At 38.7% G+C, this 268,545-nt stretch overlaps 4 protein-coding genes and 2 long non-coding RNA genes across 23 annotated transcripts; 3 read left to right on the forward strand and 3 right to left on the reverse strand.

The window, feature by feature from the left end:
• The first annotated feature begins 3,547 nt into the window (after nucleotides 1-3,547).
• LOC134473449 (uncharacterized) lies at nucleotides 3,548-8,798 on the forward strand. Its single transcript, XR_010043647.1, has 2 exons — nucleotides 3,548-3,628; nucleotides 8,417-8,798. It is a non-coding gene; the product is annotated as an uncharacterized LOC134473449 (long non-coding RNA).
• A 1,811-nt stretch (nucleotides 8,799-10,609) lies between these two features.
• Nucleotides 10,610-126,481, forward strand: Irag2 (inositol 1,4,5-triphosphate receptor associated 2). 8 transcript variants are annotated; one of them, XM_063238397.1, is made up of 40 exons: nucleotides 10,610-10,644; nucleotides 16,368-16,955; nucleotides 17,849-17,959; nucleotides 32,492-32,672; nucleotides 35,808-35,881; nucleotides 35,982-36,060; nucleotides 37,403-37,561; nucleotides 40,741-40,858; nucleotides 43,240-43,290; nucleotides 46,210-46,287; nucleotides 49,698-49,754; nucleotides 51,832-51,891; nucleotides 51,988-52,052; nucleotides 53,353-53,452; nucleotides 61,140-61,274; nucleotides 62,046-62,147; nucleotides 63,252-63,415; nucleotides 73,634-73,727; nucleotides 74,245-74,407; nucleotides 82,061-82,122; nucleotides 83,247-83,327; nucleotides 84,458-84,554; nucleotides 85,875-86,022; nucleotides 86,780-86,861; nucleotides 97,463-97,509; nucleotides 97,625-97,689; nucleotides 97,835-97,942; nucleotides 103,765-103,835; nucleotides 106,892-106,949; nucleotides 110,991-111,054; nucleotides 111,139-111,166; nucleotides 111,412-111,552; nucleotides 114,935-115,069; nucleotides 119,380-119,527; nucleotides 120,238-120,281; nucleotides 122,819-122,881; nucleotides 122,993-123,039; nucleotides 123,330-123,431; nucleotides 124,978-125,085; nucleotides 125,973-126,481. In XM_063238397.1, exons 1-40 carry the CDS (start codon nucleotides 10,635-10,637, stop codon nucleotides 126,214-126,216), a joined length of 4,332 nt encoding a protein of 1,443 aa, XP_063094467.1. In that variant the 5' UTR covers nucleotides 10,610-10,634; the 3' UTR covers nucleotides 126,217-126,481. The 8 variants fall into 8 exon arrangements, with proteins under 8 accessions (XP_063094467.1, XP_063094470.1, XP_063094471.1 ...); XM_063238400.1 differs by having other exon boundaries at nucleotides 124,978-125,067; XM_063238401.1 differs by having other exon boundaries at nucleotides 85,875-85,911.
• Nucleotides 126,482-126,552: 71 nt separating this feature from the next.
• Dnai7 (dynein axonemal intermediate chain 7) lies at nucleotides 126,553-190,063 on the reverse strand. 6 transcript variants are annotated; one of them, XM_013153136.3, is made up of 16 exons: nucleotides 189,940-190,062; nucleotides 186,905-186,922; nucleotides 174,037-174,121; nucleotides 172,499-172,590; nucleotides 170,979-171,080; nucleotides 162,334-162,471; nucleotides 159,326-159,472; nucleotides 153,506-153,609; nucleotides 151,280-151,658; nucleotides 138,863-138,938; nucleotides 136,339-136,499; nucleotides 133,845-134,001; nucleotides 130,607-130,821; nucleotides 128,442-128,609; nucleotides 127,608-127,721; nucleotides 126,553-126,920 (listed from the first exon to the last, which is right to left on the reverse strand). In XM_013153136.3, the coding sequence occupies exons 1-16, from the start codon at nucleotides 189,940-189,942 to the stop codon at nucleotides 126,645-126,647; spliced, it is 2,235 nt and encodes a 744-aa protein (XP_013008590.2). In that variant the 5' UTR covers nucleotides 189,943-190,062; the 3' UTR covers nucleotides 126,553-126,644. The 6 variants fall into 6 exon arrangements, with proteins under 6 accessions (XP_013008590.2, XP_063094475.1, XP_023421076.2 ...); XM_063238405.1 differs by lacking the exon at nucleotides 128,442-128,609 and having other exon boundaries at nucleotides 189,940-190,063; XM_023565308.2 differs by lacking the exon at nucleotides 186,905-186,922 and having other exon boundaries at nucleotides 189,940-190,047.
• A 36-nt stretch (nucleotides 190,064-190,099) lies between these two features.
• On the forward strand, nucleotides 190,100-198,722 carry Etfrf1 (electron transfer flavoprotein regulatory factor 1). 2 transcript variants are annotated; one of them, XM_063238409.1, is made up of 5 exons: nucleotides 190,116-190,225; nucleotides 192,570-192,850; nucleotides 192,934-193,092; nucleotides 197,666-197,754; nucleotides 197,833-198,722. In XM_063238409.1, the coding sequence occupies exons 4-5, from the start codon at nucleotides 197,704-197,706 to the stop codon at nucleotides 198,052-198,054; spliced, it is 273 nt and encodes a 90-aa protein (XP_063094479.1). In that variant the 5' UTR covers nucleotides 190,116-190,225; nucleotides 192,570-192,850; nucleotides 192,934-193,092; nucleotides 197,666-197,703; the 3' UTR covers nucleotides 198,055-198,722. The 2 variants fall into 2 exon arrangements, with proteins under 2 accessions (XP_003470498.1, XP_063094479.1); XM_003470450.5 differs by lacking the exons at nucleotides 192,570-192,850; nucleotides 192,934-193,092 and having other exon boundaries at nucleotides 190,100-190,225.
• A 229-nt stretch (nucleotides 198,723-198,951) lies between these two features.
• Nucleotides 198,952-235,940, reverse strand: Kras (KRAS proto-oncogene, GTPase). Of its 5 annotated transcripts, XM_003470451.5 has the most exons (7): nucleotides 235,775-235,940; nucleotides 231,848-231,969; nucleotides 215,995-216,173; nucleotides 214,871-215,030; nucleotides 207,403-207,518; nucleotide 206,895; nucleotides 198,952-203,159 (listed from the first exon to the last, which is right to left on the reverse strand). In XM_003470451.5, exons 2-7 carry the CDS (start codon nucleotides 231,956-231,958, stop codon nucleotides 203,043-203,045), a joined length of 684 nt encoding a protein of 227 aa, XP_003470499.2. In that variant the 5' UTR covers nucleotides 231,959-231,969; nucleotides 235,775-235,940; the 3' UTR covers nucleotides 198,952-203,042. The 5 variants fall into 5 exon arrangements, with proteins under 5 accessions (XP_003470499.2, XP_013008519.1, XP_013008520.1 ...); XM_013153065.3 differs by lacking the exon at nucleotide 206,895 and having other exon boundaries at nucleotides 207,395-207,518; XM_013153066.3 differs by lacking the exon at nucleotide 206,895 and having other exon boundaries at nucleotides 207,395-207,518; nucleotides 235,788-235,928.
• Nucleotides 235,941-240,929: 4,989 nt separating this feature from the next.
• Nucleotides 240,930-251,410, reverse strand: LOC134473587 (uncharacterized). Its single transcript, XR_010043891.1, has 2 exons — nucleotides 251,188-251,410; nucleotides 240,930-245,836 (listed from the first exon to the last, which is right to left on the reverse strand). It is a non-coding gene; the product is annotated as an uncharacterized LOC134473587 (long non-coding RNA).
• Nucleotides 251,411-268,545: the final 17,135 nt, after the last annotated feature.

A 268,545-nucleotide genomic window follows, 5' to 3' on the forward strand; every position in this document is an offset into this window, starting at 1 on the left:
TAGTAAGAACTGCAGGAGTAATAAAACCCAAAATGTGTAATTGTCATTGTATAGAAGAAAGGAAAAGAAAGTGCTCTAAAGAATATAACTGCATATATATTTAAGTGTATAAGATAGATAACCATATTACTGAGTTTTGTTGGATCATTGAACAAAACTGTTTCCAGTCTCACTGTTTGAAAGTCCACTTTATATGTTTTAATTTTGTAACTTGAGCAACTATTTCTAAGATAACAATATGTAATCTATTAACTAGTGATTTCCTACTGTTTATTTTTTCTGAAATTCTGTATAACTTGTACCCTTTTACTGTTTTTTTTTCTTTTTCTCCTTAAAAAAAAAATGTTATGTTCTGACCTGTGCTGTTTTGTTGTTATGTCCTCTTTTATTTGTCTCCTTTTCTATTATTTATTTTTTTATTTTTATCTTTTTAATTAAGGGAAAAATAAATAGAAAAAAGCAGGATATATTATTGTAACCTACTTTGATTTCCTATTAACTTGATTTGAAGCCCTGTATTGCTTTCACCATCTTGTTTGGACTGATTTTCCTCTATTCTGTTTTGCTTGATAGTACCAAGTTCAAAAATATAGGCAACAACTGTGAAGACAAATAAGATTCATTATGACGCCCATTCTGATTTGACTATTATCTTCTTTTGAAGTTCTGTAATGTCTCCAATGTTTTGGTTTTATTGGTTTTGTTCTTTACTGTTTTGTTCAATTTTATTATAACTGATGATATAGGCAATTTTTTGTCTTTTTCATTTGTATCAGTAAAGGCAATTCTTTTTAAGATAGCAAGAGGCATTATGGTAACCATTGTTGATCACCTTGTATTTTGTTTTTATAGTATGTATTGTGTCCATCCTTTTGATTTTACTGACTCTGTTTTGTTATGTCACATTTGGTTTTATTCTCTTCAAAAAAAAAAAGTAATAAGAACTGTGGGAGTAATAAAACCCAAAATGTGTAATTGTCATTGTACAAAAGAGAGGGAAAAAAAGTGCTCTAAAGGATATAACTGCATGTATATTTAAGAATATAAGATAGATAACCATATTGCTGAATTTTGTTGGATCATTGAACAGAACTGTTTGCAGTCTTACTGTTTGAATGTCCACTTTATATGCTTTAATTTTGTAACTTAAACAACTATTTCTAAGATGACAATATGTAACCTATTAACTAGTGATTTCCTACTGTTTCTTTTTTCTGAAATTCTGTATAACTTGTACCCTTTTTCTATTTTTTTCTTTTTCTCCTTAAATAAAATTTTAAAAAAACTTAAAAATTATTATAATAAAAGATACATTGTCATTAATCCTCCCAAGCTATCTCCCCTTGCTTTGAACACACTCATTTCATTATGCTTGCAACTTTCTTTTTATTTATTTATATGTATTTATTTTTGGAGACAGGGTCTTGCTCTGTAATTCAAGGCTGGCCTTGACCTCACTGTGCAGCCCAGGCTGGCCTTGAATGCTTGATGGTCCCTGCCTCAGCCTCCTGAGTGCTGGGATTACAGGAATGTGCCACCATGCCTGGCCATTCTTGCAGCTTTCCCAAGCTGTTCTGGAAATTGTCTTTCATGAGCATCTCTATCAGGGTGTGATAAAAATACAGTGAATGCTGCTTGCTGAGTGCCACCCGGTGGAAAGGCAGCCTTGTGAAAACATTTTGGCGTGTCCTCACTTCCCTTATTGAGCTGACCAGACACTGTGACTTCCGGCTCTTCCTGATATCGCAATGAACATGAAAGGTAAACATTTTGGAAGGTTTCAGGACATCAAGGCAGCCACAGAACAGCTAAAGACAAGAAAGAGGGCTCTAGAGCTGCTTGGAAAGCGGCGAGAATGATGGGATAAGTGAGCTCAAAGTGAGGGGGAGGATTTTGGAGGGGGTTTCATGCAATGTGTCTTTCACTGTAATAATTTCTTAACTTCACCAACGTTGTCAATTATACCTTATGATTTGCTTTCACTCATGTCAAACCTCCATTCTCTAATTTAAAGATTATTCCTCTACTAATCCCATTTTGTCAGTGTGGGATTCTCCCCGCTTTTTTCTAGTTGCAAAAGTTTGAGAGCTGACAGAAGATTCACCCCTTCAAACCCTGTGAAGCAGAAATGCTATCACAGCCTTTTGGCTGGCCAGAGAGCTTCATTAAATCAACTGAATACCTTCTGGGCTTTGAGCTGCTGAGCGCTGGGATTCAGCACAGAAATTCCACGTGTCTGGGTTTTCCATTTTGAAATTTACATTAAGTTACAAAACTGGATTCTGCCATTTTCTTTGTTATTACTGCCATCACTGATGCTTTCAGTTTAGCCATATGTTTTCAAAAGGAAGGGGGTTTCCATAGGGTTGGTAAGATTTACAGCAAGACTTGCAGGACAGCATTATAAAGTCTATAATTTCCTGTTTAGAGCTTCAGGACTGATGGCATAATAATGTATACATGCACTGCCCCGGGAGGCTGAAGCCGGAGGATTATGAGTTTGAGGTCTGCTGAGCTGTGATTGGTGATAAAAAATAAGATCCCAGAACCAATAGTTTGTTGCTGATAAAAATGCTTTGTTGATGGTCAGGAAATGAAGCCCAGTATGGCTGTCCATGCAGACAGTAGAGAAGCAATTAGAACTAAGAATTTTAATCAAGTCATAAGTTCTCATGTTTTAGGATCATTGTAAGGTAAAATCTCATTTGTGGTATCCAAATCCTGATGGCAGGATCGGAACTTAGAAAACTGCCCTCTCCCATAACAATGACAAAGCCAAGTCTGTTGGTCTTGGTATAAAGAAGAAACCTAGATTTTACATAGGGCGGTTGGTTTATTTATTAAACTCTGGATGCTAACCACTTTGTGAGTCGTCTGAGGGAGGAAATCATGATGAGTGAGTCCGTTTTGTATATCATAAAAACAAGAAAGTGAATGCAATCATTGTGCAACATGAATTCTTCCCCACCAGGCAAGAAAAAGAAAAAAACATGTTTTCTTTCAAACTAAGTACAGGGTCCAGTTCAAATATTTAGAATTGCTATTGAGAATACCTCTTCCATTTAAAAAGTACTGTTATGTGTATCCTGTTGGCTATTTTAACTGCTAGTATGGAAATAAGAACCACTCAAGGGATTATTTGCAAGAGGACATCGAAGAGATACATTATATAGCATACCTAAATCAAATAGCTAAGTTGCTCGATGCCATGAGGACACCTCATGGAGATAAATATCGTAAATGATGGGCTTGCATGGTTGCTAGAGCTCCTTTTGAAGCTACTCCACAGCCACATCCTTAACTCTGTCACTACTTATAGCTCTGTGCCTATGTATCTCAAAATCTATTATGCTTTTTTTTGAGACAGAGTCTTGCTACGCAGTTCAGGCTAGCCTTGAGCTCACTTTGCAGCCCAGGCTGGTCTCGAACTCGCAATGATCCTCCTGCCTCAGCCTCCCGAGTGCTGGGATTACAGGCATGAGCCACCACACCTGGCTTTATTATGCTTTTTGACTGCTACCTTCTAATTTTTCAATTTATTCCTTCTAGTAGCCCAGCCTCATCAACTGCCTCAGGCATTTTCCTCGTTGCTGAGACAAAATACCCAGTGCTCACAGCTTCAAGGAAGGTAGGTTGATTTTGGGTCACAGTTGCAGTCCAAGACTCCGGGGAAGAAATTTTATGGTGGAAAAGAGTGGGTGGAGGAAGGTGGCTCACATGGCAGTGGCAGGAGTCCGAGAGCATCTGGTCATGCTTTTTATGACTCACCTCTTCCGAACAGGCCCTTCCTCCCAGCAGCACATTTAGCTTTGAGCTCACCTCCCCTAATGAGAATAGCACCCCGCATCATCCAATTACTTTGCAAAAGCCCGCTTTCTGAGCACATGAGGCTTTGGGGGACAGTCTCACATAAAATCAAGAACAAGCAATCAAGAGAAAACAAAGGAAACCAAAGCAAAACCAAAACCAAGAAGAGAAAATAAAAAAGACCAGGTGTGGTGGTTGTGGTTCCTACCTGTAACCCTAGCACTCAAGAGGCTGAAACAGGAGGATCTCCGAGTGTTCTAGACCAACCTGGGCTATAAAGTAGTGAATTCAAGGCCAACCTAAACTGTCTAGTGAAACCTTGTCTTAAAAAGATGACAAAAAAAAGTCCACTTCAGGGTGTGTCTGTTATCATTAGTAGACAGAGTGGGCAGAGCCCAGATCTGTGTGGATTAATCCCAGCAAACCATCTGTAGATTTACTGAAGGGCAGTGGATAATCCCAGCCAGACCTCCCGCTTGCCAGGCAGGCACTTTGCTGCTGAGCTTCTTCTCTGGCCTCTTTGCTTGATTTTTAAAAGAGTTTTGTACAAATGTACTTTATATACTAATATGTAGGATTAGATGTTATTTTTCATTCCTTTATTCTCTCAAACTCTACCTTCAGTTTGTCAGCACATCCTGTCTCATTTAGCAATCTATCTGTCTATCTGTCTATCTATCTATCTATTTATTTATCTGTGACTCCTTGTCAGCCCTTTTCCTGGATCATGGTTGTAAAATTTATGTTTGTGATGACTATCACATCAAATGACTATCGCATCATGAAAAGCTGATGAGGCAAATATACATAATGCTGGTTATTTTACAAAAATGTTTGAGATAATCATTATTAAAAATAATTATTGTTTCATCCTCAGAATTCTCACATCATCAAATATAAAGTTATTTCCAGTAAAATCACTAGAATATGGACTACCTGATTTTGGGATGTGTTTTTCATAACTAGAAATTTTCCACAGTGATTTTTTAAAAATTGTGTTATAAAAATTATCACACTTGGGGTACACTATTTGAGCAGTGATTGTAATCAATCGCAAAACTGAGTAAGAAATTACAGAAGTTTATGGGTGATGGGGGCAATGAAATTCAACTATCTCCCAGCAGAGGGTGCTAATGACCCACATTTCCACAGTGTGTGATGTTGCTGAACTAAATTTTCAGCTACACGCTTGACATTTCACACATCTGCGTTACATAGGTTGTCGTTGTCTCCCATTTATTTTGGATTTAGATCAATCTATATATAAAGATATATGAATATAAACATGTACATATAAGTTTACTTCTCTCCATATGTGCATTTTTGTTTTGCGGGGTTTTTTTGTTGTTGTTTTCTGTCTTTTTTAGAGCAGGGTCTCTCTATGCAGTTCAGGCTGGCCTTGGGCTCACTTTGTAGCCCAGGCTGGTCTCAAACTCACAAGGATCCTCCTGCCTCAGTCTTCTGAGTGCTGGGATTATAGAAGTATGCCACCACCCCCCCCCCCGTGTGTGTTGTACTTTTAAAACTCAGAAAAGGCATAAGCAACTATTTTCCAGCTTAATGTTGACTATTAACCACATAATTTTAAATACCTTATCAGTTCTTACAGAGCCTTTTTTTTTTTTTTTTGAGACGGGGTCTCACTATGCAATGCAGGCTGGCCTTGAGCTCACTTTGGTCTCGAACTCACAAGGATCCTCCCACCTCAGCCTCCTGAGGGCTGGGATTACAAGCGTGAGCCACCACACCCAGCTTCTCTTTTTTTAAAACACTGTGGATTATCCCCAGGCCTTCACAGTGAGTGACACCCTCTTCTAAAGTTTTCAGACAGAATTCCCTAAATTTTCCAGACTGGATTTGAATTTATATCTTAGTGACTGGTCTCCCAAAGTGATAGTTACAGGCACTTTCATGCAGACAGCTGCACTGTATCCTAATGTGTACATGAACTGTAATTTACATAACCACTAACTTCCTAGAGAAAGCTGGGCAATCACCTGCAAGGTAATGAAGATGGGGTCCCATCTCTTCTCCCCAAATAAATCGGAAGTGCATGGAACCAAGAGGCACTAGAAAGAGCAGGAAAGAATATTTTTGGTCAGAAGAATCTTTCTGAGGCTAACACAAAGTCATCTATCACATGGGAATACACTGAAATTTAACTATTTTTTAATAAAGCAGTACTTCAAAGAACATAAAGTTATAAATGCTACATTGTAGAAGTGCATTTGTAACACATATTGCAAAGAACCATGTCTCATAAAGAACAGCTTTTGTAAACTGATCAAATCTAGCTTCACTGAAAAAGGACCTAAGAACACAAATAGAAATGGAAATGCAAATGTATTTAAACATATGAAATATATTCAGAATAAAAGAAATGCCAATTAAGTGATGGTGTGCTGTGTTTTGCCTATCAGGTTGGCAAAGATCGACATGTTGTCCTCAGGCGGGTATGCAGAGCCTGAGTTCACTCCCAGATGATGATGGGACTTTGTTGTTGTTGTTGTAATTTTATTTTATTTTTTTCATTTTTTAAAAATCCATTTCGTGAAAGAAAGAAAAAGGAGGAGGAGGAGAAAAAGGAGGAGGAGGAAGAGGAGGAGGAGGAGGAGGAGGGGGAGGAAGAAGAAGAAGAAGAAGAAGAAGAAGAAGAAGAAGAAGAAGAAGAAGAAGAAGAAGAAAAACTACAACAAAATTTCCAAACACATCAATCAGGGGCAACAATGGTACATATGCTGCACACCATCATCCCCAAATGTGAGATTAAATTGGCATGAACTCTGTGGAAACCAACTTGGCATTGATGTCAACATTTGTGGCCACATTTTTTGTTTTAGTCAGATCTCCTTATATGAATTACCTGCATGTGCTTAACCAAAGGAAACCACATAGAGTTTAAAAATAAAGAGAAGCGGTGGCGTTGTAGCTCAGTGGTAAGGCTCCGGCCTATCCTGTTCAAGTGCCTGGGTTCAATCCCTGATACCACAGTGGATAAATCAATGGAAGAAATGAAGAGAAGATATTAGCATCTTACTGGTTCTGAAGTCCTTTGTGTAGTGCGGATGACACCCACACGGGGCTATGATAACTGGCAGGACCTCTGAGAGTATTAATCGAAGGCCTTATTGAAAATGGCACATAACTGCGTAAACCTTTAATCCGAGAAGGTACATGCAGGATTAAGAGAAGGAACACAGGCAGCTGTGATGCTGGCATCGGGGCTTTAGGGAGCATTACCATCCCTCGGGAGGGGACAGGTTCTGAGCGGGTGAGGACATTTTAGTAGAGGACCACTCACCAGGGATTGTGGAAAGCCAGGGCTGCGGTCAGACCAGACAGGGAGGAGCAAGAGAATCCTCCACGTTCTTTTTCCTCCTGCCAATTTTCCTTTCACTGGTGCCTCAGCTGGCCAAATGCAGTGGGATCAGGGCAGAGGAGAGAGCTAGGTGGATGCCATCCGTAGAGGGCAGTCTCCGGGGACACTGAGCAGGGATGAGGAGATCTTCTTCTATATTCACAGAGTAGGGCATTGGATGGTTTTCATTCAATAAAAGAATAGATCTCAAGATCTGGGTATTTAGCTCAGCAGCATAAGTGCCTGCCTGTCAAACACAAGGTCATGAGTTCCATCTCTGCTACAAAAAAAAAAAAGATCTTAGAACCGGGCCATCCAACTCTCGGGAGGCTGAGGCAGGAAGATCACTGCGAGTTTGAGACCAGCCTGGGCTACAAAGTGACTTAAGGCCAGCCTGAACTGCATAGTGAGACCCTGTCTCAAAAAGACAAAGGAAAAAAAAATAGATCTCGAATAGCTACCCAGGGTCCTGCTTCATTTACATGTCTTTCATATATGTGCTACCTACAGCTGATTTTTCTTTGAAACCATTCCCTTTGTGTTTTTCCTTGTCAGAAGCGGATCCACAGTTCACTAAGATTCCCAGTCCCTTTGTTTTGGGGACAATAACTACGAAAATTGACTTTCTGAAAACATTGCTGTTGCTAGTGAAGACAAGAATACTTAGACTAAACACACTAAAGACACGTTACAAGAAATAGTGCATTTTTAATGGATGGATTTTGGAAAAAAATACACACGTTTGGCTCTATGGGTCCTGGAGGAGGATGAGGCTACAATGTCTTTTTCTGTCCTTCCTTTCTTGTAGCAGCTCCTCTCAACTGCACCCTCTTCCTCAATCTATATTTGGCTAGGCAGAATGATACCCTTGGATCTGCCCGAAATGTATCCTGCAAATCCACACGTATGTTGAAAGTGCTGTTTTGATAGTCTGACATTGAAGATTATGTTAGCGGGAAGGGTGTGTGTATTTTTAAACACATTTTTAAAAACCTGTTTTTAGGACAAGGTTTCATCCCTCTGAAATACCGTTATAAAGAGTGGGATTGCCATCCTTCAAAATTCTTTGATTACTCCAGGGATATGGCTTAGAGGCACAAGCACCTCCCTGGCAAGTACAAGGTCCTGAGTTCAATTCCTGATACACACACACATGTGCGCGTGCACACACACACACACACACACACACACACACATGAATGAGAGAGAGACAGTGAAATTCTCTAATTTTAACTGCTTGGTTGCTTTCAGGTCTCAAAATACTGGTATTCCTGCCTGGAAAATGTCTCCCAGAAGTAAATGTCAAGATAAGAAAGTAGTAACTGTATTGTTACCAACTCATCCACATTACATCGCATCATGAACACCATGTTGGTTTCTTTTTATTTGCTTGTTTGTTTTTTCAACATTTGCTTGCTGTGCACACTTCCCCTTGTTAACTAAACACATATGCTGCATTGGAGCGGCTGTTCCCGCAGGGGCTGCCTGTTTCTGGTTGGCTTTGGGTGAGAATCACCAGCCTATATTGCCTAAGATCTGCCCTTTCCCTGGTCTGCTCGCAGTGGGCAGAGACCCTGGCATTGGGGGAGTTCTAGTAGTCTCATCATGGAGTAAAAATGATGTAATGAAATAACCTGCGGCCGGTGTCAACTCATTGCAGACGCATGGGACTCGGGTGATTTGTCTCCCTGCTCTGAGAAGCAGCAGCTATGATACACGCACCCACAGCAGGAAGTCAGCGTGGAATTTGACAGACAGGAGATACGGTCTAGTGGATCTGGGATTTGAATATATTATTTCTGGCTCCACTACTGGCTTCTGTATGACTAGGAGGAAAATCTGTCTGGGTGTTGCTAGTTTCGGTATCCATGGGTTGATAAGCACGGATGTTATAATAGTTCCTTTCATGGGAAATTAATCAGAACAACCCAACACAAGGAAGGAGCCAGTTGGTCATTTTTTTTTTTGAGGCACTGTTTGATACTTCAAGAGGATGTCTAATATCTGAATCAGTAAAGGACTTTCAGAAAGATCATCATAACACCTAACACGACTGGGAATACACAGTGTGAGACACGGTTCTAGGGTTGCACGTGTATTTTCTCACTTAATCCCTGCAGCAAACACACACAAGGTGTTGCATGATATCAACACAATCCCACAGACGAAGAAACAGAGGCACAGAGAGCGCAGGAATTGCCTAAGGTCACAAAAACTAAGTAGAGGCAGAGTTGGGATTTGAACTCAGGTTTATTTAAACCTGGAGGTCCCAACTCTTAACCGCTATACTCCCCTTGTGTCTTACCTGGTTACACAGGTAAGACCATAAGAACATATATAAAAATCTAGATATTGCCCAAAGCTGATTGGGGCGCCGGAGGGCAGGGAGAAGTGAGACCTCGCTGTGCTGCAGTCTGTGAAGCATGTAAATAAGCATCTGGGGGCCGGCTAGGGAAGCCGGCGGGTTTTACCCAGAGCTGCCATTAGGGTCCAGATGTTCCAGTTAAAAGCTTCAGCTGTGTGTCTAGAGCCTTACTCCCGGCTTAGTTTGCTTTTTGTCTAGTGATTAGTTTCGTTTTGTCCTGCTCTCCAGACCTCTGTCGGAGTTGAACTTTATTCATGGGAAATAGCGTTGTAGGAGATTTCGCTTTTCTGGACTGTATATTGAAGCCAGGAAGTACCGAGCTATCATCGCTGGCACTTTTTATTTATGGTTTAAATTCTGAGACAGGCTCTTGCTAAGTCAACTGAGCTGATCTTGAACTTTTGACGCTCCTGACTCAGCCTCCTGAGGTGCTGGGATTATAGACATGGGCAACCATGCCTGGATTCGTGTATTTCTGAATCCAGCCCATCCTCTCTATGCAAACTGACATTTTTCATTCATGGCTCCAGGTCCCGAGCCAATCTTGAGACTGCTCATTCAAGATGCCCAGACAGCGCTGTCTCTCCACTGTCCCCATCTATCCAAAACACATTACATAAAACCTAACTCATGCACCAGCTCCTTTACAAACCCTTCTGGGCCCATGTAGAACTTACCCTATCCTGACCTTCTCAGAGCCTAATTTACATATTTAACTCTTGTGTTTTACAGCATTTTTATTTTGCCACTCCAAGAATAGATATAGTCCTATACTAGGGACAACATCATTGATGTTCCCAAAACTAACTACATAGCACTTGGCTCAAGAGAAATTTAGGTAATTTAACTTAAAAATGACTTCTCTGTCATCCTGAGTAGACAGAAGACAATCTGGGCGAGTTTCATGGAGGTACAATGGTCAGAGATCCAACTCTGCACCCATGCCCAAAATTCCACCGTCGTTCTCCCCCACCCCCGCCACGCGAAGCAGGTGCAGCTGATCAGTGGCTTCCGGAGTTTGTCCTTCCCCCCAGCCACCTGCCTATATAAATTAGCTCCTCCCACACCATCTGCTGGGTGCCTCGATCTTCCTGGTTCCGGTAGATGGTTCTTGGTGAGCTGGCAAGGCCAAGGGAAAGTAGGGTGGTGTGCTTCCCCCGCCCCCGCAGGAAATGGTTAAGCTTAGCCATGCTGGCCCTTAGTCACCTAGGATCTAGAAAGTCCTGGCGCACAGGGTGGGGGAGGAATGCGGGATGTAAACTGCCCTGTGTCCCCAGCATCAACCTCAGAATACTTGGGGCAGAGACCAACTTCCAGTATGAGTCTATGCTGGATGCCTCACAGAATAAATTGCAAATTTGAATCTAGACAAAGAAAACTACTAAACTGGCCATGACTGTGCATGTCTGTAACTCCAGGTTCTTGGGAGGCTGAGGCAGGAGGATGGGCCTTTAAGTTTAGCCTGCGGAATTTGGAGATTTAGCGAGTTCCAGGCTCAAATTATTGCATTTAATGATTATCTTTGTTCTTTTCAGACAGTGTCTCGTTATGTAGCTCCGGTTGGCTTCAAACTCAATTAGTCCCCCTTTGTTAATTGTATGGTGGGAAGGGAAGGTTTCAACTTAATTTTTTTTTTTTAAAGAGGGGTTTCAGATGCAGCTCAGTGTGAAGTTTAATCCTGAGTTTAATCCCAATTACCACAAGAGACAGACAGAAAAAAACCAAACAACTGAAAAAGTAGAAATTGATTAGCTGTGTGATAATACTAGGTTTCCCAGAAGGATTGGTGAACCCCAGCATTGTTTCCCAGTGGGCTCTGGGTAGATGCTTAAGGCCCTTCCTGGTGGCTCCCACACTGGGTCATTGGAATGTTGAGTACAAGCGAAAAGCAGTGATGGCATTTTGGAGGCTGCTAAGAACTTGGGAGCACCTCGAAACTGGGAGATTTATTGTAAGTCTTCTGGTTTCCGAGAAGAAAACCAGACTTCATAAAATAAGAAGTGAAACAGAAGTGCACAGGCAGTTTTGAGAAGCCCTTGTCTCTGCTAGGAATTGCTCAGGAGATGTTTCTAAGAAGGTTGGGGTGATCCAGCCAAGAAGGGCAGTGTAACAAAGTTTACACCCAGCTTGAGCATGAGCGCCTGGCGGGGAGGGAGGTATCCCAGCTGTTCCAGTTTACGAGCTTAATACGGGTTGCAGGTGATTGGTTTGCTGGGGCCTTTACTAAATCTGGGACTTGTGGTTTGCAAATTATTTTGATTAATTGCTATTATCACTTATCCCAGAAAAGGCAAGAAAAGGTGTTATTTCATCACATAAAATACTCATCACAGGAATACTGAACACAGTTTGATCTGGCAAATATAAAATTCCTGGGTTAAAAAGAAAACCACACTCTGCCCTCTCGCTGGGTCCAGTGAAGACGGGCATCTCTTCTTAGGTGTTGGTGAACGGTTTAGTAGTGTCTGCTGTTAGTGAGGGCAGTCTTGGCAAAAGGAATCCTTTGTCATCTACAGGTATTTACATCTTTTGCGTCCATCAACTAAAGATTGTTTTTGTTTGTTTGTTTCATTTTCTTTTGTCTTTTTGAGACAGGGTCTCACTATGCAGTTCAGGCTGGCCTTGACCTCACTTTGTAGCCCAGGTTGGTCTAGAACTTGCAACGATCCTCCTGCCTCAGGCTCCCCTACCACGCCTGGCTTAAAGATTGTGTTTTAATGAAACCACTCAGTGGATTTGACTTAGATGAGGCATGAAAGGTCTGTCTGCATTTCATAATCGAATATTGAAGCTTTTAAAAATATGCTCACCTGATCTAAAGCTTGGCAGTACAGTGTTCAAGAAGTCATATTAATGAAGGAAGGGGAAAGTTAGATTGCTCATAAAGGAAACAAATGTATTGTCAACATCTTTTTAGTTTCCGATTATCTAAAGGGCTTTGTCCATCATCCTGAGATTAACAACTTCAAGGATTCTACTTTTGTACATCTGTGTGACTCTTGGGACTTTCTGGCAGTGACATTTAAAAATTGTTAGGCATTGGGCCCGGGTTTTAGCTCAGTGGCATAAAGCACCTGCCTTGCAAGCATGCGGCCGTGAGTTCAATCTCCGTACCAAAAAAAAAAAAAAAAAAAAAAAAAAAAGGTTAGGAATTGAATCATTGATAAATGCAGGTTAGTCTTTGTAAATTTTTAAGGATTATTAAACACTGTCTATATTGTACACAGATGGTGGTGGATGTAATCTGGCTCATCAAAAATGACTTTTGGATGCCAGAACAAAGGAAATCTCAAAATTTCTAGAAAAAAAAGGCAGTATAGAGTACTTCCTTGATGTGCATGAGGTCCTGGGTTCAATCATCAGTAGCCCCCCAAAACTATGTATCTATATATATAACGTAGCTGAGGTTAAAGAGGTTAAAAGAAACAGTTTTTGGCATTAGTGGCAAGATTGGGATTTTCTTTTTTTCCCTTTTCAGACCAGGTCTTACCATGTAGTTCAGGCTGACCTTGAACTCACTCTGTAGCCCAGCCTGGTCTGGAACTTGCAAACCTGCCTCAGCCTCCCAAGTGATTCCAGACAGGCGCTGTCACACTGAGTTTAAGATTGGGATTTCTATAAGTGTACCATCTTCATATGACAAAATGGTCAGCTAAAACAGATAGAGGGGTGATTCCTTTTCAAAAGGAGACTCCAAAGAACTAATTCTCCTTGTAAAAATTACTTTTGCCTTTTAACTTTCAGTTAATGCTTTGGGAAAGGCAGTTATTGTGCAAAGCAAACTAGACATATATTTTTAAGCGTTATGGCATGTTGTAACTAATCTCTTCTACCCAGATGTAAAACTTAAAGCAAAAACACCTCAAAAATTTGAATAAAAAGGAAGATATTTCTAAGCCATATGTGGAGAAGGTAGCACAAATCTTGACATCTTTATCATCCCATCTTATTTGACTCCCACAAATGTTGTGTTCCATGCTAGAATGAACAAAACAAGGTACTCTTTGTTAAGTGTTGTCAGCTGGTCAAGAGCTGGGGCTCTAAGTGTAATCTGCAAGGTGTCAGCCCATCACCTGCCAAGCAGGACTCACTTAGGTTTAGAAAACAGGTGGTACAGGGAGAAAAATGGCTTGGGAGCAGTGTTATGGTCTTCATCTCGTTGTCCCCTAAAGCCTTGTGGTCATAGGTGGGGTTTCTGCAGAGGTGGCTGGATCCAGAGTGTGTGGCTGATTCATGGTGCAGTACAGGGAGCGAAGGTGCTCGGATGAAGGGTAACTGATTACCGAATTAGTCCACGGATTGATTTGGCGCCACCCTAATCCTGGTGGCACAGGTACAATACAAGGGGCAGAAAGAGGCCTGCTGGCCCCTTGTTGCTTTGCTCCATCTGCCCACTATGGATTGTTCTCCTCTGGGAGGTCTCTGTGCTGTGTGCCACCCTGCCTTGGAGCCAGCTGATTATGGACTGAAACCTCTACACACTGTGAGCTAAACAAACCTTTCCCCCTTTAATTTTGAGCATTGGTATTTTGTCTCAGCAAAGGGAAAATTAAGACAAGGTAAATAGAATCACATGTCTTGCAGCCTGGGAACTTTAACAGGAGGCAGTCAGCACTCCCACAGAGTGAGGTTGTCTTCCTGACTTGGAGGGGATGGGACTTCATTGGTTAGGCACTTGCAAGTCTGAGGCTCTCACTCTAGGGGCTCTGTTAGCTTCATGTTCAACTTGCACCTTAGTGCAAAGGAGAAGTTGCCAGCTTACATGGATGGCGCTGAAAACATGTAGCCAGTCTCTCATGTGGCTCTTTGCTTGGCTTGGCGAAGTCAGGTGGGTTCTGCCCAGGGCAGTCACACAGAATCAGCAATGGACTTGGAGTACAGTGTGTTCACAGGTGGTTTCTTTTCTGTCTTCAAACACTATTTCACATCCATCCGAGGGTGGCAGCTCCTGTTGGGATAAAGGAGGATTCCCTGGGATAGATGGCAGCTTAAAGTAATTGGGAGTCAATCATCCTGGTCTTCAAGCCAGGTAATTACACGTACTATTTATTATGGTGGATAATCAGTGGTGCCAACAATAGCATATTGAGTATCTTAAAAAATCATATGGTTTTGATTATAAGAATTAGAAGTATTCTTAGGAAATAACAGGCACATATATTTGAAGTTATCTAAGAATAGAGAGCAATATTTAATTCCATGAAAATACCATGCAGTTATACATCTCAGCAGAGATGGAAAGAAGTTGAATGAGCATACACCAGCTTGCAGATTTTAATCGAAGAATTTGCTTTTGGTTTGGTTTTGAAAAAGAAGCCTTGAATACATGGGAAGGAAGGCACTGTCAGGTGACAACATAAAGGTTTAGAGGTGGGCTTTACCATGCTGGTGGTTGAACCTTGTCAGCCTCATACTGAAGTAAGAGAGGGTTTGGATATCATCTTCCTGGAGGTTCCAGTTTCTTTAATTTTCTAACTTAAAAAAAATCAATACTGGGGATAAACGCAGGGCCTCTGCACTTTTTAAATTATTTAGAGACAGGGTCTGGCTCAGTCGCCAAGCAACCTAGGCTGGACTCAGCTTGCAGCCCTCCTGCCTCAGCCTCCCAGAGTGCTAGGATTATAGGCTTGCATCACCAGTCCTGGCTAACAATCAAACTCTTCATAAGTTTTGAACTATTCTTGAATTTATTCCCAAATTTACTAATTATATGAGACAGGAATCATGTTTTTAATTTTTTTAAAGGCTATATTGGTTGCCGTGCGGTAGAAGACTATGCTGGAGGGCTTGAGGTGTGGCATAATACTGTAGTAGAGAGCGAGCTTAGCATGAGTGAGGTCTACCGGGGTTCAGTCTCCAGCACCCAGAAAGTCAGAACTCTGCAGGGGTTGTGCACACTTTGGCTCACATCTTAGCTACTTGATCTCTTGGAGTCTCCATTTCATTATCCGTAAGAGGGATGCCGCACACATTTGGCTGGGCTTGCATGAAGTTTACATATAGAATACTGAATTTCAAGGCACATTTAGAAAGTTACCAATGGATGAGACCCAGAAAAATGCCAGTAGCAGGTACTTACTTGTGGGCAATTAGCATCATGACGTATCATGATGGGTTGTTGTAATTGAAAAGCAGTGTGGCTAAAAGTCCAGCTCTGGAAACCAGGCTGTCTGGTTCAGATCTGGGTTCTTGCACTTCTCTAGGGGTGACTTTTTTCGTTGTGGCTTTTTTTGAGACAGGGTCTCATGATGTAGCCTAGGTTGGCCTTGAACTCAGTGGTGATCCTCCTGCCTCAGCCTCCAGAGTTCTGGGGTTACAGGCATGGGCACCACACCCAGCTTTGATTTTGCATATGTCTTTTAGTCTTATCTGACAATAGAGATAAGAATGTTTATTTTACTTTTGTCCTTTTTGAGATAAGGTTTCACTATGCAGTTTAGGCTGGACTTGAACTCTCTTTTAGACCAGGCTGGCCTTGAACTCCCAGTGATCCTCCTGCCTCAGCCTCCCAAATATTTGGATTACAGACATGTACCACCACACCCAGCGGGAGATAGTGATGTTGACCTCAGAGTACTTTTAAGAAGATCGATCTATCTAATTTATCTATCTGTCTTTCCATCCATCCATCCATCCTTCTCAGTTTCATGCCTACACATGGAAGGAAATCTATATATCTGAGTGCCAGTGCTAAGTGGATGGAAGATTATTTAGAGCAGTTGAACATATTGTCTTGATTCCCTCCAAAGTTAGACTGGGAATAAATAGCTGATTGCTAAATTATTGTTAGCACAGTGCTGACTTTTAAAAACGTGTCTCCTTGTGCTCTTGCTCCAGCCGCCTCTGTCTGGCAGGAAGTCACCATGGCTTCTGCGAGGGTGGTGACCGGGAAGCGGCACAACCCGGTGAGCAGCATCTGTAGAAAACTCCAAGCCATTCAAAGGAGAGAGGGGGTGTCGGATCCAGGCCAGCACATGCTCGGGTACCAGTCCAGTGGCTCAGACAACCCGCAGACCCACGCCAGGACTGACTTGGAGGAGGTGCTGAGGAGGGCGACCCCGGGCCCCCTTCCTGTGCCCGATTCCTGTTTCTTGAGCTCTGGGGACACAGAAGCCTCCTCCGTGTCATGCTCTGCAATGGTGTCCCCAAGTCCTCCATCCATCGGCCAACTCTTGTCCCCCAAGAAGGTCATGTTCTCTGCGGGTCCCAGGAGCTCCGAGGGCATCTCGGGGCTGAGATCCAGGAGCAGCTGCAGGAGTCCTGCAGATGCCATGGAGATGCCCCAGCTCCTCCTCTGGGAAGGTGACCTCGGGCCCTGCATGCCCAGGCACTCAGCCTCTGGCCTCGTGTCCAGCGCTGGGCAGAGTTCCACGGCGCTGACGCCTCAGGATCCCGTGGTGAGGAAGTTATCTCTGAACAAAGATGGTAAATAATCATTTGACTTGATTTTTCCTCTGAGAAACTAATAAGTACATCTACTTTTAGACTCGCTGAGCCAAAAAGAAAACCCACATTGTGAGAGCTGCAATGGAAGCGTCCATCTGCCCCTTTCTGTTTTAAGTATGTTCGTTCCTCCCCACCCCACCTTGAAAATCTTAGCTGTGAAATGTGCTTCCTAGGCTTCTAATGGAAATCTGCATAGGACTTTTAGGGCGCCTGCACAGTCATTGTCATGTGGTGTTTCTCGCCTGATGTGAAAAATAAACTTTCTTCAAGCCAGAGTGGAATGTGGATCTAGGGGAGTTAAAATTCAGACAGTGCCTGGATGTCCTGCTGATACAATCCCTTTGACATTTCTTAAGAGCAAAAATGTGTAAAAAAAAAGTGGGGGTCCTATTGCAGGAAAGGAGGTGTCTGGGGAGGAAGATGAGCACTCTGCAGGCCGATTAAAACTCAAGGGACCTCTAGGAGACTGCTCATGGAGGCCCATATGTAACAGGCTCTGGAAAAAAGCAAAATATAAAGTGGCACATAATCTGTGTAGCTAGTTTCCGCTTTCTCTCTTCCTTTTTCTTCTTCCCTCCCCTCTTCCCCTCCCCTCCCCTCGTCTCCCCTCCCCTTCTCCTTCCCAGTCTCCCCCTCCCCCTTCCATCCTTCCTCCTCATTTTTGTGGTACTGGGGATTGAACTCAGGATCTTCACACTGAGCCACACTTCACATATCTTTTTATCTCACTAAGGAAGGCTTGAAGACAGTTTATTTTTCACATCAGGCAAGTTCATGAGGATAAGTTTTCTTTTACTGAAGTGTATCTCCTCATTAGAAACTCATCTCTGTAGCCCTGAAAAGCCCTGGGTTTACACAGTTTCTTTTGATAGGATGGAAGCTAGGAGCTGACGGTGACCAAGATGTACCAGAAGGCGCCTGTGCGGCTAGAGCAGAAGAGGTCCTCTCTGGTGTGTTTCAGGCATGCGATGCTGAAGGCAGAGGTCAGTGCACAGCTGTCTGCTCCAGGGCCGGCAGCGCTCACCACGTCCATCATCTGGGAGAGGGCACGGTTTGCATGTGGGGCTCTGCCTTGGCTGGGCACGTGGCAAATGCAGCATAATTTGGGAGTAAGATTGGCTCCTTCGGTCTTGGTTATTTGTTTATCATTTCTTTGTTCCTGTTTTGCTTATTCCATCAGTGACGTGGATGAGTTTTATTGTAGCCCTAATTGTGTGGAGCACTTACACGTCATGTTTTGTTGCCTCCCTCAACCAAAAATATATACGTACACACAGTCTATAAAACCACTGTACAAATATAGCTCAAAAGTTTTAGCTGAATTTAGATTTTTACTTCCTCCTTTTTAAAAAGTGTTTTATTTTTAAAATTTCCACAAGTAATTTTTAGTCTGTAAATGATCCGATTGGTGTATTAAAATATGTTAAAGGCCGGGGATGTAGTTTAGTTGTACAAGTGCCTGCTTGGCAAGCCCAAAGTCCTGAGTTCAATTCTCAGTACAAAAAAAAAAAAAAAAGGCGTACAACAATTCTTACCATGGAGTAGATAAAGAAAATAACTTGAAATTTTATAAAAAGGCAAAATATGTCAATAAGCAAAGAAGAAAGGGAAATATCAGAAATCCTGTTTCCCATAGTAACTATTTTTAATGATTTGTTACATACTTTTTCATGATTTCCTCTGTAGGAATGACTTTGGATTAACTTTTTTAGAATTGTAGAACAGTTGGGGATTTGGCTCAGTGGCATAAGCACCTGCCTGGGAAACTCTGGGTCCTGAGTTCGATTCCCAGTACCCAAAAAAAAAAATATGTATAGAAGTAGAGTATGTATCCCTTATGTAATATAAATTCTAATTATGTCTCATTTCTAACACTACCCACCTTGTTCTATTCTGGATGATTTTGAAGCAAATTTTTAGACATCACATTATTTCATTTGTAAATATTTCAGTACATATTTTTAAAATATACCAAATACTTTAAAACATGATTATAATATCATTAATATGACTAAAAAGTAGTGTATTTTCTTAATATTTGTATTTTGTAAGTATTCAGAGCTCATTTTTGTGACATGTGATTTTTGTACTTTTTCTCAAAGTTTTATTCACAAAATCAAATATCCAAAAAGTTTGGATGTTGCAGTTGGCTGTCTTACCTTTGTTCCCCGCCCCACCTCTCTTGGTTACATTTTAAATTGTTAAAGAAATTGGCTATTGTCTTCTAGAGTTTCCCACCAATACATATTTCGTGGCTGTGTTTTTGTAGAAACACTTGACCCATCTCTGTGTCCTCTCTATTTAGAGAATTGATGAGCTAAAAATTTAGAGTTTTAGTTTTTGGTTTTTTTGGGGGCACAAGGCTTTTCTGCACTAATGATATCTTACAAGACTTTTCTGTATATGTATATGTGTATATGAGTTACTTTCTCATTGGTGAGACATAATTTCTGATACTCACAAATTAAAGGAGAGTTTCAGTCCATTAGTAAGTTGACTCCCAGGCAGGACAGCATGGCAGAGGGGCACTGCAGAAGAGAACACTGACTCAGCTGTAAGTCACACTCAGCTATAAACCCTTCAGTGGACTTATCCCACATTACACCATGATCCTGTCCCCTCCCCAAAGCTCCAAGTGAATGGGGCTTGGCAGGCAGGCATCTAGTTCTAAACCATAATGGATGGTCTTAGGTATTCATCAGAAGGTAACTGCTGGGCCAGGCATGGTGTCACAGGCCTGTAATTCTAGTACTCAGGAAACTGAGACAGGAGGATTGTTGCAAGTTCAAGACCAGCCTGGGCTATAAAGTGACCTTGAGGTCAGCCTGAATTGCACAGTGAGACCCTGTCTCAAACACACACACACACATAGTAACTACTGAAGATGGAGGCTTAGATCTTTCTTTCTTTCTTTCTTTCTTTCTTTCTTTTTTTTGTCTTTTTTGAGACAGGGTCTCGCTATGCAGTTCAGGCTGACCTTGAGCTCACTTTGTAGCCCAGGCTGGTCTTGAACTCGCAACGATCCTCCCACCTCAGCCTTCCGAGTGCTGGGATTACAGGCATGAGCCAACACGTCCGGCAGATCTTTCTTTTATCAGATATTGCAAATGGTGGTAATCTATCATTCTTTCCTAATTTCCGGGGGGTTGGGGGGTGGGAGTAACATCTGTCATGAAAAATTCTACCCTGCTATTCTGAATCTTGTACAGTATTCTAAAGGTAAGTCAGGATAAAAGTTTGATTGTCTCCTTTTTATACCAGTTTTCAAAATACTGCATTGATTCTATAGTGTCTTCTAAAGGTGACCCATGAGTGGGCTTTGGTGTAAATTATTTTGAATTCATTACTTTAACGTATACTATACATATTTGGCAGGAGGATGAGGCAGGATCTCATTATGTAGTTCAGGCTGACTTTGAACTATGTAGCCCAGGCTGGATTTGAATTTGCAGCGATCCTCCTGCCTCAGCCTCCAAAGTGCTGTGATTAGAGGTGTGCTCCCCATGCCCAGCTATTTTAGTATATTGGATATGTTTTAGCCATTGAAACTTCTGTTATTGATGCTCGCCTTATAGGAATCTTGTCATGTGCCTGTAGAGTCGGGGCAGGGGATAACTTTTCATTTTGACATAATTTGAAACTAACAGAAAATGTATAAGAAAAGTACAAGTAATTTGCATATGTCCTTTACCTAGATTCACAAATTATTTAACCTTATTATTCATGCATTTCTTTTTCTCTTCCCTTTTCCTCATTTCTCTTACTCTTTGAGAGTAAGTTGTAGACGCTACCTTTTTATGTGAAGTACATCAGTGTGATCCCCCATCGCACCATTCTCTAGCCTTGAGCTACCTCCCTATGGGGTGCATTTCCTATAAACAAAGGCATTTGCTTAGATGAACATAATACAGTAATCAAACTAAAGATATTTAACATTGATGCAGTATTTTATATTTTGGGATCCAGGCCCTTGTACTGAGGTTATCTTCATTGTTTTCTTAAATTTTTGAGATGGGCTCTTGCTAAGTCACTCACTTTCCCAGGCTGGGTTTAAATATGCTACCCTCCTGCCTCAGGCTTCCAGAATGCTGGAATCCAGGCTCACGTCACCATATCCAACAAGATGTCAAGATCTTTAACTCTGATCACTTAGTTAGGGTGTCTTCCAACTTTCTCCATTGTATAAAGCTCCTATTTTTTTTCTTTGTAATCATTAATTCTTTTATTGGGATGATATATTGAGTTCACGAATGTATCCTGTTCCTCATCAAACTTTTATGGGTTCCATGGGACTTCTTTCCAGATTCTCGGTGTCCTGAACAAAGAACTGCACAGGACACACAGAAAGGCTGCAAAATTGTGTATTTAGGGAAGGCAGAAAAGAGATATGCTCTACAGGGCAGGGGCCGCCAGTGAATAGCTCACAACAGGCTCACAGTGTCCCTGAGGGTAAGGAAAAGGGGTGTTTGGGTCCTGGATACCTGGCCTGGCTTCCCCCTCATGCCAAAAAAGCACTGGGATGGTTGTCCTGGCAATACTCACTTGGCCTGGTGCCAGATTTAAACTACCCTCTCAGAAGCCTGGCTTGGCTTCCTGATTTGTTTTATAATTCGCTTTTTCTTACTTGATTATTTTTTTTATTATTATTATTTTTCTGTACCAGGAATTAAACACAGGGAGCATGGAGAGCATCCTAAGCCCTTCTGATTGACTATTTGTTTATTTAAAATTTTTTGAGCAGCCGAGTGTGGTGGTACACACCTGTAATCCCAGCATTCATGAGACTAAGGCAGGAGGATCTCCATGAGTTCGAGGTCAGCCTGGGGCTACAGTGAGTTCAAGGCCAGCCTGAACTACATAGTGAGACCTTACCTCAAAAAAATTTGTTTTTGAGCCAAGGTATCACTAATGATTTGCAATCCTTGAAATTGCAGTCCTGCTGCCTCAGCCTCCTGAGTACCTGGGATTATACGCATGTGTCACTAGATTTGACACTTAATAATTTTTAATGCTTATAAGCATCATTAACTGTCTTTGTTTCTCATGTAGCATATCAGGAAATGACTAAATTTTATTTTGTTAACATATTACTTGTACTTTCAGTGTGATATTTTTGAACATGTGTATAGCACACATTAATCAAACCCAAACTCAATCATGGCTTTTTTACCCTTCCTGCCCCACAGCATTCCTAGACTCTAGTAATCACAATTTTATTGTCAGGTCAACTTTTTTTAAGCTTCCCTATATGAGATAAAATGCAGTACTTACATTTTGGTGTCTGGTTTATTTCACTTTACATACTGTCCTCCAGTTCCTTCTATTTTGCTGCTAAAGGTAAGATTTCCTCCTCCTTTAAGACTAAGTAATACTCCATTGTATACATTTATTTATACCGTACTTTCTCTACCTATTCACCCGTTAATGAGCACATTGCCGATTCTACAAGTTGGCTGGTGCAACGGGAGCTGGAGTTAACTGGAACATGCACTGTCCTTGGAGTGTTGACTTCATTTCCTTGATGAGATAGCTGTATCATACGGTCAGACTATTTTAGGTTTGTTTCTTTTTCTTTCCTTCGTTCTTTTTGGGATAGAACTCATGATTTGCACTTGCCAGGCAGGTGCTTTTACCTCTGAGCTAAATCCCCAGCCCTATTTTTAGTTTTTTTGAAGAACTGCTATTCTGTTCACCAGAATGTCTGTTTTAACCTGTCTTCCAGCCAGACTATATACAGGGGTTCATTTTCTTTAGCTGGGCGTGCTGTGCGTGCCTGTAATCCCAGCTATGTGGTAGGCTGAGGCAGAAGGGTTACAAGTTTGAATTCAACTGAGCAACTTAGTGAGATCCTAAAACAAGATTTAATAGATAGATAGATGAAAAGGTCTGGGGGATGTATCTCAGTGGCAGACAGCCCCTAGGTTCAGTCTCTGGTACTGGGGAAAAAGCCCCTTCATATTGTTGGCAACATTTGTTTATGAACTTGAATAGTCATTCTTTCCTGGAATAGTTTGGGTTTGTATTTCCCTGATTTCTAGTCACTTGAGCATTTTTTCAAGTATTTATTGACCATTTGTATCTTTTAAGAAGTATCTATTCATTATGTCGAGATTATCTTGTGGTGAAACACAATTTTGCTTAAATGGCTATGTTTTGACCTGCGCTGTTTTGTTGTTATGCCCTCTTTTTTTTTTTTATCTCAATCTCCTTTTTATTATCTACTCTTTCATTTTTATCCTTTTAATTAAGGGAAAAATAAAAAATAGCAGGATATATTATAGTAACCCACTTTGATTTCCTTTTAACTTGATTTGAAACTCTGTATTGCTCTCACCATCTTGTTTTGACTGATTTTCCTCTATTCTGTTATGCTTGACAGTACCAAGTTTGAAAGTATAGGCAACAACTATGAAGACAATAAGATTCATTGTGACGCCCACTCTGGTTGACTATTATCTTCTTTTGAAGCCCTCTAATGTTGCCAATGTTTTGGTTTTATTGGTTTTGTTCTTTACTGTTTTGTTCAATTTTATTGTAACTGATGATATAGGCAATTCTTTTTAAGATAACAAGAGGCATTATGATAACCATTGTTGATCACCTTGTATTTTGTTTTTACATTATGTATTATGTCCATCCTTTTGATTTGACTGACTCTGTCCTGGTATGTCACATTTGGTTTTAGTTTCTTCAAAAAAAAAAAGTAATAAGAACTGTGGGAGCAATAAAACCCAAAATGTGTAATTGTCATTGTACAAAAGAAAGGAAAAGAAAGTGCTCTAAAGGATATAACTGCATATATATTTAAGTGTATAAGATAGATAACCATATTACTGAGTTTTGTTGGATCATTGGACAAAACTGTTTGCAGTCTCACTGTTTGAAAGTCCCCTCTATATGCTTTAATTTTGTAACTTGAACAACTATTTCTAAGATGACAATATGTAATCTATTAACTAGTGATTTCCTACTGTTTATTTTTTCTGAAATTCTGTATAACTTGTACCCTTTTATGTTTTTTTTCTTTTTTCTCCTTAAATAAAATTTTTAAAAAATTGCACATCCAAAAAAAAGAAGAAATATCTATTCAGAATATTTGTCCATTTTTAAAAAATGGCTCATTTGTTTTTCTCTTGTTAGATTTTTGAGTTTTTTGCACCTAGATATTAATTGTCTGTAAAATGAAAAACTGACGAACATTTTCTCCCAGTTCATAGTTTGTCTCATCACTCTGTTGATTGCTTCCTTGGTTGTACAGAAACTTTTTAGTGCTATGTAATCTCATTTGTCAATTTTTGCCTTTGTTTCCTCTGATTTGGGGTCTTATCCAAAAACTTACTGCCTGTAACAATGTCTTGAAGTGATTCCCTTAGATTTTCTTATAGTAGTTTTAGAATTTCAGTCAATTCTTATGGTTATAAATCTTTGTTCTTTTAGGTCTCTGATCTCATGTTTTTGTGTTGATATTTGTCATAGCAAGTTAGAGGTCAAGTTCCGGTCTTTGGCCAATAGATACCTAGTTTTCCCAACAGCAGTCATAAAAGATGCAGTTTTTTTCCCACCGGATGCTTTTGCCACTTTGTCAAGACAAAGTTGATTACAATGTGTATGCTTATTTCTGGGGTCTGCTTCATTGGTTCGTGAGTCTGTCCTTAGGTCACTACCAGGCTATTTTGGTTACTGTGGCCCTTGAAAGTGCATCTTGAAATCAGGTGTTGAGATGTTTTCTGCTTTGTTCTTTTTCCTAATATTGCTGTGGCTTTTTGGAGTCTTTAGTACTTCCATACGAACTGTAAAATTCTTTTTTCTAGTTCTGTGAAGAGCATCATTGAGTATATAAATCACTCTGGGTACTAGTAGACATTTTAGTAATATTATTCAAGTCCATGGATATGGAAGGTCTTTATATATTTTAGTATCTTCAATTCATTTCCTTAATGTTTTTAATTACCAGTGTAGAGATCTTAAACATCCTAAATTAAGTTTATTCTTAGGTATGTTATTTTTGTAGCTCTTGTGAATGGGATTGTTTTCATATTTCTTAGCAAACCAATTGTTGGCACTACTGATTCTTACATGTTGATTTTGCATCCTGCCACTTTACTGAATTCACAGAATCACTTCTAATGGTCTTTTGGCAGAGAATTTAGGTTTTTCATGGTATAGGATCATATCAGCTTGACCTTCTCTTTCCCTGTATTTTATGCCTTTTATTTCTTTTTCCAGCTTTGTAGCTCTGGTTGAAACTTCTATCTAGTATGACACTGTGTAAGAATGATGAGAGCCGACACCCCTATCTATTCTTCACTTTAGAGGAAATATTTTCAGTTTTTTTACCCCCTGGTATAATATTTTCTGTGGGATTGGCATGCCTACTTTTTATTATGTTGAGATAAAATCCTATCTCTAATTTGTTCAGGGATTTTATCATGAAGCACTGTTGAATGCTATTTAATATTTTTTGTGTCTACTGAGATGATCATATGATTTTTAACCTTTATTCTGTTGGTGTGATATGTTATATTTATTGATTTGTATAAGTTTAACCACCCTTACATTCCTGTTATGAAATAAACTTGGTGTATAAGTCTTGATATACTGTTGAATTCATTGCGCTGGGGTTTTTGTTTAGTTTTGTTGGTGATATTAGGGAAGGATTTCACATTGAGCTACTTCCCTACCTGCTTGCTCGCTTGCTTACATATGTATGCATGTATTCATGTATTTACATATGTACGCATGTATGTAGTTATTTATAAAATAGAGTTTCACTTAGTCACTAAATTGCTCAGCTGGGCTTGAACTTGTGATTCTCTCAACCCAGCTAGCATTTGGTTGGTGATTTTTGTGGCGTTCATCAGAAATATTGGTCTACTGTTTGTTGTTGTTGTATCTTTACTTCTCTTTAATAACAGGGTAATTCTGGTCTCATAAATCCATATGGAAGATTTCTTCCCTTTCAGTTTTATGAAATAGCATGAGAGGAATTGGTGTTATCTATTCTTTAAAAGTTCAGTAAGCTTTCATAGTAAGGTGATCAGGTCCTGAGATTTTTTTCAAGAGAATTTTAATTCCTGATTTTACGTTATTACTAGTTATTGGTGTATTCAGGTTTCTTACATTCTGGTGGTTCAATTTTGGTGAATCAGATGAATACAGAAATGTATCTATTTCCTCTAGATTCTCCAACTTATTAGAATGTAATGTTTCATATTGGTAATCATCTTTAGTATTTCTGTGATATTGGTTGCAATCTCTCCTTTATCACCTCTAGTTTTATTTATTTGTGCTGTCTTTTTTTTCTTGGTTAGTCTAGCTAAAGGTTTGTAAATTTTATTTTCCTAAAGAACAAATTCTTTGTGTCATAGATTTTTGTATTGTTTTTAGTCTCTATTTCATCTATCTTCTGGTATTTGTTATTTCTTTCTAGTTTTGGTTTTATTTGGTTCTTGCTTTTCTAAGTCATCAAGATGCATTGTTATATTTTATTTAAAATAATGTTTTTGATGTAGGAACGCATTTTTATCCACTTCCTTCTTGGCATTGCTTTTGCTTCATTCCACGAATTTGGTATAATGTGCTCCCATTTCTATATGTTTTGAGAAATTTTCAAAAATATCTCTGTAGGCTTTTCAATAGCTCACTGTTCAGAAATGTTTTGTTCAGTTTCCACGCTTTTTTTTTTTTTTTTTGGTCGTTGTTTTTGTTTTTTTGAGACAGGGTCTCACTATGCAGTTCAGTCTGGCCTTAAACTCACTATGCAACCTGACTGGTCTCAAACTCACTGTGATCCTCCTGCCTCAGTCTCCTGAGTGATGGGATTACAAGTGTGAGCCACCACTTCTATGCATTTGTGTAATTTCTAAAATTCCATTTGCCATTGTCTTGCATTTTTATTCCAATGTGGTAAAAGAAACTGGGTGTGATTTCACTTTTTGGAATTGGTTAAGACTTGTTTTGTGGCATACTATCTGGTCTATTTTACAGAACATTCTATATGCTAATGAGAACAATGCATTCTCTGCAGCCATTGGGTGGAATTTATCTTGTAAATATCTGTGAAATCCATTTGACCTTTAGTACAGTTGAATTCTGATATTTCTCTGTTAATTTTTTTCTAGATAATCTGTCCATTCATGGTAGTAGGGTCTTAAAATCCTCCCCTATCGTCATATTGGATCCAATGTCACATTGAGGTCTAATAGTGTTTTACAAAGTACATGTTATATTTCATTGAATCAAGCCCTGATCACTATATAGTCACCCCTGCTTCTCCTTAGGTTCTGTCACAGTGTCTGTTTTGTCAGACACAGTATTAATTACCCCTGCTTGCTTAGCTTCCCATTAGTTTGGAATGTCATTGTCCATCCGTTCACTTTCAGTCTTTTGCATCTTACAAAGTTGCCTATTGGCAGCCTGTTACAGGGTCTTCTTATTTTTGTTTTATTTTTCTCTTCCTTAGTCTATTTAGCCAATCTATATCTTAATTGAAAATTTCGTCTATTTACATTGGAAGTAATTATTGATAGGCAAGGTCTTATTCTTACCATTTTGTTTTCTTCTAGTTCTTTTGAATATTCTTTTCTTGTTTTAGCTTTCATATATCTGTTTGGTCATTTACGGATAATATTTGATTCTTTTCTATTTCTGTATTGTGTATCTACTCTTTGAGGGAGACTTATGTTTTCATGCTGGTAATGGTCTTTCACTTCTGGTTGTAGGGCTTCCTTAAACATCTTTTATAAGGCTGGCCTGTTGATCATGAATTCCTTCAGTTTCTGCTTATATTGGTAGATCTTTATAGCTCTTTCATTTCTGAAGGATTGTGTTTCTGGATATAGTAATTATGGTTGGTTTGCTCTGTCTGTCTCTCTGTGTCTTTCTGTCTCCTCTCCTCTCCTCTCTTCTCTTCTCCTCTCCTCTTTTGTTTTTTTCTAGACTTGGAATATCTCAGTCCATTCCCTCCTGGCTTGTAGGGTTGCTGTTGACAAATCTGCTGTTAGTTTAGTGGAACTGACACTAAATATGACTTGGTGCTCTTCTCTTACAGATTTAAAAATTTTTTCCTGTATTATACTTTGAAAATGTAACTATAATTTCTGTGAGGAAGATCTTTTCTGGTCACATCTACTAGGGCTCCTGTAAGCCTCCTGCACATGGATATCGATGTTGTTCACAAAATTAAGGGAATTTTCTGCTATCATTTCATTGAACAGATATTCTCTGCCTGTATCTTTTCCCTTACTTTAAAGTATTCTGAAAATGTGGATGTCTGTGCATTTAATGGTGTCCCAAAGTCTTTAATACTTGATTGTCATTTAATTTTACCTTTTTTCGTCTCTGCCTCCTGAATGTATTTCTAAATGCCTGTCTATTTTTTTTAAATGCCTGTCTTTAAGTTCATATATTCTTTCTTCTGTTTGTTCCAGTTGGCTGTTGAGGTTTTTAACTATATTTTTTATTGACATTTTGAGTTTCTCATTTCTAAGATTTCTATTTCTTTTTCCTAAAATCTCTTACTTCTTTGGATTCCTCATTTATATTCTGCATTGTTTTCCCAGTTTCATTTAACCGTTTGTCTTCATTCTCTTAGGTTTCATTGACCTTTTTAATAAATCATTCTTTAACATTATTTAGCAGCATATTATTTCTTTTATTTTTTTGGAGTCTATTACTATAGAGTTATTGCATTCTTTTGAAGGTGTAATATTACCTTGGGTTTTTTTTTGTTGTTGTTGTTGTTGTTGTTTGTTTTTTTGAGAGAAGATCTCACTATGCAATTCAAACTAGCCTTGAGCTCACTTCGTAACGCAGGCTGGTCTCAAACATGCTTCAGTCCTCCTGTCTCAGCCGTCTAAGTGCTAGAATTACTGCCTGGTTTTTGCATACTCTTGGATTCCTGTGTTGAGATTTGTAGAGCTGATAAATAAGGATTGAACTTTGTTTTTTGAGATAGTCTCATTATGTAGTTCAAGCTGGCCTTGAACTCACTATGTAGCCCAGGTTGGCTTTGAACTTACAGTGATCCTTCTGCCTTGGCCTCCCTGAGTGCTGAGATTACAGGTGTATGCCATCATGCCTGCCCAGGATGGCAATTTTTTTGTACTGGGAATTGAACTCAGAACCTTGCACTTGCCAGGCAGATACTTGTGCCATTGAACTACATCCTGGCCCTAAGATGGCCTTCTTAATGAACAGCTCTTTTCAAAATGTGTCTTGGGATGTTGATTTGGTATGCAGTGTTGGCTTTGATTCCAGTTGGGCACCATAGTGAGTTTTGCTATTACTTCTGTGACTGTGATTAATGACTTTGGGCACTATGAATGCTCCAGTAAGGTTCGAAAGACCTGCTGCTCCAGGGTCATGCAAGACTTGGGACACTTCAGCAGCTCAGATAGGTGTGGTGAGGACAGCAGAGCGTGTCAGGTACAGGCTGTGCAGCTACTCCTGTACTGGGTGGCCCCTGTTGGGTGACAAGGGTTTCCTGAGGCTCTGTTGAGGTTGGTCCTGTTGCCTGTAAGGTCTCTGGCATTGCTGTACCAGAAGTGGTGATGGACTGGAGGCTCTTGTCCCCAACCAGGCAGTGGTGTGGGCCCAGTGGCTGCCTGGAAAGGGATGGTGGGGTGAACCCAGAAGCCCCTCTGCAGTGCTCACACCAGTCCTGGAGCAGTGTATGGTCAGAAAAGGAGCAAGGGGGACCTGTTGGAGTTGTTTTGGATGGGTAGCAGCAGGAACTGCGGTGTTCCTCTCTACTGCTTTGGTGGTGGTGCCTACCAGTGAGTTGGACCTCAGCTGGAGCTGAGCACAGTTCTCCTCTGGCCTTGGACACCTAGGGTCGTGGAACGCAGTTGCTCAAGTCACCCTTAGCACACCCCTGTGGGCAGGGCAGCAGCAGAAACCAGTGTTCCTCCTTCACCCAGGTAGTAACAGGCAGCTGACCTAGCCCAAGAGGGAGGAGTGGCAGGAAGAATATGGCTGTCTGCTCTCTTTCTTGGCCTTGACCTGAGCTGAAACCTGCCCAGCCATGTCCTTGGTCCCAGAATACAACTCCCTGAACTCTGGATTCTTGAGGGCATCGACCTCCCTTCTCCTCCATGTCTCAGTATCCATCCTCTTCAGTGCAGGGCATGCAGTGAGCTTGGTTTAAAATCACTTTGCTTGGCCAAGTTGGGTTCACAGGGCAGCTACCTGCTAAGGCAGTATGGTAGTATATCTGTGTGGTCCCAGAGCTAGGCATGTGCAGGGGGTTCTGACCCTAAAGCAGTCCAAATTCAGACAGTGGCCCCTTTGCAAGACTGCTCCTGGCTGCTGTATCCTGGAGGTTTACTGGGAGATGATGTGAACTCTTTTGCATATCTGGGATACTGTGTGGATTTCAGGTTATTTCTCTAGGCAGGCTTCAAGCTCATGAAGAACACGAACCTGCCTAGTATCTAGGATAGACAGGGCAGCTGGAACCCTCTAGTTTTACCCTCCAAAGGCAGACTGCTGTGGAGCCCGTGGCAGACGCTATAATACTTTTTTTCTGTTGCCCTAGGTCTCTGGCTCTTACAAGGTTCTAGTGGCTCTCTTACTGTTTTCCTATCATCACTCACACTCAACATGAAACTATTGTTTGAGTTCTGGGTACCTCCATCCTGCTATCCAGTCTTCCCAATTACCGAACAAATTTTCTTGTGGTATGCTCTTTTTTTTTTTTTTTTTTTTGAGGTAGAATCCTGTATTTAACTAACCCATCTCCACTAGGTCTTATCTTTTCTCTGTTATAAATAATGCTATGTGAACATTATGGCAGCCAATATTTCTATGCACTCTTATTTTATATTTTTAGGGCGCATGGGGCTTATTTATTCCCAGAAAGCCTCTTTGCTCTGACAGAACTAATGGAATTATTTTACTGATGAAAATAACAAATTATATGCACATATGATTTAGTATCAGGCACTGTGTCACATAATTATGGTAACTGGTAAGACCCGAGATCTGCCTGGCGAGTCCACAGTGGAGTACTTGAGAGACAGGAGACTTAGTTCAAGTCCAACTCTACTGATGGTGTAGAATAAGAGAACTGATGGTGTATTTCCAGTCTGTGAGCTGGCTGCTTTGGGCATGTGGAAGACCCAGCATTTTAGTTTGAGTATAAAGGCAGAGGAAAAAAACCAATGTCCTAACTCGAAGGTAGCGGGAAGAGATGCCTTCTCTCTTCTGGGGAAAGTCAAGAGGTTCTCTGCTGTTAGGCCTTAAATAGCTGGATGAGGCTCACTCACAGTAAGAAGAAATAGCTGTTTTCCTCACCTACAGGACTGACTATTAAAAAAGCATACTACAAGAAAATTTGTTCGGTAATTGGGAAGACTGGATAGCAGGATGGAGGTACCCTCACGCCAACACCAGTAGTGTAGGCCAAGTTAAGTCATTATACAAAATTAACCATTGTAGTAGACTGTATTAGTCCAGTTTTGGGGAGTATGACAGAGAATGTAGAGCTTCAGGGGAGGAAAAGGACGTAAAGGTAGTCTTGGTGGCTTTCCAGGGGTTGTTTTTCCATTCTACTACAAATAAGGAATAAATCATCTAAGTGATTATGAGTTACATTTCCCTTCTCCACACTACTTATTGAATCTGAGTAGTATGTAGGTTTATGTTAATGGTCCCATTCAACTTATTCTCCTTCCTTTGTAGTCACCATGTCCTTGTAATTATAAGACTTGGTTTTCTTCCTTAAGTCCTGGTCTATATGTAATTCTCTGAGCAGAGTCTTCAGTCTTGCATCTAGCTTGTCAATCTAAAATTTCTCCGTCTTTAGCTTGTCAATCTAAAATTTCTCCGTCTTGCTAACAGCCAGCCTTTTTACCCCTTTTTTTGTCTAATGTTTAAAGAAGTTTGGTGTGTCAATTACTAACATAATGTGTATCATTTCAATTTCTGACAGTAATAGTAGAACTAACTATATTTAAGAGTTACTCCCCTTCCAAAAAAAAAAAAGTTTTTACTTGAGGCTGAAATTTCTTTTTCTTTTTTGTCTTTTTGAGATAGGGTCTCTCTGTGCAGTTCAGGTTGGCCTTGAGCTCACTTTGTAAGAGGCTGAAATTTCATCTAAGGAGGGAGAATTTTTTTTTAAATCACTGAATGCTTTATGAGAATAAAATGAGAGCAAAAATAAAGTGACATTTTACTCTGTTTCCATAACATTCTTGATTACATCAGTTATGATTACTGAAACCACAATAACTCTGTATGGTGTCATCCTCTAGATTTCACAGGTAAGAAACCTGAGTTCTTACATGAGCGATGGAGTTTCCCTAGTCACACAGGTGGGAATCTGGTGTCAAGATTTGACACGAGCTTGCTTAGACAGCCACCTGAGGCCAGGGGTTTTTCCATGACCCGCTGGCTGCTCAGCAGGCTGCAGAGTTAAATGGTATATTTCTAGGTCCAAGGGACCTGAAAGAGTTTGGACTTCATTCATGAAAAATACCACCTCTCAAAACTCATGTGCCTCTTTTCTTCCTAAGGCTCAGTAGGAGTGAGCAAAATAATAGATTACCTAAGACAAACGAGTAGTCAAGACCTGGAAGACAGTGGCCTCGAGGAGCTGTGGACCCTGCTGGACCCTGAAAAGATAGATCCCCAAGTGGATCTGGACACTTTCCATGCTGCTGTCAAGGACTGGCTGGCTTACTATAGACCCAAATGGTAACTGAGTTTTTGCAGAATGTCTTTTAAGCTTCTGTTTTAATAATTCTTGAGAGTTGGTGCTGATCATTGCTGCTTTGTGTGGGTGGTGCTATAACCTGGTGCTTCTTGCATTTGGGCAGCCTTAGAATCTCCTGAAAGATGTTAAGCTTATTACTTGCCCTCCTTAGGATTTAATCATCTGTGATAAAGCTAATAATAAAGCTAGCAAATTTCTAGGTGATATTGCTGCTGCAGATGAAGTGGGCACTCTTTGAGGACCAGTACCCTAATGCATTAATTTAGATAGTGTTCAGTTATTGTAACTGGAGGTAGTACATGTTATTTTCAGAAAGAATTGAATTGGCATGACAGCCAAGTGACTTACTGATATCATTAAATCTCCAATGCATTTAATTCAAAAGCTAAGTCCCCTTCCCCTTTCTAGGCTGAATCTAAGGCCTTTGCACTGAACTACATCCCCAGGCCTTGTTTAGTTTTTAATTTTAAGACAGTCTTTACTAAGTCACTAAATTGCCTCAGGCTGGGCTTGAACTTGTAATGCCCCTGGTTCAGCCTCGCAGAGTTCTGAGATTACAGGCATGTGCCAGCACTCCTGGTGAAGTTTCTTTTAAAGGCAGTGGTGGGAGGCAGACAGTGTAATTTGGACATTTAATACGTAGGCATCACTGAGACCCAGTACCTGCCACCCGCCACTTAAAGGAGAAATGGTGTGGCATGGGGGTACAGGGAAGGAAAACTACTCACATCGTGGTGGCCGGGAAGCTGAAAGAGAAGGGGGCGTCCGTCCCCGTGTCTTCCAGATCATCCCTCAGTGACCTGCTCTTGCCCAACAGCGCACTTGGCTCCTGAAGGGGTTTTGGAAGGTGCTTGGATCAAGGTGCTATCTTTTTAAAAAAAACTCTGCCAATTTGACTTCTACCAATGTAGAAGTGGACGACTCCACTGAGCATGGCTCTTGCATGGTCCATAAGCAGCATCCAGAAACCCCAACTGCAAGCACATAAAACTTGGAAGCGATATTCACTATCTAAACTATAGCACCTAGAAAGGCTACAGGGAGGAGGAAAAGACAGTGGGAGAGAAAGAAAAGGGGAAGAAGAGAATGGCATCTGTGATTTCGGATGCTCTGGGGGATTCTGCAGATGTGCATTTGTGTTCAGGGTCAACCAGGTTGATTGCTCCTCATTCTCCATCTCCAGCATCAGCCAGGGCATGCAAGGGATTTGCTTAATGAAAGCTTTCAGCCCAAGAATAGCAAAACCTGCTAGAGTTTGATTAAGGTTAAGGGTGCATAGGTGACTTAAGAAAATAGATTGTTTGCTATATCCAGGGTAATAATGAAAGCAAAGCACATACATAAAAAGATACAATCTTACAACTAATCAAAGAAATGCAAACAAAGAGAATATACTCATTTTGCTAATCAGTTTAATAAAGATTAACAAAGAATGATTTTATCCCATGTTGTGGGTATAGGGGAGTATTTAGCCTCTCCTACATTACTCTTAGAAGTGCAAGTTTTTTAAACACTAATTTAAGATAGGTTGGGTGGCACATAGCTTTAATACCAGCACTTGGGAGGTGAGGCAGGGGGATCACTGCAAGTTTGAGGCCATCCTGAGCTACATAGTGAGATCCTGTCTCAAAAAATAAAAAACAAAAAACAAAAAGACTAATTTAAGAATATATATCAGATCCTTAAAAATATGTGGTCTCTTTGAGTAGGTAATATAATTTAAAGAAAATAATCGTATGCTCTAATCCTGAATATATTAAGAGGTTGCTTATGGATGTGGTAAATACAAGCAACCTAAATATTTAAAAATAGAGGAGTGGACAAATGGATTATGATATGTACTTCCATATACTGGAATCCTAATTGTCATTGAAAATTACTATTGGATTAATGTTTGACAATAGAAACATGCATATGTATTTATTTCAAGTAAATCTGTATATACTGTATAATCCCATTTTTGTAAAAAAAAAAAAGAAATATGCATAGGAAAAATTTGGGAGAACATTACCCATAATTATCTCTGCATGGTGCTTTTGATTTTTGGGTTCATTCATGAATTTCCTACTATTTTGAAACTTTTTAAGTTTGCTTATATAATAAATCGTGCACTAAGAATATGAGTAACTTAGAAACAGTGATGACAAAAGAAAACTTTTTTTAACAAACAAATTTTAAGGAAAGGAAAAGGTGTGTGAGGTCTCAATGCGAAAGATAAGAGCAGAAATTCATGAATGGGCTGAGTGTGTGCAGGAGCCTAGAATGCTGGTTTTGCTTGAGCTTCTGTTTAGACACCTCACACTGACAAACAATGAGCTTCAAGTGCAAATTTAAAGAATTTTTTGGCTATTCCACGAGGAGGGGGCGGTGCTAAGGGTTTGGTGCTTAAGATTTAGTAACGAAAGATCTTTTGCAAATGGGAAGGGGACATAAAAAGAACGGAGGTGTGTTATATACACGCGCCAGCTCCCCATGGTAAATGTCAGCATTATGTACTACGGATGTGCGCCCATAAAAATCAAACTTCAAAAAAGATTAAGGGGCAAAAGTTAAATTGTGCTAATTGTTAATTGTAAAGTTTCTTTGAAATGAAGTGATTGAAAGTCTCTTTGGGAGTAGCGCCGGAATCTGTGCACTGGACTGGGGGCTGGATAGAGGGTTCCCAAGTTTACAGGAAAATGTTCCAAGCATACTTAGTGTAGGCTCCACTTCTTTGTTCTCTATGATAAGAGGCAATGACAGCACTGTCAGTATATCTGTCCAGGACTTTTCCTTCCCAGTGCCTTGCTACCTCCAAAGTCCCCAGTGTCCAAGCTGTGTCAATGCCTTCACCCACTGTGACCCTCATTCTCCAGCCATTTGCTGCCATGTGTCACCATCTGCCTGTCTTTGCATGCATGATTTTTCATATTTGATTCAAACTTGATAGGTGGTGCAGGTAATGCCTCTGTTTATTTTCTATCAACCTAAGTATATGAGGTTCTTGAATGAAAAGATGGTTTTAGAATTCGGAAAGAAATGCTATAGCTGAGTAAGAAAGTGTACAGCACATCTTTAAACAATCAACTAAACTTTAGCGTGGCCAGAAAGCTCACTGGTTTTGCTTTTGGCTACAGGGAAGGAGTAAAGAGAAGACTGCGTGGAGATGCTGAAGATTCTGATTTTGAAAAGCGAGACAGCATGAACTCAGGTGGGCCGAGTAGGCACACGCTTCTATAGGATTGTTGAGCCACTTTCTTGTGGATTTGAGAAAATAAACTTTTCGTGAAATTCTCTTGTGTGTGTTTCAGTTCAGGTGACCACAGATGTAACAGATTCCTCATTTGGAAGTTTGGAGGCTTGGAGTGAAGAGGTATCTCGGGGAGTCCTGTAAGTGTTCTTGTTGGTGAAGTGTTTTTAAGTGCTTCTGGTTTTCCTATTTATTTTCTTTCTTTCATAGATTCACATTTCTTAGTGATACTGGCAATGGAGGGCCTTCATACTGAGTTATATCTCCAAGTCCTTTTAAAATTTTTTTGTTCTGAGTCAGAGTCTCCCTAAGTCACTAAATAATCCAGGCTGGGCTTGAACTTGTGATCCTCTTGCCTCAGCCTGCCAAAGTGCAGGCATTGCTGATTTGTAACACTATACTTGGGTAGATTAACTTTTTGCTTAGTCATTCAACTTTTTTTTGGTAGAGCCAACACAATTTTCAAATTTTAGCTATTTTATTCCATCTACATTGAAGTCAGTTTCATCAGGAAAATGAATTCTTATAAAACCAGCAATCCCAAAATTACCATTTGTTCACTCATGAAACCCTTCTCCTTCATTGACTTCTTGCGTTTTTTTCTATAAAAATAAGATAATTCCTTCTGAAGTAAGGTTGTGATCTGGAGGGTTAATTTTAAAGTTCTTCATTGGGATATTTTAAACATGAATGGAAAATTCTATTTTCTGTTAAGTGTGTGAACTTTGGATATTACAAAGAGGTGGAGAGAGACCTGTATATCCAGACTGTGCTGCAAAATGAGAAAGATAGAAGAGAGAAAGTAGAGGTCTGAATGCCGTAAAACAACACAGTCCAGACTTTTAAGGGGTTTTGAGCTAATGCTAAGCACAAGGAAGATGAATACTAAATTGTAAGCTATAGGCTACATCTATAAAACTCTAGGAACTGTGTCCTAGTTGAAGTTGGGTTGAAGTCTGATGTCATCCTTACCTGAATGGTTAGTATATCTACTGATTTGGGGACCTTCTATCACCCAGGAAGAAACAGGAATACTTCAGTATGCAAGGAAGCAAATTTTGGGAGAGAAGAGGGGAGGAATTAAAAAAAAAAACTGTGAAAATTGATTTCACAAGTGGCAAATGCTGACTGTCTGACACTGTTGAACACTTTGCTATTACCATATAATAAAAGTTTGAATAAATGTATCAATAAGTACACTGGGACTGCATTTATTTATTATTTTATTTTATTTTATTTTGTCTTTTTCGTTTTTATCAGTACCGGGGATTGAACTCACGACTGCCTGCTTACAAGGCAGGCGCTTATGCCGCTGAGCTAAATCCCCAGCCCCCAGGGACTGCATTTATAATGAGGATGAGGGCAGAGTGGAAAAATTCATATAAGAACATTTAATCCTTCTTGAATTTCAACATATTTCTTATTTTGATAGGAAGTGATTAGCAATATTGAAGACTATCCTGATTTATTTTCCCCTTCCAGAGATGTGGATCACTTAATTACCCATGTGGCAGACCTACATTTTAACAAACAGAAACTGGAAGAGGAAAATCACAGGTTTAAACTGGCATTAGAATCCTCGGAAGAAGCCAACAGCCAGTTAACAGAGGACTGTGCTGAACTGCGCTTGCAAGTAAAAAGGTGAGCTGTGGTTTTGTTTTTTCATCTTTTATGAGTTGAGTATTTGAATATCATACAATTCACACTTGAAATGTATAATCCAGTGTTTCTTAATATATTCAGAAGTTGTGCAGTCATCACCACTATCCAGTCCCAGAACATTTTCATCCCTTCTAAGAATAAACCCTATACCATTTCCTGCTGGTTCTTACTTCCTCTCCCCTTCCCTTAGCCCCTGGAAACTACTGGTCCATCTTCTGTCTCTTACTTTTCCTGGACATTTGATATAAATGGAATCATATAATATGTGGCCTCCTGTTGTGTCTGGCTGCTTTTCTTTAGCATAGGGTTTGCAAGGTTCATTTGTGTTGTAGCAGGTACCCTTACATCATTCCTTTTTTATGGCTATTACTGTGCAACATTTTTAAATCGCCTCTTCATATGACAGACATTGAGGGTCTTTATATGTTTCTATTACAATGAAAAATGCTGCCATGAAAATTTACGTACAAGTTTTTTTTATGCACTTAAGTTTTTAATTCTCTTGAGTATATCCATAGGAGTGAAATTGCTGTGTCATAGGGTGATTTATACTTGACATTTTGAGGAACTACCAGCCTTTCACAGAGGAAGTTTACCATCTTACATTCACATGAGAAATATCTGTGAGTTGGTTTTTAGCTGTGGTGTTCTGTGATCTGTGTCATCTGGTGCTAAGTCCAATACAATTATGAACCAAATGTATAGCTCATAGCTCAGTTGAAATCATAATGTATGAAAGGTCCCTTGATAAATACCAAGAGGATTCATGGATGGGTCAAGTTTTAAATGTGTCCTTCAGATACCTATTGCCTAGAAGGATAAGAAATGTAAATGTGGGACCTAAGCTTAAGATAAAAAGAAAGTAAAGAATATAAAATGTATACCAGATGGTGTTCAACTCTGATAATATGGGTTAGGGAGAAATACTTGATTATCTGGGAAGAAAACAAGGCACTTTTTATTGTCCCCCCTCCCCATTAGTGTTTTGAGCCAAGCTCTTACTGTTCAGAGTGGCTGTGGACTCACTATGTAGCCTAGATTGACCTTGAACTATCAGTGATCCTCCTGCCTCAGCCTCCAGAGTGCTGGGATAACAGTTGTGTACCACCATGCCCAGTTAACAAGTTCCTTACAGAGTCTGCATTTACAGTCATAGGTGTTAAAGTTCTGAACAGCAAATTTCTAGTGGAGATTTTAGGTGGAATGACAGTAGGTTTCTGGAGCCATAGATTCTTATCTTGATTTTTGACATGGTCTAGTCTAACCTCTGAACCAATCTTAACGTATGATACACAAAATTGCTTACCTTCAGGTCTCTTCTTTCCACAGTTGGTTTATTATTTATTGATATACGATTCAAAGTTTCTTTCTAAAAATTGTCTTGAATGAATATGTCAAGGGTTGGTTGCAAACCCTAGAACCAGTCTGTAGGCTAGTTAGTCTCTACCTTATGTGGTCAAGAAATGCATTGGAAGGGGCTGGGGATTTACCTCAGCGGTGTAAGTGCCTGCCTTGCAAGCGCGGGGTTGCGAGTTTGATCCCTGGTACTGATTAAAAAAAAAAAAGTGCATTGGAAAGAGCTGAGTAACTCACAGAATGGACAGGACTCCAGGGAATCTGCTGAGCTACCTGAGTGCCATTGCATACCCCATTAAGTCATCTGTCTTCTCTTTTCTCCTTCCCAGTCTCACCCACTTTTTGACATTGTGCAGTTGTCATCCTGTAGTCTGATTTATCTTCAATGCTGAGTGTGATCTTGTTCATGGGCGGTTACCCTAATGCTTATAAAATATCTATTTTAACTCAATAAATAGCGCTACTTTACCTCCACTTGTCTACAAGCCAGAAATGATCAGCTCTTTTATTTCTACCTTAACTTTCCCTTTTATCATAACAAATCATGTTGAATTTAGCTCCTATATCTCTCCAGTAGTTCTATTTCTTCCCTCCATTCTTATAGTTTGTTCTTAATTCACATCAGCAGTACATTTCACGTAGACTTGTGATTCATCGTCCAAACATATGCTGTGCTGGCAGGGATGCTTTCGGCAGATGCGAGTCTGACCACCTTAAACAAATGGAGCTTTCTTGCATTCAGGATAAACTCTAAATTTCTTGGGGTCTATGGTATATGAAACTTTTCACCATGGGGCTGTGCTGCTTTATCTGTGCTTCCCATATTCTACTGGATGGTGCAACATAACTGCCTAGACCCTTGCTGGGCATCTGCTCAGATACCCACACCCTCTGCTGCCTAAGTCAGCTGCTTTTTATTTGGTGCCCACAGAATGTAGATCTACTCCAACCTTGGTTCCTATCACACTACATTGTAGTTATATGATTGTATTTACCCTATTAGACTGCAGATCCTGGGAGGGGAACTTCAATTTGATTGAGTATACATTTTCCTTAAGTGCCTAGCACAATGCTCGTAGATGTAGAAGTCAATAATTTGTTGCATGATTGGGGTATAATTCCTTGGGAAAAATTATACCTTCTTTGAGGCCTGTAGATATGTTTATAATCTAATGAGACACAAGTAGTTTATTCCATGACTTGGATCATCAAAAGTCACTTAATCAATTTCCAACTGGTAGGCACTTAGGTTGTTCCTTACTATTCATTACTATTATAAACAACTCCATAATAGAATTCTAATTCTATTGCTTAGAATTCTTTATGGACTATACCATATAGAGACTATTGGTAGTGTCTGTGTAGTGGTTATTTTTTTAATTGGTAATTATTTGGTTAGCTGTTATGTCCACTACTAATATGTAAAAGATCTTCTCTCTCTTCCATGCAGGGTTATAGAACCTGGAATTAGTATTAATAAATATTAATAAAATTACAGTAATATTATATCTATTTGGTCATATCAGTTAGCCAATGATGGGCTTCAAGGGACTTCTCCAAATCTTTAACTTCAAGAATACATTTGTTTTCCCTCTATTCTTCTTCCCCTCACTATTCTCCTTCCAAATTCCTTCCTTCTCCAAGGGTGAGAAGATCAGCGGCGAGTGTTTTATTACTATGGTCAGCTGGTTTAAGCCTTTAGAGGGTTTCAACTTCGGTCCAAAAATAGTCTTTGGCTCTCCTGAGTATCTTTGACGGTTACATTTGAGGTTTTGCACATTGTCCTGCCCCCGCCCCCACAGTGCCCACCAAGCTATTATGAGAACAAACCTGTTAAAAGAAGAACTGGAGGAACTGAAAATTACTGTGAATGCTTTAGAAGAGCGGAAGAGCATGACTGAATCTCAGAACAAACAATTGGTAAGTCGTGAAGTAATTTGAAATGGGCACACAGTGTATATACTGAAGCTCGAGAAGGTTTGTCTGGGGACAACAATCAGGAGACAAGAATTGGTAACACCTTTGAATAGTATAGACAAGTAATATTTTAAAAATTGGTTTTCTTTTCATTGAGATTAAATTTCTTTCTTAACTTTGCCTTGGTCACTTTCATAATGTTTTGTAAAGACCGAGAAAAATCTCTGCAGCGTTTCCCAAAGTTGGTAGGTGAATTCATAACATCTGATACTAAAAGTCACTTTCAAAAACCAAAAGCTGTCAAACTTTCACAAGTTCCCTCAGCCCTTAGGGGTTACTGAGAAGTTTCATAAATCCTTCCTTATACTGAAAGAGCACATGCTTTTAATTTCAGAGCAAGAAGTTATTTAGAATAAGCTTTAACCCCAATGCCAGAAAGTGATCACTTTTTTGGGAGGGGGGAAATGTTAGCATTAGTAATAATTCCTAAAAATCCTGCTATATTCAAGTAGTGTGTTAGCACTGCTAATGATGGTGAGGGACCACTGACTGTCATTCGATTTGTTTTTAGGCAACTGTTGAAAAGCTGCTTTTAGAGTCTGACTGTGGGTCATTGGGACACTTGGTTTCCAGGCCAGAGTCAGTCACCTGTGACCTCCCAGAACCAATGCAGCTTCATTAAGCCTGGTGCTTGCCTGAAGAATAGCATGACGGTACCTGACTCACTGTGTGTCAGGACCTGAGCTCGTGTGTCAGGACTGAGCTCCCACTGAGTGGGAACAGTGTTCTGAGTACACTGCAGGGAACACTCAAATGTGGGAGCCGCCCAAGGTGCTCTGTGTAGAAATGATCACCCAGATGCCCCATGTGGAAATGATTGAGTCTTCACTGGAGAGGCAGACTCCCTGTGTTCCACTCCTGGCACCAAAGGCCGCGTAGCTTTAGACAAGCCACAGGACCACTCTAAGCTTCACTATCCTTAGATAGGGGCCTCCTTCCCCAAAACAGGAGGCCACCCAGTGAGTGAAGCTTCCTTCATCTGTACTTACAGCCACTCCCCTCCACCGCTGACATTACTGCCTGAGCTCCACCTCACTACAGGTCAGCCTCAACGTTGATTCTCATGGGAACGCGAACCCCACTGTAACCTGAGCAGTGAGGGGGCTAGACTGTGTGCTCCTTATGAGAATATAACTTAATACTCATAGAAATAGAGTACACAGTGCAATAAGAGAAATAAAGAGCACAATAAATGTGATGTGCTTGAATCACCCCAAAACACCCCACCTCTGTCCGTGGAAAAATTGTCCTCCACAAAACCCAGTGCCAAAAAAAGGTTGGAGACAGCAGCCTTAGGTAAACTGAGCAGGACTGTACAACCTATGAAAGAGCTTTTAATTTTACTTCATTGGTATTCATAGGTATTCTGTGAGATAGAAACACAATTGGCTAGATCTTTATATTGAAAAAAATTTAGTAGAATGGTAAAATCTACAGGCTTTGATTGGTTAAAATCAATTACCTAATAAATGGAGCAAAAGTTGAACACAAGTCTTCTGATGACAAGTCCATGGTGTCTGTGTCCACGTGTCTGTCTTTATTCTTGTATCAATGAAATCCTAGCCTGATGACATTATCCATTTCATTTTTATATTATAAAGGTGGTGTTTGCTTATTCTACAAAGGAAAGCATATCAACAAAGAAAAAATAAAACCACACGAAATTTTTACTTGAATATATTAACAAGTTTTATGGATGACATTTTGGAAAATATCCTATTCTAGAGTATGTTTTCTACTGAATTCAAGACTCTGAATTATAAAATAGTTTTTGATGTTCACATGTGGTGACATTGAGTCTGGGACTGTCCATACTTTCAAAAAGTATGCTAGAACTTTCAAAAGAAAGCTAGAACTCTCTGTGGTTTAACTGAGTTTGCAACTACTTGTCGTACATACATGGTAGTTAAGGTTCGGGGAAAGAAGCCGGGTAGTGCTATAGACCTCCACCTCTCAGTGATCACCTGGCCTCAGCCTCCCAAATGGCAGGATTACAAGCATGCACCACCATGTCCAGCACCTCTTCTCCCTCCCTAACTACCATCCCACTGAGTCAGAGCGGAGACTGACTTCTCATAGTTCCCCAGAGCTCACCCTCATGTTGAAAATATTTTCAGAGTAGGCTCAACTTTGACATGTGAATATTATATTTAAAGTTAATAAAGATGTCAGGCATAATGGTACATGCCAACAATCCCAGCACTCTGGGAGCTGTCTCCAAACAAACAAGCAAACAAAACAAGTCGGTAAGAAGGAAGGAATGTCATAGCCCTGAAGGTAAATGTGTGGGACGTTCATAAAATTCTTAAATATTTTCTTTTCAGGAGGCAGAAAACCGGGCCCTGATTCTTAAGATTCGGGCTCTCCAGGATGAGGTGAGCCTGAGCCATTAAACACTGGTGTAGACCAATACGGGACTCACACAATCAGGGTTATAACCACGAGTTAATTATGATGTCATGACTACCCAGCTTCTCTGCAGCACCCAGCAGGTGGATTTGTCAAAGCAGAAGCGAGTAAGGGTTGATAGGCTGTTCTGTTTGGGCAGGGGTACCTTATCACTGTTGAAGTTACCCGTAGAAGAAATAAGATTTAAGAAATTTAGATTTAACATGAAATAAATCTGCCTAAAATATCCATATCAATAGAAAAGGATGGACATTGCGAATAATTTCTTACTGTTACTCCATTGAGTGTAAGGCCAAGATGCCCGAGGCCCAGATATGCAGGTCTTCAACTCACTGAAAGCATGGTCTTGGAAGATCCTCTTGTTTCTTCTGTGCTAATAATATACATTCCTTGTAGTTGTTTTGGAGAACAACCAAGATAATTTATGTGAAGCTGCTTATAATGTACTTTATATACATTAGGGAATGTTAGTGTAATCTCTCAAGTAACCCTTCGTAGTGGGAGAACAGACGGCAAAGCTGCTGTGTTACTGTTTTGCTGGGAACATTTCCTATAGGTATCTTATGAATATCAAGTACTGTATAAAGTTTTCAAAATGACTTTGTATAAGACTATTAAACATATTCATTAAGACTGCTGGGTTAGGGTTAGCTCAACACAAGAGCCATGTGGATATTTTAAAAATTCATAATGGGTCAGAAAGGAGTAATTAAAGGTTGTAAAGAAAGTGTATGTTACATTCAGACACGTTACAGCTGTGAGGCCAGCTGTTTGTGAAATTAGCGCTTTGTAGTTGAACTCTAAGGTATTTTCTTGTACTATTTAAATGAGTGACAAGCATTGAATAATTGTACCAAACCAGTTTAGGACTGAGATGGAATATTTAAATTTCATCAGGAAGTAACATTGCAATTAGTGATTAATGTTAGAAAATCCATCTAAATATCCCCACTAACTATGATTCCTTTAGGAGGTAAAAATCTAAGGCAGTGTGAAGAATAACAGCACAGAGGTTTGGGTAGCAATTCCCACCCAGCACATACTTATTGAAAGGTTCATGTATGTGATTCCATCCTAAATACGGACTTAAGCAACGTGGCCCAGAGAGGATCTTGCATTGTAGATGGAAATCTGGGCTATGGAAGAAAGAAGCAAGCAGAGGAGAGGGAGAAGAACAACTAAAGCAGTATGGTTAAGAAAAGCAGTGCTGGGCTGGGGATTTAGCTCAGCAGCATAAGCACTTGCCTTGCAAGTGCACGGCCATGAGTTCGATCCCCGGTACCGCGCCAAAAAAAAAAAAAAAAAAAAAAAAAAAAAGAAGAAGAAAAGCAGTTCTGGGAAGAGTTCATCATTTGCCTGGAAACTGGAAAAGAGCACTGCGGGCAGAGGAGACTGCAAGCTCCAAGTCCTGGGGCTGCAGTAAGGCCAGCAAGCGAGTAGCAAAGATGTGAGCAGATGTGAGCCGAGAGCTGCAGGGAGCCTGACCATCCGGGGCTCCTTATGGAGGAGCCCTTGGAGGGTTTTGAGCAGAGGACTAATGTAGTCATGGTATATCTGCTGTAAGAAGATAACTGGTTGCGTGACTTACAGTGGACCACAGTGAGGCCAGGAAAACGCAGCCAGACCAGTGAGGGGCTCCGGAGACAAGCCAGTCATAGGCTGATGGGGACTTGAAGCAGTAACAGTGAGAGGACACAGAGATGTGAGATCAGGGAATGCTTTATAATGTAGCCTGAGGTGTTAGCTATATGTTCAGGTAATATGGGAATTGTCTTCTCACTGGTTCTAGTATCACAATGAAATACAAAACAAAATCACACCTGAAAGTGAGAATGTTAGAGGTACAATAAGTTTGAAGAAAAATAAAGAGATGAAGTAGGCTAGTGGTTGGAAAATTTTTTAGAGGACTTGAGAGTAAATACTTTTAGGCTTTATTGTGCAAAGGCTTTTGCCCACAATGCACCCAAGGCCTTTGTAGTGTGGAAGCTGCCACTGGTGATACAGAAATAAATGAACACAGCTGAGTTCTAGTAAAACTTTATTTCCAAGCCAGGTATGTTGGTACTCACCTGTAATTCCAGTACTCAGAAGGCTGAGGCAGGAGGATCCCAAGTTAAAGGGCAGTCTGGACTACAGAGCAGTACCATGTCTCTAAAAATCTAAAACACAAAACAAAACAACTTGATAGAAATGGATGGTCAGCTAGATTTCATCTTTAGGGCTAGATGACTGGCATAGTTTGGCAACTCCTGATTTAGGTAAAAAGCAGTGTAGATGCACTTGGATTATGTGATATGATCACCAGTGAGCATCGAAGTTAAAGGTCTCAGTGACCTGCTGGTATGGAGTGGGCAGCAAGCTAATTTAACCAAACACTAAGAAACAAGAGATAAGCGAGGGAAGCGAAGCATGGGGAAGGGAGAGATTCTAGCATTTGACCAGGGAAAGATTTCAGCTGGGGGTAGAGGGAATGAGTTCAGGAAAGGTTGAAGGACGAGGCAGCAGGAGGGAGGGATGGCAGGATCTGGTGAATGCTGAAGGTTTGTTGGTGCTAAAGGAAATACTATGGAAAGGCAAGAGGTAGACAGTTAAAGAATAACATGCTTGTTGGCAAGTGCATGGAGGGGTCCAGGACCTGGCCGCAGGAAGCAGGCAGCCAAGACTGACTCTAGGAGCGTGCGGGGCTGGGGGAATGGTGGGTAGGAAGGCACCACTAAAGTGTTCTGGGATGTCCTGTTCTGAGCATCATGTCCCTTCTGAACCGTCTCAATTTCTGTTTCTTACTTTTAAGTGGGTCACGATGTTGACACTTCAAGACTCTTTGATCAAGATGCTTTTATTTTTGTTGGTGCTAAATCTAAGACTATTATTCTCCTTTGCATTAGGACCTGAAGAACACTATGGATATAGATAGACTGGAAAAGAAAATTGAGGAATTATCTGAAACTGAAACACAGCATCAAGTAAGCACTTCGCAAATACTAGTAAAATATTTTTTTTTCTATTAAGCCAGTTTTAGTCTGCAAAGGTATAGCTCACCCATTGACGCAGTAACCCATGGTTATAAATTCTGACATTTGTACTCCTTAAACTGTCTACCTCATATAAAAGGCAGTTTCTTTTGTTTTCTCACTTTTAAGTAGCAGCTATACTGATACATAATTCACATGTCTTGAAAGCTACCTACTTTAGTATACGAATCAGTGGCTAATGGTGTATTCAGAGTAGGGTAGCTGCCACTGAAATTAAACTTAAAACATTTTAATTTTCCAAAAAGGAACCCCTTTCAATGTACTTCAGCCCTAGGTAACCACTAATCTATATCTAGATGTTTCTATTGCAGACATTTCATATATAAATGGAATGACACCATATGTAGTCTTTTGTGACCAGCTTCTTTTGCTAAGCATAATGTTTTCAAGGTCATCCATCCTAGAGGGTATGGTAGTACTTTATCCCTTTTATTGTCCAATCAAACTCCACTGTATGAGCATACTACATTTGGTTTATCTGACCGGTTGATGGCGGTTGAACTGCTTCCCTTTTTGGCTGCTATAGATAAAGCTGCTGCTAGCATTTACCAATTTTTGTGTGGAGCTATGTTTTCACTTCTCTTTTTTATTCACTTAGGACTAGAATTACTGGGTCACGTGTTGATCCTGTTTAATCAAGTGAGGAACAACCAGGCTGTTTGCCAAAGTGGCCGTACAATTTTATAGTCTGCTAGCAGAGTGTGGGGTTCAGATTTCTCTGTATCATTGCGTATATTACTGGGTATCTTTTTATTATAGTAGCAATTTCTAATTTATCAGCTTTTGGTTTTTTAAATCTCTAAGTCAAAAAAGTTAAAGAAATTGCATTTTCTTAATGCTGAAAATTAAAAATAGGGACATCTGTCCCCTATTAAATTAAGGAATAATACCTTACAAATAAGGAATGGGAAAAGCTAATTCTGATTAAGAAATGATACCCTTCAAAAATGTTTTTGTCTATATTATGTGTAAAAATTCTATGTTTACTATACACTGTTATTTTTTATATGTTCTTATTGGGAAATAGAAGTCACTATTCAATAAATTTATTAATTGATGTCATTTCACTGTTACCACATTGGTTTACTTGGGCACTGTTTTTGTTGTATACATTTGAAGTTATGATATGCTTCAATTTCATATGCATGTAGAATTTGGAAGTTTCCTAACAGAAACCAAACATTTGTGTGCATATTCATAGATTACAGATTACAGTTAAAATTTAGACACAATTAATTCTACATGAGAAATGGCTGCTTAGAAACTACAACCGCAGTGAACCAGTGGAAGAAACCAGAAACCACAGGCTCAAATCCTGTCTTCTTAACCAAAAAGCATTTCAGTGTCAAGCAAGTTGTAAACTTCTTTTTGTCTCAATTTCTACTCCACAAGCTCAGATAACTGTGTGAAAATAACTTTAGAACTGTAAAGAGGTATCCAATGTATAGAATTGTGATATTTTTGCCTTTTACTATTTTGATTATATTTTTAGTTTCTTAATTCAATAATGATACATATTTATCACTGCTGCTATATTTAGAAATGCATGTTAACAGCTTTCTTTTGGTTTACTAAGCTCTTATATCTTCAAAATTCAATTTATGGTGAAATCTTGAGCACTTTAAAATTGTTTCAATTTTTTTATTTTATGGAAAAAAGTAAACCAACATTTCATTATAAAATAATAGTAGAATAACAATAGTTACTATATTGCATATTGTTTCTTTTAAATTACTTAATCAGAGCACAAGGTATGGGTATAAGAACTTCTCCAAACAATATTAGCATAAAGCTTTCTTTTCAATGAACCAAGGGAAACGAGTAGTCTAACTACCTTACATACTTTTTCCATTTCCATTCCTTCCATTCGGTCACCTTAGTTTCTTTTTCCTTTTTAATAATTTATTCCCATTTCACAATAGCTTCTGAACACTTTAGACCTGATTTATTCTTTTGGGACACAATGTGATATATATATATATATCACATTGTATATATATATATCACATTATATATATATATATATCACATTGTATGTATATATATATATATGTACACATACATACATACATACATATATATGATTCTGATTTCACTTACGAGTATGGTCTTGAGTTGCATCTATTTACCTATAAATGTCTTAAGCTTATCTTTCTTTATGACTGAGAAGTACTCTGTTGTATAAAAAGACCACATCTTTTTTATCCATTCCTCAGCTGATGGGCATTTGGATGGTTTCCAAGATTTAGTTATTACAAATTGTGCTGCTATGAACACGGGTGCATGTATGTCAATGTGGGGTGATATTTTAATTTTTGTGGGGAGATATCCTGAAGCAGAATAGCTGGGTCAAGTGGGACCATTAGTCCTAGTTTGAGGAATCTCCATGCTGGTTTTCACAATGTACTAGTCTACACTCCCACCCACAGTAGAGAAGTGTTCCTTTATCCCTGAAGCTGCTCCAGCATTTGTTATTGGTTGATTTCTCAATGATAGCCATTTTTTTTGGGGGGGGTGACATAGAATCTCTGTGTTGTTTTAATTTGCATCTCTCAAATGACTAATGATGCTGAACATATTTCATGTATTTATTTGCCATTTTTCTTCATCTGGGAAGTGTGTATTCATCTCAGATGCCCATTTTTGGGTTGAGTTTGCATTTAGGGGATGACTTTTTCAATTTTTTATATGTTCTAGATATAAATCCTTTATCTGAGTTATAACTGGCTGAAGTTTTTCCTACTCTTTGGGTTATCTTTTCATTCTCTTAATTTCTTTTGCTGTGAAAAATCTTTTTAATAAGATGAGATCAAATTGTTGATTCTTTGAAATATTTCCCATGCAATCTGAGTTTTGTTCATGAACTCTACCTACACCTGTGTCTTCAAGATTTTTGCCTATCTTCTCTTCAAGTGGAAAAAATTCTATTTTTAAAAGAGAAGGAGTCTTTGTTGTGGACTCATGGGGTTTATGTTCACGTCTTATCTAGATTTTCATTTCCACCAGAAAAAGCAAAGACAACATCCTCTTACCATGCAATGCCTAGAATAGTGGGGAGGACCCGTCACTGGAGCCAGACACTCACATTTTGGGCTCAGCTCTGCCCAAACTGTGTGTTCTTAGATGGGGCTCAGAAGTGCTCTGGCTTCCTTACTGGTGAAGGGCAGACAGGGAGCCCTGCTCGGAGGCTGTGTAAGGCTAGATGTGAAAGTTCTTTGTGAAAACCATGTGCATGTTACAGGGTTTTCAGAAACAAGTTTCCCTTAGGGAATGATTTTATAGCACTGTTGTTTAACAGATGCAATGTCCTAATGGCCTTCCCTAAATCTGTTTCCTTTTAGATGAAGTTACACGCATATGAGAATGTGTTGTTTAATAAAGAGGCAAGTATACAAGAGGTTGGTATTGTCCCTTCCTTTGGAAATCCTGTGGGATTGGCTGCCTCTTTTCAAGTCATCAAGCAGATGGCAGTTTGTGTGATTTCTCCTGTTAAAAGATACGGGTTTATTATTATGTTGTAGGACACTCAAAAATGTTCTTCTGAGTGAGAAACACTGGCTGATATATTTGAACAAATTCTCTCTAAATTCTGGTAGAGTTCATCTACAAATACAATAATATTAACATGCCAGCTGTTATGGATTAAAAACTGGTGGTCAACTTAACACCAGCTGGATTAAATCAGCATGGTGCTGAGTATAGATCTACCTGAGGAAGTTTCCAGAATAAATACAGACATAGAGAAGAGGAAGCATGGTGTTGAGGCACTGAGGCATTGAGGCTCTGTGGGTTCTCCTGTGTGTTGCTGTTTGAGCCATTGGTTCTCCTGAAGAAGCTCTGTTCCTTACATCGAGCATTGCTTCTTGGCTCTGGAAAGGAAGATGTGTGCTGCTTGATCTCCAGGATGAACTCATCACGATGGCTTCCTGGCATGTACCTAACTGTGCTTATCGTCAGAGGAGCTTGGGGCCTCTGTGTCACTGAGGATGGCTGTGGTGCCTTTCAGGACAGCCCTGGTCTTTGTTGTGAGCGTGATTTCTCGGCTCTAGTGTAGAACCCTCAACCTATCACCACAGCTTCTTCACCCCGCTCACATAGACTTTCTAGCTTCCACTGCTGATCTTTGGGCCTTCCCAGCACAGATCCATAAAACAGACTAGTATGAGTCCTTCTTGTGGGCTCTAGACCTCTAGTTGGACTTGTAGGAGGATTGTCATAAGCTCTGGGTCTTCTTCTAGACTCATGCAGGACATTGCTGTGGGATTCAGGCCCTTGGCTAAATATTCTATGTCTTTGGTGCTGTGGATAGACTTCCTGCAGTTTCTTGTGTTAACTCCGGGTGACCATCATAAACAATATTATAAATTCCATGTCCTGGTTTTAACTGTTCTCTGTACAACCCCTGACTACAACACCAGCGTACACCTCATTGACTAGATATTGCTAAAACAGTTTTATTTTATGTAATGCAGATTAGTGTCCTAGTGTTCATTGTAGGGAAGAGATTCCCTATAATGGTATTTGCTACCTAGTTTGATTGATTGATAGGTACATAGATACCATTCTGTTTCTCCTTGTTTCCTGTGATTATAGCTTACCTGGTAACAAATGATGCTGGCTATGGAGATGCTAGTTACAGTGACTTTAAGAGACATAGGAAGAATAGAGCTTAAGTGAACAAATGTCCACAATCCGATAAGACAGGGAAGAGAAGAAAGAGCAATATTTGCCACTCTTCTACTTCACCTACTTGTCATTGGACTGCGACGGAGATGCTGAATGTTGTACTAACAGTATACTGTGAGCTGAGCGTGGTGGCTCACGCCTGTAATCCCAGCCCTCGAGAGGCTGAGGCAGGAGGATCGTTGTGAGTTCCGAACCAGCCTGGGTTACAAAGTGAGCTCAAGGCCAGCCTGAACTACATAGAGAGACCCTGTCTCAAAAAGACAAAGAACAAAAAACCCACAAAAACAGTAATACTGTGATAAGATCATCATTAGCTTCCCTGCATGACTTTGACCTGTCCATATTCTCCATTCCTGCTCGGCATCTACCCTGCCTACCTCCCATCTGCCAATTGTGGGATAAAATTCTAGATCTAGGTACCCATTGCCTATATGTTCTGGTCTTGCAGTACCAAATACTGATTTTAGTGGATGTATCAAGTTGGATGCTGTAATGTTTCATAGATCAGTAGTAAACACTGTCCCCCCCCTTAACTGCATTGTAAGTATAATTTTGATTTGAGCTCAGGGATCACCTTTTACAGATTGATTCTGTTGGACCAGACAAACATACAGCATGATGACACCTGTGTTTTGATTACAAATGCTGGCTTGTTATCTTTTGATATTGATTGATACAAGATCCCATGATGACTGGGTATTTTAAATTTCTCTGTGGCTCACGCCAATGGCCTGATACACATGATTTGATGGATCTATTGATTGTTTTACTCTTCACTCTACTTTTCAGAAGGATTTAAGAATAGAAGAACTGAAGTCAACCATCACAGAATACAGGAGCATTACAGAGGTAGGCCTGTAATTTTACAGCCTGTAAGGTGGGGTGGTTGAATGTAGATTCCTCACTTCAGTAACATATGCAGCCTAATATCGTGTGTGATTCCAGAATTTACGAGAGGAGAAAAATGAGCTGGCTCACGAGGTACAGCAGTTGCAGCAGGAGCTCATTGTGTGAGTACAGAGAAACCCTTGCCAGCTCTCTCTCTCTGGCCCATTGGGCTCTCTATGCAGTGCTTTCTGTCTTTGCCTGTGATACTTGCTCTTCTTTTCTCCATGAGACTGCTTTGAATTTTTCCGTGACCCTTTCTGTCTTAGTTTGCTCTGCTGTAACAAGTCATCTGATACTGGGTGACTTAGATACAAACCTTTACTTCTTATGTTTCTGGGGGTCAGAAGTCTGAGATTAGGGAGCCATCGGTGCTGAGTTCTAGGGCTTTCTTTAAGTTTGCAGACTGCTGACTTCCCTTTGTAGGAGAGAATGCTAGCTGACTCTCCAGCCTCCTGTTTGGTAAGGGCACTAACCCCATTGATGAACACCTCACCCACATGACCTTGTGACCTGTAAATTACATGAGAACAAGCATAGTACATGGTTCTTCCCTTTTCTGAATACCTGTCATCTAATGCTATAATTTGTTTCTGAAAGTTTGTATTAGCCCAGGATCTATAGCCACTCAGGTAAGGAAAGTGAGTAAAGTCAGTACAAGGAGTATACACACCTGTGGAAGGTGACTGGCGAGAGAGAAAGGACTTTACTCACTCGAAGGCAGAAGTGGATACTCGGCCCAGCTCCACTAATTTTTATATCAAGACTCCATGGACCTCATGTGTCTACATCTTCTGATTTTGGAAAAAAAGACATCTAGATTTTTGGTGACTTTTTTTCCCTCTATTTTTTTTTTTTGTATCGGGGTTCGAACTCACAGCCTTGTGCTTGCCAAGCAGGCGCTTATGCCACTGAGCTAAATCCCCAGCCCTTCCTCTTATTTTTTTTAACCATTAGCTGAAATTCCTTTCAAAGAATGTGGTCAGGCCTGTAATTCCAGTGATCTGGAAGGCTGAGGCAGGAGGATCACAAATTCATGCCCAGCATGGAAAACCTAGAGATACAAAATCCTAGAGATTTAAAGTTTAAAAAAAAGCAAGAAAGAAAGAAAAAAAGAAGGAAGGAAGGAAGGAAGGAAGGAGGGAAGGAAGGAAAGAAGATATGGGATGTAGCTCAGCGTGAAGGGGCTGGGTCCAGTACCTAGAACCATTTTTAAAATGTGGCCTGCATGTTTGTGTCTTCTTAGGACCACTAGGTTGCAGATCCTGGAGGACAAAGAGTGTCCCTTCTCTCTCTACCCTAATGAGACCCTTTGCTCCTCTGGTACTCACAGGCTATTTGATGATAAATGAATCCTCTTGTGATTTCAAGCTGGTATTGGAGGCACCTGTAACCTGGTTGGATGACTGTTCTTGTGTTTTCAAGAAATGGGATCCAGTTGAATGCTAGTGGAGAGGACAGCACTGTCACCCTTGAAGGCGGAAATTCTTTACATCGTGAGCTCATCCTTGCTCGATCTGCAGAGGTAAGTTGTTAAAATCGGGTGGAAAGCTTCGAAACAGGACACTTCATGGACTGCTCACTATCAAATGAAGGTCTATAGCTTACTGAAAACCACCCAGTACATTGTGAGGATGTTTGCTGATAGTTTTTAGATTCTGAAGTCTCTTAGCATGGAGAGAAAGGACTATTTTTTAAAAAGTTATGACCAGAATCTACTGCAAGGCTGAGGCATGTGTTTATGAAAGTGTATGTTCAATGACTTGAAATTTAGAAATCTTTATATATTCTTGTTTTTTTTAGGGTATACCGTCTAGGGTATACTTAGCCCCTCCCTAGGGCCTACTGGTAGCAGTTGAGAGCCATTAGATACGTTTTAATTCTTTAATTTTGTTTTGTGTTTTGAAACAGGGTCTCAATATGTAACTCAGGCTTACCTTGAACTCATGGTGATCTTCCCACCTCAGCCACCCAGGTGCTAAGATCATAGGCATGTGCCACCATCATTGACTTTGTTTTAGTATTATCTGGAGTCCTCAAATATGTTTACTGTCTTAGTTACTTTTCTTGTTGCCGAGACAAGATACTTGCTACCCAAAATTAAAGGAGGAAAGGTTTATTTAGCTCACAGTTTGTAAAGATTTCAATCCATAATCAGCTGGCTCCAAGGCAGCTTGGCAAATGGGCATCACAGGGAATAGTTAATGGCTCACTCTGTCCCTTATGTAGTGTGCAGGGTACCCACCTCGGGTAGCTGTAGCACTCATCTTTAATTCTAAACAGAACCATGACAAACCAATCAGTGGACTGATTTGCTACTCTAACCCCCAGCATCACACACTCTAGATTCAGCCACCTCTGAAAAAGCCCTGAGATCACATGAGGCTTTGGGGAGAAATCGAGACACAAGCCGTAACACTTACCAAACATTAAAATGCCCGGAAATACCACCAATGTCTTTGCTTTACTAATGATACTCAATTTTATGACAATGATTGTTACATTTTGAACAGAAACTAGAATTTTTATATTATGGTTAATTTTATTTCTTCAGTTGCTCTGATCATGGCCTTTACTTCTTAATTTTTGTTTGTGTTTTTATTTTGTACACATTCACAGCCCGTAATGTGCACCTTCCTTGTGTGGAGCTGGTACATGTACATAACACATCTGAATTCTTTGTCTCTTCCACTTCCCCTCCACACTCTCATCTTTTCCGTCTCTCGATCACCTTCCCATCTGAGAAACATGTGTCTTTCCTTCTGATTATCTATCTTTTACTTTGCTCTTCATTTATATTTTGAGTTTCTCATATAAGAGAAACCATGCAACTCTTAGGCTTGTGTGTCTGAATTAGTTCACTTAATATTATGGTCTCAGCTGGGTTATGGTGGTATATGCCTGTATTCCCAACACTCAGCAGGCAGAGGCAGGATCATCACCATGGGTTAGAGGCCAGGTTAGGGTAAATAGTGAGTACAAGGCCAGCCTGAAACACACGGGGAAATGCTGTCTCAAAAACAAAACAAAAAAATTGGTCTTAGGGGTGCATCCACTGTCTTTCAAATGATTCAAGTTTCTCTTCTTTGTGGCTAATTTTTAAATGGTAGTAAAATGAATTTTTACTTGCAAAATAATCTAGTTTTTCCTGGACCCAATTCTTTCCAACCTGTGGAGAAACACTCAAAATGGGAAGGCTTTCGGGGGGTGGAAATGTTGCAGCACTGCCCGCCTCTCCTCCATTTGCACTTCTTTGTATTTCCTGGTTTTGTCCTTGTCATGTTTGGAAATGTTTTATTTGGCAAATTACTTTCTTCGCACTGCTCCAGCCTTGCTGTGTCTGTGGATGCTGATATGTCGGGTGCACTCCTGCTGCCAGCTCTGGGATGACCTTGCAGGCAGAAGAACATGCCTTGGGGGCAAATGCTGTATGTGCACGGCTCCTGCCAAGGATGCAGGGACAACATATGCTCCTTCCTCAGATGCTGTCTCAAGCAGCCCTGGACATTCTGCTGAGGGCTGCGTTCCTGGGACATTCCATTTCAAGAACTCATGCTTTCCCAGTGTTTTTGAAACCCAGCCAAACTGCCAGACTGAATGGAACAGTGGCAAATCTGCCATGGTTGTGTTTTAATCCTCAGTCCTCTGTGGTAATAATAATGTCAAGATGCAGGCTTATTAATTCTGTATTACCCAGGGGGGGCTTATCAGCCAGCAAAGTTCTGGCTTTGAGGTTTGCTCCCCTGTAAACTGGGAAGTTTGCCTCCTAACTGAAAAATGAAAATGAGTCCTTGAGTCTCCAGGAGTCAGCAAGAAGAAGGCCAAAAATGTCATAGATCGTCAAGGTGGCTGAAGACAGACTCTGAGAGAACAGAAAACGTACATTGTGAAGTGTTGTCTATGGTCGATGGGAAAGAGACAAAGGAAACCAGTGTATCACCAGGGGGATCAATGGAGTACCCTCTGTGAATTGTTTTCATATATAACATATATTCATTCTTATACATACTAGTGCACATTACTGAGTTCCATCACTATGAACTTTTAATATATGCATATAACATAGTTTGATTGCGTTCATCTGGATTAACGTCCTTCCCTCTCCCTGGGAACGTCCCCTTCTTCCTCTCTAACCATTTCTCTTCTACTTTTGTGTTACTTTTTTTTCCCCTGTATTCCACATATGAGGGAAAGTATGTGACACTTGTATTTCTGAATGTGGCTTATTTCACATAATATGGTGACCTGTTGTTTATGGCTGAATTGCACCCCATTGTATATAGACACTACTTTGTCTTCACCCGTTCACCCATTGATGGGTCCCTAAAGTGATTCTGTTACTTGGCGATTGTGCATTCTGCCATAATAAACATGAGAATCTAGACTTTAATTCTCTCAGGTGTATGTTGGAAGAGTGGTGTAGCTGAATCTTGTAGTTTTGTTGTTTATTTTGTGGAGTAATTGCCATACTGATTTCTATAATGGCCCTACTAATTTGTAATCCCACCACTAGTGAGTGAAGGTTTCCTTTTCTCTCTATCCTCATAAGCATTTTTTTTATTCTTAATGATAGTCATTATGACATCAGTGAGATGAAATCTCAAAGTGGTTTGGAGCTGTGTTTCCTGATTGTTAAAAAGGCAAACATTATTATTATAGACAATTTATACTACTTTGAAGAAATGTCTGTTCAGTTCATTTCCCATTGAATGATTGGATTATGTGTTCTTTTTTATTTTAAAGAGGATAAAACAGAATAAAACCAATCAAACAAATCAGTGTAAGAGATACAGGACAATAGTTGCCATAATGCCCCTCAATGTCTTCAAGATAGCTATAGATAATCTTGGACATAGTAAAAATCAAACAAAATAGGAACAACAAAGCAAAACAATGCAATAAAAGACTTCAAAACAAGCCAATAATAAATCTAAAATTGCTACCATAAAATATCTTGCTATCTTTGAAATAGCTAGTCCTGCCATCGGATTTGACATAAACAAAACAAAGAGAATAAAACCAATCAACAAAGCAGTAGGATCAATACAAAACTCTAAAACAAGACCATAGGGAATCAACAGTGACTACAACCCCCAGAAGGAGATCCCCGCTAGATGTCACATTGTGTACCCCTATGCTCTGAATCTATGATCAGACCACTGGCCCTAGACCTGCAATGATAGTGAAACACCAAAGCACAGGCATCCAATTGCACTTCACCTCGATACCTATCATCACAGGCTGTGTTTCTCTAGATAAACTAGTCACTTATGGGCAGCTGGGGATGATTGCTACTTGCTTGCCAGCCTGTTCACCAGAAGGGGCTGGGGTCTGGCTGTTCGCAGTGTGGTGGTGGCCCGTAGGTGGTGCTGGTTCCCAGGCTGGGCTCACTTCCTGGTGTGGCCTTGTTCTCTCTCCCTGCAATCCATGAATCAGATAATTCGCTCGGTGTTGAATTTTTGATCTGTATTTATTCTGGCTATCAATTCTCTGTTACAAGTGTAGGAGGCAAATATTTTCTCTCATTGTAGAGTCCTGAAAATATAGGTGTCTCTTCATTTAGATATTTTCCTTTGTCATGCAGAATCTTTATAATTTGATGAGATCCCATTCATTGATTCCTGCTATTTCCTGAGCTATTGGAGTCTTCTTTCAGGAAGTTGTTGCCTGTGCTTATAACTTTAAGTGTTTTCCTTGTGTTTTCTTCCAGAAGTCTAAAATTTCAGGTCTTCTATCTATGTTTTTGTCTACTTTTAGTTGATTTTTTTGTGCTGAGTGAGAGAGAAAGATCTAATTGCATTTTCTACATGTGAATATCAAGTTTTCCCAACATAATTTGTTAACAAAGTTGTAGTTTTCCTGACATTTATTTTTGGCATCTTTTTTGAGAATCAAATGACTGTGAATTTCTGGGATCTCTATCCCGTGATCTACATGATTCTTTTTATGGCAATTCCACACTGTTCGTGTTACTATAGTTCTGTAGCATATTTTTGAAATTGGGTTTTATGGTACTTCTAAGGTTCTCTTTTATCTCAGAATCACTTTGACTATTGTGAGTCTTTTGTGCGTGAATTTAAGGATTTTTTTTCTTCATCCTATAAAGGATGTCATTGTTATTTTGATGGAGATTACATTAAATCAGTAGATCACTTTCAGTAATATGGCCATTTTTACAACTTTGATTCTGCTAGTTCATAAAAATGGGAAGTCTTTCTGACTTCTTCAATTTATTTCTTCAGTGTTTTACAATTTTTACCTTTGTTTAGGTTTATTTCCTAAATATTGTATTATTTTTGAAGCCATTGCAAATGAACTTAGTTTCCTGACTTCTCAATAGATTCATTATTGGAGTATAGAAAAGCTACTGCTTTTTGAATGTTGATTTTGTATCTCAGTAATTTGCTATATTTGTTGATTCTAAGAGGTTGTTTGGCAGAGTCTTGTAAACATAGGCCCAATTCATTTGAAAATGTATAATTTTGCTTTCTCCTGTCTTATTTGGAACCCTTTTATTTCTTTATTTTGCTTGATTGCTCTGGTTAAAGTTTTAAGTACAATATTGAATAACAGTGGTGTGAACACACCCATTTCATTTCCTTTATGTCCAGTGGTACTTGTTTTTTGAAATTGGGTGCACTGATGATCAGTGTATAAATATTTATAGTAATTACATCTTGGTAGATTATTCTGTTTGTTAATATGTAATGGGTTTCTTGTCTTTTTGGCTGAATTTTTGCATGCTTTGTCTCTATGAGTGTAGCTACTCCTGCTTGCTTTTGGTTTCCATTTGCTTGAAATACCATTTTTCATTCTTTCATTTTGAGTCTATGCATGTCTTTGTTGGGAGGTATGTTTCTTGCAGGTAGAAAATAAGTTTGGTCTTGTTTTCATCTACTACTTTTGGGGGAGGTACTAGGAATCGAACTCAAGACCTCATGCTTGCCAGGCAGGCACTGTGCCACTGAGCGAAATCCCCAGAACTTGGGTCTTGTTTTTAAATATGGTATGCCTGTATATAGCTTTTAATTGGTGACTTAAGATCATTCAGGGTCATTATGGAAAGATATATACTAATTTGTATAATTTAATTGTTTTTCAAATGCTTCCTTCCTAATTCTCAATTGTTTATCTGTTCTTCTCCCTCTTCCTCGTGTGTGTGTGTGTGTGTGTGTGTGTGTGTGTGTGTGTGTATGTGTGTAGGATTCCTTTAAATGATAAAATTCCTTTTTCAATGCCAGCATTGAATTTCTTTAAAAAATTTTTTTTATTATTTTGAAAGTAGTAAAATACAATAGAACAAGATGGAACAAAGCCAAATGAGAGGTATAGTGAAATTGATACAGAACTTCACAGCAGGTTATCAGGATAACAGTAATAGGTACCACAGTATATCTCGTTATCTTCACAATAGTTGTTCTTTCAATCAGGTATAGCAAAATCAAATGAAATACAGAATATTATAGAACTTATCAAAATGGAGTATTGAATAGAGCAATGCCATTAATCAGAACAAAGCAAAACAGTGGTAAAAATATTTGCCTTCAAAGAGATGGTAGAAGGAAATCCCTCTTGTTTGGTATATTGCATATGGTCATACTCCCAAGAGATGCTCAGGTCTCTGGCTCCCATTTGCTAATGGGGAGGGTTGGGACGTTTGATTCTCAGCCCACACGCTGGTAGGCTCACTAAGTTCCAACATGGCGCTGATCTCAGGAGATGCTGGTGGTTCTCACCCTGTGGCTTGCCAAGCCACAACCACTTACCAGGGAGGCGAGCTGGTTGCTTGGTTTCCCAGTCTGGTCTTGAATTTCTTTAGTTATGATTCTCATGGAAGGTTGTTATTTCTCCTGCAATTCTGCAGGCTATCTTTGCTGAATGTAATAATCTAGGTGAGCAGCAATTTTCTTTCAGGGCTTGAAATACACCATTACATGCCCTTCTATCATATAGAGTTCTTGCTGGAAAATCTGCATTTACTCTGATGAGTGCACCTTTATAAATGACTGGACATTTTTCCTTTGCAGTTTTCAATATTCTTTCTTTCTTCTGTATGCTTGGCATATAAATATGACATAGGGAATTTTTAATTATTTAGCTGCCTATACTTGAATGGTTCACATCTTTCACAAGATTTAGGACATTTTTGCTATTATTTTACTGAATAGAATTTCTGTGTCTTTATTCTGTACTTGGAATCCTTTTGTTTACCAAAAATTCATAAATTTGGTGTCTTTAATTATGTACCAGATGTCTTTGCATATTTTGTTCATGATTTATTTTTCTTTATTAGTGTCTAAATGTGATAATTCATTGTCCTCAAGCCTTGAAATTCTGTCTTCTGCACGACCTAATCTGTTGGTGATGCTTTCCTCTCAGCTTTTGATTTGACTCATTGAGCTTTTCATTTCAAGCTTTCTTACTCAGAATCTCTTTATTGAATTGCTCTCTCTTATATCCTTCATGGTCTTCCTTAATTCATTCAGCTGTTTGTGTCCTGTTTGAAATCATTAGTCATTGTAAAAATCAGTTTTTTAAATTCTTCACTAAGCACTGCATCCGTTTCAGTATTTTTGGAGTCAGTGACTAAAGAGTTCCAAACCCTTGAAGGAATCGTGTTGCCTGGCTTTATCATATTGTTTCTATGTTGATATTTGTTGGGATAGATACTTTTCCCAGTTCTGTGTGGGGATCAACTTGGTGAGCAGGCTTCTTGAAGGTTTGATTCCCATTTCTACTTCGGGGCTTGTATAATCAGGTTCCCCAGCCCACGAGGTGCTGAGATTGGTGCTGTGGGTTATTTTTCACTTTTCTGGGTTGCTGTCTTGCTTCTATGATTTTTAGCTTCCTGTCTTCTGTGTCTTGGTTCCTGGAGCTCTTCCTCTCTCTTCAGAAGATAGCTTCCTCTTTCTCTAATCCAGCCTCCTGTGAATTTCTTTACTTTCTCCTATTTTTGTGTTAAAATAAGAGCCATGACTTTTTATCCCCACATGGGAGTAAATTCATAAACAAGTCTTTTTTTATTGTTAGATGAAACCATTTTAGAGAGATGTCCATAGTCTTTGCAGGTTGTAGAAGATTCCATGTGATGATTTAGAAATTGTTTGCTAATAATACTTACGTTGACTCATGAGCATCATTTTATAAAATAAAACTAATGAATGTTCTTTTTATGAGTCATGGAGTTGTGGGCATTTTGGTAATTGTTTCAGAACAATGACACCGAGTGGCAGTGCACTTTTACCAGCTTGTCATCCCGGGATGCAATGGCAGACCAAGAAACGCTGCAGTTCCTCAGACAGTGTGAACAGAAGGGAGTGGAATTCACAGCTACACTTCAAAAGCTGGTATTTTATGGCATACGTTTACAGTGTTGTGCTATTTCACTGGCTGGGAATATCTGTAGATTACTGACTACGGCCTATTTACTGAGTCCAAATATGTCTGTGTTCTGTTGAGACCCAAATTAATCATCCTGTGAAAAGATTTCCTCAAAAGCTGATGAAATTGATCATCTGGTTCTGAACCAATCAGGATTAAGAGATTGCTCTTTAGATATGAAAGCTTGAGCTTGTCTTCCTGCAGTTTAATCTTTAGCATCAAAGGGTGGAAGGCATGATACCTACTGGATAGTTTTTTTCTCTAAATTTCCTTTTTCCTAAAAGCTAATATTTCTTTTTCCATTTTGATAATTCACATGGAAAATCTAGATGGCCAGAGAAATCAGTCAATAATACCTTCAGGTGTGCATTTTTAGTTCCTTTTAACAGTGTGAGCCTATGGTATGTAGCATAGAGCTTGATGATAAAAATCAGTGAAATTGTTTGTTTCTATTTGAAAGGGAAAAGAAAAGGGAAATGTTATGTTCTGGGAAATCATTCTAACTGTGTTTACTGAGTGCAAACTGAGGTCCTGGCAAGAGTCAGCATGTTATGATCACAGCCTTGAATAAAGGAAGTTGAATGGAGGAGCTTAGATGAAGAGGAATTCTGCCTAAAGGCTTCCTAGATTATCTGTGTGTAGAATTTCAATCTAAATGAGTTCTTATTATGTAATGCCACATCCTTTTTGCCTGAATTCCTAGTTGAAGATGCAGAACTCTCTCTTTTTTCTGCCAGTTTGAAGAAATCTCAGAAGTTGAAACCTTCATTGATGGCTCCTTTCAGTGGGTCACTAACCCAGAAATCACTGTGGAAGAAAAGTGGGTACAGCAGCTTCATGTAAGTGTTGGGTATTTTGTGGTTTTCCAGGTTTTTCTTCCACTTTGATAATTCAGGTATTACTAGATACTATGTAATACAGTTTCTAAGACTTTATCTTCTTAGCCTGATGCTGAATATAGTGTGTGTGTCTGGGGGTACACGGGAGTGTGGGATGTAGATAAGTTTGAGTGGGAAAGTTAGGGTTAATATGCATGACCCCGAGAGTAAGGAAAGAATAAGAGTACACGTGAGGGTATGTACAATGTGATGGAGAGACAAGGAATTAATAAGACAGTGGAAAAAGGTGTTTTTGCACTTACGAGAACTGGCTAGTAAGCTTGAGTTTTTGCTTGGCATATCACAGTTCTCAACTTTGATAGAATGATTAGTGTATATAAAGATCTTATCACCAAATCTGACAGTTTTAGCATCTCAGAAAATAGCAGAACATTTGAAAAGTACGATCTTCTTTGGTTGCTATTCTCAGTTTTGTTAGAAAAGAAGCATATAAGAAACAATCTTCTTAATTTAATTCATAACCTACAGTAGAACCTCCACTTTTTGACTGCCAAACTCTGTCAGTATCTATCAACTTCTACTAAATTAATGTAAAGAAAAACTCTGAAATATTATACTGGTACCATTGGTACCATCTATATCTATATCTATAGATATATATGATTGCTGTGTATATATATTCCTATATATATCTCCATCTATATTTTTTGGCAGTATTGAAATATATGTATGCAACTCCTTTGCCAATGTAACCTTTTGTAAAATTTGCTTTGAATATAATGACCAGCAAATTTGACTGCATTACTTGACTTAACCCTGTTCTAAAGCAAATTTTGATGACTGATGAGATGATCAAAAACCTACTTAAGAAAAAGAAAATGTAACTCAGTTGAGCTACCTGCTAGATGTATGCGCTATGTTCATATAATCAAACCATATAATAGTCTCTGGACACTTGAGAATTGAGAACTATTCAGTTATAATTTCAGGGTCTAATAGCGGTGAAAACCATTGAGATGGGAATGTCCAGGTTATTTTTCTTTTGTCATTTGTTTATATTTAACATTGAAGTTTTGGAGTTTGTTTTATGACTTTTCTTCGTAGGAATTCAACCATATCATGGAAAAGAAGCCAAATCTTTGCAGATTAAGACTGAACAGCTTGGGAAATCACAAAGAATCTCTTGATAAAGTCTTTGTCAAATTAATAGAAATTTTGAAGGAATTCAGGCTGGAATATCTTTATTTCAGAAAAGAATTATTTTCCAGGTGATGATCATTTATATATAAGAAACTCATTTTTAATATACATGACATGTTTATGATTGTGCCACACTTTGTAATTTTTGCAAATTTTGCACCTTGATTCCGAATACTCTTTCTTTAGGGAAGACATTTTGACAATTTTGAACTGAGAAATAATATAAAACTGACTTAGATGTTCACAACTCCAAATGGTGCACTTTAAAATCTGTATGATGAACTATTTTCCCCTAGACAATCTGGAATTAATGGCATGCAGATATTTTTTAAAACTAGAAACGGTCTTAGAATTTTATTAATCTCATAATTTTACAGAAGACAGAGGTATAAAGAGGCAAAGTGAACTGATCAAATCTTGTAGGTTTTTTTTTTTTAAAATGGAGGGTTAGAATACAAAACCTGGTCTGGTCTGTTGACTCCAACCTCATTGGTCTCTTCTTCTACCTTTGTGTAAATATACTACACTATGTCATGCACTTACTAGTCTGTGAAATTTCAGTTAAATGATATTGTGGAGATTGGATGACAATATGTGTAAAATAACTTGCTATTTTCTTTTTTTCTCTAATCTCAATACTTATGGTTATGGGGAAATCTTTGGCAGTTTACACTCTGTAAAACCACAGAGTAAACAAAGACAGTGATTACATCTTTTGTTGACCACTATGTATATCACTGTTAGTACCATACTTAGCATTGCCCTAAGGAATGCTTTTGGAACGAATGTGGGTACATGCTAAACTTGAACAAAGTTATATTTAAAAAAAGGATAGTTAGAGACTTATAGAAAATAGCCAAGAGACTGTTTCTCCCCCCAAATTTGAGGAAACTGGATACCAGAGAGAGATTGATACCAGGAGAAATTTTTGAAAAAATGATCTTCTGCTTTCCACAAAAACCGAGGATCTTCAACTTCCCCCTGGTGGTAAAGATGTGGGTTAAGTGGACTGTCAGCTTCCTGTCCCACAAAAAGGAGCATTAAAATCCTGCTTAGCAATGAAGAGCTACAGGGAGAGAGGCCTGCACTAGGGTCATCTCTGATGAGCGACTCTCCTGTGTTACCCTACTAGATACACATACAGCTCAGTGAAATAGGGGTGTCATGTTCCCAGCCAATACTCCGTCAGATGTAGTGCTAAGATTTTGGCTTATATTTATCTCCAGAGAGGCTCAGTAATTTGCCACAGGCTACTCAACTGAGATTATGCAACAGCTGAGATTCAGACCTGTATCTCTGACTTCAAAAACCCACATTTGTTTCAACTATTAATTCAACTTGTTAAAATCTGACCCAATATTCATTAAAAGTATTCTGGTAACCTAGCACTGGGCAAACTACCCCTTACCGACACAAGGATGGCATAGCACGTACTTCTAGACACAATTTAAAACAGACAGAGCTCTATAGGGGCCACACACAAAAATAATTTGACTATGACTTTTAATTGCATAAAGAAATGAGTGCTGTGCTTTATGGGATGGGGGAGAGAAGTCTGTTTGATGAGGCAGGGGTTGTTTTACACAGGTGAATTTTCAAAGGCTGTTAGGATGAGAAAGCTTCCGTAATATCAGACAAAGAGTCTGCAGCCCTGAGGAGTAGAAGAATTGAGTGGGTCGGGTTCAGGCAGTGAAAAGAGAAACTGTTCTTGGAGGCCTTGGTAAAGAAAACAAGTTATGATTTGTGTTACCTCTTTGCCAAGATCATCTCCTCCCTCTGCAGGTGCTAAGGAATTATAGGAAACAAGACAGAATTCTCTGCATCCATGGAACTAACACATGTGAGATGCAAATAAAAAACAATTATATGTGCTAATGCTGGGAAGTGGTGAGTGATTTGAAGAACATTAAAACAAGATAAGACAAGAGAATGAAGGTACAAAGACCTTGTTGTAGTCAGAGGTTGCAAGGAGAACAATTATATACAGGACACATAATTTATAGTTATTTATAATGGTCACCCTAGGACCAAATACAAAGTGCAGGAAACCTATCTACAGCACTGAAGACCTAGAAAATCCAGCCAAGGGCCTGGATCCCACAGCAATGTTCTGCATGAGTCCAGCTAATGTCTCATGCAAGTCTATTTTATAGATCTGCACTGAGAAGGCCCGAAGTTCAGTGGTGGAAGTTAGGAAGTCTGTGCCAGCAGGGTGAAGGATCTGTGCTAGTAGATTGAGGGTTCTGCACTGGAACCAAGAAGTGATATTCAAAATAAGGACCAGGGCTCCTCTGAAAAGTACCACAGCCATTATCACACTGAGGTCCTGAGCTGATGATGAGAACAGCCGAGTTCATATCAGGAAGCCAGTGTGACAAGCTTCTTCTGTAGATTAAACAGCATGCATCTTCCTCTCCGGAGTCAGGAAGCGATGTTGAATGTAAGGACCAGAGCTCCCCCCAAGTGCACCATTCACAGAGCAAGGTCCTGAGCTCCTCCGATGATAACAGTCGAATTCATACTGAGCGAGCCAGCATGACAGGGCTCCTCCAGGAGAACCACCAGCTCCAAACAACAGCAACACTTAGGAGAATCCACAATGCTACTCTTCCTCTCCAAGTCTCCTTTTTATGCTAGCAAGAATCCTCAGGTGTCCATCTACATTCAGTGCCCTGCTGATACAGTTCAGCTGGTGTTTAAGTTGATCGCCAGTTACCAATCTACTATGGACCTCATTTTAGAAAGAATGATGGGGACCGTCCTGTGTGCCGAGTAGGACTGAGCTGAGAGAGGTGTAGGAAGTGAGTTGCAGGATGATCTGGAGTCCTCAGCAGAGGAGAGAGCTGAGGTGTGAGTTTAGTGTGTGTGAGCAGCAGTCAGAAGCGTGCACTTGTGCAACTGGGGTAAATGCTGGGCGGGGGTAAGAGATGGGGCCTGAGCGATAGGCAGGGTTTAGGTCACACAGCCTGGAAGCTCCTGCATGTGACTGTGTAGTTTAAGTGTGATAGGAAGCCACTTATGAGCAGACAAGAGGCAAAGTTGTGTTTTGATAGATTTCCCAGCCAGAGAATTGTTCTAAAACAATACAGTGAGACCAGCGAGAAGATGTTTTTCAAAAACGTATCACCAGTGAGAGATCCTGATTAGTCAATATGGCTAAGTTGGACTGACATTTTTAAAATACAGAATAAGTTAAACTTTGGAGTATATGTATAGCAAGATATACATAGCAAGATATGTATAGCATTATGTATAGCAAGAGAAAGTAGTTTAATAGAATTTTTGTTTTAGCTGTATACGTGTATGTGGTGAAATGTAATGAATTTACTGGATCATTGTTGAAAACAGCCAGAGACACCTTCAGGCCAAGGTATATTGTAGGCCAGGGGGACAGTCACAAAGGCAATGACAGATGAGTGGACTCAGGCTGTACCTGAGGGTGGATCAGCCTCACAGGCCGGGAGAAGAAACTCGGAGAAGGCAAGAAAGGAATCATATTGGACTTGGACAATTTGTGTGAAAACGTGGACAATTTCGGTCTGAAATTGGTGAAATCTGGGAGAGGCAGACTTGGCAGGGGTAAAATAGAAATAAAGATTTAGCATTAGGACATGTTATCAAAAAGAGTTGTTGGATTTTAAAACACATAACCAAAGCTAATATATGTACTTCTTAATGTGATAATGAAAAATTTCATGGGAGAAGAAAACTTTAAAGATTCAACATCTGTTAAAAATATTTAACAGATGGCACCATCTAATTTTTTAAAAATCTATTTCTAAGACTGTTATGTCTCCTAAAATCCAGAAAAATGATTCTTATAAGTAGAAATACATGCCAGTTATTGAAAATTTCAGTATTATTAAACATGGACTTCCGATGATTTTTAAAATCATTTTTCTTTCTCTTGAAGTATAATAACCACCCTTAAGACTGTAAGCTTTTCCTAGGAAAAAGTATATAAAGTTGATGTCTTTTAAAGACGCAGAGGAGCATGGTGGTCCTGTAACCTGTAATATGTTATGCCTGTAACCCTGGCACTCTGGGAAGCTGAGACAGGAAGACTGCAAGTCTCTTTACGACCTACTGAGACCTTGTTCCAAAATAAAAAACAAGGTGGGGGTGCTAAGGATGTAGGTTAGTGTGAAGGTCCTGTGCTCAGTTCCCACCCAGAATGGCAGAAACAACCTTGAAAGAGATAATGTGAGCAAGATGGTAGAGATTAGCAAGGCCTAATTCAACCACTGTTTGTGGAGGAATTTCCTTCCTAAGAAATCCAAAAACCAGTTGAGAGCCTCTTGTGCTCTTGATTAAAATGAAACCAGCCACATCAAGATGGACAGGAAAATCAAGACACCGTAATCTCCACCTCTGGTGCAGTGTTGTGTGATTGGAAGGAAACCCCTCACTCTCAGCTTCCCCCTGTGGGAATAGTTACACCATGTGTTCAGTATTCAGCTTGTCACAGCACTTCCCTCTCATCTACCTTGGAGGCTGATAGTACCTAGAATACTGTAGATATTGGAAGTGGGGTGAAGCCCGGAAAACAAAGGTTTTGGTGAAAAGTAGCAGGTATATACTTTCCAGAGTGTCTTTGCCAGCTCACAACACACCAAGCAGATGGAAAACCCCTGATCTCTGGAGGTGAGATAATAGAGTTTGACGACCATCCCAAGTGCCAGCTTTTCTGGGGGCTGATCAGAGGACTGGCTTGTCTCGCTTGTCTTGCTTGTCTCAGTACTGATGGTACCAGTGTATTTCTGAGGTATAGGGACTGCTAAGAAAAGAGGTCTGCATGAGTATGAATGTTTGAGAGGCCCCCAGGATTTCTACTTGGACTGATTAAGGTTTTCTTTTTTCTATAAGGCCAATAGTTTCTAGAGACTGGAAGAGCTGGCTACTACTTTACAAGCGTAGGTAAAAACAATAGAGTCCAAATAAATGAAGAAACAGGGAAATATCTTCCAAATAAAGGAACAAAAGAAACGTGAAGAAATTGACTCTAGTGAAACAGAAATAAGTAAATTACCTGATAGAGAATCAAAGATGATCAGTGAGATGAAGGACCAACGGGTAAGCAATATGTGATTTTTAACAAATCCTGGAGCTAAATAATACAGAAATGGAACCTGAAAATACACTAGAGGGATTCAACAACAGCCTTGGTCAAACAAAGATCATGAGAAAAAGCATGGAAGGCTAAACAGGTTTTTGCAGGTTTTGTGGAATACCATCAAGCTGAATTATTATGGATTTCCTGTTAGCCAGAAGTGAGCAAAAGGGACAGGCAGCCTGTTTAGACACATAACAGTCAAAACATTTCTCAAGTGTGAGGAAAGAAACAGATGTGCTGACCTCTGCAAGGTGAGTTCAAAGAAATTCCCGGTGAAGTACATTGCAATAGGTGGAAGCCAAAGGTAGGATGTTGAAAGCATCCAGATAAAAGCGAATTCAGCACATGAAAGGAAGAACCCTGTAAGACTGTTAGCAAATTTCTCAGTAGAATTCTTGCAGCCCAGAAAGCAGTGGGATAAAAGATTCAAAGGGCTAAAAGCCCATACATGTGATACCTAGCAAAAGTATCCTTCAGAAATAAAGGAGAAATTAAGATTTTCCCAGACCAAAAGCTGAGGACCCAACTTACAAGAAATGGTAAATAGAGCTCTTCAAGTTGAAACAAAATGATGCTAAATAACAATACAAAAGCACATGAAAAGCTGCACTGATAAAACCGGGTATGGTGGTGTGTGCCTGTAATCCCAGCACTTGGGAGGCTGAGGCAGGAGGATCATTGCAAGTTTGAGATCAGCTCAGGCTACAAAGTGAGCTCAAGCCCAGCCTGAACTGCAAGAGACAACAAAACAAAGGAAAATGCACTGACAAAAGTATATGCAATACTGGAATGGTAGTGAGTAAATCACCTTTAATTTTAATGTAAAAGATGCAAGACAAAGGTACTAAAATGCATTAATGAACACACAATATAGAAAGATGTAAACTATGACATTAAGAACAAAGTGTGTAGAGGGAGAAAAGTAAAAGTATTGAGTCTATGTGATGTTACCAGCTTGTCATAGGCCATTAAAACTGTAAGATGTTTTATGTAGGCCCCATGGCAACCAAAAGGAGAGTACTGTAGAAAACACACAAAAGGAAATCAAAGCATATGAATACAAAAATATCAAAATTAAGAGGAAGACAATGAGTAGAAAAGGACAAAAGAATAATAAAACACAGAAAACAAAATGGCAGACAGTAAGTCCTTTCCTATTATAACTACTTTAAATGGGTTAAATTCCACAGTCAAAAAACAGGGATTGAAAATATTTTTTAAAAGATCTAACATATACTGTATATAAGGTTCACTTTAAATTTAAGGACACATGCAGGTTAAAATTAAGGGATGGTAAAAGATACTCAGTGTGACTGGTTTTCAAAATAGGTGTGACTGTACTTATATTGGGTGAACTTGAAATCAAAAACTGTCAAAAGACAGAGAATAATAATATATTAAGACTCAGTTCACCAGAAAGATATAATAATCATAAATATCCATGCACGCATGATAGCACTAACTATATAAAACAAACATTGGAATAACTAAAAGCCAAGAACATGAAAAAATTAAATAACCTAGAAGAACATGGATTAATTCCTAGAAACATCCAACCTAGTAAGACTGAACAATGAAGACCAAAAATCTGACAGACATATAACTAGTAAGATTGATTCAGTAACTAAACACCTCTCAACAAAGAAAAACTCAGGATGAGATGGTTTAACTCATGAATTTTACCAAATATCTAAAAATGAATAAAAGTCAATACTTATGAAACTCTTAAAAAAGAAACAAAAAACCAAACACTTCCAAACTCACTCTATTATGCCAGCAGTATCTTGATAACAAAACCAGGCAACAACAGGATGAAAAACTTCCAGGCCTATGTCTTTCACAAATATTGAAGAAAAATCCTCAATAAAATATGCACAAATAAAATTTAAGATGTTAGGCTCCTAAGCACTACCAAGTGGGATTTAACCCTGAATGCATGGATGATTCAACAGTGCAATCAGTGTGAGACACCAATTCACAGAATAAAGGATGTCACACAGTTCTCTTTGTGAGATGCAGAGAAAACATTTAAGAACAGTTTTTCCTATAAAAATCTGGGAAAATAACATAGTAACAGTCATTTATGAAAAGCCCACAGCTAAGATCTTAACTGAAACATTTAAAGTTTTTCCTCTAAGATCTGGAAAAATAACAATAATGTCCACTCTCACTGCTTCTGTTTAATATAGGATGGGGAGGTTTTAGAGTGTATAGGCAAGCTGACAAAGCATGTAAATCAGAAGGAGGAGGTAAAATTATCTGTAGATGATATGATCTTATATGTTGAAAACTAAGTTGATTCCATAAGAAACTTGTTGGACTAAATTCTGTAAAGTTGCACGATACAAAATCTACATACAAAGTTCAGTTTCATTTCTATGTTAACAGTGAATTATCTGGACAGGAAATTAATCTCACTTATAACAGCAAAAGGAACAAAATACTTTAAATTTAGGTAATGAGATGAAAGACACACTAAAGCCTATAAAATATTGACAGACACAAAAATGGAAAGAGATCTGTGTTCATGGATTGGAAAACTTAACATTGTTTAATTGCCTAAAGCAATTCATAGCTACAGTGCAATTCCAATGAGCTTTTTTTTTTCCATTTTCTTTCCAATAAGCATTTTTATGGAAAGAGCAAAAAAAAAAAATCCTACAATTCATATGGAACCATGAATAGCAAATCTTAACAGCAAAGCTGGAGACATTATCCTTTTTAACTACAAAAACTATTTCAAAGCCATGGTAGTTAATCAGTATAATATTGGCATAAAGATAGACAGAATAGTGAACAGAATTGGGCATAGAAATCCGTGTGTATGTGGTCAACTGATATTTAATATGAAGGCAAAGGATGCACAGTAAGGACAGAATAATTGCTGTAATAAATGCTGCTGGGAAAACAGGATAGCCACAGGCAAAAGAATAAAATTGGGCCAAACAGGGATATCATACATTACATGCAAAGGTCAGCTCAAAATTGAAGCCTTAACTATTGGAATTGAAATTGTAGCACTTACAGGAGAAAGTATGTTGGGGAAGCTTTGTGATCTTCATAGGAGTTTATGTTTAGGATGCCAAGAGCACAAACGAATGCAAGCAAAAATAGACACATGAGATTACATCAGTCTACAAATCTTATGCACAATAAAGGAAATAATCAACAGAGTGAAGAGATAAACTATAGAATGGATGAAAAATGTTGGCAGACTTCATGTATCTGTTGAAGGGTTAACATTCAAAATGTGAGAGGAACTCAACTATAGCAAAAACATGATTTAAAATGGCCAAAGGACTTGAATAGACATTTTTCCAGTGATACTCAGACGAGTAACAATTATATGAAAAGATACTCAGCATTAATAATCACCCAACAAATGCAAATTAAAGCTAAATCAGATATTGTCTCTTACCTTTAGAATAACTACTATAAGCACAAAAGAAAAGTTAACGTCTGTTGGTAAGATGTAAAGAAAAATGGAAATTTTTTGCACTGTTGGTGGAACACAAAATGGTCAAGCACTGAGAAAAATGGTATGAATATTTCTCAAAATGTTAAAAATAGGGGCTGGGGATTTAGCTCAGCGGCATAAGTGCCTGCCTTGCAAGCAGGCACTCGCGAGTTCGATCCCCAGTACCGATAAAAAAGAAAAAGACACACACACACACACAAAAAAAAAAATTGTTAAAAACATGACTACCTTGTGACCCAGTATTTCCATTTTTGGATATTTACCCAAAAGATTTGAAATAAGGATCTCAGAGATTTGCATTCCATGTTCATTGCAGTGTAATAATGAAGATAGAGAAACAACCTATTTGTCAAATATCTCCTAAATTTGTGCATGTATGTGTGTGTGTGTACACACAGGCTTGCCAGTGACAATGATTATGAACATGCAGGACTTGCTACTATGTGAAATAACATAATCACAGGACAAATACTGCATGATTCCACTTATCTGAATTTATCTAAAATACTTAAACCTCTAGAAGCAGAAAGTAAGATGATAGTTCCTGCAGGCTCAGGAGGAGGGAGAAACAGGCAGTTGTAAGTACAGGTACAAAGTGTCGTTCACCTTGAATAAGTGTTAGTGATCTGCTGTACATTATTCCTTTAGCAAACAATATTGTATTGTTTCAGTAAGTGTGTTCGGAGGGTAGCTATCACATTGTGTTCCCGCTAGAGTTAAATTCCCACCACTGACTCTAAACTATTGGATGTCCAACAGAATGCTTGTGGTGATTTAGCTTTTATTTTGTTTAGGGCTTTCTCGTGTATCAGTGGTAAAGCATTCTGTAATGTCATCCTTGCTTCTGGTGTGGTCCTTCTTGTAACCAGGACTGGATTCATGCCAATGGAATGCTGACTGTTGACATTAGAGAGGGAAGAAAAGGCCTAAGCCTCAAGATATCTTCCTTACTGCTTGGATATGCCTCTAATTTTTCATCCCTTTGAATGAAGGCCCTTAAGCCCATTATTTTCCAGATAACCACTGATATGTTGACATGTAGCACATAATTTCATCAGCTAATAGAAGGATGCATTCATATATATTTGGAGAATTAGTATTGGATCCAAATGAGGAATCACAGTGATACCAAGGGCTCTAGAAAAGAGGACTGCAGTGGAAATACCCACAGCTGATTTCATCCCTGCTTGGGGGTTGCCCTTCCTAGGCTAATGACACACATGTGTACCATGATTGACAGCCTTCCAGGCGAAAAGGTCAAGGTCATGAGACACTATTTCCTTTTCCTCTGTGCCCCCTCCTTTTTTTCCTTTTCTGTAAAAACTAGCTGTGAAATGTGAGTGTTGCACCTGTCACCCTGACCTCAATGTAGAGCCACCTCCTAAGCAAGCAACTGATGTTAAGTGCTCTGAACATCACCTGTGGGGAATTGAAAATACCTGTATAACACAGGAAAAGAGTGTCCTCGTTTGTCAAGCAAAGGCTAAGTGATCACTTGCTTAAAATTCTGCATTTGTGAAGAACTTATATGCACGTAAATACTTTCACTTTTTTTTCTCTGATCTCTCAGGAAGTATACGTTTAAATTTGTCACAGTCTCCCAAAATGACTCTTGGTTGAAATGTCACTGACAGCTTGTGGTTTGGGTTTGGACTCTTTCTTTCTTTCTTTTTTTTTTTTTTTTTTAAACATCAGTCGGAAACAACTAGAAGCCATCAAACAAGTGCCAGAAGATGCTACTAACCAGGAAGCGATCCTCAGGAAGAAGATCCAAGAAGCCAGCGAACAGGTATGCCATGGATTAGGGGTTAATCCACATCACTGCCCATTTCTCTTCCCTTCCTTCTCCCCACTCATGCCTGGGAGCAAAACAGCAGGTAGGAAAGATCTGGCTATAGTAGACTCAGAGGAAAGCGCCTCAGATGTCCTTAAAACCGTCAAGTAAAAATGGAGGAGGAACCAAAAGAAAAAAAAAAAAGAGAAACTGTAAAGTTCAGTCCCTAGTGACTAGCAGTGAGCGGAGGAAGTATAGGGGGGAGTTGTAAAAGAGGCGGTGTCAACAGCCCGCTCATGAAAGAGGCAACATTGCAGAAGGAGGCGATTTGACACATCAGGACTTCTGCTGCTGTAGAAATAGCTCAGGCACACCATGCAAACACCGAATTGCAGAAGTTCAGTAGAGGCTTATCGCTTCCCTGAGAAGAAAACCATATTTTCAGTTTCGTGGGCATAACAGAGCGAGGAGTGCTTGATTGCTTTCTTTCCTGGTCACCTGCTAAAACCCATTATTAACTGTGTGTGTCCAGGTGAAGAATCGAGAGTGGACAGCCCACTCTGCCAGTGAAAAAGCCGAGGCTCTACCACCTGAACTGCAGGAAGCAATTTTGGAGCAGCAGAACCTCCACGTTATAAACACTGGGTTGTCGAACGCTTGCCAGACATTGGAGCAGAAGACAGGGACACTGAAAAGTAAGTAGCAGATATTTGTTTAGGACCCAGCTCATTTTACCCTGAGGTGGGGCCAGAGCTCTCGAGCTCTTTTTCTGGGTTCCTGCTGCTGTGTTATTACTGAATTTATGACAGTGGGGAGGGTTGGGAAGACTGGATTGGGGCCCTTCGAAGAGCTTTCTCTAGTAGCTGGGGAACTTGGGTTTAACTGTTAACCTTTCTTGTTGGTTGTTTATTTGAGTTAGATTTGTTCATGACTTTTTTCTTCTAAAATTAGATAGAACGTCTCAAATTTCTTAAAGTAAACAAAGAGGAAAAAAGTGCACATTTGGGGTATTTTGTACCTTAAGTTGTTTTACATATTTCTGCCCTGATTTTACTAGTGAGGTTTGATCTGTCATATGGTAGAAAAATGTCCTACTCCTATATCTTCTTTCAATAAGGGATTGGGAGAAACCCTTATGAATTCAGTGTATATTACAATACTAGGTATGTGAAAAAACTTTAAAATTTTTAATGTGTGCTTTACTTGCATATTTTACATTTTAAAAATTGGAATATTTGTACTTTTTCTTTTGCCTAAATGTGCATAAGTACATACTAATAATACATGTGAGAAGACAATTGTCAAATTACAGATGTCAAATTATTTATAAACTTTTTAATCTAGAAAAAAAAAGCTTATTTAGCCACATATCAGACAACTGCTTTTATTCAGTGAACTTATGCTAGCTGTTTAAATGTTCTTTTTATGGAAAGTAATAAACAACTAACTATAAGCTTAAGGTGAACTAGACATGAAAAGTTTCAGGCTTGTATGTGTTTTGGATTTATTTTATCCTTTATGCTGTCATCCGAGAAAGCTGTTTAAGAGTTTAAGAAATTTTAAAGTAGCAATGGTTATTCAACATTTTATTATTTTTAAATCTTTACGAGTTTATTAGATTTTTATTCCAACCAGTTTATTTTGGGTCACCCTATCACCAATGTAAGGCATGATTTAAATCACAAAGTCCATATATTATTTTCTTATTACTCAGAGGATATTGCGGAAGACTCCTTAGTGATTATAATGGTTCTTGTTGAGACATGAATAAGTCCTTCCAAATGTGGTCTAAGGCAGTTATCTTTACATTAAATCAATATTGTACTGTTCTCTCTCTCTCTCTCTCTCTCTCTCTCTCTCTCTGTCTCTTTCTCTCTTGTACTGGGGATTGAATTTACAACCTTGTGCTTGCCAGGCAGACTCTTAAGCCACTGAGCTAAATCCCCAGCCCCTAATATTATACTCCAGGATGTTTTGTTTTGTTTTTGTCTTTATGAGACAGAGTTTCACTATGCAGTTCAGGCTGGCCTTAAATTCACTTTATAGCCCAGGTTGGCCTTGAACTTGCAGCAATCCTCCTGCCTTAGCTCTCCAGGTACGGGGATTACAGGCATGTACCACTCTGCTTGGCTATGCCCCATAATTTTTTATGGATGCTAAGAATTTGGCTTTCCTTCTTTCCATGCTGTCTTACTTACTTTTCTCAATACTCTAACATCTAAAGTTAAAGGAGGAAAGGTTTATTTAGCTCACAGTTTGTAGAAGTTTCGGTCCATAACTGTCTTCCAGGCAGAGTGGCATGGCAGACAGCCATCACAGAGGAGAAACAATTCATGGCAGGCAGAAGGTACCAAAGCAACAAGGGATCACCATGGCTCTTTTTATCTATCTTATCCAAGCTATACAGAGTGGGTAGCACTCACATTCTTAATCCTAGTGCCCTTGATCCTAGCAACTGCACCATGAATCAACTCCAATGTCACACACTCTAGATCTGGCCACCTCTGAAAAAGCCCCACCTTTGACCACATGAGGCTTTGGGGGGACATCTAAATATAAGCTATGACACATGCCTTCCTTTTAGCACTTCCTTAGAAGAATTAACTTTTGTAACCTCTCCCAAAGTGCACAATCTTTTTTTTTTTTTTTTTGTCTTTTTCCTTTTTATCGGTACCAGAAATCGAACTCATGACTGCCTGCTTGCAAGGCAGGCACTTATGCCGCTAAGCTAAATCCCCAGCCCCAAAGTGCACAATCTTGATATCATCAACTTGCCACGGTCTTCCTAGTATACCCTTAGGGAATAACTGGTTTCTCCTATTAAAGGAACAAGTGAATATTGCCCTGGATTGCATCTGGGGTGGAGGGCTAGAAAATGTAGGGCAAGCATGTCTTTCTGTCTTAAGTTGCTCATAAACTGCCTGGATTTATGAAATCCCTTTCTTGTTTCTTTTGTTTGTTTGTTTGTTTGTTTTTGTTTTGTTTTGTTTTTCCTGCCCAAAGAAGGCACACATATCAGTATTTTTTAAAACACTATTTACTTATAAGGGGTCTTCTAATAATATCCCAATCTTGGGAGAAGAAGAATATTGAGGTAGAGCACACTTTTAAAATGTCTCGAATACAGTTATTCCAGATGTACAGAGACAACAGAAAGCTAAGTCAGTTATCACACAAACACATCCACACACCTTACACCATGGCCACAGCCACCTCAGGGTGCTTGAGTTCTGAGTCAGACATTTGAATTCTGAGTCAGAAAAGAAAAATATTTAAATCTTCTTAGCTCTTCTGAAACTCTCTGGCTAGGTTAATAAATTAACCCAATGCTCAAAACCATTGCTTTCTGATCTATCTGAGAAGATTTATCAGCAAATTGTTTGGGGATTCTGTACAGTTTGTTCAGATATTCAGGTTAAAGACAATGTGCACAAACCACAACTGGGAGTTGCTTATGACATTTGATTATAAATCCTCAGCTTCATGTTGAGTTATATTGTTAAACTTTTCACCCACCATTATGACCAAAGTGATTTATAAAGTGATTGTGTGCATGCTTCCTCTGTGAAATATGCCACCAGAACTGTTAAACTTCATGAGTAGTTACTTATACATTTTTAAATCTTTTTACAGCTAAGTATCTTGTATCTATGTACAGTCATGGGTTATAAATGAATCTTAGCTTTAAAAAGGAAATTAGGCAATTTCTTAGATCTAGGGTATGCACACAATACGTTAGGGTTCATCTTATCTACAGGAATCATAGACTAATTGATCTAATTCAAACTATCATCTCTACTTTTCATCATCTCTTGCTCTAGTTGATGTGAAATTAAAGGTGAGTCACTCATTTAATAGACAACAAGTGAATTAATTACCTTTAAGAACCATAAATATTTCCTTGGGGAGAGATTGTAAGAAACTCACGTATATCACAGTTCCTTATTTGAGCTTAGTATTTGCACATGAACTTCAGTTTTGAGAAAGCTTTCCTGAGATGATCTCATGGAAAACTCTTTTCTAACTGGCTTTTCTCAGAATGGAGAGTGTGAAGTGTGAAAGGGGGACCTTAAGGTCTGAGGATGGGTGAGGACCACATGTCCCAAGCAATCGATAATCAAGGACAATTAGCCAAATAATGATTAAAGATAAGATGCATAAAGATAAAATGTGTTGGAATTGGGACCAAGGAGAAAGTCAAAGCCAAATGCAGCCTGTTCAACAGTTCTGGTGGAGTAGGAATCCAGGTTTTCCCAAATGAAAATGTAGATACAAATGTAATATTATCATGGTATAGTGGTTTCAGAGTGTGGGTTTTGAAGTTAAGCAAATCTGTGTCCTGACTCAAAGTCTACAAAAGAGTAGCTGGGTAAAATTAGGCAAATCATGTTACCGCTGTGTGCCTCAATAGTCTCTTCCATGCAACCCAGTTGTTGTGAATTACAAATAATATGACTGCAAAAAGTGGTTACCACGTGGCCATAGGTGGTCTATATGTTCTGCCGTACTATGTTTCTATAATGTGAATTACCCTTATCTGTGAATATTGGTAAATGGGGAATGATATTTTAGGATAACAGGGAAGTTCCTTTGTTTCATACATGATTTCCTGGAGAATAGGATCTGAGTTGGAAGGCATAGAACTACCATCTGCAGGAGGAAAGAAAAAAAAATCCCTTAGCCTCGCAGTTCAACAAGCAACAAGAACTCTTTCAACTTTATAATGAGAAAATTATCAATAAGCATCTGCACCAGAGCCCTCCTCTCCCAAGATGCCCACCCAGCCTGAGTCCTCTGTGAGGCACCTTGTGTGCACCTTGACTGCCCCACCTGCCGAGAGTTCTATTCCCATCTACCCCTCCTCAGCACCCTACCAGCACTGTTCCATTTTAGGCATCACTAGCATTTCCACTCTCCTTTTTATGTATTTTTAGTATCTGGTGGAGAGTTGTAAGATGAGTATCTGGGTGATCCCCATTTTAGGTAGCAATAATTTAGCCATTGTGTTTGTTAATGCTGTAGAGACAGTGTTGTACATATTTTTGAATGATTTCTTTCTAACCCTGTTGGTCTCATAAACTTTTGTGTTAGCTTTGTTCTTATAATTTTCAGATTTTTTTTTTTTTGTCTTTTTCCTTTTTATCGGTACTGGGGATCGAACTCACGACTGCCTGCTTGCAAGGCAGGTGCTTATGCCGCTGAGCTGAATCCCCAGCCCCTAATTTTCAGATTTTTATGGATAATATATCATAAAGAATTCAGACCATAAGTGTGTTCTTCAACCGGTTAGGTAAATACACATCAAAACACAGAACTTCTATCAGAAAGTTTCTTTGAGCTACTTCCCAACTCTGTGCCTCTCCCCTAGGCCTGCCACAAGGAGCAACCACTGATCTGATTAGGGTACTTTGGCCTCTTCTAGAATTGAGTTGGACTATTTGTGTTCCTTTGCATATCTGCTTCCCCCCCTCAGCCTAATAGTTTTGAGATGCATCTATGTTATGTTTATCAGTAATACCTTTTATGGTTGAATTGTATTTTGTTTATATGGATATTTCACAATTTGATAGTCTTTTCTCCCATTCTGCATATCTAAAGTATTTACCTTTTTAATTTATATTGGGGAAAACTGTTATGAACAGCTGTCTTTGTGTGGACATGTGTTCTTATTTCACCTGGTATAAATATCTAGGTGTAAAGCTACCAAGTCATAGTGTAGTTGGTGCTCTAACTTGTTAACAACCTACCCAACAGTTTTCCAAGGTGTTTAGCATTTCCCACTCTACTAGCACGGTGTGGAAATTTCTGGTATTCCACATCTCCAGTAGTAAATATTATCAGTTTTTTGGCTTTGTTTTCATTTAAGGTACTTTACTGATGTATCAGTGATTTTAATTTCTACTCTTTAGAGAAATAAAAGATGATGAGAGCTTTCTCATGAGCTAATTGGCCTTGTATATCTTTTTTTGTAAAGTATCTAAGTCTCTCACTTATTTTATTTTATTTATTTTGGACTGGGGATCAAACTCACAACCTAGTGCTTATCGAGCAAGGACTTGAGCCACTGAGCTAAATCTCTGGCCCCTTTTGCCCATTTAAAAATTGTGTTCTTTGTCCTTTTATTAGATATGTAAGTCCTTAGACAAATATGGATGTGTAAATAGTTTTCTTGGTCTGTGATTAATAACCCTGATGTTATTCATGCACAGTTTTGGACACCATGAAGGTTTCTTTTGGGGTGACATGTATCTTGTGAGTTCATATTCTGTAAATGGCAGCCATCATTGATAACTGATCTAAAAGCACTAACAGTGTTGTGGTTTTGATTTTGAACAGTCAGTTAATTGTCAACCATTTGCCCAAAAGCTTCAGTACATAGTCATTTAGAAAGTGGCTTTGTCTCAGCTTCCTTCAAAGGTGACGCATCCAGGGCACCTGCTCCCAACACGCATCCAGATGGCAGCAGTGGGGGAGGTGCTGGCCACTGCCTTGCTTGCATCTGTGTGAAGCCTAAGTGTCATAGACATATTGCACATCAGACTCCAAACCCAGAACAATGCAAAAGTGAACGCAAATTGGGGTCATAAGCCAGTTTGTTTTGCTATACAGAAAATATGGAAATAGTTGCTATACACTGCCCAAAACATCTGTTCAAATAAGATATTCAATTTGAATGCTGTGAGGTAGATTGTTTTTAAAACCCAGGATTGTGTGGTGGGGGAGCAGATGGGCAATGTAGATGGTGTGCTCACTCATTATTCCCAGCACAAGCTTAGTTTTATGCCTGTAAGACAGTGTTCTGATTGAGTGTTCAGATATACGTGACCTTCAGAAACACGATGGCCCTCCTGAAAGCTTCAGTTGCTGTGTGAATGTAGGTCAGAAGGACAAGGCCTTGTTTTACAGTTAGGTTAACACAGAGAAATTGGAACATGTCTGAGTCTAAGTATTAATGAAAAACAATTTAATTACTTAGGGTTAAAAATGTTTTTCTCCTACTGGAGATAATTAGGATCATGAAATTTTAGTACTACCTGTAGGACAGTAATGGGGAACCTTTTAGAGCTTTCAAGGATAACAAACAGCCTGGTGCCATAGACTCGCCACCACTGATATTGGAGAAATTTAATGTTATGTCATGCTCAGTTGAAAGGCAAGTTATTTCCATAAAAAGTATTTGTGAAATGGAATTTTTACATGGGTAATATTCCATACAATTAAAGCTTTAAAAACTTATATCCTGAAAAAAATTTAAAATTTGACTGTGTACTTCTTTTCACATATATTATTTTTGTGACATCAAAATTTCTTCAGGCTGGTGAGATATAAAACTGTTGGTTTGTAAAGTAAGCACCAGATTTCTCTACGCTTTGGACACCAGAAGATGTGCTGTAAATAGTTCTCCTGGCCGTTAGTGATTTAAAAAAATAGTCCCAGCTATTAATATACTTGCATTTAGCAGAGCTTGCTACCTTCTTTTAATTTTTGCTCTTAATTTACTGTAGAAAGCAGTTGAGCTTGTGAGAATAATGTATAAATTCAGAGCCCACTGTCTGTGTTAATGTGTGAGATCTGTCATGTGAGTAAAGGTCATGGACATCAGTACTGTATCTATTTTGGTGGCTCAAAAGATTTGGGCTTATTTTCTCCTTTCCAGCTGTATTTCAAAAAGGATGGGTTGCCAGATAGGCAGTACGTGATTATGTAACTTACATTATTAAATAAGATATTTTTCTCCCATTTCCATTTTCAGAGAGATGAGAATTTGACAGTTACTAGGAAACAGATTTTAGTTGAGTGAATTGCAAATATTTTTAATAATTCAGCTCCATGATGTACCAGTCAACCAGCTTAGTCTCCTGGACATCTGTGTCCCTCAAGGTCTCAGAGCTACCTGTAGGACTCCTGGGATTATAGGGTCCTAATAGAGATAGGATTTCTGCATGTAAAGGGGGTTGGACTTAATGACTTATAAAGTGTTTTATTTTGCTTTGTTTTTGCTGTGCTAAGGATCAAACTCAGAGCTTTGCAAATACTCTACCACTGAGCTTTACCTCTAGTCCCTGTATTCTTATTTTAGAGTTGAGTAATTCTGTGACTCACATCTAGAAGACAGTTTCCTTGCATTGTTAGTGTTTAATGCCCAAGAGTGATCATGACTTAGCTGTTCCAACATGCTTTGTATTTTCCCCACGTTTTAGTAGAGACTGCTATTGTTAGAAGTCAGTGTTCCCTATCCTTTCCTTGGGGTCCCAAATGGAAAACAAAAGGTTATAAAGCAATAAAATGCATTGTGGGCAAAGGGGTTAAAATGATCAAACTGAGCTGCTTACAAATTCTTTTCATAGCCACTGCTGAGTCACTACAAAAGCAGATAACTAAAGGACGACTCCATGATTTGCTGTTTCAGGTAAAAGAAAATCCCTGAGATGCATGTTTGTGTATTGTGGGGAAGATGCCAAGTTCACAAAAGATTTTGAAGTTAATTCATCGTATATAGTGATTTTAACCATTAATACTCAATTTAGAAGAAAATGCTTTAGTGGACTTTGTTCCCTGTATTCTGAAAGAATTTAACAAAACAGGAGTAAGCAGCTCCTGAGAGCATCTTGCTAAGCAGAAGCATTTCAGAATTTACTTTGCCTGGCCACTCTTATCTATTAGCAAGAAGCCTGTGTTTGAGTTTGGGCACTTTCTTTCTGATAGGAAGAGTACGTACTTCAATTTGTAATCATTTGCTGACATTGTGAGTACCTTTTGGACAGACGTCAATGGTTACTGTCCTTTTTTCTGTCTCCTTTTGCATTAAACTTACTAGTGCCTGTCTGTCTGGATCTCTCATAAGATCCATGGTATAGACAAATATATTTTTTTCTCTTGTGATAATTGCAGAGTCTCCTGTTTGGTTCATAAGTGAAGAATGTAAGGGACTAGTGCGGATGACTCTGAAAGAAGGACACAGAAGAATGGACAGTGATGCTGGGAGCATTTTCTAAAGCATAGCACAGACACAGCTGTGTAATCAGGAAAAAACTGTGTGTGTATATATGAGAAAGAGACAGACACACAGACTAAGCCAGACAGAGTACCGAGAAAACCTTTGCAATAAACTGAGCTGGAAAAAAACCCATATCTAAAGCAGCTTTAATCTTCCCAGAATCACCTACAAAATTTTCTATTGTAACTAATTACAGATATGTATAAGTCTCTTGGATTAAGACCAAAGTTGTATTACTGTAAAATTTTCATAGACACCAATTTCACCATTTCAAGTTCTGTCACCAAATTTCTTTGGCTTCTGTATAAAGATGTTAATGACAGAACCGTGCACTTCCCTGTTTGATCTTTGGATTTTATTCCTAAGTAGATTAATATCCATTGGGAAGTTTACAATTATAAATGTGTTTCCTTCAAGTAGAACTCAGTGCTGTTACCTGCTTTAGGTATATTACATTTTCTCTGTGCTCTGATGTACTTTGTATCTTTGGTCCTTCCCTAATTTTCTCAATATACTCCACTATTGTCTCATGACAGAACCTTTTAGATGAGGAATTCTCTCACTGTGAACCCCTGTCCTCCACAGAAAAAATTCAGCAACCTCTTCAAGAAAAATTGGTAAGTATAGTCTTATGAGTTTACTCAGGTACCAGTTGTGAGTCAGTTACCATTCCAAAATAGAAACCTGAATCCATTATATGTTAACAGCCTTGGAACTATAAACATACTGATTGTCTTTAAAATATTGCCAGATAAGCAAATGGATATTTTTAAAAATTTCATACAGAGCTGGGTGTGGTGGCACACACCTGTAATCCCAGCACTCAGGAGGCTGAGGCAAGACTGTCACTGTGAGTTCAAGACCAGCCTGGCATACAAAGTGAGCTCAAGGCTGGCGTGAACTGCACAGCTGGACCCTGTCTCAAAAAGACAAAAAAAATATTTCATATCCTATCTGGTTCTAAGAATTGGCAAATTTTAATGTTTTTGATGGCAGTAACATAAAAAATTATATAATTTGCGTTGCCCTTCCTGCAAAGTCTGTTTATATCAAACTGTAAATTATTTGAAATGGTGATCAGAGTATTCTGTTAAAATTTTGAAATATTTTCATTTTTATTTTATTTATTTACTTTGGTACTGGGAATCAAACTCAGGACCTCGCATTTGCTAGACAGGCACTGTGCCACTGAGCCATATCCCTAGCCCTTGAAATGTTTTTTAAAATAAGAATTCTATTTCTTTGAAAATAAATGGGATGATTATCATGATAAATTTAAGAAGTAATAAAAAAGAGTGACTTGAAGATGATTTAAACTAGTGGAGAAACTGCTCCACTTCCGAAGGAGTGTCCAGTTTTGTATTGGATAAGAGATTAGGGCATCCTAGAGATTATTTTACTCAGGATATTTCAGTGATAACCACGCTCCCCAGCAGTGTCAGCGCTTCAAGAATGTTTGCTGTTTCTAGTACATTCTATGCACTTACTGTGTCTATGAACTCATTTAATTCTCACGCTATCTCTATGAGGTAGGGGTTTTGATATGGTTCTTGGTAACTCATAAGTCTACCTTTTGATTAGAAGCATGAATCCTTTTTGTTTGACATCAGTTATTTTCTTTCTGATCTCTTCCACGGGGTCTCTTGAGACCGGTTATATACTTTCTTAGAATATGAAGAAAATAGATGAGGAAGTAAGTCATGAAATGTTCTTTTAAAGAGCTGATAATACTGGTTTTTCTGCTCAGAAGCACTGTTGCGTCAAACTACATGGCGATCAGGAAGCAAAAATTCACCGGAGGCCTTTGGTCTTGAAGCATTCAGTCTGGTGCTCGCCTCTGCTGGGTAAGTATGTAGCCTCCTCCTGTCCCTGCTCATACAGTGCTAGGGGCCTGGGTGGGGGGCATTTCTGAAAAAAATTATAATTATACTTGCATAGGAAGAGTTGTTGAATACTTATGTATTCATTTCTGAACCCAATCCATCTATCTATCTGTCTATACAGCTGGACAGCTACACTGTATTATATGTAATAAAAGGCACCATGAAATAAGTTTTCAAATAGGTCACAGAGTGGTGAGAGACAGGGCCTTGACTCTGAGCTCATGCTTGCTCTGAAAGAGCAACAGAAATGAGACAACTATCAAAATATATTTAAGAAGTAATAAAAAGTGATTTGAGGATCATTTAGACTAGTGGAGAAACCACTACCACCACTAATGGAGTGTCCAGTTTCATGCTGGACAGTAGATTCGGGTGTCCAAGAGATTATTCTACTCATGATGCTTCAGTGATAACCGTGACCACCAACAATGTCAGCAATTAAAGAATGTTTGCTATGTTCCTTCTGCATTCTATGCTCTTTATGTATGTATGCACTCAATTCTCACCTCGATGAAGGAAGGATGCTAATGTAGTTCCTGTTTTAAAGATGAGGAATATTAAGCCAATAATTTGTGCAATGTCATGCATCCCTTTATATGTAAGTAAACTAAGATTCAGAGTAGTTTAGTTTTTTACCCAAGACCCACATGACTAGTGTATGTTAGAGCCAGGATTTGAACTAAAACACTGTGATTGATTCCAAAGTCTATGGTTTTTGCTAAACCCTGCAGCATCCTAAGCATACAAATATACACAAGATGCTTTACCCCCAAAAGGGTTTGTTTTTCTAACCTATTTCCTGGACCACTTTTAGTGGGTTGCCCTCATGTCCAGTAATTTTCTCTTTAGGAGTTTATAAGTTGTTCTATAAAGGGCCAACAGTATTTTAGGCCTTGTAGTACATAGAGTTTCTGTTGCTACCAAGCCTTCTATTGGAGTGCACAGGCATCCATGGACAATATGTAAACAAATGTGTGTGGTTGTGTTTCAATAAAACTTTATTCACAAAACCAGGGTGCTGGCTGACTTTTGCCTGGTGGCTGTACATTGTTGGTTTTTTGTGCTCCTCTATCCTTCATTTTAAGAAAAAAACATTGTATATTTCCACATCCCTGTAACTAGCCATCTAGGTGAGTTCTGATAAAATGTTAATAGAATTGGTTTGACTTTCACTTTTTCAGAAATGATTCTGTGAATCTGTCAAAAGGGGAAGAGTTTACTCTTTATATGGTCTGAACTGGAAGTTACCTTCAGTTTTTATTCTTTTCTGTTTTACTGCAGATGCCTTGAATCTAGAGAACTGCACAGGGATTCCAAGGCTGGTATTGACATCTTTCTCACGTAGTACACACCCAACCCATGCTTCCTGTGAAAGGTCCAAGGAAGGAGAAATAAAAGATGATGCTTTGTATGTAACTAGAGGACAGAAGTAAGTTCAGTGAGCACAGTTTCCCACCTTCCTCTTCAAAGGCAGCTTATTCCCACTGCCTAATGTTTTAATTGGTTAGAATTTCATGCCCTGAGATCATAAAGTCTTTATCAAGGAACTTTTGTAATGTCCTGAAGATTTATAACTTAAAGGCTTATAACTTTTGGCTTATAACTTAAAGGCTTATAACTTTTGAACTTTATAATACTGATTCTAAAATCCTGAAAGATCAAAGTAGGCCACCTAGGATGGTTCCCAGTTTTTAGGTGTATGCTCTGTAACACTGCTAAGTAACTTAGATGCGAGTTTTGCTCATGTTTCTAATCCTTTCTCCCATGAAGTTAGGCCAGTGGGAACTCACCCCTGACTCCGCACCCATCCCCTTTCACTGCTCATTTTCAGTCACCTGCCTTTTTAAGTATGCAGACTGATCTTCAGGAAAAATTCAGAAATGTCCGTGGAGTTTGTGAGAACTGTCTACCCGCAGTGAAATTCCCTTTCTGTGCTGAGGGTTTGAGGAAGCAAGACTTTGAATTGCAAATTCTTTATTTTCATTTTTGGCTGGCTTTTCTGTTGTTAGTCACCTCTCTCTGGTGGAGGTGGGAGTCCTCTTTTATGATGTCTTACTTAAACCATGGCTTTAATTAGACATTTCACGGCATGGTGTTGGGAGAGTAGGAACTGTGTTATAGTTAGATATCTGCTAAATTTTTCAGCTTTTCAATTGTAGTTAAGTATCTTTACTTTCTTCTCCCAGGTGCCCAGGCCCCACAGAGGGTCCCGAACACAGACCAGATCTTTCAGATTGCATCAGGATGAATGGTGACCTAAGCATGGAAGTAAGTACGGGAAGACAGTTCACTTCATTTTTAACATACTTTATCCTGGTCCTCTTCTATGGTTTGTTTGCTTGCTTGCTTGCTTTCTCTAAAAAGTATTATGGTTACTCATAAAAAGTAGGAGTCTGACACTATGGAGCTCAGATTCATGAGCAAAATTAACTTTTGAAATCAGAGAATTAAAATTTGGGGGGAAGGGCTTTTCCACTCCGTATGTGAAATAAACTCTGGGTTATGTGTCCAACGGAAGATTTGGATGAAATATACTGAACTTCATGTGTGAGAAGCAGGCTAGTTGGGGACTTAATTTCACTAATGGCTGTGGGAAGTATCAGCTCTCACTAATCCTCTCCAAACTGAGGCTGAGCGACATTATCTGTGAGGAACTGGCCCTTTATCAGAGACCACAACGCAAGACCATGCCGCAAGAGTGTCCGTTGCCAAGGTCAGGTGCTAATGCTACTTCTCTACCCAAGAGGAGAGGAACACTGAATGACTGGAGAAAGCCCACTTGGCTCGGCTCGCCTGGTGCTGTGATGTGGTTGGTTTGCTTCCACCGCGTGCAGCCTGAGTATGGGCCTGCAAGTCTCAGTCAAACACAGCAGGCAGCTCTGTCTCAGGATTTGGCCATCTGTCCTTCTTCCTTTGTACATCTTTACTGCTATGAAATCCACGTTCCACACAGTTCACTGAGTCAGACTGTTTAATTAGGTGATTTTAAGAGATTCACAGAATTTTACAGCTGTCACCATGATCAATTTTAGAACATTTTGACTACGCCTTAAAAAAACTCCACATCCTTTTATATCCTATTTGCCCTGGCCCTAAAGCTCAGCCCTCAGCAACCCCGAGTCTGTGGTCTCTGCAGATTTGCATACGCTGATGTCATCTATAGATAGAATAAAATTGCCCATGATCTCTCATGCCTAGCTCCTTTCAATTAGCATGAGGTTTCCAAGCATCGTCCGTGTTACTAATGTTTAATTCACTTTCACGATAGAGCAATACTTCATTAAATGAATGTGCCACATTTTGTGCATCCATTAACCTATTTTTAGGCATTTTTTTTTCTTTTACTTTTTTGGCCACTGTAATGCTAGTAAAAACATCATGTTTTTTGTATAAATATGTATTTTAAATTCTTTTGCCTTTATACCTATAGATAGAATTTCTGTATCTTATTATAACTAAACATTTACTATTTTAAGAATTGCAAGTACAGATTTTCACAGTGGCTGCATTTTGCTTTCCCACCGGCAATACACAAAGACTCTGACTTCTCCACGTCCTTCCCCATCCTGCATCTCTTTTTGATCATAACCATCTTTGTAGCGAGTGCTAAGGGATGTCTCATGAGGGTTTTGATTTGTGTCTCCCTTGTTAATAATGTGCTAGTCAGCTTTTTGCTTGCTGTGAGAAAAATCAACTTAGAGGAGGAAAGGTTTATTTTGGCTCATGATTTGAGAGGCTTCTGTCTGTGATTGATGGCTGGATTGCCTTTAGGTCTGTGGTGGGAAAGGGTGTGGTGGAGAAAAGTTGCTTACCGCATGGTAAACAAGAAGCTGACGCAAAAGGACAGAGACAGAGAAACAGGCGAAGGCCTCCATCTTGTCCTGGAGGTCAGGCCCCATGGTCCACTCCCTTCAATTAGGCTTCAGCTCCTCCTAGATTTCTGTTACTCCCAAGAGTGCCACTGAATTACAATCACATCAGTGAATTAATCCATTAATCATGAGGGCTGTACACAGTGAATTAATCCATTGAAGAGGTTACAGTCCTCATGATCCAATCACGTTCCAAAAGTCCCACCTCAGAACAGGAGAATCTTGAGGGATATTTTTCTTTAAATCCATTTTATTTCAAAGAGGAAAAAATTGAAAACACATCAATCAGGGGACAAAAGTGGTACATGCACTGAGCATTGTCATCTCCAAATCATTCACCCAGAGCACAAGACATCTGCATTCAATACCGGCATAAATCTTCTTTGGTGAACTCAGAAATCAGTAATATGACTATCTTAATTAATTTTTATATGCATATACATACATTGTTTCTTTCAGTTTCTCACACTAGTGAGACAATGTTTACACACGTGTGTCTTATTTCACTTGTGAATATGGTCTCAAGTTGCATGTATTTACTGATAAAGGTCTCCAGTTTATCCTCCTTATGGCTGAGTAGTACTCCATTGTATAAAAAGACCACATCTTTTTTATCCATTCCTCAAAGGATGGACATTTAAGTTGTTTCCAAGATCTAGCTATTACAAATCATGCTGCTATAAACATGGGTTCACATATATCATTGTGGAGTGATGTTTTTAATTTTTTTGGGAAGACATCCAGGAAGGGAATAGCTGGATCAAATGGAACCTCTAATCCTAGTTTTTTGAGTACTCTCCACACATTCCACAGTGGTTGCACCAGTCTACACTCCCACTAACAATGGAGAAGGGTTCCATTTTCCCCACAGACTCTCCAGCATTTGTTATTGGTTGATTTCTTAATAATGGCCATTTTTCTGGGATGAGTGGAATCTCAATATTGTTTTAATTTGCATTTCTCAAATGACCAGTGATGTTGAACATTTTTTCACATATTTATTTGCTATTTGTATTGCTTCATCTGTGAAGTGTGTATTCATCTCAGATGGCCCTTTTTGGATTGGGTCTTTAAATCTGGGAGGACTGATTATTTTGAGGTCTTTGCATGTTCTCAATAGTAATCCTTTGTCCGAGGTACAGCTGGCAAACATTGCCTCCCCTGTTGTGGATCTTTATTCTCTTGGTGGTTTCTCTTGCTGTGCAAAAGCTTTTCAACATGATAAGATCCCAGTGGTTGATTCTTTGTGATAGTTCCTATGCAACCAGGATTTTGTTTTATAAAGTCCTTGCCTACACCAGTCTCTTCAAGGTTTTACCTACTCTATCTTCCAGCAGATTTAATGTTTCTGTTTTAATATGAAGATCTTTGATTCATTCAAATTTTAGCTTAGTGAAAGATTTGGGTCCAGTTTTAATCTTTGGCATGTAGCACCAGTTTTTCCAGCACCATTTATTAAAGAGGCTCTCTTTCTTCCAGCAAATGTGTCTTGTACCTTTGTCAAAGTTAAGGTGTCTTAGTGTGTCTGGAGTTGTTTCTGCATCTTCTAATCTGTTCCATTGATCTTGGAGTCTTCTCTTGCCTTTTCTTTTTTGCCAGTACCACACTGTTTTTATCATAGTAGCTTTATAGTATCATTTCAAGTAAAGGATTGTGATGCCTTGAGGGACATTTTCGATCTGCACCATAATATGTATTTGTTGGGCATTTGTATTTCTGTTTTAGAGATATCTCTCCTCATATTCTGTTGAAAATGAGATTATGTTTCTGTTTTCCTACTGAGTTGTACAAATCATTCTTACTCCTTGTAATTAATTGTATACATTTGACTTTTTTCTGTTCATTAGTACCTGTTTTATTAAATAGTGAAGAAAAAGGAAACAAACAAAGCACTGTACTTAAGAGTTTCATAAAGGAAGTTGAACTTGGGAGCTTACAGGATGTTGTTAGTAATTTCCCTTTTATCTGGTGCTGATTTCACTAAGTGAACACACCAAGAAGGAGTAAGAAACAAAAACCAAGTGTGTACCAGGAACTTTGTAGCAGAGGGTTTCTACGATACCATGTTATCAGCCCTCTCCACACCCTTGAGTGTATTTTTTTGCTTTTTACAAAGTACGTATCCCAAGTTGAGAAAGTTAAGTAACTTTTCCAAGATCACTCAACAAGAGAGTAAGAAGCCCAGATTTGAAATTCAGGTTTGTCCAGCTTCAAAGGATATGCCCCTTTCAAAACCCCTTTTAGCCATGCCAATTTCAGACCTTTCAGTCTTCAAAACACTGCCCTGTATATCCAAAAGGACCTTCTAGTCTGCACTCATTGTGGCGTGTGCCTGAGTTGCTTTGTCTGTGGTCTTGACATCTATTTGGAGGTGGGAGTGACCAGGGACCGCAAAAGACAGCTCTTGTCACATGCTGCTGGTACAAAGTGCAGGTTTCCTAGAGGTTCTCAGGCTGTCCTTGTCTCACGTTAGCCCATTGGGGTTTATCTTAGGGTCGAAATCACCAATTCTCTACACTTCTATTTCAGGGTTCTGCTCTATTGGAGAATCAGGGCAGCTTGCTGTCCCCACCTTGTCCCTCCGTAGTTCCCCACCTGTCATCATTCATCCTCCCAACTCCCTCTCTAGGCAAACACTGAGCTCTATTTCTGAGAGCTCTGCATAAAAAGTACAGCAAATCAGAATAAATAAAGATGACAAGAATCATAAAATGATAGTGCTGTCTGTGAAGTCCTTGGCTTTAGAAGATGGGTCTTTGTTGATCTGCAGTCTTATACCACACAGCTTGATCTTGGATTCAAGTCCCTTTTTAACCTGGGACAGCTTACCTGTCTGCCTTTGTTTCTGTGTCACCGCCTTGTGGTTGTCGCTCCACGTCAGCCAAACCTGGTCACAGTCACACAAACCTGTCTGGGGTGTTTTCTCTGCCCGGAGCATTGTATGATCCTACATTTGTCCAAATTCTATGTGACTTGTCAAGGCCCATTTAAAAAATCCTCTGCTTCATTAAACCTTACCGTGGTAGCTTGAAATGTCAACACTGCAGCAACTCCAGTTCTTCTTCACGTGGGAATGGTAATAGGTTAGATTTAGAGAGTTCAGCTTCTTCTTTTTTTTTTTTTTTGTCTTTTTCCTTTTTATCGGTACCGGGGATCGAACTCACGACTGCCTGCTACAAGGCAGGCGCTTATGCTGCTGAGCTAAACCTCCAGCCCCCGAGTTCAGCTTCTTGTTCTTAAGCTAGCATCTATATGGTTCTGAAAACGTATTTTTGGGGCTCTGCCTCTCATTTCTCAACTAATTCACTCGTTCCTTTGAGGCCGCAGTAACTCTTTGCCCCTCTTTTCTTGTCCTTTATATGATGGTTGCATTGGAGTAGTTCATCTTCTTTTCTTTTCTTTGCCCCAGCTCTCTCCCTTTATTTCCTGGGAATTGAGTTGAGGAAATACTGAGCTATAACCTCAGTCCTTTTTATTTCATTTTGAGATAGAATGCTGACTCAAACGTGATCCTCCTGCCTCAGCCTTGCAAATAGATAGGATTACATGTGTGCATCACCATTCCCAGATTAGTTATTTGTTTTCTTATATTTAATCCTGTGTTAGAGATTAAGCCTAGTGGGGAGAGCCCTCCTTTGTTCAGAATGTGTGTAGCACCCCGTATCATTTTGGTGTACATGGCTGCCTCTTAATGTCTGTTGAATGCCTATTCTGTAATCACTGTAAGTTCTGTTTAAATTCTGTTTAAAACATTGAGTACTCAAAAGATTGCTCTCTAATTTTTGGAGATCTTTTTAGTTCCTCCCCTATATTTACAAAGAAAGCTATATTACAGCATCTTTTTCATAGGGCATAACATAAAACAATATGTACATATTTCTGAAAAGGACTTTGAGTGAGTACGGCACTGTCATAAGATTGATGACTCTAAAGGAACATTGTAAAATAATTTGGAGCCTGGTATGGGACATTCTTGAGATGATCAGAGCTCTTTTATTAATCTAGCCAGTTAGTTTATTGGGGATATTTTGATGTAGGGCAGAAAAAAAAAAAAGAAATGTCAGTCCTATCCTTTATCTTATTTGTGGATGAGTTATTAGGATTTACCTCAAGACAATGCATACGTAGGTTTGGTAGAACAGAAATAAAATTTTCCATAAATTGGTAATTGTTGAACCTACATGAATACACTTCTATTCTGTCCACTTTTGCCTTTACTTGAAATTTATGTTAGCAGTGCCTTAGAAATTTTGGACGCATACATCAGCTTTGGAATTAAACACATCTGGATTGAAGACTAGCTATGTTATTTACTTGTAAACTCCAGGAAATGGCTTAACAAGGAAGTGTTTCCCCAAGGCTCATGCACTGATGGCTTGATCCTCAATGCAGCAGGGTCCGGGGGTGCACCCCAGGGAGGTGACTGGATCGTAAGGGCACTAAGCTCAGTGGTGGAGTGATGCACTGGTGAGTTCATAGCTCAGTGGACTAGCAGGGGTAGGGCCCAGTTGGAGAAGGTAGGTCACTGGGGACGTGCAGTGGAGAGGCTTCTGTTTCCATGAAATGTCTTCCCCGCATTTCCTGGAAGCCCCAGAAGTGTGCTCCAGTGTATCCCCGTACTCTCTACACCTCCCTAACTAGTGAGTTCCAAGTAGACATTTAACCTCTCCAGAAACTGTGGAGCAAGGAAGTCAGTTTGTCCACTCGTACCTGAGCGGTCCTTTGTCCATGCTGCCCTGCATCACTACTGATGGGAGCTCTGCATCGGGACCTCTGGTCATCCCTGCTCCCTGATGTGTGCAGAAATAACTCTTCCTTCTTGTTCTGGACGTTTCAGAGAGGGGATCTGTGGTCATGTGGATTTGGAAAGTTCCTTGTGAAGTGGTTGTAAAACATCCTCTACATTTGGAGACAGATAGTCCAGCAGGTGGTCAGTAACACAGTTCCTTACTGAGTCTGGGACAGCTGCTCCTGTCTGAAGCTAGAACCCCATCTTTTTTCCTGACTCTAGGTGATTTCTCCCAAGGGCCTGCCTCTGCTTAGTCTGCCTGCTTTTCCATAGTCATTGCTCCACTCACTGAGTCTGAAGAGTAGCAGAAGTTTCTGGCCCTTTGCAAACCTGGACATGTGGCTGGGTACCTGTTCATCCTCTCGGCACTCCAAGAAGTGAGAAATTCCATGAAAAGTCTGTGACAATTAATCTGGTCCCCCTTTTATTCTATATCAGCTCTTATTTTTTTCTACCTCGATACAGTGTATAGTATGGTCTTTTGCAACATATGTGAAATTTCCAGTTCATAAGAAACACCTACAATATGGAAGCTGTTACTATTATTTAGAATGCAAATTATCAGCAGTGTGAAGCCCAGAGGGTACCTTCTAACAGGCTGGGGACCCAGATATGAATTTCTCTCTTTTTTTTTCTGGCTGTTAAAAAAAGTTACATAAACCTAACATAGATTATCCTGGTGCCCTTCGAGTTCTCCTTCATGTCATTACATGTTCCTGTCTAAGATATACTATCATGGGAGGAGGCTGTTTACTGTGGTAAAGAACAGGATCAATTTAAAAATATCTTAGGAGATTTCCTGGATGTTGTCGGCCCTGTTCTTTCAAGTCATGCATAGATGCTGCATTAATCACCTTGGAGAATAAATAACATTGCCAGTTGCAAAATTGGGACATGTAGACATTGGCTGATAAATGGTTATACATGAACCTCACTGTGGTGGGTGTGTCCGTAGGTCCGTGGGTGTGGTGTACTTTTAGTTAGAAATTGCAAAAAATAAAAACACTATAAAGGACTGTAGTTTTGTTAAGGTTCTGGTAGTTCTAATCTTTGAAAGTTCAATGAAATATTCTTCCTTTCTTTCCAGAATATTTAACTGGACATTATGTCCAGTCTGTTGCTTTAAAAACATTTTTGTCCTCACATTTATTTGCATAGCATCAGCTGTCCAAAATAGGTCCAGTCATAAAAATTATACTGGTAACACAAATGTTTATTAGTAGAAGGGTTTCTGATCATAAAATCTATAACCTAAGAGACATTTAATCTTTTAGAAGAACAAAATAATCCTGACAGATGATCTGGGTCATTTAAGTGTCCTTTCCAATATCTTAAAAGTTATCTTATTATTATTCACATTTTTTTATCTTCATATTAAAAAAATAATGCTCCCTTATGCATGTGCAGGAGTGTGTGTGTCTGTGTGTGTGTGTGTGTAAGAGAGAGAGAGAGAGAGAGAGAGAGAGAGAGAGAGAGAGAAAGACAGACAGACAGACACAGAGAGACAGACAGATTTGGGGAGGGCTGTGTTTGCTGACCCAGCCCTCTCTATTCTGTGAGCACCTTGGCTCCCCTACATCAGACTCTTGCTGTCAAGTGCAAATGGGCTGGACCATGGGTTTCCATGTAAATGTTATGCAGGTTAATATTTGAATGGCTGGTGCAGGAAGGCATTCTTCCTGCTCTGGGCTGTCTATCGGGATATGTCAGATTCATGGACCTGAGCCAGGCTTCTGCATGTAAGTCTCTCATCTGGATTCTCTTTTTCTTAGTTTCTTGATTCTCCTTGATTCTGCGCTATATCTAGTAGATGATCTTTGTCACAATCTGTTCAGGTCTGACAGCTGGTATCTTGGGGCCAGGTTCTTCGGCAGGCTTGAAATGCTTGGGGTGGCTTTTGATGCTAGAGGTAAAGTACAAGGTGCAAAGTTTTTGCTGAGTTATGCCTGGCCCCTCACCCCACACCCCACAGGTATAGAAACTTTGAAGGGGAGGGGGTATTTCTTGCTTTTATTAATTAGAAACTTAAATTTGAAACAATTTGAAAAAATCCTTACTTTGGTTTTTGTTGTGAGAAAGGAAACAGTTTTGTTAGATCAAATTTATGAAATGTCAGGATTGAGAAGTGTTATTTACTGGGTTGTTGCATGATCACTGAGATGGTATTATTTCAAGCTACACATTGTAACAACTTTTTAATATGTTACTGGATATTAAATAGACAAAAGATTTTATTACTACCAAGAAATTAATGATATGGTTTTTAGGAAGTGTAATAATACTCAGTGAAACTGAAGGATAGTCAATTTCTCCAATTCTATGGCTGTATCATATATATACACTGATAAGTATATATTAATTAATCATCCAGTTTATTTAAATAATATGATAGGGCCAATGGCATTTAACCTTCTGCAGGTAATAAGGTAAAATTTCTCTCCAGGATCACCCCACCACATTAATTCTCTTCTGTGTATATTACTTTCCTCTCTCAAACACTGCTTATCAATCATAAAGTATTTGTTTTACAAATCCGTCCTGCTGGTTGACCTATGGACTCTTCCAGGACAAAGACTGTGTTTGCATGTGTCTACTCCTTAGCACCGTTCCTGCCACAAACTGGCCTGCGATAAAATTTGTAAAATTAAATAATTTTGATGTCAGGAGAGGTTTCAGTCGTGTATGACCTGACCCACAGACAGTGAAGGCAGAGATGATCTCAGTTGACAGATAATCCTAATTATTTTGATTTGATTATTCCCCAGTGTACACCTGTATTAAAACATCATGCCATACCCCATAAGGACATGCAATTATTATTTGTCAGTTAAGAATTTTGGAAATTAAAAAATTAAAGCTGATGAAGTGTGGGGAGAAAACCACGAAAGACAGAGCAATCGATGCAAACTCTTGTGCAAGCCTGTACATTTCTCTAAGCATTTGAGGCCAACACTTTGAGTTTTTGTTAATCACTGACAAGTCTAATGCAGTAGCTGGGAAGTCTTTGTTTTCCAACAGCATGATTTAAGGTATAGTTGGAGCTCAGTTCGAGGTTTGCAGTCTGGCTTCACCATTCTGATGCTGTTGGGAAACTGCTTTATGCTTGACTCTTAATTTCCTTAACCTATGATGAGTGAGTCTTCTGCTTTTCTAAACTTATTGTATAATGAGTTTGGGGAGAATTAGATGAAGTAATACATAAAAGGGTATAATGTGCTGAACAGATGCAGGCTGCTATTTATTCTAGCTACAAGTCATCTTTCGGTGGCTATGCTATTTTCTTGCATGGATTCTGAACTCTGTATGATGTACAGTATTTCTCCATAGAAATCTGTTATTGGCTGTGGTGGTTAATAAGTTCTATGTTCGATTGTGCCAATATTTTTATGTAATATTTGCCTTCATTTTTCATTGTCAGTAAAGGTTTCTCATACATCTGATTTCAGTTTTAATGTATTGGATTGAATCTTGCTGAGATAATGATAATAAAAAAACATCAGAAAAGATTATTAAAAGGAATGATTTCTTACTGTACTTTTTGATAGAAAAATAAGTATCGTATGGCAACAAAACCCAGTGTTTTAAAGTGCCCCTAAAATTCAAAATTCTTGAGAGAAATTCGGAGGTTCAAATGAGATTTTCAAAAGCTTGCACTGGCAGGCTGGTTCAGTTTTGGGAGTCTCTCTTTGAATGCCAAGTGATGGATACTGACTTAGATGTAATCCCTCACATCATTGAGCTTTGGATTAATTTTAAAATATATGATTTCTGTGACTAGAAACCTGGAACCATTTTTATCACCAGCTCCAAAATTTTAGGTTGAGTGATAGTCCCATAACAAGAAACATGGTATGCTTAATGAGAGAATGTTCTGCTTAGAAAAAAAAAACTTACATTCATGAAATAAACTCATTCTGCCCTTTGAGTTTAGAATTTGTTTTGCTCCAGAATTTATCAGGTTTTCTTTAAATACTAGACTGGTCAGTGTACTTAAAATTGGATATTTTTCTAAGGGCAGCTTTGATGAAGTATGAATATCAATATGCCCTATCCTTCCCCCATCCTCTCCAAAAAAGAGGAATAGATGTGAGTTCATTTAGAACTGTATGCAAATGTTTGTTTAAAACAACCTTTCTGAAATGGAAAAGTGTCAAGTCGTTGAATTTCAATTGTTGAACTTCAATCCTCTTATTTTTTTTCCCCTTTAGGAGAATGGTGTTGAACGCTTGCATTCTGAGAACCTGTCACAGTCCAGGTAGGCTGTGTGTGATATACGTGTGCAGATTTCTACTCATGCTGGTATTCAGCTGGCAGTTAAGAAAATGTTTTGGACTTGACATTCCAAACGATCTCTTCTACTCTTTTGGCAGGGAACATCTCGTACTACCATCGCCTGAGCATGCTTCATCCCCAGAGAGCACTGTAACTTCGAGTGGTGAGTGGGCTTGGAGGAGATGGGAGGACAGAGGAAGGTGATTTGAAGCCTCCTGTTCAGCAGCCTGCTGAGGAGTGTGCAAATGACAAGAGTACAGGCAAATTCTTTTTTGCATGGTATCTGTGCTATTTCTTCCTGTTGGTAGATGCTGGATCAGAAAATTTGCATATGGCTTCAGATGACCTTGACTGCAAATCACTTTGCGAGACCCAGCAGAAAGCAAAGTCAGCATCTACCACGATGGAGATCCAAGGTAAGCTGGGCGTAGGTTTCAGTGTGGGTTTTATTTTGAAATACTCAACCAAGCTGTAAGCTAATGATGTCGCTTATCTTCTGTGGCTCAATTATGTTATTTCATTTAATTTTTAGAAAAATCTTTTTAAAAATTATGTTCATCAGTACACTTTGGATATACATAATGATCACATTCAGCATAGGGAATCCTTACCTGTACGTAATATATGTTGATTTTTCTTTTTTCCCCAATGGCCTCCTCTCCTTTTAATCCCTCTTCACCTCCTTGTGTACAAAAGCTTTGTTTCTGTTTTTTCCTTTTATTCTTTTTTTCTTTTCCTTTCTTTCCCCCTCCCTCCCTTGTTCACATTCCCTTTTGAACATTTTCTACCCCTTTTCCATTATCTGTTACACATTTTGGTCTTTACCCTTTTGTTTTCTCATACCAGATAAACAGTGCAGTATTTAAACGTGTATTTGATTTATTTGACTTAAGATGTGGTCTCAACCAGGCGTGGTAGCTGTAATCTCAGCAGTTGGGAGGCTGAGGCAGGAGGGTTGCTGTGAGACTGAGGCCAGCCTAGGCTACGTAGTGAATGCAAGGCCACCCTTACCTACACAGTGAGACTGAGTCTTGAAAAACCAAACAACCGAAACCAAACAAACAAATAAAAAAAACCAGAGAAGTAGTGTCAACATGAGTTCATTTACTGAGGAATGTCTCAAGTTAATTCCTCTTTATAGCAGAGTTAGAAAATAATTCTTATAAAAATCTTCTGAAGGGATAATCTAAGAAGTAATGATGACCTTTGTGTTGAAGATACCACTGTTTTTTAATCTCCAGTTTTGTAGACAGAAGAAAAGATTGACTAGACACGTGTGAGTCTCAGCTGTAGCACAGATGTGATTTGACATTATTTCCTTGGGAAATTTAGAATTTTATTTAGAATCTTACTGGATTAGACAGATGGATCAGTCGCTGATGGTACACTCAAGTGGTAGCAGAATTAATTAAATGATAAGTTAGATTCTATTTTGCTCCTTTACTATGAAAGCAAGATATCTATTCTCACATATCTCCAGTGAGACACCGCTAGAGTTGATGCTCATGTTAAGTGTATGCTTCCATTCCTACTGAAAAAAGGTCATTCTGTTGTTTGAGTTCAGCATTTAAATTTGAGATACAAAGTGTTAAATTAAAATGCCCATAAAATTTCAGAAATTCAACCATTTTCTTGGGCTAACTGAAAAAATACTACACACCAATTAAGAAAATGTTTTAATTGAAACTGTATCAATACCATTTTTTCATCTGTCATCTAGACAAAGATGCAAATATTTGATAACATTCTGTTGGTAAGGTTGTAGAGAGCAAAGGAATTTTCACAGAAAATATAAATTTTTGTAGCTATCGTATAGAGAAACTTACCTATCAAAATGTAGCCCTCTGATATACCAATTCCATTTTGGGGAATTCATCCTATAAATATAGATAAACATGCAAAATGATGTATGCATAACTTTATTACAGCATTGTCTGAAATAAAATACTGGCAACAAATTATTGATTAAAAGCTACTTTAGCATATCAATGTAATAGGATATTTAATATACAGGCAGAAAACATGTATAAGGAGATTTTTTTTACAATGGATGTTACATATAAAATGCAAAATTTAGTGGAAAAAAACGGAAAGTTCTTAATGTGTACACAAAATATATCTGAAAGGAGAGATAAAAATTACTAACAATTTAGGGAAGAAAACTGGGTTTTTGGCAGACATAGATCAAAGGGAAGTTTTTCCTCTATTAAACATTTTATACTTTTTGTTTGATGGACCTTTCAAATCTACCATCTGTCTTAAAATTTAAAAAACTGAAATAAAGTCTTCTAAGGGAAAATTATGTATCTCTTAAGAAGCGGGTGACCAAACAAAAATGAGTGACCATTTTGTTCTTTTTCTGTATACATTTAAAAAATATTAAACAGGTTTAATAAATATTAAATATAAAATAGGTTTTGAATGTATTTTCTTCTTAAAGAAATCAGCCTCGCCCTGTCTGTAGCTTCTGATCTCTGAGGCTGAGCCCAGCTAAATGCAGAACAAAGAGTTATGTGCACAGGAGAATAATTACTGACCCTGCATTTCAGTGCAACACGCACATGAAATTATGAAAGGGAATTTAAAAGCATACCTTTTCTTCTTAAGTTTGATAACATTATATTTAGGAAGAAACTGTGTTTTATTAGGATATTATATTTGTTATCAACTTTGCATATAGTCTTATGCCGCTGAGCTAAATCCCCAGCCCGCATATATATTTCTTAACCCATTTGCCAAGCTACAAAAAAGCTAATGCTCCTAATTTTCAATCTTTTCTACTTCCAGTTACTATTATTAGATCCAGTAATGTGTTTCCGTTTTTTTAAAAGTCTGCCTTAGCTTTTTCTTTTATTTTTTTCCAATCCATTGGAATTTATTTTTATTTTTAAAGAGAAACCAGAAAAAACAAAAAAGAAACAACAGCAACAGCAAAAAAAAAAAACCCAAACAATAGCAGTATAGGATTTCAAGACACGATAGGAATTTAACAATAGTTGTTACATTGCGTATTGTTATCCTCAAAAGATTTCCTCAGATTACCAGATGTAGGCATACAAAGTTGATCAAACAGTATGAGCACTGACTGTTCTTTTCCTTAATTAACAGAATTAGTAGTACAATTATCTTAGCTATCTTGTGTATATAGACCCCTATTTATTTTTTTCCTTTTCCTTTCCTTCTTTTCTCCTTTCCCTCATTCAAGTTGTTCTTTCTTTTGAGCAGTTTATATTATTTTCACAGTATCTGTTGTACTTTTGGATCTTATTTAATCTTTTAGTTTCTTACACTGATACAATATGGTGTTTACACATGTTAGTCTGATTTATTTCACTTATAAGCATAGAGTAGTCTCAAGCAGCATCCATTTACCTGTAAAAGTCTCCAGTTTATCCTCCTTTATAGCTGAGTAGTACCCCATTGTATAGAAATTCCACATCTTCTTTATCCATTCCTTGGTTGATGGCATTTGGGTTGTTTCCAAGATCTAGCTATTACAAATGTACTGCTGTAAACATGGGTACACATATATCACTGTGGTATGACGTTTCTATTTCTTCTGGGTAAATATCCAGAAAAGAAATAGCTGGATTGAATGGGACCTCTAGTCCTAGTCTTTTGAGGAATCTCCACACTGATTTCCACAGTGGTTGCACCAGTCTGCACTCCCACCAGCAGTGGAGAAGGGTTCCTTTTTCCCTACAGCTCTGCCAGCATTTGTTACTGTTTGATTTCTTCATGACAGACATTCTTTCTGGAGTGAGATGGAATCTCAGTGTTGCTTTAATTTCTTGAATTAAAAATGATGTGGAACATTCTTTCATATATTTATTCTTCATCTGTATTTCTTCACCTGAGAATTATATATTCATTTCAGATGCTCATTTTTGGATCGGGTCTTTGAATTTAGGGGGTTTGATTTTTTTTCAATTGTTTATATATTATAGATAGAAGTCCTTTGTCTAAGGGACAGTTGGAAAATTTTTTCCCAATCTGTGGGATTTTTTTTTTCAACTGTTAGTGATTTCTTTTGATGTACAAAACGTTTTAATAAGATGAGATCACAGTTGTTGATTCTTTGATATTTCCCATACAGTTTGGGTTTGTTCATGAACTCCTTGCCTACTCCTATGTAGGCCCTGTGTCTTTTAGTATATTTAGTGTTTCTGTTTTAATATTTAGATCTTTGGTCCATTGTGACTTTACTTTAAAATGGACAAAAGTGCATGGTGATAGGCATGGGTCTAGTTTAAGTCTTTGGCATATGAAAAGCCAGTTTTCCCAGCACCATTTATTAAAGAGACAATCTTTCTTCCAGTAAACATGTTTGGCTTCTTTGTCAAAGATAAGGTGGCTGAGTGTGTTTGTAGTTGTGTCTGTATCTTCTATTCTGTTCCATTTATCCTCAAGTCTGGTAATTTTGTTGTTGTTGTTTTGCCAATACCATGCTGTTTTTATCACTGTATCTTTGTGGTATAATTTCAAGTTAAGGACAGTGATGCTTTTTGTCTTGCCTTTGTTGCCTGAGATTGTGTTTGTTATTCTAGGTCTCTTCTGTTTCTAGATGAATATTAGGAATGTTTTCTCTAGATCTGTGAGGTATGCTAATGGTATTTTGATTGGGGTTGCATTAAATCTGTACAGCAGTTTTGGGAGTATGACCATGTCCACAATATTGATTCTTTTGACCCATGAACAGGGATATCTTTCAGTTTTCTGAGATTCTCTTCAATCTCCTTTTTGAAGAACTGTAATTTTCAATATATAGATCTTTTACTTCCTTTGTTAGATTGATTCCTAGGTATTTCATTTTTTTGGATGCTACTGTGAAAGATTTTCTCTCATTTCTCTCTCAGTGACTTTGTTGTGTACAGGAATGCTATTGATTTTAGAGGGTTGACTTTGTATACACCTACATTGCTGAATTTGCTTATTATATCTAGTGGACTTTTGGTGGAGTTTCTATTAGAGTATCATGTCCCCTGCAAATAATGATAATTTAACTTCTTCTTTTCCTATCTGTATTCCTTTTATGTCTCGCTTGTCTAATTGCTCTGGCTAATGTTTCCAGAACTCTATCGAATAGGAGTGGTGATAGTGGGCTTCCTTGTCACAGAGACACCACACCCTCTGGATTTCCAGGGAAATGTTGTTAGAGATCGTGGAGAGCCTGAATATTCAGCTGCAGGCTGCCCTGTGCCATGGAAGAGTGAATAGTGGTCAAGATGCCCTTAGGAAATGGATGGTAACTGGCTTTTCAAAAGTAATGATCTTCCAATACTATAGCCATTTCTGTTGAGTACTCCTCAAAACTGTCAAGGTCATCAAAAGCAAGGAAGGTCTAAGAAATCGTCACCGCCAGGAGACACCTCCAATGTATCCAGTGAGATTTCAACTGAGATACCTTGTGTAGTTTGCCACACAACAATTCATGGTGACACCTTGAAGGCTGAAATGCAGTCCCAGTAGACCCCACTGCCTGTCTTGCCCGTTTGCCTGTTGCATGCTCCAGAGGGGAACAAGGCAGAACTTTTATTTTTTAAAGCAGCCTCCTATTTGAACGGGCATTGTCTTGGTCAGCTGTCCCTTGCTGGGAAAAAAATTCCAATACCTGCAATTTAAAGGCACAGAAGTTTATTTGGCTCACAGTTTTGGAGGTATACAGTTAACTGGTGCCAAGAAGAAACATCCCAGCTAAAAAGCCTGGCGGGGAAAAGCTGCTAGATCCATAGCAGCCAAGAAGCAGAGAGGGAAGGAAAACCTGGAGAGGCAGGGGTGGCAGACCCGATATGGTCCCCAGGGCCAGCTCCATGAGCCACTTCCTTCAACTAGGTCCTACATCCTCCTTTCTGTCTCTCCCAATAATGGCATCAAATCATAATCTCTCCACTGAAACAGTCTACACGTGCAATGAAGAGCTTCAGAATTCCAGTCATTCCCCAAAGCATATGAGTAAGCAATCTTTCAGCATAATTAGTGTTTTCTAGACACACACTGGATTCCAAGCATAATGACCCTTCATACAGATATTCATTTCTGTTGGGAAATATTCCATGCCTTGGTTTTCTTGTGGGTCTCCATTGCTTCATCCCTGGCTCGGAGGCCACAGGTTTTTATAGTATCTAATTTGTCTCACACGTTAAGGCTTTTTCCATGGACTGGTCTGTCCTTATTGCTGAACCCTCGGTTACTTGTTAATGCTCCTCCAGCTGTCTTCCATGTTTCCTTTTTGTTCTAGGCACCAGTTCAACTTATGAGAATATTGCATGCCAAGACACCGTGACCAAGGAGAAAACTGTGTCAAATCTGGTAAGGAACTGAGCCCACGTCAACCTTTCAGTGCCTATGGTTCCATTTTTGGAACACCCATGACAGCGGATGATAGTAAAATTTTTTTCTCTTCACATTCTTGTTCCTTGAATTTTAAGTAACATATACGAGTTTCATGCATCATTTCCAAACCTTGCAATCTTTGGCATAAATGGGCCAATACTAAAAGTGAAGTTATACTACAGTGTCAGAACTGTTTTTAAATTTGCAAAGTACAATCAGAAGTACTTTATCTTTTCAAAATATTATGGGATGAGTAGAATATAATTATATCATATTTTATAGATAAGTCAAGGCCACAGCATCCCTGAGATTTGTCCAAGGTAACACAATAGAAAAAGAACTAAGCTTCAAATTGATTTTTCACTGAATCATTTACTCGTATACATCAAAGAGCTATCAGAAGTAAGCTAAATATCTCTCAGTAGAAGATTGCTTAAGTAAATTATCCTTTAATGAAGTAAACAGTACTATACTAAGTAAACACTACTAAAACAGTAGTGTCTGTCTTAAAAGTGAGTTCTAGTCAGGTATGGTAGCACACACCTGTGACCCCAGCACTTGGGAGGCCAAGGCAGGAGGATTGCTGTGATTTCAAAATCAACCTGGGCTACATAGTGCATTCAAGGTCAGTCTGAACTACATAGCAAAACCTTGTCTGTGTCACCTACACACATACAAATCTAATCAGGTGAAGAAACAGATAATTACCAATACTTAGAGGGTGATATATGATATGAAAAATTACGAGGGATGGAAGCCCAGAAATAGCATCAGAGCAGAGACATCATGTGAGTGATATTGAATGTTCTACAGTCCCACGGCAAAGCCTTATAAGCCTTTGCAAGGATAGCTATCTCCTTTCATAGAAAAGAGTTCTATGAAAGAGATTTATTGCCATTTGCATGAGTTAATATATAGTTATTAAAGTTAACTTAACAATGGGTCCAGTTTCACAATTCTTCAAGGGTATCACTTATTGTTAGAATCTCTTGTGTACATGTGGAGTTTTGTGCATATTACTGCTTTTATTTATTGCTTTTAGCCCAGTATGTAAACATTGCTGTAGGGAGGCCGATCTGGCAGCAAGTTAGTAGAGACCCATGCAAACTGACATAAGAGATGATGGCATGGATGCATTCGGGCAACAAGGTAGATAAAAAATGTTACAGCATTTCAGGCTGAAGGAAGTAGGATACTTGGATTTGTGACTGAGAATTATGCTTTGATGTGAAGTACAGACAGGGTGTCATGTTGGCTGAAAGTCGGTCCCCCTATAACTAATGGACAGAAGGGAATTCCCTGCTTTAATTTTCCATAGTAGTGTCTGCTGAGAAAAAATTTACTCATCTAAACAAATAGACACAAAGACATTTTAAGAAAGAATAGATTTAAAAAACATTGCAATGGAGGTCGTAGGACTGAGGAGGATGTGATTAGAATAATTCAAATGGGAGGAGAAGGTAGTTTGAGCTTGGTGAGGCTGGGGAAAAGGAGATTAGACTGATGTATTTAGGGGGGAGAGTTGCTATCAGTGTGGGAAAAGGGAACTACTCAGGTTTATGGTTTAACTGTAGGAAGGAGTAGAGCAACATGAGAAGGAGGCAGGAGGAAAAGCATAATGTGTGAGGCAAAAGCAGACCAAGAGGAGAAAAGTCCAGCTTCAGGTCGATGTGAGACACCAGCAGCCTTCATCGTTTTCCACGCAGCTGTGTTTCCATCTGCAGGGAAACACATGTCTGTGAGTTAGCAAAAGCAACAAATACAATCACGTGTGTGGGTGAGATTTCCAAGGACCCTGAAAGGCAGGAAGAAGGAGCACAGGGTCACGGAATTGTGACGAGCAGCTTCTGTGAGAGGAGGCCAGGGCGGAGCAGATGAATGAAGGGCTGTGGAAGCAACATGGCGCCCATCATGAGAAGAAAACAGAGAAGCAAACATCTTCAAGGTTGAGGACGTTAGGGGCTGGGGACATAGCTCAGTGGTGTAGTGCCTGTCAGGTTGTGTTTGATTCCTGGTACCAAAAAAGGAATGTGTAGTTGTTTTTGCTTTTTGTGTGTTTGTTAGATGTGAGGTCAAGTAAGATAAAGACCGATGGTTACCCATTGGATTTGGCAAGAGGCAGCTCATGGCTGACAGATGAGAACAGTTTGGGTGGAGTGTGGTCTAGGAGCAGAGGAGCTAGTTGGATCACAATGGAGGTAAAGAACCAGAAGCAGCATCCAGCAATGGGCCATGCAGATCTGGAGAAGAAAGAGCTGGTGCTGAGGAAATTCATGAGCTGGAGGGGATTCCAAAATGTGAAGAGTGTTTGCATGATGATGAGAGGGAGCCAGTGTTTTCCCTATATTGTTAATGTTTGTTACATTTCACCAAAACCTTTACTTCAGTTGTCTAAAAATGATAGGACATGGTATCAATGACTCGACCAAGGATATTTTTTTTCTTTCTTGCTTGCTTACTTACTTTTTAATGGGAAATTTCTTTGGTTTCTTAAATTTCTCTACTCATCTAATATTTAATAATATTGTATAATGGTGGCATAGGTAAAGTTTTCCTGGTAGATTTTGCTGGGTAGTGCAAGACAATCCTGTTTTGATGGTGACTCTTATGCAGATGCATTTGTTTAAGACCTAAAAATATCTGATGTGGAATTAAAGCCTCACATAGCACAGTCTTAGCTGTTAGCTCTGTCATAACTCCTTCCAGAGCCCATAGGAGAAACTGGCTGTGCTTCCTCCATCCAGCCCTCCTGCCCCCCGCAGAGACTGCACATGCTTCTCAAGCACTGTTATCTCTCCAATCAGAACACTTGCCTATCTATGCCTCATTTATTGGGCAGCCAATCCTAGTTTGCTTTGTGTTAACCTGTATTATGTTTGCAGCTTTTCATACCATTACATTCTTTTTGCCTTACTAGACTGGAAGTTCCTTTGGAGCCAGTGGTTTTCCCCCTAACTCTAATTACAGTTCCCTGAGTACTACAGAAGGCTTTCCATTCTGTGTGTAGCAATAACATTTCCTTATGATTTTAGGAAGCCAAAGAGGTGCCCAAAACAACAGAAGAACATAGAAAAGAATGTGCTGCAGGAGGTAAGAGGTGTTTTCTTTCCAACCCAGATGAATTTTTGCTCCCCACTGATATTTTTTAGATGTGATCTTCATGAGTAAAGCTATGCCACCTGCACAATCTGGAACCTTTGTAGGACATCAGCCAGTTAGATTCAGTGTTGACTCCACTTTGCAAAAACCACATTAAGGCACTGCATTGGCTCTTCGATCCTGGATGACTTGTGATAATAACTAGTACTCCATTGTGAACTTGAAACGAAGCTGGTATTGTAGTAAATTCTGTGCTCTACTTCTTGACTTCTTTTTCAATATCCTATCTAAAAGTAAATGAGCCAGTATTTACAAAGTAAGAGCTGATACGCCTTTCTCCACAGCGTGTCTTCGTTAAAATGGATCAGTGGAGAGAGTTCAAGCTTCTGAGTTACACAAACTCTGGGCTGGGTCAATCTGTTACCAGCTATGTGATCTCAGAAAGTTACTGAACCTGAATTTCAGTATTGTCATCTGCAAAGCTGAAATGATGAATTAAAAATACATATACTATAATGAAGACATACTGTAGGCTAAGTATTAGGCTAAATTCTTTGTGCACACAGTTTCATTCAATTCTCCAACTATATGGTGAAAGTAACTTGTGACTCAGTTTTCTAGTCTGGAAAGATAGAAAATATGGTAACAGTAACACAGAAGGTTTGCTGCAAGGGTTGAATAAATTTATATAGATTTCCCAGCACAGAAATTATCATAAAAGTTACAAAAATATCATAAATATCATAAAAATCATATTATAGATGGCTTAAGGAGATTGTGACTATTTGAAGATCACTTATCTGTAAGAGTCAAAGCTCAAACTAGGTGTGGTGGTCATACCTGCAATCCCCGCACTTAGGAGGCTGATGTAGCTGCATCTCTGAGTTTAAGATAAACCTGCACGATCCATAAGTTCAAGGCAGCCTGTGGACTATATAGCAAGAGCCTGTCGCAAAAAGTGAGTCAAAGTTTGGGACTGGGGATTTAGCTCAGTGACATAAGCGCCTGCCTTGCAAGCAGGCAGTTGTGAGTTCGATTCCCGGAAAGTTCATGTTTAAGTGTTGTCCAGCCAACATCTTCCTAAATGGAGAGAGCTGTAAACTCTAAAATCAGAAACAAGACAAGGATATCCATCACCACCCTGTTCAGTATAGTTCCTGAAACAGAGTGAAAGCAGTTAGCCAATAGAAAGGGAATGTAGATAAGAAAGGAAAAAGTTAAATTATTATGTGCAAATAATATAATCCTTTACTTAAAAAACCTCCCCCAAACCACCAAAAGATTTCTGGAATTAATAAACAAATTCAGTAGCTTAGCAGGATACACTCAAAAATCAATAGCATTTCTATACCCAATAACAAAACTCCAAGACAAAAATTACTTTTCACATAGTATCAAGAAAAATTAAATACTGAAAGATTACTGTAATCAAGGAAGTGAAACACCTCTACAATAAAAACTATAGTACTCTGAAAAAGGAGATTGAAGAGAATATCCAAAAATGGAAAGCTATCGCCTGTTCCTAGATAGGCAGAGCCAGTAAAGTAAAAATGGTCATACTTCCAACACTGTTACACAGATTTAATGCAACCCCAAACAAAATATCAGTAGCATTCCTCACAACTATAAACAGCAATCCTAAAGTTCATATGGAACCAGAAAAGCAAAAGAAATTCTGGGCAAAAAGGGCAAGGCAAGAAGCATCACCATCCAGACTTCAAATTATACTACAAAGCTACAATGATTTTTAAAAAAAAAAACAGTATGGTATTGGTAAAAGACTTGTAGAGCAGTGGAGAAGAACAGAAGATGCATAAATAACATCAGACACACGAAGCTACCTTACCTTGAGTAAGGGGCCAACTTCTTTTGCTGGAGGAAAGACAATCTCTAGCAAATGGTGCTGGGAGCACTGCTTAGCCACAGACTGAAAATTGAACCTAGACCCATATATCTCACCATGCACCAAGCTGAAATCAGAATGGTTCAGAGATCTAAATGTTAAAATAGTTTTCTGGAAGACAAAAGAGGTAAAATTCTCAAAGACATAGGTACAGGCAGACTTTCTGAACAGAACCCCAGTTTTATAAGAAATAGTAGCAAGAATCAACAAATGTGATCAAATAAAATTTTAAAATCACATCAAATTAAAAAGCTTCTGTACAGCAAAGGAAACCAGCAATAGAGTGAAGAGACAATCTACAAATGGGAAAGAATGTTGGCAGCTACTTCTCAAAGGAATACTATATAGAATATAGGAAGAACTGAAAAAAAATAGACTTACTAAATTTAAAGACCCAGTCAAACAGTGGGCACCTGAAATAAATAGAAACTTCTCAGACGAAGAAGTACAAATGGCCAATAAATACATGAAAAAATGTTCAGCATCGTTGACCATTTGAGAAAAGTAAATTAAAACAATTGTGAGATTCCATGTGGCTTCTAAAACAATGGCCATCATCAAGAAATTGACAGTAGCAAATGCTGGAGAGGCTGAGAGGGAAAAGGAATCCTTCTTCATTGTTGGTGAGAGTGTAGACTGATCCAGCACCATGGAATTCAGTATGGAGATTCAAAAAAGAAAAGCAAAACAAAGCTAAGACTAAACATTTTTATTTGACTCAGCTATTCCTCTTCTATGTATCTTCCCGAAAGAGTCAGCATCATATTATAGTGATACATACCCATTTTATAGCAGCACAATTCATAATAGCTAAATCTTGGAAGATGCCAATTTGTCCATCAACAGATGGATGGATAAAATATGGTATTTATGTACAATAGAGTACTACGCTGTCACAAAGAAGGATTAACTTGAGTTTATCCTTCATTTGTAGGAAAATGGGTACACCTTGAGGCCATCATGTTAAATGAAATCAGATATACAAGCTTAAGTGTTGTGTGGTTTGTCTTATATGAGAAACTCAACATATAAATAAATTACAAAATAAAAGATAGACAATAGGGAAAAAAAGGTGTAAAAAGTTATTGTAATCCAATATGGCCAATCTATCTGAAAGTTTACCTTGATTTAGTATGATTGTCTTATGTGTTTTCTGATTTTTGGCATGTTTGTATGGCTACTAATCTGTGTTTATGACTATTAATTTGAGAAGGACAGGAAAGAAATGAATCTGTTGCTGGCAAAAAATACTTTTGAAATAGGGGTGGAAGGGAAGGGTGAATAATCGAGATGTGTTATGGACATGCCAGTTCCCCACAATGAATGAATGTGTTATGTGTTGCAAACATGTACAAATAAAAATGAAAAAATTTAAAAATAATCCAAATCAATCAGATGTTGTCAACTTTAAAACGATTGCTCTTAATATATGTTGTGCTTTGCAAAGGTGTTATAAAGAAAATAATATTATGTGTAGAGAGCTTTGTCCTGAGACTGGCATATAGTAAGTCTGTGGTTGATGCTGTGTTTATTGTTACTGTTATTGTTACCAGTATTATTATCTTATCACTACCATTAGTACTGTTACTACTCCTATTACTCATACTGCTGCTGCTGTTAGAGTCTCCATCCACAGAAGGATCAGGTAACAAAAGAAGGCATTCATTTAGTCCTGGGGTCTAATATAACAGACATTCAAATATAAAGAGGGCACCCTGGACTGTCCCTGGACTCTCAGACAGCTTTAGGTTTCAAAGACTATCCGGACTCTGTGGTTTTCATGTTGTGATCCCAACAGCTTAGCATAACAATATCTTATAATTTCAGCAGACACATGAGCTATTATTTTGGATATATTTAAATGCAATAACTTTGTTAATAAAGACAAGGCATGGTAGCAATTTGATGGAAATGTGCTTTTAGGTTTTTTCGTTAAACATAAGCTTCCTTAATGGTTCCATTTCAAGATAAGCAAAACAAACACCTTATTGCTGTTTGGCATCTTGGTCTTGAGTTTCACCTTCCATTAATATGCCATAGGCATCACTGTGGCTCATCTCATGGTGGGGACAGGAAGCAGAGGATGTGAAGCCTTTTTAACCAATATTTTTTTTGTTATCTTTTAATAGAAACTGAGGTTTCCTCTCCTCCGGTAGCCACTGGGAGATCAGTTAACTTTAGACAAAGTGACAAGTAAGCTTTTTTCATGTTGCAACTTAACATTTTTCTATTTTACTTTGAATTACGTTTGAATAAATTCTTTGTCTTATCCCACAGCACTTCTGCTAATGAGAAAGAGGTGGAGGTGAGTGGAAAGCCTGCATTAAAAAAAAAGTGTTTCAGACTCTCCTGCTAAGGTTGCATCATGCTTTTGCATACATGTTCGTATGTTTGGCCTGATAGCAACTAAGTGCCTGCATGTAAGGCCCGTGTATGTTAGCACCAGGAGACTGGGAGAAGGAAGCAATAGCTTGGTCTAATCTGTGTTAAACTGAAATATTTGATCACATCCAACTTGCTCTCCTCTCCTTCACATTATTTGGACAACAGGCAGAATTTCTCAGATTATCTTTGGCATTTAAGTGTGACTGGTTTACACTGGAGAAAAGAGTGAAGCTTGAAGAGAGGTCCCGTGACTTGGCAGAAGAAAACCTGAAGAAAGAAATCACCAACTGTTTAAAGCTCTTAGAGGTGAGGATCAGAACATCCAGGAACTATACGTGTGGTCATGTTTTAATGATGTCTTGATAGCTACAATACTGGTTTACTTCAGTAACTAAAATCACAGTGCGAGTTACTTAAAAAAAATCACAGGCTATGCCTGACCCACTTGAGAGTTAATGAAAAGAAAAACTTCAGGGTTAGTGTAAAATAAAAGTTTCAGTAATAGGAAGTATCAGAAATAAAATCTTATGCAACCTCTATTTTCCTTCTGGATTTTCAAATAAATTTCAGGCAGAAGAGCAATTGCACAGGAAACTGAACAATAAGAGATAATATCAGGGCTGGGGTAAATTTAGCTCAGGGGCATAAGCACCTGCCTGGCAAGTGTGAGGTCACGAGTTCGCTCCTCAGTACTAAAAATGATAATATCAGTTTTAAGTTTCATGAAAAATCAAATATTTCCTTGTCTGATTAACTGGAAAAAATAATGTGACTGATGTCAGTCTTATGAGATCGTGTGCAAGCCCACGGTAAAGTACCAAAAAACCAAGAAGCGTACACGGCAGGGTAACAACTAGTACCCTTCATCCCGTGATGTTGGTATGTGCTTAGAGATCGGTCTGGAAAATAAGGAGCTTGATTTTAGAGGAAGAAAATTAAAACTGAGAAACCATTTATATTAAAATGTAACATCGTGATAATTTTCCTCCATTCCACAGCTCCTGGTAAACCACCCTTCCACTTTATACTTCTATGAATTTGATTACTTTAGATATCTCATATAAGTTTCTACGAGTCCTATGATATTGGCCTTTCTGTAATGGGTTTATTTCACCTAGCATAATGTCTTCCGGGCTCATCTGTGTTATAGCACGTAACAGTACTGCCTTCCTTTCTAAGGCTGAATAACAGCTACTGCATATATAGATACACACAATGTATGGGACGTTTTGCTTACCTGTTCATTCACTGATGGGCATTTGGCTTGCTCCTACGTCTTAGCAATTGGGAATAGCTCAGCCATAAGTATGGATATACAAATATCTCTTCCAGACTCTGCTCTTATTCCTCTTTGGTGTGTATTAAGAAGTCGAATTTCTGGATCATATAATAATTCTATTTGCAGTTTCTTGAGAAACCACTGTGATGTTCCCCACAGCAGCTGCACCATTTTACACTGCCACAAACAGGCAGTCTCCAGCTTCTTCAGCTCCGCGCTAACACTATCATTTTCCATTTATTTCTATGGTTGCCATCCTGGTGGGAACAGGGTGGCAGTTTGTGGTTTTGATTTGAAATTCTCAGTGCTCATTGACCAATTGTGTATCACTTTTGGAAAGATGTTATTCAAATCCTCTGTCCATTTTTAAATTACTTAAATTTTTCTATTGTTGAGTTGTAGGAGTTCTTGACATATTTTCCATGTTGATCGCTTTTCAGCTATAGACTTAAAAATATTTTCTCCTTTTCCCTGGGTTATATTTCACTCTGGTGATTGGGTCCCTGGGTTATCCTTCACTCCCGTGATTGGGTCCCTAAAGACACTTATAAACCTGATGTGGTCTCATTTGTTTATTTTCATTTTTATTGCCTGTCCTTTGATAGCCTAATCCAAGAAATCATTGCCAAATTCAGGGTCAGGAAGATTTTCCTCTGTTGTCTTCCAGAATTTTCTAGTTTAGGCCTCACATTTGGGTCATCAATCCATGTTGAGTGAATTTCTGTGTGTGGCATAAGGGTTCAATCTCATATTTTTCAATCTTTGCAACACTACTTACTGAAGAGAGACCTTTCCTCATTATGCATTCTTGGCACTCTTGTTGTTGATCATTTGATTGTAGATGTGAGGACTTACTTTAGGACTTCTTATTATAGTCCACTAGTCTATATATCTTTTGGCAGGGGCTGAGGTAATAAGGATTGAATACATGGCCTTTATTCTTTGTTCTCCAAGACTTTTGTTTTTAAATCACTAAATCACTCAGGCTGGGCTCCAACTTTCCATCCTGCTGCTTCAGCCCCCCAGAGTGCTGGAATTACTAGCATATGCCACTACACCTAGCTCATGCTTCTTTTAAAAGCCTAAAATAGTAATAAATTTCACTACCAAACAGCTGTATGGGCTGAATAAAATGTCAAGTTGTTTGCTTTGACTTAAGTGTTTTTTGTTGTTTTTGTTTTTACAGTGCTAAGGATTGAACTTGGGTCCTTCCCGCTGAGCTATGTCCCCACCCGATTTTTATTTTTTATTCTGTGACAGGGTATTGCTAAATTACTGCATTGCCCAGACCGTGTTGGAATTTGCTATCTTTTTGCCTTAGCCTCTCTGAATGTTGGGATCACAGAGTGTGCCACCATCCCTAGCTTTGTATCATTTTTTATGCCAGATTTCTAGAAGGATTGGCTTTTTTTTTTTTTCTTCTGAAACAGGGTCTTTCCATTTGGTTCAGATCACTGTGTAGCCCAGGCTAGCTTGGAACTTGAGGTGATTCTGCCTTTGTCTCCCAAGTGCTGGGGTTACAGGCATGTACCATCATGCCCAGCCATTCATTCATTTTTTTCTTTCTTTTTTAAAGTTTGGTAGAATTCCCTAGTGAAATCCCTAGGCATTTCTTTGTTGAAAGGTTTGGATTACTGATCTGATGTCCCTACTAGTTACAGTCTGTTCAGATTCCTTATTTCTTCTTGATTTAATGTTGATTAACCATGTTCTGTTGTCAGTTTAATGGTGTCTTTTATAATTCATGGTATTAAAAAAAAATTTTTTTTTTGTCTTTTTTGAGACAGGATCTCACTATGCAGTTTGGGCTGGCCTTGAACTTACTTTGAAGCCCAGGCTGGTCTCAAACTCCCAGTGATCCTCCTGCCTCAGCCTCCCAAGTGCTGGGATTACAGACATGCATCACCATGCATGCCTCAATTTATAGTATTTTAGATTGGGTATATTTTAGAAATTTGCTCAAGATCACCCAACTTTTGAGCAGTAGATTATTTGCTTTCTATTCTGTTGTTTTCTTACTTCTGTCTCTACTTTAATGAGGACAGTCTTTCATCAGGAAGAGTCTTGTCTGAAATAAAAGGTACATTCAGATCAAGAGTATATTTAAAAGATTCTATGACCAACAACATACATATAAGTGCTAAATAATAAATAAATTCATATTTGGTTATCATCCATTCTTGATCTTGATTTTTACCCATTCATCAAGATAGTTGAAATTAGACTACAGTGTATTAGAGAATCACTTGCTGAGTGCTTGTGTTGGATATCTTAACACTTCACTCTCTATTAATTTTGTTTTTTTTTTAAATCAGTACTGGGGATTGAACTCACAACCGCACGCTTGCAAAGCAGGTGCTTATGCTGCTGAGCTAAATCCCCAGTCCTAACACTTTGTTCTCTGTGCAGTCTTTAACACCTCTGTGTGAAGAAGACAACCAGGCCCAGGAAATCATTAAGAAGCTGGAGAGTAGTATAACATTTCTTAGCCAGTGTACAGCGCGGGTGGCCAGCAGAGCTGAGATGTTAGGAGCCATCAATCAGGTAAGTTGTCGCCATTTCTCTTGTGAGAGTGAAATTACTCAAAAGATTTATGTTCCCTGAGATGCATTTGTAAGAATGAGATTAAAGGAATCTTTGTTATATAAGGCATCCATGTTTAATGTAAGAAATTAAAATATACAAATGAAATGTAAAGAAAAATCTCTCCCTAATATTAGCCAATGACCATCATCCTAAAAATTGTGTTGTACATTCTTGTACACATTCCCTTCATACATGGTTATAAACTGCTTCCAAGTAATACGTTTTTCATTTAATATATAACGTGATACAAACATTATACACCCATATCACGATTTTTCAGCTCTGTTGGTTGAGGAGACATGACTTGTTTATTTCCTTATATTCCTTACTATTTTTGCTGTTATAAGTGATTCTACAATAAACATTCTTGTACATGTATCTTTGTATACTTATTTGTAGAGAAGTAGGATTTAAAAATTTATAGGCAAAGTTGGGAGTTGGCTTTTTGAAATCTAGACTAAACAGACTTATGAAAATCTATTAAGAGGGAGATATTTCCTTTTGGGTCATAGTTACTTATTTGATATACTTTTTAAAATATCCTACTTCAGTTTAATCTCTCACTAAAAAATAATTTTATTTTTTGTGACAATTTTTATCTTTGTGACAATTTTATATATGCATATAGGTTTTTAAAAGCTAAGTAACTGGGGTTGGGGATTTAGCTCAGTTGCATAAGTGCCTGCTTGGCAAGCATGAGGTCATAAGTTTGATCCCAGGTACCCAAAAAAAACCCAACAATAACACAACAAAAAATCTAAGTAATTCTATAAACCTTATTATTCAATTTTCCAGGCTCTAGACTGGCAACAACCTGAAACTTATGATTCGTTTTATTGTTATCCGTATTTTGTTATTCGTTATATTGTATCCGTATTTCTAAATAACATACTTATGATGCCAGCTAGTGATTGGTTTTCAGCTTTACATGTTGCTTTCCCATTATGAAGATGTGGATCTCTGTCACTCTCAGCCCTTCACACATTTTCACAGCCCTCACCCCGCTGCTCTCCTGTCCTCTTTCCTGACTAATCTCACGCAACATGAAGGTCAAGAGCTGACGTGTGTGACCTTGCAGGTCGCTCTATGTGTTTATTTTGTTTTGTTTTACTTTTTGGGCAAATCTACAGCCTGCTTAAATCCACTGAATTGCTCACATTAAAAATGGTTAAGTTTTTTTTAAAATTGTAAATTGTGTATCAACATTAAAAAGAAGAAAAATATACAATGAATGAACCTTGTTAATTCTCCCAAAAAGTGCTTTTGAGCCACGTTGGGAAATTTCAGGATGAACTAGCATGTTATTTTAAGGCACTTTTGTTTAGCCTTGTGAGAGTGATGTATAGTTAAGGAAATGCATTTTCTCCTTTTGAAAAATCCTTACTGGAGTATTTAAGAGTAGAAAAAAAATGATGTCTCTCACTTGTGTTTTTTTTAACAAATTCAAAATGGGAAGAAGATGAATCTGGTTTGGGGGCAGATAAACTTAACGGCAAAATAGTCACTGTAAAGCTGGAGATGTGTGGATTTATTGCTTAATTTCTGTCTGTTTGGAAATTAAAGTTATAAAAGTTAAACAAGAGCATTAGTGAATGAATAGACTGAAGTTGTGTAAACATTCTCATGACCATGAAGATTCTGTTCTCTGCTAAGATGTTTCCCTTCTTGACATAAAATTCATGTTCCTTCTGGAGTAAATTATTGCTCTTTGCAATGATCATTTGGTTAGTTTTCTCTTTGTCTTAATTCATTTTCAGATTCATCTAAAAAGTTCAGGTCTCTCATTATATTGCAGCTCTTCAGTTCTGTCACTGTCTTCTTCCTTGAGATATTCCTTCAAGAGATGTTTTACTTGCTTGCTCCAATCTGGTTTGTTAACCCTTTACAGGCTGCCACGAAAGTCTTGCAAACTCATACATGGAATTTCTTTCATATCCCACTTGAGTTGAATCCCATTTTCTAGATTCCTTGTCTCTCTTTGTTGTTGTTTTGGGTTTGTTTGTTTGTTTGTTTGTTTGGTCGGGTTGGGAGGCAGACTTTGTGAGAAGTTGTAGGTGGTAGATTTACTAATGGTCAATTTGTAACCCCAGCTGAAGTGAATCAGTGTGGTGGTGGGTGTGGAGGGCCCACCTGAGGACTGTTGCCAATGTAAAAAAGAGAACTGGAAGGGGAAGACGGTGCACTGTTGATTCTCCTGGAGAAGCTTGTCACGCTGGCTTTCCCGATACGAACTCAGCTGTTCTCATCACCAGAGGAGTTTGGGTCTTGGCTGTCCCTAAGGATGGCTGTGGTTCTTTTCGGGGACTCTGTGGTCCTTACCTTGAGTGTTGTTTCCTGGCTCCAGTGCAGATCCCTTAGCCTGCTGACACAGATGCTTCGTCTCACTGGTGCAGACTTTCTAGCTTCCACTGCTGACCTTTGCTCCTTCCCAGTGCAGATCCTTGATACAGACTTGCCGTGGCCTCTAGCTGGACTTGTGGAGGACATTGCCATGGGTTCTGGGACTTCAGCTGGACTCATGCAGGACATTGAAGTGGCATCCAAGCCCTCAGCTGGATTCTTTGGGTCTCTAGTGCATGGACAGATGATCTTCACCCTTCTGCATTTGACTCTTGGGTGAATATTATAAAATGATCCTATAAATTATGTCTTATATTAAATCTTTTCCTTTGTAAACCCCTGTCTACAACATTGTACAGATGAAAACATCTTTACTCCCCTTAATTGGTAGCCTAGCTGGCTGAAGGATTCTAGACTAATTTCCTCTAGAGTTTGTCTCACATTGCTTCTTTTTCCTCTTAGGTCTGGTACTGGGATCAAAGTACGATACCATTCTAGCTTCTACATCTTGGTTACCGTCTTTAGACATTCTGAAAGCTTTTAGGGCATCTTCTATTTTTCCTACTACCTCCCTTGGAATGGTTTATTTTTACCCATTGCATTAGGCTTTGATGGCCATTTTTCAAGCTAGCGAGTTATGTTCATGGAGAAATTTTTAATTTCATTTTCTACATTTTGGAATTTTTTCCCCTGCACCTTCCTGGACTCCTTCTTCTTTATGGATCTGTATGGATGTTTTCTGAGCCACTTCTTGGGTCTTTTTGCTCTGGTTTCAAGATTTCCTCATCTTTATCTTGAAAGCCTATTATTTTTGTCATTTTAATTTCTAAAATCTCTTAACACACTACATGTGCTTTTTAACTAATGTCTTGTTCTAATTTCATGGATGAACTAATTATTTTTAATTCTCTGAAGTTATATATGATTTTCTTGAAGTTTTAAGTTTTCCCCAGACTGTTTTTTCCAGTACAGTTTCTTTTATATTTTGATCTCCTCGGTTCATGCTGGACACTTCCCAATATCTGATGGTTTACCGCGAACCTTACTGAAGGCTCTGTATGTGTGGAGTAGACAAAGTTCTTTGTGACGCTGAGCTTCCCATAATCTAGGATCTTTTATTGACTCTGATGGTCAGTACTTATAGGACTTTCATCTTGGAATATAAGATTCTCCAAGGAAAAATCTTACAGCTCCCTGTCTTGAGAGCATAATCCTGGCTGTTGATGTTTAGGAGTTGCCAGAAGGAATACAGATCTCAATGCTTAATAAATATATGAGCTTTTGATTAAATCTGTTGTTTTCGGTTAAGATATATTTGCCATCAGCTATTTCCCAATCCACAAAACCTGTTTGTCTGTAGATACTTAACTTAGTCTTTCAATGCAATGATTGTGGAGAGGTACTTTGCTGGGTAGGATCATGGCTTTAATCACTTTTCACAGACTTTGAACCTCTCCTTAGGTTCACACACCCACCTTCACTTTCCAGAGACGCCACTAATTCTTAAGCCTTTGAGACCTTCTGCAGTACAACCTAGCTCCCTGTGTGTTTTAGAGGCTCAGACTTATAAGTCTTTTTATTACCCAGCCTTCCAAATCTTTTGCTATTAAATCCTCTTCCATTCTACTTGTCTTATGTTTAAAAAACAAAATTCCTTCTGACATTTTAATCAGATGTAAGGATGGAATGAAAGTGAATGTATTCATGCCCCAGCACTGAGAACAGTTCTGTGTGTCTGCCCACCTGATCCCCTATTTCTTTCTCCCCCACACCGTCTCCCTGTCTCTGTCTGTCTCTTTCTCTCTATGCCGGTAATGCAACATCAGAGCCTCAGGCATGACAAGCAAGCTCTCTACCAATGAGCTGCATCCCAGCCCCCCCAATAGTATTTGCAATATAAATTTATTTGTTCTTATTTTTCCTAATAGGAGAGCCGGGTTAGTAAAGCAGTTGAAGTGATGATTCAGCATGTGGAAAACTTAAAGAGAATGTATGCCAAAGAGCATGCTGAGTTAGAAGAATTGAAGCAGGTTCTTTTGCAGAATGAAAGGTCTTTTAACCCTCTGGAAGATGAAGGTAATACAAATTTAAATAGTGTTAGTTGTGTTTTTCTAACATTCTCTTTTTTCATGCTCTTAATATCTCTAAACCCTTTAGGTTAAGAGAGATTTAACTTAATATACATTAAGTATATTTAACCCAAATCATCAAGCTGACTTTGCTTGCCTAATTGATACTACGTAACTATAGACCTTTTCTGCACATAAAGTCACATGCAAAATGTAAATGAGTCAGTCTCAGGAACAGTGGTTCTGTACTCTTCAAAGAAGTAGTGACCTTGGCAAGGGCCCATAAGCTGATTTATGGTTTGGAGAACAGACACATGTCGTCACAGGTAAAAAATGATAATGTATGGTTTGTATAAGTCTTATGGTAGTTTTATTGTAAATAGTATGAACTATTCTGAGCAGAATTCTTAATGAGCTGTTCCTGCTTCCAGAGAAGTAACCATACTTGATACTCGTCCTGTGGATTCCTTTATTCAGCACACAGCTGACAATTAGTGACACTGTGAATTAGCAAGCATCATGGACACAGGGGACCATATGCCACTGGTGAAGGTGGTAATTATTACGAGTCACAAAATAAATACACTTGCATTGCTCTGTAGGGTAGAGTCTTAAGTAGATCTTTTCTGACCTTTTGTTTGCTTTGTAAAGAATATCATGACTCTAACATAGATTACATAAGTGATTTCTAAAGTGTGCAAATGCTTTTCCTTTCAGATGACTGCCAGATTAAAAAGCGTTCAGCTTCTCTGAACTCCAAGGTAATTACTAATTCACTTAGTATATTACTTATTGTCTGTGAAGTGGTACTGGCAATAAAAATATTTGAAAATACTTGAAATAACATGCCTTGAAATGCAAATCACAAAGCAGTGATTTTAATTTGCATGCATGCATATGTGATACGTGCATTTGCCTATATAGTTTATTTATGGAGTATGCTTTTAAACTGCCAGCTGTGCTTGTATATTAGTCAATTTTGCTTGGCAGCATGGCAAAAGCTAATATGGCAGCATTTCCTGTCACGCAAACCAAATTTTATAGCTGGGTGTGTTGGTGCATGACTATAATCCTAGCACTCGGGGAGACTGAAGCAGGAGGATCACGTTTGAGCCCAGCATGGGCAACTTGGTGATTTAGCAAGGTTTTATCTCAAAAGAAAAAAAAGAGAGAGAGTTGGTGGTAAGAGTTTCCAATAATTCCAGCGCTTGAGAAGCTGAGGTAAGATTGCTATGATGCATAGCAAGACCCTGTCTCAAAAAAAGTAAATAAAAAGTAAAATTTTTTTCAGGTCTGGGGATAGTACAGAGGCCCTGGATGTGATCCCACTGCACACACACACACACACACACACACACACACACACGCACACACACACACACACACACACGGAAAAGAGGCAGATGCATGAACTCTTTCTTCATGGATCATTCTCCTTTCCTGCCAGTTTCCTACTCTCAGGCCTTGCGTGGTGTGTGGAGTCTGAGATCACTGCTTCCGATCCAGGTACCAAGTCACCAAGTCCTTGCTGTTACATCGTATATAGCAAGGAAATGCAAAAAATGAAGGCAAATATTTCCCCTTCCTGCAAAGACCCTCCCTACAAGTCCAACATGGTATTTCCATTTTCACTCCTGGTGGAAAATGAGGTGGAAAAAGTTTTTATTCTGGAAGCCATGTGCCTAGCAAAAAATCAAGGGGCAAATGGGATCCTGAAGATCCTCCAGCGGTTTTTTGCAAATCAGAATTCCCCAGATTTACAAAATTTTTGCACAACTGACTAAAGTCATCCCGTCTATCTCTCTAATGTTTCACAGATGGAAGAGAGAAATACAGAAGTGGTTAATATGACCGAGTTCTGACAGAGCTATGATTAAAAATCAGCTTTCTCTCACTGCCGTCCAACATTCTTGGGATGCTCAACTCATCTATGAAATTAAATCAGATGACAGTTGAAAGATTCATGTAAAACATTTTAAAATTGGTTACTACATTTAAAGTAGTTTTATCTCCTTAAGTTGCACTCATTTAAACTACAAAAATGCCATGTTATTTTCCTGCCAATGAATCTCAAGACTGATTTATAAACACATTCACTTATTAAAACATCACAGTATCTCATTCATACATAAAACCAACAATGTTGATGTCCGAGAAGTTGAGTAGAATGGTGAGAGGGATGGGAAGAGTCTAATCAGCAGGAACTAAGTTATAGTAGGATTAAGCAGGCCAGGGGCTGGGGATTTAGCTCAGCAACATAAGCGCCTGCCTTGCAAGCAGGCAGTTGTGAGTTCGATCCCTGGTACTGATAAAAAAGAAAAAGACCAAAAAAAAAAAAAAAAAAAAAAAGGATTAAGCGGGCTGGTGGGCTGTGGTATAGCAGGGTAACCACAGACAGTAATGTATTGTTCATTTCAAGAAGGTAAAGAATTTTGAAAATTTTCACTATAAAATGATTTAAACATTATGCAGTGTATACATGGGAACATTACATGGTGCTCCATTAATACAATTTTTGTTTTTATGTTATTAAATTTATTTTAACTGATAAAGCATGATGAAATGTTAAATGAATTGAGGTATATGAAACTATGCAAAAAAGCTATAAATGTAGTTGCATATTTATCTTCTCTTGAGTTGGGAATTTTTTTTTTTTTTTTTTTTTTTTTTTTTTTTTTTTTTTTTGAGGCAGGGTCTCTCTGTGTGGTTCAGGCTGGCCTTGAACTCACTGTATCACCCAGGCTGGTCTTAAACTGACAGCGATCCTCCTGCCTCGGCTTTCCAAGTTCTGGGAATACAGGCATGCACCACCATGTCTACTGGGGGCCGGGAGGGTAGTAATCCTTTTAAGCGTTAAAAGTAATGACAGCCAAACGGAGAAAGTGAAGAATATTTGGCTGGATTAAGAATTCAAAAATTTTCTTCCCTCAAAATAAAACATGGACAAAAGTTCATAAGCATAAACAGATGGTTCTCAGAGCAGCTGTACACATGGTTTCAACACAGAAAAAACAATGCTAAATATTAGTAGTTGCCAAATAAATGAAATTTCAAATAAGAAATTTTATATTTAATGTATGGGTGGGAATTATAATCTAATGTTGCATAAAATGGAAAAGAAATTGGTAAAATGTTTCTGAAAGGAGATTTATCTAGAAACAATCTTCTAAAATTTGCTGTTCAACTCAGCAGTGGTCAGGTACATAGGTGCGTGCGTACAAGGGTACACATCTCTGTGGCAGATACAGACAGGACCTTAAGAAAGTTATCTAAATGTGTATTTTTGACTTTTGGGTAGCCATCTTCTCTTCGAAGAGTGACTATTGCCTCTTTACCCAGAAATATTGGAAATGCAGGAATGGTAAGCAAATTCCTGTGTGTTCTTGATGTAAAATCATTTTCATATGACTAAAGTGTCAACTTATTTCACTAAATACTAAATACTTTATTTTTAACACCTGAACTTCTAAAGGCGGCTGCAATGGAAAATGACAGATTCAGTAGGAGGTCAAGCAGTTGGTAAGTGTAATTTTACGGTTGCTCTTTGGGAATTTTACTATTTCCTGATGCTGCTAAATAAATAGGCCTTTGAAATACGTAATGTATAGTAACTTTTGATTTGTTCAGAATATAACAAAATTATAAAAACTAGTATATGGCATTGTTTAAAAATTATGAAATGGGCATTATATGAACGTGCCAAGGAAAAAATTAGAACCTGTAATTTGTGTGCCCATTTACGCAGCAGGTAATAAATCACTAATGGCCACTGATATATTTGACATGGGGCTCTTACTTTCCTTATTTAGGCGAGCTTTGGGTACAAAGCAGAGTGAACACCGCCCTTCCTTACATCGATTTATCAGCACCTATTCCTGGCCAGATGCTGAAGATGAAAAATGTGACCCAAAGTAGGTGTGGCTTGGTGTATCTATTAAACAGACACGAGCTGAGGCATAAATATTGAGGTCACTTTAATTCCACAAAGAGGAGGCTAATGCCGTGTCAACAAAAAGATAATTTGTGGTGAAAGACTTTTATAAACTGTGACGCACTCTGTGGATGTAATGTGTGCATACATGCACTTTTGTAATGCTTGCAAAAGTTGGAGGTTTTAAGTTAGAAGAGATCCTGGAGCTTGCCAGATTGGTAAAGATTTCATTTTCCTAAGTGTCTGCCATGGGGGTGGGGGGTGGCCAATAAAGAGCCATAGAAATAAAATCTCCATTCACATAGATTTTAAAAATACATGAAATGTGCATGGACCGTGTATGTATACATAACCTAAGGACCCGTGTTGTAGTCCTGGGAACCTCTTACAGAGTTTAGACTTAGTTATCATAGTGAATCTTTTCAGAATTGGGAGGAAACACATTAATGTGTTCCTGTAAAGTTTATAATCTATTTTTTGGTTATGGTATGATGTCTGCTGAGAAGTTTTTGTCAAAAAAGACTGAGGCATTGAGAAATTTACAAGAATGTACTTGATTTTGCCCTTTGTCCTTGTTTTATTAAAAAAGAAGATTCAACCTACTTCATTTTCTGTAGATGGTTGAAAAAAAATTGGTATGAAGTTGCCTTTGGCAATTGGGAGGGCATAATAAGCTTGGGATTTCAAATTTCAGCTCCTCACTAGGAACTATCAGTGAATGTGATAATGAAACAATTATATTTAGGTAGGGCAACATTTCTTTAGATAAAGATTTGATTTAAAATAGTCAATTGTTAAGCCAGGGGGATGCAAGTCTGTAACCCCAGCACTCAGGAGGCTGAAGCAGGAAGACTGCTATGAGTTCAAGACCAGCCTGAAACATATAATAAAGCCTCAAAAAAAAAAAAGTCAATTGTTATTTCCAGTCCATGGAATACTAGTTTAGTTTATCAGAGAATTTTCAAAAGTGCTTTTTAAAATTAAGACCTTTAGAAAAAGAGAAGAAATGGAGCTTTGAGTTTCATTCCAAATTGGCACTAATCAAAAACTCTAGACCACAGAGTAAAATAAAATTCTGATATAGGATACTAAAATTAAAGTGGTAAAAAAATAATAAAGTCAATGTAGCAGAATAACAATGAGTGAAAGTTTTACTATATTTCAGATAAAGTACAAAGAGGAAGAAATATATTCATATTAAATACACATATATATGCACTAAGAAATGTCAGTAGTAACATTGGTTACCTATGAGTCATGAGACTGATTTTTATATATTCTTTACAAATTTCTCCTCTTTGTGTATTTGATTAATATTCCAACTTTGTACATAACTATAAAAATAGTAAATGTTTACTTTTTTGTAAAATTGGTGGTATAACTTGGAGTCTTAGCTCTCAAACCTTTGCAAAGCAATCAGATATTCACGAGCCTCTAATACAGTAAAATTCACCAGGGTTTCATAAATCATTATAGCACAGTATTGTTGGTTTCAAATATTTATAAGCAGTGCTTATTATCTGCAGAACTAAAGATGACTCAGAATCACCTGGAGAAGAAATAGTTGAACGGACAAGAAAGACAAGCCTTTCTGAAAGGAAAAATAACCCGTCCAGGTGGGGTATCTCTTCCATGTAAGTTGTCTACTTGCCCTACGATTCTGGTGTAGTAGACTAGAAAAGGGTAATGCAGGGCTAACAGTACTAATCAATTTCTTTGAACAGGGCTGGGGATTTAGCTCAGTGATGGAGGTGCCTGCCTGGCAGGTTCAAGGTTGTGTTTGATCCCCAGTATCAAAAAAAAAAGTCAGATTTTTAAATTTGAGTAATGAAATCTGTAAGGCCAACCTACACTAGTTACTCTTGAACCTATTTTACAAGAGGCACAAAGGTTCAGTGTTAGGGATATGACTCTAGAACCAGACGGGTTAGATGCCCCAGCCACTTGGGAGATCGTTTCTCCTTCTAGAAAACAGGGATGTTAATGGTCCCTGTGTGTCACTGTGTTGGTGTGGTGACCAACTAAGCACCACCTGGAATGTATTTAATATGGTATCTAGCACGGAGTTAAGTGATGCAAAAGTTTCCTGTGGGTGTCTCTAAAAGAAAGTGCAGATTTTACCACAGCAGGGGCATCTGATATGCTGAAAATTAAGCGACACTGTAGAGATGCAGGTTTGTAACTACATCCTGCATCTGCTCTCCCAAGTAAATAGTGTAGTATTTGTTGGGTTCCACTGTAGCAATAAAAGTTGATTGAAAGGAGGAAATATTTGTATGTACTTGTAAAAGCAAGTGCCTAAATGACACAATTTTTAAGCAAATCACTTTAATTCCAATAATTGTAAGGAGTGGGTACAGATTATGCCCCAAACCAAGAGGATCAATCATGACATGTGTGCCCTGAGGCAGTGTCGGTGGTGTTTAGGGCAGGTAAATGATGAGACCAGGGTGATGGCAAAAGCAGGTCTCTAGTACCAAATGACCAAGACTGCCAAATTCTATTTGTGTTTTCCTTATAGCCCTGACACGCTGGCCTCGTGGGTGACACATTTGGGGACCTCCGTGAGGAAAGCTAATAAGACCCTCTGGCTCTCTGTCGCTCTCATTGTACTGTTCGCAGCTCTCATGAGCTTGCTCGCAGGCCGATTTTTCCAGAAGTCTGTGGAGGCTGCTCCCACCCAGGAAGGGGACTCCTGGATCTCTCTGGAACACATCCTGTGGCCCTTTACCGGACTCCAACACAACGGGCCACCACCGGTGTGACCGCAGTGAGCCCTACGGTATGTGGCTTGGTTTTTAACCCTCCAGCCTCTGAACTTGATAAAACGAGCAGCTTTGCGCTGGGATTTCACTTAGAATAGCACAAAACCACAGGTTTTCAGAGAAACCGTCAAACTATTTGGTTTCCCACTTCATGTTTTATAGTCGAGGAGATGACCACAAACAGGATATTTTAATGTGCTTTTTGAGAAATATGTTGTTTTGCTACAATGTATCTAAATAAAGAACCCTTCAAATCTTCCTACAAGTGAAAGTTGAACTTCTCAATCTGGGCAAACAGTCAAAAAATCCCACTTTGTTTAAAATTTGAATATAAAGTGCTGTTTGATCATTTTAATAATCTGAAATACATTCCCGCATTACACGGAGGAATACAGGCTTTCCCACCAAGATGAGTTTGTGAGTGGGGATTAAGAATAGCTGAGCACCCTGGTGGACAGGAGCATGTAGCAAACCGAGTCAATGAACTGGCAGCTGGAACTCCTGGTTCTCTCCATGGCTTCCTTGGAAGCAAAGTCCTTCACCATGTGATACAAAGTGGAATGAAACTCCATGTCTTCTCCAAGTGCTTCGGAGAAGGACGCGCTGTCTTCCTGGATCTTGAGCCTCTGTGCTCTGTCCCCGCTGAACATAAACAGGGCCCAGTTAGGAACCCCAGGGTGCTTATCGCTCAGGCACTCCCTCACCTAAAATGAAATTAGATTTATTAACAGTTCCCCTTCTATGAATTATTTTGAGAGTTGGGTATTACTTGAAGAGCTCAGCTCAGTATCGCGAAATGCCCAAGTTAAACATTCATTCGTAAGGTCCCCTTATTGAGTTGTTTGTAAACTCAAACTGTATTTATGCAGATTTTCTGCAAGGATTCATTCATACGACTAATATTTCAGTGCCAGTCACATGCTGGGTATATAACAGTGAAACACAGGAAAAAAGCAATAATTCACCATCTAGAGGAGAGATGTGCTTGTATACATCTATCTTCAGTTGGTAGAAAGAGTTGTAAGAATTCCAGCCTGAAGTCACAAGCACACCACTTACACAGGTTGGAGACATTTTTCTTATTTTTTTTTTTTAATTTTGAGACAAGGTCTCACTAACTAATTGGTCAAAGCTGACCTCACACTTGCCTTCAGTCTTAGCTACTAGAAGGCAGAGGCAGGAGGATTGCATGTGTCATGGTACCTCGCCTGGTTTTATATAATTGACAAACTAAACAAAGCTAAAAATTTTTTTTTAAATTTAAAAACACTATTTTGAATATTTTTTTGTTTACTTTTAAAAGAGGGAATGCGAGGGTCTGTATTTGGCTTTTGAGTATTTTATCTTCTTTTGGAAGACAAGGTCGCCTCGTCGAGTTTTGGATACTGTACCTTAAACACAACTTTTGTAGAATTGCATAGAGTATTCCATTTGCTCCACCCAAATGCAAAAGCAGAACTCAGCAGGGCCATCTGCCGATAAGCTTTCATTTCCACCAAGGGAACCTGTGAATATGAAATACAGTGAACAGAGCTTCCCAGCAAGTCCCCCATCTGGGCTCCATTTAAAAGTCTAGGCCAAGCTTCTCACGAAACTAGGTAAGGGCTTTTCCTCCCTCTGAGCAGAACCCAAAGGTGATGTCTACTAAAGCCCTCTGTGATCTGCCCCTCCCAAAGCCTCTCTGGTCTCCTCCTCCTCCATGCCCTCACTGAGGGCTCTGGCTCCACCTGTCCTCCGCACCTGGACCTTCTTGGCTCAGCTGTGCACCTCCAAGTCCTGTGCAGATCTCACCCTGTCCCTCTTGCTTACTGAGTCCCCTTGATCCCTACTGCCCGCCATCTAACCCACTCATTCTCCTCTACTTCTCCTCCCGAGCACTTTTACCTTTATGGCCTACAACATAGATTCATTTATTTCCCTCTACTGGAATATAATCTCTGCAAAGGCAGAGCCTAGTGCTCTATTAACTGATGTATCCTAATCTAAAACAATGCCCACCATATAGGTATGCAGGGAAAACATTACGGAGTGTTTTGAAAACATGAACAGGACACTACGTCAGCACTGTAGGGATTAAACTCAAGGAGGCCTTTTCCTCCCTGTGTGTGAAACCTGGAGTTTCCATTGTTTGCTAACTAGAATCATGTGAGAGCACGTACAAAAATTTAATACTTGCCAATGTTCTACATGTCCACTACCTTAAATTTGGAAAGATTAGTGCTTGCCTTATTGTTTATAACAACATAAAAATGAGAGTATGCTGTGGGGAAGATATTCAGTCCGGTTTCTTTCAAAGCGATAATGAAAGGAATAGGCGTCATCCACTTCCCTTCCAGCACGGATGAGTGTTCTTTGCCCTTTACTTTGACTGAGGCTAACATGCAGAGGTTTTCCTATGTTTAAGAAAAAAGAACAGCTTTTATAAAAAGTTATATTATTACGTCGGTGTCCTTCCAAGCCCAGCTTTTAAATTCTTTAGACTATTTTTTTAAAGCATAAAAGAATGTAACTGGGTGTGGCGGTGCACATCTATAGTGCCCAGCACTCAGGAGGCTGAGGCAGGAGGATAACATGAGTTTGAGGCAGGTCTGGGCTACATAAGCAAGATCAAGGCCAGCCTGCACTGCAGAGGGAGACGCTGTCCCAAAATACAAAAAAAAAAACAAAACAAAAGAATGCAGGATAACTCAGTGTTAGGTGTGAGGTAGCAGTACCACTGTTAAGTCCCCATTAACTTAGAAACAGTTTATTAACTTTTTATAGGCTTTCTCTGAAAAATCAAGAGCTAGAATTAACCTCTTATGTACCAGGGATGTAGCTCAGTGGCACAGCGCCTGCCTGGCACTGAGTTTGACTCCTGGTACAAAAAAAGACAACAAAACTCTTAGATCTCCTCTTTTTTTATTTTAAAGAGGGTAAAACAAAACAGAACAAAGCAGATCAGAAGAAAACAAAGTAAGTGACATAGATTTCAAAGCAAGACAACAGGAGATCCACAATGGCTACCATGTCTTTTGTTTTCTTCTAAATAGTTGTCTGTATCTTTTCCTCTTTTAAAAAGTTGTGATTTATAAATACTGAATGTATTCAGATTAAGTCAAAACAGCTATTAAAAACAGTTCTGACTGTACTTTTAGGAATTAGTAATTTTTTAAAGACATATAAAATTTAACATCTACTTTTAAGGTTTGACAAAGTAGCAATTCAAAAGTATAAAGAGTTCACATCTCTTGTCTGTTTTGATATTAATAAGCAATTTAACCCAATTTAACCCAATACATATTTCAATATGAAATCAGTATAAAATTATTAATGAAAACATTGTTTGTGTATGCCAAATATTAAAAGTCCAATATGTGTTTTAAATTATAGCATACATTAATTTGGATTAGTCACATTTCAGGAGCTCAATCACCAGATGGGCTCATAGCTACCATATTACATAGCAGGGGTGTATCTTTATAATCTGACCCGAGAACACGTTTGTATCTTCTGTTAGCCTAGAGGAAGCGCCCTTGGCCTGGGGACTGTGGGGGCAGCTGGTGTGGGAAAGCAGCACCAGCCTGACTGTCCCAGCATTACGGTCTCCTCCTACAATCTCAGAGAGGTCACTCAACTCCAAACCACTCTGGGCCTCAGTTTCCCTCTATAAAATGTGAGATTAGAAATGTTTTAAGGTTCTTTGTAGCACTGAGCTCTTGATCTCCCATCTGATTTTAAAAACAAGGTTTGATAATGAACATCAGGACTTCTAGGTTGTCTCTTTATTAAAAAAAAATATCTCTCAGATGTATTTTACATAGCACAGAATTCACCCTTTTCACACAGTGCAATCCCTGGAGAGGTCATTGTGCAGGCTGGCCTCCAAGGAGCGGGGGTCCTCCTGCCTCGATGCAATCGTTTTGAGAAACTTTACCAAGCAGTGTTGTAACTATCACCATAAATCATTTTAAGAATGTTTCACTCCACCCAATAAAATCCGCTATGTCCTTTTACGGTTAAGTCACCATTCCCACACCAGCCCCCAGGAAATCACCAGTCAGGTCTCTGTAATATTTCCTGACTGATGAACACAGTGTCTCATTCAGAGAGAGAAACAACTTCACAGGGAATTTCAAACGCTTGGATGATGAGCAGGGTCCCTCTTCACTGAGACGCAGACCACAACCAGAATAGAGCTTGCTGTTCTATCCATCGATCTCTCTGTGGTCACTTTAGGGTACAACGGTGAGCCTCATGCTTATGTGTTATCGCTTACTTACTCAATAATCTTTGAAATGGCTCTAGGTGTATTTTATATGTAATTGTAAAGTACTCATGTATGAATATATACATCAATGACCATCAACAACGCTGTTACATCCAAAGACTTGCTGGAACAGGAACTTACCTGAATTTGTATTTGAAGCTCAGTAAACACTGTCGTCACAATCAGAAGGGCTTTATTCACATCAAGTGGTCTTAGTTCCCACGACTGGTACGGCATGTTAATGTGAGTGTCCTGCATCAAGGAAATGGGGCCAAACACTTCCAAGCTGAATGATACAAGTCTTTCTTCTGGGCTATAATACACCTCACTAATGCCATCAGTTCGCCAATATTTACCTTTATAGTAAAGGAAGAGTGATGTCAGTTTCATTTTTTTCCTACAAAAATAAGATCAATGCAGCTATCTACATCACTGATCTTTTACACTAAGAATAACATCTAGCCAGGTGTGGTGGTGCACGCCTGTAATCGCAGCACACAGGAGGCTGAGGCAGGAGGATGGTTGTGAGTTAAAGGTCAGCCTGAAGTATACAGTGAAACACTGTCCAAAAAAACCAAAATAAATAAAATCTCAATAAAAAAATCTACCTTCCCTTGGAGTTTCCCGATTTCCAGGATCAAGTCCAAGCTCCACAGCATGGTCTTCCGAGGGGAGCTTTGACTCACTTTTCTTGGTCTCTCTCTCTTGCCATTTCCCTGTTTACAGCAGCATTTTCACCCATTCCCCACCAATTCTGTTTCTGTCTGGGCCTTTGCACATGCAGTTCTTGTTTTTCCTAGAGTACTCTTCCCTAACATTTTAGAGAAATGCCCTTCCATTTTTGAAACAACTTTTCTCTTGTTTGAAGTATACAGTTGCAATTCTTTTTGGTAAGTTTATACAAGTGTACAACCATCCCCACAATCTGATTATAGAATATTTTTATTTGAAATAAGATGTCTCTATTGACAGTCCCCCCCCCATTTCCATCTCTAGCCCCTGGCAGCTTTCTACTAATATACCTGTCGCTCAAGAATGACCCTTTTTGGACTTTTCCTATAAGTGCAACCATACAATAGATGTTCTTGCATGTCTCTTACAACTCAAAAACAAAACCTAATTCAAAAGCAGGAAAATTTCTTGAATAAAAATCTCACCAAAGATGATAATTGAAAGGCTAATAATAAGTACATAAAAATATGTTCGATATTACCATTGCTAAAGAAGTGCTAATTCAGGCCACCATGACACACCACTTCCCACTCACTAGAAAGACTAACAATAATAAGTGTTGCAAGGAGCTGGATAAATGAACACATTCATGTAAACTGGTACCTCACTGCTGAAAAACCAGTTATCATTTACTTTAAAAGATAAGCATAAATTTACCACTCACCCTGCTATTCCTCTCTTAGGTATATACCCCAGAGAATTGAAAACCAAGGTCCCCACAAAGAGAGGCACGCACAATCTTCTTTTGTCTTTAAGACTTTGTTCAGTACCCCATTGTATGAGATCGACCCAGTTCATGTTGTGCCTGGCAGCAACTTAGGCCTGCCTGTTCCAGTACCTGACGACGTAGCATCTGAGGTTTTCCTGGGCTGCCTCTCCCAGGACTCTGACAACTCCCCACAGGAGGAACTCTGATCCACTTCTATTCTCTGACTTGTCATTTTTCATATTTGTAGGACTAACGAGTGGTGCACTGTCTTGCTACAGCAGTCTCCCTGTCCACCTGGCTCTTTCCTTGTCTCACACAGAGGGTTCCACTGCCTAGTTTTTAAATTACTTCTTTCTGCTGCTACATTAGCAAAAATTAATTTGCAAAGGTTACTATTATTACCTATAAAAGAAATTCAGTGTCTATTTCCTGGCCAAAAAAAAAATGTTTCCCCATAGCTTAAAATTTACTGGGGCTGTAAAGTATTACTCATCAGTGCAGTTACATAGTCAAATTCTAAAAAAAGATATAAATTTTCCTAAATCATGTGAAATAATTTACCTTGTCTAGTTCTAATTTAGTGTGGATAATTTTTAATAAGTTTAGGAACATTACTATTAACACCTAGAACAGCAGGAAAAAAGAAATTACATAATTGTTCATTTTCATATATTTTATTGTTTAGTCTACAAGATGATATTTTGTTTAATTCACAAACTATTTCTAGGACATAAATAATGAATGGTGGTTTGGGAGCTTCGGGGCATTCATAAGCAAGTTTAAACCACAAAATATTTACTCGTTTTGGTAAAAGTGGCTAAATACTTTACCTTTGTGGCTAGAATGTAAAATGATAGATCTATGCCGTGGAGATTTGTTCTCAGCCTATCACTGAGTGTGTAAATCCCTCAAAACTAAATGGATGTAAGGCAACTCTAAAATAAATAGGTTCCTTAAATCTGTGTGACTTATACACAAGAAAACTTCAGCCATCCTACCAGGAAAGAGGCATTTGCTAATGATTCTTGAAAAATATTTCCAAAAGATGAGAAGTATAAAATAAAAAGCGGCCTTTATTCTGAGAACATGGAGAGAGATGACCAGCACCCCCACCGCTGGCATCCAGCAGATCTCTCCATGGACACATGGCGTGGGGGCATGTGAATAACCTCGGTTTGGGGTGGAACCTAAGGCGGGCATTAGGGATGCACAGGCAGCCCATTGGTCCTAGGTTTGGCGCCATATGTAAATTTCCAGGGGCGGGAAGATGGCGTCACAGGTAACTTCCTAGGGGCAGGGGAGATTTGGGCTTCCTGCTTCCGGTTGAGGCTTTCCTGGCTACAGTGTCCTGTCTGGGCCAAAACCCTTTCAATTCTCACATCATTAGCTTATACATCTAATTTTATTAATAATGCATTTAAGTTTGTAAAACCAATTTCCTATGGTCCAAGAATCAATAGCTATAATACGGTATACCACGGCCAGTTCTCCTGTGTCGTTTCTCATCCGTTCCCATCTCTGTTACTTGTTTGCAATTTATATGTGGCTAATGTTAAAATCTGAATCACCTCAATCTGAATTGTTTGGCTATTTTGTGAGAGGTCATCATGCTTTTGGCTTGCTAACCTATTTTGATATTTTCATTCTTTTTTTAAACAACAATACAGCCATAAAATTATAATTTATAAGCTATGGCAAATGTTGGCATTTTAGGATCTAATAGTCATGAAAATTCAACACAATTTAAAATTTTCACTCCTATGCATTTCTATCATAAGCAAACAAAACAAAGATCCTAGAAATCACATAGAAATATGTAAGATAAGAAACTCAGTGTACATCCTACATTTGTGTTCCATTTAAGGGTCGGTATTAGTGTCCCTTTTAATTATCTCTTTTATGAAATAATTATAAAAGTTGGTTAATGTATTACTGTACCTTCAGTATCCCACCTTGCAACCAAAGGTTCCTCAAAAAAGGTCACTTTCTCCTGGACCTGGAGGGTGACTTCTATGGGTGGAAAAGCATTTTCTGCTTCCAAATCATCTGTGATTTCCGGAGGATATGTAAATTTCTGTAATCCTTCTTTGAGTATCTTTTCAGAGTGACAGAGACAAGTCAGTAGATGACTCATAACAAAGATGTAATTATTATTAAATAAACCATATAATTTGGAATAAGCACAGTAGCTTGGTCTTGTGTGTCTATAGGTTGACTAACAAAATGTCACAACCAAACAAAGACAAAAGAGTGGACAATTGCCAAATTCAAATGTAAATGGAGAACATCTCGGGGGCGGGTTCTGTGATAGAGAGCATCGGTTTATTCCTCTCAGGAATCCCACAAAGCCTCCACTCGGATTCACCAGAGAAATAACTAAGACTTGGAAAAATTAATTTGTCAAAGGTTACAAGATGATTTTGAGACAGCATAAGCAGATTTAAGGGGCAACTCACGTGTTCTGATTTCTCAGTTAGAACACACAGGTAATCAGAAAAGTGCAGACAACCTTTTGATAAGTGGGGTAATGAATGGGTCAAAATAAAAGCAGATTTTTCCAGAATAAGGGAGAGTTGTTCATCATTTGAAAGCAGCTGCAAAGGATCTAGGGTATGAAGAAGATTTAAAATGGCAGACAATAGAGACAGAAATTTCTAGAAGAGGTAGAAAGTTATTTTCTATTTATTTTATTTATTTATTTTTTTGGTCTTTTTGCTTTTTATCAGTACCGGGGACCAAACTCACTACTGCCTGCTTGCAAGGCAGGCGCTTATGCCACTGAGCTAAATCCCCAGCCCCCAGAAAGTTATTTTTTAACAAAAGCCTTGGAGCCAGGTGTGGTGGCACACACCTGTAATCCCAGAATTTGAGAGGCTGAGGCAGGAGGATCACTGTGAGTTCAAGGTCAGCCTGGCCTAGAGACAGACCCTGCCTCAAAAAACAAAAACAAAAAAATCTTTGGGGCCCAAAGGAGAAGGGTCTTTTGTTTGCTGGTGAAGTGGTATAAGAACAAAATTTAAGAAGAGTAGCAGATTGCTTAAAAACCCTGATTCGGGCATGGACAGCATCTTGAAGGCCTTTATCAGGAGGAGGGTTTCCTTAGTGCAGCTCCTGTTGTCCCCTAGCTATAGAAGGCAGATTCAAAAGGATTCTCTGAAGTGGCTACGGCTCCAAAAGTGGCTTTCTCTAATAAATGCATTCTCATTTTTGGAGAGGAAGGGAGGAACATGGCAGTATCAGAATCAGTTGGGTGGACTGGGGAAAAGGAAACCCTGCTCAGACATGTAAAGCCCATACCGTACATACACAGGTAGGTGGTATGATCTGTGTATTAAAATTTTACTGAGACAGGCAATGAGAGGAGGGATGTCTACGAGACTCTGGGAAGAAGAATCAGGAATCCAGCTGTAAATACAAGAATGCAACTAAGCCCTTAAAGGATGGGACTGGGTATGCCATGAAACTGGCACATGCGCTGGGCTTCAAGGGAGGGGAGGCAGCCTCAGGCGCCCACAATGCTGAAACAGACCAGGTCAACCCTGCTGCAGGTCTGCCTGCTTAGGGAACAGGCATGTGGACTCCTTGAGAGCTGATCTAACCACGGCTGTCAGCAGCAGCGTCCTTAGCACCCAGCATCGCCTGCACATTGGCAGCAATGCATCACCAGGAACGTGCACGTGAATCATCTGAGGATCGCGTTAGGACACAGATCCAGTGGGCCTGCGGCGGCCCCACAATGATGCGTCCCTCAGGCATTTCACAGGGATGGCTGTGTTGCTGGTTCAGTGCTACTGATTCAAGCACCAGGCTTTGTGCCTCAAGGATTGAGGTCAGAAAGAATCTTCAAGGTGTTGGTGGCTAAAACACAAATCGCTGAGCTTTACTTTTGGAGTGTCTGACTCAGTGTGAGGTGGGGCTCACAAAGTTGCATTTCTAGCAAATTCCCGGATGGTGTAAGAGGTTGCCAAGGGATCACGTGGTCACAGCCACAGATCCAACCAGTCTGCAAACTACTGTCTCTGGGAAATGCCTCCCACCATCTGTGTGTAACTAAAGGTGAATGAGAGCCCGCACTTGCCCATGCATTTATCAGAGCTAGCTGGCCAGGAAGACTGAAAATAACCGCCTCCTGGCCTTTTACAGAGAAAGTCTGTCCACCTCTGATCTAGATTATCAAGGCCAAAATGGCACTTCCAAATATTAGTGCTGTACGTTTACAATTTGTAGCGTATTCTAGTTTTAAAGCCTACCTGTTGGATTCCTTGAGTATTTAATTCAGATTGTTAATACCTATACATTCAAGACAACTTAAAATTGCATTTTTCATCTGCACTGGGTCAAAGTGCATTTGACACTGACATTATTTGAAATGAGCTTGAAAAACATGGGGAAACTATTTTGCTGACAGGTTTGGATTAAAGCATATACCTACCTCTACCATTATCCAGCCTTTCACAGGTTTACACTGTGGGGGGAGCTCCAAAATATCCAAGTGGTACACGCCACCCAGGATCATAAAGTGGCATAAATCCACCTCCTTATATTCAGGGGTTTCTGGCTTTTCAGGAACATTCTTTATCAGGTCCAACTGGGCTGAAGTTAATCAGATTAGTACAGTTTCTAAGTAGATCACAATATTTTTGTATTAGATGGTATTAGATGAACTTCTTATACCTAGTACTGGTAAAGGAAATTTTTAAAAGCTCCTAAATCTTTTCAAAAAATGTTTAATTCAGAACTATTCACCGATTGAAGGGCATAGAGGTTGTTTCCAGGATTTAGCCCTGAGGATAGGAAAGGAAGAAGGTAAACTATCATTATTTGCAGAAGACATGATACGCTCTATGTAGAAGATCCCAAAAGACTTGCAGATTTAATAACCAAATTCAGTAGTGTAGCTAGATACTAGGTCAACACTCAAAATTCAAAAATATTCCTGAACACAAATAATAAACTCACTGAGAGAAAAATTAGATAAATTACTCCTTTCACAATAGCGTGCAAAAATGAAATACTTAGCAAATAACCAAGTAAAGAAAGTAAAAAACCTTTACACTGAAAACTACAGTAGTCTGAAAAAGGAGATTGAAGAGGATATCAGAAAATGGAAAGATAGCTCTTGTTTTGGGTAAGAAGAACTAATATAGTGAAAATGGCCATATTCCCAAAATAAGTACACATATTTAATGCAATTGCAATCAAAATACCTATAAAACACCTCACAGAATTAGAGAAAACAATCCTAAAATTCATTTGGAACAGGCAGAGACTTAGAATAGCAAAAGCAATTCTGTGCAGTAGAGACAAGACAGGTGGCATCACAATCCCTGACTTGAAATTATACTACAAAGCTGTAGTGATAAAAAAAAAAAAAAACCAGCATGGTACTGGGAAACAAAAACAAACTAGAACAGATCTGTGGATTAGAAGATGCATAAACAACTCCAAACGTATCACCTCATCTTTTACAAAGGGGCAAACATCACTGGAAAAAGCCCCTCTAATAAACAGTGCTGGGAAAGATTAAAACCAGACCTATATCTCTCATTATGTACTAAACTAAAATTGAAATGTATCGAAGATCTAAATATTGAACTACACAAACACTAAACCTGCTGGAAGACAGAACAGGTAGAACTCTTAAAGACACTGGTATAGGCAAAGACTTTATGAACAAAATCCTGATTGCTCAAGAAATATCACAAACAATAACTGGTATCTCATCTTATTAAAAAAAAACTTTTATGCAGTAAAACAAACCAGCAAAGTGAAGAGACAACCCACAGAATGGGGAAAAATTCTGCCAACTGTTCTACAAAGAACTAATACTTAGAATATAGAAAGAACTCCCCCCAAACTAGACCCCCCAAAATTTAAAAACCCAACCCCAAAACAGCCATCTGAAATGAACAGACACTTCTTAGATGAAGTATTAGAAATGAGAAGTAAATATATTATTTAAAAGTTTAACATCACTGGTCATTTGAGGGATACAAATTTAAACAACACTGAGATTCTGTCTTGCTCCAGAAAGAATAGCTATTATCAAGAAATCAACCAATAACAAAGGCTGGTGAGACAGGGGGGGTGGGAAGGAACCCGTCTCCTCCGTTAGTGGGAGTGTAGATGGTACAACCACTGTGGAAATCAGTGTGGAGATTCCTCGCAAACTATGACTAGATGCTCTGTTTAACCCAGCTATTTCTCTTTTTGCTATCTTCTTGAAAGACTTAAAAGCAACATACCACAGCAATTTATGCACACCCATGTTTATAGCAGCACAGCTTGGACTAGCTAAATCTTGAAAATACCCCAAATGCCCATCAAGCGATGAATGGATAAAAAAGATGTGTTTTTTTTTTTAAATACAGTGGAGTATTACTCTGCCATAAAGGATAAACTTGAGATATTTCTAGGTAAATAGATGCACCTTGAGACCGTAACTGTAAAGTGAAATAAATCTGATACACATGTCTGAATATCACATTGTTTTTCTGGCATCAGAAACCAAAAACAAAAATAAGAACCAAACTGTACAACAGACACTGTGAAACAGGAAGAAAATATTCAAATGGAAAGAGGAACAAGGGGGGGGGGGGCTGGGAAAAGGAAAAAAATAAATGGAAAAGTGGAAACAAATCTGTTTTAAACAAGGAGGGGAAGAAGGGCTGACCGGGAAAGGAGGAGAAGTGAACGGAAACAGAAGAATTGAGAGTCATCATGGACAGCTACAAATTTCCTATGATAAATGCTCCTATGATAAATGTATATCTAACATGTACCATTAAAAGTAATTTTTTTTGTACTGGGGATCAAACTCGTGACCTCCGGCTTGCCAGGCAGGTCCCTGTGCCACTGTGCTAAATCTCCAGCAATAAAATTAATTTTTTAAAAGCCAATTTTTGTGTGACGAAAATCTCAGTAAAGTTGAATTCTGAAAATATAATTGAGAATACCTTGTGCAACTGATTCGCTTAATAATTTCATCTCCAGTTCACCTTCTGTGACTTTCGATTCTTCCGTGGCAGAAGTCTGCAAAACAAAAACAGAAACAAATCGCAAGACTGAAACAGAAGGGCAGCCAGTTGTCACCAGCAGTGTCTATTTCGGCCTAAAGCCGTCCTGTGTTCCAGTTCCCTCTTGCTATAGCTGTTACCTGAATTATGGGGCCTCAAAATGATACTTGCAAGGCACAGAAGCAGAATACTTAACGGACACTTTAAAAACAGACAAGCACAGCGCCACTCAACCTCACTGATGTGCTCAGTCTCCTCTGAAATCCTTCAAGTGTGAAAGGGAGAACCAGATGAAGCTGTGCAAATTAGAATTATTATTTAGGATTTCCAGATGACTAACTAAACGTGCTGAGCTCTCACCTCACCCCACGGAGGGACAGTCCCAAGCACCAGGTGCAGGGCTACACTGTGAGGTGAGCGTGGGAAGACCCTGGCGATGAGGAGAGAGACTGGAACCTTAGGACTACAAACCTGCCTGGGGTAACACTGTGGAGAGAGAGAGAACACGGCCACACCTGCCACGCCCGCTGCACAGCCAAAGCAGTGAAGTTTCCCCTGAGCTGCAACCATGTTGGGAGAGAAGGTCCCTGCAAACCATCAGGGTGAAGTCAGCTGGGAAGCCGAGCTCCTGCAAACCTGCAAAATCCTCACAGGTTGGCAGCACACTTAGATGAGTAACCCGAAATCTGCCAGGAGCCTGACTTTAGCAAAGGATCTCATCACTTCCCAGCAAACTCCCAGAGTGATGTCGGCAATCACCCTGAGGAAGGTCTGGATCGGGACTTCTCTGAGGACAAGAAGCTGCTGTGTAGCCCATCTTGGGATCCCACAGGTAGCTCAGCACATTCCTTCCCCGCAACCCGAACTTGGCCCAGCAGAGAGACTCTGACTCCACCTCACTGAGCGGAAAGGACACCCTGGTTTCTCTGGAGGGCTGTGGTGAGGCAGTCTTGTGCAATGTCACAGCTCCAAATGCTGCCCATCTTGGGTACATGAGGCCAGTGTGGGCTCTCATGGGAATTTTGCTGGCTCTGGCCAGGTCTGTTCCTCTCCTAGGCAGGCTACAGTGAAGCACTGGGCAGCACCCCAGTGGTGTCAGGCGCTCCTGGGGCAGCAGCACAAGAGCACCTCAGGCCCCACAGCGCCCACCAGACCATAAGACTGCCACCATGGCCCCTCTTGGTCAACCGCCCACTGCTGGTAGGACGAGGTGTGAGTGCCACCAAGGGGCAGCTGCAGTTCCTGCTAAAGCCCTTCTGCCATACAGGGCTAGATCCATGTAGAGCTGCTCCAGGCTCTGCACCACGACCCATGCCACCTGCTGGACGGAGGTCCTTGCTAGCAGCTGAGCTGGCATCAGTAGTGCCTGAGGGAACCCCCATAACCCAAGAGAGGCCACTGCTGCCAATGTAGGACAGCCACACAGGGGCGCCATGTTCTGTTGTTCTGTGCCACACCTGCCTGAACTGCTCTTACCTGGCGCAGAGATTCAGCCGGTATCTGAGCTTGGTGTAATACAGACTGTGCCCACACTCTCAAATCAGCCAAAGAAGTTACAGGGAATTTACACGAGGGTGCCCAGCTGGCAATGAAGCCACACTGCATAGTAAATACCACACCCTACTACATATCTTGAGAAAGCCATTTACTAATAAGGCCACCTCATAAAAGTGATCGATATCACATCCACCCGATGCACAGATCTCCACATGGGAGCACAGGAAATATAACAAAGCAACGTAATATGATGAACTCCAAAAGTTCATCTCTTTAGCAATGGATTCCAAAGAAATTAAAACAGATGAAATGCCTAATTAAGAATTCAAATGAATGAGTTGGAGCCGGTGGCATGCACCTGTAATTCCAGCACTCTGTGAAGCTGAGGCAGAAAGATCTCAAGTTTTAGGAGGCCCAGTCTCAAAATAAGAAATAAAAAAGGATGGGGATGTAGTTTGGTGTAAGAGATCCTAAGTTCAATTCCCAGTACTAGCAAATGAATAAATAATCAGAAGAGCTGAATGAAACTAACAAGACAACACAGAATATGAATGAGAAATTCAGCAAAGAGTTAGAGATTTTGAAAACAACTCAAACAGAAATCTTGAAAACATTGTGTCAAAAGACTCAGCATCAGACTATATCAAGCTAGACAAAGAATATCTGAACTTGAACAGAGGTCTTTTGAAAAATCCCAGGAGCAGTAGTGTGTGTGTGGGGTGGGGTGGGAGGAATAGTGGGGGGCGAGGTTACAGCATTTTCAACCACAGGAACATCATTAAATGAACAAACACATCTCTGCAATACCCAGAGTCAATAAGAAAAAAGTTAAAAGTATAGAAAACATGTTCAAAACAGTAGCAGAAGCTTCCTTAACCTTGAAAATACCTAGATTTCCTGCATTTTCTTGTGTTAATTCTGGGTGACCATCGTAAAACAATATTATAAACTCCATGTCCTGATTCTAATTGTTCTCTGCACAACCCCTGACTACAATACCAAATTTAGTGTGCTTAGTAAAGCTATCTTTCAAAAATGAAGAGAAACAAATAGTTCTAAAATAAAGAAACACTCCAATGTGATCTCAGCTCATGGGAGGCTGAGGCAAGAGGATTGCTGTGAGTTTGAATCCAGCCTGGGCTACATTGCGAGACACCCCTCCCCAACAAAACAAAACCGAACACAGCAAAAGATGAGAAAATACTGACCACTGGACCAGGCTTAAAAAAGATGTTTAAAGTGAGTCTTACATACAGAAATGAGAGAGAACTATCATCACGTGTAAATATGAATTCCATTAAGAGTAAACAGACAAAAGAAAAATAAAAATAATTAATCATCAGTGCAGCAAATCACCAAACTGTGAAGATGAACAAGAGAGGAAGATAAAAACAGTATTCGGAATAGCTAAAAAAATCAACAAAATGCCAGGAATAAGTCTGTACTATTCAATAATAACCTAAAATGTAAATAAACTAAATTCTCCCCATTAAAAACATGGATTGGATGAATGAATTACAAAAAAAAGACCAAACAATGTGCCACGTATTAAAAGTTTAATAAGTAAAAACACACAGAGACTGAAAAACCAAAGCATGGAAAATGACGCTGCATTTGCTGGTGCTCCCTATGGTTTAGGCCCCGAGTGTCCCCCAAAAGTCCACGAGTGAGAGGCTGGGCCTCTGGCAGGTACTGTGGTCCTTTGGAGGGGGAAATTTCTGGGGATGTGTAGGTACTGGGGACTGTGGCCCTGGCTCCTGTTCTCTTTTACTCTCTCCTCCTTCCTGCCTTACAGAAAGTAGTTTGCTCCCTGACACCAGAGGCCTGGCACTGGAACCTCTAATCCAGCATCCGAAAGAAACTTTTTGTCTTGCTAAGTGAATTATCTTGGGTAACTTGTATTGATGGAAAACTAACACAGAATACAAAAAGAAAAAAGAAAAAACAGGTATCCCACGATGTGGTGTGGTGTTCTGATCTGCTGAACCTCTCAAACTAAAAGAAACTAAAAAGTCTAAGAAAGTACCCCCCAACCAAAGGTGGTGACCGTGCACCCCTTGAATCCAAGTGCAGGGAGAACTTTCTATGAGGTTCTTTTAGCTACTTAAATTTTAGACCAACTCTGAAAAAAGGAACACAATTACTTTCAATCCTCTCATTGAAATTTCTTTAGCCCAGGAACAGTAAAATCACATCACAAAGGCAAGCGCTGGGGAACCAGTCAGAGACCAGAGAGCTTTGCCCCAGGCTTCTGCCTGACTTTCCTGGGGCCTATTTGAAGCAAGATTTAAGAAAAAGTCAAATTTCCCAAACTTCCCCCTCCCTACAGCTGTTGCTCTCTGTTCCAGTGCAGATAAAAGCAGAAGCTTTTGTCTCTGTAAGTGGAATTTTATAACCTCCTGTTCCCATAACATCCTGTTATACCCAAGCAGGGCCACCAACATACAAAACTGTCACAGCCTGACAGACTGCCTCTGTTCTCCTTCTGCCCACCCACAAGTTCTGTGGTGAAGACCAACCTCCTTGATCGGAAGTATAAACTGGGGCCTGTCCTTCGTCCAGTGTTCCGCCATCTTGGACAGAGGTCCCACTGAGCCAGGTGTACAGCTAATAAAATTCTGTTTTTCCTCATCAGTCTCTCTGATTTCTTGGATTCTGCAACACATTCAGCTGCCCTAAAACTATTCACTGTTCCTCTAAATTGCTCACATCTTCCAGTTTCTTGTCCTTTGTGAAAAGGGGATTTTAAGCTTCAAGGACCCTGCCTTTAAGTTTCTGATTTTGTCTCCTGTTTGTATATTTGTATATTGTATATTTATGCATTTCTTTTCCTGCTAATCTGTCTGTTGTCAGTTTACTTCAGCAGATTGGGTAACTGACCCTTCCCAGGGAAATACCCTCAGCAGCCGGGTCATCAGAACATATTCTGATAGCAAATCTGAACTTCAAATCTCAGTTCTTGACAATAGAATCCTTCACACATTAAAAAGCTCCTCATGTTGGTTGACAATGAAGCTAAAATATATTTTCTTCAGGTTGGGCATCGGGGTACACACAGGAGGCTGAGGCAGGAGGATCACTGAGTTCCAGGCCAGTCTGGGCTACATAGTGAGTTCAAGACCAGCCTGAACTAAATATCAAGACTCTGTCTCAAAAAGCAAAAAACAAAAAGTTTTTTATTTATATCTTCATCATGCTTTATATCTGGCAATAGAAGCAATTTTTACCATAATTTTAACAAAATTGGGCCATCTTCCATGTATTTTTCTTCCAGATAAACATTAACCATGTTTTATCTAAGCTCAGAAATTACCAGGTGGCCTTTTTGAGTGCACTGTTTATAGATCTATAATAAACTATGATAACATTCACACTGCATTTATGCCAAAGCTCACTTTTCTCACGCTGGCCAGCAACGCCCACTTCCCCTGCAACCTGCGTTCCCTCTGGCTTTGTGACACCAAGATTCAGCCCATATAACTATCCTCGTGGCCTGTCACTCGGAAGTCCACCAGATTCCCTCCTGGTCCTCATTTCTCCCCTACAACCTTTGCCATCACGCGCCCTAAAGATATTTTCCCTTTAAGGCCTCGCTGACATCGGGTCTTAGCTTGACCACATCAGACTGGCCTTCTCCAGCCACTCCCTCTACAGTGGCCGCCTGCTTAATTCTGCACAGGGCAGCTGTTACTACTTGTATCTGCTATTTCTCTCTCTCTTTTTTTGTTGGTTTCTCCTGAACTGGATATAAATTACGACAACAGGAAAATTATTTGCTCTCTCAGCACTGTCTCCTGGGGGCCAGAAGTGACTTCACAATTACTTACAGAGCAGAGCAAGAACATGACCCAGGGGGTGGCTTGGAAAATGACTGATACACTGACTGTGTGGAAGGGTGTTGAACACCAAGGAGCTTTGATACTGGGTTTTTACACTGGCTATCTTCATGGATTTTTAATTTGCCTGTAGTTACGCCAATATGTAAGCTATTTCATGGATCTGTACCTCCTTTCCTTCTTACCAAACTTCCATGGCTACATCAAAAGACTCAGCCCACAAAGTGTTACCTACCAGAGAAGATTCTGTTTGCTCACTTGCTTTTACTCTAGATCAATTTTGTCTCTTAATCTGCATGCATAATCTCTCATTGCAAATATCACTTATTAAATGTTACTCTTTTCTACAAGACCGAGACAGTCTTTAATTCCTTGTGGAAGGTACTTGGTAAATATTTGATGAACAACAAATATATTTAAGTCATGTAGAATTATCTATAATATATAACTTTTCTGTTAAGTCTTGTATTTGTGTAGAGTATCTTATAGAGGGAGACTACTTGTAACTTGAACTTTAAAGAAGTTCAGAGGTGTGATAGTACTGTTAATCCCAGTACCAAGAGGGAGATTGCCAAGGGTTTAAGCCCAGCCTGGGCTACGTAATGAGTTCAAGGTCAGCCTGAACTACATAATGAGACCCTGTTTCCAAAGAAAAGCTACAGTGATAAAAACAGCAGGGGTACTGACAAAAACAAAAAAATACCAACAATAGAAACAGACTTGAGGAGCAGTGGAACAGATTAGAAGATGCAGAAGCAACTCCAAACACAGCCACCTTAGCCTTGACAAAAGGGCAAACACCGTCACTGGAAGAAAGATAAACAGTGCTAGAAAAACTGCCTTTCCACATGCCAAAGACTAAAATTAGACCCATATCTCTCACCAGGTACTAAACTAAATCAAAATGGATCAAAGATCTAAATATTAAAAAACATAAACACTAATCCTGCTGGAAGACAGAATAGGCAGAACTCATAGTAGTTCACTTTATAAATGAAAACCCAATCACACATGAAATAGCACAAAGAATCAATAACTGGGATCTCATCTTATTTAAAAGCTCTTGTATTGGGGCTGGGGATTTAGCTCAGAGGCATAAGTGTCTGCCTTGCAAGCAAGGAGTCATGAGTTCAATTTCTGGTACTGGTAAAAAAAAAAAATTAAAGCTCTTGCATAACAAAAGAGACCCACAACAGAGTAAAGAGACAACCCACACAGAGTGGGAAGAAAAATTACCAGCTGTTTCATGAAGGACTAATACTTAGAATATATAAAGAAGTGAAAAAATCAGACTCCCCAAATTTAAAGACCCAATCCCCAAACAGCCATTTGAAAGGAACAGACACTTTTCAGATGAAAATGCAGAAATGGCGACTATATATATATATATATATATTTTTTTTTTTTTTTGTCTTTTTCATTTTTATCGGTACCGGGGATCGAACTCACGACTGCCTGCTTGCAAGGCAGGCGCTTATGCCGCTGAGCTAAATCCCCAGCCCCCTACTAAATATATTTTAAACATGTTCACCATCACTGTCATTCAAGAGACACAGATTAAAACAGTGCTGAGATGCCATCTCACTCCAGGAACAGCAGCTATTATCAAGAAATCCATAACAACGCTGGCAGGGTTGTGGGGAAGAGGAACCCTTCTTCACTTTTGGTGACAGAGGACACTGAGTAATCAGTGTGGAGATTCCGCAAAACACTAAAACTAGGGGCTCCATTTGACCCAGCTGGTCTTCTTCTTAGGACCCCATTTTCCTGAAAGAATTAAAAGCAACAAAGCCAGGTATGGTGCTGCATGCCTGTAATCCCAGCACTCAGGTGGCTACGGAAGGAGGATCACCACGAGTTCAAGGCCAGCTTGGACTACACAGAGTTCAGGGTGGGCCTGAACTACAAAGTGAAACCCTATCTCAAAAAAAAAAAAAGAAGATTTAAAAACATCACAGCAGTAAAAACAAAAACATCACAACAGTATATGCATTCCCATGTTCATAGCAGCACAGTTTGTAACAGCTAAATTTTGAAAATAGCCCAAATGCCCATCAATCAATGGATGCATAAAAATAATGTGGATTTTTATCAATAGAGTGCTACTTTGCCATAAAGAAGGATAAATGAGATATTTCTAGGTAAGCAGAAGCAACTTGCAATCATTTTCTTTTTTTTCTTTTCCTCTGTCTGTCTTTCTCTCTCTCTCTCCTTTCTTGAGACAGTATCTCACTATGCAGTTCAGGCTGGCCTCGAGCCCAGCAAGTCCATACACTTACGTGAAATAAATCGAATACACATGTTCAAATTTTGCATTCTTTGGTGTTAGAAATTGAAACTATAAGGATGAAAATGTACAATAGATATTGTGAAATAGGAAGAAAATGTTCAAACGGGAAGAGGAGCAAAGAGAGGACCTGGAGAAAAGCAGGAAGGGAGAAGAAAAAGACTCGAAGGAAAACTAGAAACAAAGCTTTCCTAAACAAGGAGGGGTAGCAGGGTTGAAAGGAAGGGAGGGAGCATGGGGACAGAAGAAGAATCAAGATGCATCGTGTACAGTTACAAATCCCCTGTGATGTGATCATTATGTGTACCTAAAGCACACCAATAAAATGAATTTCAAAGTTTTCAGACAAATGGGAAACAAAACAGAACAGAACCAGCGTTCATGCCATACCCTTAAGGTACGAAAGTGTTTCTGAAATTATCACTATAAACATTATCAGAAATACGCTGCACTTCTAAATATTGTATTACTTCGGATAATACCTATGGTATTAGTAGCGCCCATTTAAATGAACTAAGACATGGTATTAAGAGCCCTCTAGTGGTGAAATTCTTAATAGGCCTCTAAAAAGGAAAAACAGCTTGTGTAGATTACATTTTTAAAATAACAAAGTATTAAATATTTGGTTTGTGATTATTTTATATACAAAACTAGGTCAGGTATCTTGAGTTACAAATTACTTCATTCTTTTACCATATTTTCCTTGTAGTCTCCAAAGTCACTAGAAAGATGAGAAATGAAAGCTCTATAAATTTTAAAATTACGAAAGCAAACAAAAAAGTTTAAAAGTAGAGGAAATTCTTCCAACAAAATCAAACATATAGTTTGTCTACTAATCTTACAGGTAATTCCTAACTTACACATACAAAAGTTAAATTTCATGAGTATTTACGCCAGCTTTAAAAAAGTTACATTTTGCCCCATATGAAAATAGTGTTATCCATTGTATTGTCTTCCTAGTGCAAGAAGCTGAAAGATGAAATAAGATCAATATCTACAATAGATATTGTGAAATGGAATGAAACTGCTTAAAAGAAAAGAGAAAGTGGGATGGGGAAAGGAGAAAGAAATGGAAAAAATATATATACACATGCACAAGACAGTTTAGATAGTAACTAATTTCTATTAGTTCATCGAAAAGAAAGGACTGTGCCTATATTGCTTGATTAATATTTCATGCCTATATCTTGTCATATCACAACTGCTTTAAAGATAATACAGGATGTATTAACCATTGTTACTCTCCTATCTTGTTCTGCAATTTTGTATCATTTTTTTCCCTCTTATGACTGGGTTAGGTTTACGACTGTTCCTGACTGCTTGCAATGGTAAAGGAATGCAAACCCAGCAATAAATACGGCTGCAGACACTGAGCTCCAACTGCAATCTGAGCAGTGCATCTCCCTTGAGGCTGCTGGGGTGGGAGAGAATCTGCCTGTCACCAAGTCCAGCGCCAGAATGGGACAGAGGAGGGAGGTGCCTAGGAGGCCCTAGAGATTCCTATGGGAATCACATAGCACACCCCGCTCTAGTGGAAAGTGTCTTAATTACAGTATCTTTAATCACAGGACAATTTTGATGAGCATAGCAATGGTTGAATTCTCTGACATGTGGCGGGCTTTAGTATTTAGTAGGTAGCTTACAACAAATCAAACTCAGAAACCAGAGTTAACCATTCATTTGCTCATTTATTCTTTCATTAGATAAACAATCGCTGAATTCTGTCATAGAATATGCCCTTGGTAGATGCTATAAGTATTCGAATTCACAGCAGGGCGTGTGCCAAAAGCCTGTGAGTGTATCTGGAAGGCTGAGGCAGGAAGATGGTCGGAGCCCAGCAGGTGCAATTTAGCAACACAGAGAGACCCTACCTCAAATTTAAAAATACAGTGTTGGGATGTAGCTCAGTGCAGAGGCTGAAGGTTCAGTCCACAGTGCTGCAAGAGAAAAGAAATTCATACCCACAAAATCCTAGGCTAGTGTTTAACGAAAGAATTCTGATGCCATTAATCAGAATGTTAAGATCGGAGTGGAGGGTTCTGTCTATCAGGGAGAACAGGGCGAACTTTGTGGTTGTGAAATTTAAAGCAAGTCTGGAAAGACCAGCAGAAGTCAGGGCAATGGGATTTCAGAGACAGGAGAGCACAGCAGCAGAGGTTCAGCCTAAACCTTCCCCTTTTTACAGCGAAACAGGAAACTTGCTGTTTCATTTCCTGTAAGGAAGATGCATGCTCAGTGCTTATTTACTGAAAAGTCAAATGATACAGAAGCGCAGAGAATAAAATCACCTCCATTCAATTTACCCATGGCCTCTCCCCTGAGAGGTGAGCTAGGACGTGGCAAAGCTGGCTGCGGAACCGGAGGTGATTTGTTAACCACAAAATACCAGGACGCATGCGCAGAGCACATCCCAGATTCCTGCGCACTGAATTCTAACAGGTTTTGGATACCACAGCCAAGACCTGACATCAGCCTGACAAGTGGATGGTTTGGGGAGGACAGGCCACGTGGGGCGTTTGCAACTGTGTTCTCCTGCATGGTGGCCCACGCTGTAGGGTGTGTTTCTTTTCATAATTTTACTTGGTCCAAACTCACTCTGCACAGCCTGTTTCTTTTCTTACCTTCTAAAAATGCTGCTACCATTTGCAATCATCTTGACCAATTCTTTGCTCAGAATACAAAGAACCTAGAAACTACCTCTAGCAGGAGACTCCATCACCCCAGGGCCTAGCAACACCCCCACAATTCAAGACCACCACTGTTTGAAGAGGTTTTAGGCTTTTTTCCCCCCTTAACAAATATTTTTCCCTTCACAAAAACAAAAATCTTACTGTAAATGTTTGTAACTTTAAAATATCTTAATACATCCTAGGCAGACAGCTTTCTATAAAACTATATAAAGCCCACATCATTTTGAACTAGTATTTGGATATTTTGTACTTGCGCGGTGGACTGTATCACTGTGCATCCTGGCTTTGTGTGTGTGACTTGGAATTGACCAGGATCTTTGTTGTACCTCCAGCTATATTATTTTGAAATAAGGTCTCCCGAAGTGGCTAAATTGGCCAGGCCTTGAACTTCTCCTGCCTCAGGCTATCACAAATCATAGGTACATTTGCATAATGACAAATAAGGTCTGTAATTACACTAAGAACAGTGTGTGAAAACATCTGCTTTCTTCAAGCTCAGTGAGTACTGATCAAGTACTCTAAATTCATCACTTACTTAATGAACTATATTTTCACATTTTTATCAGCTAGTTGTAAGTGCTCATGTCCTTTGCTGGATTTCGAATCAGGAAATGATCATTTGCTTTGTACAAATTTTTATTTTGGGATTTAATACTCGTATATGTTGAATTTTTTTTTCGTAGTTTACTGTCTTTCAGGTTTGTTTATAGTGAGATTTATAGCCAGGTGTGGTGGCACACAGCTGTAATCCCAGCAGTCAGGAGGCTGAGGCAGGAGGATCCTTGTGAGTTTAAGACCAGCTGGGGCTACAAAGTGAGCTCAAGGCCAGCCTAAACTGCATAGTGAGACCCTGTTTCAAAAATAAAATAAAATAAAATAAAGTAAAATATGTAGTGAGGTTTATTTAGTAATATAAATGTTGGAATCCCATTTAATCTTTTTTATTCATAGTTTTGGATGAAGCACTGAGAAGCAAGTCCTGAAGAGGAATGGAAATTGGGATTAGCACTGGTATTAGGATTGAAATTAGCACTAGAATTGGATCAAAGCTGGAATTATATCAGCCAGTGCTGGAATCAGAAGTACTGCTCATCAAAATTGTTTTGATTACACCTTTTTGGACCGAACATTTATAGCATTTTTGTCAAATAAAAGTCTTCCAATAAATTTTCTTTCATGGTCTTTTCATGGCTACCTTGATGTGCTAAACCTATTCAAAAGGTTAATGGCAGCCTCTGTTAAATAAAAACATTGTAGTGTGTCTGTAACCACCGTATTAACTGGACCTGGCTCTGGTTGGTTCCCCAAGTCAAACTGACCAGGGAAGGTAAACACTGTCATCAGCTAGGGCAGGAGGCTCAGATATTCTAAGGATGACAAGTTTTTACAGGAATACAATGTTTGAAGAAAACAAGCTTTTGCTTTTTAAAATTCTTTTACTTTCTCAGCATTTGGTCTTGTAAGACTAATAAACGACAGTCCTTCCATTTATAAAATTATTTACTGTAAATTTGTATTCAGTGGCATGTTCCCTTGTGTTTGAAACACAGAATACATCAAAATTATGTGGCTTTAAAGCTTTCCAAGAGTGACCCTAACATAAAAATGAGCAATTCCTGGGTCGGAGGAAGTGGGAGGGGAAGGGAAGAGGAGGAGAGGGCAGAAGGCAGAGGAGGAAATAAATTAAACATCAAGACACTGATAAGAAAGTCACTTTCTGACAGTTTATAGCTGTTCGAGCGTCTTGAGAACGCTTTGCTGGAACCTAGGGACATTTATTGCACGAAGGCAAAATGTACACATTTAAATGTGTCCTACTGGGCCGGGAATTTAGCTCAGCGGCCACAGCACCTGCCTGGAAAGCGCAAGGTCCTGAATTCTATTCTTACTACCAAACAAAGCAAAAACAAAAAAGACCTTGTTCTTAAAAAAAAAAAATCCACTTTATTTTGGGCAATCCATTTGGGGGCCCTGCTCCTAGAAGTTACTGCTATTCCCCAAATCATTTTCCTACTTTTAAAATAAATACAAAATAAACGTGCCCTACCATTTGCACTTCAGTATTGCTTTGTTCTTCGGCTTTTATTTCTCCCTCCTGAATGAAGACAGACCCTCTCTCTGATGGTCTGCCGTCTTCCTGGTCCTCCTGGCCGACTGTTTCTGGGCTCCTTGCCCCCGTCCTGAAGAGCTCCATCCCCGCGGGGGTGCCTGGTACTGTGGATGCTGCGGATGCTGCGGACACTGCAGGCACTGTGGATACTGCGCGTATTGCAGGCACTGTGGGCACTGCGGGTGCTGGCACCGCGTCCCGAGGAGTTACATGATCATAGTGAGTGTGCAGGAGCCGGAGGGCAATGCTGCTTGTTGCTAATACCTTTGGAATTTCAAATCCGATCTGTGTGTGAGAGAATCTCACACTTCTGCACCTGTTGATAATTCATTGTAACGAAATGAATTAGGATGCGCTAGATGTATTTCACATTTATACTTATTATTGTTGTTGTTGTTGTTGTTGTTGTTGTTGTTGTTATTATTATTATTATTATTATTATTATTATTATTATTATTATTATGTGCCAGGGATTGAACTCAGGACCTTGCACTTGCCAGACAGGCGCTTATGCTGCTGAGCCAAATCCCCGGCCCTCACATTCATAATTAAATAATATTTTCTTCCACGTTAATTTCACTCCAGTTCTGAGTCCCAGCCACACCTGTTTTAGGTGCAGTGCTTTGGACCCAGTCGCTGCTTGCTAATCCTTCTCAAAACACTCTTGGAACTGTAACCCTGCACTTCCATCTCAGCGGCTCTTTCTGTCTCCCCACACTGCCTTCCCAACTCCCTTTCATATTGGGGCTCGGGGCTCCCTCCTTCTGCTCTCCCCGCAGTCCCTCTTCAGCCCTGCACACACGCTGCACAGGACCCCGTCTGTGACCTCCACTGCTGCTTAGGTAGTGATATTTAACATGAGCTTTATTTTTCCTGGGGAGGAATAGGAGGGGAGCATACCTGTGTGAATGCACAGGATTACTGATGTTCAGGACAATTTGACTTCCAAAAACTTAGGAAGCTTGGTTCATTACTGATGCCTCCCAAAAATATCCTCCACCTCAGATTTCACCCAGTGCCTTCCACCAGCTGTGTGTCAACTCAGTTAAGTCCAGCGATGAATTTAGAAACCTTACAACCCCTGCCTGACCCATCATCAAAATAAAACCAAACTGGTCCTGCCTCTCCCATGCCAAGATACTCCCTAATTCTCTTCTTAGAGCCCAGAGAGCATACATTAATTTATTTTTAGTTCCTTTAAAATTGTACACATTAGGGCTGGGGATGTAGCTCAGTGGTATAAGCACTTGCTTGGCAAGTGCAGGGTCCTGAGTTCAATTCCTGGTACCAAAAACCAAACAAATAACAAAACTATAGATTAAATTCCTTCACACTTTTATATCTAACATATTTTACAACAAAAGGGGCTTATATAGTCTCTGATGGTACTATGGGATTGCAATAAATGGAATTTGGGGAAATATTTTCTTCCCTCCTTTTACTTAATATAAAAAAATGAAGTTTATATGTATTTTTTTCCTGTGTTAAACTACAGTCTTTTCAAGGCTGGCTCCAGAACTTCAGGCTTCTAACTTTTAGTCTGCTAGTTGTCCTATGAAACTCACTGCCATACTAACTCAATTTGAAATGTTTAAGATCAAGCAACAACCAGGTGATCAGGAATGTTTCATCAGTCGTTCTACAGAAAGCTGTTTCTTTCTTGAAAACAGTTGTGGAAATATCACATAAATCTCGAAGACAATTATACAACATCTATTAACTTTTAAGAGTTCGCAAACATATAATTTTTTTTAAACTCTAGATTGCCATGTAGCCATTTCTACTTCTAGGGAGTAAGAAAAAAGGATTACAGTGGTGAAGAGAATGGGAAGACCTGTTAATTGTAGTAGACACCATGCTGCAACTTTTAATATTTAATTACTATTAATATTTAAATAATATTGAGGATTAATATTTAATTCTCAAGCCATTCCTTTTAAGTCAAATAATACAATCTTTATTTTACAAGTGATAGACTGAAGCTCAGCAAGGCTAAATAATTTGTCAAAAGTAAATGCCAGGTCTGTCATTCAAACTCCTGTCGGCTGATTTTCCAACATGGGTTTTCCATGTATACCACACTGTTACACAATACACATGTGCCTGCCTAAGATGGTGTGACCACATGCCACATCTACAGGGAAATTATCACCCACTGGGTACCTTGGGTTCTTCTTGAGGTTTGCCCACACATACAGCGTAATATTTTCACCTTGAATGATTTTTTCCATATTTCCAGTGTCCAGATCTGCGAAAGAACTAGCTTGCTACAAGAGAGAAAAATAATAAAGGAAAACATTATGAAGAGCCAAAAGCATATAAAATATACTACACAGGGAAGTTATTTCATTACTTATATATTAGATCCCCTTCATTAACTGAAAGAACAACTAGGTAAAAATAAGCTCAAAGTGACAGACTTTTTAGAAAAGTCTCTAAAGGATGCAAATATATATTTACTCAATTAAATGTGCCTCTCTTCTTTCTACTCAGTTTGCCTTAAGGTGTCTAATGATTAAATTTGCTCCTACAGGGCTGGGGAATATAAATCAATGGTACCGCATCTGCTTGATCTCCAGCATGGCTGTATTTGTCTCCTTTCCATTGCTGGAACAAAATGATAGATACAAAAAACTTAAAAGGCCAAAAGGTTTAATATGATTAATAGATTCAGAGATTTCATCCCATGGTCTTCTGGCTTCAAGTGACAGAGGAAAGATACTCAACTCACAGCATCTGTGAGTGGACCAGATATGTGCTTCACTAATCTGCTATGTGACTCTTAAACCAATCAGATTAACAATTAAGATTAGCCAGTGAAACCACCACCACTACCACACAAAAAAGTCACTCCCATGTTCCCAGGTAGAATCTGTGCATTACTGTTGCATTACCCTTTTCAATTGTAATATCAGAATCATAGCTTTGCACTATAGCTATGCACATACTTTTTTCTCTGTACATTAAAATGTAGAGTGTAAGAAGTAGCCTTCCTCAGAATACGCAACTATTTGTTAACTGAGTGAATGTTAATTGTAGTTCATTACTGTTATAATGTGAAATTACTCTTTAACACATTGTCATAGTTTATATTGGTTGGCCCCAAGCCTCATATGTTTGCGTTGTGCATTTGTGATTGGTTCATTGTCTAGCACTTGGATTGATGGTGTCAGGGCTACACCCTCCTAGGGGTGGAGCCAGCATACAATGTACTGGCAGGAAGAAGGCGTGTCTCTCTCTCTTGTCTGTTTCTGCCTTGCTGTTTGTTGCTGCCATGAACTGTGGCCCCGTCATGCCACCCTGCCTTGGAGCCAACTGAGTATGGACTGAAACCTCCCAAAACTGTAAGAAATAAACCTTTCCTTTCCCAACTTTGGGCATCAGGTATTTTGTCTCAGCAATAAATAAAAAGTAACTAAGAAAAAATTTGGTACCGAGAGTGGGGTCGTTTACTATGACCATACCTGACCATGTTTTTCAAGAGGCTTTGGAAATGGCTTGTGGGCAGAGTTTGGAAAGGTTCAGACATGTCACCTGGATGCATAAAGTTGGAGCAGCCTAGGCTGTTCTGTAGAGGAGATTCTGGTTAGAGCTCAGGAGACCAGCAGGCTGATAGAAAGCCTTCATGGTAAAAATCAGGCTTGGGAAGTTTCTGCTGGGAAGGACTGCATTGGTTGTTGGACTCCCCATGATGTGTGTTATGGCTTGGCAGAAAGTTTGTCTCCATTTTGCTCATGCCCAGAGACTTTGCCTGAGACCGAGACTAAGGGCAATGGACTGATTAATCTGGCAAAGGAAATTTCAACGTAGTCAAATGTTGAAGCTGTAGCATGGCTATCGTTGGGAGCTCTTAGCCAGATTTATGTTGCAAATCAAGAAGAAAGAGCCCAGCAGGATAATTTAAAATGCTATGAGTTTGGCCAGAAGGAAAACTCCAATAAAGCTGTGGATTATAAAGATAGAACTGAGAATTTGATTGCTGAGAAGAAACAGAGAAATAAGAAAGATGGCTATGGGGGCATCCCAGGAAGCAGTGAGTCACCACTCTTTGCAACTTCGAAACTTCAAAAGTGAAAAAATTTGCTCAGAGGGGAAAGCTGCAGAGCACCATGCTCCAGAATGGCAACCGAGGCCACACGAGGTTCCAGAATGACAGCAACATAGAGAAGCTTTTCCTCACAATCAGGTAAACAGAGCCCACTGATCCAAGCACTGGAGCCCTACAGTCAAGAGAAAAAAAGCCTGGCTACTGCTTCAGCTGGTAGCAAACCTTGATAGCATCCACATGGTGCTGATTTTAGGTACAAATAAAATGCACAAATTCTGAGGGTAAGACAGCTTCCACCTCAATTGCAAAGGGCCTGGAAGGCCAAGCAGTGTGACCCTGAGAGGGCAATTTGTAAAGATGTAAAGGTAAAGCCAAAAGTGTAATGGAGACCCCAGAAGTTTGAAAAAGCCAGGGAGGTGGATCATCCAAGAAAAGCTGCACAAAGTGAGCAAACAAGGTTTAAGAGAGAAGCTGCTGGAGCTGAAATCCTTGGAAATGCCGTGGGGGTGGAATCATCCAAGCCTTTTGGATCTTGCAAACAGATTGCTTCAAATGCTGAGCATGAAACTTTAGGACTTAATGGTTGCCCTGCTGGATGTTGGACTTGCTTTTTTTCCAATGCTTTATATTCCCCTGTTTGTAACCTTTGGAATGGTAATGTTTATCTTGTGGCTTTGCATTTCAAAACTGTTTAACTTTGTTTCATTTGTACAGAGGGTTACATTTAAGAGTTTGCCTTAGATCTTGGAGGAGACTTGGGACTTAGACTTTTCAGCAATGCTGAAACTATTGGGACTTTGGTTACTCTTAGAAATGGACTAAATATCTTTTATATAAAGGATGTGCATGAGTCCTGGGGGCCAGGGGTGGAATGTCATGGTTTATGTTGGTGGCCTCTAGGCATGTGTTTGCATTTGTGCATTTGTGATTGATTCATTGTCTAGCACTTGGATTGACGGTGTCAGGGCTACACCCTTTTAGGAGTGGAGCCAGCATACAATGTACTGGCAGGAAGAAGGTGTGTCTGTCTCTCTTGCCTGTTTCCACCTTGCTGTTTGTTGCTGCCATAAACTGCCTTGCCTTGGAGCCAACTGAGTATGGACTGAAACCTCCCAAAACTGTAAGAAATAAACCTTTCCTTTCCCAACTTTGGGCACTAGGTATTATGTCTCAGCCATGAGTAAAAAGTAACTAAGACAGCATCTATCTGGAAATGGCTCTTTCCCACCCCATTTTCCTCTTCTTTTTTTTTTTTTTGGAGGATTGCTATAGCTTCATGGATTTTTATTTACTTGACATATTATAGCTCATTATAGTCATTCTTTTCTAACACTCAAATTATTCCAGATTTGGCTGGTGGGACTTCTTTAACCTACCCTGTGTTCCTCTGGCAAGACTCCATTCATCTCAGGTCCCTTGCTGTCTAGCACAGGTTCTGCTCCAGATTTGAATCAATTTATCCCAATTAGTCCTGGGCCCTTTTTATTTTCCTCTACTATGTGGTTCTGGACATCAAATCCAAAGCTTTTCATGCTCGGTAAATACCACTGAGTGACAACCTGGTTCTTTGTTATGCAATACAATCGGGCTCATGCTGATATTTCTATTTTATGTTACAATATATAAATGAAGGTCAGAAAAATATTCTTTCCTTTCTCTTATCTTGAATACTGCTACTCATATTTCTTTACTCTGCCCTACAATACACATAATAGTTGAAAATTTATAATATGAATAATACTGCTAACAATGAGGTTGGTAAAAGATACTTAGTATAAACCTTCTTTGTAGTGCTTTTCAAAATTAGAAAATAATCTACTCAGATGGTAGAAAGGACTGTGTTCTATACCAAAGAATTCAAGACAAAACAGTGAAAAATAGTGTACAATGGTGGATGGAACATAGACTGAATATTAGAACTATATTATTAATTTCCTTAGGCACAATGATTTATAATTATTTGGGTTTTATTAGTGTTGAGCTATCCATTTGCAAAATATAATAACTTTCAAGTAGCACAAGGGAAAAATAAGGATAAGGTAATTAATAAGACATTTAAAATTTGTTGATTTTTATTTATCAATAATAGCTAAAAAATGTAAAAATATATTAAGTCTAGATGGAGAGTATATAGATTTATGGTATATTATTTTAATCTCATGTTCAAATAAAGTCCTCTTCAAATAGAATGTTAGAGAAAAATGGAATACTGAGCTAATTTATTGTAACTCTATATCAAGTTCTTGTGAATTTATTTTCATAGTGAACTTAGTAAATCTTGAAAGATATATAAAAACTATTTGTATTACAAATGTTTTATTCTTTAAAATACTAAAGCTACAGCATGATATTAACCAAAAAGCACCTGTGAGGGTCAGTGGAATAGAATAGAAAATGTAGAAACAACTCCAAGTGCCCTCAGCTACCTTATCTTTGGCAGAGGGGTCAAATACCTTTACTGGAAGCAAGATAGCATCTTTAATAAATGGTTCTGGGGAAAACTGGCTTTCCACATGCTGAACCTAGATCCAAATCTCTCATCATGCACTAAACTAAAATTCAAATGGATCAAAGATCTACATGTTCAGACAATCTGCTAGAAGATAGAATAGATAAACTCTTGAAGATATAGGTGTAGACAGACTTAATGAACAAAACCCTGACCACACAGGAAATGTTACAAAGGATCAACAACTGGGTTGACATCAAATTAAAAAGCTTCTGCACAGCAGAAGAAACCAGCAACAGAGTGAGAAAATTTTTTTCACAGACCAGTGATGTTCCTCAAACCAGGGATGGTGAACAGCAGAACGTTATCATTAAAAGCTCTAAAAAGGCTCACCATCGCTGACTCAGAAGACTAATATCTAGAATATATAAAGAGCTCGAAAGAAAAATTATACTCACTCATTTGGAGACCCAGTCCAAAAATGGGCATCTATATTGAACAGACACTTCTTAGATAAAGTACAAACAGTAAATAAATACATTTTAAAAACATTCAACATTGCTGGCCTCTTGAGAAATGCAAATTAAAACACTCCATCCCACTCCAGAAAGAATAGCTATCATTAAGAGATCAACTAATAACAAACACTGGCAAGGCTATGGGGAAAAAGGAACCGTTCTCCATTGTTGGTGGGAGTGTAAACTGGTAAAACCACTATAGAAAACAGTATGAAGGTGCCTCAAAAACTAAAACAGAGATTCCATTTGACCCAGCTGTTCTTCTAGGTATATCCAAAAAGAGTTAAAGTTACCACACCACAGTGACGCAGGCATATCCATGCATAATTTTACAATGGCTAAATGTTGCAATCAACCAACCCAAATGCCCATCAACAGATGGATGGAGAAAATGTTATAATTACATACAATGCAGTATTACTCTGTCACAAAGGATAACTTGAGACATTTTTAGGCAAACGGATGCATCTTGAGACCATAACTTGAAGTGAAATGAATCAGACACACAAGTTGAAATATCACACTGTTTCTCTTGTATGAGAAACCCAAAGTATAAATAAGAAGAAAAGAGGATCAATATCAATAAATAAGAAGAAAAGAGGATCAAAGAAATAGGAACAACTTATTCAAATGGGAAATGGAAAGGAAGAAGAATTTTTAAAAAGGAATTGCAGAGAATGGAAAGAGGGTTTTTGTAAGTGGGGAAGGAAAGGATTGAAGGGAGCAGAGAAGAATGGGAAAAAAAGAATTATGACATTATGTACAAGTATAAATTCCTCATGGTGAATGTAATTATGTATGGTGAAACATGTACTAATAAGAATGTTAATTAAAAATATTAACAGCTATTAGATCTGCATCAGTACATGTACTTTATTTTACTACTTTTATAACAATATTGGATTATTATGTTATAAACAGTATAACACTTAGTGCTCACAAAAGGAATATAAAAATATCACACATACTCTGAGCAGTATTTCCGTGGCTATGTTAAATTTAAGTTGAAGGAGCTCCTGAAGCTGTAAAATTGATCCTTCATACTCTGTTATGTTTTTCTCTTGCAAGTTATATGATGGAGTTTCCAATAACATTAATTTCAATTTCTCAATTAACTGTAACAAGAATAAACAATATTTATATTAGTCCATTGATCATCAAAAAAGTGAAAAATAGGGTGTTCTATCACTTTTGAATTGAGGAAGAGCTTAGTAAAACATGCAAAAATACTTTTCTATATTTATAATTTAAGATCATCGAAATAAAGTATTCCCTCCAAAGATTCCTTTACAGTATCTTTCTCTCTGTAATAGAGCTATTATTAACAAGTTGATAGATGAGTCACAATTTGTCATTATTTAAGACTACAAAATAACAGGCATGTGTTAGTCCATTTTATGTTGCTACAGCAGAATACCTGAGGCTGGGCATTTTATTAACCAAAGAGGTTTATTTAGCTCACCATTCAGGAGGTTCAGGAACATGGCATCATCATCATCTGCCATGGGGGGAATGTAAGTAAGGGTAGTACATGCAGAAAAGGGATTCGGGGTCCTCACACAGTTGATACGTGGTCCATCTAGGATCTCACGGATCCTAGCCACAGAATTTATTCATGGATTAAATACATCTCAAACCCTGCTGACCACACCAAATCAGGCAACACGTGGAATGAGCTTAACATTTTGGGGCTACAACATCTTAGAGTGACACAGAGACGTTGGCAACAGCAGCCGTGACATGAGGCATAAAACTTTTGTGAGCAGTGGAGCAAAAGCAACAGAGGACAGTAACAGAAACAGGAACAGTGGATTCCTCCTGGTAGCTTTACCAAGAATGTGTGTTGAGATGTGGGCTTCTATGGTAGTGATCCTAACCTGTGACATAAGGAACGTATCTGGCTTCTGCCCCTGATTCCAGGACAGACATTCTAAAAATCCTTGGAATTTTCTGAGTGGCAGGCATGAGATAAACTCTTTATTTCTCCAAATAAACTGTTTTGAATCATGCTGGAGTTAAGACTCATGTGGCCACTATTAGAGAATGGAGGCTGGAAACAAGGTAATTACAGGGCTGGAAAATTTCAGGCCTATTCCTTACCCGTGAGGAAGGGGAAAGAGGCTAGAGATCAGTGTAGCAGTGATCCATAACTTAATCAGTTATGCCTAATAATGAGACCTCCATGGAACCCCTGAACGGTGGAGCTGGGGAGCTTTGGGCCTGGCGAACACATTGAGCCATTGAGAGGAAGGCATATAAAGAGAGGGCACGGCACCCCCACAGCTCTGCCCGCATACCTTGCCCTGTGCATTTCTTCATCTATCCTTTCATATCATGCTTAATATTCTTCATAATTACGTAAGTAGACATACGTAAACATTTGCCTATGTTTTATGAACCATTACAGCAAGTTACCTCGTCTGAGGAAGAAGCTGCAGGAAGACTAACTGGTTGCTTGAAGTATAGGTAATAGCAATGAGGCACAGACTCGTGAGTCTAAGTCCCTCTGTGCTGTGAGATCTGTGCTAACTCTGGGTCACTTCAGAACTGGCCTACAGGTCACCTAGATGGTATCCTACCTGGAGCTGTGGAAAAACCCTAAATTTTTGTTGTCAGAAGTGCTGTAAGAATAGTAATAATCATGATGATGGTTTCTTAGAATTTGAGGATTCATAGCTTTCAGTTCCGAAAAGTTTTTCTGCCATTGACTCTTTAAATATTATCTCTACTGTTTATATTTTCATCTAGTAGTCTTCTGTGTACTTCTAATCCTTCTTAGTCTATCATGTGTGTCTGTTACCCACTCTTTCATATTTTCTACCTCTTTGTCTCCATACTATGTTCTGGTAAATTATACCAATTCAACTTTGCATTCGTCTGTGGTCAATTTGTTTCCACTTTACTAAAATGAAGATGTTAGCAGCACAATCTGTGATAGCTAGATCTTGGAAACAACCTAAATGCCCATAAACTGAGGAATGGATACAAAAGATGTGGTATTTTTATATAATGGAGTACTGCTCTGTTATAAATAATGACCACATTGAGATATTTATAAGTAAATGGATGCAATTTGAGACCATCCTCAGAAGTGAAATAAATCAAACTCACATGTATGAATATTGTCTAGTCTCCGTAGTATAAGAAATGGTAAGAGTACATAAGAGTTTACGGTAATCATGGTTCCCTATTATATTGCTTTGAAGACTTATAATGTTTTCATTCACTGGATGGGATGGTTTTATTCTGTTTTATTCTGATTTTATCATGTGATGATATGAACAGCTACTTTGAAGAAAATAAGACATTATGGCAGCCATTGCTGAGTTAATATCCTCATACTTTGAAGTTCCACTATGCTTTTGTTCTTCTGTTTCCATTGTTCTATCATGTAGTGTCTTATTGGATTTTAATATGTGTGATAGTATAAACAAATTTTTTATGGAAGATGAGATATTATAAGTAGCCATTGTTCATTTTCTGTTATTTGGATTTGAATATCCTATAATACTTTCCATACTCTTGAATGGTTTTATACTATTTTGTTGTGTCTGATACTACTGTATGTGAAGGTATATTCAACTATTTCAAAGAAAGAGACATGGTAGCTACTGTTAATATCCAGTTGTCTTATTGTGAAGTGCTGTGTTGCTTACACTGTTCTGACTTGCTTTGTTATATCCTCTTTTATTTTATTCTCTTTAAAATAAAATTTAAAAAAATAAATAAAATGAGGATGAACCAAACACATTTTTTTGGCTTCAGTTACACAGAGAAATAAATATTTCATAAGGCAGCAAGAGATTAACTGTTGGAAAACAAAAAACAAAACAGATTTCCAAGTCTCTCTCTCTCTAGTGAAGCATTCAGAAGCAGTAAGTAGTGTTATGAATTGACAATATATTTAATTTTTGCTTTTCGGATATAAGGCTCTTTGTGATTTAGCTTATGTTACCAGGCACACTTGCATGCTTACCTGGAGCACAAGTTTACTCTTCTTCATCACTGACTCAAAGGTCTCGTTTGTTTCTTCTTTCCACAAGCTAATGAAAGTATTCATCTCTTGGGGTGTGGAAGGGTCAGGACTCCCGTCACACTGAATATAGTGTTTCCACTGTGGAATAAAAGGACGAGGCTTCGCACTGATGGTCCTTTTCAAAATCTGCATTCTCAGAACTCAGTTTTCCCAATTTAGACAAAAAAATTATGACATAAGCCAATAACTTAATATAAGCCAAATAATAACAGACTTTTCCCCCATAAGTTATTTCCAATCTTCAAGCTTCAAACAAATAAAAGCTCACATTTTTGTTTCTATAAGATGTGAGTTAGTTTTTGCTTTTCCTGTGAAATCATACAGCTTATCTTCAAAGCCAACATTTGAACTAATATTTATTTTTAAAATCATTACTATTTGCTTGCACCAGTCTTAATAGGACTCCTTCTGTTGTTTTGTAGTTGATGATTACACTTGTAATGACCCATTCACTCTTTACTTAGAATCATTATATACTGAAATCTGCCACATTATAATCAAGTTATATTTACCAATCCAGTATGAAAGAAGGGCACCCTTTAGCTCCATATGCTAAGAATCATATATGGTACTATACTAATGAGTAAATAAGTTGCTTGAAGATAATTCTGCCTTTAATAATTGTAAAATCTGTCTCAGATAAAGGATGGAACTGAAGATACTTAGATATGGCTTGACAAAAGTATGTTACATGCCCAAAAATACACTCATAAAAATAAATGCAAGCCTTTAATACAGGAGAAAAATCATGTCCAGTGGTTCAGACTGCCTAAAAGAATAATGGGACAATATGAATGGGTTTTATTTCTGTTAAATTTATGGTGTATAAAGTTATGAAATATAATGTAATAAAAGTGTCTACATGAGTTACATTTCTATTGTGTTCCAGAGTTTAAGACTTAGCTTTTTCTTAGTCATGATATTTGTTAAAAATGTTAGACATACAATTAGAATTCCAAGACTTGAAATAGCTTGACCATGAAGCTAACTTTGTCCCAGCACATTCAAGTCTTAAATGGGAAAAAAATAAAACATAAAAGGACGAAGTAATTAAAAATGATGTGGTATGTGAATCAACTATTATAACTTTATATAGCATTCAGTTAGAAAGGTCATCTCACAGGTTTCGGTCTGATATGTCCCTCCAATCAGCTATCAGTGTCGGTAATTACATAACATTTTCTTCAAAGGAAATAGTATAGTTACTTGTTATGCAAAGCAGCTTGTATATTTAATATTGAGGAAGTGTTCTGAAGTTTAATGTCTGAGAAAATGACTTTTTAATTAGCTAATTAGAATTTTCATTCAAGAATTAAATATTGTACTGCACTGATGCAATATAGTCATGAAATGACCCTGCAACTAAAAAGTTAGTTAGAAGTCAAACTAGCACATGATTTGGGAGAAATTCATCAAAAATACTAAATATTCCAAACTCTTGATGGAAGTAAGATCGCAAATCATTGAGAACAAAGCCTTTCATTTAACAAAATGACAAAACAAAGGCAAACACAGAAAACCACCAGCCATAGAAAAAAACATCAGCTGTTCAGTTGGGAAGACTCAATTCCCAAGTAATCAAAAGATGTAACAAAAGTCTATGTTCTATCAAGAACAGAGCAGTTCTCCAAGAAAAATCTGTTGCTTTAACACAGAGAACAAAATTCAAGTTTTGCATACTTTAGATACTAATGTACAATTCTTAAAATAACAAACAATTACATTTTAGTTTTACCTAGTTTAACAAAATTCTCATCCCCCACTTCTTTTTGGCACAGTATTAGGGATAAAACCCAGGAATTTCACATTAGGCCACATTCCCGACCTTTTTTTATATTTTTAAGGCAGGGTTTCAGTTTCACCAAGTCACCATGTTGGCCAGGCTAGGCTTGAACTTGCAATCCTCCTACTCCAGCTCCCAAAATACTGGAATTACAGGCATGTTGCACCATGTCCAGCTCGTACAAGTCATCCTTCACAAATTTATGCATTAAAAAACATCTAATACCCTATCCAGTGAGGGGCATTCGGTAATAAACAGCTGACCGAGGCAGGCATGCCATAGTTTTGCCATCATTGTCTTTTACCTTCATTCATCCAAAACGTTTTCCTTACATAAAGTAGTATTCTTTAGGTTAGAATAGGTTGAGGCTTAACTCTTAGTAGCTTTAATTTCTAGTAAAAACTTAAGAAAGCAAGCAATTTTGAACCATTTTAGACCAGCATTTTGTTGATAAGTACAATTTTTAGAAACATGTTATCCCATAATGCTTTTCATTTCTATCTTTTCTATACCATATACACACACAAGATGTTCCACTAGCAGAACTATCAGACTGAGACCAGCACTATTTTTAGTACTAAAGTCAACAAAAGGTATCCAGCACAAGCAGTTCAATGCATCTGCCCAGTTGCAAATACTAGTGAGTGGCAATCATCTTTTTCTTCAGCATACTTGACATGGTTACTAATTTTTCTATTTCTGAGTGTATTCATCTATTTTTCTTATGACACTCAATGAGAAAACTACATCTACCTTATTTGCCCTTACACCCCTGGCCCTTCTCAAAATCTTATATATACATGGTCAAATATTTGGTAAATGAATGCACTGATTATTAATCTCAGCCAACGTTTTCATTACTCAATGGTTTCCAATTAGACAAGACACATTCTGCATTTGTCAATAAAAATAATGAACATCTGTTTTCAGAATAACTTCTAGTACCCTATTGAGGCAGGAAATTAGGGCAAGGCCAACTAACTGAGCAAATGAATGTGACCTGTCAATCTCAGAGTTCCAGGACATCTGTGTGGAACACAGTTATTAAGCCTTGTAACTGGGACCAATCAGAAAGCATTATCTTCAATTCAACCAGGTCTTTGATAGGGTGGCCTATAGCTGACATCAGTCTAAAGGATGAAGGATGCTTTTAACATCATGGCCACTAGGAGCTTTTTCAGTGGCCTGCTTTCATTCTACAAAGCATACTTCTTTCTTAACCTCTAATATGCATAAAACCTTGCTACTATTTTTGCACACCCCATACAATTCTTTGTTAAGGACACCAAGGAGTTGGGAAGAGTCTAAAAGAACCCCAGAATCTGGAAACATCACCCCAAACTTAAAGATAACTGGAAAGAGCCAAACATGGTGGTACATGCTTGTAATTCCAGCACTCAAGAAGCTGAGGCAGGAGGATTGCTGCAAGTTTGAGGCCAGTCCGGATCACAATAGCAAGGTTGTCTCAAAAGAAAAAGAAAAGAAAAAGTAACTGGGAAGTCTCCCACTGGTCAAATCATATTTGTATTCAGACTATTCTCTAATACATAATAATGTAACAGTTGAAAAGCAAGTTTCAGTGACTTGGACTTGGATACATCTACCACTTAATCTGCAGCATGATTCCAAGACAAGCTGCTGAGGTGATTTCTGGAACTGCGACAAGTTCATCCCCAAAATTTCATGCCACTTTTATATTCACCTGATTTATTTGTTTGCAATTATGCAGCAAATGCTACCGGCTTTGGAGGTACTGGAATCTCCTGGGCCCTAGATCTTCTCTGTCCTGAGCAAAGAACTGGTCAAGACAAGTGCAAGCAGTAGCAAAGTTTTATTAAAGGTAGAAAAAGTGACAGGTTTTTTATGTTGAGTTTGGCCCAAGTAGCAAAATAAGCACACCCTGCGGTGTGAGGACAGGCCACCACGTGAAAACAAACATAGTGACAGAAACTCGGTGTGTTCTGTTCCTTTTGTACCCCAGGCCTTGGACTGACTTTGGCCAGCCTTTCAGAAACTGGCTCAAGTTCTCCAGAGAAGTCCACCTGCAGAGGTCTGAGAACCGCTGTGCACGTGTGTCCTGGGATTCTGTAATTAACAGCTCACGCCTACTTCTCGGCCAGTTTTGCCATGCCCTGATCTCCTGTCTCACAAACACCACCCCAAAATGTGTCCCTGTAGTGAAGGACTCCCTCCAACAGGACCTCCAGAGGAACTCGGCTGTTGTCAATCCCTCCCAAAATTAGCTCTTATCAAGAAGAGGGCATTTCAACATATGCACACAGGCCTTGTTACAATCCATCTTCTCCGCTAAGGCCCACTCAACGGAAAAAAATGGGAATCTTCACAACTCAGCCTTTGTTCTTTTAAATAAGTTACTGAATTCCGTATGGCACCCACAAACCTAGGGGCACCCCAAACACCTTCCACTGCGGATGGGGGCAGTTTATCATTCTAAGCTTGAGTGTTTTAATCAAGGCTTAAATAGTTTAAAAAGCACAGCCCACTGGCCCAATAGCTCAATGATCACACCCCTTGCATTTAGTCTGGTACTAGGTAAAACAGCTTTCTATAAGTTCTTTTTAAATCTTCTCTTCTATATACTTTGCCTACAACCAAGCAATACAATCTGAGTTAAAACTTTCTCATTGTGAATATTGTAATCCAAATTTCTGAGTAAGGTTCACCCATTTCTCTAGAAATAAATACAATTTCTGGGGATTCTTAGTCATGTAATTGGCTAGGGCTCCAAACAGACGAATCCTATACCAGTCTTATTTCTGACTGGCCCAAGCAGCCACCGTAAACCCCAAACAGCTTTTATCCCCTTCTCACAGCATTAACCAGCCCTTAGTACTGAGGTAGGGTAGAATTAAAATCTAGGCCAAAATATAACAAGGCAAAAGTAATTTTAGAAATGAGCTGGGTCTAAAGGTGCACACCTGCAATCTCAGCACTGGGAGGCTGAGGCAGGAGGATTGCGGTGAGCTCAAGGTCAGCCTGAAGAACATACGCTCTGTGTCAAAAAGACAAAACCAGAATGAAAACTGCAGGTTCAAAACACAAGGCCTTAGGCTGGGGATGTGGCTCAGTGGCAGATTCTCTGCATGCACACAGGACTATGGGTTGGATCCCTAGCAGCACACACACAGATATACACACTGGTAAGAGTCCAGTTTATTTTTTCCTCTCTTCTCCCAGAACACAATAAGCCTGTGTAATTCCATTTCTCCTACAAATGGTTCAACCACTCCCTTTTTACATGCAAACAGTTCTCTTCCACCTGTAAATACACCACCTTTTCCCCTAAAGATAATCTTACTGCAGGTGGACCATCCTCCTCCTCCACCCACCACACCAAGACCCCAGATTTCCACCACAGATCATTCTTTTATGTGTAAGTAGCCTGAAATCTTCCCCACCTTCTATGCCAAAACCAAAACTATAGATTACCAAAAGCCAGAAATTTCTGACACCAGTTCCAAACTGTAGCAATAGTGTATTTTCACATGGAAGAAACTCAACCAACTTTATCATCGGATAATCTTAGAAAATAATATACTTTATGTAACAGCTTTTCAGTATTTAAGAGTATCTGCCTTAAATTTTCTGCTGATCCTACTAATGAATTAAGACCCAAAAGAGTGTATATTTAAAAAAATAAAACTGTAGCACACTCTTCTAGCTTACCTAGGCCTGCACTCCATTTCCCTGTGTACTAAAATGTCTGCCTAGGGGCTGGGGATTTAGCTCAGCGGCATAAGCGCCTGCCTTGTAAGCAGGCAGTTGTGAGTTCAATCCCTGGTACCAATAAAAAGGAAAAAGACAAAAAAAGATGTCTCCCTAATAAACCCACCCCAACCCTCTTATTGATGCACCCTGAAAATATCCCTTTTTTGATTCGTGCTGGTATTGTTTGGACAACCGAATGAGTGTCCTGTGCTCTGGATGAATGATTTGGGGGTGGCAGTGTGCAATGTATGTGCCATTGTTGCCCCCTGATTGACGCGTTTTGAAATTTTTTTTAGTTTCTTTTTCTTCTTGAAATAAAATGGATTTGGAGAAAGAAATTAAATACCATATGATATTTCTCATTTGAGAAAGGTAAAGTAAAAATAAATAGCACATTCAAAGACTGAAAAAAAATTTCCTTTGATGGGAGCATCACCCAAAGACTCCGAGATTCTGCAGGTCTAAGGGCTGGCAGGTGAGACCTTTTCCTTTTGAGCCTGGCAGTCCCAGAGGGCTGTAAACAGCCACAGTTCTTTCCCGGTATTACAGGGGACCGCCAGGAGGCAGTGCACCTGAGCTGGGTCCCCTGCCTCCTCCACAGCCTGGCCCACTCTGCAGCCATGTTAAGCTTTGTTTTTCTCTCCAGTGAACCTACCATCCTGCCATGCAGAGAGCTCAGCTCTTTGGGAACCTCCTGGCACAGGATAGGGAGAACCTATACCTGGTTGCGGAATGCTTCCAGGGTCAGTGAGGGAAGAAGCTTTGCCTCAGATCCAAATGACTGTGCCAAAGGGACAGTTCCCTTTGACATATTCTCAGTTAGGTCTAGCAGGATTTATTCCAGCAAAGGACAAAACAGTCCACAAATCTCATTGTTTCCAAGCTCAGAGAATGTTCCAAGAACTCAAGCCAATAACATATAGACAAATACCTATAAGCAAACAAAGGCCAGCTGTGGGGAGCATGCCTGCAGTCCCAGCGCATGGGAGGCTGAGGTAGGAGGGTCCCCAAAAGTTTGAGGCCAGCCTGGATTACATAGTAAGTTCGAGATTAGCCCTAACTACTTAGCAAGACCTTGTCTCAGAACAAACAAAAAAAACCAGATCATAGAAAACAATTTCATTGGTTCAGCAATCAGTCACTTAGTTAATTGGCCACAGGTTCCTCTAAAACCAACCAGTGTTCATTTTCTATGATAAAACTATTGGTTTGGTCTATAGCTATTAGTGCTCAGTCCAAATCCAGGGCTTCCCAAGAATTTTATTTTACACCCTTTTATATTATAAAGACAAAGCTCAGGAACTAGCCTCTGCCAACTTAAAATTTTTCTTCTGTGGCCTCACCTCTCTCAGCCTCCACAGAGAATTGAAGAGAGTTACAGACTTGCTCTGGGTTAGGCTCTGGCTTAAGGAACTGGTGTGGCTAGTTTGGTCTTTTATTCTAATCACTAACATCTCTACATGTCAGCACTAGGGTTGATGTGCGTTCTTTCACTGGTTTGTTTCTAATTGGCTTCAAAAACTTTTCCTTCACGCTGATTAGGTGCACACCTATAATCCCAGCATTTGGGAGTACCGATGTAGGTTTGAAACCAGCCTGGTACTATATAATGAAACACTGTCTCAAAAAACCAAAATCCAAAACAAAAACACACACAAAACCAACCAACCAGCCAAACAAAAAAACAGGAAAAACTTTTCCTTCATATTCTTAACTTGGTGGTTTGGACAGCTCTCAGCCTTTATCAGCACTTGACAAGTCCTTCCTGTCTTAGGTACTTTCTCACTGCTAAGACAAAATACCTGACACCCACAAGTTAAAGGAAGAAAGTTTGATTTCAGCTCACAAGTTTGTAGCAGTGTCAGTCCACGTTCAGCTAGCTCCAAGGCAGGGCAGTGGGGCAGCATGGCGGAAGGGCATGACCAAAAGGAAGCAGCAGGCCTCTTCCCCCTCCGCTCCCCTCCCTCCTCCCCCCTGCCTTCCCTCCTTTCCCCCTCCCCTCTCCCTCCCTCTCCCTTCCCCCTCCCCTCCCCTCCGCCTTCCCTCCCCCTCCCCCCTCCCTCCCCCCTCCGCCTTCCCTCCCTCTCTCTCCCCTCCCTCTCTCTCCCCTCCCCCTCCCCCTTTTTCTTTCTCCTCTTCTTTTCCCCCTTTTTAAATTCCATTCAGCCTACAAGCCCATTGGTTGGTGCCACCCACATCCAGGGTGGGCCTTTCCATCAACCCTACCCAGAATCAACCTAAACCAATCAGTGGGCTAATCTAGTTATCACACACCTTTAATCCATAGCCACACGTTCCAGATCTGGCCACCTCTGAAAAGCTTCCCTTCTGACTGTATGAGGCTTTGGGATGACACCAGCATAACACTCACTAAGCGCCATCATTTCTAGCTGTTGATTTGAAGAGAGGGACCTACTGCCCTCTTTCACTCCAGCTCTCAGACACCTTTATATGGTTCTTACCTGGCCTCATTTCAGTACTGCTGTGTGGCAGGGAATAAGGAGGCCCGGGGGGGTAGGAGGGGCTTTGGAGGTGGGCTGTCAGTATCCAATCACAGAGTTACCTACCGAACAAGCGCACAGTCTCAGATGGGTACAATTTGTTCAGCTCCAAATGATTAAAATGGTAACAATAAAAATCACTGATCACACATTGCCCTAACAGATACAATGAACGAGAATGAAACAGTTTTAAGTATTTTGAGAATTATCGTACACAAAGGGAGTGTATGTGGTTTTAAAAATATGCTGCCCGGAGAATTGTGTGGCACAGGTGTTCACAATCCTTCAGTTTGTGAAAAATGCAGGCGCTGTAAGATGGGATCACCTGATAAACAATGAAACAAGCTGTGCCTGTGTAGGGTTCCAACAACTCAAAGTCAAAGGATATAAATATTTGGAGTATATTATGGCTGACAGGTACATTTGTGCAACATTGTATCAGTTTACTTTGCAATAGGTACTACATTGTCAGGTGAGATGGATAAATTTAGTTTCTTAGGATCGAAATGGGTCTCAGGCTACAACGTCCTCTTCACAGAAAGATTAGCTCAAGAAAAAGAAATCAGACTTACCTGAGAAAGTGATCTAATATCTTGCTTCAATCTCTCTGCTTCAGGAAAACATTCCTCTAATGAATAAAGTTCCTGGAGTTCCTCAGGTCTCCTTTGTAGATCCTGTTTCACAGGGACACACAGATTGACCTGTTCTTCATCTCAGCTTTATGTGCCACGGGCAGCAGCAAAAATTTATGTGGCTAAATATACAACTTCACAATGAATACTTGGTTTGCATACAATGGTTATTTCCAAGACATTTCATCTGGAACAGTGGTTTCTAAAGTGTGATCTTTGGACTTTCCGTGAGTCCCCTAAACTCACTCCTTTGCGATCTGTGAAGATGAATCTATTTTCATTATAATTTGTCAGTTTCACAGTCCAAATTTTACACTAATTGCACAAGATGATGGAAACTTTTTGTGCCTTAGCACAGTTGAGGCAGTGCCTCTCACCTGTACTGGTTTGGAGGCTGGGACAGTGAGGGGAGGAGCCAGATTCAGTAACAGTGACCCGAGGAAGAGGTAAAAATTATAACATTATGAATACTTAACACTAAGTACTGTACACATCCTTTCACTCTGCAGTGTATAACAATAGCAAGTATACATACAACGTGTCTGCATAGCAAAGGACACCACTGTCTTGAGAAGAGGCACATTTGTGGACAATTTTGGCCAATGTCCTTTCAAAACCAAATGAATTGGCCATGCCACTTTAAGAATTCAAAATATTTGTTTCAAATAGTAAAATTCAACTTTCAAGTAAAAATTCAGATTAAAAAAATTTGTATGTAGCACTGTGTGTTTGATTGGTTCTCAATTCTTTTTTTTTTGTTTGTTTTTTTGAGACAGGGTCTCACAGTGCAGTCCAGTCTGGGCTTTGTAGTTCCCTTTGTAGCCCAGGCTACAACAACTTGGAAAGCCCATGTTAACCCGATTTTATTTTCATGCATGACTTTGCAGCTGCATACATTGCTTGCTTGGGAAAATTTTATTCACTGAATTACTTAACCTCTAACCATTGATGCGTTTTTATTATGCAATATCCAAAAAATCACAGCCATTAACTTATCCAATCAAACTAGCAGTTTTTAAGAATTGAGAAACCAGGGCTGGGGGTTTAGCTCAGTGGCATAAGCACCTGCCTTGCAAGCAGGCTGAATTCAATCCCCGGTACTGATAAAAGGAAGACAAAAAAAAAAAAAAAAAAAAAAATTGAGAAACCAGGCAGGAGGATTGTGGCAAGTTTGAGACCAGCCTGGGCTACACAGTGAGACCCACCGTGGTAAGCACAGGCTGCACGGCAAGGCTGCTTCGAGCTCAGTCCTGCCTCTGCCACTCCTCAGCTGCTGACTTTCTCTGTGCCTCAGTGTCCTTATCTGTGAGATGCAGGTAATAATGTTACTCATTGTACTCCATCTGGCCAGTGCACAGAGGACTAAATGCCACTGGTAGTTATGAGAACAGTGGACAGCAGGCAGCTGATTGCAGGGTTTTCTTAAGTTTTCCTCAATTAGAGTACTAAGGTTTATTTACTTTTTTTTCAAGCTGTTGCCATTTTCGCTTCTGAAGCCGCTGTTCTTCAAGCCTTTGGATTTCTTCCTTCTCCAATTTCACACGGGCCTCCTCTAAAGAACCAAAGAGAGGGGAAGGGGAAGCAAAAATGATTAAGGCGCTCTCTCTCTGCCTTCATGCACATATTTATGACAAAATCAAAAAAGTGCTGGCTTTTGTTCCTTCAAAAGGATAACATGATTCTCACACTTTCTGGCCAACGAATGAGTTCACAATGATATATCTCTTCTCCAAAAGTTTGTACCAACCCAATAATAATGAACTTAGTCCATAGATAAAATATGACAGCTCTATCATGGGGAGTTAAGGAGAGATGAAGTCTTCAGAAGATGTCAGTAACTGTGTGGCATCTATGTCATCAGAAGAAATCATCTTAACTTTTTCTTGTTCTACTAAAAAATATAAAATACGTGTTGATGAATATGTTTATGCCAATGTAATAAATCATTCCCCAAAATACAGGTCCTGAGATTGTATCCTTACCATGAGTTACCTAAAAAAGGATTTATAAGATTATACACTAAAAAATAGAAATAGAACCTGAGTCCTTTAAAAACCTGAATATTAATCTAAATATGATGTTCTAAAGGCTAACAGCTACCACCTTAGGGATGGTCAGAATTTTTTAAAAATCACATTTTAGTGTTTTAATTAACCAACCATTCATCAATGTTTAATTTTTAAGTAAATGAAATTGACTTTTTTTTTGAGATAGGGTCTCTTTATGTGATCCAGGCTGGCCTTGAACTCATTATTTAGCCCAGGTAATCATGGTGATCCTCCTGCTTCAGGCTTCCAAATGCTAGGATGATAGGCATGTGCCACCACACCAGTAAAATCGACATTTTAATTAGGCAAAAACACATTGTGATTGCAAGAACTTAGACTGTTATCCATATTTCTTTTTTTTTTTTATCATTTTCTTTTTTATCAGTACTGGGGATTGAACTCACGACCACACACTTGCAAGGCAGGCACTTATGCTGCTAAGCTAAATCCCCAGCCTCTATGTTACCCATATTTCTTGCTAGAGTATATTTTCCATTTTGAATGAATTCCAGACTTCACCATCAGCCCCAATGTCCCTAATTTCATCAGTACATATAAATACTTTGAGATAGGGTTGCCAGAACTAGCAAAGCAAAATCAAGATGATCAGCTCAAGTTGAATTTCAGGTAAACAATGTACTTTTCAAAAAGTATAAGTATATCCCAAATACTGCTGGAGAAAATTATCTGAAACTAGCCAATGTTGCTCTGAAATTCAAATTCAGCTGGACTCCCTTGTTTTATTTGGCAATAGAACTTCAAGAGCCAGGGAGTGTGGTCGATGTATACAAATGGATCCTTCTCAGTGCCCATTAACTGGTAGGCAACTCATTATAAAGTAAAATTAGAACCATCAATGAATTTTGAAAAAAATTGACTGGATTACAGAAATACCAATCTATTGTTAGTAATACTTGTATGTGAAAATAGAACCCCTGTTTGTTTTGTACCTTCCTCTTTCAGCCGTTTATTTTCCTCTTCTTGTAGCTGCTTCAGTAGTTCGGCTTTAGTAGCTTTCTTTGGCTTATTGTCAGACTTAACAAAGACCACAAAATTAAAAAGGCTATTAGCATGCACCCAAGTTACTGAAAACCACATTTCCTTAAGTAGTAATTATGAGAAATACTTTTGCTCATGAAACGTATTTTTGTGCATTGATTCAACATATTACAATATTAGTGCAAGGTCTTGGCTCTGTGCATTGCACAACTGAGACTGGAAACAAACTAAAATAAGCACATAAATTATGCAAACCTGGGATGGCCGTTGGTATTGGTTTAGATCTAAAATGTCCCCCAGAAGTCTCATGTGCTTGGAGGGTGACCGGACTAGGGTGTGCTGTGCACAGATGAATTCCTAGCTGAGTGTGTGGTTGGGAGGTTGGGGCTGGTTGGAGGTGGTCACCAAGAGGCCACCCTGGCTCCTCCCTTGTTACCTTGCTTCTAGGTTTCTCTGACCTGAGCAGCTCGCCCCCAGCAGGCCTTTCCACCTTGTGGTTCTAGTTTGGGGGAAGCTATGCACTGAAACCATGGGCCGAAATAAACCTCTCCTCCTCTAGGCTGGGGGTGTTGGGCATTTTGTCTGGGCAATGAAAAAGTAACTAAGACAACAATGATAAGCACAGAAAATTTAAATCATTCTTCAATGCTCAACTTCCACATCTTTATTTATTTTTTTGGTACTGGGGATCGAACACACAAACCTCTTGCTTGCCAGGCAGGCAATTATGCCGCTGAGCTAAATCCCCGGCCTTCCACATTTTTAAAAAGAAAATCTCATCCTGTTATTGTAAGGAATAAAGTAAAATGTACATTAAAACACTTTGAAAACTGTATGTCTATTTAAAAAAAGTATTTTTATGACTGGTAGGTATAGTTATTTTGCTAGGATGGAAGAAGAATTGTTTTTAATAACAGAGGTCAAGAAAAATGTTTGTAGAGAAAGTGGTATTTAATATCGTGCTCAAAGGATTTTCACACTCACAGGAACATACACCAAGAAAAGAGAAACGCAGCTCAAGATACAGAGTTGGAAAATCAGTGAATACGCCAACCAGTTCCGTGGGCTCTGGTAGGACTCCAGGAAGAGCAGAAGGAAACGACCATAGATAGAAGGATCAAGTCTGCCTGAAAAGTCTGGGCATTGTTCTAACAGAAATGAAGAATCCCAAAGTGTTTGGAGAAGGGTTGTAGCTACTAAGAATATGAGTTTTGAAAACTAACCTTTTATGTGAGAAATAAAAAAGGATATCATTTTGGCACCTATGTGCACAATAGTTAATGAATGGTCATGGAAATCAGAAATTTATAAGCTAAACTTTCAATAATTAAAGTCAGAGGAAGGAATCAGAGGGGACTCTGGAGAGAAACAGTGGAACCCTAGAGCAAGCTCATTTAAAAAGGAATAGAGAGAAATTCACATATAATTTGTAGGAAATGCTGGTGCATAATTTGTATCGCTCAATTCAAACTTCTTGTCAAGTAATTTTAAGGTGGCCATGGTTTTAACGCCAGATTTCGTTTTATTACTATAAAACCATCTTTTGGCGAAAATTGACTTTTCCCTTTATGTATGTTCTTTATTAAGCATTTATGTTACCACTGGCTCATCATCCTTCTCCTCACGGCCTCTCAGACTCCTTGGCGGGCTTCTCCTGCTCATAGCTAATTTATAACTTAAAAATTTTAATATTTGTTCACATACTCCCTAGGTACTTCACATTTTTAACTTGGCACTGAAAACTTTTTGCCACAAGCTTAAAGAGCTGAAAATACACTTTCAAGTATAGGATCGATAAATGGAAATTTTCCATCACTATTAATTAAATCCATCACCACTTAAAATAAGTCCTATGAAAACTATATGCCATAGCAATTTAATGAACAATACCACCAATTTTAGAAGTATGATGAGCTCTTTTTTAATAAAAAATTTAATTCTTTTTGCCTTTGAAATCATATTTCCATTCTACTTTCCTCACAGAATATAACACTAATATAATATACTTGAAAAACTTGTGTTGAGTTTCCATTCACGTTTATTTGCTACAAAAATATGTGTGACAGTTTAAAATATTTATTTCCCTTTTAGCAAAGTATTTTAATTTTCCTCTGGACTGACTTAATTTTATATAATTTTCAATACACAACTGAACAAAGCAATATAATGTAGTATAAATTATTGTATTATAATAAACATAAAAGTAAATGTTTCCCTGATACACATCTCTTGATGAAATTAGTTGGGCTTTTTCTTTTCTGTGGTTAGCTGCTCATTATCCATATATAAGATTTACTTGTTAGTAAGTGAAACAGATTCAGATTGATTGTTTTAGCTTTTAAAAGTATGAGGAATGAGAAATCTGCTTTATATTAGAAGTCAACAGGAGTAGGTTAATGCAATACAATTCAGGTTTTCTTTTTAAACTCCTTTCCACATCATGTATTGCATTATCATAAATTACCCAAGTCTGGGAGAGCCACTGAGTGCTTGGCATTTGGTCCCCGGAGCCTGAGGACAGGATTGCATGAGAGGTTCCAGCCCTGGTAAAGCCGCCCATGTGACTAGAGGAGCCCAGTGTGTACCCCCAGGGCCTAAGGACTGAAGATTCCCAGCTAATAGCTGAACACCTGCAAATGACACCACCAAGGACTTGGACACACTGACTACTGGTGTTGTTATATCTGAAGGACTCACAGGGGACCATACTTGTGTGTCCACCTAGTACCAAGCCCAAGACACCCTACTTAAATAATACCTTGGGACCCACCTACAGAAACATGTTTTTCTCTGCACTAACTAGGCCACAAAATCAGAAGAGATGAGCCTTCTACCCAGATGTGCAGGTATCAATGGAAAACGTAAAAAAAAGCAAGGAAATATATCTCTAAACTTACCCAATAACCTTCTAGTAATAGATCCTAACTAAAATCAAATCTATGAAAAAAATGAGAAAACAAAAAAAGAAACAAAAAGAACAAAATTACATCTATGAAATGTCCAAAAGAGAGTTGATCTTAAAGAAACTTGGCAAGAGACAATAAACTATAAGATAGACAATTTAATATCAGGAAGGTAAGTTATGATCTGAATGAAAATTCAGCAGAGACATAGATGTCAGAAAAATAACCAAACAGGTATTTTGGAGCTGACATTCTTTGAGTAAAGCAAAACCACAGTTGAGAGACAAACAGTTCATAATTTAACTTTTACAACTGGGCAAATGATCTGAAAATTTATTTTTCAAATGAAGAAATACATGTGGCCAACAAACATACAAAAATATTCCACAGCATTAATCTCAGAGAAACCAAAATGAGGTATCATCAGGGTAGGATGGCTATGATTTAAGACAGAAGTACCAAATGCTGATGAGGATGTGGAGAAAGGCAGATCCGTACACTGCTGGTGGCTGTGCCAGTTAACTGTGGGGTTTTTTTTGTTTGTTTGTTTGTTTTTTTGGTACAGGGAATCAAACTCAGGACCTTGCCCTTGCCAGGCAAGTTCTATACTTACTACAGAACTTACTGACCTACTATATCTCTGATTTTAACTGTTAATTTGACTGGATTGACTCCTTGGGAAGTGACTGGATCAGTGGGTGAATTCATTCCTGTTCATCACTGACTGAGCTGTCGGGAGGTGAGACCCAGCTGGAGGATGTGGATCCCCGAAGATGTCCCTTTGGAAGGATATCTCTTGTGGGCACTCCTCCCTCTGCTCCACTTCCTGGTTGCCGTGGGTTGAGCATTTTTCTTCTGCTATGTCCCTTACCATTCCATTTCTGCCTTGGGTGCCCATGGACTGAACCCTCTGACACTATGAGCCAAAAAAACCTTCCCTCCTTTAAATAATACTTTTTAGTTGTTCAACAATGGAAATACTAATTATTTAGTATTGGGGATGCTATTAGTGCAGCCTCTCTGAAAAATAATATGGAGACTTCTCAACAAACTAAATAATGATAATAATAGTAATAACTATCACATAATCCAGCAATCTGACTAAGTATTCAAACAAAAGAAATCATTTTGTCAAGGGATATCTGCAGTCCCATGTTTATTGTACTACTATTCATAATAGCTATGATACAAAATCAACCTACTGTCTGCCCATGGATGAATAGATTTATCTATATACATGCAGTAGAATATTATTCAGTTATAAGAAATGAAATATTGTCTTTTGCAACAATATGGATGAGCCCTGAAGATATAACATTGACTTGAACTAGCCAAGCACAGAAGGACAAACACTGCATGAGCTCATTTATGAAGTTAAAGAAGTTAAAGAAGTTGATGGTGCATTGTATGAAGCAGAATATGGTTGCTAGAGGCTGGTAAGTATAGGCAGGAGAGAGAAGGATAGATTTGTATGTCTGGGTATGATGGTGCATGTCTGTGATCCCAGCATTTGCAAGGCTGAGACAGAAGGCTTACCAAGAGTTCTAGGTCAGTTGGGGCTACACAGTGAGTTCAAGGCCAGCCTGCACTACATAGTGAGACTCTATCTCAAAAAAAAAAAAAAAAAAAAAAAAAAAGATTGTGGTTGGCTAATAGGTAGGAAATTACAATTAGAATGGAGAAATAAGTTCTAGTGTTCTATAGCACAGCAGGATAATTATAGCTTATAATATTATATATTTCAAGAAAAAAGGACCTTATATGTTTCCAATACAAATGAATAATAATTTTTGAGGTAATTCATGTGCTAGTTATCGTGTGATCATTACACCTTGTATCCATTTCTCAAAATATCACATTGTACTGTGTGGATACATGCAATTATGTATCAATTTAAATATTGTGCCTAAAAACAATTATGATGATTTTGTTTGCTTGATAGTTGTCTTAGGAGGAGCCTTAAATAATATAGTTTATTGTTACATTTTACACAGATTTTGCAAGGTGTGACAGCACAATACTGTAATTCCAGCACTCTGGGAGGCTGAGGCAGGCAACCTCGGGACCAGCCAAGGCAATTTAGTGACTTAGTGAGACCCTGTTTCAAAATTTAAAAATTAAAAAGGGCTGGGATGTAGCTTAGTGCAAAGGTCCAGGTTCAAGCCTTAATACTGCCAAAAAAAAAAAAAAGCTTCACACAAATGTATATAGTTTTCTTATTGTGGAACAGCATGCAACATAAAATTTGACGTTTGAGCCATTTTCAAGCATGCAACTCTGCCTTTGTGACACAGTGGTCTTATTCAGCCTTTATTTTATTGTAATTAATTAATTTTTAAGAAAGGCTCTTGCTATGTAGTGCCAGCTAGCCTTGAACTCACTACATAGTCCAAGCTGACCTCAAACGCATGGCGATCCTCCCACCTCAGCCTCCTGAGTGAGGGATTACAGGCATGGTTCACCATGCTCAGCTTTCGATTTTATTTTAAAACTACCATAGGTACCCTCGAATTCTAAGTTAGCACTCACTTTCTTTTAGCACTCTGAAGACATTCCACTGTCTTTAGCCTTCCCTGCAGCTGTTAGGACCAAAGTTCAAGTTTTATCCCATTTTGCAGACCCTCATGATAAAAACAGGGAAGCAAAACAGAAATAAAGACAGTTCTAGAGCATCTATTACTTGTTTGGTTCCTGTCTTTTTTTTTTTTTTTTTGAGTTTTTTTCCAGAAAATCACATTGTTTTAAGATGATAGTTTTTTAATCACCTGTTTTTAAGATGATAGTTTTCATCTATATTGATGTAATCAGCATTATTTATTTGATTAGAAAGCATGATCCCCAAACTCTTAAGCCTAACAAAAGGAAAAAGAAAACATCAAAAATGTGATTTTTAATTTTTTATTTTATTGATTTTATCAAAAGCTTAAAGCTTCAGATTTAGCTCAAAGCATTAAAAATGTCTATTATTAACTATGTGACAAAGCCAAGTCTTTGGATTTACATGATTGCCATACCAGATTCACTTTCCATCAGAGACTGTCTGCATTTTTTGGTAGAGTGTGTTAATTTGCGTCCTTGGGGCAAACTGTCTTACTTGATTACGAGGCAGACAAGAGTTGATTCCACTTCCTTATACACTGCTTTTTTAAAAATGCAGTTTTAGGGCTGAGAATATAATCAGTGGTAGGGTGCTTTCCTAACATGCACAAAGCCGTGGGTTGAACGCTCTACACTGTGAAATCCATGAATCAATCAATCACAAATTCAGTGTCCTGAACTTAATACCATTTATATTTTAGTAGCAACACTGAATGTGCTATACAGATTTCTGGCAAGCAATACCTCCTTGGAAATAAAGTGTTCCTAAATTAAAATAGATTTAAAATACAAGTAAAAGCAGTGAAGTCTCCCTGCTGCCCATTCATAACCATACCATACCTGTAAGTACTTGGGCAACTTTTTAATTAATTAAAATAAAAGCATTCAAAGTTTTATAAATCTCTTTACTTTTGCAGTCTGGCTGTTTTATTAATAAATTGCATTGTGCGACATTTTGGTACTATTGTTTGGTAATATTCTCACGGATAACATCAGTGAACAAACACTGTCATATTCTCACTGAGCTGCCCTGCAATATACGTGAGCTAAGAACATCTTGATACTTCTATTGATGCATGTCACCACCTTCAGAGACTGTAAGACAGACAAAACCACAAAGTCATTGGTGCTTTCATTCAGGAAAGCATTGCCAACTCCAATGTTTTGAATTGTCTGTTGGTTTTCTCCCACGGCAACCGAGTAGCAGAGCTCAGGAAGATTTAGCACAGACAAAACAAAAGCAAACAAAAAGCCTCTCTGCAGCTGGGTGGGTGGCTCATCCTTGTCCTCCCAGCCACTCTGGAGGCTGATGCAGGAGGATCCCAAGTGTGAGGTCAAGCAGGCAATTCAAGCAGACTCTGTCTCGAATTAAAAGGGCTGGGCAAGTAGCTAGTTGTGGATGAGCACTTGCCTAGCAAGAACAAAGTTCTGATTCCATTCCCAGTGCAGCAAACACAAAAACAAGATTTAGAGTGGCTAGGATATATAGATTTTTAAAGCAAAAGGGCAATTGTGAAAGAGAAAGATGCAATGGTAGACTTGCAGAACTCTAGCATACTATATGTTCTTAGGAATGGGCAAATATGGAGGTGGATGACCTAGAAATTGATTTCCATGCAATTATCTGTCTCTTGGAATCCTGAGACAATCTCTGCGTACAACTAATAGTACCTTCAGCGAAGGGTTGCTCTGAAGGTTTGCTTCAGTTTGAGGTCTTCTGACCTAGACTTTGGCAGTAGCTCCCTAATGGGTCCTCTTCTCTTCCTCTTGCTTTCTAAAGTGAATTTTCCATATGGCAGCCATACTGACCCTTTAAAACTGAAATCAAACTGGGCATGGGGGTGCACACCTATAATTTTAGAACTCTGGGACGTTGAGACAGGACTGCAAGTTTGAGTCCAGCCCAGGCTCAGTGACTTAGTAAGACTTTTTCTCAAAAAAAAAAAAAAAAAAAAAAAAAAAACTAAATAAATACATGTCTGCATAAAGCAATGAATGACACACAGGGTCTTCTGGAATGCTACTCCTATAAGAATGTTCCCAGAACCTTCACAAATTTTGTTCAGTTATAATCATAGTTTCTAAGAGTATCAGATTAGTAGTGGGTACCAGTGTCTGATAAAGCAAAAATGGAAGACATGCAAAAGAATTATCTGGACAAATATTTAATTATATAAATATTGAAATATCCATTTAGGAAAACATTTTTCTATGGAATCAAGAGCCACTTGTTTTTAAGCATCTGTGCATGCAATAGAGTTTCACAGATTCACGCAACAAATTGACTGAATGTCTTAGTGTGTGCCAGACACTGTGTGAAAAGTTATGGACGTACAACTAAACAGCATGCTAGCTACTGAGCTTGAAGAGCTCACAGATTTAAATACATGAGACCTGAGGCAGCTGTTCCTTGGTATGGATGAGAGCTACTGAAATACACAGCCCCTTATGTGAAGTGGCACAGAATTTCCACATAACTTTACCAACTTGTATACTTTAAGTTGTCACTAAATTACTTGTATTATTTAATAAAATGTAAATGCTATGCAAATAGTTGTTAAACTATGCTGTTTAGGCAACAATGGCAAGAAATAAAGCCTGTCTGCATTTAGTCAGTAAAGAGACAGTTTTTCCTCAAACATCATTTGTTCATGGTGAAAATATTCAAAACCCTTCCTTTGCGCTTTTAACATGTACAGTATGTAATGCTTTTTATAGTTATAATTTTTAAAACATATTTTTTGTACAGGGAATCAAAAATAGATTTTTAATCTGTGGTTGGTTGAATTCATGGATGCAGAATAAATGGATTTAGAAGTTGACTATAGTTGATTTTGCAAGAGACAGTGGTGGACAATTTTATAGAGTAATCGCCTTTGAAATATTCCTTAAATCACTAGTTCCACATCTAAGTCCCTCCTCAGACCAGATAGATAAATAAAGTTTGGTCATGATCAGAATCCTGACAAATGGAAGGTTTTTTTGCACTCCTAAGAGGGGTAGCTGCTACTGAGCCCAGCTGACTGCTGCTATTAGGACCACAAGGAAAAAATTGTCATTAGAATTTTAGTATTTTAGGACTTCCAGGAGAACATGGCAGATAGATAACAGCATCTATGGAGGCTCTCTGAGATAGCCAGGTTAGATTCCAGAAATGGTGTGGTGTAGGAAGTCCTAAGAAGGGAGAGATATACCCTGCCAACCCAGGAATGAACTAAGCTGAGAGAAACCAACTGGAAATGCAATCCCAGTGCTATGATTGGAACAGCTAAAGTCTCAGTGCCAAAGCTGGAACCCGTGTGTCTGGAAACCGCAGCTTGAATTTCCTGCCACCGCTGCTGCATTTGAATCGGCACAGCAGGGATAGAGATATGAAAGCTCTGATAGCAGGAATCAGCAAACTGAATTCAGAGCAGAGGTGATGGGGAGCCCTGCATTGACCTGCAGTGAGAGGAATGGGGACCCTTCCATAGACTAGGAGGTTCCAACAGAGGACATTCTGGGACCAGGCAGACTAGCCAGAACAGGATGCTGCAGTGACTTCAGTCACATATTCCCCTGTCAAGCAGGATTGGTGGGGAGCACTTGACCTGGGTGACGTCAGACTAAGACCCAGAGGCTAGCCCAAACCAGGTCCCCGCACCTGGCGGTACACCCTAATGCAGTGAAGCCTTCAGCAGGTTGACTGACCTGGAGGGGCAGGCCCAGCATAGGCTATCTAGGTCTGTGTCTCCCTAGTACACTGCAGTGGGTGGAAACACCTAGCCGGCATGATTCAAACAAACTGTAACCGACAAAGAAAGAAACTGGGCCTCCTATAAATGCTTGTATGGAAGGAACAAAAAGTATGGGAAGAGGGAGCAACAAAAAAGGGTCCTCAGTCCCCAATCCTGAGAACACTGATCCAGGAAAGGTAAATGCAAAGGAGAATGAGGACAGAAAATATGCAATATCAGGCACGGCACCAATAGACATAAAGCGATATCTCTGGGACCTCATAGATGAGTTCAAAAGTAAAGTATTTAACCAAGTACAGCAAGATATAAGTAGAATAGTTAAAGAAATGCTAAGCACCGCCCAAGAAAAAACAGATGGTGGAATGGAAGAACAGAAAAAAAGGGGAGAATTGTTTGATGGAGAAAATAGAGAAAACATAGAATAGATGAAGCAAGTTCAAAGAGATTACCAGGAAACTAAAAACTCTATCGAAAGCTGGCATAACAGCTTGAAAGAAACTAAGGATAGATTATCTGAACTGGAGGACAGATTTGTAATGTGGGAGCATGAAAGGAAAAAATTCTTAAAAATAACAAGGAAACAAGCAGTAACAATACATAGGCTAGAAGATGATAAGAGGATTTATAACTTAGGAATTAAGAATGTAAAGGAAGAAGCAGGGATACAATCAAATGAACTGAAAAGGCTATTCACAGAAATAATCAAGAACTTCCCTAATATGGGAAAAGGTAAAGATACTCAGATCTATGAGGCATACAGGACCCCAGCCACCTAAAATCCAAACAGAACTACACTCAGGCATATAATAATCAAAATTCCAGAAATCCAATATAAGAACAGAATATTAAAAGCTGTCAGAGACAAGAAACAGATCACTTACAAGGGAACACCCATCAGAATTACAGCAGACTTCTCAGCACAAACCATCAAATCATGAAGAGCGTGGGGCGAAATAATTCAAGCTTTGAAAGATAATAACCTCCAGCCAAGATTGATATATCCTGCACAACTGTCCCTAGAAATTAATGGAGAAACAAGGGGCTTCCAAGATAAAGAGCAACTAGGGGAATTTGCACCAATTCAACTCTACAGAGAATACTGCAGAACATTCCAAAAAAGAAAAATACAAAGAACCCAGAAATAGTGGCGGGGAGGCCACAATGAATGGAGCAGAAAGCGAAATGAAGAAGACAAACTGACAACTAATGACAGAAAAAGAGCTCAACAGAAATGAGGCAGAGAAGGTTAGATGGTAGGAACAGCTATTTTGGAGAAAACAAGACATCATAATAGTTAGTGCTGATTTATTATCATCTTGTTTTGAAGTCCCATCAAGCTTTTGTTCTTCTATCTCCATCAGTCTTAACATGTTGTATCTTATTGGATTTTATTATATGTGATAATATAGACAAAAACTTTTATAGACAAGGAGATTATACAGAAACCATTGTTCATTTTCTGTTAGTTGGTTCTAAATACCCTGTAATACTGTCATTCTCTTGAATGGTTTTACATTGTCTTGATATGTTTGATGCTACAGTATACGAAGTTATACTCAAAGATTTCAAGGAAAGAGACACTATGGTAACTACTTTTATGTCGGGATATCTTGTGGTGTAACACTATTTTGCTTAAATGGTTATGTTCTGACCTGTGCTGTTTTGTTGTTATGTCCTCCTTTATCTCAATCTCGTTTTTTATTATTTATTTTTTATTTTTATCTTTTTAATTAAGGGAAAAAATAAATAAAAAATAGCAGGATATATTATGGTAACCCACTTTGATTTCCTATTCACTTGATTTGAAACCATGTATTGTTCTCACCATCTGGTTTTGACTGATTTTCCTCTATTTTGTTTTGCTTGTTTTCCTTTGTTTTGTTTTGCTTGTATTTGTTTTGTTTGAGCGTATAGGCAACAATTGTGAAGACAATAAGATTCACTATGATGCGCATTCTGGTTTGACTAGTATCTTCTTTTGAAGTCCTGTAATGTCTCCAATGTTTTGGTTTTATTGGTTTTGTTCTTGTTTTGTTCAATTTTATTATAACTGATGATATAGGCAATTCTTTTCAAGATAGCAAGAGGCATTATGGTAACCATTGTTGATCACCTTGTATTCTGTTTTTACATTATGTACTATATCCATCCTTTTGATTTGACTGACTCTATTTTGTTATGTCACATTTGGTTTTATTCTCTTTAAAAAAAAGTAATAAGAACTATGGGAGTAATAAAACCCAAAATGTGTAATTGTCATTGTAAAAACGAGAGGAAAAGAAAGTGCTCTAAAGGATATAACTGCATGTATATTTAAGCGTATAAGATAGATAACCATATTACTAAGTTTTTGTTGGATCATTGAACAGAACTATTTGCAGTCTCACTGTCCACTTTATATACTTTAATTTTGTAACTTGAACAACTATTTCTAAGATGACAATATGTAATCTATTAACTAGTGATTTCCTACTGTTTATTTTTTTTAAAATTCTGTATAACTTGTACCCTTTTTGTTTTTTTTCTTTTTCTCCTTAAATAAAATTTAAAAAAAAAGAATTCTAGTATTTTAGGAACAGATGAAAATCTGATTTTTTGCATGAAAATGGTTTGCATTTTTATATGCTTTTTATGAAGAAGGAAAAAAATTTGCCAATCAGGTCAAGAGATTATAAACTCTAATTTAAAATATAAATCTATGCACTAGGCATTATGGTGCATGACTGTAGTCCCAGCACTCAGGAGGCTGAGGCAGGAGGATCACTGCAAGTTCAAGGCCAGCCTGGGCTATAAAGTGAGTTGAAGGCCAGTCTGAACTGCATAGTGAAACCCTGTCTCAAAAAGATAAAACAAACTAACAAAACATATAAACCTACAAAATGAAGAAGAGACAAGAATATTCTAGATATATAGAACAAGTATATCCTTTATAGAACTCTAAGTTTTACATAGTACAGAAAGCAAACAGGCATGTGCTGGTCCTCTCAAAGTCATGTTAGCTTAGGGTTCACTTTTTAAGTCATAGCAAGTTTTCTAAGCAAACTTTTTGTTTATATGGAATAAAGAAAAAGGATTCCTAACCCAAGATTTTGTATAGCAGAAGTTACAACAACTCTCAAATATAGTTACCAGTAAAATTTAACGGCTTTTTAAAAATCATTTTTCCCCTTTTCCCTTACTTCCTTTAAAAAAAAAGGATAAAATGTTTGTTAGTAGGGAGGGGAAGATGGGTTGAAGGGAGGAAAAGAGATTTGGGAAAACAGAGAAATCGAACTATTTCATGTACAGAAACAAACTCCCTATGATGAATATAATCATTGTGTACATCTAAAATGTACCAATAAATTTTTAAAAAATTAATGGCTATATTTTATTGTTTTTGTATAACTCAAAATATGTCAAATTTGAAATATTTTTGTAGATGTGAAAGATTATCTTATGATTTAAGTAGCACTAATGTCTAAAAAGCAAATTTAGTAAACCACATACTATAAACAAGCTAACTAGAAAATTATTTAAAAATTCCATGAGAACTTTGTTCATATTTACAAGACTATTTTGAGAAAATAACTTCTACATACCTTTTTTGCTTTGGGACCCTAAAAGTTGGAGGGAAAAAAGAATTGATAAATTTTAAAAAGAATTCAGATATTTTAAACAAAAGTACCGTGATTACGTAAGTGTTAAAGTTCGGAGATGCTGGATAAAAGGCATAAAAGAACGCTCTGTACTGTCTTTGCAACTTCTCTGTAAATCCAAAGTAATCCTAAATTTAAAAAGCTGCTTAAAAAAGAATTTGTAACAAAACTACAAGCACAAAGAAAATTTTTAAAAAATCAAACAGAAAAAGTTAAGGTAAAATTTTACTCCCTGAAGCATCTTTGAAAATAGATTCCAGAGTTTTTATCACAATCTATGAAGGATCTATATTTAATGAAAAGTCCTGTCACTAAATTATACCACCCCAAAAAGTACTAGTTTAAAAGGTTCCCAAAGAACCAGCAGCAGTGGTGTGTACCCCTGTAATCCCAGCATGCGGGAGGCTGAGACAGTAAGATCACTGCAAGCTCAAGGTCAATATGGGCTGCGTAGTAAATTCAAAGCTAGCCTAAACAACAGAGTGAGACCCTGTCTCAAGGATAAAACCAACCATGACAAAAAGGAAAAATCCTAAATTATTGACTATTTATTGGTACAGACATCAAACTTGAAAGTGTGGAAATGATTACAAAGACGTAACTTTTCTGTCAAATAAGATTGATGATTTTTATAGACTGAGAACTGTCACTTAAAGCAAGCAACACCATGAAAAAAATTGAACAGTGTTTTTAGCAATGTGTTTTAAAGCAGATCTGCTCTAGAAATCACTTGGAAAGCAGAATATATCAATAAAGATTTATAATTATGATGTACTTTTCACTAGTGCTACTTATAATTTTCTGATTAGGCCCATATGCTGGTCAGAATTCTGGTAAGGCATTTATACCTCATCTGACTATAAGATTACATACTTTATATACGTAAAGAGCTATAGATGGGAAATAATTGGTTCAAACTACAATTTAATCATTATATAATGTAAATGTTAACATTGATACATATTAGCAATTACATCTTAAGAAGTACATATAATTTACTAATTTTTCAGCAGATATTTATTTATGTATTTGGGGATGGAACTCAACCCCACAGTTGTCCAGGCAGGCGCTTACGCTGCTGAGCTAAATCCCCGGTCCCAGCAGATATTTATTAATGATTGACACAGAAGGCCATCTGAGGGGCTGGAGATATTATAGATGAGCAGAGACTGCTCCTACATGTTTTACAAATGCAATCTATTTTATTTTATTATTTCCTGTCTATCAATAGTTAACGTGTCCATCTTGAAATAAATACTAAATAGCAGAGAATAGGTAAATAGTATTGCCCTGGTTATCAAGTAACCATATTTTAAATATGGGCAAGTTGTTACCTCTCAGCAGGGTTTTAATATGGAGCATATTAAAGACAAGCACATCTCCTCCTTTTAGTATATAAGAAAAGCCATTATGCAGTGAAGTAGTTGGCATGGGTATCATCTGGTCAGCTTTCTTAGAAATATATCTATGTTCCTGGATTAAAAGTCAATGAACTCACTTCCCTTCCCAAATTGATTGATGGGATGGGCTGAACCATGTCCCTTCAAATTTCAAATGCTGAAGTCCTACTTCCTGGCATCTCAGCATTTGATGTTGGAAATGGTCATGGCTGATTTAATTAATTAAGATGAGGCCATGCTGGAAAAGAGTGAGTCAGTAAACTAATATGCCTGGTAACCTTATAAAAAGGGGAAACATGGACATAGGTCCCCAGGGAGAAGGCCATGTGAAGAAAGACGTTATGCTGCCAAAAATCATGGAACTACTAGAAAGTAGAAGAGAGGTCGAATAAAACCTTCCCTAGGGACTTTAGAGGACGCGTAGCCCTGCTGACATCTTGAATTTAGACTTTCAGTCTCCAGAACGTGAGATAATACATTTCTACTGCGATACTTAGTTACTTGTCAGCCCTAGAAAACTAACACAATAGACCTGGAGCTCAGATCCTGGGACTTGCAGCTTTGACAAGTATACTCCCTGTGCGGAATGCAAGTTCCGCGAGCCATAGTCAGAGAACATTTCTAGAAGGATCTTGGAAGAAGAAACTTAAATCCACATTCAAAAAGGAGTAAGTAGGTGCTTATTCTCATAATTTGCCAGTAGTTTTAAATTGGTTTAAGTTCCATTTGCATTCTGCCAGGAATACACATCACTGTTCTCACCACTTGTGGAAAACTCTTATTTATATTTTAAAACAAACTAAAAACCAACACTTCCTCCGTCTCTCTTACACCCCCCCCCCAATTTAATCATTTCCAACTTTGGGTTACCCCAGGTTAGATCCTTCAATTGTGACCCTTACAAAAGTGCATTGCAGTTAATTTATCTCCCGCAGCAAGATTGTCATATTTATCTTTGTATCTTTGGCTTCCAGCCCCAGCACCAAACACCAAGAATTCATTCCAAACTTTCCCTTAATCCATTAAATAATTGAGTAAGTAATTACATTTTCTACTTCCTCTGGTTTTAATCATAAAGCTTTCTTGACGGAAATCACATTTAAGAAAATGGGGAAGAGATTATCTCAAGTTACAAGTTTCTCTCAGTGAATACGTGACAGTCCAGGGCAGAAAAGGAAATGCAGGCTGAATACTTGAATCACAAAACAATTCCTATTCCTACAAAAGACCACACAAATAACTTTTTAAAGCAGAAAATGTTATATCTACTTTTAATTAACTGCCAAGGAGATATAAAACGTTTTCTCCAAGTTGCAATAAGAGAGCAGTTTAGTGGGATCATCTATTACAATCAGAAGTTACTAGCTTGAGACCAAGGTTAAGGTCCAGGTTTAGGCTATCACGTTACCATTCTGGCTACGTCCCATTTGCAGAAACTGAGCTTTTTAGTAAACCAGGTTTAGTAAAAACTAAACAGATCCCTTCTACAATATGAAGGACTCCTATTAATCCTTCAACTCTGGGGAAGCAGAATTAATTTACACCTCTTCACCAGTCTCTTTGATCTTCCCCGCTCACCATGAGGAGGCAAAAGCTTGACCTTTATACTCAGCAAAGTCGCAGCTCTGATGTATGGGACAAACGCTCCCAGGTTGTCAGGACGACAGGCCCCGCCCACCTACGCCTCGGAGTCCGCGCGCAGGCCCGCCCACACCGTTCGCGCAGTCGCACTGGAGCTTTTCCTGCCGGCGCCCCGCCCCTCCCAGCTCCGCGGTCGGCGGGAGAGGTGGAGGCTCGTCGGGCTGCGGCGCGCGGGGACGGGCTTGAGAGTTGTTTTTCGGATCCCCGGGTCTGAGGCGGTGAAGTATGCTCTGGGAGAGGACTGCTGGGTGTCGGAAGGGGTTTGTGAGCGTCTTCTCTCCCCCGTTGACAGTCTCCCTGCCTGCCAGTGGTGGGTGAGGGCGCGTCTTGCCGGGAGGGCGCTGGAGAAGGGATGGGAGCAGGAAGGCTGCGAGGTCGGGCGACTGTCCCGGCGGCTGAGACCGCAGGGCTCGGGGATCGAGAGAGACAGATTGGCCCCGCGAGGCTCGGGTACTTTGAACACGCAGTAGACAGGCTTCTCTCTGCTCACGATTCGGTACACACACTTACCGTGCAGAATCCACCACTAAGCGCGGCCCTCAACAAAACTGGAAATGTTTTGGAGTACGTCCCGGTCAAAGCATTCCTTACACGTGAAAACTGCTGAGGCCCAGCAAAGCTCACTAAACTATTTGGCCAAGGTCACAGATTCATTGCACAACCTTCACAAGTTCAGTCTCCTGCCCACGTAAAGAAACACGGGCACCTAAGAGTCACCAGAGGGCTAGAACAAATGAAGGCTGCCCTGTTTCCAAAGCCCAGCTGAATTCTCGTAGGTCTTTAGGACCTGTCTACACCCTAGCACGAAGTACATAAAAGTTCCTGCCACTGTTTATCATCTTTGAATTCTCACTCTGTAATGCTCTATCCCTTGCAACGTCATTTACAAGATTTACTCAGTAAGAAGCAATGCTGACTGGGCTGGTCGTTATGGGTAAACATAAAGACAAATCTTGGTTATGTAATAGTTGACATCTCACCTCCCTCTAAATCTTGGTCGTTAGTTTCATAACTGACTGCCGTACTGTTAATTTCATATAGAATTCTAACAGCTTACCATGGTTATTTTATGTGGAAGTAAGCTTTGGTTTAGAATTAAGGTGTCAATGAAGCTACTGTTTCATGATACAAAACTTCAGTCAACTGCTACCTAGGGTCCCTGGCTATTAGGAAACCTAATTACTTTAAATTACCCAAATTAACCGTAGTGATGAGTCCCCAGGGAAAGGACTGGCCTCTCATATTATCACTGTCTCTCTTGGCAGGAGGACTTATACTGGTGCGTTAAATTCTAAAATGTTGAATTACATTCCACCAGTCACTCTGCTAGAAGAGATTATACCAGTAAGCTTTGTTGTTCTCTAGTACTTGTTGGGGCCTCATAAATTCTAAGGCCTGTTTGCTAATATCGGTTTACCTTTGGATGAACATAATACTTGTCCCTTCTACCAATCTATATCCATCTCTTTTCACCTGGCTAGTATAGTGTGTCTTCTAGGCCTACACCAAGCTCTATTGCCAGCCTTTTATTGGAAACTTTCTTGCCTCCTCTGTCTCTTGATTATTTACCTACCGGTGCTGACAAGTTTGGTATAACCACGTGTGAAGCTTTCTAAACCAGTTTGGGGAAATAGTGCTTCATTTGTTTGAGCCAAGTCTATTGGGGCAGTTTTCCTTTAGCTTGTATTGTCACCCGAAGTTCATGCAAAGGATGAATTAACTTGGCACTGCAGCTTCTAGTAAAATGACAATTCTGTGTTAACCCAGAACTGCAGCTGGTTAAGTCTTATCTCTTCAACTTGAGTCACTGGAGAAAGATTCATGGGGATTGCGTCTCCTCACCTATCACACATTTTCAAGTTCTCAGAATAATGGGGGACGTCTAGACCTTAACCTGGCTTCTGTAACTTCTGTGACTTCATGCAGGCTAAGCAGCAGTCCAGGTCCCTGCTGGACTTAAATTATTTCCTAAAATCTAAGTAGTCCTATTTCTCACCGTGACTAAAATAAATCAAAATGTCTAATGGTTAGCCATGCCATAATAAACTGTTTTAATTCACATGAATCAACCTCAGAAGTACACAAGTTTACTGTGGCCACACTAACTATATTTTTACTAGGTAAATTTTTTATTTTTCATAACAAAAATTGTATAAAGGCCATCAGTGTGCCAAGTATGGTCCATGCCTATAATCTCTCCCCTTGGGAAGCTGTGATAGGAGAATTGTGGGTTCAGGCCAGCCTGGGATACAGAGTGAGACCCTGTCTGTCACAAACAAACAAAACCCTTAAAACTTAAAGGTACACTTCAGCCAGATCCCCCGAAAAGCTTCAAAAATTATATACTTGGACGTAGATGAAGCTGTGCTTTTTGACAGGCAGTAAGCAACAGTATTATTACTATGTAAATTTAGTTTTTCAATATTTAAAAACCACATGGTTGTTAGCAGTCATTCTATAAAAATAAACACACTGCCATGACTCTACCACAAAACCTATTTTGAATGAAATACTGTTGTTACTAATATCTTGGGTTAAACATACCCATCTAATTTACTGCCTTCCAGAATTCCACTAAATCTTCCTAACGGGATAAAAATAAAATGGAAAAAATGGGAGAGGTGATGACAGCAATAAAATTCTAGAAGCTGGAAAACAGATGAATGAATGTGACTCAGCAACCAGGAAAGCCCAGTTTACGCTGAATTCTCAAGGGCACTAGACCAGGGTTCCCTGGAATTGGAGACAGGAAAAGAAGACTAAGGGAAAGCTATTTGAGAAACATTTCAAGTAACTGTACTGCCCACTCCTACGGAAGCCCGGAGAAGTCATTCTCAAGCATAGTGAGGTATGTGAAAACAAACAAGAATAGGTGTACGTAATGCTGAGTGCAAAGTCTCCATTATTTCTTTACTTTTTGATGTTTAATAGGCAAACCCTCAGACTGGTAGACTGCTCTGAGAAACTGACCAGCCCAAGAACAACAATCCAAAATATTGACATCAGAGGTTCCCCAGTAAAAGGCCCATTCAGAACAACTGAAGTCTGGTGGCAAACCTATGCCTGGCATGTGTGTTATTCTCCTAAGATGTAAGATGTTTTGTATGTTTTCTTTTTCCTAAACGAAACCCTTGGGTGGGCATTCTGTCTCTTGAAGGTCTGCCATCACTGACCTGAGTGAAGCTGAAACTGAGCCTAAACCATGAATCCTAAGTACCTGATGTGTGAAGATTCGAGTCGTCAGCTTTCACACGTATGAGCAGACCTTGCATTATGAAAGCTGGTAGATGTGAGCAAATTGCAGAAATAGCTCGTGTGTCCGCCAGACAGTGTCACAGTTGTGCGGCTGTGTGCTTAGTAGTGTGACAGCGCGGTAGCACACAGAGCCCAGGAGGACGGGAGGCCAGAGCAAGAGCAGTGGGATGTGGTGGGGACTGCTAGGAAGCACAAAGCCGGAAACATGGAGACGAAAGTGAAAATTATGGAGATAAACTGAGGTGAAGAGGTGATCGAGCCTCTTGTTCTTGTAACTTGAAACATTCAACCATGGGCACAGCTGTAAAGAGCAGGGACAAGATAAGGGAACATGTGAATCTGCTGTGCCACTGACTGACCCCGTCAGACTGTGAAGGAATCTGACTCACCAACAGTTTAGAAAGAGACCTGTGCGCAAGTCGGGAACTTACACGTATACAGATCCTTAGAGAAGTGGATGGGAAAGGAAACTTTGGAAGAAAGCTCAGAAGTGAGAGAGAAAAACCAGCTGGAAAAAAAAGCCACATGTCCTAAAATACTATATTTTAAGAAAGTTAAGATATTGGTGAACTTGGTGGGGGGTGTGTGGCTGCACTGTGTGAATTAGTTCATAAATTACTAACGAATAGGGGAATTTTGTAAGTATTAATGTATTAGTGATTTTGGTTCCTATGTTGATTTTCATTTTCTTAGCAAATCAGTATGTTTCTTACCTCTAGCAAGAAAAGATCTTCACTTTGTTGGTATCCTGGCAGCAGGTGCCTAGGAATGTTCTTGAAAATTGTACATTAAGTGCTTACTGTTAGGGTTTCTTTCCAGAGGGGCAAACCCCACGTTTTGTACAGCTGCTGATAGAGGCTGGTTGAGCACCTCCCCATCAATGGTGGCTCTGTGGTTTGGGTAGGTCTCTTCTGTGCCTATCGGTGTCTCCCAGCACTACTTCTGAATACTGGCACTTCTGTTATTTTTTTAAAGTTTTATTGAGGTGCACTTGATAATGCAATAAAATATCCACTTATTAAAAATGTAATTTGATAAATCTGTATACACCTAGGAAAGCATCACTGCAGTCAAAAGAATCCATTACTCCCAAAGGCTGCCTCCAATCTTTGATTTACTTGCTTGGTCTCCCCCCTACCCCTTCAGCACTGAGTATTTTTAACATCTTTGTTGTCTTCAGCAATGCTGAGAGTAGTCTGAGGGATCTACATTAACTGCTATCATCACTGTTATTTTTAATGTTTTCACAAGATGATAGACTTTCCAGGAATACATATATTGTGCAGTTGTAAAACAATCAGGTCACATAAAAACAAAAGGATACCGAGAGAAATTACAGTAATACAGCTCGTAAATTAAGAAGAAAAGGGAAACTGAGTGTAACACTTGGCAGAGTATAAGAAAATCTCCTGGGGCTGGGGATTTAGCTCAGCGGCATAAGCGCCTGCCTTGCAAGCAGGCAGTCGTGAGTTCAATACCTGGTACCGATAAAAAGGAAAAAGACCAAAAAAAAAAAAGAAGAAAATCTCCTAAAAAATTGAGTAAAATGACCCAAAACACGGGGCTGGGGCATGTCTAGAATTTTTCAAAGAATCAAATACAGTAATAGTTGTTTTCCAGGAAGGATGGGAAAAAAATGGGGGAAAGGGGCAGGAAACTACGAACAAAATAGTTAAAATTTCCAATTAAAAATAAATTTTAGATTGACAGTTTAGCACAGTGAATGAAAATACACATTAACATATTGTAAAATCTCAAAATCTTTATAGAGAACATTACATAAGTTTCTTGGGAGAGGAAAAACTATCACATGGAAGGATCACTCCCTGGGACTGCTTTAAACATTTTTTTTTTAAAGACAGGGTCTCCCTACGTAGTTAAACGTTTTTTTCTTTTGAGACAGGATGTCACTAATGTAGTTCAGGCTGACCTTGAACTCATGATGTGGACTAGGCTGGGCTGACCTCGAACTCTAACTCACAGGGATCTGCCTGCCTCAGCCTCCCAAGTGCTGGGATTACAGGAGTATGCCAGAACCACACCTGGTTGAACAGTGTGGTGGAATTTATACGTACCAACTATCAACCCAATACAAGGTGGGCAGTAAGGCATTTTTAGATAGTCCAAGTCGCATTTACCTTCCGTGTACCATGAGCTACAGAAGATGTTCTCTACCAAAAACAACAACAACAACAAAAAAAACACTTTGGAATATGAAAAATACAACATAGGAGAATGGCTGATATCCCAGCGTAGCTCTTTGTGCTCCTTGATGTGGTCACCAGCCCAAGCATCGAGCAGTAACATTCATACTGGTGGCTGTTGTCACTGAGATCACTACTGCCATTGGACATCCTTCACCTGGGGACATACCCTGGCAGGCCTGGTCCAGGCCTTATGAATACCTGCCTTGACCTGTGGTGACGAGCTGAACGCCTGCTTTCTTCTGTGCTTCCCTGACAGGACTCACTAAGGACACTCATTTTATGATTTTTGTATCATCCATTTCTGAAAGCTGATGCTGGGGTTGGTGTGTTTTTTACTTTATTTCACTTATTTTTTGATGCAGGGTCTTAGTATGTGGCCCAGGTTATCCTCCAAACTTGTTGCCATCCTCCGGCCTCAGTCTCCCAAATGTTCAGTTTATAGTTGTGTGTCACCATGCCCAGCCTTTGGCGAGCTTAAAGTAGCAATTACAGGATTTTCTTCCTTGTTTAACTGTTGGCTAGAAATCACGTGAGTTCTGTACTTGATTCCACATGCTTCAGCTGTGGAGACCTGAAGACTCACTCGTGATGTTGTCAACTAACTTAAGGAATCCATAAATCCTGGGGAAGAAATCAAATGAGGACTACTTGGTTTTCATTTAGAAAGACTACTTTCCTACATGCAGAAATACTACGCCTTTCCTTAAACTCATGCTTGCTGTTCAGATGGTCAAAACCAAATATGTGTGTTCTTGGGTGAGGAAACTGGAGCAGGAGTAATTAGGAAATCGGTAGTGGTTATCTTGGTAGAGGTGGCAAGGAAATTGAGTTGCAGAGGGGCATAAAAGGGCTTCCAAGACTGTCAGTTTCATAGCTTGAATGATGGGAACTCAGATGTACTTTGAAAATTTGCATGTACACACTTTAATACTGTTGAGATTATAGGAAAACACAGGTACCTGCCTCTCAAATCATGAACGATGAAAATTGTGCCAAAATGTCTAAAGGAGGGGGCGAGTAGTCATGAGAATCTACATTATATTTTAGGACTAAACCAGAATAAAAATAATGAGATTTATTCAGCACAGTGATCTTTTTTTAATTGGATGATGCTGTGATTTTTATCTGCATTTTATGATAGTTAACTCTAACCCTTAAAACTGATCTAAAAAGGCTAGTTTGTTCCCTGTATAACCTTCCAAATAATTTCATCCAAAAGTTGAAGATGGGGCCGAGCGAGAGATGAAGGCTTGGCTGAAGGCTTAGCAAGGGGCCTGGAAGCCTAAAGGAGTGAAGGTTTGTCGGGGTGCACAGCAGCAGCCTAACACGAGTGATGGCATCTCTGGGGATGTGCGCAGTGGCACAGGTTGCTGGGGTGGGAACGGAGAGCGGATCCCGGAGGAGGAAGCGGGACAGTGTAGGTTGTGTACGCCAGAGGAGGTGGGGAGGAGGGAACGGTGTGCATGGGAGGTGGCAGTGCATTCTGACTCAGTGGCGGTGCCCACAGCAGGGCCGAGTGGTGACAGGGGCAAGAGTTTTGTTCCAGTTTCACGGGTTTTCTAGGTTTAGGCTGTAATGATGCCTTTGAAGAATCTAACAAATCACACATGCAGAACCGTGACTGACATCCCAGGTGTTCCTCAGAGACACCCTAGCAGGCTGTCCATTTCACCGTTGGTCTGACTGCCCATCTGCTGTGGATTGCCAACCTGCTTGAGTGAGCCCTGTTTCTTCTAGTCTTTCTCTATGAAATACTCCTGTAGATTTGATCAGGAGTTTTAAATAAACCCAGCCTTGTCTTTAGAGCAGGGTAAAGACATTTCTCCTTTTGACAAGGAAACAACAACTCAGTAAGGTTAAGAAAACTGTACAAGTTGTGCAGCTGGGATTCCAATCTAGTTCTAGCTCATTCCATTGGCACGAATGGAGGCACACAATAATCTATGTCACATACTGGTTCCTTTAGAGGGCTTATCACAGTTCATATTTATCTTGTGTGCTGTTTCTCTTAAAAGAAGTTAGTCCTGTAAGAACAGGTTGTCTTAACGCAGTATACTTATAACTTATCTCAATGTCCAAAACATGAAAGTACTCAGTTAATATTTATCAACTGTAAAAGACCAGTTACCATTTTCCCAACATGTCAAAATGATTCTTTATTACAATGGCATACTTACATACCTTTTTTTCCTTTTCTGTAGATGTGTTACCTACAAAAGTGGATTAATTTTCATGCTAAATGAACATGGCCAATTCTTTAAGAGGAGAAGTACTGAACCTCTATAAAAATGTAAGTAATTATGTTGCCAGTTTCATAAATATTGTCTGATATGGACTGTTCTGAGATACATAATCTTTCTTTTTGAAGCTGCTGTATCTTGGACGGGACTATCCAAAAGGAGCAGACTATTTTAAAAGGCGTTTGAAGAATGTTTTCCTTAGAAACAAAGATGTGAAGGACCCAGAGAAGATCAAAGAACTTATTGAACGAGGCGAATTTGTAATGAAAGAGCTAGAAGCTTTGTACTTCCTTAGGAAATACAGAGCTATGAAACAACGGTATTATTCAGATACTGACAAAACTAACTGATCATTATTACTGTAGATTGACTGAAAATCAGTGCCAGCTGTCAGCATATCCAAAATACTGTGAAATCACCTAACTTAAAATGGCCTGGTATGTAAAAAATGAGCTGTTCGGCTGATCGAGAGCAACTTCCGATCTTTGCTGATACTGAGCTTTGCCCACAACTTTGCTCAACTTTTATTACTAAAATAGCTATACTATCAATTGTAATAATATACTTAATTCATTTTACTAATGAAGCCACTTAATCAAAGTAATTTATGTATTTATTGTTCTTAATAGTTGAAGTACTTTTTTGACCCAGTTTGGTACACCTGAAGCATGTATTCAAGGTCTGGTACAAAACAAATAGACCTTAGTCTGGAAAGCATACGAAGATTATGTCAGACCTTAATGTAGCCTGCCAATGACTGGCATTACGTAACTTCAGTTATTTCCATTAATTTGCTGCTGGCTCCTAACAGATAAGCAGTTCTGTTCTAGTTACCATCTTTCATAAAATGTAATAAACTATTACTTTTACTATCATCAAAGCAATCTGTTGTACATCTCCTTCTAAAAGGGTTAACATGGCAATGGACAGAATCCTAACATGATTTTAAGTTTAAATAAACAAACCTTTATATAATATTCTTAGTACATTTTAAAAATAAAGTATATTTCTAACTTTAGAGCTACTTTTGAAGATTCACTGGTATATTTACTTTGGTGTCTGTGGATTATAAAGTGTTCCATGTCAGTTGTGGGGCAATTGTTTTAAATTTCCATCAGGAAATACACATTATCGGGGCAAGGGTGCAGCTCAGTGGCGAAGCACTTTAACTAATAAATTTAAGGGCTTAGGTTTAACCTTTTAACACCTTAAGGGGAAAAAAAGCTTAAATAAGAAAACAAATACTGTCATAGTCACCATAACTATTTTTTATTACATTACGATAGGAGTGGTACAGTTCATGACAAAAATATTACAAATTTCGTATCACTTCACAGCACATACTCCTATAAACATTTAAAAGTTAATTTTAATTAAAAGAGTGGTCATTTTTAAATTTAATGTTTGACATGACCAACATTCCTAGGTCAGCGCAACCAAATGATGGAAAACAACTGGATCACACTGCATATGTCCCACAAAAAAAGCACAATGTACAAAATGTGCATGTTTCAGTTTACACTATACAAAAATAGTTAAAATACATTCCAGGTAAACATGTTACATTAAGAAATAGTACTAGTAAGAAATTGGCACTCAAAGGAAAAATGCAAAAGTATTTTCAACATGAAAACACAAGACAGTGGAACTGGAAACTTTCTGATAAAACATTACATGACCCATTTAGCTCTACTGGGGGACATGGACCCTCTGAAGTTGACGTATTCTGCAAATAAACTTTGTTTTTCCTAAATTCATCTAAAATGCCTATCGTCCCAAATAGGCACTTCAGACTATTAAACTAAAACACAAATCTTAATCTAGTTATGACTATTCTTCCGGAACTAAAGTTTATCTTCAGAAATTTTCATCTGGACAGGATTTTACAACTACGAGTTGTATGCTGTTCAGTTTCTCAATGCAGAATTCATGCTACCCAATATTAACAGAGAAATTTCTAAATATAAATTCATTTTTAAAGTAACTGGTGGGTTTTTAGAAGAAATTACTGGTTTTTGACAAATTTTTACTGTCTGTCCCTAAAACATATGTATAGTATTGTTTGGGAAAAATGGTTAAGAAAAGAAAATCACTAGAATACAAATGAGATGAGTTTGTGCAAACTAACAACATGCCTCACAAAGCGTGTGTGTGTGTGTGGACAAAATTGTGCAATGGTGGCAGAAGGATAATCTATAGAAGTTAGGTTCTAAGTTCTTATGCAGTGTGACTCAGTTAATAGAGCCTAGAGTTCCTAATTGAGAATATTCAAATTATGCTATAGATGGCTGCTGTATTCTTCCCACAGACATGTGAATGCCTAACACTATGTAAATTTAGCACTGTTTTCAACTTTAACAACAATTTTCATCTTTAAGGCTGTAGTAATTAGATAACATTTACATTTATTTCTAGGATTCTCTCCCCTTTTAAAAACTCTACAAAACAACCCTTTCGTTAAACCATTCAGAATTCACATAATAAAGGATAATTACTGCTACTTTAAAAAAAACTTGCCCAGCCACATAAAAAATTCCAGAGTCCTACATACCCCGCTATGCACTGAAGTTCCTGAAATGTGCCATTTCTTTCACTGTGTAGAAGCTACAGGAGGTACTGCATCAGTCACAACAACCCTATCTAGACAATGTTCCATAAACCTGTAGTTTAGGAAAGCATTATACAAGGCATACTTCATCTTTACAGAGGTTTCCTTTTCTGGGAATTAGCTCAGTCACCTGTTTATTTGTACCTGAATAAAACTATAATATTTAATTTTTTAAAAAATCTGTTTTAATTACTTATGCAGAGAGAAAACTAGAATATTATACACTTGGAAATTTTCACCCCTTTAAAACAATCAGTTAAATGGTTAGTAGTTCCAACTAAAAAGTTGCATTGGAATCACAGCAAGAACAATTACTGTAGAATGGGAAGAAGCTTTAGAGATAAACTCTCTCTTTGCAAAACTAAATTATATACTGTATCACATTACCCCTGGGTCACATGCCATATGTATTACTAAGATATGACAGAAAACAATACTACTTGAGGACAAGGATTATGTCCCTTTTTTGAGGCTATCAAGTCTCAGTGCCTTGTTAATGGCTGGCATATGACAGGCACTGAACATATATTTACTGCATAAATGAATTTTGCTGAGAAGCCTTATGAATTAAATTTTAAGGTATTATTTATTAGAAGATTGACTGCAGTTAATAAACCAATGGAATGTATCATTGTCAGCAGGACTAGTCCTAGATGTAGACCTTTATTACATTCTTCTACTGCAGCAGGTTGTCAATTCACACTAGGTTTGAAAATACCTACTTAGTCACCAATAGACTAGGTAGTGAAGAGATGATGTGCAAAAGACCAAGATGTAGGTGTGACAGCCACCTGACCATTAGCTGGTAGGCCCAATCCCGCTATGGCACTGCCCGGAGGAGGTGAGACACAGGACAGTTTGGATACACCTTCATGGACAGCCTTCCTGGAGATTCCATAGCAGCAATATATTATGAGGTTATGGGAATTAAAATATTAAAACTGCATTGAGTTATGGGGCATGGGGAGGATAGCAAGTAAGATGATATTAATATGGGAGAGAAGGACCGAAAGTAGTGAGTGAACATTCAAATACAAGCTTCACCTCTTGCACAATTTTGCCCAAGACTGGCAAAGATGATGATATACAGAGGTACAGCAGCTTATGCTGAGCTTGACAAACAGGTATATCTTTATGTAAACTGATTGTAAACTACGTAGCTGTAAAGTTAGATAGGGCCTTTGAGATGATTTAACATGAAGTAGATAGTAAATGACTTGCCCAAAATTAAGTTTTAAAAAACACACACCTAGAATCTGGTAACCTTCCTCCTAGCCCAGTGATATTTTACCTCACCACACCATCTCACTTCAAATATTTTAAATTAAGTAACACTTTATGTGTATTGAAAGAATTGGTTTTTTTTCTTTTTAAAGCTTTAGATGTTCTTAAATATGGATCAGACTTGAAAAGCATTCATGAAATGCTACTGTTAAACAGCCAAATGTAGAATTTGAAATTTTGTCAAGTCACTGCTATTTTAAAATAAAAGTTTTGGTGCCCTCCCACCCCCAAATTACAACTTTTAAGTTCATATTTTAAAGTAATTCTTTAAAAAGCATTTTTTTTAATTTCAAAAAGTGCTATGATTGTTGGTAAAAGACTACCACATAATGAGAATGCATTTTGTCGACCTATCAAAATTTTCTCCTGATGCCCATTTTGACCAACCAGTTCATGACAATGCTGGATGACCATGGGAATGCAGTCCCTGCTGTGAAACTCTCAGTGACACTCAAAGGTACCCAGAGAGGCTGGCTGTGCAACACCTAACTAAACTGTAACTGGCTCAAATCATCTTCACTAACACGACCAGAACCGAAACTATTTTTTTTTTTTCAAAAACTGAGGCTTAAATTTGTGCTAAGCAAGAGCAATCTAACACAGGGAGACTATATTTAATTCTATATAATTTTTATGCACATTAAAATTGTTTCAACTATTACCAAATTTTAGTAGCATGTAAATATAGTCCCAAAATGGTTGGTATAATCCCCATTGCATACTGGATCTGCCTTAGCAGGAAAAGTTAGGAATCTTACAGTAATTTATGTACTATGGAAAGTCAATGGCCTTTTAAAATTTTCCATACCTTATTTTTTTCTATTTTTCCCTTTTTATAGAAAAAATATAGTATTTTTGGAAGAATGACCATGACTAATAGCAGTGGAAAGGAGAGAAAACCTTGGTGAATAGTATAACTTTACATTCATGAAGGATGACAAACTATAGGTCATGATGTCTAGAAGATGAGTCAAAGGAAGCCTATAAATTTGTGATCCTTCAATATTTCAGTAAAACTAATAATAGTCTCAACTGAAATTATAATTACTAATAAGTCCATTTATGTGCCTAGGTAAAACATAAAACAGGGATGATTCAAAAGCATCATAAATCTGTTTCACACCAACATTCACAATTGGTAAGAAAAATAGGAAGTAATCAACTTGCATGCACCAAAAATCCCAAGACAGAAATCTCAGGTATTTAGTTTCTTTTTCACAGGCATTGCTAGTTCAAAAACCAAAATGCAGGGAATACTGGCACTTAAGAGGAAATAAAAGGTTTCCACTGTCATTTTAAAATGAGCATTTAAGATAAAAGCTAACAGTTTGCATGAAATAGGAAAAGAATTAAGTAATGCTAAAACAAAAGCTAATAATTTAGTGTAATGTACAAAAATTACCACTTTTACTTAAGTATGCCTTAAGAAAAAAGTACAAATTGTATTTACATAATTATACACTTTGTCTTCGACTTCTTTTTCTTCTTTTTACCATCTTTGCTCATCTTTTCTTTATGTTTTCGAATTTCTCGAACTAACGTATAGAAGGCATCATCAACACCCTGAAATACACAAAACAGTATAAATGTGAATGTTTATATCTGGTGACTTAAGGTACAGAGATAACAGATTCCATAAACATTAATATTGAAAGGATAAGGAGATTGTATGTTTTTCTTCAGGCAGCTGAATACATCAGACTTCTAGGAGCCTTAAATGGGTCTTCACAGGAATTCTGACATTACTAATGGAATTGTCACAACAGATGATGGTAATCAGTGACACAGAATCTTAAAGGAGCTTAACAATTACTTTTTTCACAGGATAACTTAATCTGCTACTATTTTTTTCTATCTTAGCAAACCTTACTCCTTAAATCTAAATGCATGCATGTATATATCTGTGTATGTGTGTGCACAGTTATGTATGTATACTTACCTTCCCTGAGTTTCTGGACTTTAACTATAAGCCATGCAACTGTAAACAAACTATTTTAAGAATTTCATAAATCACAACAATAGTATCTGGGCTCTCATTCAAAGCAAACAATAATCTGCAACTCCAACAACCTTTTTTAGTTTTCAAAAACGTTGAGAGACTAGTTTTAATCCATACATTATCATTAAGAAAGTGGTTTAAAGTGACCCTGCCAAAAGAGATTACTTTTTTGTTAGTACTTCTGATTTTTGAAGAAATGAGCTAAACCATCTAAACAGTGTTATAGTTTACTAATTTGGAGGAGATTCCCTTATTTTGGTTTCTGTTTAGTATATTATATAAAGAATGCCATATAAACAATTGACATGCAAAGAATTCAGCACTAAGTCTTGTGTCTGTGATTACAGCAAGGTGATAAATTCCAGATCAGGACTGGGGAATGGAGCTTAGTGGTAGAGTACTGTGTAGTATTTGCAAGGCCCTAGGTTCAACCTTTAGCCAAAAAAAAATCCAAACTGGTTATGGCTAAAAACGATCTTAAGTCAAAATAATTTTTAACCTAATAATCCACAGTGTGAAAACTAGGATTCTGAATGGCAGCAGAATAGATTTTTACCCTTGAACACTTGATTGTGTGTGATCAACATGTCAGTCTTACCGTGTCTGTTAATAAGTGAATTAAACATAAGTGCAAAAAACTGAAAAAATAGGATCCTCTCCTACTCTAAAATCATTTTCGCCCACTAGTAAATACAGAAAGAAAACAATGTTAATCTACTAATGCTTCCAAACCTAGACACTAGAGGGAGCCTTAGGAACAAATACCCAACAAAATAAATTGGATGTATCAAGCAAACTAGAATAATGAATTAGGTTTTTATTCACTATAATTTACCTTTGTTGAATAATTCTATAAATTTTGCAGTATGTACTGTAAATAGCCTCTGCATAAATATACTAAATTGCATTATCTTAAAATGTAAGTGATAGCATTTATCCTTTAACATATTACTCAGATCTTCAACAACATATTTCAAAACAACAAATTAATTCAGAGCATTTTCTTTCTCAAGTTATTTAACTAACCTCCAAAACTGATACATAACTCAGAAAAGTATGACCAATATTTTCAAAGAGGTAAAGAGTGGCAGTGAAGACTCACCCAGATTGAAGCAAACAGCAGTATAAAAGCCGGCATCACTGATCTGAATACCGTGGATAACTGTTCCCTATTGAATACTCAGACTGCATTCAGTGATGCTTTCCACTTCCTAAAGATCATTACTGACACAATACAAACCTATGCTTTGTTTCTCCCCAGGGATAAGCGACACTTTATTAGCAACAAAAGGCATACTCATCTGTGTATCTCCTTTCATGCTATGCTTAACACATATAGAATGGAAAACTTACAAAAACATAATAAAGGTTATCTGTAACTCACAAACAGTTGACAGTTGAGATCAGAAATCCTGAGAGTAGGATGCAATCTTAAAAGAGGATCTGTAATTCCCTTACCCTTCATGAGTGAATTCCCTGTGGTCATACACTCTTACCTAGCTTATTTGAACTACTTTTATATTGAAGCAAAAATGCCAGTAAAGTAGAAAAATGAAAAGCCATGAAGATAGAAAGAGAAAACTTTCTAAGATAAAAAATATAAACTTATGTAACTAAGACACAGTAAAGCTGGATGCCGTGGCACATGCCAGTAACCCCAGCACTCATAAAGCAGAGGCAGGAAGATTGGCCAGCCTGGGCTACACAGTGAGTTCAAAGCCAGCCTGAAGTACAAAAGGAGATTCTGTCCCAAAACATTCCCTCCCCCACCAAAAGAGAGACAGTGAAGGCAGAACTTGATAACATGACTCTCTTCAAAGATTCTGATGAATACTTTAAGCTCACGTTGCACTGAGCTCTACATTAGATAATTTCAATGAGTAGGCCAAGTGTTAGTTGACCTAACCAGTATACCGAGTTTCTTTTTCTTATGTAGAACAGAACTAATCACTCTCATGTGTATATGTGAAAGACTAAAACGAGTATCTATGTAACAGTTTAAGCCTATCTTTTTCAGGACTAAGAAAAACTGATTTGTATACACTTATTATCAAATTAAAGCTTTGAAAAAAATATTTTTAATGAACTGTAAATATTAGGAAAGTACATTTTTTTCTTTATATGTGTCCTTCAGTCCACTAAAAGACAAGGATTTAGTTCATCTTGTCAAACAACTACTTCACATTTACACTACTGTCAATTATGAAAACTGCACAAATTAGGTATTTCAGAATAGCATGACTATAAAGCATAAAACATTTTTGAATATTTGAAAGTTTATTTTCAAAATCTTGTAATAAAATAAATTGGTTATGACACTGTTATTTCAAAAAGTTAACTTTTCAAGTTGTATTTTAATGTTTTATTTTACAACTTCTAAAATTAAGGTGCTACTTATACAATGATAATAATGTCATAATGTTTTATTCTGAGTTTAGTAATTGAGTTTACTACATAATGGCTTTTTGGACCAAGTTTACTACTCAGATGTATATTTTAAACATTTGTAGGAGAAATAACTTGAGACTTGAAATATGTAATCTATTTTTAGCTTAGTACAATAAATGATATTCTAGCAGCTTTGAAAATTACATGTCCTCAAAGAATATATTACATACAACAAGCATATTACATATGCTTTGGCATGAATTTTATGTCTGTCATCTACTGAATGAGGCTTTTTTCTGAACAAGACAGAAGTTAGAAAGACTCTGTTCAATAAATCTTTACTGGGCACAGCCACTAAGTGTAGGAACCTTACTATGCAACGGACATGCAAAGATTAAAAATATATGGTTCCCTAGATGCTACTGCCTAATACAGGACTAAAACAAGAAGTTATTTCAGCGTAACATGGGCAGTATGTAACAGTAAAAACACAGCATGCTGAATGACGTACGCAGGAAGCATACCAGGCCCCAAGGGTCTGAAGAGATGCTGAGAGACTACGACGCCGAGGAATCATGAAGCGTGCCAGCTACTTAACAAAACCATGGATAAGAATCTTGGTATTCCAGACAAAACCCAAAATCAAGCAAGGTGGGTTTTATAGACATAAGGCAAAAAAAGGCTGGCAAGGTGGTGTTAAGGCCCATGTACACCATGCTGTGGGACCTGAGCTGTTATTTAGTAAGCCAATGGCTTACTACAGGGAAGATTACAGGGGAGAGAAGCCCATTCTTTTCATCCTCTCTCCACTTGCACAGATGGCAGCAACAGGTAAACAGGAGGTTAAAACAGTCCCAGCAATAAAATGAGAGGCCCGAACAAATGATATGATACAAAAAAGACAGTAACACCCTAGGAGTTTACAGTACTTCCTAACTGGTGTGAAAAACTCTTATCAATTGAAAACTCCGGGGTTAGAATCCTTAAGGCTTATGCAGTGTTTAAAAGGAAAAGTACATGGTAAGAGGGGCCCTTCCCCATATGTTGAGCCATTCAACCTTCCTGTTCTACACCATTTCCTGTTTTTCCTAAGAAAAAAATAAAGTTGATTATTTCAAAGCCTGAATCTGATTTTCCTTAAAAATAAAGTTAACAGTTCCCAAATGGTTAGCTAATTTAAGACTGAAACATTTAAGAGTTTATGCTGAACATAGATTGCGTATGACAGCTATCAAAATGGTCTCAAATATAATACTTATTACATTCAAAGTAAATGTATTATGGAAGTAAACAAGATTCTTATCTCAATTCTTCAAGTTACAATACCACACCTAAATCGGTCCATGTGATTGCTACTTTGTTACCTCTGAAAGAGATCTGCTTTCTGTCAAAATTAATACGCCAAACTTACCAGATTACATTATAATGCATTTTTTAATTTTCACACAGCCAGGAGTCTTTTCTTCTTTGCTGATTTTTTTCAATCTGTATTGTCGAATCTCTCTCACCAATGTATAAAAAGCATCCTCCACTCTCTGCATTGTAAAACACAACTTCTTTAAAAGTCTGTTTCACTGGTAAGAATAATGTATTGGGACAGCCATGTGCAAGAAGTTTGTAACTGAGTTTCTTGAATTTTTTTTTAAACAGACACTTTTGAATAAAATTGAGGATGCATTTTTTAAAATATAGGCTAGAACCTGGTTTGCTTTTACAAGTTTTGTTGCCTAATAGAATTAGTTTTTAAAAAACTGAATTTAGAGTTGGGGAGATTGTCAAAAACCTTTGTTTATCAATTCAGACAGTCATTTTTGTTTGCCGTCAAAAAGTTAATGCCTAAACTGAAGCTGGGTTTACATTATTTAATTGCTTACAGAGGGAAGTGAGGAGAAAAGTGGTGCAAAAGGAATATCCAGTCATTGTTAAAATATAAAAAGTATCTTGCAATAACTGAGTCAAATTTTCTAATCCCACAACTAGAATTGAGACAGCTCTTTGTGGCTGGATAACTACATTATTTAAATATTAAATGGGGCCATTTATCAAAATACTAAAATGTCACAAACTGCTTAAAATATGCACAAAACAGGAGCAGTGCATTTTATATTTTTCTGCAAATTAAAAAAAAAAACAAACAAACAAAAAATAGGCAGTGCAGAACAGTGTTCAAACACAGGTTTTGTGTCCTCTCTTCTAATTTACATATTCTGTGTGGGTTAATCCAGGTAGGACTACGATAAAAAAGCTGTAAAGGCACATTCATATAAGCCCAACCTGGAGATAAAGTTGTTACTTTCCCTAGCCCAGAAAATCAGGCAGCAGCTTAAGGGGACAGAGTACTTGGCTCACCATATTACTAGTCCAAGCAGAAAAACAGCACCAAAGTCAAGGTTTCCATTTAAAAGAGAAATGCATATTCCTATTAATCTTCAGGCACTGTGAATTCGCTTTAAAGATGTGGTATTTGTGTTCACTCTTCTAAAAAGATGTGAACACTTAGGAAGACTGGCATATTTTACTATACATTTAATTTTAAGCTTATTGTGTTTGTTTCATTTTAAGAGTGAATTGAATTACCTGGGACATCAGCATATTTTAACATTTTGCAATTAGTAGCGTCAGTGTTTCTACTGAACTGACTGTGACAAAGTGGACCCAGCACCTACAAAGCTAATATATATATAAAAGGTATGATTTACAGTTTTGAATTTAATGAAGCACAAAATCAGCCACTGAGTATTAAGGGCAATAAGTGAATAATGGGCTTAATTTTTATATGCTGAAGTTATTTGTATATTTACTGTCAACTACAGTTAAGACACTTCAATTCTTTGGGGTACATTTTTATATATCTCAAGAGTACTCAAGAACTGCTTCAGTAAAGTTCAATAATTTATCCTTAAAAGTTTTGTTAAAATTAAGTTTCAGTTAAGAAACAGGCATCTAAATATGATTATATACTAAAATGTGTATTTCAAGCTTTCAACATACCATCCAGGTATATATATTTCTATTTAACAATCCCCACAATACAAACAAATCTTACAGCTCAAGAAAATTTTATCTTATTTTTAATGGAATCAATTTAATTAACTATCCAGCTAAGCCAAACAGAAATACAGATTTCCAAATTCTTTTTTTTTTTTAAAAGCATTAAATGTGCTGGCACTTTACATCTGCATTTGTACTGGTTTAAAAAAGCTTTTAATACTTTATATGTATCATTAATTCTCAAAAACTTTTTATTCATTTGTTCTTGAAAAACTATAATTAGAAGTTTTTTTTAAGCAAAGTAATTTAAGACATTAAGCTGACTCTCATAAAGCATGTAAAAAATGTAAAAGAGATGTCACTTGATAGTTTTACAAATGATTTTTTCAATTTGAAAATTAATGCAAGTTTAACAGTATGTATTTGTATATCTCTACATAGAGATATTTATATACAAACCAGGTAAAAGCTCATATTTTCTTGAAAGTTTTACGAATGTAAACTTTATTCCTGTTTAAAAAAAACATTCAAGGTCATTGTAGAATTACTAAAATAAGCTGCAAGGAGGATAATAGGGTACTGGTTCTCTACTAATTTAGCGGAAGCAAATTTTGATTGTAACTTATTTCTAAAATCAGTTTGAAAGTATCTGCTTCCTTAGTGTAAGCATTACCATCACCAATACCAAAGTATATGATTTTTGTTTCCAGCAATGCAGAGAGAGAATTGGAAGCCAGTAATCAAGAAGAGATCATTACCCACCACCAAAAATTTAGTGTTAGGACCTCACTGGCTAAGAGAACACTTAAAAACTTTTCCCAGAACGACTTTTTCCATTTCTTATTTTTTCTGATAAGAAATTTAATTAGATTTCATAAATCTGTTGTCATTTTTCAGATCTGAACTAGTTAGTTCTTTATGATATTTCTGAAAGTCAGACTGCCATCAAGAGAATGTGAGGAGGCCGAGCCACAGGGGTCGTCATGAGCCTGGTCTGGGCAACTGAGTGAGACCCTGACGTAAAATGGAAGATTAAAGAAGGGCTGAGATGAAAGTAGCTTGGGGTGAAGGCCTTGGGCTTGTGCCAACCCCCAAGGGAAGGGAAGGGACGGGAAGGGAGGGCAGGGCAGGGAGGAGAGGGCAGAGGGCCTACAACACAAACACATTGTTATTTATCTCTGCCTTACCACTGCTATTGGATGTTTTTGAAAACTGCATACAGCTAGCATACAACACAACACAACTGTGAAAAGACTCATTTCAAATTCCAAAATTTGAAGACAATTTTTAAAGATCATGTGTAGCTGAAACATATTTAGTACCCACCATGACCAGTTGCTAATAAGCTCTTAATTAGTACTTAGTGATTTACCCTTGAAAATAGAGTTTATTACTTTATATACTCACTTTCAAATGTCACTAAATTCTAAGAACAAATGATATTTATGTACAAATAATAGTGTATGCATGTAAATTATTTTTCAAGTCAAGACATTTCACAATATTTTCTTTTTTTTAACTTTTTTTTTTTTTGGTACCAGAGATCGAACTCACGACCGCCTGCTTGCAAGGCAGGTGCTTATGCTGCTGAGCTAAATCCCCAGCCCCAATATTTTCAACTTAAATATTATAAAACAGACATGTAAGGGTAAATAGCTCTTCATAATGCAGAAAGTGCTATTAATAAATAATATTACTGATATCCTAATGCCTATGCTTTCACTGAAATTTGATTTTATCAAGTATTTGTTCTGAGGGCCGGGGATTTAGCTCAGTGGTATAAGCGCTTGCCTGGCAAGCGCAAGGTCATGAGTTCGATCCCTGGTACCAAAAAAAAAGTATTTGTCTGCCGAATCTGCAAAAATTCTTGTAAAAATTTTTCAAGTAAATAACATCAAATTAATTACAAAAAGACAAGAATATCAGCTTTTTTGGAGAAGAGAATGGACGAACAAGATGTACTCTACAAAGCAACTTTGTATCACTTACAGTCTCATGAATCTTGTCAGATTATAGCCCATTTCAGGTAGTACTGAAGTATAACATTAACACTACTTGGGAGGGTAGGCATGTTATACAGTAAGCTTTTAGTAACTATCTTGTTTCTTTTTAGCTCATAAAAAGCCAAAGTTCACAATACTAATACACAAAATCAAAAGACAGACATGGCACATGAGACTTCCTGTTTTGCTTTAACTTTTTTTTTCTACCAGGAATTGAACTCAGGACCTAGTGCTTGCCAGGCAGGCGCTGCACACTGAGGTCTATCCTCAGCTGTTTTGCTTTAACTTTAGGAAAAACTTTCTTTAATGGAAGTCTATCAGTCAGTTTTATGTATCTAGAAATTAACAATAAAAGCAGGAAATTAATCACTCAACACTATTAAATTTGGAAAACTAACTTTTTTCTTTTGGTATCACAGATTGAATTCCTGACCTTGCACTTGCCAGGAAGGGGCTTACACCACAGAGCTAAATCCCCAGCCCCGAAAACTAATTTTTACATTATGTTTAAACTGAAACCACCAGTATGCAAAAAAGCTGAATCAGAAGTAGCAGATACTTAGAAGTCTGCTTCTGTCATCTACTTTACTGAACCCTCTTTACTTTTAAGATTTTAGCTGACTGGAAGCTCAAAGCTATTCCCCATAGTGTAAATGTTTCAGTTTTAACCATTTCTGCCAACAATGCTATGCTACCCAGGAAAATCCATCACTTACTGTCCAGATAAAAATGTGAAAGTAAGTAGCAGTCCTGATAAAATAAGCACACAGGGACCACAGGTAGCATACAAGGGGAAAACAACTCCTATAAAGACTAAAATACTATAAAGAATATAAAGTGCATTATATTCTGCACAGGTAATAGGCATTCTGAAATTACAAAGCAATTAAACTGGTAAATATATATATCCTGCAATACCATAAAAAGTACCAGAGTAACATTTCTAGTTCCCTTTCATAAAATACAGAATTTTAACTTTAAAATTACAGTACTAGAGTTCATGTGTAAAATTTTAGTTCCAAGTCTGGCCTAACTTCCAGTTTCTAATCAAACAAAATTATCTAAAACATCAGGAATTAGCACAATATGATCCATAGGCCAAAAAAGCATTTACCTCTTTTGTACTACATACAAGCTAAAAAATGATTTCGTAATTTAAAGTTTTATAAAAAAAAAAGAGCAACAGATTGCATCTGTGGCCTAAAGTCCCAAATATTTTTAGTATCTGACTCTTTACAGAAAAAGCTTGCTAGTCCTTAACTTGAAAGAACTTCCAAATGAATGTTCTGTTGGTACTTCTGTGAATAAAATTCTTTTCAGTCTTTATGTTCTAGGCTCACGAATGAGACCAAAAATTAAGGCGCAAAGTCATGTGCTGATAAAATATATAAAGGTGTTCATATTTTATTTGAATGACAAACCAAATAACCAATGAAGTAATAAAGTACTCTGTGAAAGGTAGGGATTCAAATCCTCACAAAAACTGTGAGATGTAAAATTTACTAAACTATGGTACATATTGTGTACCATAATTTCTAAAACTATTTGAAGTAGCTCTTTAAAGTCTTCCAGAAGCATGTAAATAGCAAATTAATTTCAAATATGAAAGAATAATAACTTTCCAAAAGCAAATCAACAAGTCCATTTGATAAAAAACAAATTAAATATCTTAAATTATACAGTTTATCAACATATACTACATCAAGATATAAGTAAGACAAGGTAAGCTGGGCGTGGTGGCGCATGCCTGTAATTCCAACACTCAAAAGGGGAAGGCAGAAAGATCTCTGTGAAGTTAAGGCCAGCCTAGGCCACAAAGTAAGTTCAAGGCCCGCCTGAACAGCATAATGAGACCGTGTCTCAAAAAGACGGGAAACAAAAAGGGTATAAACACAAGAATGATGGACCACTGTTAAGTTCTTTTGTAGTAAATCTTTCTACCTATTAAGATGATACACATAAATTTCTAAAAGCAAATTTAGGTTAATCTACATCTATATCATATACCATCAAAAAGAAATCTAAATTTAAAAAACCAAGGCCACGATCAATATAAAATCTAAAAATCCAAGGTCTGAAGACTGGCAATTTTCTGATCGATTATGAATGCAGTGGAACATTAAAAGCATTAATAATGTTAAACACCAAGAATAAATCAGTATTTATGAGGCAGCAGCATACAGAGAAAAGAGACAAAATTGTATTTCACACTCATCAATGAGAAGCACAGAGCAACGCTGTGGGATCCAGACGACTGCTCGTCTCTACTGCCTTCCTATGCAGTGACCCATGTGCCAAAATCAGCTCCACTGGAAGCTTATTGGAAATGCAGAATACACAGGATTCAGTGGAGTCCACGGAGCAGGAACCTGGATTTTAATCAGCCCAGCTGATGCTGTGCATGCTAAACTACAAAAAAGCACTTCTCTTGCAGTCTTTTATGTTAGTCTCATGGTTTTTCATGCAAACTTTGCAAATGTGTTCAATAAAATTCTTCAAATTTTATATTTGAACTTTTTTTTTTTTGTCTTTTTGAGACAGGATCTCGCTATGCAGTTTGGGCTGCCTTTGAACTAACTTTGTAGCCCAAGTTGGTCTCAAACTTGCAACAGTCCTCCTGCCTCAGCCTCCAGAGTGCTGGGATTACAGGCGCGTGCCACCATACCTGCCATATTTAAACATCTTAATGAGAAAATCTTAGGAGGAAATGTGTTAAATCGTGTTTTCTTAATACAGTCTCTCCTGAGGAAAACTGAGGGGACTAAATTGAGAGGAGTAAAGAGAAAGGAATAACCAACCTCTTCCCCTCTGTGGTGTCTGGGACTAGATTTGAATGAAATCTGACTTAGGCTGTGAAGTCCTGTCTGCCTTTAACCTATAAAGCAGATGTGGGTGAAACTGCCACAGACAATATACTCACATGATGGCCAAACTAATCCCACCAAAAACACTTAAAACAGAATTTACTGTCTTTTCTCTCTGTGTGTCAAATTTGCACAACCAGCAAGAGGGACATATGGCATCCTGCTAGGGACATAAGATATATATCCCAGCTGAACAATTTTAAACTTGAGCTTTATAGAATGGTCTTTTTTAAGTTCCTAGGTATCTGTAACTAGAAAAAGCCCAAACAAATTAAATATAAGTTGATCAATTACAATGTAAGTTGTATTCCATCATGTCTTTGTATATTCATTTCTGGAATTTTTTTCTGTACGTTAAACTTATTTTATACAAAAAGTTATTGACATAATATCAACTGAAATAATTTTACCTAGATAAGAAGTAATTTTCAAAATGGAGATGATTTTTGAAACATTCAATTTTAACCTGGAGGTTTTTTGTCAGAACAATAAACTAAATGAATAACTGAAAATCTGTATTTACTTTCTATATATTCCCTTGCTTTAATGAAAACTTACTTCAAAAACAAATATATCCTCAAAAAAAATTCTGCATGACAAAACTCTCCAAATACAAATTTACTCTAGAAGCAAAGCTTAATTCTGTGAAAAGTGCTTCCAAAATAGGAGACTTGAAATTTGTTCCCATTCTTTGACATTATGTGTATAACCATGATTATCAGATGATTTCAAAATTAAAGAAAATTTTTCAGTCAAAAGTATTATCATGGTCACTGGCTTAAGCATTGCTCTCTCAAGAATAAAACCACTTAACATTGCTTCATTTCCTACTTTCGTAAAAGAGAGAAATTTAATAAATTACAGTAAGTGATTTAATGTGTAGTAACAGGATGCTACCAGCTGTATACGTTTATGAATATTGCCTTCCTGTCTCTAGAATGGTATTATTAAAATATGAATTAATTATGATTAATGATTAAAATGATATATTTTATCAGAAATGGATTTGTATTTATTTGATTTACTTACCTGTCTTGTCTTTGCTGATGTTTCAATAAAAGGAATTCCATAACTTCTTGCTAAGTCCTGAGCTTGTTTTGTGTCTACTGTTCTAGAAGGCAAATCACATTTATTTCCTACTAGGACCATAGGTACATCTTCAGAGTCTTTAACTCTTTTAATTTGTTCTCTGGCAAAGAAAAAAAGTTATAGTAGAGGCATTAGTAACTCCAAAAATCCTTCAAAAACTGTCAGAAGTCCTAACTTTTGCCACAACTTTTGCCTCATGAACACTTTTTCATGTAGTTCTTAATTTCTACCTTATCAAATTTCCTTACTGGTTATTTTCTATTTACCTAAAAAAGCACAGTGAAACTACAATCTAATAGGTTCATATGCATGTAGATCATGATTAGACAGAAAATACTATGCCTAATTTAAAATTGTATACAATGACGTTTATCAAAATACGAAGTACAGCATTAATGTAACTTTGGCATTTCAGTAGTCACCTCTTACCCGTGAGGTTCACGCTGCTAGACTGCCAGTGGATGCTTCACATGGCAGATAGTACTGAGCATACACTGACAATAAAGTTTAATATAGAAGTATTAGACATAGTAACATTAACTAATAAAACAACTACAGCAACCTATTGTAATAAAGGCTACTTAACTTATTAGTTGCCTATTCATGGAATTTTTTTCCATTAATATTTTCAGGCTACAGTTGAGCCTAGGTGAAACTATGGATAAGGGAAATACTGTCCTTTCCCAAAACAGAAAGTGATAATTGAAAAGACTCTGACTTCTCCATGAGCAGTCGGAAGACATCACACTGTTTATTATGTGAAAAGCTTGCCTATGTGTCGCAAGTTTCCACTAGAAGATGTGCATAAGAACAGAGAAGGCTCTGGAGTTGAACAGGCCTAAGTTTCAATCTAGCACCGCTACTCCCACTGACACTATCTGGAACAAGTTACTCGGCTGCTCTAATTCTCAGGAACCTCACTTGTAAAGTGGAAGGTTACCTACCTCACAAGTTATTTTAAAATTTAAATTAGATAATGTATGTGTGGCAATTAGGAAATGCTCAATAAATGAAAGCTACAATTACTTCTCAATGTCAATTTATTATGTTCAACTTGAACCCACCTATAATGGTGAATATCTTCAAAAGATTTAGTATTATTTATGGCAAATACACAAAGAAAGCCCTCCCCAGTCCTCATGTACTGGTCCCTCATTGCACTGTACTCCTCTTGACCTGCTGTGTCGAGAATATCCAAGAGACAGGTTTCTCCATCAATTACTACTTGTTTCCTGTAGGAATCCTGAGAAGGGAGAAACACAGTCTGGATTATTATAGTGCACCTTTTTAAAAGGTGTTACATACAGCAACAAAAAGACAAACCCACTCAAAATGGGCAAAGGACCTATGTAAATATTTCTTCCCAGATAGACAAAAGGCCTATAAACACATGAAAAGATGGTTAACATCCTCAGCCATAGGGCAATGCAAATCAAAACTGTGAGACACTGTCTAGCACCTGTTAGATAGCCATTATTACAAAACAAAACAGTACCAGAAAATAAAATAACAAATGTGGCTAAGAAGATGTGAGAAACTGGAATCCTTCAACAGCAGTGCTGCTGGGAATATACAATGGTTCAGCCTTAGTAGAGAACAGCTTGGCAGTTCTGTGCAAAGTTAATGGTAGCATTACAGTGCTATTCAGCAATTCCATCTGAAGGTGTATCACTGGAAACAAAAGCAGGATTTGAAGTCCTTGTACACCAGGGTCTATAGCAGTATCTACCATAGCCAAAATGTAGAAACAACTGTCTATTAACGGATGCTTATACAACATTGCAATGGTTGTATAACATTTTGAATGTACTTGATACCACTAAATTATACACTTAAAATGGCTACAGTATATTTTGCATTATGTATCTCTTCCTAAAAATGTGATTTTTAAAGTGTCATATGAAGAAGCAACAACACAAATGTTTGTTAGTAACAACAAAATTTACCTGTAATAAATTATTACCAAAACAGAATTAGTTCTATAATTTGATTATTCAAGATAAATTTGTAAATCAGTTTACAAATAATTGTCACAAGTTTATTTTATAGTCAAAAGAATACATAGTAGGGGCCAGGGATCTAGCTCAGTGGTGTGTTGCCTGCCTGGCAAGGGTGAGGTCTTGAGTTCAATACCCAGTACTCACAAAAAAAAAAAAAAAAAAAAAAAAAAAAAACAAGAAAAAAGAATATATACCAGAATAGTCAATAAATGGGATTCTAATGCCACTGGCCACTTGTGAAAAGCCTAGAAACAACGTCTAACCACTGGATGGATACTATAAAGTTCACAACTGTGTCATCTGCAAACTCTGAGAGCCTTCTACTAAAAAGATGGAGGTGGAAGTGGGCAAAGGAAAGACAGAAGGAGGGAAAGAGGCTGAGAGAGAGGTATAAAGGGAGACAAGGACATGGAGATTTCTGAAACTATTGAACTGTAAGAATGAGCAGCAGACGGATGGTGTTGCTCGGTGGTGGCGTGCTTTCCTAGCGTGCCAGAGGAACTGAGTGTAACAGCTGACACAGACACATCTCTCAGACACACACACACACACACACACACACACACACACACACAGAAGTATGTAGCTTTAACAGAATCTTGAAATAAGAATCCAATTTCTGTCTGACCTTTGAATAATACTGATGAAATTTTACATCCTCTGTCAAAACAGGCCTCAAAAAATAAGGGAAGGGGATGGTATCATAGGAAGCTATGGAACAAGAAGCAGAGCTGACCACAGGTATGAAGTATACAGAAAGATGCTGTTTCTTACGTCCCACAGATGGGCTGTCGTACTTAACTGCCCGTAGTTCACAAATCCCCGTACCAACCATTCTATCACTTGGGAGAAGAGGTCATCACAAGTCCTGACTTTAGTAAAGTATTTCAAAACCGTTTACAAAGACAACACTAAGGTACATGTACAGTAGGACCCCAATCACATGAGTGTACACAGCTGTATAAATGTACCTGCAGACATATTTAAAAACTAGTGGTATAGACAACAAAAGCCTTTAAAAGGCTGTCTTTAACGGAGATGACTAAGGGAGACCTATCTCACCATTACAAGATGCTGCAATCAATTTATTTCTTTAGATTTCAGTTAAAATTTTTTGATGCTAGAGACTAAATCTAGAGACCTCATGTATGCTACACTCTTACCACTCACCACACCCTTCAGCTCCTTTAGCTTTAAGGAAGAAAGACTACATTAGACTATCTCACTTATCTATTGAAGTATACTTTCTGTATTTTTCTAGATTATTTAATAAAAATCAATTATCTCAAGTTAGAAAACGATGGCTACTTTCTAATGAAACTCTTAAAGATTTGAATATTTGGTTGAAAATGTTAACCTATTCACTTGATTAACTACTTGAAAGAATTTTCTGTAAGTTATAAACTGAAAACTTGAGTTTTGTTTTGTTTTTCTAAATGCTCAATGTGTGTGTGGGGGGGGTGGCAGTGCTAGGGGCTGAATGCCCAGAGCTTCTGGCATACGAAGCAAGTGCTCTACACCTCGTATTCGAAACCAGTATTTTGAAGAACAATGAAAAAAGCAGGAATTGAAGGCAAAGAATAGTGTTTTATAGTCAATTTATTACCCAGATGTGGCTCCAATCATGTAAAAGTGACCAAAAGTTTCATTTCACCTACTGTTCAGTTCACATTTTTTATGCACCAATAAGAACTGAAGTTAAAGTTACCTCCTCAGTCTTCAAATCTCAAACTATTCACAATAAAGTTCGACACTATAGTTTAAGGGCTGGCCTTGAATTCGTAATGATGCCTCAGCCTCCTGAGTGCTGGATGACAAGCATGCATCGCCATGCCCAGCTTGCTTCGCTATTTTAAAAAAGTAATTCACAATCTACTCCTAATGCTAGTGATTAGAAATAACAGGTTTAGGATAAAATTCAGTTTCTGAAGTTAATCTTAACTGGAACTCTTTCTTAGAAGCATAAGCAATCACTGAACTATTTTTAAAGAGCAAAATAATTTGGTAAAAATTAAAGAACAAAACTGCTAAGTAACAAAGCACAATTACAAAAGAGCTGACTGGTTTTTATTTTTTAAAAGCTTTGTTTTGTTTTGTTTGGTACCGGGAATTGAACTTGGGACCTTGTGCTTGCCAGGCAGGCGCTTGTCCCGCTAAGCTATATCCCTGGCCTCGGAAGCTTGAAGAGAGCAGCAAGTACGCATTTTGTTCTCACATCAAGTTAGTTAAAAAAAAAAAAAAAAAAGTGCACACTACGCTATCAAGAGTGAGCTGTAGATGAAATTTAAAATTTCCAGTAATACAAATAAGTAGGCACAATCCTCTTGAAAAACAATTACAAAATTTATCTAGAATATAATTAACAAAACAATGGTACTTATGGTAAATAAGGAAATAAGTTTATTTTAAGAGAACAGCACCCTAAAATGTCTTACCAAGGAAAATTATAGGCACTTAATCCACACCACTACCTTATGCTATTTATCGATTCTCAAAATAGACCCTAAATCCAAGCACCCACCACCATTCGCTTGCCCCCTTCTTCACTAGTCCAGCGGTAGTGAAGGGTGAAGGGTGGCCTGTGCGAGAAGGCCGGCCTCCCTGCCCTCGTCCACCACTATTCTGTCTCACACACTGCTGTAGCGATTGCTTCCTAGCAGGTATTCCTGTTTTTCCACAGAGCAGCAAGTGAATGTTTTTAAATAAACCCTGAACTTGGAAAGCAACCAATGCCTGTCTGCTGAATAAATGAACAAATCCATTCAAAGTAAATAGTACATACATGCACACACACACACACACACACACAAATTTCTATTAAAATTCTAAGTTAATATACACACAATTCATCACATTTTTTAACTTATTAAATCCTTCTAAATATCTTACACTAAAAATAATGAATGTTTTTAAATGAATTCTACATAACTCATGTCCCTGTTTCAATGTACGCATTTGCAAGGGCAAAGTTTTAAACCTCTCAACAATGTTTAAAATCTTTTTCTAAAACAAGTCTTACAAAAACAAGTACAAGTTTAAGATATTATAAATTTGATTAAGATGAAATCATAAAATTTTAAACCACACCCATGCGTAATGTATTGAATGGTACCTTTAAGTTGTATATGATATGAATACTACTATGTAAAAATATAACAAAGAATACATATAGAGATTTGAAAATATTTACAAGGAAGAGTATAAGACCGGGGAGGAGAACACTGTATTAAGGTTGTATCTTATAGGGGAAGAGCTAACCCAAATGTGGCAAAATGCTAAGATCTGACAAAGTTAGCTGATACACACCTAATGCTCATTATCTTACTTTTCCACATAACATTAAGTATATACTCTGTTTACCACTATTCACTCACAAGGACTTTACAGTTTTATTTTTCTTTACATTTCTGTTGGTTCAATAGGTTAAAATATCTTACTGTTTTAGTATTAGTTTCTTTGATAAGTAGTATTTTATATATTTTCACATTATCACCATCAACACAAGTGTTTTGCTTTTGGAGGTTTCATCTGTTTTTACATTAACTTCTATGATTTTTTAATATAGTACTATGTATCCCAGTGTATCACTTGCCTCTGAATGTTGCTTCCATGAATACAAACTTACCTGCTGATACATGAAAACTGAAAGCTCAGGTAAAATCATTCCAGGTAAGATAAATTCACTGATCAGAAAATCAGTTTGTTGTTTTGTATAATGAATAACCAAATCATTCCACATGCTTATTGTTATGAATTAAAAACCAGTCAACTTAACACCAGCTGAATTAAATCAGCATGGTGCTGAGTGTAGTTCTACCTGAGGCCAGTTGCCAGCATAAACAGACATGGAGAAGAAGAGTGACGTGCTGTGGGTTCTCCTAAGTGTTGCTGTTTCGAGCTGCTGGTTCTCCTGGAGGAGTTTGTCCTGCTCGCTTCCTCGATATGAATTAGGCTATCATCATCAGAGGAGCCCCAGGACTTGGTGCTGAGAGTGGCTGCGGTTCACTTTGGGGGAGCTCTGGTCCTTACACTGAGCATCGCTTCCTGGCTCCGGAGGGGAAGATGTGTGATGCTTAATCAACAGAAGAAGCTTGTCACACTGGCTTTCTGGCATGTACTTGACTGTTCTTATCGTTGGAAGAGCTCAGGACCTCATGTCACCAAGGACAGCTGTGGTACTTTTCTGGGCAGCCCTGTTCCTTATCTTGAGTGTAACATCCTAGCTCCAATGTAAAACCCTCAACCTACTGGCACAGCTCCTTCATCCCATGGGCTCTAGGTCTTCAGGCAGGACACTGCTGTGGGATCCAGGCCAATCACTGAATATTCTGGGTCTTTAGTGTTGTGGACAGATTTCCTGAACTTGCGCGTATGTAACTCTGGGTGACTATCGTAACATACTGTTATAAATTGTGTCCTGTATGTAACTGTTCTCCTCATAACCCCTGACTACAACACTCATCTTTTAACACACTCAGCTTGGTTTTCTTTTTTGTCTTTTTTTATCGGTACCAGGGATCGAACTCACGACCACATACTTGCAAGGCAGGCGCTTATGCCGCCAAGCTAAATCCCCAGCCCTCAGCTTGGTTTTCTAATCCACACAGTAAGTATGATATAAGACTAAACCCTAAAGAAACTATAGGTAGTACCTTTTACTAAAAGGAACTGTAACATTTGTGGGTGGGGGCAGTGCTGGGGATTGGGTCCAGGTGCATTCTCTCACTGAGCCACAACCCAAACTACTTTTATTTTGGGGGAGGCAAGGTCTCACTAAGTTGCCCAGGCTATTGAATTTATCTTCCTGCTTCATGCTTCTGAGTAGCTGGGATTGCAGACATGTGCCACATTACCTGGATCATGCCGCTATGCACAGTAATACAGCAGTAAACATTCACAGAGCTCTTACATAAGTCAGATACTGTGCTACAAGTATGACAAGCATTATCTCACTTAATCTCCACCCTGACTGTGATTCCATCACATGCTTTTGTTACTATGAATCGGACTGCTGAAAATATCAACTAATGTGTTATTTGGGGATTTCTGAAATTGTTTGCAGTTTTCTTAATGTGTTAAGGATTGTAAGAACACCTATAGGAGGAAATGAGAAATTTATTCTTTTAACACTCCGGTATTTTATGCTACTCTTCTATAAGATTACTTGACTCCATCACAGAATGATGTGTTCTACACTACTGGTTATTAAGTCATCAAAGTTAGTCCTCAGTGTCAGCTAGAAATACGTGCCGTAGTCTAATATGTTAGAATAGTAACAGGATGATATAAAGAATTTGGTATATGTAAATAAGTTCAGGAGTTCATTTCTACCTACCTACCTCATTCTCCGCTGTATCAGCAATAATTACTGAAAACGGACGTGTCACATTCTGTGCTACGGCACTGTAGGTTAAATATCCATAGTATGAACATCTAGAGGTGGAAATGTTCCGATAGCTGAAACTTGGATTTCTAGATTAGGGTTATTCAAGTGGTAAAGTTTGCATAAACATTCCAAAATTCAGAAAACTCCAAAACCTCAAAATACTTTCAGTTTCAAACATTTCAGGTAAAGGATACTTCATCTGTTTTTAGTTTCTAAAGGCACTAGTCTAGTGGTACAGAAATGAATGTAGACAGATAATTGAAAGAAACTGAAATAACAGTATAAGAAGGACAAAGTGGAACGTCACACAAGAGGTCAACTTTGTGTGCCTGACTTAAGAGAGACAGGGTACAGCCATCCCAGGTAGGAAGGAACAAAGAAAATGTACAAAACACATGAAAAAGCAAGATGAATGTGTGCAATCAAGAAGTTCAATAGTAATTTAACCGAGAGACATTACAGCTCAGTAGCAAGAAGTGAAAACAGACAGTGAGGCAGAGGTTGGATTGTAGAGGGGCCTGTGGGCTGTGATTATGGACTTTTAACTTCACTCCACACTAACAAGCACTGAAAGGTTTTTAGTGGGAAGGGAGAATCCAGTTTACCATGCTCACTGCTTGCCCAACATGACAAATGATGTAAAGGGATACGGTTTTCCGGGCGCTGCGAGGCACTGCCTCGACACACGCACCTCGAGTCACCAGCAGCAGCATGAAGCATCACCTCCTGTCTGCACAGGGTTCTGCCCGTGCGGTGAGTTTCTACTTCTAATAACTTCTAAATCTCTGCGGCCCCTGAAGGGTAGGAAGGTAGTAGCCACTTCTTGGTGTTACTGTGTTACCGCAGTGCTCCCGTTCTGCTTTTCAGAATTCACAAATTCTCCATATTAAGTTTTCCATTTTGAAATATCTACTGTGATTTCCGTTTTCTATACTGCACTTTTGGCTTCCATAATGTTAAAACAGAAGGAAGAAAGGAAAGAGGGAAGGGAAGGAGGGTAAGAGGGGAATGGAGACTGAAGAGGTGCATTATTAAACTATTACAAGGAAGGACAGAACATGAACAAAGGCAGCGACAGCAGTATGGATGGAGGACATCGAACAGATCCGAGAGATACTGAAAGGGTGAAAGTGGCACAACTACCCTCATAAATTGCAACTCAGAATGCTGGTTGCCGCCACTGTAGAAAATGACTTTGCAGGTGCTCAAAGAGTTAAACAATGAGCTACGCTATAGCCCAGCAATTCTACGTATGTCTATTATCCAAGAAAACTGAAAATATACTGTTATATGACAGTATTATCCTGATAAAAGTACTGGGCATCTACATTTGGAATAATTTCTACAAAGCTGGTCAACATATTTCTTTCCAGAGAAAGAAAGCTAAAGCCACTAGTTGAGAAGGATTTCTGTTTTGATTAGGGAGCGAGGATATTACAGAGCTTACCCTCACGACAGCATTATCGATTAAGGGACTGGGGATTTAGCTCAGTGGTGCAAGCACCTGCCTTGCAAGTGCAAGGTCGAGAGTTTGATCCCTGGTACCAAAAAAAAAAAAAAAAAAAAAAAGGATTACTGATTTAAAAAGAGACCCTTTAAAAATAGGATAAAGACAAATGCTAGATAGTTAGAATTATGACAATACTGGACATTAATTTAGGACTTTTGCAAAACAGATTTTGAAAATAAAGAGGTTATAACCACACATCTCTAATCTGTTGGAATCACATGACATTCGTCCACAAATTACTGCTTGATGTCAAGTTAAGGATACAAGGCCAGAATGATCTTAGATCCAATCTTAATAATTACAGATGCCAATATAATTTTCATGTTTTATATACCCCTCAGTTATTCATTACTTGGCCTTGATGTCCATTTCCTTAATCCAAGAGTACATGTGCATTATTCAATTTGATATTTTAAAAAAGGAAAGTATGAAATAATTTAGTGGTATCTGCCACTTTAGTGGTCTTTTCTCTCTCTAAAATTAACATTTTCTTTTCCTCCACGCTCAATGTTTATTTTTAAAAAATAAAACACCAAAGAGAATGAAAGAGTATTTAAGTTTGCACAATGTGCTGTTGCCCAGCGTCTCTTACATAATAGACATTTTTCCAACGGCAAGTACACATAAATTTACCTAATCCTTTTAAACAACCTATAATCTGTATGGACAGATTATTTTACTGGAGTTGCAATTTATGAGGGTATTATTTTATGGACTAGTTTAATTATTTTTTATTTGTAGACATGTAGATTATTTCCCTTTCCTTGTGCTTGCAGGCAAGTGCTTAAGCCACTGAGCTAAATCCCTCGTCCCCTATTTCCCTTAAAAAAAAAAAATCACAATCAGCACTGCAGTAAACATTCCTGTACACACATTTTAATTAACTGTCCAAAGAGATCTTGGTGTAACTTCCTGAGAAGTGAACTACCTTGTCAAAAGACACGCAATTTAAATTCTATTTAAATTCAATTTAAGTGCAAATTTCTCCAGATTCTTTATTATTCTGATTTTAATAAACATGCAAGTATAAAATGTTAATGGCTGAATCTGCACTTTTTTTTTTTTGTGGTCTTTTTGAGACAAGAGTCTCATTATGCAGTTCAGGCTGACCTTGAGCTCACTTTGTAGGCCAGGGAGCCTCAAACTTGCAGATCCTCCTGCCTCAGCCTCCTGAGTACTGGGATTACAAGCATGCATGGCTTGAATCTGTAGCATTTATTTCTCTAGAGACAGGCTGTTTATATTTTTAGCTTGCTTCTCAATTGTATCTTTTTTTTTCTCAATTGTATCTTAATGTTCAATTTTTTCTTAATTTATATGTAAAATTGTTTCCTATTAATTGAACCAAATAGTTTTCCTATGTCTTACGTCTGTTAAAGTTGTCTTCATTTTTATGCATCCAAACAGCTTTTTTTTTCCTTTTTACACATATGGCCCCACTCAAATCCCACCCCATGATTAATTTGGGTTTTTTTTGGTACTGGGATTGAACTCACAACCCTGCGCTTGCCAGGCAAGCACTTAGGCCACTGAGCTAACTCCTCGGACCCCTGACATTAATTTTGAGACAAGGTCTTGCTAAATTGTCATCGAACTTGTAGTCCTCCTGTCTTAGCCTCCTAAGGTGCTGGGATTTCATGCACAACCACCACTTCATCCAGCTACCTCAGTCTTTTCATACTACTTCTAGAAGTAAGGAAACTAACTGTTAATTCACTCAACCTCTGCCACTTAAGGCAATAGGGCAAGAACCAAAATTTAACACTGCCGTCGCTGTGCATGGTGGCATGTGCCTGTAATCCCCACATTTGGGAGGCCGAGGCAAGAGGAATAATGCAAGTTTGAGGCCAGCCTGGGCTACAGAATTCAAGGCCAGACTGCATTACACAGTGAGACCCTTTCTGGAAAAAAATAAAATAAAATAAAACACAAAAAGACTGGCACTATCATCTTTGAGCATGAAATTTCACATTAAAATTCACCATAGAACCAACATATTTACTATGGTAAAAAGATAAAAAGGAAAGAAGCAAAGAATAACAAAATAGTAATTTTTTAATAATGTAAGTTTCCTAGCTCTGTGATGAAGAGACTCAAAGCAACAATACTCTAGTAGCAAAAAAATACACCTCACATCTAGATCCTGATTTCTGAATACAATCCCTATGGAAAGGAAGCAGGGCTCCCTGGATAGATGCTGGATGCAGGGTGGGGGTAGCAGAAGAACAGGTGAACCTGGAGCCATTGTGCCAGAAAAAGAAGAGCTGAAAAACTGATGAGGACATGTGAAACGGGGACAGAGGCCAGCCTAAAAGGGTTACTGCCCATAAAAGCAAATTTGAGCATGAAAATTACTAACTACAATAATGAACTTCAACACAGCGGATAAAATGAAACAGTTCATGAGTCTATGGTCATACAAATAAACATGAACAATAAACTTCTGTAAAGGGCCAGAGAGCAAACATTCTAGGGTTTTGGTCTCTGTTGTAAATTCTCGACTTGTTTGCTATAATGTGAAAGCAGCTTTTGACCAAATGTAAATGTAAGCATGATTATGCTCCAATAAAACTTTAATGAAACAAGACTAAAGGCAGCATAAAAATCTCTCTCAAGACTTAGAAGTTTAGAGGTAAAGGGTCTTAAAATGTATAACTTATTTTCAAAATAGCTCAGGAAAAATGACTATGCAGTTCATTAGTGTGTAGAGACTTATACAGCCACACAGATCTGGAGAAGCCATTACAGCAAATATTAACCAGGAAAACTAGTTGAAGGGTACGTTATGCATTATACTATTTTTCAACCACTGGGTTGAAGTTTTTCAAAGCAGAAAGTTAAAAAAGTTCTCTGATATTTGCTATGTCTCTCTTTAATCCTCTCAAATATTTTATCTTTTTTTGTTTTATTGTTTTGTCAAATCCATTTTATTTCAAGAAAAAAAGAACAAATACTTTTTATTCATTTCTACTAGTTTTATTATTTATGATTACAATAATGTAATTCATAATCTTAGGGACTATGAAACAATAATGGTAAAGAGATGAAGATAGCCAATGCTCTTCTAAAGTACAAAGCCTCAGGTCATTACTTATTATACTGGTCTTCAAAATGCATCTGAAACCTGTTAAGTTTCATAAAGGCAGAGCTCTGTCTGCCCCTCAATACGTATCCAGGGTACATAAAGATGACATGCTACAAAGTGAGCACTGACTAATATTTTCTAAATTAAGGAGTTTGCTGCATTGGTAAAACCAGAACCTTAGGAAACGCCAAACCATCAAAAATTTTTTTCTTTAAGTTTTTTGAGACAGGGTCTTATTGTGTAGTCAGTCCAGACTGGTCTTGAACTCACTATGTAGTCTAAGCAAACCTCAAATTCAAAGTGACCTTTTACCTTCAGCTTCCTGAGTGCTGGGATTACAGGCAAGTGCCACCACGCCTGGCCATAAAAATATTTTTGTTTTTCACTTATTTCCACTATCAACTTCCATTTATACATTACTAAAGCTTTGTGTTTACAAAATTCCAAGGTAAAATATTCCCAATAAATTTTAACATTGACACCTAAGTGCTTATTAAGTACTTATTCTTAATTGACCTATATGTAATACCTGAATTTTGAAGTATTCCAAAAAGTAGATGCTGCACAACTGATCGATAAGCCTAGAGAAATGTGCATAATGTGAACCTGCATAATTTGCCACTGTTGGATAAGCCTTTTCTGTAACATGCTGCAAGACTTGCGCCCTAATTAGCTATGGAGGGCACGCAAAGAGCTTCAGAGACACTACAGGTTTTGGTCCTTCTGACAAAATAAAGTCCGTGTTACCAATAGAGCCACTGTGTTCTCCTACACGACCACTTCCTTTCTTAGTTAAATACACAGTATTCACCTAATCAGGGAGACCTAACCAGTCCACACAAGAATCTTTATAGCAATATTAACAGAAAAATTAGTACTTGAAACTTTTCTTGAAAAATTATATAAAATAAGATTTTTAAATAAACTTGATATATTTACAAACTGATGTAACTACAGGTCATAATCACAGGTGAAAATAAGAAAACTATCCAAACTTAGTATTTCACTGATACTTTTTATAAAAGCAAACAAGTTGCCAGCAGAGGGCACTACTCACAAAAGGGGGGGAGAGCCGGCCATACCCTTGAAGAGGAAACAGGCCAGAAAACTGTTGTATCTCACTTTTAAAAGTCTTTTTAATACAACATAGACAAAGCTAAACTAATGTATATTAGTTTTACAAAAGGTAAAGTTTAAGCCTACATTATGCTTGAAAACTAATAAAATTTACCTTAGGGGCATGAATTTGACAACATAAGAGATCTTTAAAGCTACATGTCACACACACACAGATTTCATTCTCAGAACTACTAATACTGGGACCGGGTAGTTCTTTGGTGTGGAAGCTGTGCTGGGCATGGGAGCAAGTTTAACTGCATGACTGGACTCGACTGTATGGATGCTACCAGCAGCCCTCCCTCACCAGCTGTGGTAACCAAACCATCCCAGATCTAAAAAATGTTCCCTAAAGGGCAAGGGCACCAGCCCGTGGTTCATTGTTAAGTACAGCTTTCCTGATACTGCTCTTCTATATTGGCTTAACATTAGACTTTTTCACAATGTAATCTAAATACCTTATTCTGCAAATAAAATGCATTCTACAGTAACATGCAAACATAGAGAAACTGATAAACCCAGCCCAAAGAAACTGGTACCACCTAGCCCAAAACACTAAAGATGAAACAAATGGACCCAACTATGAATTCACTTTTCTTTGCTGAGAAACTGTTTCATCAAAGGGCATAATATAATACTAGAAATGAGTTATGAATACCACCTTAACATACAAATTTCGAGAGAACTGAAGCTGAGAAAAAGTACTTATTTTTTTATGAGTTGATTATGTGTGATGCTCAATATATATTAGCTAATGACTCATCTGATCTCTACAACTGCCTGTAGTTTTTTAAGATAAAATTTTTTTTCCCCATTCTATTCTACCTTTGGAAAACCTAACTTAAGACTGTGTTTTCATAATGTGATCTCTATACTATGAAAATGTATTTCTTGCCACCTTGCTATGAGTTTGTAATAATCTTGACTCACTAACAAGTTGTCATTACTTTTACACTTTAGTGGACTTCATCAAAGATAAAAATAAAACCTTCAGAAGTCCAAGAGATTGTCATGTGCATTTCCTTGATTCTAAACATCCTCTATTTGTTAATGACTAATTGTTGTTGTTGTTGTTTTTTTTTAAATTCGTTTTTGTTTTTAAGACAGGGTCTAGCTTGTAGTCCATGCTGGCCTGGAACTCACAGCAATCCTGCTACCTTGGCCTCCTAAATTCTAAGATTGCCGGCATGCACCATCACACCTGGCCATGCCTGTTTAGTTCTCTACTGTATCTTTACCATTAATTGGCTAAATTCAAATTTCAGTACAGTAATAATCTTAACTGATCTACAATAGTATTTTCTAGTTTTGAAAACGAGCCAATTTTTCACTTTAAAAAGTATACAAGGTATGGTGGAAATGTCACTTAACTTTTTTTTCAGAAAGTTTAAATTTAAATCCTACCACTTCGAAGAGAACCTCTCAGTGACCATTTTATCTATAAGATGAAAGGCCCAATGACTACCCTCACAGTGTAATTCAATGAAATTCTAAACACTAGAAAATACTATATTACTTGGTTTACATTTTTTACAAATTTCTTTATTTTGGGGGTTATGGAGACAGGCTCTCCCTGCATAGTTCAGGTGCCTTGAAGTCATCATGCTCCTCCCTTCAAGTGTATTCGCCAGGCCCAGCTATCCATTTTATTTTAATGTAGGAAAATGTCAAGTATCCCAAGTATGAAGTGTCTATGGCGTGTCTACTCTTTTCTCTGACATTATTTGCCAGTCAGAACCTAACATCAGCAGTGAAATCTCCTACCCTCCTTAACTTTTTCTCAGTAACAGTGTTGCCATGTCTGGCCCATCAATTCTACTAAACTGCTAAATTCTCTTGTCTTTCTTATAGTTGAATAGTACGAACTGAAGATGTCAGTTGTAACTTGGGTGATAAGTGATAATCTCAGACACCTGGCCTCAGGTGGCTACCCTACAGAGGGACTGTCACTCTCAAAATTCCCAAGTAATAGTGCTTCCCAGAGTTAAGTGTGGATTAGCAGAAAGCATAATCAGAGCTGTGAGTTTAAGTGTATAAAAATTTTCTACTTTCCCCCCAAACAATGGATTAACTACTGGCTTTGTCTATTCAGGATTTATAGTGCATTTTAACAACTCTGAGCAAGTAGTTTGCTAATGTATTTTATCACATTCATGCATTCATGACCTCATGTTACATGCATTCACACAGCACTCATGACCTCTGATAGGAAACAGAGCATGATGGAATTTCTCAGATTTTCAGGGAAGATGAAGAGCTGTTTTACTAAAATTATCTTCCAAGTCCCTCAAAAACATACATGCTTAATCTGCATTCTATCAAAAATTCTTTTTACACCTGATTTAAATGCAAGTGTATGCCAAATAAGCTTGGATTTGGACTACACGTTGAAATGGGTGAACTATTTTTTCCTCAAAAACCCAAAACTGCAGTATAGCACAGAATTGTCAGAATTAAATACGGGATATAGAGACTCTTAAATAGGAGGTCAACTTTAACTAGATTGTTCTCTTTACTAATGCAAATTCTTAAACTTGGAAACCAAATAAAGTTGGCTCTTCGTTTAAATCAAAGATTTGCAAACAGGCATTATTCCTCCATTTTTTTTAGTACTACCAAAATACTTGATATTTCCTTATGGACAGTAATCTAATCAATCCACAAAGCTCTAAAGTGCATAAACATTTTCCCAGGGCCACTCAAGCCTCAGAACCCAACTCAGTGCAAAGTGTTTCTTCAAAGCATTACACAGCACAAACCTAAACAGGGAACTCTGACTTGTTCTAGATTCCACAGCTTGGGATTTAATAGAAAGATCAGCAAACTCTTCAGGACAGATTTTTAAAATTAGTACGTCAGAATAAAAATAAAAGCTGGGATTCATTTAGCACAACTAGGGCAAAGATGTCTAAGAAATAATTTAAGAACCTAAGGGTGTGTCATAAAAAAGGTGATATATTTATTTCTACATCATCACTGATGATAAATTTAACATGAAGATTTGGATTATTCATAAAATGTCAATAACTACCTTCTGAAAATGAGCTAACAAGACAGTTAATGAAATCTCCTGCAGTTCTTTGGGATTAAATAAATTCTTATCAACTGAGGACATTCTGAGTCAAATAAAATCTACCTGAATTCTCAAGGTCTCTTTTAGGTCTTTATTGTACCAATTTGCTACTAGCTTTTATTTTGCTAATTTCCATGAAACTAACACTCTGAAAATAATATATATTTTCTTGAGTAAAGTAAAAAAGGACTACAAAATAAGGGTAAGGATTGATTGTAGTACTTTTATATAATCACATTTTAGACAAAGAACGAGCTTTTAAAAATGCATCAGGTAACTGCAGGTTCTCCACTGCTTTAAAATTGAGGAGAAATGCTAATTAAACAACCACCACCACCTATGATGACCAGTACGTTCAATCTAACTTTACGTGTGATCAAAATTCAAAGAAACCCAAACAATCGAAAGCTACATTTAAAGGATGACTTTTAGGTACAAATAAAATGAAAACTAACATATTTACCTCTTCAAAACTTTCATATACTTTTCCAATCCAAACACACATACACTGTTAAGAGTGAATTACACAGACCTGTACGTTCTCCTGAGAGAAGCAGGGCTCCTCCTCTCTATGCCTACATGTAACTTCAGTTACATTCTTGAAACCCAAGGACATTTCAGATAACTCAGTAACTTCCCCTAGAATTACTCAGGAAAAATAACTCAGGAACATGTTCAGAGAAACTTTTTCTTTTTGGCACCAGAATGAGCCTGCACAAGTAAAATGTACATTAAAACAAGGTTTACCTCTATTGTAGGATCATATTCATCCACAAAGTGATTCTGAATTAGCTGTATCGTCAAGGCACTCTTGCCTACGCCACCAGCTCCAACTACCACAAGTTTATATTCAGTCATTTTCAGCAGGCCTTATAACAAAAATAATAAAAATGTTACTAAGTCAGAACATGAGTTTAATACACTATCAATACTCTATTAATACCTTTTAGCACAAATTCTCCTTTACTTGGAAAACTGTAAGATACACTGAAATTCAATGATGAAAACCTCAGGTGACAACATATATGTACTGTAATGAATTACACTTCATTTACAAACTCCCTCATCAAAATTTAAGAAAAATGCCTAGAGAACACAGCGAGTTATTTTAGCTTATATTCAGGTCGTTTTATCTTCTAGCTTTGTGCAGCAGCTAATGGCTCTCAAAGGAACATATTGGGACTTCCTCAGTACAAGTCTCCAGTGCTCCACATCCTATAGACACCCACACAAACGTGTTGACAGCTATCCCCACTCCTGGCAGAATTCTTAGGTGATTTGGGCTTGTAAGAATCAGAGGTAGATATGCTGAAAGTTTCTTTGCTGGAGCTACGGACAACTTTTTTCTTTTTTTCCTGAGACAGAGTCTCACTATATATCCAGGCTGGCCTTGAACTCACTATGTAGCCCAGGCTGGTCTTAAACATGCAGCAATCCTCTTCCTCAGCCTCACAAGTACTGGAATTACAGACGTGTGCACCATGCTTGACTGGAAACTTTTTAAAAACATCATCACAGTTCTGGATAGATAGTAAGAATTACATGGGGTTCTAGGATCAAAGTTGGATTGTCATAGAGAAATGAAATGCGTGCTGAGAAAAACAAAGGTAAAAACCCAGAAAACTGAGAATTTTAGATTACTCAGTATAGGTGATCTGGCCATCAGTCACAATATGTATATTCCTATATTAGTGCTGCTAAACAGCTCTCTGTACAAGAAAAATGTAGTTAAACAAAATTTGCATATAAATACTTTTAATAAGGAAAAATTTTAAAGATACAAGTGTGCATTTCTGAGTAACCCACCCCTTCTGGTACATCATTTCTCAACAGGTACAATAAATACTGACAATTTTTCAGCTGACAATCACAAGAAAAAATACAGCACAGACTGTGCCTGGCAAGTGTGAGGTCCTGAATTTGATCCATGGTTAAAAAACAAAACAAAACAAAAACACCAAGATAGAAAATAAAACCTAATAGTTTTTAGTCAGCTACTTAAAACTTTTTTGAAATAAAACGAATACATTTAACCTTTTCCTTTTCCTCATGTGTAACATATAATTACAAATAAAGATCAAAATGCAGAAGAGTGACATACCCACTGGTCTGGCGTATGTAGTTCTAGATGGATGAATGTGTACATATTGCAAAAAACACTTAGCATGTGAAGCATCCCGTTCACTGCAGACCAAGAATTGTCCAATAGGCACGAAGAAAAAATAATGATAATTTGTTCCTCATCTAACTCCTGAGCTTCCTCAGAAACAGCACCACAGGCTAAAAAACTACTGTATCACACAGATCTGCAGGACAGCTCTTTACCCTGCTTGGTCCCACCTACCCTCACTGTTGCTTGCCTGGGGCTGCGACAAAGGTCACTGCATAGGTATCTTAACCAGTTTGGTACGTTTTATTCCAAATATAGGTCACAGCAAATGGACATGATAAGGAGAATGGAGAGATGAGAAGAATCACAAAAAACTATGTATTTTAACTCTCTGTAAGCCTTGCCCTCTCCCAGAAAAAAAAAAGTTTGAAAAGCCTCTAACTGCAATTCAGGAACCTCTTTTGGAGTTCCAAAAGGTCAAAATTGTTTCCATAATAATATTAAGATGTTCTTTAGCCTTTTCACTATCATTCTTTCACAAGCGTCTGGTAGAGTTTTCCAGACTGTGTGATCACAATAAATTAAATGCAGATGCAGATGTGACAATACAGATGTCTCCTATTAAAGTACATAATTAAACAGATTTGTTAAAGTGTGAAACAATGCCACCCTTCTCGCTAATTTTTGGTTTTCCTTTGGAAAAGTTATTTTTCATTAAAAACAAAATCACATTATCAAGTAATAGGCTTCTCATTTCTGTATCTAAATGAATCAATAAAATTTTAAAGTTTTTTCTGGTATGGTAAATATGAACAAGACCCCAAACAAATCAAACATTTTTGAGACCCTCTTTTAAGAACATAGAAGTCCTTAAAGATCAAAAAGTTTGCTGGTACAGGACAAACTGTAGACAAATACTCCACTGGAGTTAAATTGTACACGCATGTGTAAGCGAAGACACACACCTTCTGGTCTACTTATTCATGCAACGGTTGTTGCTGGGGGGAAAAACATTCTCGAATCAGGTTTTTAAAACCAAGTAATTTTAATCCACTACAAGGAACTGAGTTCCAAATGGTTACCTTCACCAATAGTTAGGAAAGGTAGTAAGGGGTACAACTTGGGACTAGAATCCAACCTTTTTGTTAAGGGGGAAAAATCACTTATTTTAAAATTGAATTACCATTTATCATTCATTTAAGTCAGATAAGCTTGTCGATGGCTACTGTCTCAAAGAAAAGACCAATATCATGCATATCTGATGTCTATTCTCTATTACAGGCAGGAGTAAGCCTTTTGGACCTTAGTCATTTAAAAGTGACACCATTCATACGGTTAATTCTGAGATGACTATTACAAACACAGTTTTCTCTTTATGATTTTTTGATGATATTTGCATTACAAGCATAACACAAACGTGTGACAACTAGAAAACACCTTTGTGCTTTTAATCCCTTGCTTTGCTGGCTATCGGTTTAGGAAGACTAGCTTAGGACTTTGGCTGTAACATGCACAGCTCTAAGAGCATTTATTTCATATAGTTAGCTGACTGATGGCTACAATTAACTCCTTTTTAAAGTCCATTTTAAAAACCGTGTGAGTACTGTTTTAGGATAGGAAATAAATCTGTAAGGAAGAAAATAATACAGAAGAGATGCAGGAGAGGACCAGAAAAGGCAAATTAAACTTCATAGTATTTTCACTATTGCTATCTGCATTTGACTTTAAGGGGGAAAAAAAAAGCCCCGCTTCTGCTCTTTGGGTTTTTCTTCCTGTGTTTTAACTTGACAAAGCAAAACAGACCTTCTGGGATTAACTTTTTCCTTTACACTGCAGGTCACAGGCTTTACGTGTAGGGTGTTGGCCACCTGTTCTTCTACCACCATCTCTACCTCCACCTCCTCCTTTGTGGCCACAGCAATGTCACCGCTCATACATGGGGGAGGGGAGCAGTTAGGAACTCGGAGGCTGATGCGTTTTTACCCCCTAATATAATAACCTCCTACAGGGGTCTTGGGCGCTTTCGGATGCCCCCTGGCCTCCGCAGCGCGACCTCCCCTCAGACCCACGCGTCCTCCTCCTCACTGGGAAGGAACACTGTCCGTCCGGCCTGCGCTCCAGGGAGAAGTTTACACCCGGTCCTAGGGATGCTGGATGCAGCGGTGAAGGCAGTAGCCCGGCGCCGGGCAGGCAAGAAAGGTGCGGGAGCAGCGACACGGAGGCCGGGGCGACGCGGGGGAGGGGAGGCGGGAGCGCGGCGGCCCCCCCACGCCCGGCCGAGGCCCTCGGGAGGAGGAAGGAAGGGGCTCCCCGTCCAGGAAGCAGCACCGCGCGGCCGCCTCCAGCCTCGCCCTCCTCAACCCCGCGTCGCCGCGTCCCCGCGCCGCCCCCTGCAGACTCCCCCAGGGCGCCCCGCCCGGATCGCCCGGGCCCGCGCTCCCGTCCGCCCGCCCGCCCCTTCCTCGCGGGACCCCTAATTCATTCACTCGCCGCCAGCCCCACCCGGCGCCGGGAGGAGGGTCGCGACGGCGACCGGGGCCCAGGAGGGGCGGTCCGCTCCCTACCTCTCTCCCGCACCTGGGAGCCGCCGAGCCTGTGGCCCCCGCCGCCGCCCTCAGTGCCCGCGTCGCGCTGGCTCCCGGTCCGAAATGGCGGGGGCCGGGAGGTCTGGCCGAGAAGCCACCACTACCACCACTGCCGCCCCTGCCACCGTCGCTGCTGCCTCCGCCGCCGCGGCCGACGCCTAGGGAAATCGAGCTCCGAGCGCACCGATGAGTTCGGGGCCGGGCGGCCACCGAGGGCAGAACTATCGATGCGTTCGGCGCTCGATTCCTCTCGCGGCGGCGGCGGCGGCGGCGGAGGGCGGTGTGGGAAGAGGGCGGGGAGGGAGGCTGGGGGCGCCGCCGCCGCGGAGGAGGAGAAAGAGGAGGAGGAGGCGGAGGAGGAGGAGCGGCGCTGGCTGGCTAGGGGAGAGGGGGTGGCCCGGGCGGCGGAGCCTGGGGAGCCGGGCGGCGCCTCGGCGGAGGAGGGGCTGCGGACCCACGCGGCCGCCTTACCCCGGGGCCGCCGAAAGGGCGGGCGCGACCCCGCTGCAGCCCGGAGGGTCCCGCCGCCCGGGCGCGTGCGCGTCCATGCTCGGAGATAAACGAGCTGTCATCAGGCGAGTGAAGCGACAGCCGTGGCTTCAGGGAGAGACCTGGCGGGCAGTTTTCCACCCTGGGGCTTCTCGATGGCAGCTTGATCATAGCCAGCCCCGATTGGGAGGCTGGGAATCTAGCCCCAGGCCCAAAGGAGACAAACCCTTGCTTAGCATTTTTAAAATTTAATTAATTTATTTTTGATGGAAGTGCCTTTTTATTTTGTTATTTTTTCTGCCTTGAAACCATCATAGGGTCTTAACCAAAGACAGACCTCACACATACTCATCATCGGGCACAAGCACAAGCAGACACAAACTATTTGTTGAAGTAGAAGCGACCTTGCGTGTGGAGAGTCATTTAAACATTAATTAGAAGTCTGAGATTAATCAGTTAACAACGTCCAAGGAGTTAAGACATGAAACAATGGGGCGATTAAACATGCTAGCTTTCCCAGCATCTGCATTGATAAACTACCTACAAAGGTAGAATGGAAGAGTTTTTAAAAATTGAAGCCTGGTGACCCCAAGGCCTGATCCAAACATAGCTGTGTATGAGTTTCACCTTGTAGTTCTGTCCCTCTAGCCCACATCTTAAGCCACCAATAATAGTTATTTTTAAATCCCAGCTATGATGGCTGCTAACTAAGGCTTTCACCATCACCCTCTTCTACCCTTATATGGGTTGCAAGGCTGCCAGCCTCCCTCTCCTGGCTCCAGGTGGGAGGCAGAAGAGACAAGTGGAAGATGGCAGGGAAAAGAATGTGCCTACTCCATGTCAAGTAGTTGCTAAATGTTTTGCACATATCATTTTATTTAATTATCACAACAATCTCATGAGTTGGAATAATTTTCACTATTCTACAGATGAAGAAAAGAATCTAGAGAGCTTTAAAGACGGGCCCAATGCATACAGTTAAAAGGTGAAAAGCCTTTATCATGTTCTTTGCGTTCCTGACTCGGCCATAGCTTCCATCCCCGTGGCTTCCATCCCACTTAACATAAAAGCAAAATTCTGAAAATCCTGCGTGGCCCGAGATGATGTGACCGTCCCCCACCCCCCGTTCTTTGAGCCTTTATTCTTGTATTTTCTCTTCCTTGCTTCCATGTACACAATGGTTCCTGGCTAGTCCTGGCTGTTAGTTAAAAGCACCAGGTAGCCTTCTTCAGGAACCACACATTTGCTGCCTGCCTCTCTCTGGCACTACCTATGTGCAGAGCCTCCTCTGTCACCAACTCGAACCTTTTTTTTTTTTTTTTTGTCTTTTTCCTTTTTATTGGTACCGGGGATCGAGCTCACGACTGCCTGCTTGCAAGGCAGGCGCTTATGCCATTGAGCTAAATCCCCAGCCCCAACTCAAACCTTTTTAAAATGAGATGCATTTAAATGAGATCTTTGATGGTACAACCTGGTCTCATGCCCCCAAATACAATCTCTCACTTTATTTTTCTCCAGAGCACTTACACCTTCTAAGTGTATTTTGTTTTTGTCTTTCTCACGTCGGGCAATGTTAGCTCCATGAGAGCAGATATTTTTGACCATTTTATTTATGGGTAAATTGTCAGTGCCAACCACAGTCTCCAATACAAATAATGCACTCAGTAAAGGTTTATGGGATGGTGAATGAATCTATGTACCCTTGTGAATCCTGTTAATTCAATCCTTACTTAAAATGCTTTAAGCCTCCTGTCAATCTGTCAACCTCTGTCTTTACTGCCTTATAAAATCTACTTTAAACTCAGGTGACACTCTGATAAACCACATCTGTGTGTGTGTGTGTGTGTGTGTGTGTGTGTGTGTGTAGTGCTGGGAATGGAACCCAGGACCTTGTGTATGTGAGGCAAATGCTCTACCTCTAAGCTACATCTTTATCCCACATATACCACATCTTACGGAATTTAGAAAAGTATCTGGTACATAACAGACGCAATGAATTTTTGTCAAATGAATTCACACTTGGTTTTATGTTGCTTTGTGGTTATTCTTAAGTCACAGATGTATTCTGTGCAACTTCAAGTATGTGATGATAAAGTCTTTTTCATTTTATAGCTATAAATACACTGTTCTTCTTGTACTCGGTTGCCCATAAATCTTGAAAGGACTACAATAAAGAGGAGGGAAAGACTTTGAATAGCACTTTTATGCTGATTATAAAAATTCAGGCATTAGCAGAAACCCAACCCATCCTCCCCGTCTCAGTTGTCACCTAGGCTCGTGATTCCCAAAGTGAGTCCACATCCCTGTGTGTGCTGCGCAGCCTACACCCCAGCTTCACCTCACACTTTGTCTCTTTCTTTTTACTCCCACGTCAACTTGTACATGTGCTATGTCAGGCCTTTCCACCGCTCTGTCCTGGGCGCGTTCCCAGAAGCAGCAGCCTCACACTGTAACGTTTCCTTTCTTTCCTGAACAGACAGCTTACAGCAGAGGGTTTCAAGAGGGAAGTGCTTCCGGTATCAATTGCCATGCTTACAAAAATGCAAGTTCCTAGGCCCCTATCCGGATGTTCCATTTGCTGAAATGTTGTGTTGCTTTGTTTTGTTTTCTTTGCAGCCATACTAGAGAGGGAACCCCGGGCCTTCACACAAGCTCACTCCTTAGCCCTTTATTTATTTATTTTTTAATTTTATTTTGAAATGGTCTTGCTAAGTTGCCCAGGCTGGTGTCTAAATTGCAATTTTCCTGTGTCAGCCTCCTAAATTGCTAGATTTGAGCCACGATGCCTGATAGTCAACTATATGTTGTTGTTCGTTTTAACAAATTGTGATCCTAAATCAGCAATTAGACATCTGCACATTGACAAACTCTCCTTGGCTCTCCCCTTTTTTTGCTCTATACCCAGGTGTGTGCAATGGGAAAATCACAACAGGGAAATAGAAACGGAGGGGGAAAATTGAAAGTTACAAATGGGATTCCAGGCTGCTGGAAGATGTAATGGAATCCTCTACCATTAGACTCTTCTCTAAAGACAGCTATTTGCACGTGCCCACAACCTTTTGATCTGCTTTAAGAAGACCATCCTGACTCTTCCTTCATGGAATACTCTCTTCTAGAGAGAGAATCAAAGCCAAACCAACAAGAGTTCCTTGTTCCTCGGGCTCTCAGGGGGTATGAAATGCCAGGGCACATATTCAGAGCGCTAGAAATGTTGAAGGGTTACTTTAAAGAAATAAAGATACCTTGGAAAACTGTATCATTCATCAGAGAACTGCTGGCCAATCTAGAAATCAGCGGTACTTGTGATCCAGCAATGGATTCTGATACCTCACGTACCCTGTCTTTACCAAACTCCTGTTCCCTGGAACCAGTAATTCTGCTCATGAATCAGCACCTCTCGGCTTCGTTTTCACATAGTCTCAGCTTCTACTGCCACCCATGCTTCCACTGTGCATTGTCTGTAATTTATACTCAAAACTCTGCAAGGGAGGCTCTCACTGTGTCTGTCATTTACCGTTCAATAAGATGGGACTTTCATAGACACTTTCTGGGAGGTACTGGCATTCTTTATGACTGGCAAAAAGACCTTTCCCAGTTGTGTCTCAGGATTCAGTCTGGACACATATGGTTCACGTAACAAGACAGGGAATTTAGACAGGAGGAGCCACATATGGCAACCTTCATGGACCCGGCTGAAGTAGAATACAACCCAGGTTGTTTAAGAGGAAATCAGCCATGTGCATAGGTCCTATCTAATTCACTTACCCAGAACATTATCCCCGGAGGACATTAATTTTATACTTTGTGTTCCTTTTTGTTTACCTATTTTCCCTAACTTTTAAATTCATGAAGCCCCCCCACCATGTAACTCTGAATTCCCATACCTCTTAGCATAAATAGATCCTCTAAAGATTCACTTAAGTGAATGAAATTACAGCAAAACTTCAGTCCTGTCTCTTCACAGTCATTTAGCAAATTTCCTGGATATTCCTAAATAAACATTCTGTCCTCATTGCAAATACTTACCTGAAACTCAGTTCCCCCAAACGAATACCCTCTCCCCAGGACTTCCCATTTTGCCTGGCTGACATCATGGAATTTCAAAACATTTAGATTCAAAATTTTAAGTGAATTTCAATCCCACTCATTTTTATGACTTGGGTGGTCCCTTAATGCAGTGAGCTTTCAGAGATGGGGCTTCTGGGAAGCGATGGGGTCATTGCAATCCATTGACGGATTCATCATCCAATGGATGATTGAAACTCAGTGGAAACTAGGAGGTAGGGCTTGCTTGGAGGAAGCAGGTCACTGTGGGGTGGCCCTGGAAGGGTTTGTCTTGTTTTTTTTTTTTTGTCACTGTGTCCTCTCCTGTCCTCCTCCTTTCTCTCCTTCCTTCTGTTCTTCTTCCTCCTTTCTCTCTCTCTCTCTCTCTCTCTCTCTCTCTCTCTCTCTTTCTCTCTCTCTGTCTTCCTGGCATCTTGGCTCCACCATAACTTTGCACCATGATGTTTGGTTTCACCACAGACGCAGAAACAATGGGACCAGCCATCCACAGCCTGAAGCTATGAACCAAAATAAACCTTCCTTCACACTAATTTTCTCAGGTATTTTGGCACAGTTGCAAAAAACTAACACATCACTCAAGTTGGTTACAGCACATTTTTTTAAAAAATTTTATTTAAAGAAAGACTAAACAAAACAGAAAATAGGTAGAAAAAATACATACATTCAGAGAAAATAAATAAATAGTAAAAAATCGCTAGTTCATGTTTATATATTGTCATTTTACAAACAGTTGTTCAAGATACAAAAATGGAACATGTAAAGTGTGAATTCAAACAGAGAGACTGCAAACAGTTCTGTTCAACTGTCCAACAAAAACTTAGTAACATGGTTGTCAATCCTATACACTTAAGCATACATGCATATCCATATCTTCATCCATGTTTAGATTAAACAACTAAAGCAGGTTAAAATCATTCTGAACAAAGAATAATAGTATTGTTGGATTTCATATCATGACACTCCGTGATCAGCATTGGGTACTGTAGTGTCTTTTTTTTAAGATTTAATTTAAAGAAAGAATAAACAAAACAGAAAACTAGTAGAAATAATACATAATTTCAAAGAAAAAATAAACAGTAAGAAATCACTAGTTGATGATTACAGATTGTCTTCTTACAAATAGTTTTTCAAGATACTAAAGTGGAGCATATAAAGTGGGGATTCAAACAGTGAGACTGCAACCAGTTCTGTTCAACTATCCAACAAAAACTTAGAAATATGGTTATCAATCCTATACACTTAAACATACATGCAGTTATCCATATCTTCAATTACGTTGATATTGAATAAACCCAAGCAGGCTAATATCACTCTGAACAAAGAATAATACTATTGCTGGGTTTCACATTATGACATTCCAGGATCAGCACTGGATATTTTAGTGTATCTTTTTCTTCAAAGTATCTATTCATTTCATCATGTGTCATAAGATCAGTTCTCATAAACTGTTTATAGATTCTACACATGCATGAGTCTTAACATGTATTTCTATCCTTTCTGTATTAGAGGGAGAAACAAACCAAAGCAAGGCAAAACAAAACGTATTCCTGTAAACACATGAAACAAAATAAACAGTATAAGACCAAAATAAACAATATAAGACCATTGTACAAAGTGTTCTAACATGGTTCCTGTGTTGTCTCTTGTTATCTCCAATAGAATTGGCTATATCATCAGACATAGTATAATTGAATATATCAGCACATAACAGTATTAATAAAACACAACTTTGTATATAGTATAGAACTTCAAAAACCAGTGGTTATCAAACCAGAATGTGTATCATAGAGTCTTAACATCTTCAGTGTAGTTGCCTATACTCTCAGACTTGATACTATCAATCATATCAGTTCTGAAAAAAATCTTCTCTGCCTCATTTTTGTTATGCTCTTTTTTAGCCATCAGTTGTCTGCTTATCTTCTTCATTCTGTTTTCTGCTCCATTCATTGAGGCCTCTCTGCCACTGTTCCTGGAATCCTAGTACTTTTCTTTTTCTCTAGAATGCCCTGCAGTATTCTCTGTAGAGTTGGATTGGTGGTTGCGAATTTCCCAAGTTCCTCTTTGTCTTGGAAGCATCTTGTTTCTCCATATAATTTCTAGATACAGTTTAGCAGGGTATATCAATCTGGGATGGAGGTTATTTTCTTTCAGGGCTTGGAATATTTCACTCTAGATTCTTCTTGACTTGATGGTTTGTGTCAAGAAGTCTACCGTTATTCTGATGGGCCTTCCTCTGTAGGTTATCTGTTTCTTGTCTCTAACAGCTTTTAATATTCTGTTCTTATATTGAATTTCTGGGATTTTGATTATTATATGCCTGGGTGTAGCTCTGTTTTAGGTGGCTGGAGTTCTGTATGCCTCATATATCAGAATATCATTTCCTTTTCCTATGTTTGGGAAGCTTTTCTTAATTATTTCTGTGAATAACCTTTGTAGTTCCATTGTTTGTACCCCAGCTTCTTCATTCACATTCTTTATTCTCAAGTTATAGATCCTTTTGTCATCTTCTAGCCTTTGTATTGTTACTGCTTGTTTCCTTGTTATTTTTTAAAAGTTTTCCCTTTTATACTCCCACATTGCAAAATTGTCCTCCAGTTTGGATTATCTATCCTTAGTTTCTTTCAAGCTGATTTACCATCTTTCCATAGAATTTTAAATTTTCTGGTGATCTCTTTGAATCTGCTTCATGTATTCTATATTTTTTTATATTCATCACCAAATGGTTCTCTCCTTTGTTTGAGTTCCTCCTTTCTTCCATCTGTGTCTGCTTGAGGGGTGCTTAGTATCTCTTTTATTAATCTTCTTATATCTTGCTTTATTTGGCTTAATATTTCACTTTTGAACTCATCTATGAGGTCCCGAACACATCTCTTTATGTCCACTGGCGCTGTATCTGATACTGCATGTTTGCTGTTCTCATTCTCCTTTGTATTTACCTATCCTGGGTCAATGTTCTCAGGGTTGGGACCTGGGGACTTTTTGTTGTTGCTCCCTCTTCCCATCTTTTTTGCTTCTTCCAAGGAGGCCCCAGTTTCTTTCTTTGTTGGTTACAATTCTTCTGAAGTGCGCTGGCTAGATGACCCTTCACACTGCAGTGTGCTAGTGAGTTGCAGACAAGGACAGCATATGCTGGCCCCTCCCCTCCGGGTCAGTCAAGCTGCTGTGGCCTGCACTATATTACTTTGCACCACCTTCCCTCCGGGTCAGTCAATCTTCTGAGATTTCACTGGGTTAGTGTGGTTAGTGTGTGCCACAGCTGTAGGGACTTGATTTCAGATAACCTATAGGGTGTCAGCCAGGTCATGTGACCCAGGCCTAGCTCAGTCCACCAATCCTGTTTGGGAAGGGAACAACTGACTGAAGTCCCTGCTGCCCCTTGTACTTGCCAGTCCTGCCTGGTCCCAGAATGTCATCTGCCGGAGCCCCCCTATTTATGGAATGGCTCCACTCCCGTCGCTCACCACAGGTCAATGTAGGCACCCTGCCAACTCAGCTCTCTGTTCAGCTCACTGACTCTCGAACTCAATGTAACTGTGCCTCCAGAGAGTCCAAGCAGCGGGACCTCGGACGGCTCGGCAAGTCACTTTAATTTCTTCTTGGGATGAGAGAATTAATCTCCCTCTGTTTGGGCCTCCCCACTCTGTATTACATTGGATTCTAAGTGGACTATCTCAGGGAACCTCTGTAGTTATCTGTAGTTACAGCACCTTTAGTCGTATTTTCAAAGTATTTTCTCATATCTACCCCTTCTTCCTTTCTTCTTTCACAGCTATTTTTCTGAAATAGCTTCCTCACTCCTCTCCTTAGCTTTCTTTTCAATCCAGGCCATACTATTGTTAAATATTCCTTGTGCAGTTCTTTCCTCCTCGTCAAATGTTTTCCCTGCACCTATTCCATGCTGGTTGCACACATACAGGGTGTGTATGTTACAAAGCAAACAGTTGCAAGGTAAGTGCCTAATGAATTCTGAAAGATGATAAATTCTTAGAAATTGCAGGGTGAAATGATTGCTGGTCTCAGCTAAGTCTTCACTAATACTTAACCTTGCCCACAAATCTTTAATAACATTTATATTTGGTTGAATCAAGTCCAAATGCTTGATTCCCAGCTTTTGAGAAATCCATGTTCTGGTACCATCTTAGCCCCATGACTAAACCTGGTAGCCTTTTTTTTTTTTTCTTTTTTGAGGCAGGGTCTTGCTGTACAGTCTAACTGGTCTCAAAAGTGTGGTTCTCCTGCTTCAGCCTCCCCAAGTGCTGGAATTATAAGTGTGCACCAGCACTCCCAGCTTACCCAACGAGTTTGCTTCTCCACTTCTCATAGCAGATGCTCTCTTCTCAAGGGAATCCTCTCGTTCTACCATGGAAACAATATCGTATGTCCTATTTCTTTCTTAGCCAACACCTTTTTTTGTTTGTGTTTGCTGAAATTCTCTTTCTTTCAAGTTATAGAAGTCATTTTTATGAAGACCCTGTTAATTACATCATCTCTTTTTTATTTTTGCCTCTGTTACACTTTAGATCTAAAAGGTCTCCCCAGTTTCTCAAGTGTGTAGAAGATGATTAGATTGTGAGTACCCATGGGTACATAAAAATCAGCTTATTAGTCCCCTGGTGAGTTCACAGCTGAAGGTACTGTCAGGAGGTGGGACCTGGTTGGAGGTGGGTCACTGAGGTGTGACCTGGAAGGGTGTTCTTGTCCCCAATGCCTCCCTTCTCTCTCTGCTTCGTGGCTGCCATGGGATGAGCAGCCCTCTGGTGCCCAGATCCTTGTACCATGCCCTTCCTGCCTCAGAGTTCACCAAGGATGAACTGAATCATCTAAACACTGGAAGCCAAAATACACTTCTCCTCTTTTAAATTGTGTTAGGTATTTTATCTCAATTACCCAGAAGTGACTAAGACACTCTCCATTACTTCATAGGGGTTAGTGATGTCCCCACAGGTAAACTCTAACATCCTAGAGGCAAGAGATGTATCTCAGGTATGTAAACCCCACCCACCCATACCAGCCCAGTTACTGCAATTACTCAATAACTCTGTGAATACACACACCGGCTTATCAGCAAGGTAAACATGATGAAAGCAGTGTTTGAGGAAGATTAGAATGGCTGTTACATGCAGAAAAGACTGGGAGGAAAAAAGACCTTAGGTAGGGCACTTTGTGGATGGCGATAGCGGTGCCTAGACATAGCTGGAATTTTGCACTGGCTTATTCACTGGTCTTGTGAGCTAGAACAAGTCCGCACTGTCTGCAAGCTTTGTGTTTAAGAGTAATAAAATAACAGTAACAAAACTCCGGTGATCCAGACAAAGCTTCTACACTGTTTCAGAAACAAAATTCTATCTCATGCCTGTCTACTTCTTATTTTGCTCACCACCATCCTGAAGTGCAGGCCAGCATCATCCTTCCCCAGGGCACCGTCAGCTGCTAACAGGTCTCCGGCTTCTGTTCTTGTTCCTGTGCCGTGCATTCCCCATGGAGCAGCTGGATTAATATTTTACAGATGAAACATGGACCACGTGACCAGATCAAGATCTCCAATGGCTACTCATTGGACTCAGAATAAAATTCAAACTCCCTCAAGCCATTTTGTCAACTAGTTTTTGCCTCCTGATCACACCACGCGCTTATTTGCAGGGGGCAGTCTCCTGTGAATCGCTGCCTCCAACCTTTCAGGTCTCTGGTCTTCATTAATACCAGCTCTTCACTGGGAAATCAGCAGCGCCCAATCTAAATCACCATTCCCTACTCCGTTCCCTAACTGCTACCCTTCGTGTAATCTCTCTTTTACATGCTGTCCTCTTTTATTCTCAGAGCTTTTCATGTCTGAAATTACCTTGATCGTTTGTTTGCTTGCATTTTGCCTTCCCTGAAATATAAAATTCATGAGCCAGAGAGTCTCAAGGCCCAGACAGAACTTGGCACATAGAAGCCACTTAATTAACATATTTTGATTAGTTGCTATAAGTAAAGTAGGACTAATAATCCACCCAAGATGAAGATTCTACACATTAATTGTGGTCTTTTGCTTTTATTTAATCTATACAAGGCAATAATATTTCATGTAGTACTTGTTTTATTTTTAAGATTAGATATTTGAAGTAATTAAAAAATTGCTGCATTCTAATTTCCCCAAAGATGTGACTAATCACAAGCTTCACTTTCCTAGTTTCTGTTTCTCTTCTCTACTTACAGTTATTAGATATGTAGTGAGGAGCTTTGATACCACTCACACAAGGTGTATTCAAATATAGTCATGCACTGCATGCTGGGACCAAAACCTCTTCATGATGGTACACGTTGTATACCTAGGTAGATACTACCATTGATCATCTAGATTTGTGCAAATACATTCTGTGGTGTTTGAACAAAGATAAAATCACATACTGTGGCATTTCTCAGAAGGCATTCTCATCATTAAGTGATGCATGACTATTGAGTTTTATTTGTGCACATCAGTTTAACATTCTGGAATCTAGGGGCATTAACCCTTTCAAAACAGGCATCTCATTTGCCATCCATGTATCCTCAGCTGAACAAAGCAAGTCATTTTTTGGTTAAAATTGTCTAGATTCTCTAAAAGATATTCTTATTTATCAAATAACTTCTTATATTGGGGTCTGTCAATGTAGAGAGGTTGTAAATTGAAAAATAAATGATCTTTTTATTTTATTCTGAATTCTTTTTATGAACCATTCTCACATCTGCATAAACTAATTCTACCCTTAATATATGTCCGAATCTTAACAAACTCAAACATTACCATTTGTTACAGACCCTTAAGGCATTCATAGTAGTTACACTAATATGCTAATAATATATCTTGATCTTTCCACGTATTTATAGTTACTGAGCACTTCTTATATGCTAGGCATTGTTTGGTATATTTGGGATGCAGAAATGCTTACAACAAACAAACATTTCTATTCTCTTTGAGCTCAAATTCTAAAGCAGTGTTTTATGGTTAAATTTGCATGTTAACATACATGGTTATAAAAAAGCTGCATTTTAAAAAGTGAGAGGCGGCACGTTCCTTATAGAGTAGATTTACTGAGACATTATTCTCACAGCATACAATTCACTCATTTATTTTTAATTTTTATTATTTATATATACATTATGAGATGAAGTCTCACCATGTTGCCCAGGCTGGTCTCAAGCTTACTGGGTTTGCTGGGCCGCTTGGAAGTTCTATTTTTAATATTTTGAAGAGCTTCCACTGTATTTTTCCTAAGGCTCCGCTCATCTGTATTCCCTTTCCTCCACATTCTTACCAGCGTTTGTTAGCTTGTGCATTTTTGACTTGTAGTTGCCTGCTGGTTAATGAAGTTGAGCAGTTTTCCTCAAGGCCACTTGTATGCCTTCTTTTGAAAGTGTCGGTTTAGGTCTTCTGAAGAGTGGCATTGTTTCACCATGCTTGCAAATCACCTTAATGTCCTGCTTAAACAGAAGCTGGACATCGGTCCCTGCATTCTGTTTAGATATCGCATATATTTCTGGAAAAGCCCACTATACACTCATGAAAGTGAAAAAGGAAAATCACGTTCCCAGATTGTTAGGAATCTTTTATCTCTTTGATCCCATTGACCTCCTGGAAACATATCAGAATATGTAGGTGCGCCTGGACCACACTTTGAGACTCACTGTTCTAAAGAACTTTTAATTTAAAAATCGGGCTGAACTTACAGACCAGTGCAACAATTGCCTTTTCAAACTGACCATTTTACTCTTCAGAATAGGCTGAATCCCTGTTACACAGATTCTACTTATTATGGTAATTAGGAAAAAGTATTGCTCACGTACTGGATAGAGTGAAACAGATGCCCAAAGAATATACTTCTTTGCAATAATTAAAAACTCTTGTTTTTTAGGTCAGTCTTGTGTTTTTGAGGATCTTGCTGTACTTTGCAAATATTAATTAATTGAATTTCCCAAGTTGCCAATGAAATATTTCCAAATATAATTTTTATGTACTTTGCAGACAGTTTAACTGACAAACAGGGTAGCAGATCTTGTCCTGGCTTGAAGGCTTGCTGTGTGTTCGTTATGATTATAAAAGCACCATATTGTCACCAAACTGTTTTTGCTCACCAGGAGAACAGGCTACACTGCTGTAATGAAAGCTTCTCTTGTCAATACCTTGACAATTCTTGATCACTTTCATTTTTTTTACTCTTTCTTTCTTCCTCCTTCTTTTCTTAGTTTGTTCTCTGCTTCTCTTCCTTCTTCTCTGCTTCCTTTTTTCCTTCATTTTTTTTTTCAGAAACAAACCAAACCACCACTGCTATGACATTTTACAGCCTTAATTTGACCACTGAACCTTAGCCTAACTCCATAAAATGTCTGGCTTCCTGAAAGCCATCATATCAGTGACCTCACATTATTGTCTACTCTCCTTTAATGTCCAAGATAGTCACAATAAAATCTTGTCACTCTTTACAACCTCCAATGGCTTCTCATCTTATTCAAATGCCACACGAGGCCCCTTACCTTTCTAATTGCATGCCTATTTTTCTTCCCTTGGTGTGATCTTTTGCTTCTACATTATTACAGGCAGATACTTACCCCAGGGCCTTTGAATGTATTATTCTTCCTAGCTTGAATTTCTTTCTCCATAAAACCACATGATTTGCTCTCTTCCCATTTCAGCTCTTTGCTGGAATGTCCTTTCTCAGTGAAGTCTTCCTTGACCACCTTATTTTTTAAAGAGCGATTTATATCCCAACTCTTTTTCATTTGTGTTTTTTCCTAAAATTTACCACCATCTGCCATCCAATATGTTTCACTCATTTATTTGTTCACAGTCTGTCCTCCTTGAAGTAGAAGTTAAGCTACACCAGAGCTGGGATTTGTGTCTATTTTATCTCCTATGAATTTCCTATCACTGGAACCCACAATAGACACTCACAAATATTTATTAAATAAGAAAGTAAAGAATTCCTCAGATGCATTCTGACATGTGTCAGAATGAATACGAATGTGATCAACCAAGAAAACACACTAAAACACAATAAATATGTATTTTCAGCAAGTCATCCTGTAACCAACTATTCCGTCAACAAGCAAGAACAAATACATATTCCCTTCAGCTGTGTCTGCGGGCTTTGAGTACTGTACAGTTTGTGCTGTTTTAAAAAGTTAATAGCAGGATTACCCAAATGAATTCTGTTATACATAAAATCACGAGCTCAGTCTCCACACAATTTTATGTGACAGGCACTTACCTACCCTGGAACCTATCTTGAATATTTCTTGTTTTTTCTTTATGCTTCAGAAAAGCTATTAGTCTCAAATCAGTTTCAGTGAAACAAACCAAACAAAATTAACTCTCAATAACCAATCTAATATTCTGGGTGAAAAATCTGTCATGTTTGAGCATGGTACATCAATAAAGCCAAAGAACATACACTATGCGATCTGTGGAATTCTGATAGTTTGGAAATGTAAATATTCAACAAACAGAGGTAATAATGGAAAAATGAGCATCTCTCTGACGTAGGCTTCAATGTGCATACGTGCCTTGCACACACTGAAAAAATGCTTGATGGTGACAGTGTGGAGGAGTCTAGTAGCTTTCAGGGAAGCAAAGTGTTGCCATGTTTAGTTGTGAGGGTATCTGTAAGTTGTTTGTAACTAAGGTACTTTATACCAATCGGTTTTTCAATTTTTAGTGCTGTTGAGGTTATCCCAAGCACAAGGCTTCTCAAGTTGGCTTATCACATGCTTTCTCAGTGCAGTTAGTTCTTACGAGAATATATTATGAGTGTGATTATCCTCCATTATTCGTGTCTCAGAGAGAAAAGCTGAAAAATCATTGGTCTAATTTTTTATTTTCCTAAACAAAGTGAGAAACCCTACCAAACGCAGAAAAAGAAGAAAGAAAAACCAGGCTTTAATGTCATCATCGATAAATGTGTTGAGCTATCTTTTTCTAATATTTCTGGAGTGAGACCCTTGAAAACCATTCATCAGAAGCGTGGTTTCAGACGGCTGAGGTAAACCGTGGTAATGCATGTAAGTTCACAGGGTGAAATGTGAGTTTATAACATCCCAAGTTGTATGAACCAGACATTACTGCATCGATGTCCAAAGGCAGATTGCTTTTGGTTTTCTTTCAAATCTGAGAATTCCCAGAGCATGTGGAGGAAAAGCATTATTGTTATTTTTTAAGGCTAAAGACTGGTTCCTGTCTATCAGGAATAGTAAACAATGTGTGGAGTGGTTACCAGTTTTCCTTATGTGCTGTTGAAGAGACAAGCTATTAGAGAATGTGCATCTAATATACTATCTCATTGCTATAAATTACAGAAAGATGGGAGGTCTTGCTCAGATGCTGGTTTGCCATGAAGTGCTGCGGTAAATAATGAGGATATATGTAAATGCATGCACCAGCACAAGTACTAAATGACTGAAAAGTGTATGCAATTTTAAAACAATGATAATACACATTATTGCTCACTTAAACTTTTCACTGAGTTCTTTTTTTTTTTTTTTCTTTATTTTTTTTTTTTTTTTGTCTATTTCATTGGTACCAGGGATCGAACTCACGACCGCCTGCTTGCAAGGCAGGCGCTTATGCCGCTGAGCTAAATCCCCAGCCCCCACTCACTGAGTTCTTAACTGGCCTCTCCCTACTATCGTTTTTTCTCTATTCAAATCCACATGTGCTGTTTACACACGAATTACAGTGCTGACATTCGTCCCTTGTTTAGAAGTCATAAATGCCTACAGCATAAACACCAGCAGCATAAAGGTCAAACAGGAATCTGCTTTTCCATCTCCTTCGCCATGAATGTTCCCCTCAGGTGCTTTACTTGAAGCTAATCTTTACTCACCGACTTGCCCGGCCACTGTGATTCTGTTTGCTGTCTGGAACTCTTGGTGCCTTGTTGGAATCCTTCCGGCTCTTCTAGTGTTAGTAAAGCAAGCTCAGAGGGGAGGACAGTATAGATATGAATATGACACCTGTTAATGGGGAAAAGAATACCTTCAAAAGAGGCTACCCTCGGACAACAGTTTTCACTGTGTCCCGTTTAGTGCTTTCATCATTGCCTTAAAAAGTTGCACGACAACATTAAACCTGAAAAACAGTTTAGAAGTCCCATTGTGAGAGAGCAGGCTGGGGGAAATGTGAGTTTATAAATTCCGAATAGTGCGGTATTGTGCCCTGAGACATTATGGGTACTGCCTTACTCATGGGCCTGTTCCAGTGACTCTGTTACCATAAAGCTTTGTCTTGCTGATTCGCTCAGCAAGAAGGAATTTCCATTCGTCTTAACTCTCACCAGGCTTTATCCATTTCTTTTGTTTGTTCAAACATCTTTGTGACCTCTGTGTGCCTGATGCTGAAATTGCAGACTAAGAAGATCCCTGCCGCTGGGATGTGACCTTCCATCATCTGTTGTGGTAGGAGGGGACTTTTTAGGGTCTAAGGAACAGGCACACCCACATTACTCCCTAATAAGCAGAAATGTGCTGTGGAGATTGCAGGGGAAGCAAAAGAAAGAACAAGAAATGAACGTCTACCAGGACCCTGCTGTGCCAGGCTCAGGAGGAGTGGCAGTGCTCTGCCACCCTCCTCGGCTCACCTCAAGCCACGTATGATCCAGAGCTTCTTGTCCTAGTTTTCTGTCATCACAGGTGACTTGGCAAACTTCTACCTCTGCTTCTCAACTCCATTCACATCACCTATGAGTTACTTTCTCCGCATGTCTCGTTCAAATTTCCAAAAGGTGAGCTTGGGCAGAGTAGCCAGTGATTGAGTCTTGCGTGGGGCAGAGCTCACATCTCGCCGCAAGAGAAGTTGTAAGCTGCTTTTTTGAAGGTGGCCATGCGTATGCCAGACCATCGAAGCTGCTTATCAGACAGCTTTCATTTAGCTGCAGCGTTTTCTATCCCCTGCCTGAGTGCAGACCCCTTGAAGACATAATTATGTTCCTTTCATCTTTCTAACCTCCATCAAGAGTTGCTTAGTACCTGGCACAGGGTAGATTCTCAATAAAAATATGTTAATATGAAGTATACCCTCAGTACATGTCCTATACCACCAAAAGAATGCTGGGAAGTATAATCTGGCATTACTTATTCTCCGAGGTGGTTATATATCATCTCTCTTCTCAGCGGCAGTCATGTTAAAATAGTTCCCCAGTTTTCAATCGAAGCTCTAGCCAGAAGGGTACAAAGCTAAAGGTAGGGGTAATTTGTCAGCTTGCTTTTCTTCAGTGTAGAATATGTTATAAACAGTTTTATAAGATTTCAGTGCAGCCTAAGGCCCCTATCACACATAAGAAATGCAGAAGTCATTACCGAGTGATGCTTTAAGCACGGTAGGAAAGAATTTCTGGGGTGGAGCACGGATGGGAAACAAAGTGTATATTCTAGGTTTCCAAACTACATTTCTAGTGTAACTCTGATTTGGCAGCCATCCAATGGACCACATAAAAATGTAGATGACATTTTTAAAGACAGATTTTCTAATGCAATTTTTAGTTGTTTCCTCCTCCTCTCTCCGCAATTTGTTGTTTCCTGTTCTTTATTTCTTGTGGCTGTATTTCTAGGTAGCAATCCTATGCTTATATAAAACAAAACATTTCTATTTTTATTGTCATGAATGGTGCTCTCAGAAACTTTAAATCATTAGGTTCTTCCTCCAATCCTTTCATTAAAATACGAACTTAAATGGCAAGATACTTTTATTTCTCTAACACAAATTATCCATAACTGTACTTTGTCATACATATTTTATATGTGCATAATTCCTTTGATAATGATTCTTTCCTGTAAAAACACCAATAAAGTCTATAAAAATGTAAAATGTTTATGTAAGAGTTCATTTTACTTTCAAATCACTTATCAAATATGAATGCCTTCACCCCAAATGAAAATGATTTATTTGCTTTTCCTGCCTGATTACCTCAGTGTGTGAAAAGAGAAATATAACATCATTTTGTCAGACATTTAGTTTGAAATTTTTTCATTAGAAAGACTGCTGCTTGAGGTGAAGGAATGTGAGGAATGAATGTTACACGCACAGTAAGAAAATGTTTATGGATGTATGAGACAGCACTAACTCATGTTTAAACTTGAGTATCTCTAGTCTAAAGCATTAATGAATTAAAGAGATGAATACTTTGTCTTTCTGCTGAAAACAGAATCCAGGGTAAAATTTTCTAGACAACTCTGTTTCTGTATATGATCTGTCAGCTTCAACCTCTTGAGTTGACTAGAGAAATTGTGCTCAGAGTTTCTGTATGATATGTTTTGCTACTCAGGAAATGTAGGTTTCTGTGGGAGAGTTCCTCAATATTATACATAATGTATGACCACCACTAGCCTCAATTTATATCGAGCAAGCCTTTGCTGCAAAGCAGTCATATCATTACCAGAAATAAACATATCTACCCAAAACTTTGCACAGCACTCTGCATTATGAAAATGTCTGTAGTCCAAACGGCATTCTATTTTATCACTAAATGTTCTTGTTGTCTATTATTTGTGGCTAAAGCAGTTTCCTTCACGTGCATCAACCAGTATCAGCAGTAGCCAGAGAGCCTTGCAAGAGCCTCAGTGTGATACTCCATCTGGGCACTGCTCCTACAGGAATCCGTGGGAGCTAACAATATGCTCACGGGTCAGAGTTACCCTCAGTGCTGAAAATTTCTCTCACAAAAAGCCTTTTTGTGTTTACTTGGGAACAAGGACTTGCTATGTTCAATAGTGTAATTTGCTCTCATTTGAGGAGATAATTTTCTTTCCTGAAAGAATGATTTTTTTTTTTTTCTGCAGGCCTAAACCAAGGGATTTTCAAGCTAGAAAACGAATTGTAATAGCATCAAACAGAAGGTGCAGCTATGAGCTGAGCCTGGTCCTCAACACCGACACTTTCACAGAATAGAAAGATGTTGATGACTTTGATAACCTTACTTGTAATTTTGAATTTATTCTCGAACAGGAAATTTCTCCTTTATGTATTCAGAGAAGTTTTCAGAAATTAGGTCTCCTTAGTACATGAGTGAACCGTAAACTATCTGTCTGGTTTCATTGTTCCTTAGGGTCTACCAGTTGCCCCGAAAGGACAGTGCTTATATCAGTGATACAAAGCAAGGTGAATATTTAGGTTATTTATATTTGGAGTCCAATGACAGGTCATAACACAGAAAAAGACATAGTTTTAAAAAGACTGACTTCAAGTCCTTGTTCCCACTTTATGGGAAGACTTGCTATCAATTCTTTAGTCCTAGTTTATTAGTGCAAGCTTCTTTAGAATGAGAGTTGTATCTTGTTAATGGATTCGTTCACTCAATGACTATTAACCGAATGTCAACTATGTATCAGTTCTTATAGCAGGTACTAGGAATACGGTAATAAAACCATCTTCTCTGGCATGGAATTTATCTATTAAGAGATTAGTGGCTTTTCTCAGACCAGCTTGACCATGTGTTTTCCATATATCACATCTCTTGTCCCCTCCATTTTTTCGCACCCTGATGACTCTTCCAAGCCAATCTTGCTTAGTGCCTGGTATTCAAGAAATAATCACTGGAGCGAATAACTACTCTGTGCAGTGGAGATGTGACACGTAGCATGGGTTAGGGTTTGGATATGGCTCCAATGTGTCCACTAAAGTTTAATGCGCTGGAGGGCGCTGAGGTGGTGGAACTTTGAGCGGCAGATCATTAATCCTTAATCCAGACATTTCCTTGGGAGGGATTAATGCTGGTCTCCTGGAATGGGTAGGTTTTCACAAGTGTGAGTTGTAATAAATCCAGGCCACCCCACTCCATGGATTTTTAGCCCTTCTGCATGTGACCATTTATTTCTCTGCCATGTTCTGACACTGTTGTAGGGATTGTAACCAAGTAGCCAAATAGATGGGGCTGAAGATTTTGGATTCTCATTCCCTAAAATTGTGAGCTAAATAAACCTAGTTTCTACATACATGCCTCAACCTTGAGAATTTTGCTATAGCAACAGAAAACAGACTCAAACTGTATTCCAAAAGTTAGAATGGCACAAACACCTCGTTGTGGGCCCATTATGAGAACTGAAAGAACAGAATTATTTGTGGTGTCCAGTGTGAAGAGTAACCGTAGTACAACATTAGTGGAGCACAAACAGAAGGGTTACAGACAAAGAGGAGTAATTTGAGAGTTACCAGAAAGCTCCCTTTCAGGACTGACAAGTATAAGCTGGGAAGAAGCCAGCGAGCTGATTGTCAGTGGTGGATCACTCTAAGAAGATGCACATTATCTTCTTGAAATGGAAAATCTATTGGGGAGGACCACCTGGATGGCCCTCCTTGAAAGAAGAGTGATTATCTCCATTTTGGCTCCATCTGGCCCTATTTCATGTATTGATATGTACAGAGCTGGTTAGGACTTTCCTTGACACTTCAACTAATTTTAAGCAATGCAGATTGGTCTCGCTAGAGGTGCTGATGTATAGTCTTTGAAGTGAGGCAACAGGTTAGTTTTACCCCCACTCCCACACCTCCCCCAAAACATGTGTGAGCTGATGGGTGGGAGAGACCTCTCCATGCCATTGACTGGGATCAAGTCTCAAGATAAGAGGCTATGACTTTCCAGGGCATGAAAGGTTATATATCACAGAAAAAGCACTAACCCCAAAGTGTTAGGTATTGCTGCAGACTGTGTTATGCAGATTATTCTTTCTGCATGTCCTTCTCCCTGTACACTGCAGAGGTGATGGGCCTCCTGCTCACAGTACTTATGTACTTCCCCCTGTTCTCAGTCACGTATCCTTGGACCACTCGCTTCTTCATGAATGAATGAAACCCGGGCTCGGCCGTAGGTTGAGACCTTTGTTCTGGTTAACCATCACCCTAGCTGAACTTAGGATCCCCTTGGCTTCCTACAACTACAGATATGCCTTAGTGTCTTTATTCTTGCTGTGGGTTGCACTGTAAGTGTTAGATTTGGAATTAATTCGTTAGAATTCCAATAACTTTCGCATGGGATTACAAATAGAAACTTCCTGGACCCGGTAGGGCTCCACATAGCCTATCACGCTAAGATGACATCTTCTGGCTGGGAATGCAGGTAGGGTGAGGATGGAATGGAGAAGAAGGATGGGTAAGAAGCCCCTTAAATAATAAAGGGTGGAGACTAAAGATAAATCAAAGAACGAATGGGAGTCAGGGAACCCTATTTTGGGTCTGCCAGCTATGACTAAGGCAAGAGAGAGCTAACAGGGCCTTATGTCTTTATGAAGGGCCTTGTATTTGTGGACTTTGAAATACTAGAGGTAGGAACCAGTTTTAAGATTTCTGTATGGTTTTCTCCTGTTAAACTCAGCCTTGGTAAAGCCATATATATATATATATATATATATATATAATTACATATTATAATATATGATATTATATATATTTTAAACAAATTTAGCAGTTTTTCTAGTACAAAATGGACAGTAGAGATTATTATTACGAGTATAGGTATTTGAGACTATCATATGACCGCTAAGGATGGTGCTATAAAAGTATGTTTATTATAATTACTTCCAGTATATTGGTAAATGAAATAGTAGATTGTTTTTTTTTTATCGGTACCAGGGATTGAACTCACAACCACGCACCTGCAAGGCAGGCGCTTATGCTGCTGAGCTAAATCCCCAGCCCTGAAATAGTAGATTGTGAAAAAATGTGATTTTTTTAAAATTAAGAAATGAATATCTTAATGTAGAGAGAGAAAAAGTTAAGGTGGCTATTTATTAAACTGTAAGTACTAGTGGTAAAGGTGGTGGGTAGTGAAGTGGAAAGTTTTAAATTATTTATAAACTTTAACAATACGTTTATTTACTCTAAAATAAGACAACAGTATGTGGCTTCTGAAGACAGAAATGAAAATCACAGAGAATCCAAGAATGACCCTCGCTCTTGCCCAGCCTTTGCAGCCTCTGCAGCTGCCAGTTTGCAGGGCAGCTACCTTATTTGCATCCATTTCCCCAACAGTAATCAGGAATGAAAGGCTTGGCACATGGCTTTACCTAGTCAAATGGCACATACTCGCTAAGCGTCTCCTTGGTACAGGTTCTGTGTTAGGTGTTCAGGGAACACCAGTGAACAAGATGGATCCATCCAGGATGGAGCAGAATATGGCCTGGCTGTAGAACCAGGCGGAAGGCGGCTCAGCTGTTTCTCCTGTGATGGTGCTAAGTGAGGAACTCAGTTACTATCCAGGGCTCCAGGCATTCAGTGGGTTAAGATTAGTACCCAGCATTCCAGCATTCTGCTTTTCGGTCTTTCTGACCCGGACTCCAGCAGATCATCTTTTTAGCTGCTATAACCTCCTTTATTCAAGTTCTTCTTCCCTCTAACCCTAACTAACTACACTGGAAGGGAATTTCTCATTGCTTTCTTTAAATAAGCATCTCTCCTCTGAAAGGAGCAATTTTAAAGCAATTCATTTAGACAGTACGGATAGTGGATGGAAAGGTACTTATTTATTTAACAGTGAGAATTGCACCCAGAAGGGTTACATATGCTAGACAAACACCTACCACTGAGCTAGATCTCAACCTTTTTATTTTTTAACTTTTATTGTATTTTTCCAGTATTAAAGATTGAACCCAAGGCCTCTCACATTGAGCTGTAGTCCCAGCCGTTTTTGTTTTTTATTTTGGGACAAGGTTTGACTGAGTTTCCCAGGCCAGCTTTGAACTTTCCATCCTCGTGTGTCAGCCTCCCTGAGGAGTTGGGTAGCCCAGTTGGAGCAGGAGAAATTTAAAGAGCCTATTATGTATAAGGCTGTGGTAAGATGCAGTTGGTTCACTGTCAGGATCCTCAGATTGTTCTCCCATCTTAAGGTCACTCCTGGGTTCCATGCAAAAAAGCTCCCCCGTGGCCGTGTGCTGACTGAATGCCTGTTGAAAACAATGCCCAACAATACGTTTTTTTGATGAACTAGTGGTATCTGCCATTGCATTTCCTGAGACCTCCAGAGAGAAGGATTTTATTCAACGTATATTTATTGGGTACTATTTTATTTTAGGCATTGTGCTGAGAGGCAAAGATAAAGCAGTGGGGAAGTGGGCAACACCCCAGTTCTCCCCAAGTTACAGCCTGGCAGCGAAACAAAAGACCCATCCACACAATGGTTTCTGCCATATTTTAAATTTCACATGCGATCAATAGTAAGATAGCAAAGCATAGAACCTTTGCATTAATACCAAGACAGAATTGGTTTATTATCACATCCGGTGAATTTTTCCCCCAGATTTGAGTTTTAGAAATTCATTTATTGTCCACCTTTTTTTTTTTTTCTGAGAGTTTTCATTTACAAAGGAAATGTTTTATTTATTTATTTATTTTTATTTTTTGGCAGGGTTTCATTGTACAGCTGAGGCTGGCCTTACTTTGTAGCCCAGGCTGGCCTTGAATTCACAGCGATCCTCCTTCCTCAGCCTTCCAAATGCTGGGATTACAAGCATGTGCCACCATGCCTGGCTGGAAATGTTTTAATTTTATTTTACAGGTGAGTGTCCTATTTTAGAATAGTTTTAGATTTATTTATTTATTTATTTATTTATTTAGTCTTTTTTGAGACAGGGTCTCGCTATGCAGTTCAGGCTGGCCTTGGGCTCACTTTGTAGCCCAGGCTGGTCTCGAACTCGCAACGATCCTCCCACGTCAGCCTCCCGAGTGCTGGGATTACCGGCATGAGCCACCACGCCAGGCAATAGTTTTAGATTTATGAAAACAACAACAAAAACAAAAAACAAACTAAACAGTAGACATCGGGTTGGGGTGTAGCTCAGTTGTACGGTATTTACCTAGTGTGTGTAAGCCCTGAGCTCCATCTCATCACAACAAATAGTGGAAATGATACTGCCCAATGATGGTATATAGGTAAATTTTAAGCAAGTAACTTGATCTATTTGAGTCTCACTTTCCTTAGCTATGAAATGGGAAATACGGACGTTTGTTGTAAGGAACTAGAAATAACCGTGGATGGTGTTCATCAGTGTTAGCTCTTCCAGTGCCCTCAGGCCACGTGGCTGGGTTTGGCTAAAGGCTGCAGTCATTCCGGGATGTACAAGGGAGTCACTTACGACTTCCCAGTTTCTGTGTCATCTGTCCATGAGACTTTTGGGCAGGAGCCACATCCCTCGAGGGAGCTGATTACACTCCGCTCAAGGTCAGAGTCATACCACTGTCAGAAAAAGGAAGTTCTTAGTCGAGGAATTTTGGGCTGTGTAACTGTTATATATCATGGATATTTTAAATGAAATCCCAACACTTGGGAGGCTGAAGCAGGAGGATTGTTGCAAGTTCAAGACAACTGGGCTACAAAGTAAGCTCAAGGCCAGCCTGAGCTGCATAGTGAAAAACTATCTCAAAAAGACAAATAAATATATAAAAAATAAAAAGACTACTGACATATGGAGTAGGCTGGAAGACAGGAATGACAGCCCTTCATGTTCTCCCCATTCCTGTTGTGGGCCAGCTGAATTCATGCAGAAATGAGTAGAATCAATGGACTCACTAGCCAATTAGGGATTAAAAAAAGTGTTTTTGTTTGGTTTTGTTTTTTTGCAGAGAAACACCTGTAATGCCTCACACTGTGTTGGAAAATGTACACAACTAAATGACAGTGTATGTGATTTTTTAAAAAATCTGTTTTTATTTGACTTTTATAAAACTCTGTTTTGGAAAAACAATTTCTGGGGAAATACTAACACTTTTAGCCTTTTATTGTTTCATTTTGTTTTTTGAAGCAGGGTCTCTCTCTGTGTAGTCCAGGCTGGCTTTGAACTCACTGTATAGCCCAAGATGGCCTCAAACTCAAGGTAATCTTTCTGCCTCGGCCTCCTGAACACTGGAGGTGTGAGTGTGCGTCACCATGCCCACTGCAGCAAATACGTTTTGGATACTGACAGTACATCAACCACCATGCAGAAGTCGTACAGGTATTTTTCACATCTAATGTTCATCCCATCTCAGTGAGGTAGGCACTATCAGGGTAGCCATCGTACAGATGTCCCAAGTATAACCCTGAGTTCGACTCTAGGACCTGTGGTCTTTAACCCCTAAACGATTGTGTTATGAGCTTTTATTTGGAAAATTCTTTTGGAGTAACAGTAGGTAGTGCTACCTCTGCCAGGTATTTACGGGATGCAAGAAAAACGGGGTCAAGACTTGCATGGACCCTCACATACTTTCCAATAACTAGGAAGTAATTTTGGTAAAATTTTATGAATATCTTTCAAATATGGTTTTAAAGGAATAGGGTCAAAGTGTGGTTTTATACTGGCCGAGCTGTCTGGGTCTCTCTGAGAGTTACTAAATTCCAGAAGAAGTTTTGGTTATTGACAATGTTATTTATTTCATAAACCTATAATCTTTTTTTTTTTTTTATCGGTACAGGGTATCGACCTCACAACCGCCTGCTTGTGAGGCAGGTGCTTATGCCGCTGACCTAATCCTCAGCCCCATAAACCTATAATATTTTAACATTTCAGTGGTCTTTCTTTTTTGCTTTCATTCTTTGTCTCGCTCTGTCCTTTTTTTCTCTCTCTCTTTCCTATTTTCCCTCCCTTTCATTTATTTTTAATACCTAAATTAAGAATATGGTTGATTCCTTACTCATTGCCTGTCAAGTTTTAAGAATTTAAATTACTGCCTTTGTCTTCAGAACTGGCAGAAAGGGGGTTACTCAGAGATTACTTGGTCTGTGTAAAAAAGGACAAATATTTGGTAAAATCTGAGGTCAAGCACTGAGCAGCTTTCAAGAAGACACATAATTCAAACTGACTTTTTGCTCAGAAGGTAGTTGTATTGTCTATTAACAATTTAAGCCCTTCCTCTATTGTTGAACACCAACCAGTTCCTATTAAACAATACTGAGTTATACAAAGAGAGAAAGATGTATATTACATTTCATTGAAACCATTTAAGTGTTAGGAAGAGAACTTTTTTTAAGAAAATCATTTTGTTTTTGCCAATCCAACATTATTTGAAAAATAATTTAAAATATTTTGTGAAACCCCATTTCCCAAGATTCACTTATGTCTCCTAAAGTGTTAGAACATGCATTGTATTTCTACACCTAAAATTATCCAAGAATTAAAAAACAATCCAAAAAACTTCAAAGCAAGAGGAAGAAAAGCTACAAAATGAAAGATGCGAACCAACAGTGATGCTTGGAGTTGAGAGTTGGTTTGTAGGTTTTTGCCTTTGCTTGGAGAAGCAGTTTTAAAAATATAGTGAACCAGGCATGGTGTCACAAGCATGTAATCCCAGCACTTGGAATACTGAGGCAGGAGGATCATCGCAACTTTGAGTCCAGTCCGAGATACATAGTGAGTTCATGGCCAACATGTACTGCACACTGAGACTTTGCCTCCAAAAAAACCCCAAACAAAAACAACAACAAAAATACAGTGGAACCTCCTCATTCATTGTCAATTGGTTTTGGAGATGTGGCAAGTTATTTTGGCTGAAAATTATAAAGAAAGAGTCACAAGGCAATTGATATAGACAAGTTCTAGCTTGCAAGTTGGTACCAAATAAACTACGAGGACTGAGACATGGGATATACATTCAGCACCAAATTCAGTGAGTTTCAAAGCATCTGAGTCCCAAGGTCTCACTGATTCATAGCCCATTCTATCAAGGTCCTGCTGTACTCCAGGTGCAGTTCAAGCTTCTTGCAGAAATGTGACTATTGGATTCTTGAGGGTGCAAAGAGGAGAAATGATCGCTTGGCTCCATCAAGGCAGATTGGTTCACAAGACTCTGTTACGGGAAAGGAGGAAAAAGAAAGGTCTCATCAGCAGGCTCGTGGAAAACCGGATTGTGGTTTAGCCCCTCGTCCTCCGGTGACCTCACAGGAAATCTCGGCTCCGTGGCACACGCGTGACTCAGCTCTTTTGCTTCTTTACCTGTTTATTTTTCCACGCATTGCTACTGACGACGCTGCGCTCACTTTCTCCCCGCCTGGTGGCTTTGCTGACTCACGGCTTTCTGTTTCCTGTCCCTCGTCTCCACTTCTGCTTTCCCACTCAGAGTGAAGAAAGCGCTGCATCAGAGCTCAGTGGTCTTCCCGGCACACTGCTCACTCCCTATCGCATGAGCAGGGCTGTGTGGCAATGACAGCGGCAACGATGCCAGCACCCACGTGGTGACACACTGTGGGGAAGCTCCCCCAGAGCCAGCGATGCTTTTCGGGAGATGCAGTGAGACTGCTGCAAAGGAGGCGCATAGGATGCACTTTTTATTATTTAACTCTGAAGCCAAAGGAATGCACGGTGTTAATACAGAGCAGACTCGGCCTTCATCATCATCATCATCATCATCATCATCATCATCATCGCTGCACCGCACTGCTCGGTATGAATGCATCTTGCGTGGGTTTGACTATGGAACTAAAGAAATGCAGTGTCCAATGTATCTAGCCCCTTCTAACTAGGTAACTGTTCGAATTACGTAAATGTTAGTTTCTGTACACATCAAATATCAAATAATAAAAGTTCTCTAGTTATGACAATCTTTCATTACTGGCTTATAGAGGGATTATTATTATTATTATTATTATTATTATTTTTGCAGCTTCGTCAATAAAAGACTGGCTAAGACTGACACACAAATTTTGCTATGGAAATATTTATATGTATTATAGGTATTGAATCATGCTTTTATTATAAAAACCCAAGCTTTAAAAAAAATTTCACTGTACAATGAAGGAATTTGGTAAAACATAAGGAAGAGATATTACCTCACTGGATTATTCATTCACATGTTTAATATGTAATTTAGTTGCAACTTAAATTATCACACTTTGAAAAATATTGTTTTTCAAATAGAAGTGTTATCATTTTCAAAATTATGAATCACACTGGGCTTCTATGGACTTTTCCCTAACAGCATTTTGAAACATTATTTTTCTTCTATAATGAGATGTTAGATTCTATGATGGTCAGGGTTAATTCCTCTAATAAAAGTGTTGAAGATAGATGGGAGACAGCAATAATGGGAAATAACCATATTAATCTATTAGGATTCTCACTCATCAATTTTTCTTTTTTAATATCCCTATGAGATTGTCTGAATTATTTGTTTGGGAGAACAAATTTCCTCAAAACGTAGTGCTTTGAAATGACAATTTGTTATTTCTTACAGTTTCTGTGAACAGGGAATTCTGTGACTTGGCAGTGGGCTCTGAATCAGGTATCCCATGAGCTTGGGGTCATCCACAGAGTTCACTGGAGGAACCTGTTCCCAAGCTGGCTCACTCTCACATTGACACGTTGGCAGTGGTCATGGTCATGGGGGCTTCTTCATGAGATCACTGGAATATTTTCACAACATGGCAGCTAACTTCCTCCTCTGCAAACTATCCAAGATACCGTGATGAAGGTTTCTGTGCTTTCCATGACCTCCGTACTGTAGCCACATGCCGCCACACGCCGTCATCTTTGCCTGACCACACCAGGGTTATACTTTCAAACAGACTGCTTCTCTGTGGCTACCATGTAAGACACACACCCCTTTCACTTGTGCCTTTGAAGAACTGATTCTCTTTCTTTTCATCCCATTAGAAAAACTCTGATTGGCTTAATCTGCATCATATGAATACTCCGCTTACCATTGACTGGACACTGTGATTCGCTCTTCTAACCAGAACAACTTGGTGGGAGTTCAAGGCAAAGAAATTTCTCCAAAGAAGCAATGGCATTTCCAGGATCATGGGGGCAATCAAATAATAGTGAAATACTTCAAAGGCTTAACTGTACATTTTGTATTAACTTAATTAACACAAAATGAAATACTTCAAGTTGCTTAAAAAGCACCCTACTGCTTTTTTTTTTCCTACTCTAGCTTGAGAAGGCAACCACAGCCTTTCCTCATTGCTACCATTTATTTTGTTTTACTGCATTTTGCCATTACTAGATGTTTTTCCTCCATCAAGGACAGTCTTTGTTAGAAAAGAAAGCCCTTTCGAGCTTTTTTCAAAAGTTTTATTTTGAAAGACATAGACTATACCTACTGACATCTGATTTTAGTGGAACAGTTCAAATGAATGAAATAGGTGTTGAATAAGGTGATACTAATAAAAAATAATGTAGACTAGAAAAATAAAATTCTTAAAATTTGGAATGAGGTAAGACTTTATGAAAATGCTATAGACATTGTATGGTCAGCTCTCCCATTGCTGTAACCAAATATCTGCCATGCTCAACTAAACTGAAGAAAGGCATTTATTTTGTCTCATTTCATAGGTTTCTGCCCAGTGTCCTGCCTCCAAGGCAGAAGAATTATGTGGAAGGAATGGCGGAGGAAAGGTGCTTACTTCATGGCGACCAGAAAGCAGGATATGGGGAAGAGCACCAGATAGAGGGGAAGGGGCCTGGGAACCAGATAGAGTCTCCAACCCCATAGCTCCATGCATGACCCATCCAGATACACCCAGAAGTGTGCTTTACTAATCTAGGCAACTCTTAACCCACTCAGATTAGCAGTCAGACATTGAAATGAGATCCAGCTCCTTATCTACATACACATACTATTTCAAGAAAAAAGATATTGTATGTATATGAACTAACACATATGTATTTACCTATATGTATTTATAGATGTATGTACATACATGTATGTTTGTATGTACATCCATACATTTTTGCATATGTGAGTATGTACACACATATATATACATAATATATTTAGAGTAAAAGAAGAAGAAAGAGATGTACTCACTGCTACTAACACGATAAAACATTAATAGGCTAAAAATGTAGAATTTCCCAGAAATTCCTTCTTTATTCTGCACAGAAAACATTGTACTTTCAATTGAAAAGTGTAGACCAGTCACTGCTAAAAGAAACCTGAATCTACAGACAGAGGATACCAAGAAAGCACCTAATCACTTGAATCAATTCAATACAGTTAGCAAAGCCAAAAAACTTACCAAGTTATGAGATACTGACTCAGTTTCAGTGATCTTTGAAAGACATGAGGTTCTTCAAGAATAGTATGCCGACCAGCTATTATAGATGACGTTAAGCCTGAAGTATTTCCTACTGTGGACGTGAATACACAAGAGGTGCTTTTGGAAGGTAATGGCAGTAAATCACTGCATCTGTCCAGGTTTAACAATAGCCATATGTCTCAGAGGTGTGGCTTAAAGAGACTCTGTCCAGCCATAGTGCTGGAGTCACTCCATAGATGTTACCCAGGAGACAGTCACTATGCACATTTCATAGATGTTGGGAGAAAGACCTAGGAAAGAACCTGAGGTAATTTATTTGAGCCAGATTTGCCACAGTCGTCTTTTAGGAGACTGGATAAGTCCGTTTTCCATTGCTCTATACCTTGGGCTGGGTAACTCAAAAAGAGGTTGGTTTACTTTACAGGCCTGGAGGTCCAGGGGTATGGTGCCATTATAAGCTTAGCCTTGGTGAGGATCTCATGATGGTTGGCACCATAGTGCTAGAAGCATGCACAAGATGGAGAGATTACATTGTCAGACAGGAAATCCAAGAGGCTGTAGAGTGGCCAGGTGTGTTCTTGTACATCCACCCTTTCATGAGAATCCATGGTCACAGGATAACTACTTTTATTCCTTTTGAAGAAACAACCTCAATGACCTGAAGGACCTCCAACCTTAAAGGTTCTACATCATCCCCCAACTCTGCCACCAACCTTTAAACACATGGCCCCTTGGAAGACAAAAACATCCATAACAGAAACTCTCAAGAAGTAACTTTCTCAGACATTCTATAAACGTTCTGACAACCATTCCAACCGTAAGACAATTGTAGGACAATCCTTTTTCCATATAAATCAAGTTCCAATAAAAATATGATGCAGTTCACAAATGCAACATGAAATCCAAAGGCTGTGTTCAAACAATATAAGAAGAAATAAGTGAAGTTCATACAATAATTTACTTAATCCAATATAAAATTGATAATCTCAACATGTAATCAATATAAAATTATTGAGATACATCTCTTCTTCGTACTAAGTCTTGGAAATCCAGTATATGTTTTGAAAGCTATACAAAAATCTTGGACTGGGGATTTAGTTTAGCAGCATAATCGCCTGTCTGGCAAGTGCAAGGTCATGAGTTCAATCCCTGGTACCAAAAAAAAAAAAAAGCAATCTATAGAAAAATCGCAATTTTTCCCCCTGGTACTGGGAATCAAAGTCAGGAGCTTGCACTTGCCAGGCATGTGTGTGTTATCCTTGCCTTCCAAAATTTCAATTTTAACCAGTCTTATTTGAAGTGTTCAATAGCTACTATTTTGGACAGAACAACTCTAGAACAAACAACGGTCCTCAGATTTCTTTTCTTTTTTGCAAGGGATCCTGAAGACTTACCTGGATTGCCTTTGCCTGTGTAAGGAGAGGCAACAGCTGAGTTTATGATTTTTTAGTTTCTTTTCATCCCCTGCTGCATGCATGCATCTTCCTTCCATTTCATTAACTTTGTAAACCAAAATGGTTTGATCAATACCAGCCTGGACTACACAGCAACACCCTACCTGAAAACAGCAAAATAGATAGATGATAGATAAAATTGCAAATCTATTACAACTATAAGTTCCTAAATAACCTCGTATGTTTCTCTTTTAGCTCAACTTTCTGCTTTCTTTGTGAGCTACTTGTGAGTGACACAGATATCTTCATTGCACTTGTATCTGTCCCCAGAAAATGTCCTGAGAGCCAGGGCACTCATGTCCCTGCATGCTCCGAAGTCTCAGAGGAACCTCTGCTAGAACTTTTCTGGCACACACTTAGAAAGGTATTGGGAGAACACCTAGCAATGCTATTCTAAGATTTCTAAAGCAACAAGTTACCAAGATAAGGAGATCATTTTCATGATGTGGTCAGCTTGGCAGTTCTGTTTACCCTACTATTATTTATAACGGGAAAATAAAGCCATGAAAGCATTATTTCATAGATTTCTCATTATCCAGGAGAGTAAGAAACAAAGAGTGAAAAAGCATAAGGAATATTCAATGTTTTTATCAGTAGTGTTCAAATTTTGTTACTTGCAGCGGGCCAATACATAGAAAATTAAGGAACCTAATCTTTGTAAAACAAATGCTAACATATAGATAGTTATGTCAGGAACTATTTATTGCAGAATGCCATAATTAAAGGTATCTATCAAGACATTTTCCAGTTATAAATGGTGTTAACATGTTTAACTTGTAAACAACACATTTTTGCATGGCATTATTTATTTAAATGAATAGTTAAGAGTAAAAAGGATTGAAACATGTCAAGAAGACAAAATATTAACCCAAAAAAGGCCTCTAATGTTCAAAGCTAGAACCATTTGAGTAACAAAATAAATAATGATAGTATTGGATTATAAGTCAAAGAACACATTTCTATGATTCCATGCTGGTATAAATAAATGATTGAATAACTAAACTGAGAATGAGACACAAGTCTTTCTCCTAAGAAATACAGATAGTATATAAAGATACTTTCATACCAGAAAGTAGAGCTTAGTTCTTCCTCCCTTGAGTATGGCTTGCTTTCAAAGTATGGAAAGGACAAGGACCTTGTAAAGAAAACAACAGTAACTCTACAGTGCAGAAACCGGGCATGTGTCAGCACAACCAGGGGGCGAAGGTTAAGATGATCAGGAATAAGTCGCACTCATGTCGTGTGTACTCTGATACAGTGCAATGAGAATGCCACTCCATGTCCATGGGATTCTTCCCCAAATCACAGTTCTAAAGTAGTTATGTGAAAACACCAGACAGACCCAAATTCAGGGCACTCTATAAAATATCTGACCAATGTTCTTTATACCTATCAAAGTCATGAGAGAGGCAAAAACTTAGGTATAGTTATATAGAGAGAAGGTAACTAAGCTTGTATCCTGGCTAGGAACCTTGAATAGGGAACATTAGTGGAAAAACCAGTGAAATCAAATTGTAGGTTAGTTAATACTTTGATGACCATGGTTTTGTTAGATTGTTAACACTAGGAGAATATTAAATGAACATTTGTAGAAAGCCCAGTAGGTGCCTAATACCATACTAAATGATAAACAAACATAAATGATAAACATAAAAATATGTAAAATATATACTAAATAATAAACATAAGCACAAAAATGATAAAATAATACATATACCTATATATGTCAGCATATCTACTACTCATGTTATATATAATTCACCCTAGAACTGTTAAAGGAAATATCGTTACCTTT

This window comes from Cavia porcellus, unplaced genomic scaffold, assembly GCF_034190915.1.
Source record: "Cavia porcellus strain 051 isolate PalLab524CR breed Dunkin Hartley unplaced genomic scaffold, mCavPor4.1 scaffold_27, whole genome shotgun sequence".
NCBI lineage: Eukaryota > Metazoa > Chordata > Mammalia > Rodentia > Caviidae > Cavia > Cavia porcellus.

Bases quoted from the DNA above. Each gene is read 5' to 3' on its own strand.
- Kras (XM_003470451.5), bottom strand. From the start codon at position 231,958: ATGACTGAATATAAACTTGTGGTAGTTGGAGCTGGTGGCGTAGGCAAG. The intron at 215,031-215,994 runs GTGGGTTCAAGT...TTTCTTTGCCAG, and splicing joins GAAGATATTCACCATTATAG to AGAACAAATTAAAAGAGTTA. The intron at 207,519-214,870 runs GTAAGTAAATCA...TTTACAATGCAG, and splicing joins CATCAGCAAAGACAAGACAG to AGAGTGGAGGATGCTTTTTA.
- Irag2 (XM_063238397.1), top strand. The intron at 97,690-97,834 runs GTGAGTGGGCTT...TCCTGTTGGTAG, and splicing joins GAGCACTGTAACTTCGAGTG to ATGCTGGATCAGAAAATTTG. The intron at 119,528-120,237 runs GTAATACAAATT...TTTTCCTTTCAG, and splicing joins TAACCCTCTGGAAGATGAAG to ATGACTGCCAGATTAAAAAG.
- Dnai7 (XM_013153136.3), bottom strand. The intron at 171,081-172,498 runs GTAAATAAACCT...CCTGTGAAACAG, and splicing joins GGCAACAGCTTGAAAAAAAA to GATCTACAAAGGAGACCTGA. The intron at 128,610-130,606 runs GTAAGTTCCTGT...TCTTAAACATAG, and splicing joins AGCTTCAAATACAAATTCAG to GAAAACCTCTGCATGTTAGC.
- Etfrf1 (XM_003470450.5), top strand. From the start codon at position 197,704: ATGAACATGGCCAATTCTTTAAGAGGAGAAGTACTGAACCTCTATAAA. The intron at 197,755-197,832 runs GTAAGTAATTAT...TTCTTTTTGAAG, and splicing joins TACTGAACCTCTATAAAAAT to CTGCTGTATCTTGGACGGGA.